The sequence below is a fragment of the Mustela erminea genome, chromosome 16 (assembly GCF_009829155.1).
Source record: "Mustela erminea isolate mMusErm1 chromosome 16, mMusErm1.Pri, whole genome shotgun sequence".
In the NCBI taxonomy this organism is placed as follows: domain Eukaryota; kingdom Metazoa; phylum Chordata; class Mammalia; order Carnivora; family Mustelidae; genus Mustela; species Mustela erminea.
In genome coordinates, this window is record NC_045629.1 from 42,156,647 (window position 1) to 42,445,004 (window position 288,358).

At 35.2% G+C, this 288,358-nt stretch overlaps 1 protein-coding gene and 1 long non-coding RNA gene across 13 annotated transcripts; one reads left to right on the top strand and one right to left on the bottom strand.

The window, feature by feature from the left end:
• Window positions 1–83,835: 83,835 nt before the first annotated feature.
• LOC116575114 lies at window positions 83,836–159,209 on the top strand. Its single transcript, XR_004279616.1, has 3 exons — window positions 83,836–84,075; window positions 84,502–84,660; window positions 158,786–159,209. It is a non-coding gene; the product is annotated as an uncharacterized LOC116575114 (long non-coding RNA).
• TRIQK (triple QxxK/R motif containing) lies at window positions 98,613–200,776 on the bottom strand. 12 transcript variants are annotated; one of them, XM_032316236.1, is made up of 10 exons: window positions 200,639–200,776; window positions 193,746–193,802; window positions 190,358–190,517; window positions 188,302–188,481; window positions 183,627–183,731; window positions 181,390–181,459; window positions 178,593–178,716; window positions 150,691–150,772; window positions 105,440–105,525; window positions 98,613–99,719 (listed from the first exon to the last, which is right to left on the bottom strand). In XM_032316236.1, exons 7-10 carry the CDS (start codon window positions 178,608–178,610, stop codon window positions 99,606–99,608), a joined length of 300 nt encoding a protein of 99 aa, XP_032172127.1. In that variant the 5' UTR covers window positions 178,611–178,716; window positions 181,390–181,459; window positions 183,627–183,731; window positions 188,302–188,481; window positions 190,358–190,517; window positions 193,746–193,802; window positions 200,639–200,776; the 3' UTR covers window positions 98,613–99,605. The 12 variants fall into 12 exon arrangements, with proteins under 12 accessions (XP_032172127.1, XP_032172130.1, XP_032172128.1 ...); XM_032316239.1 differs by lacking the exons at window positions 183,627–183,731; window positions 188,302–188,481 and adding an exon at window positions 161,652–161,864; XM_032316237.1 differs by lacking the exon at window positions 183,627–183,731.
• Window positions 200,777–288,358: the final 87,582 nt, after the last annotated feature.

Consider the following 288,358-nt stretch of genomic DNA (forward strand, 5'->3'; position numbering starts at 1 on the left):
GCAAATGGCACTTCTGAGGAGAAGCTTTCAGGATCAGTGAATAGTTCAGTTATCGTTTCTTACACCTCTGCCCCAAAACCTGGATCCTCAAATAAATAAAACATTTTGGACAGTGTCACAGATTATATACTGAACTTCAGTTGACATTGATCAGAAAAAACAAAACAAAACAAAACCATTGTTGTGCTAAGTCACTAGAATTTAGAAATTGGCACTACAGAATTATCTGGCAAAAGCGAACCATACATTAACATAATTGCTATTGTGGCTTGGAGGTAATTAAAGTAAAAAAGATGAAAAGCAGACCATATTTTTGAGACAGTTGTTTTACCAAAGAATTGCTTGCTGGAACCCCTTTCTGACTGTGAAGGTTCATGCCTCACTGTTGTAGCTTGAGTTTGTGCATGGAAGACAACTTTTCTTTTTGGTTCACAGGACTCTAAATGAAGAGGAGCACCACTGGATATAGAGATGGGAGAGAAATATCAGAAAGCAGAGAAGCAATGATTATGAAGAGGAGGAACTGAGGATATATTAATGTTTTCAAATAGTATCTGCTCTTCTTCCAGGAGAATGATACATCCTGATTTGTCGACATTTGATTTATGGTGCCATCTATGGGAAGAACTCATTTACCCATTCTACTGATTGTTAGGTGTGGCCAAGGAATTTGCTTTGTTCAATGCACCAGAGCCAAGTGGAAGCTTTAGGAGACATTTCATGATTTGGCTACTTCTCTCTTTTCTTCTGCCTTGAAACCAAAATAATGGCTACTACCTCAGTTCCATCCCTAAATAAAAAACATACAGCCAACACATAATGGCGCAAACTGTAAATCTTTGAATGTAACCTACTGAAAGTTGGAGTTGTTTGTTACCGCAGCAGAACCTAGCAAAGACCGGCTAATACAGAAATAAAATAGTTAGGGGAGAGCTTGAGATAGTTCTTGGCAAATAGCAAGCGCTAAGTAAGTGTTTGTTATCATCATACATTCTTAAAACCTCAGTACTATTCCAATAAATGTCTTTTTTAAGCTCATTTTGTTCTTTGAAAATCATCACTCTCTATGATGAAAACATTCTGTTAAAAAACACAACCGTTAGCTGGTAACTGTTTATAAGTTACTGTGTGATTCAAATACCATAAATGATTGACACTGTAATTACAAGCATGTCATCCTACTAGATAACACAATGTGTGGCCTTTCAAACCAGGGCTATTGTTTTTATTGGACAATTTCTAATAAGCAGGTAGCTGCCTGAAATGACATTTCCTAATTTAGTAAGCAACGACATAAAATCCTCACAAATTGTGGAGCCGTGTCTTTGCTGCTTCATTTTTCTAATTTTAAAAGGGATGGGAAGAAACATCAATGGAGAACAATATAGTATATGGGCAAACTGACAAAAAGCTCAATTTGAAGTCATAGAAACTTCATTAAAACCACCTATTTGACCATCACTGTAGATAAAAGTAATTCTTTTTATTTATAAAGATCTGTCAAATTTCCCCAACAAAACAATACTTATAAATAAAATGTTCAAATCTATGAATTTCAAGATGAAGTTTAGACAGACAAGTTGGATTCTTCTTAGGCCTGTAATTTGTCAAGTCATACTTATAGTGTTTTATACAGACTAAAATTTACCATTGATAATTCTCAAAATATAAAATCTCATGTTTGAGTTAAATTCTCTTTCCTTAAGATAGATAGGAATTAAATATTTTTTATTGAATATGCCAATTAACTGAATTTCATGTTATCTATTATCATTTAAAAAAAATTCAGTCTGTCTTAATCCTGACACTACCTATAATATAATTTATTCTTTATGAAGTTTCTGTTTCTTTTCTTGACACAAGGGTATCATCACTATTAACTACTATAATATGATTCTATACACCAAAGATGTGGAGAAAATTGGCATGAATCTATAACACAAAAATCCTATCCCATCTGGAAAATATTGCTTTTTAGGAAAACAAACCACTGCCGTCACCAATTTCTCTTTGAGTTTCGTAAACAGCTAAGCTGGTGTTGGGGATGAAAAAGCTAGGCATTGGGGATGAACAAAATAGAAGACATAATCTTTGCTTTTAATAAGTGTATTATCTAGTACAGGTGATAGATTGAAGAACTCACAGGGCCACACAATTTCATTCCCTTCTACTCAGTCCACAGGAGTAGTCAGCTTAGACACTTAGTGTTGATCTACTCCTCAGTTCCCACTTCCTTCTAACCTATAGTAGAATGGCTTTTACCTCCTTTGAAGCTCCTTTGAAGCTGTTCTCACCTGTTAGACCACCCTCTTGCTAAATCCAGTAGATTCTTTCCATTTCTCACCCTTGGTATGGCTACTATTAACCACTTGCTCCTTGGAATTCTCTGGAATTCTAGGTTTCAACGGTACCATGTTCATCTTACTTTCTCAATGGTGACTGTGTCCTCATCCTCTGAGCTTCGTTCCCTGACATTCATTAACTTTTGTGCTACCTACACTAATTTATGTCTTCTTATTCTCTTACACATTCTTTTGTTTATTTGTTTGTTTTATTTATTTATTTTTAATTTTTTTATTAACATATAATGTATTATTAACCCCAGGGGTACAGGTGTGTGAATCGCCACTTCACAGCACTCACCATAGCACATACCTTCTCTAGTGTCCATAACCCAACCACCCTCTCCCTACCCCCCTTCCCTTAGCAACCCTCAGTTTGCTTTGTGAGATTAGGAGTCCCTTATGGTTTGTCTCCCTCCCAATCCCATCTTGTGATTTACATTTCCACTTCTATACTAATTAATCCCAAATAAATATTTCTAGTCTAAATCTTTCTGAATTACAGACACAGACCTCTACCTGGTTTGTCCCACAGATACCTCAAACTAAAAATCTCAGAATAAAGTCTAAACCCTTTAAAATGGCTTATTCTTGCTTCTAACTTTAATTCCCTAATATGTCATATTTTCTCTCATCTGTGGGCGTTTGCTAATGCCAGTACTCAAACCTTTCCTGACCCATTTTATCTGACCTAATCTGTCCATCAAATTTTAATTCCTCCACAAGCCTTAGCTTGGATTTGAAAGCATGAATTTGGGACCCTCATAGTTACTCCCATCACATGTATCATAATGCTCCAAACCCTTCATTAGACTGTGGTATTGTGAGAGTATGTCCATATTGCTCTGCATTGTCTCCAGTACCTGGCACAGTGGCTGCTATGTGGGAGCTGTCCTGCCATATGGCTACGGGCTAAGCCTCCAAAGCAAATGGCCTGGCTTCAAGTCCTGAATCTGCCATGTATTACCTATGTAACTTTATCTTTTTTTAATTCTACTTATTTATTTGAGAGAGAAAGAGCATGAGCAGAGGTGCAGGGAAGGACAGAGGGAGAGGGAGAAGCTGACTCCACACTAAGCAAGGAGCCCAGTGCAGGGCTTAGTACCAGGACCCTGGGATCATGACCTGAGCTGAAGGCAGACGCCTAACTGACTGAGCCTACCCAGGTGCCCCTTACCTATGTAACTTTAGACAAGCTATTAAATGTCTTTGTGCTCAGATCATGGGTATAATACTTTGTTTCATGGAATTATTGCAAGAATTAAATTAGTTTACAAATCTTTATAAAGTGTACAAAATAAGTGCCTAACACATAAGAAGTGCTAAATAAATATTAGCTACTATTTTCAGTTGAAAATTATTTGTATTGTGTTCTTGCTGTCCCTATTTATCAACAAATTCACCATAAACGACTTTAATCTAATGCTGAGCATTGGCCTAGGAAGACCCTGCAGTCTAACCAGAACATATCATTAACTATAGCAGCCACTTTGCAATGAACTCTGGGTGAGAAGGAGTGGATCTTACAGCCTCTTTCATGTCGTCTCTGCCTAGACTCTTCTATTTCCTACAAGGAAAGACCTGACTGGTTAGAGCCCACACCTGACTGGACTACATTTGCTCTAATAGGGCTCTCAACCATTCCATAAGACTAGCTGGCGAAATATGATGGGCTCCGGATTTGCAACATCTACTCTTTTAAACTGCCTTCCTCCAACTGAAGAGTCGGAGGGGAAAAAAGAGATCTCACTTAGACTTTGACTATAAGCCATGCACTCCAACATAGCCTTGGACTAGAATTCTCCTTTTGGGAATCAGGTGCCCGCACAGCAATTATACTTCTTTGATTCATATTCTGCATCTCTTTTTCATTTATTACACAAAGTGACTTGGGAACCCGACAGGGCAAGATTCTAGCATTCCCATGGCCTTGACTGAGCACCATCATAAAAATAGAAAACTGACAGTTCTAACACATGCCAGTGTCCACCAGAGGCATCAGACAGGGGATGGTTGATTACCTGGAGCTGGGTCCTGTCCAAGAAATAGAGAATACAAATGTGAGTAACTCAGCCCTCCTTTCAAAGTGTGTGGGCAATCTGATAAGGGGGGGGGGGTGGATATGTGTTATACACCATAGAAGTGTCTTAAAAGGGATATATGCATACACAGGTAGGTGTGAGGGAGTGGTCAGCTGTCTCCTTGAGAAAGTCAGGAACAGTTTCAAAGGAGGAGGAGTTCAGGAGTTTTTGACATTTAGAAAAGGAGGCAAATGCTCTCAAAGGAAGCAGGTGCAAAGCCACAGAAAGGTTACGCAGCAGGATAGATTTGAAGAAATAGAAGTAATTCCATCTGTCTTTGGGGTAGAAGCAGTGAGGGGATTGGTGATCAGTGACACTGGAGAAGTAGGCAAGAGCCATGTAGATCACGGAGGATTGCATCTGCTTGGACTTGATGCCATTATGGATGAAGATGCCTGCAGAGAGTTTAAAGTAGCTGTTTTCGGCTTAGTACAGTCCTTTGGAGGCAACGTGGTCTGAGGACAGAAGTGCACTTCCCAGCATGAGATCTGTTTCCAGAGTATGAGTTGAACATTGAAAGTATAGGGCTGAAATTTCTTTAGAGGGAAGATAAAGGTATTAATTCATGTTGCCATAGCCAAGAGCAATAACTTCAAGACAGAGTACTCTAAACACAATTCTAATTTGATTGCCCCCTAAAAATGAAACGAACCTAACTAGCAAAACAGAGACAATTTCAAAGCGTTAAAATTAGAAATGAGCTCATGTTTAAGTTCAATTTTATAGTCTTTTTTATGTGGGTTTCAGAAAATCTAGTAGATTCAATAAAATAAAATATCCCAGACACCTGGTATAATCAAAGCAAGTGAACCAAGCGGTAAAAATATCTCTGATTTGAGGCTATGTTTGATGTCTAGCCAGAGAGACTACAGATTCTGTGACTCTGGAGTCTGAAATAAATATATTGGCTAGAGTGTGGACAGAACAGAAATACATTAATTATTTCTTATGGGTCAGAAAGTCACTACCCTGTTTTATAAGGACTAAGAAGGCCAGCAGTTTTTTTCACTTGCTCCTTAAATAGTTCAGCCCTATGAATCCTCCTACATTTATCCCGGGAAATATCCAGAGGAAAACTAGTTCGTTAGAGGAGAGCCCCCAAATGCTCTCCCATTTCCTCTTCATTCTCTAGGATAAACTCATCCACCATATAAATTGTCTTTTGCTTGTTGGCCATGTCTAAAAGAGGTTTCTTGCTGTTTTCCATGCTAGTTCCTTGTAAATGATTCTTAATTGCAAAATCTTCATTCCCTGTCACTTAAAATGTCACCTGTCACTTACATACCACAAGGGTGTTAGATTCTAGTAAGGGATATGGTTAGCGGATAAAACTTTTTTGAGATAGTATTTTTAAAAGATTAAGTTCATTAAGAACTGATATTTCCTTCCCAGTGCAGGAGGATGGGTGACAAGAACTGCAGAACAGCCGTTACTGTAAGGTGTTTATAACTTACAACTTTTACCCACTGTGATTCTGCCTCAAATACGCAGTTTCCATAGCAACTACCGTATCATCTGATCCTACAGATATTTTAAAGATGCAGATAATTTTTTTAAGAAAATGGATCAGGATCTCAAGGTAAATTTATTCCCTAAATCCACTTTGTTCCCAGTGACATCAGCGAGAGTCTATTTTTGACAGAAAAAGTGCTAAAGCTAGTATGTCTGTGTATATTCTATTTAATGACTTTACAGGTCATTGAGATTAATGTTCAAATGTAAGTAAGCATTTTTACTTTTTCATATTTAATAGCTTAATTGAGATATAGCTAAAATAGGGCAAACTGCAAATAGTTAAAGAACAAAGTCTGTTAAGTCTTATAGATGAAAACATTGTGGAACCATCACATCTAGGTTGTGAACATATCCATCGCCCTTAAAGTTTCCTAGTGTCCTCTGTGATCCTTCACTCCCCTCTGCCCGCTGCCTCACCATCCCAGGGAACCACTGCTCTGCTTTATTGTCAATTAGTTTATGTTTTCTAGAAATTTTAGTAAAGGAGATCATATAATATGTCCTATTTATTGTCTTTAATGCTCAGCCTAATTATTTTTAGATTCATCCATGTTTTAGTTTGCATCAATAGTTCATTTGTTCCCTCTTATTGCTGAGTAGTACTCCTTTGCATGTATAGACTATGATTTCTTTATCCATTCACCAGCTGATGGACATTTGCATTGTTTCTAGTTTGGACTATTACTTTTTAGAAAAGTGGTCATGAAGATTCATGGTTAACTTTTGTATGAGCATATACTTCTGTTCCTCTTGGAATGAAATGTCTGAACCATAAAATATGCCATGTTAATTTTTAAGAAACTGTTGATTTTATTTCTAAAGAATTTGTTCCATTTTACATTTCCACCAGTAGTGATGAGAATTCCAATTGTTATCATTGCTAATGCTTAGTATAAGAAACTGTTTTTCATTCTGCAATCATTCCATTCAAATAGACTGTGCTGGCATATGATTTTCATATTAATTTGTACTTCCCTAGTGACTAATGATGTTGAATATATTTCCATGTGTTTATTTGCCATAAAAATATCTTCTTTGATAAATCATCTGTTTAAATATTTTGCCCATTTTTTAAAAACTGGATTATTTTCTTATTGAATTTTGAAAATTCTTTACATAGAATAGAAGCAAGTCCTTTGTTATATGTAAGATTTGAAATTATTTTGTTCCAGTCTGTTGCTTGTCCTTTCATTCTGTTAATGGTTTCTTTAAAAAGCAGAAATTTTTATTTTTTATTTTTTTGAAAGCATATATTTTTAATTTTGATGAAATTCAAACAATCGCTTCTTCTTATACAATTGCTGTTGTGTCCAAGAAATCTTTGCCAAACTCTGCCAAAATTTTGCCAAAAGTTCAAAAATCCTCTGTATTTCCTATGGTTTTAATAGTGTTAGGACTTATATTTAGATCTGTGATAAAGTTTGAGCTAATTTTTCTGCTTAGTGCTATAAGTTATTCTCCAAATTCTGCATTAATAGAATTTCACAAATTTTTTATGGTGTATTTTCATTCAGTTCAAAACATTTCCAAATTCCCTTTTTGATTTCTTCTTTGTATCTAGAAGCTCTGACATTAAGTAAACATTGAGAATTGTTTTCTGGATGAATTGTCTTTTTTTTTTTTTTTTTCGTTATGAGATGATCTTCTTTATCCCTGATAATGTTCTTTACTCTGGAATCTTATCTGATATTAATACAGCCACTACAGGTCTCTTTTGATTAGTGTTAATATGGTATACCTTTCTCAACCCTTACTTTTTTTTTATTATTATGTTATGTTAGTAACCATACAGTGATGAATGGTATTCATTGTTTGCATATAACACCCAGTGTTCATTGCAATACATGCCCTCCTTAATACCCATCACCAGGCTAACCAATCTTCCCACCCTGTGGAACCCTCAGTTTGTTTCCTGGAGTCCATAGTCTCTCACGGTTCTTCTCTTCCTGATTTCCACCCCTCTTCATTTTCCCTTCCTTCTTCTAATGTCCTCCATGCTATGCCTTAGTTTCACAAATAAGTGAAACCGTATGATAATGGTCTTTCTCGGCTTGACTTATCTCACTTAGCATAATGCCCTCCAGTTCCATCCATGTCAATGCAAATGGTGGGTCAACCCTTACTTTGTAATATGGTTTTGTCTTTATATGTAAAGTAAGCTTCTTGGGGCTCCTGGATAGCTCACAGGGTTAAGCCTCTGCCTGCGGCTCAGGTCATGGTCTCTGCTCAGCAGGCAGCCTGCTACCCACCTCCCTCTGTCTGCCTCTCTGCGTACTTGTGATCTCTTTGTCAATTAAATAAATAAAGTCTTTAAAAAAATAAAAAGAAAAGAAAGTAAGCTTCTTGTAGAAAAGTGAGTTTCATACAGGTAAGCTCTTGCTTTTACATCCACTCTAACAGTCTTTGTCTTTCAATTGGTATAGGTTTTGTTTTATTATGTTAGCCACTGTACAGTACATCATTAGTTTTTTCTTACTTTTCTGTGGCTGCATCATAATTTATTACTAGAAATTTGGCAGGTTTAAACAACACCCATTTATTATCTCCCAGGTCTGTAGGTCAGAAGTCCAGGTAGACTCAGGTAGGTTCTCTGCCTAGGCTCAAGAGACCAAAACCCAGGGGTTGGCCATGTTGGGTTTTTATCTAGAGGCTCTATCGAATAATTTGCTTCCAGCTCATGTAAGTTGTCAGAATTCAATTGATTGTGATTGTAGAACTAAGATTCCATTCCCTGCTGGCTATCAGCCAAGGGATCCTTTCAGCTACCAGAAGCTGCCCAAGGTCCTTATCATATGACACCCCCAATCTTCAGGTCTCCAATGGTACACTGAATTTTTCTATTGCTTTGAATCTCTCTCTGAATTCTAGTGCTCCCAACAGAAAAATCTGTCGCTTTTATTTTGTTGCTGTTTTGTTTTAATTTTTATTTTTTCAGTGTTCCAAGATTCATTCATTGTTTGTGCACCACACCCAGTGCTCCATGCTTTTAAATAGTTCAGTAATTAGATTGGACCTACCTACATAATTTCCTTTGCCCTATAATTTAATCCAACCACCAGCTTGATATGTCACCATATTCAGTCTCCATTATTAGAGAAGGAAATCCTGTGGGGACCTTTTAGGATTTTGCTTACCACAAACATTAATATCATCATTGACATAGTCAGGTTTAAATCTATGATTTTGTAATTTGTTTTCTTCTTGTTCCACTTGTTCTTTTTTTCCTTTTCTTTCTTCTGGATTAAGTTTATTATTATTCCCTTTTATCTCTTTTATTAGATCTTCAGCTATAATTCTTGTCCTATTAGTTTAATTTTTGCTTTAGGGTTCATCATAGAAATTTTTTATTTATCAGAAGCTGCCTTCAAGTGATATTTTACCACTTCATAGAATGGTATAATAATATGATAATAATACACTTTCATTTCTTCTCTCCTAGTCATGTATTATTGTTACAATCCATTGTACCTGTATATTTTATATAAACTTGCACTACAGGTCTACTATTTTGTTTAAATAGTTAATGATCATTTAATAGTTTTTAAATAATAATAAAATAACTTGCATACTGATCCACAGGGTTAACATTTCCAGGAGTTTTCATATTCCATTGCCATTCATATTTTCATGTGGTATTATTTTCCTTCTAAGAGATTACCTTTACCATTTCTTACAGTGTGGGTCTGCTGGGCAATGAATTCTTACGCATTTTATAGATCTGAAAAACTTACCACTTTCATTTTTGACATACGTTTTCAGTGTGTGTAGAATTCCAGGGTTTTTCTTTCTTCCCCTCCTTCCAATACTCTAAAGACACTGACCCGCTCTCTTTTGTTTACTTTGTTCTCAACAAAAAAAATCAGTTAACACTCTTATCTCTTTCTCCTCTGTATGTAATGTGTCTTTTTTCTCTGGCTACTTTTAAGATTTTATTTCCATCTCTTGTTTCGAGTAACTTGACTCTGATATATTTTTCTGTAGTTTTCTTCATGTTTCTTATGCTTGGGGTTCACTGAACTCCTTAAAATTCTGTGTTTAGTAACATTGTGTGTTTACTATTTTTCAATTTTTAAAAATGTTAAAACCCTGTGTGTTTATAATTTCCATCAAATTTGGAAATTCTTAGGTATCATTTCTTTTTTTTTTATTTTTTTATTTTTTTAATAGGTATCATTTCTTTGAATATATTTCCCCCTACACATTCCTTCATGGTATCTAATCACATGTGTTTTAGGCTGTGTGAGTTTAGCCCAGAGCTCTTATGTCTTTTCCTTCAGTGTGTTTAATTTGGAAAGCTTCAGTTACTATGTCTTCAAGTTTACTAATATTTTCTTCTACAATGCCTAATCTATCATTAATTTCATCCAGTTAATTTTTATCAGATACTGAAGTTTGATTTTATGATTTTTTATGATTCATACAAATACATATATTCATCCATGTGTTTACTTAACCTGTTAAATCTTACCAATTGTTTCCTGAACATGTAGAATACAGTTATAGTAACTGTTTCAAGGTTCTTATTTGCTAATTCTAACATCTGTGTTAGTTCTGGGTTGATTTCAATTGATTGATTTTTCTCCTCATTATGGGTTGTATTTTCTTGCTTCTTTGCATGCCTGTAATTTTTTATTGGATGCCAGACGTCGTGAATTTTGCCTTGTTGAGAGCTGAGTATTTTTGCATTTCTATAAATACCTTGAGTTTTATTTCTGGTATGCAGTTAAGTTACTTGGAAACATTTTCATCCTTGCTTTGAAGATTTGTTAGGTGGGATCAGAGCAGTGTTTAGTCTAGGGCTCATTATTTCCCATTGCTGAAGCATGACCCTTCTGAGTACTCTATACAGTGTCCTGTAAATTATCCATTTTTCCAGTCTAGCTAGTGGCAACAGTTATCATTCCCGGCCCTGTGTGGGCTTTCCCTATTTTTCTTTCTAACCATTTCATTGGGTTGCTCTGCCAGTCCTGGTTAGTTTCTTCACATGCATGTGCTGACCAGTACTTAGCTGCATACTAAAGGAGAACCCAGTGCAGATTTCAAGAATGCCCTCGCTGTGTAGCTCTCCCCTCATGGTTCTCAGCACTATAGCCACCTTGGTCTCATTAAAGTGTCAGTTTCATCTCCTCAGCTAAGGGATTCTATCGGGTTCAGTCTCAGCTCCCTCTCCCTGTGCCAGAGCTGGGAAACACTCTTATGACCATCATAGAGCCACCTGGTTTGTTTCCTGTCTCTCAGGATTCACTATCCTGAATGTTAGAAGCCTAACATCCAATATCTTGAAAAACATTTTTTTCCCCAAAGATTTTTATAGGCAGGAGAGGAAACCCAGTCCCTTACTTAATTTTGTTTCAGAGTAGTTATCTAAACATACATTTTAAGATTCTAATAACATTAATTCTTCAACATATGAAAAGCATATGTGATTCTAGAGATATAGTTCAACTGAAGTAACTAAGGAATACTGATATCATAGGAACCACCTTAGCTATGATGATAAGAACTTGAGCTTGTTCAACTCAAGTGTAACAACATTTATACATTGTCTAATCTAGAGAGATGAATATCATTCAGAACTGAGATTGTGCTGAATTTGATATTTACCACAGAGGCAAAAATAGTGAATTACAAAATTCTGCTCTTCACATTTTCAAGGGAAGCTAGATCTTGCCAAATTACCTGAAAATTGAATCCATCCAGATAGAAAAGTTTTTCTGTAGTCATCACAAAGATCCGAGCACATAAGCCCATTATACTCAGTCACTGATGTTCACCATAATAGGGATGAAATTCCACAGATCTATCCAATTGATAAGTAAAGAAATTATAAAAATAAAACTTGTCATTTTTCAATACTGGGGAATATAGCACTGTTTGTGCACATTTTATATTGGTTTATGGACATTTGGATTTTTTCCAGAGGTTGGTTATTATTAAAAAATGGTACAATGAACACTTCTGTCTATGTTCCCTGGTATATATACATGGACACATATCCCTTTAGGGTACATATTTAGGAGTAGAATTCCTGAGTCATGTGGCAAGTATATCTTAGATTGACTAGATTACGCCAAACATGCTTTACCAATTTATACTTCATCAGCACTGAATAAGGACCACTTTCAGTTCATATCTATACCTACATTTAGTGTTTTTCTATTCTCAGATTTTTTTTTCCTTCTAAGAAGCCAGAGAACAATAATAAAGATTATGTTCATTCTTTCTTCCATACATTTTCTCATTAGATCTAGTTTTTTCTTACTTTGGGGGTTTCAACTATGAAGACAATATTATCCTCACTTTTGCTAAAGGTATTACAGACTAAGGGATATAGAATTAGTGTAAAATATAAAAGATTCAATTTTGTCCTAAAATGGAGGTTCAAACTAAGATCACTCTATTTGTAACCATATCCTAGAATGGCAAATAATTATCAAAAACGTTCAGTTGGCTGATGAGGAATTTTTAGTTAGCTCAAGGTTTACAGTATGATTAGGTAAAATATATGTATTTGGAGTGTATGTGTGTGTCTATAGCTATAAGGAGACAGAGAAAGAGAGACATTTTTTAATGACAGATAAGGAAGGCAGTAAGTCCAACTTCTTGAAAGTTTCCTTCAGAGAATCAAGTCTAGAATTTATGAGAGGGATCAGAAAACCTTTATGGTAAAAGACCAGACAGTAAATAGTCTAGGCTTTGTGGACCATAAATTTTCTGTTGCAACTACTCAACTCTGCCCTTGTAATATAAAAGTAGCACAGACAATATGTAAACAAGTGAATGCAACTGTGTTTCAAACAATCTTTATTTTTAAGAACAAGCTATAAACCTGATTTTGTCCAAAAGCCATAGTTTGTGAATTCCTGATCTAAGGGATGAACACTTGGAGTCAAATGATCTATAGAAACACTGTTAGTCTAAGTTAGTATCAGTTATTTTACAGGTTAGTGTAAATGAAGACTAAAAAATAGATTATAATAGAGAGGATAGAGAAGAAGGAGAAAACACAAAAAAGATGCCTGAGGGCACGGGAAAATACTACCTCCATCACGGTTTTACTTGGGCCACGACTAGCACCTAGGATTCAGTGAAATTTTGCATTTCCAAAGGCAATTATTATGTCATATGACATACGATACATGTGACAGCAATATGCATTTAGTGAATGAAAGCACTCTCTGGAACCAAGAGTAACTTTACCTTTTAAAAGACCAACACATTTCATTTTACTAATGAAAGAAGGTAGTGATAAGTTTAATGAGCACCACAGGTCAAAGTGCTCACTAAAATTTTATTCCCAAAGAAATAAATATGTAGGGTTGTTTTCTCTTTTGTTTTGTTTTGCATTTACCAGCTAAGAATTTCTTAGCCCTTTCATCTTAGAAAATAGAAAATATTGTGCCAGAGCATTATATATGAATGCTGTTTAAAGTTAGTACTTCAGAAAAGAAAATTATCTGTTAGTTTACTGAAACCTACTCAATCAAATATACCATTAGTGTCCCAGTGAAAGAGACTATAGAAACTTTTTTTGTCTATAATATTCCTAGTCAATAATTAGCACAATAGAAAATCTATTTCATAATATTTAAAATAATGAGAGCTAAAGCTAATTAAAAACCTATTATGCATCTGTAAAGAATTAGTCATAACAACCCTACCAGGTAGAAAATATAATTACCACCCTATTTTACAGATTAAAAACAAAACAGAGAAGTTGAGTAACTTCCCCAGAGGCACACAGCTAGTAAGTATTGAGGCTATAATTAAAACAAAAGCAATCTTCTCTCAGACTCTCTGTTTAAACAGTTTGCTGCTCTTCCTCTTACTCAGGATTATACAATTTACACCATTTTTTCTCAAGTAGTATATATTCAGGACCAGACTGTGCTTAGTATTTAAAAGTAAGCATTGCTTAAATTTACCTTTTTGTTTAGATTTGAAATTTCACGTGAATTTTTTTTTTAGTAGTTGACACACAATGTTACATTAGTTTCAGGTGCCCAACACAGTGATTCAAGAAGTTTATACATTATGCTATGTTCACCACAAGTGTTAGCTATCATCTGTCACCATACAGTGCTATTATAATACTACTGACTATATTCCCTACCCTGTACCTTTTATTCCCATGACTTACTCATTCCATAACTAGAAACTTTACCTTTTAAGAGACCAACGCCTAATAGAGATTTGATGGTTTAAAGTAATAAAAAGGGAAATTCCCTTCTGTGTTTGTTACTAATAGTATGTTACCAAAGAAAAGACACTCTCCTCTTATCTAGAATAACTTTGTTATGGACTAAATGTTTTTGTGCCCCCCAAATTCACACGTTGAAATCCTAACCCTCATTGTAATGGAATTAAGAGGTGGGGCTTTGGGAAGTGATTGGGCCGTGGAAATGGAGCCTTCAAGAATAGGATTCCTGCCCTTATAAAGAGAGCACTTTTTTTTTTCTTTTCAATGTTCCAGAATTCATTATTTATGCACCACACTCAGTGCTCCATGCAATGGATGCCCTCCGTAATACCCAACCCCCCACCCCTCCCCCCTCCAAAATCCTCAGTTTACCTCACCTGCCATGTGAGGACACAAGAAGACAACTGTCTATTAACCAGGAAGTGGGTTCTCCCCAGACACTGAATCTGCAGGTACTATGATTTTAGACTTCTTAGCCTTCAGAACCATGAGAAATAAATGTTTAACCATGAGAAATAAATGTTTAAGTCACACAGTCTACAGTTTTTGTCACAGGAGCAGACAGACTAAGACAAACTTACTTGTAGATTTTTTTAAACTCTGTTCCAAACTTTGTCCTCATCCTCCAGGCAAATTGGTCATGCTTTCTAAGTACCTTGTTCCTACTGCTAATATGGTACCGATCATGTTTGGTGGCAATAATTTGCTTTTATATTTGTCTTTTTCACTGGGCTGTGGACTCCTCGGGAACAGAAAGTATGTCCCGCTTCTCTTCGCGTCTCCAGAATCTTCACGGGGTCTGCTATGGAAGGCACTGAAATGTTTGATGAATGGTTGAATGAACACATGAATCAATGCATTCCAAGTGACGCTTCCATGATTATAACTCCCCCAAAGAAGAGATGAGCCAATATCCAGCAATTCTAAAAACAAAACAAAATCTTTTGAAAAGACTCTTTCTTAATTGAACACATCTGTTTCACTTATTGCAGGAGTGTACACGTAAGCACGATTGGAGAAGTTTGCTGTCCAATAAAGATGAGGCTCTGCAACTTAGAAGTCATGCTAATAAATGCTAGCTGTCCCTGTGCGCGTACACTATTGTTTTCTCTTTTCAGAGAATCTTCCATGGGGACACAGCTATAGTCCATTTACCTCCTCTCAAGTTTTAGTAATATTGTTAAAGACTCTGTTATAAGAAATTGCAGAGAATACTTAGGGGAATTGCTAAATAATTCTGCAGTATTTCTGCTTAAACATCTTAAGGGCTAGGCTACAGAGGACCACTGCTTTTTCGTTTGTTTGGGTTTTTTGTTTTAGTTTTTGTTTTTGCTTTTTTGCTGTTGTTTTGCACGAAACAATATGAATATCACCACTGTTGTTCTTCCAAAAGCAGTGTCGAAAGAAATTGAATTTTCAAAGCTTTCATCTTGCCGGATTAAATTGTAATAAGTTTAAAATTTAAAAAGTGGTATTTCAACTTAACACAGGATAGGCTTTTTAAAACCCTACAGTAGAGGGGGAAATTGCAAAGTAATTATTTATTCTTCTGCTTTGTCTTTCATGACATGAAATCCTTTGCTGAATTATGCTACTTAGAAGGTTCAGGGTTGCTTTTTATGTGATGGCATGTATACTTTTTTTGTTTGTTTTTGCTACAATGCAGGATTATTGCTTTTCAAAGGGTGGTGTCACAAGAGGATGCTGTAAAAATCCAACGATGCTGCCAGTAATTAGGCAGCTGGGTGGCCTAGACACCCTCTCCATTCCACCGCTGTTTGCCTGCCAGTTCTCCCTGTTCTCTCTTCTGGAGAAAAGGAGGGAAAAAACCAACAAAACAAAACAAAAAACAACTTTGTTTTTCTTTACATAGTTCTTATAGGCAGAATGAATAAGCCTTTTCTTCGCTTGCCAGACTCTTCTACACAACATCAGCTTCCATATTTATGATTTGTGATCCTTGTTTTGATTTACAACCAGTGGTCAAAAACATGTTTAATGAATGATCAGGGCTATAATGCTTAATGTGTTAAGGGAATTCTCACAAATACATGGGCTTCCCACCTGTACATATGTTGTCCACATGGATTAGTACTGTGTCCATTTTTTAAACCAAAACAGTTTTCAAGTATGTATCACTGATAACCAAGAGAATACATACCTACCTAGCGCTGGTAATAAATGAGTGTCAGCCCAAGGGACACAGAACTCTGTCTGTCTTAATCTCTGGGGTCTCAGTCTATCTCAGTCTCTAATGTCTCTCCTTTTATTCCAATATGTGGTCATAAGAAATGAACATAAATGTGTGTGTGTGTATGTTTTGATTTGTCTTACTAGGGTCTGTGAGGTGATCTGTATGCTATGTGTGATGGTGCTTAGTAGGCATTCCATAACAGTTTCCTGAACTGAATTATGAGCATTTGGATTTCCTTTTCAAAACTATTTGAGGCTGCCTACAGTGGGCTGAATAGTGGCCCTCAAAAAGATGTATCAACATCCTAATCCTTAGAACCTGTGAATATGACCCTATATGGTAAAAGATGTGATTGAGTGAAAGATCTTGGTGGAAGAGTTTATCTTGGATTACACCATAGTCCCTAATGCAGTCACCATGACCTTATAGAAGGGAGGTCCGAGGCATACACACAAAGGAGAAAGGAGAAAAATTGAACACAGAGGCAGAGTTTGGAGTGATGTAGCCACAAACTAAGGAATGCCAAGGAATGCCAGATAACCCTCAGAAACTAAAAGAAACAAGAAACCAGTTCTCCCCCAGAGTCTCTGATATGGGGGGTGAGGGGATGCAACCCAGCCAACACCCTGACTTCAGACTTCTAATCTCCAGAATTGTGAAAGAATACATTTCTGTTGTGTTAAACTGCCCAAATTGTGTTAATTTCTTCACAGCAGGATTAGAAAACTAATATACTAGCTAACAGTGTGAATCAGAAGGCAGGGGCTGGGGATGCAGGGAAAAAAAGACTTGACCTATGAGGAAGGGCAGGAAAGCTCCAAAAGTGAGGTAGAAACTGCAGGAAAACACTTTGACCCAGACATTGCTCCGCACATAGGAACACAGCAAACCAAGTGGGGTCTAGGCAAGCGCTGATATCTGAGGTAACCCAAAATAGTGCTGTGGGACCTGCAGCAGTAATTCAGATAGAAGAAAAACAAAGGAAGTCAAGTGGGCATCAGTATGAGCTGTGATTGATTATAACTATTAATAGGAAGAAACCGGACAACTCGGTTTCCCAGGTTGTGAAATACCACCCCCCTATCAGGTAGGTTTCATTTTTTTTTTTTTTCATTTTTCACATGAGAAAATAAAATTCAACAGAGATAAAATAACTAAATTGTCTAAGATCACAGAGATAATAAGTGGCAAAAACAGGATTCAAACGGAAGTTTGTGGGACTCCTAGGAATAGGCTTTCCACTCTTGTGCTCTAAGTTCCCACTCTGCTTTACTACCCTGGTCAGGAGTGTTATAACAGCAACAGGATCCAGGCCCAGTTACCAGCATGTTGGCAGGAACTGGACAGTGCCAAGACCCTGTTCCATTCTGGACAAACCTCCAGACCAATGAAGGAGGGAGGGTAATGAAGCAGAAGAGGAATGAGTTTGGGGTTCAATGTAATTTATGTTCAGGTTCAGGTTTGACCATGGTTGGCTATCTGATCTCTATCCAACTTCTTTATAACAGTACCTATTTCACAGAACCAATCCATAATAGGATATATGTAAATAAAATGCCAAATTCAATACCTATGGAGAAAAATGGCTTCCTATTACATGACAGGATTTGAAGGAAATTGAACAAAATGACAGGCATAGTTACTGGCGACTATAAATTATAACACAGTCCTATGCTTCATTTTTTGAAGTAAACACTGAGTTAAATTAAAAGTATAGAAAATGAGAGGTGGTTTGTATATTAGTCCACACGGGCTGCTATGACAAAAATACCATAAGCTGGGTGGCTTACAAATAACAGAAATTTATTTCTCACAATTCCAGAGACTGAGGAGTCCAAGATCATGTTCTGGCTAATTCTGTCTGGTAAGAGCTTCCTGGTTCACAACCAGTTTTCCTGGGTCCTCACATAGCAGATGGGGAAGAGAGTTTGCTTGAGTCCCTTTTATAGGAGTACTAATCCCACTCTTCATCCTCAGGACCTAATCCCTCCCAAATTTCTTACCTTCTAGTACCATGACCTTTAGGGTTACACTTCAACATACGAACTTTGTGGGAACACAAACTTTAAAACCATAGCAGCTCGGTTTGATGAAATGGTCATGTGATTAAAAATCCAATTCCCTAAAATCCCAGGGTTTCCTGTCTACACAATTAACTAAATGGTTTTGAGAATTACTTGGGTTTCATCCAAACAAAAAAAAAAGCATGTTATTCATTGCAAATATAGATAACTATAAAAAGGGCTGACCTGTATTTTGACATTCAACATATACTGGGCTACATGTGATGTAACTCTGATTGGCCTTCCTCATCAAACCTTTTGGGATGCAAATTTAGACTCATCCTCTTGGGGTGTATCAGTCTTCCAGGTAGAATTTCTCACTCACGAACACACAGTATTCACATTTCAAAGGAATTATTTAATAATTTCTTTAAAAAAATATATTAAGTATAAAGCATTTTGTGTTTCTCAAATTTTTTTCAATTGAATATTGAAAACAGTTGATTTGAAATAGTTTATTTGAGATTGGGGAAGGGATAGCTATGTGGTCTTTTTTTATTTTCTAAAGTAAGAGAGTAAATGGAAGCAAATGGAATACTGTTATCATAAAAATGAATAGATCCCTCGAATAGAACTTTTTGATGGATCACTCAAAAACTTAAACAAAAACTTTATAAAATCCTCCATGTGGCTTTAAATGATCATTTAATGTAAAGAAAAAAAAAAAAAAAGACACCCTGAAAGTTTATGAGCTGTTCATGCTTCAGAAGTAAAGATAATACCATTGACCCACCACCAGTAAGACATGTTCTTTGGGTGATTTTTGTTTTAATATTGACATTGTTTTCTGACAAATGTGAATTCCCTCTCCTGTTTCCTTTACAACCAGCAGCACACATTTACAAATGGCTGACTTTGGTTATTGAGGCCATCAGAAGCAGAGAGCTAGAAAAAAGCATACTTGCACTCACTCATGTGAGATCAAATCAATGACCTTCACCTCATTAGCACATTTTCCAACCAATGGATAAAGCTACAGTGAACTTCCTCTGGGAGGAGTTGTCAAAGCTGACTCTTACATGAAGGCCTCAAAAATCCTTTCTAAAGAACAAAATGAGAACAAATAATAATCCAGTCCTTAAAATCTGACTTTTAGATCTACAGTCACTGGTTGATCCAAGTTAGTGAAGGATATTGATAACCTCATCTTTTATATTTGAATGTCTTATGGATATCAGATTTTTAGGGGCATGAAAGGCTCAGCTTTGTAGTGCTTTCTTGGGAAGAGGCAAAATACTATGTGGCCAGAGAGAAAGTGTAATGATAGGGATAAGAATTACTTATTTATATACCAGAAGATACATCTGTAATTATTGTAAGTGATTATAGGATCTATCTTATAGTCTATACATGGTGAAAGTCATAGTTAGCCCATGCAAAGAGTTTTGGAAATAACTCATAAATAAAACTGCACCTTGGCATCAAGTAGGTTCCACCCAAAGGTACATCATAAGCTTGATTAAATTAATATGACTCAGTAGGACCAGCTGTGAGAGCCTGAAAATATCCCATTTGTTCTAAAAACACAAGACTGAAATGTAACAACAGCTTTTCCAAATTTATTGTCTATCTCTTTGTCTTTGTACCAGAAGCAAATAATTTTTTTAAGTTCTAATTGGCGGTTCTGCAAAGATTCCACAGTGCCCCCACACTAATTGCATCACCTGCAGAACTCTCAGTTGGACTCCATTTCCAACCTGTACAGTCAAGAAGTCTGACAGGAAAATGTATACTCAAAGTTCTCAACAAAGGGGAAATTACTTTACAGTCTGCTATAAACATGTGGAGATAGCTAAAAGTTATTTCATTTCATTCATTAGGGATGGTCTAACTTGGCTAATCTACGCTGTGTTTAAATTATATAGCTGCTTTTTCTAATTTTTGGATAAGTGCTATATTTATGGCCCACATGCTGAATATTTGAAATAGTTTGAACCGATATATATGGCACGATGGTTTGTTTATAGTTGAGTTGATTAAATTGCCCACTCCACATTTTACATGATTCTTTCTCATAAATTATTTCGATCAATGTAAAAGTTGCTTAGCTGAAGGAATTATGTGTTTGACAGCTGGTTGTTGGTTGTTGACTCCAAGCAGTCGATCAAAAGGAATTTCAAATTGGGGTGGGGGTAGCCCTCTGCAAGATTGAGAAGCTGATGTGCTACAAAACCCATGGAGCACAGGGGAAAGAAAAGTATAAAGCCATTATACATTTCTTTTATGTGGTTCTAACAACTATGACCTACAAGAAGTTATTTTCTTTCATGCCTCAGATTTCTCATCTGTCAAATGGAGCTAACATTTGCATCAACCATGTGAAAATAGCCAGTTTTGTAGGTCAAACATTGTCAAAATCCAGCAATTTCATATGGCTTATTCTAATAACATCCATACCCATGGGATTATTAGACAGATTCAATAAATTAATGTAGACAGGGCACACATCACAATGACAGAAATGTATTAAGTATGTGCACAATAAATATTAATAATTTCTAAAATGTTATTATTACCATATTTAAGACTGGGTTAATGTAAGGAGTACATTACTAGCAATTTGTTTCAAATGCTGCTTCTATACCATCTCACTTTTTACTGTGGGATCATGTGAGGTAATACTAAGCAGTCATCCAGGTTGATTCAGGGCCACCTGTTTCATAAGGCTGGAGTGGATGCCTGAGCCAAGAGAGGAAAGTCCACAAGCAAAGCTAAGTGTAAGCAAGCAACAAGTGTAAGTGCTGAGGATTGAGTCTGGGAGCAATAGTTCATTCTAGAATCTGGTCACTGAAGCCAAGTTTGGAAAAGTCAAATAATATAACCACATGTGGCTAAAGAGTCAAGTTGTAGTCATGGGTCATGAATTGGAGAGTCAGAAGACTCCAAATCCTCAGGTATAGGATGGAATGGGATAGCTTCCAACTGGCAATGTCACTGATAAAGTTCCAGCCTAGGACTAGTGGGTTTTGAGTCACCACACAGCACTCCAAGTCATAAGGTGTTCACTAGTTGGAGAATTTCTTTTTTCCTTTGGATGACCCAGCTCCTGAGATCTTCCTGGATGATTATTAGCCTTAATATTGTAATTATGTTTATTCTGTGGAAATGAGAGTGCTCTCTCTGTTACAGTTCCTATAAGATGTTATCTTCCCCGAGAAAAACAGATGAGGTCAGGGTATGAGTTTGATAAATGTTCTTGCTGTTCAATCAAAAGACCACAGCACCTTCTAAGAAATTGCTATGAGCCACACAATATCCTCAGTGTTCTAGTTCCTCCGCAAATCATTGACCTAGCATGTTTCAAATCAAATAAGAATATTTAATCTTCATATATACTATCCACCTTCATCATGAGGTCATGTCAAGATTTAAGAAATAACCCCCAAAATGTTAAATATCTCTTGTTTTAATTTTAATTTAACTCAAATGTAATAAACTATATTAATAATAATACCTATAAATATTAATACCTATCAGTAGCATTAACACTTTTTCATACTATACTAGATATACTGAATATTTTAGTTACACATGTGTGTATAGATATCTTATAGATACATATATATAGATATATATTCACATAATTGGGGCAAAATATTCTGTTTAATGCTATAAAGTAGCTTATATCTAAGCTAGCCCAAAATACATCATATCATATTTTAGAACAGCATCTTATAATATAAGGCTATCAACTCTTTACTATTGATTTGTCAGTGATCTGGTAAATTTTTTGATGGGTATGTTACCATCAGTGAGAGGACTGTTCCATGGGCCTGTTCTTCATAAGCCCACTTTAGTTTAATGCAACTTTGTATCAGCTGTTTGAATGGCTATTTTCTAGAATGGTACAATGGAGATACATTGAAATAGGCCCAACCTGACTCTGCCAATTGCTGTATCAACGACTAGCAAAGTAATTGCATCTCCAGGTCTTGGTTTCTTCCTTCATCAATAAAGGGTCAAAATTACCTCAGAGTTCTGTTGTGGAAAATCCTAGGAACTAAAGCTACTCCTCGGTTCTATAGACAGGGATACACTTGGTAAAGCTTAATCTCTTCTTGTTCCTAGGATCACAAATCCCATCAAGGGGTAAGCAGCGCCAATGCAATTAGAATTAAATTCCCACAAAATAATAAAAATATACCAGATGCATAACTCATTATAATTTGCTTAGTGATAGTATTTAATCCTCATAAAAATACTACCATCATCTTATTATTGAAAAAGTACTGGGCCGCTTGGGTGGCTCATGCGGTTAAGTGTCTGCCTTTGGTTCAGGTCATGATCCCAGGACCTTGGGATCAAGCCCCATGTCGAGATCCCCAATCAGTGGGGAGTCTGCTGCTTCCTCTACCTCTGCCCTTCCTTCTGTTTGTGCTTTGCCTCTGGCTCACTCTCTCTCAAAACTCTTAAAAAAGGAGAAAAAAAGAAAAAGTACTGAGATGCAGAAAGCCATAGATCACAAAGTTAATAACACAGTTTGGAACTGAACCCAAGTCTTCTGATTTGAAGTATAGTAATCCTGCAATCTAGTCTCGTAATTGGGGGTTGTAAATGCTTTAAGATTTCTTATACAGAGAAATGGGTTGTCTCCTGAATGATCACCTTACTAGGCAGAAATGATGTGGTATTTATCATAAGATACTAATACATTATAATAATATGGAAAGAAAGAAATAGCTTAGTTGAGCTGATTGTACTTCTCAGCACCGATGTTGCTAGGTTCCGTTCCTTTAGGGACAAGTCATGTTCACCTACCAGTAAATTTAGGACATTTTCATTCAGCTAATTAACCTTCTAGCCACACATAGAGCACTGGGAGAATCCAGTCAATTTGCCAACTATTAACTTCCCTCTTCTTGTGTGCAAAAAGGAGAACAGAACATGTTTTGTAGCATAAATAATCAAAGGGCCAATTCCATTGGAAATTTTAGATCCAAGATGTTGATGTTGAGTTGGTAACCACTATGTTCTAAAGATGCAGATAAAAACACATTGTTATACAACCTTAAAATCACTGAGTCTTTTTTGTTTGTTCACTTTGTTTTGGTTCACTTGATACATTGGTTTCGTATTTGCTGGTCCATGACTCTACATTTTTCAATGTGACAATAGTTCATGTATCAAATGGAGCAGTGTGATATTATTGGAAAAAGGTGAGACAACAAAGGAGCTTCTCTCCTCTTTCTGATACCAAGATTATCTGAGAAGTAACATACCAAATAAAGAGGAGAGGGATACAATACAATTTGTAAATGTTAGGACTTACTAAGTTCTTGCCACTTCTTAGTTGAGGATGAATGGATATTACACCTCTGTCTTCTAGCTGTTACCATAGGAAAAAATACTTAAACATTACTTACATATTGGGCCTTGAGATGCAAAGCATACACATAAATTGTGAGATACCTATCCCTGCTTAATTTTAAAAGGTCAATTTCCTTTTATGTTTCAAAGCATCATTATTCATCAGTGCTTGCTTCTGTGTAGAAGATACAGTCTTTGCCAAAGTCATTACATCTTTGGTACCTGGACAGCTTTTTCCAAGGATGCCTCCATCTTCTCCTTCACATGTCAAACTACACCAACTGCTACACCTACTGGCAATGGTGAAATTGCAGGGGTGCTTCCTGTCTTTCGTGTCAATCGTACATCAGTGCTTTGAAGAAATAAACTGGGCTAAAAAAGGTCTGGCAATGCTCTTGCTGGTTTGAACAGAAAAGTAATCTACATATCACTGTCATCCGGTACCTCGGAAGATGTCAGGAGGCAGGTCATTTCTCTCTGCTGAAGTGCTTTTTCTTTTATTACCAGCCCTATAACAAGATTATTGAAATGATTCAACAATAGTCATGCCACAGTTATAGATACTTGTTGAAAGTAAATAATAAAAGCATTTTATCTGAATGGCTGTCATTTTCCTGTTGCGGGATACATCTGGTAAATAAAGTACATTTGTATGCATGTCTGCCTTATGTGAACTGCTCTAATTTGGTTATCCTGATAGGTGCCATTGTAGCTTCATTCTAACAATATTAGCAGGGAGAAAGAGGTCAGTGGTTTTCAAACTGTAATTTGCAGTCACTCCAGTCAAAGGGATTGAAACAAGATTGAAACCCAGTAAGAAAGGATTTTAAGGAGACTCCTGGAAAGGATTCAAGCACCAACCATAATTTGACATAATTTAAGTTCACCTTAAAAAAACAAAACAAACAAACAAAAAAACTCCATTAGAAAAAGGAAACCAGCTCACTGCACTGGGATGAAAAAGTAGCAAGGAAGTGTAAGCTACACTTAAAGTTAAAGGGTTAAGTGATTTTATATGTAATTCGCCTTCCAAATTTGAGAGCTGGGTCACTTTCATTTTTATTTTTTTCCTTTTTATTTCACTTTATTTTATTTCTTTTTATGGTTCCAAAATTCATTGTTTATGGTCCACACCCAGTGCTCCATGCAATACGTGACCTCCATTATACCCACCACCAGGCTCACCCAACCCCCTACCCTCCTCCCATCTAAAACCCTCAGTTTGTTTCTCAGAGTCCACAGTCTTTCATGGTTTGTCTCCCCCTCTGATTTCCCCCAAGTCACTTCTCCTCTCCATCTCTCAATGTCCTCTGTGTTATTCCTTATGCTCCACAAATAAGCGAAACCATATGATAATTGACTCTCTCTGCTTGACTTATTTCACTCAGCATAATCTCTTCTAGTCCTGTCCATGTGGATATAATAATTGGGTATTCATCATTCCTGATGGAGGCATAATACTCCATTGTATATATGGACCATATCTTCTTTATCCATTCATCTGTTGGAGGGCATCTTTCCAAAGTTTGGCAACTGTGGACATTACTGCTATGAACATTGGGGTACAGGTAGCCCTTCTTTTCATTATATCTGTATCTTTGGGGTAAATACTCAGTAGTGCAATTGCAGGGTCATAGGGTAGCTCTATTTTTAATTTCTTAAGGAATCTCCACACTGTTTTCCAAAGTGGCTGCACAAACTTGCATTTCCACCAACAGTGGGAAGGGGAGGGTTCCTCTTTCTCCACATCCTCTCCAACACTTGTTTACTTTCTTGTTAATTTTGGCCATTCCAACTGGCATAAGGTGGTATCTCAATTTGGTTTTTATTTGAATCTCTCTGATGGCTAATGATGATGAACATTTTTTCATGTGCCTGTTAGCCATTTGTATGTCTTTTTTGGAGAAATGTCTGTTCATGTCTTCTGCCTGTTTTTTGACATGGTTATCTGCTTTGTGTGTGTTGAGCTTGAGGAGTTCTTTATAGATCTTGGATATCAGCCCTTTGTCTGTAGTGTCATTTGCAAGTATCTTCTCCCATTCTGTTGTTGCCTCTTTGTTTTATTGACAGTTTGCATTGCTGTGCAGAAGCTTTTGATCTTGATGAAGTCCCAAAAGTTCATTTTCCCTTTTGTTTCCTTTGCCTTTGGAGACATATCTTGAAAGAAATTGCTGTTGCTGATGTCAAAGAGGTCACTGCCTATATTATCCTCTAGAATTTTGATAGATTCCTGTCTCAAGTTGAGGTCTTTTATCCATTTTGAGTTTATCTTTGTGTACGGGGTAAGAGAATGGTTGAGTTTCATTCTTCTACATATAGCTCTCCAATTTTACCAGCACCATTTATTGAAGAGACTGTCTTTTTTCCACTGTATATTTTTTTCTGCTATGTTGAAGATTATTTGACCATAGAGTTGAGGGTCCATATCTGGGGTCTCTACTCTGTTCCACTGGTCTATGTGTCTGTTTTTGTGCCAGTGCCATGTTGTCTTGGTGATCACTAGTTTGTAGTAAAGCTTGAAATCAGGCAATGTGATGCCCCCAGTTTTGTTTTCCTTTTTCAACATTTCCTTAGCAATTTGGGGTTTCTTCTGTTTCCATACAAATTTTAGGATTGTTTGTTTCAACTCTTTGAAAAATGCTGGTGCAAAATGCTGGTGGAATTTTGATTGGAATGGCATTGAAAGTGTAGATTGCTCTAGGCAGTATAGACATTTTAACAATGTTTATTCTTCTGACCCATGACCATGGACTTGTCTTCCATCTTTTTTGTCTTCTTCAATTTCTTTCATGAGTATTCTGTAGTTCCTCAAGTACAGATCCTTTACTTCTTTGGTTAGGTTTATTCCCAGGTATCCTATGGTTCTTGGTGCTATAGTAAATGGAATCGATTCTCTAATTTCCCTTTCTGTATTTTCATTGTTAGTGTATAAGAAAGCAACTGATTTCTGTACATTAATTTTGTATCCTGCCACATTACTGAATGGCTGTATGAGTTCTAGTAGTTTGGGGGTGGAGTCTTTTGGGTTTTCCATATAAAGTGTCATGTCATCTGCGAAAAGAGAGAGTTTGACTTCTTCTTTGCCAATTTGAATACCTTTTATTTATTTTTGTTGTCTGATTACTGTTGCTAGGACTACTAGTACTATGTTGAACAAGAGTGGTGAGAGTGGGCATCCTTGTTGTGTTCCTGATCTCAGAGGGAAAGCTGTCAGCTTTCTCCCATTGAAGATGATATTCACTGTGGGTTTTTCATTGATAGATTTTATGAAGTTGAGGAATGTTTCCTCTACCCTTATACTTTGAAGCGTTTTAATCAGGAACGGATGCTGTATCTTGTCAAATGCTTTTTCTGCATCAATTGAGAGGACCATGTGGTTCTTCTCTCTTCTCTTACTGATTTGTTCTATCACACTGATTTATTCGTGAATGTTGAACCACCCTTGCATCCCATGGATAAATCCCATCTGGTCACTGTGGATAAACTTTTTAATGTACTGTTGGATCCTATTAGCTAGGGTCTTGTGGAGAATCTTAGTATCCATATTCATCATGGATATTGGTCTGAAATTCTCCTTTTTGGAGGGGCATCATTTGCCTTGTATGGGCATCAGGGTAATGCTGGCTTCATAAAGAGTCTGGAAGTTTTCCTTCTGTTTCTATTTTTTGAAACATCTTTAAGAGAATAGATATTATTTCTTCTTTGAATGTTTGATAGAATTCTCCACGGAATCCATCAGGTCCTAGACTCTTATGTTTTGGGAAGTTTTTGATCACTGCTTCAATTTTATTACTAGATATTGACCTATTCACATTGTCCATTTCTTCCTGATTCAGTTTTGGAAGTTTATAGGTTTCCAGGAATGCATCCATTTCATCTAGGTTGCTTAACTTATTGGCATATAACTGTTGATAATAATTTCCTTTTTTAAAAAATTTATTTTATTTTATTTTATTATTTTTAAAAAAGATTTTATTTATTTGATAGAGAGAGATTACAAGTAGACAGAGAGGGAGACAGAGAGAGAGAGAGAGGGAAGCAGGCTCCCTGATGAGCAAAGAGCCCAATGCAGGACTCGATCCCAGGACCCTGAGATCATGACCTGAGCTGAAGGCAGAGACTTAACCAACTGAGCCACACAGGCGCCCTTGATAATAATTTCTGATGATTGTTTCTATTTCCTTGGTATTAGTCGTGATCTCTCTTCATTCAAAATTTTATTAGTTTCGGGGTCCTGTCTCTCTCTCTCTCTCTCTTTTTTTTTTTTTTTTTTACAGTTTGGCCAATGGTTTATCGATCTTATTGATTCTTTCAAAAAACTGGCTTTTAGTTTTGTTGATGTGTGCTACTGTATCTCTAGTTTCTATTTCATTGATCTCTGCTCTAATATTATTTCCCTTCTTGTGTGTGGGGTTGGCTTAATCTGTTGTTGATTCTCCAGTTCTTTAAGGTTTAAAGAGAGCTGGTGTATTCTGTTTTTTTCAGTTCTTTTGAAGGAGGCTTGGATGGCTATATACTTCCCCCTTAGGACCACTTTTGCTATATCCCATAGGTTTTAGACCAAAGTGTCTTCATTCTCATTGGTTTCCATGAAGTGTTTAAGTTCTTCTTTGATTTCCTGGTTGATGCAAGATTCTTAAGGAAGGTGGTCTTTAGCTTCCAAGTGTTTGAATTCCTTCCAAACTTTTTCTTGTATTTGAATTCCAGTTTCAAAGCATTGTGTTCTGAGAATATGCAGGGAATAATCTCAATCTTTTGGTATCATTTGAGCTCTGGTTTGTAACACAGTATGTGGTCTATTCTGGAGAAAGTTCCATGTGCACTCGAGAAGAATGAGTATTCTGTTGTTTCAGGGTAGAATGTTTTTATATAACTATGAGGCTCATCTGATCCAATATATCATTCAATGTTCTTGTTTCTTTATTGATTTTCTGCTTGGATGATCTATTACTGAGAGTGGCATGTTAAGATCCCCTACTATTAATGTGTTGATATCAATATGACTCTATCTTGATTAACAGTGTCTTTTGTAGTTGGCTGCTCCTGTATTGGAGTATAAATATTTACAATTATTAGATATTCTTGGTGCATAGACTCTTTAAGAATGATGTAGTGTCCTTCTTTATCTCTGACTACAGTCTTTAGTTTAAAATCTAATTTATCTGATATGAGAATCACTACCCCAGCTTTCTTTTGAAGCCCATTGGCATGAAAGATGCTTCTCCATCCCTTTACTTTTAGTTTGGATGTATTGTTAGGTTCAAAATGGGTCTCTTGTAGACAACATATTGTCAGATCCTGTTGTTTTATCCAATCTGCAACCCTGTGCCATTTTATGGGGGCATTTAGGCCATTCATGTTGAGAGTGATCATTGAAAGATATGTTTTTATTGACATCATGTTGGCTGTGTTTCTATAGATTGTCTCTGTACATTTCTGTTCTATGACTCTCCTGGGTTCTTTCTTCTTTTGTAGAACCCCCCTTAATATTTCTTGTAGTGCTGGCTTGGTGGTCACATACTCTTTTATACCTCGCTGGTCTTGGAAGCTCTATCGCTCCATCCATTTTGAATGTCAGCCTTGCTGGATTCTTGGCTGCATGTTCTTCTCATTTAGTGCTCTGAATATGTCTTTCCAGCCCTTTCTGGCTTTCCAGGTTTCTGTGGACAGGTGTGCCATTATTCTGGTGGACCTTCCTCTGTACATAAGGAATCTCTTCCCCCTAGCTGCCCTCAAGAGCTTCTGTCTTAAATTATGATTTAACAGTTTCACAATCAGGTATCTCAATGTCTTTCTAGATTCTTTGATCTTGTGGGGTGATCTTTATGTCTTTAGGACATGAACACTGGTTCCATTCCCCAGATTGGGAAAATTTTCATAGAGAATTTGTTCAACTATATCTTCTACCCTTTTTTCTTTCTCCTCCCTTTCAGGGACCCCAAAACTATGATATTGGAATGCTTCATTATGTCATTTATTTCCCTAATTCTGTTTTCATGGTTTCTAAAAACTATTTGTTCCAGGCCTCCTCCTGATCCTTTTTCTCTATCATTTTATCCTCTAGATCACTAATTCTATCTTCTGCCTCCCTTACTCTAGCTGTTAGAGAGTTTAGATTAGATTGGATCTCATTGATAACATTTTTAACTTCTTCCCAGGTGGCTTTCACTTCTGGCCTAATTGATTCCATGTTGTAATTAATGGTTTTCTCCAACCTAGCCATTGCCTGGATAATTGTTACCCTGAATTCCCTTTCTGGCATACTATTTATGCCCATATCCAATAGCTCTCATGGAGAGGGCACAGTGTGTGGATTTTTCCTCTGTTGGGCATTCCTCCTCCTATTCATTTTGGTGAGAGGTGGTTGAGGGGATGTGTAGCTGAATATATCAACTGTGATCCAGGCAAGGTGCTCCCTGGAATGCTTCGAGCAATTGGAAGTCACCACCAAAAAGGAAGATAAAAGAGAAAAGAAGGGAGAGAGAAAGAGGGAGACAGAAAAAAAAGAGAAGACCCAGCCAGAATGAGTCCCAAAGGTAAGATTTACAAGGTATACAAACAAAAACGGACAAACAAAAAGACTGACAAAAGTAAATGACAAGATCCAGTAGCTGTTTGTCCCTCTTTTGCTCAGCTTCTTTATTCTCTGTCATTTGGTCTGGGTTGCTGGGGGGAGGGGGGTTGGGAGAAGGGGGGGGAGGTTATGGACATTGGGGAGGGTATGTGCTTTGGTGAGTGCTGTGAAGTGTGTAAACCTGGTGATTCACAGACCTGAACCCCTGGGGATAAAAATATATGTTTATAAAAAATAAAAAATTAAAAAAAAAAAGTAAATGACAAGAGCTAGGTCACTTTTAAATAAAGTAATATTTGTAGCTCTCCTTTTAGTTTTCTTAAATACCATCTTTTTGGTTACTTAAAATTTTAAGCAATGGAGACTCGAGTTCTGTTAATTTATTTCATATTTTTATATTTTATTTCAAACAAGAAATGAAGAATTTTGCAGAGATTAATTAAGTAAAATTTTCATGTTTATTTTTCAAGTAAATAAAGTTATCAGAAACAACTGCTTAGATGAGCTGCATGCAGAGAAAAAATGTCCTGTGTATCCAGAATCAATTAACTGTATTATAAAAACCTTCATTGAGTATATCCTGTGTGTCAGGCATTTTGCAAGGCACTGAGCAAAAGCATTGTCCTTATGGATCTTATTGCCCGTCTGGAAAGAATAAGATATCAAACAAACAAAAATAACGAAATGTACTAAGTTTTAAAAATGAGAGTATGATGTTCTCTGAGATTGGGTGGCTAAAAGTCAAGCAACCATGGGGTGCCTGGATGGCTCAGTGGGTTAAAGCCTCTGCCTTCAGCTCAGGTCATGATCCCAGGGTCCTGGGATTGAGCCCCTCATCAGGTTCTCTGCTCCACAGGGAGCCTGCTTCCTCCTCTCTCTCTCTGCCTGCCTCTCTGCCTACTTGTGATCTCTGTCTGTCAAATAAATAAATAAAATCTTTAAAAAAAAAAACAAAAGTCAAGCAACCAGGAAGGCCTCAAGGAAAAGGTAAAGTTTGAACTTTTAACTAAATGATGAGTGGAAGTTACCCCAAGAAGAGATGGAGAAGAGGGCATTAGGACTAAGAAACAACAACACCTGCCCAAGTCCATTCTCCAGACAGAGCAGAAAATTCAAGGAAGGAAAAATAATTTTCATATAATAAGAGTACAGAGTACAAGGTGAGGAGATGTCACAGACAAAGCTTAGACCTTAAAAGCTAAGATAAAAAATGGAAGCCACTGACCGCATTGAACGGTTTTAAATAGAGGAATAACATGGTAAGATGTGAGCACTGGAAAATCATTCTGGCTACAGTTTCAAGAATATTTTAGAAAAGAGCATGACTGAGAGAATGGGAGTCAACTAGAAGTCTGTTCCAACAGTTTAGCTGAACACTAATGGTGGCCCAGGTTGGTAATGGGCATGGGATGTATGATAGTTGGTGAATAAATATAAACAAGTAATGAAGAAGGAGGAATAAAAATCATGGCATTTAGTTAGGGGGGCAACTTCATGGACGGCAGTGCTCCTTCCTGAGATCAGAAATATTGGCAACAATCGAGATTGGTTGAAATTCTGAAATATTAGGTGTATGACGGAAAATAGAAAACACTGCATTGCTATTTAGTTCTACATAAGTACATGTTGTATGTGGGTATTATAGAGGGCACGGATTGCATGGAGCACGGGGTGTGGTGCAAAAATAATGAATACTGTTATGCTGGAAATAAAAAAAAATAAATAAATTAAATATTAAAAATTAAAAAAAAATATATATATATATATATAAATATATAGGATGTGTTGCTTCATTTCTCAGAAAACCAGACTGCAAGGGAGCCTGGGTGGCTCAGTGGGTTAAAGCCTCTGCCTTCGGCTCGGGTCATGATCCCAGGATCCTGGGATCGAGCCCCACGTCAGGCTCTCTGCTCCGAGGGGAGCCTGCTTCCTCCTCTCTCTCTCTCTCTGCCTGCCTCTCTCCCTACTTGTGATTTCTATCTCTCTGTCAAAATAAATAAAATCTTAAAAAAAAAAAAAAGAAAACCAGACTGCATAATTTGTTAATTACACCATTTTAAGGAAATAGAGATCTGGAACTATCAGTATGCTTTCCCAAAAAGGAAAACATGAAGCACTGAACAATTAAGTGGCCTTCTGAGAACAATTTAAAGAATCAGAGGGTTAGATACAGGACAGGTTGACAACTTTTTTTTTGATATATATGAAATGCAAACTTCCAAGCTGAAAATGTCAGGTAAACCTAACTTGTATCTCCAGAATACACCTTCTGTTCATGTCACTGAATACAGAACACCTATATGCTCAATATGGCCTCCAAGCTTTGCAAAGACATTTAAAAGTTCGTACACATTGTCTCTGACTTAAACTTTCTTATAATTATTACTTCACCCATTCATTAATGAGTTCATTAAATATATATTTTGAACACTCACTTTTCACCAAACATTGGGTTTGACTCCTGCTTGGGTTTACAAAATACAAAAAATACACTCTTTATTTTCAAAGAGCTCATTATCTTGAAAATACTTAGAATCTTTACCTGTACTCAGTGCAATATCAGTGATTAAGATAGAGAAATGCAGAGGAAGGACTCCCAGGGATGGTGATTCTTGAATGGTGGAAACAAAACCTAAAGATAATTAGAAACTGACAGGAGAAGACTAGGGAAGGAGTGTCAAGAGTTAGCCACGTATGGAAGAGGACAGAGATATGAAATCCCTGTATGTATCTGGAGAAGTGCAAGCAGTTGGAGAAGGAAGAAGGCAGATAGAGCTCCTGAAGGGTAATTTTGTTGTTAGAGAAAAGAGATTGATTTTGTCCTGACAGTCCAGGGAAGCCATTGCAATTATATGACCATTCTGTATTTTCTCAGTTGGAATATCTCTAACATGGTTGTGAAACTTCAGCCAGTCTACAAGAGGGAGACTTGTTCAAAGGCTATTTCATGTGTTGGTTGTAAAGGTGGAAAGTTAGGGACAAGTTTGAGAGAGATGATTTAACAACCTAGTTTGGTGACTGAATAAATATGGCAGAGGGTGAGACAGGAAGAAATCTGTCTGAGGCGACTTTTATGCATGCAATGAGTATTGCTTTCTATAATCAGCAGTGCTTCCAAGGGGCCAATGCTAGAAGTATTGCTGTTAAACTGACTCTTTAGCTTCTCAAATCTAATACATCACAAAGTTTACTGATTTTTCACTTCAAGATATTTCTTAGATAAGCCCCTCTTTGTTTTTCCAACTGCCACCCTCTCATGGCAAATTTACTATAATTTTCTTGACCTTCCTGTATATACCTTGATATGATCTGTTAATTTCTTTAACTGTCTTCCTTTTGATGGAAATGATACTTTGTTCTAAATATGTAACTAATTTACCCTAGAGAAATTTGAAGAAGGAAAAAAATAATATTTTCTTGGTGATTGTTTTTCTAAAATCTTTTTAGTTAGGAAAAGGAAAAATATGCTCCTTGACTTTGTTATTTAAGTGCCAACGGCTATTTAATACTCATGGATCTACCTCAGGATCAGGAGCATTGCCAAGAAATCAGATGATTTTGATGTTCCTTAACTTTCAAATACATAGCTCCTGATGCTATGTCCAACTTGTCTATAGAAAACCATTATAAAAATACTGTAAGACATATTTTGAGTGCCAAAACTTATCAAGCATATTCAGAGATGTATTTAAGATATTCCTTGATAAAAGGAAAATACTTCACTAAGAAATGAAATCAATTTTTTTCTTGTACTTTTAATTGCAGTAAAATTTTATTCTTGGAAGCCATGTTTCAAACTTGATTATTAGTACTGAGATAAAAAGAAGCTACAAGCACATTGCCATCATTCCAAGATACATTAATTGTCAGGAAAGTGACTTTAAATATTTTTTTTTCAACCACTCTAAGTAACACACAATCAGGGGCCAGAAAAAATTTTAAGGTATACAAGTGAATGAATTGTGCTGAATTATGAACTTATTTCTTCAATATCCGATCCCACCTTAAAAGTGTACTTTCTAGGGCACCTGGGTGGCTCAGTTAATGAAAGGACTGTCTTAGCCTCAGGTCATGATCATGGAGTCTCAGGATGGAGTCCCCACATTGGGCTCCCTGCTCTGCAGAAGTCTGCTTCTTCATCTGACCCTCCGTCCCTCTCATGCTCTCTCTCTCTCTCTCCTCTCTCTCTCTGAAATAAATAAATAAAATCTAAGAAAACAAAATGTATTTTCTAAACTTGGGTTTATAAGTCTACGAAATGCATCCATTTTTATAAATACTTCACACAAGATAAACTTGAGTAAAGTGTAATATACAAATAGATTGAAAGATTAGAGAGATTAAAATACTATTGTAAATGTACACAGAGCATCAAAACTTACAACTAAAAAATGAGATATTTCACAATTCATATGCAAAACAATGTAGCCTAGAAATACCATCATATTTTGTTTTCATTCAAGGATTGTAAAAAAACATAGAAATAGAAGTATTTTCCTATCTTTTGCTATACTATACATAAACATCCATCAGCTGACTGCTTTCATTGAAGAAAGAAGCTGAGTTGACAATACTTAATGGAAAGCATGAAGGGCAAATCTTAATGGAAAGAGAATTTCATCTGACCAGGAGTCTTTTATCCATTTCATCCCAGTGGTGCTGTTGTTACCCTGACATTGACATTCACATGAGTTTTAAACTGAAAAAGAATTTCCGTAAAAACAGCTCGCCAGCTTTGTTAAGTAAAACAAGTCCCTTTACCTTCATTGTCTAATACAGAAATAAAGAACAGTGAAGGAGAAGAAGGAATCTACTTTTCAAACTGTATCCTCTTAAATGTTTATATCTCATGTAATTAGAAGGTTATTCTTGTCATTTTATAAATAAACTCAATGGTGCTATATATAGCATTTAATTTGCTTTACATTTGAAAATTTTTGTTTGTTGGTTAAACATTTCATAAACCACATACAGAAACAAGTGACTTGACTTAGGCACTCTGGTTTGTGTCTTTCCTACTAGGCAAAACTGTGCTAATGCTCTCTGGGAAATCCTAAATCTGAGTTTGAAGAACAAGGGGCAGTAAAGCAACAAACACTTATTGAACACCTAGGCTTGGATGTATTTTACTAGGTACTCAGAGAGTGCCTGTAAAAGCAGTGGAAAAGGTAATCCTTGCTCTTAAGGAAGCTTGCAAGACTTTTTACGAAGAGAAATATATCACAGAAATGCACAAATCACTTTGTTCATCAAGAAACTAAATCCAAATACCTAGGTATTAGAAATTAGAGGAGGTTTATTATTTGTGTTCTTCCATTAATCTACTTTATATCAAGATAATCGTCAAACCGTCTGCATTCATCTGTCAAAGCACATGGACATTCGTGTTTCTCATACATACATTCCCTTATACCCTGAAATACAGTATTACTAAGCGAAAAAAGAGCACTAGCATGAGAGATGGCTTGTTCGTCCCATTTGGAGATAAAATTTACAGGAAAGAATTACATTTTTGCTGAAGGTTACTTTATTACGGGGTAGCTATTGTCCTCATTCACAAAATCCACAATCTTTTATATCCTCATCCTTCCATGGGATAGGTATTCTCCCCATCTTTTTAATGAAAAAGGTTTTAAGGTTCAGAGAGATTAATTCAATTGGCATTCTCACGTATCATCTGGGTTGACTTGACTCTTTAGGTTTTTTTCCTGTTATATGTGCTGAAAGTAATCTCCATCTACGTAAGAGGAGGAAAAACATTTGTAATTTATGATGTCACTTAGGAAAAGAATTTGTCAGAATAATGTTAGTTTTAGAATTAACGATAAAGGTGGAAAGAGCATTAATGCTATGGTGAGATGCATTCTTTATTCCCCCAAAACGATCAACTGGTAAATTCAGATGAAGAGTAAATGTTAAAAATTTGCTAATAAAATCTCTACTCTAAAGTTGAGTGAACTTCTACTCAACCTTCAAAGACCAGCTCAAAGGTGACCTCCTCAGGCAGAGTTAATCACTGCTGCTGCTGGACAATTAGGTGTTTTTCAGTAGAGAGCACACTGCATTGTAACTATTCGTGCACCTGTTTCTCTTTCAGTATGTTAAGCTTCACAGAATGTGTCATTTCCTTTTGTCCGAAGATCTGGGATTTTAATAAAGGTGTGTCTGCTGTACAAATGGATAGATTACTGTATTACTGTATACTAATAATCTGGAGCATTAACATTTCTCAGTCATCAGAAACACATTCTCAATAATTTTTTTAGCCCCCTTTCTATTTGGTTGGTGATTCATTTCTTCCTAATACACTTTAGGATTTTTTTTAAATTTTGAATATACTTCCAGTCTTTACTTACTATTATGATATCTCAATAGTTGACATTCTATTCAACTGTACAATACATTGTTGAAATAATTTCACCAAAATTTGTATAATTTTGCTTTTATATCATCGTGTCTATGGATAACATTGATAGACTTTTTCCTTTGAAATCCTAAGATAAAATTGATGGTCAGAATTAAAAAAGATACAATGCACTGAGATCCGTGTAGTTCTCCCCCTCCCTTTCCATAAAATAAAGGAGAAAACTAGATCTGTTACAAATTCTCCATATTATCTGCTTTTTAAAAATTATCCAAGTGGTTCAAATATGGGGAAATTGCTTTAAAGAACAAACATATACGGGGGAAAAAAGCAAATGTGTGGAAAAATAAAAGCTTCAGTCTATGGTACTATTCTTCAACAAGCCCTGTTTTCTTTATTTCCATATTAAACAAAAGAGCTAGTCATATGTAAGTTAATAAAGTGAACACAAGGGAGATGTACCTCCAAATTAGAGCCAGACGGTGAATAACAGAGCAGGAATGTACTTAAAGCCTGGTACCAGCTCGTGACAAGGTCTGTTCTCTGTCTTAGCCCTTGATTTTTGGAAAAGCTTCAGGAGCTATGAGAAAAACTTTCAACCTGACAAGCACTCCAGGGCTGGGAAAGGCTCCTGTTTTAATTCAGCCCAGATGTGATCTCTAATGAAAGCATTATGGTTCTGCAGCTGCAGTGAATGGTATAAGCATTTTTAAAAGAATAAATTATTTTAAAAGATTTTCTTTTCTCCCTTTTACAATTGTGCTTGACCTGTGCTGGAGTGAAATCTTAGGATACACTATAAAATGATTTATCGTGTCATGCCTCGTACAGCCCGAGTATTGTACTAAACTTCATGCAAAGGAGAGAGAGGTGAAAAGTCAGGATGTATGTGCTGCATAAATCTGTTTATCATCCTGAGATACATTGCCTCATCCAGTAACTCTCCAAAAGCTAAGTTTCAAGCATATGTGGCATGAAAATATTAAGCCAACCAGAAAACTGATTCTCATGATATAAAATAAATTCTTTACATGGACATTGCTTGCTTATTCATATTTGCATTTTATCACAATCCCCAGTGAGCACACACGCCCAGATATAAACAGCAGGGTTTTTTATTTAAATTTTTAGAGTAAATATAAAATGAATATCATTTTTTAAAAAGGCAGTGATAAAAATAAGATCTGAGATGGAGAAAATGCACTTGAATAATCTGAGTTACTCCTTCAATATCTCAGAAACGTAATATGCCAGAGCACCTAAATGCCAACCTGCCTTCATCTCTACGTGAAAGGGAATCCTCCACTCAATACGGTGTCTGTTTTCACCCATAAAATAGAAAAATAGATGAACAATGTTTGGGAGGAAATGTGAAATTATGATTATTTTGAAGCATTCTTTGTTTGCCTTGTTTATTGTTTTGGAAATGCTCTAGTTGAGAGGCATCCAGTGGGGACTCAGGGAAGAGCGTTTTACATATTTATAGAAACATTTGCTAACCATATAACATTCCAGCTAAAGAAAAACCTCCATTAAGCCCATAAAATAGTTTCTAAGCTGTTATAGGAAGTTATTTTCTAAGAGTAACAAGAAAAAAGAAAAAAGAGGGAAGAACCAAATGATTGAAAGGTATTAAATGATTCTGTTTGAGAGCAGGAAATGCAGGTTATTATTTGCTGATGGATTATTCAGAATGAATTTCATCATTCTTGTTACAAATGTGTTTTTTGACACTTTAATTATGAAGGAACTATTCTGAAACACAATATGAGCAGAAGATGCTATAAGTTTAAGTAAAATGCTATTACATCCTCATTTTACAAAATTCACAATCACACTGAAATTAAACAGCATTTTTCTTTTGTAGAAAGAAATGCTTATTGCAAAAATGGAATGCATGTGGATCCAGTGACATTTTAATCATTTTATTTTAGACAGTATTTAGAAATAGTCAAAATGGAAGGGGGAAAGCTTTGCAATTTAATGCATATATACAGCACTACGTATATGGCACACTCTTACAGGCCATAAAAATGGAACCTTTTCTATTGCTATTTAGTGGAAAATGATACTCAACTGAAGACTGGTGAGCAGGTAACTGATGTCGGTACCTGAGTACATCTATGCTCCGCTAAGCTCTGTGCACCCAGCTGGTTTTACTTTTCTAGCCTCCTGCCCCCAATTCACTAATGAACATCTCGGTTTGTAATTTATTTGGGCACATTTACTCTAGAAGAGCCAGTGACCATAATTTAAACAAATAATCTACAAATCATTTTTACAAGCTATACCTATTAAGCTGTGATGTGTTGATAAATTTAACAGAAAATACAATGTCATGTGAGGGGTTCAAATAAACACACATTCCAAATAAAACAAAATCAAGTGTTCATCAGTAACGTAGATTCTCAGAGAATTCTCAACCTGAGCTAATGTAAGAAACAGAATCTCTAGAGTGGAAAATCCCATTCTTACTTTCAGCCAGTGGGGATAGACTACAAAAAACATTTGACCCATGAAGATTGATTTCTCTTATTTTTAGACGTTTCCACCTAAATGACAGAGTGACCATGTCAAATATTCTCTTCTGTGGGGTTGCGTGGACACACCTTCAACATCTGGAAAGATCTCTGCAGTCATTGTTTTAAACCGAAGTCGAAGATTACACGTATGACTTTAGGATAAAAGCACCTGCAGTGTTCAATACGTTTCTAGGCAGCTCAGGAAATAGGCAAGTTGCAAGAGCATTGCCACTGTTATCACAAGCTGTCCTTTTCTGCATATAAACATGTCTGCTGCAATGCATGGTAGTTCTCAAGACAAGCGCAGAGCACCACCAAGGTCTGCATGTCCAAAAAAACGCCAGTTGAGCGAGTTAATTTTACTTCTACACAAGCTGGGAAAATGTTTGGCCAGGACTTTAATTTGCTCAAGAGTTAAAAGTACTTTTTTTTTTTTTTTTTTTTTTTGCTTCTCTTCTAGGAAAGGGCTCCAGCTTAGAGAAAAAGGAAAAGCAAAAAACTTGAAAAGACTATTCCATTGAGTGAGTTTGGGAACGTGACCTTCTGCAATGTTTATTTTAATTAGACCTCCTTCTCTAAGTATTACACCCCCCAAATGGTAATGCTTTAAAATTCCAACTCCTTGAGGGAGAGGAATATTGAGGTAATCAACTTCCTGCCACCCTCCCAGAAGCAGTTCTATAATGGTAATAATAATAAATTATATAATAGTACATTATTAAATATTGTGAAACACATATAGAAGTAATTACCCATTTTACTCAGCCTGCATCTATAGAGACTTTATGTTGAAGCAACATATATTACCATGATTTATAACATCAATCAGTAAGTGCTCAACACAAGTACTGAGTCAATCTCATTTTACAGGTGATCCATTCATGAATTCTCAGTTTTTACCAGTTTTCAAAAGCTGGCTTTTAATATTAACACATATATGAGCAAACGTATACCCTCATAAAAATCAGTCATATGATCAAGCAACTATTGAGATAGGAAAAAATATATTTATATCACATTTTTTTTTTAATTTTAAGAAGAAAAGTTTTTATCTTTGGAGATTAAAAAAAACTAGTATTCTTCTTTTGTTGTTTGTTTTTTAACAAAAGAAAGTATAATTTCAAGCTGCTATGCCTCTTTAATCCCTTTTGTATGACTGGAAATTAGTGACGCATATGGTTCTGAAATTCAAATATAATGCAAAAGACTTTCTACATTTCAATCATTTGAATTCATATTTAATGTATTGAAAAATTAACATAAATGGAATATTTCCAGAAATGTACATATCATACGTGAAAATAGCATGAAAAATTCAATCTTCTTGGCTTTGTCTTACATTACTAAAGCTGGTTCCAGAGAGTTTGACTGTGGCAAGACAACAGTATTTTTATCCACTTCAAAGAGGCATGAAGGCCATCCTGCTTATTCCCACATCTTTCCTCTGCCATTTCCATAGAAGATGCCCTCATTTAGCAGCTACACCTCCACTGTGCAATACGCAGAGAAACATAATTAAATTTAATAGAAGCTGCCCCTGTTTTGAAGACACACTTGATTTAGAGCCACTCACAATTTAAAGCTGCAGGGAGACGTAATTAAATTTTATAGAAGCCACGGCTTTTAAATGAAGACACATGATCTATGTGCATGTGTGAACATACACACACATGCAGTAAAAATGAGACATTTAAAAAGTTATTCTTCTGTAATTATTTATATTATGGTTCAAAATATGAGACATTATTGCTCAAATTATATGAAGGTTATTTTTATTCATATCATAGGTATAACTGTAAGAATATACCAAGATAACCATTATTGTAGTATGACAATGGTACTTTATTGACTAAATTGATAAATAGTAAACAATATACAGTTTACTCTTAATGTTATCTCTTTTTCATCTGGCTCTATATATTTATGACAATGACACCAATGGAGAAAATGCTCTAATCATGTATATGCTTTTTTTTGCTGCCTGGGCACCAAAAGACTTACTAAAATGATGTAATGCTATTTAAAGTAATCTAAGAATGAAATTTACACATTTGCATGTGTACAGGATACATAAGTCATTTCAAGTTGGAAAGTATTAATCATGCTCTTACTGTATTTGCATATGTAGTATTTATTAATGCATCTAAGAATTCTAATATGTAGGAGGAATCAAGATATAAATCTATCCTAAAGCATCTTCTACCCTCCAACTTTCGATTTAGTCTTTAGGGTTATCTATCCACTGTTAATTTATGTGCTCAAATTTGATCATTTTTAAACTTTTACTTAAAGGATAAAAGATATAAATTAAGACTCCTAAAGTCATTAAGTAAATGTCTTATGTGAAGAAAAAAAAAACTCCTTTGTAGATTAAATCTTTGAAGAAGACCCTGTGAAAACTCTTCAGACTGGCTTTGTTCCTTTAATGTCTGTTTAATGCCTTGGAGAAGATATCTTCTGCTTTGACCCTCTTGAACCTTAGAGACTAGCTCAATAAACCACGGAAAGACCAAAAGTTTCAGAAAGAATGGTCTTTAAAACAAAAAAACCCTCCTCAGGGCTATAACCTCAGTGTGAGAATAAGCCCAAGAAGGGAGGGAAGATCTCCTATCTTTGCCACCATTAATTATCCACTTAGTTATCTACTTCTGCCATAAATGTTCTACTTTCCTAATAGGACCCTTCTTTCCCATGCCTCAAGCCATGGATCATCAACCCAACTCCAACTCCCACCCGCCCTAAAAAATCCCTCCTTTGTTGTTCAAGATTATTAAGCTAGGTAAACTGTGTAACCAGTTTTTAAAGCAAACAATTAGATCTTTGTTTTTACTCTGAAGCTCCTTTGGGGCCCATATAATGAACTGTGTGAAGTAAGAAGTGTGGGAATTTCTGTATTGGCTTAAATGTGTAGCATACTCTTTTTTAATTTACTGTTACTCTGCAGTTAAGAAACAATACCAATTCTTTATATTTACAAGTCTTAAATTTCTTTCCTTTGCTCCCTATACTTTGTAGAATCATTGCAAGTTATATTCCATAATACTACTGATTATATTTCAAGCCACAGAAAATATTCAGAAAAAAAATTTGATTAAAAACAAATCATACAAATTAAACTTCAAATATTTTTTTTTCCTTTGTGGAAAGTAGTCAGTGTAGTTATCAAACTGTCCAGTTGCATTACTTATGTCCTCACACAGCATACACCACTGTGTGTGCTGTTTCATGAATGAAGATACCATAAAAATGTCAACAGTTGTTATGTATGGGTAATGGGATAATGAGTGACACTGTTGTTCCTGTATTCTCTATTTTGCAATTTTTCTTAATAAGTATTTATCATATTTTATTAGCATAAAATAATATTTGTTTTATATATTTATTATATAAATTATATTTATACTATTGAAGTATATTTAAAGATATATGGCATTTGATTAATTCTTTGAACTGAAATAAATAGAATTATTTTATATAGAGTAGTTTCATAAGAAGCCCCCGTCTGTTTTTTGGAGGGGAAGAGGGGATGGGGAATGAAAGCTGTCACCCATCACAGTGTCTGGTTCATTATGTGTGGTGACTGTTTGGATCACTTATTTCCTGCTATCATTTTTTTCCATGTATCATTTAAAAGAAATCACTATCAGCCTAAATACTGGATAGTCTTCTACAACAAGCTTTTTTTTTTTTTTTTTTTTTTTTTTTTTTTAAGTAAGTTCCTTTTCTATTTAAACATAAAGTTCTAGACCTAATTTTGATTTAAAACTCTTATCTAGCCTTTATTAATTCTCTAATTGGTTATTGAGTATCAAATCTTTCAACTCATATTTGGAACTTTCATGACTGAGTCAAGATTTATTAACTTTTATGTGCTAAAATGTCTAATTAAAATTCTACTTAAAAGAAAAAAAAAAGCAGAAAATTGACCTTGCTAACAGAAACAGAATTCATGACTGGCTTAATTCCAGTCTTTTGATCCTTGAATCTTAACCAGAATTGATTTGTTTTTATTTGTCTTGTTATTTTTGTTTGTTTCCTCTTGATGAGCTGTTTAGAATAGTGGTTAAATCAAAGGTTTGTATTTGCACTGCCCTGGCTTTAAGTCCCAGTTTCTTCTCCCATTCAGTAAATTTTGATTGAGTGTCTAATTTGTGCTAAGCATTGTATGACCTTAGAACTCAACTCAGTTGCATTTCCTCATCTGTAAAATACAGATAAAATATAACTCATGAACTTATTGTGAAGATTAAGTCAAATGATCTAAAAAAGGGTTTAGCACAGCATGTGCTACACAATAAACATAGAAATTATTATTGAATAGCATCTGTTTATATGGATATATTTATAAACTGCTGCACATAGATTTATGTATATATTTTGTTATTGTTAAGCATACAACAGGACTGTTGATGAGATTTTTACAGGCAGCATGTGAAAGCCAATTGAACTAAATCCCTCTTCTTCAAAGACAAATTCAAGCTCTTTTCTAAATTCTAGGACTAGCCTCTGTGATTATCAAGAGTCACAACATAAGAATCTTTATAAATTTATTGAGACTAGGAAGCCTATTTTATTCTGCTATTTTCTTCACCAACATAATGCCTGTCACCAAATTGGCGATAAATAAGTTTTATTGAATTAAAAGCTAAAGAAGCAGAAAACACTGATATTAATTTGAGTCTCTCTTGTTCTGATGACAGACAGAATGATATATCAAAGACACTAATTTTCCTGAAAATAAATAATCCATGGAGTTACACATGTGCTGAGTATTATAAGTAAAAAAGATTTTAAATAAGATTTAAAATAATAAGGTTAACAGATGTAAAGGTGATTACTCTGAAAAGGTAAATATCAATAGAGCTTGCTGAAAAATAAATTTTAAGCATCCAGGAAGAAAAAAATAGCTCACATATAACAGAAGAAAACTAATGTAGATTTCCAAATTCTCCACAATATTTAATGTCAGAAGATAATAGTACAACTTCTTTAGAGTACCTAAGTGCAAAAGGATGGAGCAGAAAAATTTTATACCCAGCCAAGTTGTCATGGAAGACAATCTCAAATTATTATTCACAAAATATGCCACTAAAAAAATTTTCATGAAAAATAAATCTCTCACATATGTTATTCGCTTAACCAAGAGACACTGAAGTAGAGAATTCAAAAATGAGCATTATTTAGCTTTAGAAGAAAAATTAGAAGCTTTTAAATATACTATTATAGCTAAATAATTTATGATAAATGTGGTTATAAACATAAGTCAAAGCCTTTAACAAAAACTGTTGCTAGAAACTATTTATAATTAAATTCATCATGGTAAGATCAAATTCCACATGACATTAAAAGAGTTGTACATAAGAATTTCTCTTGAGAGCACCATCAGTGTTATATTTTTCTCTTTTTCCTGTTGTTTTTCTTCATTAAATTCTCTGCAAGTGAATTTAATGATTTAAATTAAATTTAAATTAAATTTATTTAATGATTTAAATAAAATACATATAATGTAATAATAAATGAACATATTTATCACCTTATCCCATACACTTTTGTATGAAATGTTAGTATCTATTATTAGAAGGATTAGTATAATGTGTTATTTAAATAAATAGAATGCAAACCACAGCAAAGGATATATTCCTAATTCATCCTTGAAAACAGTATTGGTTCTGAGCTATATCCTAGAATCATCTGAGAAAACAAGATACTTTCAAGTTATAATGTTCTTTTCCTCGCCTGTATTTTCTCATTGGTTCTCCACTTTTTAGTGGAATATTTCCTAGGCTCTCATCCTATCCAGACACTAGGCTGACTAGCTTCTGCCATACAACAGTCTCCTACTTCCACTGAAGGACATCATTCTTCCCTCATTTACATATGACAAATTGACAGCTCAGTTCTGACTGCTTATAATTACCTAGTCTTGGAATTTTTCAGTCTCATCTCTGGCTATCAATGGGTGGGACCTGTCCCTCTTCCACTTTGTCTGCCTTCTCTGCCGATTATGATACTTCCCAAAGCTTGGCAAAGTTTTAGTGCACTTTACATGGTATTCCCTTGCTGTTGTCAAATTCATAGCCCTGATCATTATTCCCATTGACCTTGGTTGTGGCTCATAAGCTTTGTACATAAGTCCCTTATGGTAACTATTTAATATAAGATTTTTTCATCATTTACGAACCCCTACTTTCTCCATAATCACAGTAAGTTGTTTTTTTTTTAAACAACATTTAAAATCATTATTTTTTATCATTTTTCCTGGTGGAGAATTGAGAAAATATAAAGGAAATTTTTAAAAAGATTTATCTTTATGAATGTTGATTTTTGAGTGAAAAATGGAGGCAAGAGGACAAATATTTAAAAATGAAGTCATTGAAAAAGCAAATAATGTTATAAAATTCCAGTTTAGAATAGCACCTGCTTAATAGCTTCTGATATAGTCTCCCTATAATACCTTTAAAATATTATGAAGGTGCAAGGATTTTTTGATAATTAGCACTATCGCCCCAAATTAAGACATGTGGACAACCTTTGGCCCGAATCAAGAAAATATTTCATAAAAAATAAATATGGGGCAGGAGGAATATGGAAAATTTCATAATAGGTACCTCATGTTTTAGCTCATTATTAAAAAAAAAAAAAAGGTGGAAAACAATGGAAGGCTGCCTTGGGATTCTCCGACTTTGAGAGTGTAGGAAGCAAATGTCATACCTTCTAACTCTGTGTCTTTCATTCAAAGTTCAGAGCATTAACAGCCCCAGATCTGGTCACTGATCCTTTTCTTCACTAGTGCTATTTTTTATAAGTTATACATTGCGTTATTCCCTTTTTACTTGTTTTTATCCCTTCAGACATGGCATCTTCCAGAATAAAACAGGACAGTAATCGGAATAGAGTGGTAGGAACACCTTACAATCATGGAAAACCTGAAGATGGGGTAGAGAGCCTGTTTCCATCAGAAGGATCAAAAGTTCTGAGATGGAAATATGCATGGCATTTTTTAAAAAAGGCTTATCTAGCTGGAGCATGGGGGACAGCAGAGGAATGGAGGGAGGTGAGGTCAAAGATATAGGCTGTGTAAGAAGTTTTACTCCAATTACCAAACACTGCAATAAGAGGGTGTAACCATGGGAATGATAGAAATTCATTTATGCTTTTCAGAGGTCAATCTCACTATATGATGGAAGATAGTAGGAAAAAAAAAAAGAGGGGGGGCACCTAAAGTAAAGGCAAGGAGGCCAGATAGAAGGCATAATCAAAATCACAATAAATACGTTGAGAGAATGATGATTTTCTGTGTGTGTGATATGACATCCCTAGAGGGAGATAAGAGGGAGAGGAGAGCTAAGACTGTCAGAACCAAGAGTGGAACTGGAGAAGTAGGCAACAGAGTTTAGAGTGTGCTTAAATGGGTTGGTTGCAGGGGCTGGGAGCACAGCCAGGATCTTGATACAGCAACTCACTAGTCCACAATCTGAGCTGGGTAAGGGAGGTATGAGAAAGAGCTGAGATGAAGATCAATAACAAAAATAATTTCGTCTGGTAAGGCCTCTTATGATGAACTGTTTTCATTTACTTGTTTAGTTGGCTTCTGATGTATAACAGATTACTCGAAAACTCAATAGATCAAAATATCAATCATTTATTCTGATTCGTGTACCTGCTATTAGGCTGGGGCTAACTGATGTGAGCTGGTCTCAGCTGGGCTTAACTTTACACTACGAATTAAATCTCCCACAGCCATGAGTTAGTTGAGACATATAGCCATGACAGGACAAGCAGAGACATCTAATGTCTATTTATGGCCTGGACAAACCGGGAACATGTCAGTTCTGTCCATGTTCCATTATCCAAAGCAAATCACGTGATCAAACCTAGTATCTCAGTCCATTTGGGCTGCTACTATAAAAATACCATAAATTGGGTGCTCATAAACAAAAAACATTTCTTTCTCACAGTTCTAGAAACTAGGAAGTCCAGGATTCAGTGTCTAATGAAAGCCTACTTCCTCATTGATGGTCGTCTTCCCATTATAACCTCATATGGCACAAGGAACAAGGGATCTTTCTTGGGTTTCTTTTATAAGGGCACAATTCTCATTCAATAGGACTTTAAGCTCAAAACCTATTCACCTTCCAAAGGCTCCGTCTCCTAATACCATTAACTTGGGGGCTAGGATTTCAACATATGAATTTGGGGAGATAGATAACAGCACCCAATATCAGTAGGATGGGGAGTTGAGAAAGAACTGCAAAGTCATATGGCAAAGGCTATGACAGGGGTATGCTATTGTACCTCACAAAAGTCTCCATGCTTAGAAGGATCCCATGATTAGTTTAATGCTTTGCTGTTGCTATCTTGAAATTCTTAATTTTGACCAAGCAGCTACACATTTTCAATTTGCACTAAGTCTTGCAGATAATGTAGCTGGTCCTGGGGGTGGATGCATTAATAAGTGGAGAATATGAACCAATAATAAAATCTATCCCAGGAAGACACACATATTCTAAAGCATGTCTTTTAAGGCACCAGCTTGTTTCTGATTATAGCTAAAAAGCAGCAAAAATAAAAGAATAATGAAAGTGTAATATTGACTAATGAAAGGAAGGACAGACTATCAGAGGAAGTGAAAGACACATGAAATAAACAAAACTGCAAGAAAACAAAAGTGAAAGTGTCTTGGAAAGAAGTGTTAAAAGCCAGCAGTGTGGACTGACAGATGAGAGAGGGAAAATAAGAAAATTCTAGGTAAACTAAGTTGACTATAGTTAACTATGACATTCATTATCAAATTAACTGAAGAAAAAAATACGTTTGTTTTTGTTTTTGCTCTCCTGAATTGTATTGGTCTAAAAAGCATAAGTATTTTTATATTTTTTTAAGATTTAATTTATTTATTTGACAAATATCACAAGTAAGCAGAGAGGCAGGCAGAGAGAGAGAGGAGGAAGCAGGCTCCCTACTGAGCAGAAAGCCCAATGTGGGACTTGATTCCAGGACCCTGGGATCATGACCTGAGCTGAAGGCAGAGGCTTTAACCCACTGAGCCACCCAGGCGCCCCAAGATAGTATTTTTAGATAAATGATTAAGTCTGTCAATAACTCTTTAAAGCCAATTATGATAAGATGGTTATGAAACAAAGTTAGCTTTTAATTGGGATAAAAATTACTTCTTATTGATAATTTTGGCTGGCAAGATTTCAAATACTATATTAGGTGATGATCATATGTTTTGTGACAGGATTATAGCCTGCGTCATAAACCATTTTGAAATGTATTACAATATTGAAATTATCAGCTACTTAAAACATCATATTTCAAAATGTATTCAAATTTCACATTTGCCTACAAGCTAGCACATCAAGTCTAAATACTATTAAATCACATACTCAATTCCTTATTCACTCTCAGGGTCATTATGTTCATTCTAAGGAAGTTTTTTATGCCCCTGCTATGCGTGCAGAAACTTTGGTTCATTGTTTCAATGAGGGTTGTTACCTTAAGTAAAGTATCTTTGAAAACCCCTCAATAAATAGCTTATGGATATAAGTAGTTACTATTACTATGATTTCTTTTCAAGATAGCACATAAACTCTACTAGATGAAGGGTATCAAGAAAAGTTCCTCAAGTCTTAATTCAGAAAGAGGTATAAGAAAGTTGAGGTCTACTTGTCATCTGTACAGATGAGGTAGTCTTTTTCCACAATATTCTGAAGTAACTGGGACTATCAGTACAAATCTTTCCAGGTGAAAAAATAAGGTTGTTGAAGAGGGAAATGTAGTTATTAGAAGACATTGGGAGACATATATAAAGGAAAAGATTGGGGGACATATATAAAAGGACACGCTTTCATAAAAAGTATGTTGATAGCCAATGAGGAGTATAAAATAGGAATATTCAGCAAATAGAGGAGACTGAACTGATAAGAACAGTGAACTAAATGTACCTTTCAGTCATCTTTGTTGTATGCTGAATACCTACTTTGGGCCCATTTTGTGGGGCTTTCTTGGTAGCAAAAATGTAAGCCATTCAGCAATTTATTCCTTTGCCAAACTCACAAAATATTGTTCGCTGTTCTAACATACCCCAATGAATATTCAATAAACATAAGATTGGGCTAAGAGGAAGCTATATATACAGAAAACCCCCTATTTATGCTATCACAATTTTGCATTTTCTCATTTCCTGAGCCATAAAGTTGTCTATGTTGCTAATGTACAGATTTCTTGCCATTTGCTATCATTTCTCAGAAACTGTTAAAACATAATCCCATGTTTGCTGTGAAATTAGCCTTGAAAAGAAAGCTGCCGAAGAGTACATAGCACCTTCTTGAGGAGTACACACCTCTCCAATTCCTACCGCCTTCCCACTTGGATAGGAAAATATTACATTCTCTTAGTCAGTGAACACACAGGCATTGTTAAACTCTGTGCTAGGCACTATGCTAGCTACCAAGGTATGGGACGCATGAGAGACAGTCAACCACACTGCCTCTAGAAAGTTACTAAAGATTTGGGAGCAAAGGGGATTGCTCTGACTGAGGTTGTAAAAGGCTCACTCCAACTGCCATTTAGAGAAGAGACTGAGAGGCACGGGGTAGGCAGACCAGTAGAAGGGGCCAGAGTGAGGACAGAGAATCCTTTCAGGGCTACTGTGACAGTCCAGAGTTAGAAGAGTAGCTTCGATTAGGGCATTACTAGTGAAAATTACATGAAGTAGTCAGATTCAAGATCAATATTAGGAAGGCATCAAGGATGGTGGTAATAAGGTGTTTTGGTTGATTTGAGAATGAATGACATCATTTGCTGAGATGGAGAATATTAAAATGGGGGGAATGTTTTGGGAGGATTAGTAAATTGGGAAGTTTGAGATGTCTATGAGAGGTCCAAATGGAGATGCTAGGCAGGTGGGGAAGAGGTTGGAGCTGGACTTTAGCTTTAAGTATCACCAGCACATAGATGGTATTTAAACCCATGAGGCAGGATGAGATCACCAAGCAAGTAATTTACATAGGGAAGAGCTGTAGTGGCAAGATACCTCACTTCCCCATGATAACTTGGTTTCCACCTCGTGGGTGGAGCCCAGTGATACTGACCGCGGGTTACTTCCTGGAACTCACAAAGGATTCCACCAGCTGGCTTCATGCTAGTCTGAGTGTCGGCTATGTTCCTCCCTTCACTGGCCTTCTCTGAGCATAAATACAACTTCTTCCTTTACTGAGCCAATGGCACCAGTAACACAGTACAGCTGTGTATTAAGAGGATCAACAAATCTGGAACCTATCACAAGGAAATTTTGTTACAGAGAAGACAGACATAAAAATCAGCATCTCCCGTCACTGCTTCCAAGGTACATGAACTCAACTAAGTCTCCTGGACCCTTCCTCCCTCCTGAGCTCAGGTAACACGCATTGCTGTCTGCTGGATTCTACCAAACCCCAGTCCCCTCTCCTTCCATTCCCAGCCACAGTACCCGTGCCTTCCTCATCCCCAAAAAGGCCTTTTTTTTAAATCACAATTTCATCCTGCTTTTTCTCAACTTCCTTGATCTTATACCAGTATACTCAAAAACTTTAGTAAAATGTTTTCCCAAACAAAAGAGCAGGTTTTTCCTATTAAAAAATTCTGCTACTCCATAAAATGTGAAAAACACTTTGTTTTTTAAAGTGACATCTTCCATTTTTCTTTTTTCTAATTGTATTCATATTACGTATGATTTATAGATCACACTCCCAAGTAGAAGATTCCTAAACTTCTATTTGTGTTTAGGTCTGGTGCTTAAAAATTTCTGCCAGTTGCCCGACAGAAGTCAAGTTTAGCAAAAATGTTGTATTTAAATTTGTAATAAGCCAAATATTGTACATGGCAAAATCACATATAAAATATTCTAACATATTTTTTTAAATTTATAGCTTTTCCTATTACTAAAAGGAAATACTATTACTAATATGTCGCTACAAAAGTGAAATAGAAATGACTGACTGAAATGTAGAAACAGGAAGTTACTGGAAAGCCAGTAATAGAATTTTGGAAACAACCCAGCTTAGGGGCTGGGTAACACCATGTCTGATCCTACCTCTTCTGACTTCTAGCTGTGTAACCCTGAATTGCTCATCCAACTGACCCTCAGCTTCTCATCTGCAAAAGACAGGTTCATTCTGAAGATAGAGAAAATATTTATAAATATCTCTTATATAATAGGCACTAAATCCCAGTTATCACCTGAGATGGTCAGTGTCTACAGAGGATGGTCTAGACACTGGGCTAGTTGGGTAGAGACACAGACCTTTTACATAAACTCTGACCCTGGAAAATGCAAGAGAACATTCCCTGGGTTGCCCATCTCACTTGTCAGCTATTAAACTTGACTCCCATCTGCCATGTCAAAGTCACAGGGCTCCTGCTCTTGGCAGTGAGCCCTGTGCTGTCAGCAATTGCTGACAGGTGAGACCCACTGGCCCAAGATCAGAAAGCTTGCTTGCATTGCAAAAGGACCCACCTCACCTGTCAGCTGTCACAGTCACTCTTTTTACACTACTCCACTCCAGGAAAGGTGATCTCTTGTTCAGGAGACTAACAGTCTGGAGTTACGAAGTACAAATGAAGGGATGGCTGTGTGTTTATTAGACTGTATGTGGTGTTTCTTAGAACTGGTTTGCTTTTGATGAGTACCATCAGAAATGGCTTCTTCCTTGGCACTTTGGAGTCACACCTGAAGGCTGCAAGACCAACTGCCTGGCTGAAAAAATGGAATTTGTTTCTGAAAAGAGCCCAAGTTCATCAGTGGATCCCACCTGTCAGGTGACAGGCCAGGCTTAGGGTATGCATAGCTGCCATGGCGACATGGTGGGTCCCACCTGTCTGCTGGGCTCCCAGCCAGTGTTTCTGAGTTTAGAGACTCAGGTCTAAACATGAAATACTGAGCTGCATAATATCCATGGTCTGCCTTGAGTAGCCAACTGAATGAAAGCTTCTTTAAAACATAGTAAATAATGTTAAAGAACCACAACTTGCCCCATCCCTACCCCGTAAGCATAATAAGCACCATCTTAATTCTACTGAGACTATAGATTGTAAGAAACATGACGATAGCATCTTTTTTTTTTTTTTTTAAGGATTTTATCTATCTGACAGAGAGAGACACATCAAGAAAGGGAACACAAGTAGAGGGAGTGGGAGAGGGAAAAGCAAACTCCATTGAGCAGAAAGCCCAACTCAGGGCTCGACCCTGGGATCAGGATCTGAGCCAAAGGCAGACACTTAACCAACTGAGCCACCCAGGCAACCTGACAATTGCACATTTTCTGCCACTAGGCTTACATACAATGCACATACTTTTTATTTGGGTAAAAAAAAAAAAAAAACAAATAAATAAAAATCTTTAAAAAAAAATATACAATTTTATTGTCACAGTACTTCATGGTCCTAAAATATAAAAAATTAGAGTAGGATAAAGGGAAACACTTAAGCTTACTTTTTCCCCCGATTATTACCAAGCTCCCCATGACACAGCTTTCTAACACTCACATTTTTACTCATTGCTGTCTTTCCCTGCTGGGTTTTCACCTCAGCCAGAGTTCGCTGTTTGTCTAGCTCACCATAATATCACCACTGTTGAATTCAGTGCCTAGCACAGGTAGGCATTAAATACGTTTGTCGAATGACTGGATATTTATACTCTTTCATTGAAAGTCAGCCCTCTTTTGGCACTGGATTGAGAACCTGAAATGTAGAACTCTTTTTAATCAAGAACACTAAGTGCATGTACTTAGTCTCATTAGTAAACTCCATCTTGTATTGGCTGCCATCCAGTTTCCATCAAAAAGACAGTTAAGAAAAATTGTGTTTGAAAAAGTGTCTAAGGCAGTGTTTCCTAACTTGAATTATGCTATCAACTGCAAACTCAAAATTTTTTACAACAGACAAACAATTTAGGAAATAAAGAGGGAAGCAACCAAGTTATTAAGGATGAGGTTAAAAGGAGAAATGACCATTAATGGACAAGACTTTTGAGGTTAAGAGGAGAAATGACCATTAGGGGACAAGACTTTTCTTGCTAGACCTGGGTCTGTGGTTGGGAAATAAGTTCGCGTCATCTGTTCTTAACCCCAGACAGGCAGAGATTCTAGATAAGTGTGAGATATATCACTGGCAATTCATGACTAGTAAGAAATAAGTGGGTAATGTAAACGTATTCCTTTTAATATAAACTAAAGGTAACTGAAGGCCAATATTGTCACTCACACATATTTTTTAATTCTTTCTTGTATGGCAAAGAAAGGCAAGGCATTTTAGCAATATACCTACATATGCATTTCTGCCACACTAAAAATGTGTCACACTTATGGAAGGCATCCTTCATGTGCATGATAGCAAAAAGTGAAGGATTATTGGTCTAAAAGGTATTTAACAATTTTATCTTTATCAGCCTAAGACATCAGAGGAAAACAATATGAATGACATTAGTTCCCCTTGGTGAAAATATTTGTACAGGGTATGTAAATCCTTTTCCTTTCATATGGGTTAACAAAATTGGTGCTTGTCTTCTAAAACACATTAATTTTAGATTGGGTGTTGTTTTAGGATTCCATCCCATTCCTTTGTTGGTTTATTGGCTATAACTCTTTGTTTTGTTATCAGCAGCTCCGTTCAGGGTTATAGTATATATCTTTATCTTATCCCTCCACTTCCACATGATACTATAATGTTTCACCAATGTCATGAGGTCCTGACAGTAGTATGCTTCCATTTCTTCCTTCCTGGCCTTTGTAATATTGTTGTCATATATTTCAGTTCTATGTGTATTATAATCCTCTACTACTTTTTGTTTTTGCTTAGGCAACTTTCTTTGAAAGAAATTCAAATAATAAGAAAATAACCTTGTACATTAACCCAAAGTAGCCATCATTTCCAATGCTCTTCATTCCTTTGTGCAGGTACATATTTACTTCTGGTACTTTTTTTCTTCTGCCTGAATGGCTTCCTTCAACATTCCTCACAATATGTGTTTGCTGGTGATGAACTCTTTTGGCATTTGTATGTCTGAAAGTCTTCATTTATTTTCATTTTAAAAATATCTTCCTGGATAAAGAATTTTAGGTTAACAGTATTTTTCTCTTTTAGTATCTTAAAGAGGGTGCTACCCTCTCTCCTCATTTGTGCTGTTTCCCGTGAGAAATCTGCTGTCACCCTTACCTTTTTTTCTTTTCTTGATTCCTCCCAAGATTTTTCTTTTCATCGCTGGTTTTAAGCAATTTGATTATGATAGGTTTGGTACAGTTTTCCTCATTTCTAATACTTATCGTTTATTGAACTTCTTAGATATGTGGGTTTATAATTTTCACCAAATTTGGACATTTGAGGCCATTATTTCTTGAACTCGTTTTTCTGCCCTTCCCCATAGACACTTCATAATAAATAACTTTGGAGTTTTCCCAATGCTCTCTGATATTATCTTCATTTATTTTGTCTTTTTCTCTCTATGTGTTTTATCTGAAGTACTTTCTATTGCTGTCTTCAAGTTCACTAATCTTTCCCTTATCAACATCTAATTGATATTATTTCTATCCAGTGTATTTTTTTATCCCATAAATTATCATTTTAATCTGTAGAACAAGGATTGGGGTCCTTTTTATATCTTCTATGTCTCACTTAACATGCTTTATCTCTAGCTGTTTGAAAATATGAAACACCCTTATACGTTTTAATGTGTTTGTGAATTCTAACATCTGTGTCAGTTCTGGGTCAATATTTGATGGATTTTTCTTCTCATTATGGGTTTTCTTTTCCTACTTCTTTGAATGCTTATGATTTTTATTGGATGCTTTGATGGGTAACTATGTATTGCTGTAAATATTCTTGAGCTTTTTTTCTAGGACAAGTGAAGTTACTCAGAAACAGTACAATAATTCCAGGTCTTGTTTGTAAGATTTGTTAGATCAGACCAAAACAGTTTTTGTTAATTATTCCTTAGGGTTGATACCAGACTTTCAGTCCTCTCCTCAATGATCTATAGACTGTGAGTTTTTCTAGCCTGACCACTGAAAAAAAAAGCATTATTCCCTAGCCTGTGTGAGCTCCCTGTTCTGTTCCTTCTAATACTTTTGAGTGGTTTTTTTCCTCATCTATAGGTAGTTTCCTCACATGGGTGCCCTTCAGCACTCAGTTGAATACTTAAAGGGGAGTCTCTGAACTCTGGTGTTCTCTATCTGTGTAGTTCTCTCCTCTTTCCTGAAAACCTAGCTGCTTCAATCTCTCTGGAATCTCAATTTTTCTCCTCAACTCAGGGAGTATGCAAGGCTGTGAGTTGGGTTTCTTTCTCTGTGATGTGTCCTGGAAACTTTCTCAAGGTAATAACCTGGGATGATTTTAGGGTTCACTTGACTTGTTTCTTATTAGGGAATACTATCCTTTGTTGCCTGATATCCAATGTTTTAAAACTATTGTTTCCTGTATTTTGTCTGGTTTTCTGGTTGTATGAATCAGTATGGTAAATTTGGTCTCTGTTATCCCATCATTGTCAGAAGCATAACTCTTCCTTATTTAAATACATTAGTTATCTAAATAATAATAATAATAATAATTATAATAATTATTATTTAATTAAAACTTACTCTTCTCTAAGAAAGGAATTAAGTCATCTAAAAACATTAGTTTTAAGTATCTATTGTTGGATTTGTGTCTCGGGATATTTAGCTTTTCTTCCTGGGAGGAAAATGCTTTTTTCTAGCTTTCTGAAGTGATTGCTGGTTCTATATGAAATGACAGTAATTCCTTCCGGAAAGCTACTTGAGGAAGAGTTTGTAGAATCTGTTTGTAAGTTTTTGTAGCTAAGATGTAAAGATTTCAGAAGTTGTCTAAGTCACTGGATCTCTTATATTGAAAATAACTGGTTTCTCCCTAAAAAGTTTTTTGTGTCACAGGAAATTCCCCTAAAATTAATGAAGTATTATGGAAAACTCTTTCTACAATTATTGATTGTAGTGAATTTTACAGCTTTGTTCCTACTTTTGATAGTTCTTTTGGAAAGCTCTTACTCAATTCTTCAAAACTCCAATTAAATGAAGTTTCTTCTTACAGCTCTTCCAGACACATGTCAATCCTACCTTCTGTTGCTCTCATCACATTCTGTAAAATAGCATCACTAGCAGAGCTGTATGGTCATTATTTATTGTGAAGTCTCTTTCCACCAATAAGATGTGTTCTTTCATGACAAGGCCCTATTATTCACATTGATAGTGGTACTTCTCATTCACCCTTACTACTGAAAGGTGATAAATATTTGAGAAACCAAATAACACACATAAGACATTTATGAATGGGGATAAGAAAATAATGTGATAGGAGCCATGAATAGAGAGTAGTGAGAAGGAAAGTTGGATTAATTATGGGTCATATTAGGAAAGATGGAAAAGTTAGTATGAGCAGCAGGAGATGGAATCACTGAGTTACTGAATACGATTTAATAAAGAAGACCAAACAAACTGTATAGAACAATGTCACAAGCTCTTCCTTCAAAAAAATAAATAAATAAATAATAAACTTAATCATCTTAAAAGTTTCTCACAATTTCAATATTTCAAAAATACTTGAAACAAAGCACAAAATAAACAAATACCTTAGAATACTTCCCTTCTCAATTCTCCCTCTTCCTCCTTGTCTTCCTCTCCCTGTCTTATATCTTAAGGATATTTTCTAAAACTATTTTTAGAACCATCCATGTAAATTTTCAGTTTTGGCACTGAATACTGTAATTCTTTCAGAAAAACTTAATACTTTACCCCCATGATACAGACATTTCAGCTTCAGGTATCTGGTAAAAAAAAAATCTGAAATATTTTAAAATAGTATCAGATCACCAAAAGAGTGGAAGAATTTGAAACAGAGATTGAATGCTTTATAACACTCAAAATGTCCAAATCAGGATACTGAGATAAGGTCAGTAAATACATCAGGCAGCCTGAGTTCAAAGAAATTTATTTCAAAAATACTTCTCATTTATTGCAATATGGTAATGAAGTTGTGTTACATTCAAAATAATGACCTTGTGTGATGGACTATTATGAAATGAAATTTAAAGCTAACACAAAAACAAAATCCAGGGCAGTACAAAAACAAAAGGAAGTTTCTAATTTGGGAGCACCCTGTGGAAGTGATGTGGTTTGATTCCTAAGTCACTACTTGGAGCCTCTTGCTTCAGCTCTAGACACTGAATTCCTACTGCTTCATAGAATGTCTCATTGCAATCATACTGCCACTTGATATTAAATATGCTTATCACATAACGTCTATCACTCCTCCCCTCCTTCAATCTTTCTTTCCTTTCATTCTTCCCTCCAACTTATGTGGAGGGAAGGATATCCTTATGTGTGGTAAGGATATAGAGGTTAAAAGACACTTCTTTCTTTGTTCAAAGAGAGAAAAGATGGCCATATAAACAAAGTAAATCTGGTGAGATAAGTTGAATAAAAATGTCAGTATGAAAGTTATTCCCCATTTGTCAACCCTTTCATACAGCCATTCTTCTCTTTTCCCCTTTCATATGACCACAGAAGGCAGACCCCAAATTATACTTCTCTGACTCCTTTGCCAAAATAGTGCAAAACTAAATATAAACACCTTAAAATAATGTGTACTATGATGTGTAATATTTTCTTTGCACGCCCAGTACATAATTTTGCACCAGTGCTCTAAATCATACCCTATCTATAGGTCAGTTGGGGTAATTTATTCATCTCTCTACATCTCCAATGCCTCAGTTAAAATATAATATACAACTCTGTCGTAGTTTGGGGCCCCAACAATGTATTCCTCATCTTCTTCAAGGCCTAATGATAAGGAATAAAACAGGGAACTAACTACAGTTCAAAGTCTCAACCTATAGGGATGTCTTATTACTCCCAGAGTATAAGGATTCATGGAAAGATGGATGGGGGATGTAACTACTAACAGGTCTGCATGGCTGTCTCCTACCCTACTCACCTCTCCTGAGTCTAGACTTTAGCAGCCCTCCATGGGGAAGAGCAGCTTCAGAGAGCATGTTCCATATCTGCTGCTTGCAGAATCCATCTGCTTCAGAATGATGAGCAGTGATGCTCACCAACTGCTCCTCAAGTAGGAAGGCACCAAGGAGCCCAAGACGGAACACAGTAGGTCCTGGAATCTGCCCTGGGTTTGTTACTTCAAGGGCAGAGGGAGCTGAGGAAGAGCCCCATCTTTCTCACTCATTTAAACAAGCAGCTCAAGAGAACCAAGAGAGTCTCTCCCACTACTGAGGGGTGACAGGGTGGTGTATGGGCTGTGACCCACTGATTGCCCAACAATGTTTTTACCTATTGGGAGGAGCAAGCATGCAGTAGAGAAAATAAAGCCAGAAATGTTCCCTTCAAAATTCCCCAAATTGGCAGAAAATCTGAAAAGACCTCTCTATGGAAATACAAAGATAATGAATAAAGATTCATCTCTAAAAAACCTATTTGACAGGACTGGTAAAAATAATTACTTGAAATACATATGGAAAGCAACTAAATATGACCATACGCATAGTAGGTATTCCATTAAATTAGTTTGAAAAGCAAAAATAGTCCTATATTGTCTGAACTCCAATGGGAAGAAGTTGCCAGTAATTACTAATAATGGCCAATTCTCAACAAGCACTTTAGTCACTCTTTATATATTATTGCTATTATTAAGTACCTAACAAGGTTTGTTGGCATAGAACAATGCATTGCCTCAAATTGAAAATAGGCAGTAGTTCAATAGAAAAATTTATAGGCAGTGTAGAACCCCCTTAAACTGAATTAGATTCTTAAATATAGTACTTATAGTACCGTTGATTTAAGCTTTTTTAAAGCATTAGGGGAATCAAACAAACAAAGTCTATATTTTTGCATAGGGTGTTTTATGTTCAATGCTGCAATATTTATGTTTGGCACTATTCACTCCATGAGAAAATATAGGCTGTGTGTCTTTCATTTGCTTGATAGTTCTGACTCGCTGATACCCAAGGGCTTACTACACCCACAGATTTTGTCACAATACTTACATTCTGAAAAAGGATTTTCACCATTCAAAAGCAAGCCAAGTCTAATTTTGTAATTATTATATACTGTAAGATGTTATTATTTAGTATGTGTGAAGTACCTAAAAGATCTATCATCAGTGAATATGACATAACATGATCTATTTTACACAGTAAAATGGCTTGCCAGGATCTGTTTCATTTCCGACTGATGGCTTATTTAGAGTCTTGTTTCATTCTTTTTTTCTTTTCTCTGTTTCCTTAGTCTGTTATTAAATTTACTATCAAAGCAATCAAGAGAAAATCAAGCAGGTCTCCTACACCTATTTAGAACAAATAGACTTCATCACTTTGATGAATGTTTTGTTTATGAGCTATTTGAATATTCTTTTCTTTGAGGAATTCTGTTAGCACAGGTCCTGAAAATAACAATACTGAGGATCAACTCAGCAATATTATTTCCCAGGGCTATGTCATATGCCAATTTTTCTTTCAAAAATAGCAAAAGATGAGAACTTTATCTTGTTTTTGGTTGGAAGAGCTTCTAATGTTTATCAGTTGGGAAGTCAGAGATGATAAAGACTGTTGCATGAAGGAGACTATAGCAAAGATACACTGCCCAAAAATCAGAGCCTGAGGAAAAACTAGATGGTTCAAGGCTTTTGGAAAGGAAGAACCTGTTTTGAGTTTTTTCCCACCAGACTGTGTTAGCATTTGCTTACCTGGGGATGATGACACTTAAAAGTAGTAGAACAGCAATGGCCACAGTCACCAAACTGTGGAAATAACCAAGATGCCCTTCAACAGACGAATGGATAAAGAAATTATGGTCCACATATACAATGGAGCATCATGCCTCCATCAGAAAGGATGAATACTCAACTTTTGTATCAACATGGATGTGACTGGAAGAGATTATGCTGAGTGAAATGAGTCAAGCAGAGAGAGTCAATTATCATATGGCTTCACTTACTTGTGGAACATACGGAATAACATGGAGGACATTGGGAGATGGAGAGGAGAAGTGAGTTGAAGGAAATCAGAGGGGGAGACAAACCACGAGAGACTGTGGACTCTGAGAAACAAACTGAGGGTTTTAGATAAGAGGAGGGTAGGAGGTTGGGTGAGCCTGGTGGTGGGTATAATGGAGGGCACATATTGCATGGAGCCATGGATGTGGTGAATTTGGGAACACTGAAAAGAAAGAAAATAAAATAAAATGGAAAAAAAAGAGAAAACAATAAAAACAACCACCACCACCACAACAAAACAAAAAAACCTTCTCAGGCTTTGTCTCAGACCAGCTTAATGAGGAGTCTAATATTAGGATCTTATAGTTTTTGAGGGGATTCTAATGTCATATCAGAGTTGAGAACCAGATTTCCTCAAACTTGAAATAAAGTTGGATGTGATAGGCAGAATTCTAAGATGGCCCTCAAGATTTCTTCTCCTTGATGTACACGATCTGCATAATACCCTTCTATTGAGTGTGGGTGACACTAATACAAGTTCAAAAAAATGGGATTTTTTTAAAATGTGTGTAAACCTAATTTTAAATGTGTACATGTTTTATAACATGTATTTGAGATGAAAGCTGTTTTACTAAGCTTGATAAATTTTGTCAATAAATATTATTTCTTGGAGCAAAAAAAGTAGTAGAAAGTAAATTAACATAAAGATAAAACCAACAACAACAATAATAAAACCCATTATTCACTGAGTACCTATTATGTGCCACATGCTTTACAGATCCACCCAAATGCTACTACATATGAAGAAACTGAAGCTCAGGAAGGTTAAGAACATGGGTTAAGATCATGTAGCTCATAAAATATGCAAAAGGGACTCAAGCCAATTCAAAAGCTATACTTGTTCCACTAAAAAAACAGGAAAAAAAAAAGAATAAGCAAAAAAGTGAGTGTGTTTGTATGTTTTAAAGATAATCATCAAACTGATCATTTGTATTTCATTTATATAGAAAATTTAAACTACTTAGAATCTAGGCCAGTGTCATTTACCAACACTATTTCTGTAGGGAAGAGCTCATTAATTTCAGTTCAATCAGGCCAACTCAAAGGCATGCATGGGTTTATGATTATAAATGCCTCTGTGATTCAAAAAGGCAACTGGTGTTCCATTTTTCCAAGCTATCAAGTTGACTGTTTGCTTCAGAATAAAATATTGCTACATGGGCTGTTGCAAGTTGATATTAGCTTTTTTATAAGGGGACAGAATTAACATTAATTGTGCCAGGTCTTGTGCAAGAATTTGTTTTCTTGATCCTAAGCTAACTTTGTGAAAGTTTAGGTCCATTTTATAGATGAGGAATTAAAAGCTCATAGAGAACAAGTCAGTGGCCAAAGACACGCTAGTAGTCTAGCACTCTTGGACAGAGTGGTGGTAATACAGATGCAGAAGGAATGAAAAAGACCTCGGAACCAAGTCCTGGAGGTGCTCCTCACCATAACACTTCCAGACTCCAGACTAGGCATAGGGATACCATGAAAGAGTAAGTTTCTTGCACTTAACTTGCCCATGGTAGCAGTTTCTTTGATGACTCAGTTCTGTAGTGTGCCGTTAGAGAGGCATTCTTGAGAGCTATTTCTTCAGCTCTCAGGATCATTTTGTAACCCATCTCATTCCCTGTAGAAAGTTCCTCCCTGCTTAAAGATGTTAGAGGGAACTGATTTTCTTTTATTGAATTCTTATTGATACCCATGTGAATAAATGGGTTAATGAAATTGGTGGATCAACCCATATCATTTATGCCTTAGTGTTCCTTAATGTTTTAGACTTTAGGTCTCACGACTCAGAACAATGTGTGCCCTTATTTGTTCAATGGAGTGTCAGAGGATTTGACTTTTCTTTAAGCTCTGGAAAGAGACAGGTATAAAGAAAAAATAAATGCACCTGATGTCATGGCACAGGATAGAACAGCACTTTCTATTGTCTGCAGCACTCTTTCTTCTTATTTTACTTCATCTCTTTATCAAGCATGTAGTAAAAAGAGAAGACCAAGAAAGAGAATGGAAAAACCATGGCCAACATTTTCTTCTAATAGAATAAAAATTAAAAAAAAAAAAAAAGAAAAAAAAAAAGAATAAGCAGTACCAGAAGCAGATCACACAGAAAGATTAAATATTGTTTAAAAATTATCTCTTGAGGGGGAGGAGTCAAGATGGCGGAGAAGTAGCAGGCTGAGAATGCTTCAGCTAGCCGGAGATCAGCTAGATAGCTTATCTAAAGATTGCAAACACCTGAAAATCCATCGGCAGATCGAAGAGAAGAAGAACAGCAATTCTGGAAACAGAAAAACAACCACTTTCTGAAAGGTAGGACCGGCGGAGAAGTGAATCCAAAGCGACGGGAAGATAGACCCCGGGGGGAGGGGCCGGCTCCCGGCAAGCGGCGGAGCAACTGCGCACAAAATCAGGACTTTTAAAAGTCTGTTCCGCTGAGGGACATCGCTCCAGAGGCTAAACCGGGGCAAAGCCCACGCGGGTTCAGCGTGCCTCAGGTCCCGCAGGGTCACAGAAGGACCAGGGGTGTCTGAGTGTCGCAGAGCTTGCGGGTATTGGAACGGGAAAGCCGGCTACAGAGACAGAGCCGACAGTAAGCTCGCAGCTCGGGGTTACCTTGAACCGGCCACAGGCTCGGTGAGCTCGGAGCGCGGCCGGAGGTCAGGCAGACGGGAGTAACCGGGCGCTGTTCTCTAAGGGCGCACTGAGGAGTGGGGCCCCAGGCTCTCGGCTCCTCCGGGCCGGAGACCAGGAGGCCACCATTTGTATTCCTGTCCTCTGGAACTCTACGGAAAGCGCTCAGGGAACAAAAGCTCCTGAAAGCAAACCCGAGCGGATTACTCACCCCGGCCCCGGGTAAGGGCGGTGTAATTCCGCCTGGGGCAAAGACACTTGAGAATCACTACAACAGGCCCCTCCCCCAGAAGATCAACAAGAAATCCAGCCGAGACCAAGTTCACCTACCAAGGGGTGCGGTTTCAATACCAAGGAGAGCAGCAGAATTCCAGAGGAGGAGAAAGCCAAGCACGGAACTCATGGCTTTTTCCCTGTGATTTTTTTTTAGTCTTGCAGTTAATTTAATTTTTTTCTTTTTCATTTTTTTTTTTTTTTCTCGCCTTCGGGTAAAATTTTTTTTTTAACTGTTACCTTTTTCTTTTTTAACGATTTTTTACTAGTTTATCTAATATATATATTTTTTCTTTTTTACATTTTTCTTAGGTGTTTTCCTTTTTTTTTTTTTAATTCTTTTCTTTTCTTTTTTTCTTTTTTCTTTTTTCTTTTTTTTTCTTTCTTCCTTTTTGAACCTCTTTTTATCCCCTTTCTCCCCCCTCACGATTTTGGATCTCTTCTAATTTGGTTAAAGCATTTTTTCCTGGGGTTGTTGCCACCCTTTTAGTATTTTACTTGCCCCTTCATATACTCTTATCTGGACAAAATGACAAGACGGAAAAATTCAACACAAAAAAAAGAACAAGAGGCAGTACCGAAGGCTAGGGACCTAATCAATACAGACATTGGTAATATGTCAGATCTAGAGTTCAGAATGACAATTCTCAAGGTTCTAGCCGGGCTCGAAAAAGGCATGGAAGATATTAGAGAAACCCTCTCAAGAGATATAAAAGCCCTTTCTGGAGAAATAAAAGAACTAAAATCTAACCAAGTTGAAATAAAAAAAGCTATTAATGAAGTGCAATCAAAAATGGAGGCTCTCACTGCTAGGATAAATGAGGCAGAAGAAAGAATTAGTGATATAGAAGACCAAATGACAGAGAATAAGGAAGCTGAGCAAAAGAGGGACAAACAGCTACTGGACCACGAGGGGAGAATTCGAGAGATAAGTGACACCATAAGACGAAACAACATTAGAATAATTGGGATTCCAGAAGAAGAAGAAAGAGAGAGGGGAGCAGAAGGTATACTGGAGAGAATTATTGGGGAGAATTTCCCCAATATGGCAAAGGGAACGAGCATCAAAATTCAGGAGGTTCAGAGAACGCCCCTCAAAATCAATAGGAATAGGCCCACACCCCGTCACCTAATAGTAAAATTTACAAGTCTCAGTGACAAAGAGAAAATCCTGAAAGCAGCCCGGGAAAAGAAGTCTGTAACATACAATGGTAAAAATATTAGATTGGCAGCTGACTTATCCACAGAGACCTGGCAGGCCAGAAAGAGCTGGCATGATATTTTCAGAGCACTAAACGAGAAAAACATGCAGCCAAGAATACTATATCCAGCTAGGCTATCATTGAAAATAGAAGGAGAGATTAAAAGCTTCCAGGACAAACAAAAACTGAAAGAATTTGCAAATACCAAACCAGCTCTACAGGAAATATTGAAAGGGGTCCTCTAAGCAAAGAGAGAGCCTACAAGTGGTAGATCAGAAAGGAACAGAGACCATATACAGTAACAGTCAACTTACAGGCAATACAATGGCACTAAATTCATATCTCTCAATAGTTACCCTGAATGTTAATGGGCTAAATGCCCCTGTCAAAAGACACAGGGTATCAGAATGGATAAAAAAAACAAAACCCATCTATATGTTGCCTCCAAGAAACTCATTTTAAGCCCGAAGACACCTCCAGATTTAAAGTGAGGGGGTGGAAAAGAATTTACCATGCTAATGGACATCAGAAGAAAGCAGGAGTGGCAATCCTTATATCAGATCAATTAGATTTTAAGCCAAAGACTATAATAAGAGATGAGGAAGGACACTATATCATACTCAAAGGGTCTGTCCAACAAGAAGATTTAACAATTTTAAATATCTATGCCCCCAACGTGGGAGCAGCCAACTATATAAACCAATTAATAACAAAATCAAAGAAACACATCAACAATAATACAATAATAGTAGGGGACTTTAACACTCCCCTCACTGAAATGGACAGATCATCCAAACAAAAGATCAGCAAGGAAATAAAGGCCTTAAACGACACACTGGACCAGATGGACATCACAGATATTTTCAGAATATTTCATCCCAAAGCAACAGAATACACATTCTTCTCTAGTGCACATGGAACATTCTCCAGAATAGATCACATCCTCGGTCCTAAATCAGGACTCAACCGGTATCAAAAGATTGGGATCATTCCCTGCATATTTTCAGACCACAATGCTCTAAAGCTAGAACTCAACCACAAAAGGAAGTTTGGAAAGAACCCAAATACATGGAGACTAAACAGCATCCTTCTAAAGAATGAATGGGTCAACCGGGAAATTAAAGAAGAATTGAAAAAAATCATGGAAACAAATGATAATGAAAATACAACGGTTCAAAATCTGTGGGACACAACAAAGGCAGTCCTGAGAGGAAAATATATAGCGGTACAAGCCTTTCTCAAGAAACAAGAAAGGTCTCAGGTACACAACCTAACCCTACACCTAAAGGAGCTGGAGAAAGAACAAGAAAGAAACCCTAAGCCCAGCAGGAGAAGAGAAATCATAAAGATCAGAGCAGAAATCAATGAAATAGAAACCAAAAAAAAATAGAACAAATCAACGAAACTAGGAGCTGGTTCTTTGAAAGAATTAATAAAATTGATAAACCTCTGGCCCGACTTATCAAAAAGAAAAGAGAAAGGACCCAAATAAATAAAATCATGAATGAAAGAGGAGAGATCACAACTAACACCAAAGAAATACAAACTATTATAAGAACATACTATGAGCAACTCTACGCCAATAGATTTGACAATCTGGAAGAAATGGATGCATTCCTAGAAACATATAAACTACCACAACTGAACCAGGAAGAAATAGAAAGCCTGAACAGACCCATAACCAGTAAGGAGATTGAAACAGTCATTAAAAATCTCCAAACAAACAAAAGCCCAGGGCCAGACGGCTTCCCGGGGGAATTCTACCAAACATTTAAAGAAGAACTAATTCCTATTCTCCTGAAACTGTTCCAAAAAATAGAAATGGAAGGAAAACTTCCAAACTCATTTTATGAGGCCAGCATCACCTTGATCCTAAAACCAGACAAGGATCCCACCAAAAAAGAGAGCTATAGACCGATATCCTTGATGAACACAGATGCGAAAATACTCAACAAAATACTAGCCAATAGGATTCAACAGTACATTAAAAAGATTATTCACCACGACCAAGTGGGATTTATTCCAGGGCTGCAAGTTTGGTTCAACATCCGCAAATCAGTCAATGTGATACAACACATCAATAAAAGAAAGAACAAGAACCATATGATACTCTCAATAGATGCTGAAAAAGCATTTGACAAAGTACAGCATCCCTTCCTGATCAAAACTCTTCAAAGTGTAGGGATAGAGGGCACATACCTCAATATCATCAAAGCCGTCTATGAAAAACCCACCGCAAATATCATTCTCAATGGAGAAAAACTGAAAGCTTTTCCGCTAAGGTCAGGAACACGGCAGGGATGTCCATTATCACCACTGCTATTCAACATAGTACTAGAGGTCCTAGCCTCAGCAATCAGACAACAAAAGGAAATAAAGGCATCCAAATCGGCAAAGAAGAAGTCAAATTATCACTCTTCGCAGATGATATGATACTATATGTGGAAAACCCAAAAGACTCCACTCCAAAACTGCTAGAACTTATACAGGAATTCAGTAAAGTGTCAGGATATAAAATCAATGCACAGAAATCAGTTGCATTTCTCTACACCAACAGCAAGACAGAAGAAAGAGAAATTAAGGAGTCAATCCCATTTACAATTGCACCCAAAACCATAAGATACCTAGGAATAAACCTAACCAAAGAGACACAGAATCTATACTCAGAAAACTATAAAGTACTCATGAAAGAAATTGAGGAAGACACAAAGAAATGGAAAAATGTTCCATGCTCCTGGATTGGAAGAATAAATATTGTGAAAATGTCTATGCTACCTAAAGCAATCTACACATTTAATGCAATTCCTATCAAAGTACCATCCATCTTTTTCAAAGAAATGGAACAAATAATGCTAAAATTTATATGGAACCAGAAAAGACCTCGAATAGCCAAAGGGATATTGAAAAAGAAAGCCAACGTTGGTGGCATCACAATTCCGGACTTCAAGCTCTATTACAAAGCTGTCGTCATCAAGACAGCATGGTACTGGCACAAAAACAGACACATAGATCAATGGAACAGAATAGAGAGCCCAGAAATAGACCCTCAACTCTATGGTCAACTAATCTTCGACAAAGCAGGAAAGAATGTCCAATGGCAAAAAGACAGCCTCTTCAATAAATGGTGCTGGGAAAATTGGACAGCCACATGCAGAAAAATGAAATTGGACCATTTCCTTACACCATTTCCTTACACCACACACAAAAATAGACTCAAAATGGATGAAGGACCTCAATGTGCGAAAGGAATCCATCAAAATCCTTGAGGAGAACACAGGCAGCAACCTCTTTGACCTCAACCGCAGCAACATCTTCCTAGGAACAACGCAAAAGGCAAGGGAAGCAAGGGCAAAAATGAACTATTGGGATTTCATCAAGATCAAAAGCTTTTGCACAGCAAAGGAAACAGTTAACAAAATCAAAAGACAACTGACAGAATGGGAGAAGATATTTGCAAATGACATATCAGATAAAGGACTAGTGTCCAGAATCTATAAAGAACTTAGCAAACTCAACACCCAAAGAACAAATAATCCAATCAAGAAATGGGCAGAGGACATGAACAGACATTTCTGCAAAGAAGACATCCAGATGGCCAACAGACACATGAAAAAGTGCTCCATATCACTCGGCATCAGGGAAATACAAATCAAAACCACAATGAGATATCACCTCACACCAGTCAGAATGGCTAAAATAAACAAGTCAGGAAATGATAGATGCTGGCGAGGATGCGGAGAAAGGGGAACCCTCCTACACTGTTGGTGGGAATGCAAGCTGGTGCAGCCACTCTGGAAAACAGCATGGAGGTTCCTCAAAATGTTGAAAATAGAACTGCCCTATGACCCAGCAATTGCACTATTGGGTATTTACCCTAAGGATACAAACGTAGTGATCCAAAGGGGCACATGCACCCGAATGTTTATAGCAGCAATGTCCACAATAGCCAAACTATGGAAAGAACCTAGATGTCCATCAACAGATGAATGGATCAAGAAGATGTGGTATATATACACAATGGAATACTATGGAGACACATGATTCTCTGCTTTTTTTTGTTTTTTCCAGAGGAAGTCTTAAGTATCTCCATCTAGTTGGAGACTTATCACTAAATTCCATCCTGTCCCTAATCACCCAAGCCATTTGAACTTGTTGACTTTGTTTTACCCCCAAGATGTCAAGAGACCACATTATTAAACTAAATCATATCCAAACTCAACAAAGTAGCAATTCTTTTTAAAACATCCCTAAAGAATGGCCATTTAACCTCTGCCTGCCTGAATAGTTATGTTAATGTGTTTGTTGCCTAATTAATTAAGAGAAGGAATTCAGGTCAGATGTGAGGAATAGTCAGGTATTCTTCCCTGAAAGTAATTAGCCACTCAGTTTTATCATTTATGTTCCTTGAAAACATTGTTTATTTAGACTGTGCTTCCCCCTTTTCCTCCCCAATTCAGGTGTAAACAAAATAATAAAGTGTTAGCCTTTTCTGGTGCATCTGTGAATACAATATTAGCTTCTAACAGCTGAGGATGGCCGGACCTTCACCTTTACCTTATTTCCTCAAAATAACAGTTGTCAGATGCATAAATACAAACATGGCTATATAAATAAAACCTCAGAAATTAACATATGCAGAGAATCATGTGTTCATACTAAAGTATCTTAACACAACTCAATCAATTATTGTTTTAGACTTTTCAAGTGATAGTCAAGGATTTATTCTAATGCAAGTTGATGTGGTCAACCATACGCAACTACAACACAGCTGGGAACCCCTGAATGTTGTGTATGCTAGAAAGAAATGAAATCATTTTTCTATATTGGGAGCAAGAGTCATAAACCCAAAAGCCCACAAGGACCAGGCAGATGACAGCAATGAGGAAGTGGTGAAGAACTGGGGTCTACTGGGAGGCCTGTGCCCTACTAAAAGGAAGTTCCCACTCCTCAAGGTTTTCCCACTAGCCAAGGTTTTCTGGCAGAAGATGTAGCTCAGTTTTCTAGATTTTTCTATTTTTTAAGAGAAGCCAGACAACCTTTTTTTGTATTTAAGGAAATCTTTTTATCTTTAAATGTTGGATACTACCTCAATTATAAATATATAAATAAATAAATAAACAACAAAAACAAACTATAACAAATATTATATATTATACAAAACAAAAATATATCTGTGCCAAACAAAATATATCTGTAGGCCCACTTTTCTCTAGTTTGGTAAACTTCTTTTGGGCAGATGGGCCACTTTCAGCTTCTTTCCTAAAGTTCAATATTTATATTCACTTATTTATACACTTAGGCAAAATAAGTTATTTCTCTGATGTTTTTAATGTACTTGGGCTAAATTAGATAGGAAATGCCTTTGAGATGAATTATCTTAAAGCAATGGCTGGTAGGTGAGGTAGAGATACTTCTGCTAGGTTGTAACAGGGTCGGGGTGGGGCAGGAAACCAGAATGAAAAGAAATATTTCCTTGTAGAAATTGTTGTTCAAGACAGTCTTAGGGTCACCATCCAACAGAAGTTTCTATAATGATGAAATGTTCTGTATCTGCTCTGTCCAATATAGCTGCCAGCCACATGTATGGTTGACTATTAAGCATTTGAAATGTGACTAGTACAAGTGCAGAACAAAATTTTCAATGTTATTTAATTTAAATTAACCAAATTTAAATTAGTCAAATTTAACCATATGGGTTTAGTGACTATTGTATTTGACAGTTCAGCTCTAGATATACATGTCAGAAGAGAACATCTGGTTTAAAGATAACACTCCTTTGTGCAAACTTTATTAGATATTGTCAAATCATTTCCAAATTTAATTAATTTTTATATATAAAATTATATAAAAATAAATAACAATATATTATATATATAATATATATAATAAAAATATTTATTATATATAAAAATTATTTGGTTTCTGTAGTTTATCTTCTTCACTACTTGTATTGTCAAAATTTTAAATTTTGGGTAGTCACATGAGCAATAATGTCAGCTCTTGATTAGTTTACTCTCAATTTTCCTGATTATTAGTGAAGTTTATCATCTTATAATATCAAAAATTTTGGTTTACACTTTGAATTGTCTGTTCATGTACTTTGACCATTTTTCTAGTGAGTTCTTTTCTTTCTTTGCTTTATATCTCTTTCTTTTCTCTTTCCTTCCTTCTTTACTAATTTGTAGACATAATTTATAAATTCTCAATTTTAATATTTTGCTGGTTATATGAATCATAAATATCTTCTCCCTGTCTGTGTATTGTATTTCACTTTGTTCATAGTGTCTTTTTGATGAGAAGTTTTAAAATTTTAATGTAGTATGATATGTCTATGATTTACTTTATGGCTTATGTAGTTTGTGTCTTATTAAAGAAATTCCTTCTGAATCTACATTTACTTTATCTGATATTAATATAGCTAAACCAACATTGTTTTCATTGAGTTTTGCGAGATTTAGTAAATAATTTTATGATACATGGCTAAATTTGACTTTGTGATAAACAGTGAATTCTTTTCAGTATGTTTGCTCAAGAAATATTTGGGACATACTTATTATAATAAAAGATATTCCTTGTCTATCTGAAATTAAAATTTAACTGGTCATCCTGTATTTCATCTGGCAACAACTATGTTGTTTTGAAAATAACTACTATGTATTTTTCTCTCATTTTTCTTCCAAATTTTCAAGATCCTTATGCATTTGGCATGTCTTTCACAACCAGCATTTAAAAGAGATTTAGTTCTTTACCCAACATAAGGATCTGCCTTTCAAAAGGCAAAGTCCATTTACATTTATTGTGACTATTTTCCCTGAATATTTGCCATGGTTTTTATTAAGCTTATTTTTTCTCTTTCTTTGCCCTTTCCTAAATTGATTGGGTTTTCTTTATTCTTGGCTTTGTACTCTACTGACTTGAATGATATGACTCTGCTAATTTTAGTTATTGACCTTAATATCTTAAGCAACCTTTTCTTGTTGAAGCTCTATCTGTTTTAGAAACATGCAAGTTCTTTTGCTGTATTTGAATGAAATTTTTTCAATACTTCAATTCCTTCTTTTTATGCGTATTTAATGCTTTAAAAGTCATCTTTCCTTATCATCTCTGTTAGGTTGCCCATTATCTCAAGTTTTGAGGAAATCTAATACTTATCTTTCATGCATTTTTATTTCATGTTTCCATGTATACTCTGTTTCAAACCATTTAATTACCTCTGACTTTTCAGAGCTAATATCTTTTTAATATCTCTTAACATTTCTTTTTTGCAATGGTATATTTATCAATGTTACAAATATGTGTTAAAAGTCTACTCTGCTTAAGTAAGAGTTGTGGCTGTTACAAGATGAGTAAGGCAGAATCCCTGTACTCAGTATATTTATAGATGTTATTGTCTCATAAAATAATAAACATAATATACATCTTTTTATGTAAGTGCATATATATGAGTATGCATGTGAATATAGCTGGCTACCTAATATCTATTTGTACCTACTGCTTATAAACACACATAAATACTTATTCTACTGATCATTGCTATGACAGTGCATTGGTGTGAAAACTGACCATATGCCAGGTACCAGTAGGGGAGCCACATGGAGTCCACTGATGCATAGTTTTCATAATAAAGTAGTTTAAAGTGCTTATAAACACTTCTCACATAACATGATTAGTAGTGTTTTCAAAATACTTTCATGTTCCTTCTCTCACTTACATTTTTCAACATTCTTATGGGAGTAGGAGAGACATTCTAAACCTCTATTTGTAAAGTAGCTATTGAGACACTAAAATGTTTTTAAAAGATTAGTTCAAAAAGTGTTTTTCTGAATCCTGGAAAATGAATTTCTAGGATTCTGCAAACCTCAACTTCAATTTCAGGAAATATTTGATTTGTTACTACAATGTATGGCCTTTTTATTTTACTTTATTCACATTTTAAACATAGCTTAATGAAATAAACATATTTTAACCCCGAGTTCTGTCCTTTTTTTCTTCACAAAGCCTTCTCTGAAAGATTAGAATCATGAAGAAAGCCACATCAAAAATAATCTACTTTCAGAAAGAAACTCAACATGACCACATATACCATGTTTAAAACAAACATCAAAGTATATGTTTATGTTTTTAAAATTATAGTAAAATAGCTAACATTTTCCCAGAAACATCAAAGTATATGTTTATGTTTTTAAAATTATAGTAAAATAGCTAACATTTTCTCAGAAACACCTCATAGTAAATAGTTCAATGATTTATGTTGCTATTTTAATTAAAACCAATCTTATAGGAAAAAATGACTTAATCATGTGTTTCATACAAGATTTTTCCTGGTGAAATTTCATAACAGAATCCTAACCTCTTAAGCTATGCAGCTAAAACCTTTAAAAGCCATCAAATTGCGGACATGAGGTAGAAGGAAAGAACAAACTTCTGTGATTCCATTTATACAGGACCAATAAAGACAGAAACTTTTCTTAAACGGGAAAATGACGCAGATGACCTTTAAAAGGATATGGATAAAAAGAAGGAACCCTGTTGAAGATAGGCACAGCCATAGAAGCTACTTTGATTAGTCAAATCATGTAATCTATAAGCAAATAAAAGCCATTCGCATTTATCTAATTATAGAAGTGTCTTATCAGGGATTAGTTTGAAAACTTCTCCTTCACCCATATAAGACAGACTGAAATCCAGTTGTTGGACATGCTTCTATGAAGATTTCACACATTTGACACTGTTAGTCTACTGTTGAAATGAGTTACCTGTGTAAGGAAAGGAGGGGTGCTCTGGCAATTTCCTACTTACTCAACATTATATCGCAAGAGCAGAAACTGGAGAAATACATGGTAGAGCTGCCGTCTAGGCATCTGTGGACAGTAAAAGCCTCTGTCCCATCCATTCACTGCACTGTGCTCACTTCCCTAAGTACACTTAACACATATAAACCACACAATGGGTATTTATTGAGGAAATGAATGAATGAAGATTAAGCACCAAAAACTAAATTTTCCTTATTCACTCTTTCTCCCAATTTCAGACCAATCCTGGTGGATATGAAATAGACTTTATAACTCGTACCAGTTGCTACCTAAAGGGCTTGGTATCAAGTTGGCTCCTAGGCATGTCACAGTGTAGAAATCACACTTCTGTCTGATCATCTAAGTATTCTTCATCACCACCCATTAGGTCCCTATGTCCAGATGACCATGTCCAACTTCCCATGCCCTGGGAATCTCAACTATTCTGTCTGTCCCACTTAAAAGAATTTAGCATGAGCTGTGTCTCTTCTTCTTAATAGAATAAAAACCCTGTAATTCGGAAACTTAGCTCTCCCTCTCACAGAATCAGCATTCTCTTTCCCTGAGGAGCTTCTTCTCACCCAACCGTAATCCCAGGGTTTAGTGGAAGTTGCCAGTCATCTTACTCTTTTATCCCCTCCCCCAGACAGTTGATTTCCAAATGGACTGAGAGGCTAAAATAATGAGAATCTGTCTGTAGAACTTTTTGAAATAATGTGCAAAAAGAAACATAAGCCCTTTCTGGGTAAATCTGTGAAATATGGAGAATGAATTTATTGATGATCAAATTGTTTTATATTTGTGAATAGAAGTGGTCTCAAAAAACTAAGATGGTGGGAAAAGCAGCGGAGAGAAAGAGGAGAGAGGAGGAGAAGGAGAATAAAGAAAAAGACAAGAGAAGAGAAAGATGGGGCAAATGGAGTTCAAGGTTCCAATTTTCCCTGAAGATTCAACTATATGTATCCCTAATCATCCTTTGGTTTTGTGAGGGAAGGAATGTTCTTTTTTGCCCATGTTAATATGATTTTTTTTTTTTTTTTGGCCACTTTAAATCAAATGGTGGGGAATGATGATAAAGAGCAGTTGGAGGATTAACACCCCATTTTTGCAACACACCTGAAGGCTGAGTGCTCTACGCAGTTTTCCAAAGGTCCCTGGCAGGGCCATGTCTCAGCTGCCCACAATGATAATCTGTCCGTGAACAGCCTGTGTGGGCGGCATCCTCCTCTTTTTTTTTTTTTTTTTTGCCCCCAATATTTTTTACTTACTTATTTTTGTGAGAGACTGTGAGAGAAAAAGAACGGGAGAGAGAGCACACAAGTGTGGGGAGGGGCAGAAGGAAAAGCAGACTTCCTGCTGAGCAGGGAGCCCTATGCGGGACTCAGTCCCAAGACCCTGGGATTGTGACCTAAGTGGAAGGGAGACATTTAACCAACTGAGCCACCCAGGTGCCCCATCATCCTCCTTCTTGTCTATTCTCCATCAGGGCTCCCAGTGGTTACCTCCCAAGTAAAATCATCATAAACTCAATCCTTATTTCAGAGTTCACTGCTGGGAAGGCCAACTTAGGAAAAATAAGAATATTTTTATGTTGCTACTGTTTTCTGATAATAAAAATAATAGTTGCCCACTGAGGGCAATTTGAAAAGTAAGGAGATATAAAGAAGAAAACAAAAACTATTAAAACATAACATAATAGATATAGTTATAAAATTAAAATTTTTATGTATTTTAATCCATATAAATAAAAATAAAGCATCTGAATAGTGTTCACTATTCAAGTTTGAATCCCTATACCACTACCAAGAAGTATAATTTATCAACAGCTATTTTATTTCTGTTTGTCTTCATTTTTAATTAGTAAAATATGTATTCAGAGACACACACAGACACATAGACAGACAGACAGACACAGAGGCAGACAGACAAACACATACACAGAATTGTTGCAAAAAATTAAATGTAATAAAATATGTGAAAGTGTGTGGTGCAACACAGGTGCCCAATATCCACCATTTTTATTCTTCGTTTCAGGGATTTTCAACGAAATGGAAGATCTATCCATGCCTCAACCAGCCTACTTGGTCATCTTTACTCAGACCCACATTTTCTAATGCTTAGAAATAAAGAGATCAGTGTGTTTCTCAAATTGTGCTTGAGAAATCATGAACATCAGAATCTTAAAGTGGTGTTATTAAAAAGGGAAATTCCACATTCTACTCAACCAGTCTTTGAGAAGGGGTTCTAGAATACACATTTCAATAAAACACCTCATGTGACTCTTGTTCTTGCTAAAGCTCAAGAAACCAGTCATTTAGGCGAAGTTAGGAAGTGTGGCCTGGGAGGCCTGACAACCAGGCCATTTTCTCCATTTGTAGGAGTCAGGCATCCCGTGAAGAGACCCACACTGATACTTTGCCTATTTTGAAATGTCTCAGCTGTGAAGAGAATGGGCTTTGAAGCCATAGAGACTTAAACTCAAACCTTTAGCCTTGCCATGTATTTGCTGTTGGGTCTTGAGCAGGTCACTCAGTCACCACGAGCCTCAGTTTCCTCCTCTGTGAAAGACATGTGACCTCGGTAACTACCTCCAAGGGCTTGGGAAGACCAGAGGTTAATGAAGCAGGCAGATGCTAACGCCCTGAGCACAAAGTGACGACGGCCTGGGAAAGTTGGCATCGTCCTTACCACTGTCCTCTGCTCTCTGGGGACTGAAAGTGTACATCCAGTAACAATTTTCTTGAAAACACCAACAGTGACGCTGTGGCAGGGTTGGTTCCTCAGTGAAACAATGCAACTAGAAGATAAGTCGTTGACTTAAAATTGGGGTGCCAGAAAATTTACTCTACAGCTAGCTCATTTTTGCTCAGGACAAATGCTAAAAAATGATGGACTACCTAGACAATACCTGGAAACTGGTATCCACCCACATGAATCAGGGAAATGTGCCACCGCCCTGCTTACAGTCCAACCTTCACACTGCAAAGAGCCTGTCTTTGGGATAGAAAAATCCCAGTATTGCACAGTTGGTCATGTGCTGCTGGTATCTAAAACACGTGATCCCTCTGTTGTCCAAATTGTAGGACAAATCAGGGGTAACATTATGCCTCCAAATTATGCATTAAATAATTTCATTGTTTGGCAAGCTGTATTTACCAGGAGTTACTTTTTAAATTTATCTCCTATACATAACAGATAGCATAAGGGATAGGATTACTTTCATTAGCAGGTCACAATTTAATTTCTGTGACTGGAGGGTGAGGGATGATGCGGTGGTGAAGCATAAGTTAATATTTAGGATAGTCATATTATCTGCACGCTCATTCTGGTGCCATCACCGGCTGGCTGTGTGATCACAGGGAAATTACTAAACTCCGCTGTGTCGCAGTTCCGTCAGCTGCAAAATGAGAAAAATGCCACCTGCCCTAAGTCCCTCAGAGACTGGTAATAAGATCAAATGAGATGTCAGTGTAAGTGCTTTGAAAAAGGATGACAAAAGAACGCTTATTTTTAGTAAAGGATGGAGCCTCACTTCTTCAACAGAAAGCACCCATATCTCCTTTCAAGCCACCAGATAGAATTGAAGAGGCAATGTATAATTAGAATAAAGCTCCAAAGATCTGGTCTCATGGGCCTCATCTTCCTTGCCCTCCTATTGTTGTGGCAGATGATTAATCATCAGGTTCTTGACTTCCCTCTTTGCTGATTGGCCACCCTAGGGTCGTAGCCACTTTTCAGATCCATCTTTGGGCTTTGCAGCTATGCAGGGCAAAAAGCCTTCCCTAGTGTTAGGGCATGCCAAAGCTGCACCCGGAACCCCCATTAGCCTAATTGACAGCATGACTTTCCCCTGGAGAGAAGAGTGATAATCTAGCTATTTATCTTGTCTGTAGGTTTATCACCACTGTGCTCAGGCAGAGATGTTTAAATATAAAAATGAGGTAAGGCACATTCTTGCCAGACTATGTGCCATTAAAGCTAGGTTGGGGGTCAGAAGCATGAAAGGGGAGCATCTGGGATTGTGGTCTTCTCTGTTGCCGCTTAATATCTCAAGCGGCCTTGGAGTACGGGGCTGCCCACGAGGGCATGAAAGGACATCTCTTTGTAACCGGGAGCAGGCTGGAGCTGTGTGGCCATTGCTACCCATGGAGCGGCTGCCTGCAAGCTGGCGAGCCTGCTGCTTTTCCGCAAGGCAGGAGAGGCCCATTAGAAACACGAAGGGGCGGTTTAATTCTGCAACAAGATGTGTACAAATGTGTGCCTCCTATCGAAACCCATGCAACAGCTTCCAAAGTTAATTAAAAGCTAATTTTCTAATGAGGTGGCAACACTGGCAACAACATGATATCGGTATGAGAGCTGCAGCCAGCAGCCGGGGAGGAAACCGGCAACCTCCTTCTTACAGGAGGGAACATCCTACCTGCATCCATTAATTAGCCTCCAGCTGTATTGCTTTAATACACCAGTATAGATGGTCATAAAGATCATAAATTGTTTCAGCATTGCCAAGATATTGTTGATCCTCATTTTACAATAGGACTCTTTCCAGCCACAACAGCACAGGCAATGAGAATCCCTTCCTGGAAATATTAAATCCAGGGGGGCAGTACCATGGACACCCGGTTATGTCAAGTGACATGGTGTTTTTCATCCTTTGGGCAATTGTTAATTGTAAGACAGACTTGCAGTTAGCTTTAATAAATAGACAGAAAGTGCCTTAAATTAACTGCGCTTAGGTTGGTTTTGCCTCGTATTTTGATTTCAAACACATAGCCAAGCAGGATGACTTGTGGCCATTATCCTAATCATATGGGTCTCCTGGCCACAGTCAGTGTGTTCCAGACACCTGTGGCTGCTCCTTGGCATTCTTCACAGGGAGCATGTAATGATGTCAAGCAAATAGAGACTGAGAATTGTGAAAAAAAAAAATAATAACATCCAGAATTCTGGATAGTTAAGATGTAACTTGTTTGTTCAACTCTACCCATAAGTAATTAAAAGACATGAGTAAGGTCTCCAACATAATCTAGAAATAGAATAAAAACTTATTACCTAGTCATTCAATGGCAAGCGGCAGGTAGAAAAATCCATTTTGAATTTTCTGCTTCTACAGGAAGCTTCTTGCTGCCCACTCAATAGAAGAGTCATTTTTTATTTCCTCATCCTCTTGGAAAATAGTATAGAGTTAGGGCTTTTCAGTTAGCTGGTCTTTATGTGTATTATTTCTCTTATTCTTGGACTCATTTATTTAAATATAAAGTAGCCATGGGAACTCACAACCAGCCGAACACCTGCTGCACGTGGCATACAGTTAAATGGCATATTCCAAAGACTCTTGACCTGTCTGGGGATTATTTCAATTCCAAAACATTATTTTCATCATTGTGGTTAAAAAGTCATTACTAAGGACCTACCATCTTCTAAGAATAAAGTATGCTTTATTGATTCATTCCATAAATATTCATGATGCACCTACTATGGGCCAGGCACTGTTCTGGACAAGAACTCAGGAAGCAATTAACAAAACCAGTGACATTTCCAGGGTTGGGGAGCTGATGTTCCCTTTAATTCTCACACATTAAAAAACAAACAAGCAAACAAGCAATGAAGTATATCCTAATCACACTTAGCAGATGGGAATACTGTCACTTAGAGATATTAAATACCTTGATTAACATTATTTCTCAAAGCCTTGACTTTTGCTATTATACACACTGCCTTAAATGAACCAGTAATACAAAACAGCTGTGTTAGAAAATATAGGTGGTAACCAAATCTTATGAAAGCTGTCTTCAAAACATTCAGAGTAAAGATAGTTATAAACTTGTGATGTGAGACCCTACAATAAATATTGTTAAAATTATAATTGTTTTGATACAATTGTGATAATCTTAATCAAAATGAAAACGAGAAAATCTTCAGTAATGGTGGTTGTAATCAGGATTTTGTCTACAAGGGTTCATTCATGAAAGACTTGGGTTTATAAATTCCCTGAAATTATAGGAAATTTGAATGTCTAGGCCCACTATTTGAGGGAGGGGTGTCCAGAGCTTTCATCAGATTCCTAAAAGTCTGTTCATTCAAAATGGTCTAGAATCACCACTTCAGAAGTTACGTATATCCCCAAAGGGGGCTTTTCAATAGATTTCACTGTACAAGGGTGTATTAAAGAACATGTAGTATCAGACATTTCTCCCATCCAAGTACTAACCTGGCCCGACCCTGCTTAGCTTCCGAGATCAGATGAGATCGGGCACGTTCAGGGTGGTATGGCCGTAGACGTATCAGACATGTCTAAGGAATAGCATCAGGAAGTCTTAGCCCCTAAATGAACTGAAGTGAGTGAAAATTATTAAGGACAAACATACAAAAAGTCTCACTTACCTATATTCCAAATAAGAGCAGGAAAGGTCTAGGTTTGCCTGTGGCTCAAGTCCGATTGTACAATGCTGACAGGTGACAAGTAGAGAACAGATCTGATAAGGTCTGATGATTTTTCTGCCCTGGTTGTCAAGGATAGTGATCTTCAGATAGGAAAAGTAGGGCAGATGCTGGTAAGAGGAAATCGAAGTCTGCAATCCATATGAAAACTGTAAGAATTTCTATGTCTCAATTGCACTGGTCTCTTAGCTTTCAAATATTCCTTGTTTAGAACTTCAAGAAAACAATATCAGTTCATCCATCTAAGTTAGATATCCTTATGGAATCATTAAAATTCAAAATTTTGAAAGACTGAAGGTGGGCAAACTTCACTCTGATGTTCTAAAACAGGTCAGACAACTTGACTGCAGTCAAGGGTAAAAAATGGATTGTTTAAAATGTATTTTTGTGAGCACGTGAAATGAAGCCATGCTCATTTTCTTTTAAGCTAGTGTTTCTCAATAAAAGATTATGGAGATGAAAATGCAGTAAACATACTGCATTCCCCATAGGATATTTAATAAATTCCCTATTTGAAACATTTTTTTTTTCCTAGAGCCAAGTGAAACATGACCTTACCAATGTTAAATATGGGAAGTGGCCGACTAGGTGGAAGTGGTGTCACCTATTCAAACATCCATCTTACTGAAAGCAAAGAGACATAGAAGCTGAATAAGCATGATTAAAAGACTGGCCCTGGAATCGGACATTTTTATTTTGGAGACCTAGAACCATTATTTCTAGATTATGACCTTGAAAAAGTCACTTCACTTTACGAAGCTTCAGTTTCAATATAAAATGGGAGTAACAGTGTTATCTACCTGCCAGGGTAGGTAGGATCAAGGAATATGATACACATGAAGTGCTTACCAGTGGGCCTAGGCCAGCATAAGGCTCAATAAGTGGTAACTTCTGTTGCTATTTTTATTCCTAGCTAATTAAATGTACTAGTTTTGGTAGTTATAAACCCAAGCAATGCTCAAGGAAAAGGGGCCCATATAATGGCATAATAAATTTCAGAACTCTTAAAGAAATTATTGTATGAGGGATATTAGTAATAAGTATAATAAGCCCTAATCTCCTCACATGTTAATATAATGCTCCATTAAAATGTTATTAATAATCATTAATGTTAATTGTATTTCAGAGTGAACTCTGCCAAGGTACTCAGAGAACTGTGAAGTCATACATAATAAATGTCTAAAACATTATAAAAACTTGTGAAATAACAGTATTGATGTACATATAAGTAGTTCATTGAAAATAACTGAAGATAACCACTATAATTTGCAATATTTGTAAATGCGTTTCTACATTTTAGTGTCCAGTTATTTAGAACTGTGAGAAAGATTCCTACTAAATCATTACCATAACCATCACTCACTCAGATGCTTTGCAACCACAGTATTTTCAACACGACAGGAATGCAACAGGACTGAATTTGCTCAGTCCTTAATTTGGGAGTGTGGTAGGCAATTCTACTAGTTGCTAACCAAATGACCTTTTCTTATGACTCTACTGTGTCATTCTAACATGAGGACATTCCCATTTATTTATTCTGTTTTCAGTCCATTTATTGAGTTTCAGCAATGCAAGGCCAGGGTAGGAAAGGAAGCATTCGACATGGGACCAGCCTGCAGGGGGATAATGGGCTACATAAATAATTCTAATGCTTGATGAGCTGTGGTAAGTGCCTTACGAAAGGGACAGCTGAAGTGCTCTAGGGATGAAGAGAAGATGCCATTTTAGTTGAATCCTGAAGCACCAGTACTATATAGACCTCTAAGGGAGCAAGCAGTGACAGAGAAAGAACCTGAAAAGTAGATAAAGCACCAACAAAAAGCAGAGAAGGAAAACATAGGTGAGCAATGGGGAGTGAATCAGTTTGTTTAGATTTAATTAGATTGGAACAAGGGGTCCATGTAGATTAAAGCCTGAGGAATGCTTAAGGACCATAGACAGAACCCCAAGGGATACTGAAATTTAAGGCCAGAGAGAGAAAAGAGAAGTCACAGAGGAGGCTACAAAGAATCACAAGGAAAATTGGAAAAGAAGGATAATACAGTGTGACAGAAATAGGAGAAGAAAAGATGTCAAGCAGAAGGGAGCTTCCAACAAGGTCAAATGTCCAAACAGGCAAAATAAGAACCGAAGAGTGTCCATTGAACTGGAAAGTTAGGCCATTATCAGTAATCTCAACTAGAACAGATATGGAGATATGAGGACCTAAGTCAAAGTGCAAAAGGTGGAAAATGAAAGGGAGAGGTAGTGAACGCCAATGAGCCTTGAGAGAGATTGCTTTTATGACACTTGGTTATGTAGAGAAAACTGAAAGCACAGTATTAATGGTGTAGAAGAAGATGCCACAGTAGAGAAAGAGAGGACAGGAGTTGGGAATGAGCATGGGGTGAATTTGGCAGATGTGAAGTCAACAGAGCTAGACCCTTGGCTGGAAAAGGGAAGAAGAATCAAGTGGGACAGCTAAGTTTCTATGGAAAAGATGTGCCATGTGGAAATAGAAGATCAATATAACTGAGAAAGAAGGTGATGAATCCTCCTTGGGATAATCTCAATCTGAGGTCCCTTTGAGTCTTGTTTTGTAGATCAACAATCTCTAAAGTAGAGTAGGTTCATCTTAAGACATTCACTATTCATTTTTGGGGCCACAGTGCAGTTTACACATGTATTACATGTGCTTAATTTTACAAAAATTAGAATCTCTATAACATTTGGAGATTGGAGTGACGATAAAAATTGTTTCACTACACAGAATTACAGAACTTCTCTTGTAGTATAGTACTTATAAGATCAGTAAAACTTAAGAGATGATGTATACCTTTTGCAAAAAGATGGATACTCCAAATTTGCTGGTCTTTTCTTTATTAATACATGTTCTTCACTCAGATCACAGAAGGTTGTGCTCAATTGGTGCTCCTACTTTAGTTCCCACTTTTCTCCCTGGAGCTTGCTCTTCTTGCTGATTTCTTAATATTGGCATTCCAACAGCCTCTCTTCTTCTCCATTTTAATTCATCCCCTAGGAGATCTCTTCCAATTTTATGACTTAACATGTCTGCATACATGACTTTCATGTTTGTATTTCTGCCCTGGACTTTGCCTTCAAAACTCAAGTTTTGGATATTCAACCACTTATTCAACATCTCCACTTTAACTATCTCACGTACATTTTTGAACACCTACTGTATGCAAGGCACTAGTTTCAGCACTTGAAATACATGATTGACCAGACCAAAAAAAAAAAAAAAAAAAAGCCTCCACCCTTAAAGACCTTACATTCCAGTGGAGAAAGATGGAGAAATAGATACTACGCAGAATAATCATGTAAAAAGATGCATAATGTTCAAAAGTAAAAAGTGTTCAATGTGAAGAAAAAGGACTATGCTAAGTGGCTGGGGGATGTTGGAGGCAGGAGAGGTGTCATCAGGTTTCAATTTAATATAGGGTAGTTAGGGTAGGCCTAAATGAGAAAGTGACATTTGAATGAAGATGAGAAAGAGGAGGAAGAATGAATCACAAAGAAAGAACAGTGAATGCAAAGGCCCTCGGGTGAAAGCCTGTCTGGGGAAATCAAGACAGGTGTGAGCTGTGGCTATACCAGAGCAAGTGGGAGAATGGGGACACTCAATCTCCACCTCTCTACTTTCTCTTCTCCAAAACACTTCTCATCTCCTGGCATACTGTGTTTATACATTTTTATCTATTTTTTCATTTGTCTATTTCATATGTCTGCTTACCTACTCTTCCAGAATGTGAGCTCTGTGTATACAGGGACTTAATTCCTTTTAGTTCACTACTATATTCCCAGTTGCTAAAAGTACCTTGCATGTTAGTCCAAATGCAGTGTTTGAGTGAATGAATAAATTAGAAAGAATACGGCAATATGGTAGACCTGTATCTGCTTACATTTATGTATCTTTTGATTAAAGGCAGCAAAAATCTGAGTATTGCTTTGGTCACAGGCTTTTGAGGTCTGGGAAAGATAAAAATTACATATTTTTGTACGAATATCAATGTGTCATAAGACCTAGAAAGCTAAAAGGAAAAGCACAAATATAGAAATATTATTAAGGAATATTTCTGAATAATATGATTTGGATTGAGTTTTTAAATTAGTTTTCATATTTTTTCTCTAATAAACATATGTATTAGAGAATGATTATATATATATATATCCTAAACCTGTGATATTTCCCATATTGATTTGAACTTTTGAAATAGAGAGAGGAGGTTAGTGTATCTTAAAGATTTGCTTTGGGATCTTATTATAATTTTTGTTCAGTAGACTATAATTGTGGTATCCCTCCACAAGCCACTATTTAATGAACCTGAGGCCTCATTTCTAGGACCAAAGAGGATTGGGAAACCTGGAGCTCGATAATGCTGTTTTGTTTCATTAAATGTTCTCACTGTCTGTGTGGAAATAAATGTGACTTGTCCCTGACAGATGATAAAAGGCAGCAGACATCATTAGTGTCCATCACATGACTCCTGACACCTACTGGAGAGAGGGCCTCTGTTTGCTCATGATCAGAGGTAAAATCTTTTTACAGATTGATTTGAAATTGCTTCTTAACTTCAATGTTTAGATCTAGCCATGAAGCCAAGAGTGGTTTCCTATTCCAACCTTAAAAACCTTCTTCTGAGGTTTTAAATCATTTCAGCTCTGTATTTCAGGATGTTTCAAGGGGCAGCAATGTTCACAAAGGAAGAGGGCTCCGTGGAATGCTTTATTAGAATTTCAAAAAAGTGCCATCTCTCGAACTGCTCATTACTAGGAACAACCTGATGCCAAGCAATTTATGATTATTAAAACATATAATTTGCATATAAATTAAATGAATTAATAAATAGCAGAGATTACAATAATGTGTTGTATTTCCTTATTGTTTGCTGCTTTAATTTTTACACATGCTAAAATAAAGAAACAAAATGTATAAATTTTCTTTTGTGTTTTTGCAGAGAAAGTGTTGAGAAAAATGTGAATTGGAGAAATTAGTCTCTATTATTTCATGGGAATGTGTCTTCAGATGGGTGTTTCCCTTAAAACATGGCTTCTTTTTAAGAAACTGAACTATATTTTAGTTGTTTCAGAAGATATTTCTCAACATTTACTCCAAGGTAAGAAAACATTTTTTAAAAGATGTATAAATAATCCAAATGTTTTGCTTTAAATATCATATATAATAACATTTTCTTATATCAATAAATGATAGCCTTAATAAGTAATTAATATTTATTGAGAAACCATTATGTATACATTAATATACTAGGTATTGTGGTAAAAATCAAAACTACAAGACCCCTCCCCTCAAATTATGGAGTCCAGTTAGGGATATGTAAAATACATAGAAAAAATTAAATTCAAAATATAATAAAACATGTCGAAAACAAATCCAAGATGATCTTATACATTTAACCTAGAAAATAATCAATTTCAAACTATTTCCAAGGAAATTCTGGGACTGGAAAAAATGGTGTCCTCCTGAAACCAAATCTCTCCTCAAGTCTTCCCCCAAAATGATAATATCAAAAACCAGTACAAATAAAATCCCCAATGACTCAAGCCTCTAGCTTTACTAGGAAGTCGAAAATATCATGAATATCAAGTTACTTATAAAAAGAGATATAAATACCACATCCAAATGACCTCTTGAGCCTGTAGATGACAAAAACAGGGAAAAGGGAGCTTAAGAGATACTATTAAAAAGTATAATACATAGACAAAGTAAAGGCCCCAGAAAAAGAGTACAATGCTAAGTGGCAAAATTTGGCATCTGTTATTTGGTAGTCAGTACACAGTATCAGTTATAGGAAAGGGTTTGGAAAATGAGTTATATCAAAAAAGTCAGACGCTTCAGAAAACATTGCTTCCTGGAGACAATCCTAAAAGTAGAGAAAAGATAATGCTCTTGAGGATGTAGCAGAAAGGAGAAAGAAGAAAGTAAGAGGGGAATTCAGAAATAAAAGAGACACAAAGATGCCAATTCTCCATCTCCCCCACCACTAGGGCATTCATATAAAAAACTGGCCTTACCATAGTAACAGAAGAAAGCACTTCTAGACTATAGACTCTACCCCCAAATATGACTAGTAATAGGTGGGAAAAAAAATGCTAACTCCACACAAAGTTAATGGAAGAAGGGAAAGAAACAGAAAATTGAACTGAAATGCTTCAGCTATTAAAATTTTCCCTACCAAAGAAGAAAAGAAAGAAAATAATAAAGAAAAATCTACAAAACAGAAGAGTACTCTCACAAAATTTTTCACTGATTTGGAAATCCTCAAATAAGCATTTGGAGATTAGATGTAGATATGAAGATAGGAATAGGTGTGGATATAGATATAAATAAGATCAGAAATTTTTTTTTATTAATTTTTTTTTTTATTTCCAGCATAACAGTATTCATTATTTTTGCACCACACCCCGTGCTCCATGCAATCCGTGCCCTCTATAATACCCACCACCTGGTACCCCAACCTCCCACCCCCCGTCCCTTCAAAACCCTCAGATTGTTTTTCAGAGTCCATAGTCTCTCATGGTTCACCTCCCCTTCCAATTTCCCCCAACTCCCTTCTCCACTCTAAGTCCCCATGTCCTCCATGCTATTTGTTATGCTCCACAAATAAGTGAAACCATATGATAATTGACTCTCTCTGCTTGACTTATTTCACTCAGCATAATCTCTTCCAGTCCCGTCCATGTTGCTACAAAAGTTGGGTATTCATCCTTTCTGATGGAGGCATAATACTCTATCCCCAGGGGTACAGGTCTGTGAATCACCAGGTTTAGATCAGAAATTTTTAAACTAAGTGCATAAGTGGGAAAAAAAGAAAGTAAATCATTAAGAGTTAAATTGAGATCAGTAAAGAAAGTAAAAAAAAAGTCCACCTCAGAAATAAAGAATAAATTAAAAGGAATCCAAGGTATAATAGATTCTAGTGAAACTGAATAAGGTACTTTGAAGAAAAGCAAGAAAACCAAGAGGATAAAAATGAGATAAGGTAACAAGTATAATGGTCAAAGAGAAAATGGCTGAAAGAGAAGATATGCAAAGAGTGTTCAACATACATAGAATTGAAGTCTTTGAAGGAGGTAAACAAAACATACAATAACTGATATGTAAAACCAAAATCAAAGAAAACTTCTCAGGACAAAGTAATCATTTTTACACATTCAAAGGGCCCACTGTGTGTCTTTAAATACTCAAAAACAAAATCTAAGACATATCCTAGAGAAACAGTATGAATTTAAAGATAAAGAAAAACATTCAGGGTATACAGACAGTAAGAACAAATTACTTGCAATCACTATTTAAAAAAAAAAAATAGGCATCAAAGTTCTTGGGTGCAACATACAAAACAAAGCAACAGTGGAAAACAACATTTTAAAGGGATTCAAGGAAAGAACTTGCAAGCCAAGTATTTTAGAAACAGCCAACTTCCCTTCAAGTGTCAAGGCAACAGAAGAACACTTTTAAAGTTTTATGAAGCCACAGAATACTTTACCCATGAGCCGTTCCTTGTTTGGATGAGCTTCATTAAACTAGGACCTAAGCTGAAGAATTCTGGCAAAAGAACAGATGATAAGCATTTCATAGATTTAATTTTAAAGTTAAATTAAGAATTAAATGCCTAAAAGGAAGGTAGTGGCAAGACTGTAAGGAAGAGTAGTGTGTACGTATTATGTGTTACCTATGATATACTCTGACAAATTAAAAAGAAAACACCTTGAAGTTGAAGGAAAAGACAAAGAAGAAAATAAAGTAAGATTATGGATTATTTTATAGGCAGTGAATGAAAATCAAGGATATCATGTAAGATGGACATTTTAATCCACAGATTAAAAGAGTTTTTTATAAAAATGTTTTCAAGTGCAAAAAAAGTATAAGAGAAACCTCTAAATACCAATACCAATGTTCAAAAATACCAAAATAATCTTTTTTTTAAAGCAGAGCTATATCAGAGAAACACAGCCTATATAACAGAATTAATAGGGTTACTATTATATAAAATTATATACAGAATTGATACCAATATATTAGCCACATCAAAAACTGTGAATGGGCTTGACTTATTCATTACAAGAAAAAAATTCCTAATTGGCTCATGAAGCAAATATCACTTCTATGGTTCTATGCAAGGGTCCCACCTCACATACAGGGATTCAAAGTGTTGAAATCAGAGGTGTGGGAAAAGACAAATCAGGAAAACAAAACTATGACAAGGCAGGAAGTGTGATATTTGATGTAGTTTTTGAATATATATGAGGTCTGATGCTGAGGTCCGGAGCCAAAGGCCAAGAAAGAATTCTTGAGACATCTTCAGTGCAAAATGGTGGTTTAATTAAAGCAAGGGACAGGATCAGAGGGCAGAAAGAGCTAGGCAAAGGCTGCTGCTCCCTATTGCACTAGGATTAGGAGGGGCAACTGATTATATAGTTTGGGGTGGGGGGAAGCAAAGATAAGGGAAGTTCCAAAGGGATTTTCATATGTAAAGAAGACTCACCAGATACTAGAGGCCTTGCTGTTGTCAAACCAAGTTGTTTTTCCCTCTAGCAAGGCATTAACATTAAGACAAATTGAGAGCTTCCTGGAGGAAGATTATATTCGGCCTGCCTCAAGTATTTATCAACAGGCAGCAGGTTATAAGGACATTTAATTTTATCTACATTTCCTTCTGCCTTTGTTTCCCACATCAGTATGGATATTTAAAAAAAAAAAAAGTAGAATTCAGGCCAAAACGTACCAAAAATACTCTATAAATACTCTCAAAAATACTCTATAATGCTAAAAGCCAAAACTCACAATAAAGACATAGTGTCTATGAATATCAATATGCCAAATAACAGAGCAACCGTGTTCAAAAGCAAATACTACAGCAGATGCAAGAACAAATAAATACCTTAAAAAAAAAAAAAAAAAAAAAACCTTTTATGTACCAGTCTCAGCATAAGGCAAGTCAAATGGATGGAAAACAAGTAAGTTGAAGATATGTACAGCATAAAGTAGACTTTGTGTACTAATATTGAAAGTAATACTATAATAGAATATACCACTTTTTAAAGTGTACATGAATCCCTCACAAAAAGTAAGTATATATTAGGTCAAATAGAAAACAGGAGCAAGTTCCATAAAATAGAAATAACACAAGCAGCACTGATTACTGTGCAGTAAAATTTGAACTTAAAAATTAAAATTTAAATAACAGGCTATTCTACCTGTAGACACATATATTTTTTAAATTTCTATTAAATAATTCTTGGTTTAGAGGGAAAACCCAAACAATAAGGATTGGATAAGAATAGCATAAAGTATCAACTTATAGACGACAGCAGAGAATCCTTAGAGAGCTTAAGAGATCAACAGTAAAACTAATGGTGAAACAATAAAAATGATCAGGAAAATTAAATTTTAAAGTGAAACATCTTCATACATTCTTCAAAAAGGCAAAATGTAAAATAGCCAGACAATATGAAATGTCAGTAACCTGGGCACTAGTTAAATGGGCATTTATTCCATTCATATCTCTCAAAATATACATGTACATATAAGTGCTTTTTTAAAATTAGGAGTCATTTCACATTCAAAACTAGAGAAAATGGGGATCAAACCCTGCTTCCATGAAAAAGAATTTATACATTGAAAGTTTCTGATTACTCAAGAATTATGTATCTGTTTCAAGGCTCATTATTTAGCTATCACCTACATATAAAATGTCTAGCTGAACCAAATGTGTTTTGTTAGTAGTAAATAAATAAATAATAGGAGGTGGAAGAGCCATCCTTTTCTGCTTTAGGAGTTTTGTCTTACAATGTGTTTAAAATTTCTTGAAAAAAAGAAATTCTAGATTGTGGGACGGCTGGGTGGCTCAGTCATTGAGCGTGTCCCTTCGGTTCAGGTCATGATCCCAGGTCCTGGGATCGAGCCCCATATTGGGCTCCCAGCTCTGTGGGAAGCCTGTTTCTCTCTCTCCCACTTCCCCTGCTTGTGTTCCCTTTCTAGCTGTGTCTCTCTCTGTCAAATAAATAAATAAAATCTTTTAAAGAATTCTAGATTGTTTGATAACAGAACTATCTTAAAGTCCTTCTCCCTTTCCTTTGAGAAAACTAACGCACCAGGGATTTGAGCAGCAGATGGGCGGCTCAAGTTCAAACATCTCTTGTGCCCTCCCCCTGCCAGCCACCCACCAGAATGACTACAAGATTTGAGTCAACAATTTGTATACAGCTAGGAGTGTTTGGAGTTAAAAAATAAATGCCTCTGGAAAAAGACTTGAAGTAACTCGGAAGTCCCTTCCCATACCTCCTCGTTTCCACCCTGTTCTCAATGCAACTGTGTTTTTCATAGTTCTAGGGCAGTGGTGGTTCTCAGGGGTACAGCTGGGAATCTTCCTGACCCCAGGGAACACTTTGCTATGTCTGGAGACATTTTTGGTTGTCATAACTCGGCAGCTTCTCCAGTGAAATCTGAAGCAGGCCCCCAGACACAGCTGGCAAGGGGAGCTGGAGGAAAAAGGCGGGTTTAATAAGCAAGGGAATAAACACAAGGCTTATCTGGGCAGTGGTGCGAAATCTACAAAATTTATAAAGAGGCCTTACCTGGATTCAGTCAGTATACTGCCCACATGGCTCTGTTGAAGTTGCCACCTTGAAAACGAAGGCTTCCAGTGGTGAAAACTTGCTGGGGGCAGAAGTACATTCCAACAACAGGGGCTGGCCTGAGGGGCCTTCACTTATTATACACCACCACCACCACCACCCCATCCAGCAGCTCAAGGATCAATCAGGGGTCACATCTCCTTGATGACCTCCTCCAACTATAACTAGGGCAGGAGGAGGTGCTACCAGCATCTAGTTCCATATCAGCATCTAAATACACTGCAACTTTCAAGATTGCCACACAAAGAATTAGCTGGCCCAAAATGTCGATAATGCTGAAGTTGAGAAAGCCTGATCTATGGGAATGAGGTGTAGTACTTATTCAAACATATTTACTGTGGAATAAACCATGAGTCTAGTGCAGCACTTGGCATTTAAGATAAAGCAAAAAAACCCAGAGTGCCTTCCTTAAACACCTCAGATTCCAGTTAAGAGACACATAAATGGATAATCATGGAATAGATTCTATGTAAGAAAATAATCACCTAACTCAGCCTTGGGTGGGCGGGGTTGGGGGGCTTCTGTGGGGAAAGTCTGGGGATTTATCTGGGAATAAATAAATCTTGAAGGATAGATATGTAGGCATTTTCCAGATTAAATAAGAGACAATGGTTTTAGGCAGAGGAAGGAAAGAATGTTAACAATGAGCACAAAGGGACTATACCACATATGGGCCAAGAACTAATATGTCATCTTTGTACATTTTCATTGGCTTTTCTCTTACTTGGAATACCTTTTTCACTCTCTTTTTTTCTTTGATGAAACTATCACCATCTCTCAAGTCATAGGTCATGAGGGGAAGAGTACTATTTTTTTTTTTTTTAAAGATTTTATTTATTTATCGGGGGGGGGCGGGGAGAGCGAGCACAGGCAGACAGAATGGCAGGCAGAGGCAGAGGGAAAAGCAGGCTCCCTGCAGAGCAAGGAGCCCAATGTGGGACTCGATCCCAGGACGCTGGGATCATGACCTGAGCCGAAGGCAGCTGCTTAACCAACTGAGCCACCCAGGCGTCCCAGAGTACTATTTTTTCTTTCTTGTTTGAAATGTTCATGGATTTTTTTTGCAAGGGTAAAGTACAGTTCTGCCAGGTGGCAAATGCTCAATAAATATTTTTTGAACGAAAATGAATAAACTTAAATATAAGTTCCTTTCTGAAACGTTCTGAATTTCTCACTATGAAAAAGGCTGAACTGCCTTTTTCTATACTACTTACATTGTGTATAGAGGAGGAATTTGAAAGATGACTTATCAATACCTGATAAAGGTGCTTAGTGGTTATTAAGTGAATGAAAAATAGAAGAACATAATGGAAATAAAATGGACAAGTTTACCAGTTGTCTGGGCTCATGATATAGCTCACTAAAACACTTGTCTTTCCAGTCCTCTCTGTAGAGTGGAGATTGATTCACTCAATAGAAAGAAGTAAAAATCACTTATAATCCAATATCCAGAAATAGTTTTTACTTCTTCCTAAATATTCTTCAACTATACACATGTGCACTCACGTGTCCACATGACATAAACACACACAGACATACATTCAAGCAAAACAGAATCCTATCATATGTATCCTATTTTTAAGTGCTTCTTCACCTTTCTCCATATCAATAGTTATAATTATATATTATTTTAATGATTCCATCACACTTTATTTAATAGATGTAACACAACTTGTTCAAAAAGACCCTTATGTTGGACACTCTCATCACTTTCAGATTTTTTGAGGTTATGAACAAAGCTATGGTTAAAATACTTTGTGCACTTCTGCACACGACAGGCATTATTATCTTGAAAGAATTTCTAAAGAGATATGGAAGCAACTAAAGTATATATGAAATTTTAGACTTTTAAAGTACACTGCAAAAGTGCCTTCCAGAAAGTGTGTGAGATTACCATTCCCCCAAGCAGTGTATGAAAGAGACTGTTTCCTCACATCTTTAATTAACACTGAGTGCTGGGTTTTGTGTTAGATTTTAATTTAATGTGTTATAATCCAACAGTATTTCCTTTATGATTTCTGACTCATGAATCAATGCCTAGAAATAATTTCTATACTGAGATTTTAAAAATGCTGTAGTTTCTTCTAATAATTTTTATGGGTTTTTTTCATTTAGAAATAATAAATTCCATCAGAAATTAATCGTTTTAAGTCATGGTATAGGCATCTTTTAATTTCCAAATGGATACTCAATTGTTTTAATATGTTTAATAAGTAATCTATCTTTCCATCTTCATGACTTACAGGCTACATTAAGTGAATATTTATATTTGGATCTATTTCCAGACTGCACATTTTATTGCTTTGTCTACTTTCCCTGACTGTAAGATTATTTTAATTATTATAACTTTATAATACACTTTAATATCTGGTGGATTAAGGTTCTCTTTTCTCTTTCCAATTTAGAAAAAAAGTTTAAATTTGTATAATATCGAATCATCTCATCCAGGGAGACAGTTGGTTTCTTTTTTATTAAAGTTTGATTATCTTACTCTGTAAGGTCTTTTTTCCAATGAAGACTCTTGATAGTTCTTGCTGATTTTTTTCTAGACAATTCAGTTTTGATTGTGATTATAAGATATATTTTTATATTATAATATTTAGCTAACTATTGTAATTATTAGATAGAGCTATTAATTTTCACATAGTTTTCTAATGGGCCATGTTATATAAATCTTACTCAATATCTCATTAGTTTTCCAGTTAATCATATAATCTGCAATCTATAGTCTTTTTCCACATTTCCTACTTATTCCAACTGTTTTAAAAAGTCTGATTGCATTGTCTATTATTTTTAGAAAAACATAAAATCATATAAAAGCATAAAACTTTCATGATTTTAATGATAATACCTTTAATATAGAGCATGGTACTGGAATTTGTATTTCAGTACTAAAAAGGATGATGATTGCAATGGGTTGAAACACACATTACATATATAAAATCTATGGCTTTATAGTGGTAATAAAAGCTACAACAGGAACAACAATGGCAAATCTCTATTGGTAATTATTAGAGAGTGCTAACCTATTACTCTGAAATTTGGTAAAGGCAAAGATTCAAGTATTTATCCTTCCTTTCCTGTTATGAGCCATATTCTAAGGTAACCGAATAGTTGATTAAATTTCTCAGTTTTTTGTTTTGTTTTGTATTAACAATTTCACCTAAATGCTGAAGGACTGATAGAAAATTGTCATTCTGGGGCTCCTGGGTGGTTCAGTCAGTTAAGCATCTGCCTCTTGATTTCAAGTCAGGTCATGATCTCGGGGTCCTGAGACAAAGTCCTAGGGCAAGCTCTGTGCTGGGCATGGAGTCTGCTTATGATTCTCTCTCTCCCTCTCCTGTCCCACCCCTCCATCTCACTTGTGCACATGCTCTCTTACTCTCTCTTGAAAAAAAAATAAGTAAATTTTTTAAAAATTGTCATTTTGTAATGTCAAATGAGATAATAGATCTAGGGAATAATTATAAATAGATGCTAAAAGCCCCAGGCAAAATGTTGATTCTGGAGGGAAAGAGGTTACTAGCACATGAACCCATTGGTAAATTTCACCATCATTATAAATGAGACAACCAGAAGTGATGTATCTCATTAAGTACTATGACATACTGTTGCCTTAAAAATAAACAAATAACAATAACGGAATTACCTGGATCTAATCTAGTCTAAGATCTAACTCCTACTGTATAAAAATTATGAAAAATAGAGGTATAAAATAAATAACAAAATGAAAATAGCCAAGTCTAAAATATTAGAAATCCAAGAGGACAAATATTGTGGTTTCTTCAGCAAATCAGTGGCATTAAAGAAAAAGAGGTTTGCTATAGAATAAAAAAAATTTAAGAGGCTTACAATAAAATGTAGTACACATCTTTATTCAAAGCCTATTATAAATAGGTATCTTGAAGAAATTTGGGACATTCTAATATGGACTTGGTATTAAATGATTTGAAGAAATAACTAGTCCTATTAGCTTTAATAATAGCTTCTTGGTAATGCAAGAAAAAAACAACAAATAACAAACAAAAAAATGAAAGTTCTTGTCAGAGATGTATACTGAGATATTTATAGGTAAAATGTCACCTTATTTGAGGTTTATTTTTAAAATATCTCAGGTTACAATAAAAAACCACACACATACAAATGGAGAAACAAAAGAGTGGGAAAATATTGGTAATTGTTGACTCTAGGTGATGGGTATACTGAGGTTCATTACACTCTTCTCTAGTTTTGTGTAATGCATGTGGCCAGTGATTAAGAAAAAGGGGTGAGGAGTGAGAGTGGGAAAATAGTCTTGATTCTAAGTAAAAAGAGTGGAGGCAGTTAATATGGTAAGTACATAGTTAAGTGCGACTTAACATACAAGTGAGATTCATACAAACTGAAAAAGGAAATGTTAGAGATTGCCTAGAGTTTAGAATTGGGGCAGATAAAGGAGAATGTGAAGGGTAGAAAAGGAAGCAATGGTACTCAAAAATGTCTACAAGGGCGTTCGCTATCTGGATCACCAATGTTTGGGAACTAGTGTAATAAATGATTGTTTGTGTAAATTACTTCTCTTTGGTCTATCAACTTCTCACATGCCAGTGCTTCATGCAAAACATCCTATTGCAGCTAAGACTGTGACCTCCTTCTCATGGACATTACAGCCAGAATTCTATCTCGACATGGTTTATTTATAAAACCTTCTCTTAAAAAAACTAGTTGCTGTAATTTAAGAGACTTACAATGTCTTTAACCTCAGTTTATAAAAAACAAACAAACAACAACAACAACAACAAAAAAAAACAAGAAAAAAAGCCCTGATTTTTTGTGTTATCCTAGGATGCACAGAGAAGGCAATGCAATGAAGACCTGCCTTGTCACATTCAGTAGAGCAACTGCAGAAGCAATTTGTTACAAGCAGATGGGTAGTTGAACGCTAAAAAGGATAATAAACTAGAACGAAATTAGATACTGAAATCAATTTCTTTTAGGCTTACCATGAAACTTCAGATTTACACAATTGTATTTGAAGAAGTCAGAAAAAAAAAAAAAAGGCATACTAAGATGGGTGCCCATGAAAACAGAACTTTACACATGCTATAGCCTTTATAGTCACCATTTACTTGGTTGGTTCAAATATTTATAGTTCATTGTTATGACTGCCAAAACTGGCAACCACAAGGATTGTTGTCTCAATTAGGACAGTAAACAGATTGTCTCTTTTTTTAATGAAAAAATCTAAAATGTAATACTTCACAGTTTAACATGTTTATTCATCTAAACGAGCTAAAAAATAATGGTGCGACATCTGTTCGAGAGGCATTGGTACCTCAAATTTTGGCTGCCTCCCCACCAATTTGGTTGTTGTTTTAAAAAATGAAGAATAGGAGGGAGTACTGTCATCAAAAAATCTTTTGGCATGTAAAGTATCTTATTTTTCTTGAAATAAGGATTTCATGTCTGTTGCTAAGGATAAAAAAAAATTATTTAAGAATGAGGCACTCTGCTGAATAGGGCAGCAGTTCAATTGTTTTAAATGAATTTACTGGCCCACTATGGATATTTCCACACTGTTATAGTTCTTTGAGTGACTCTCCCAGTTCCCTTTATACCTACCTGCATCGCTCAAATACAAAATAAAATACTAAGAATGTTTCTGTTGGCACTGAATTCTTCTGCTAGGTTTTTTTTTTGGGGCGGGGGTTGTTTGTTTGTTTTTTTTTACTGTGGGTTGCACTGATTCTTGATATGCACATCAATAAAAGAAAGAACAAGAACCATATGATACTCTCAATAGATGATGTCAATGAAACAAAATCTAGCAAACATACATTCTATCCTGGCTGCATCGGAGCAATTCTAATAAAGGAAGGCAGTGCCGCTAAGGGTGAAATGGTAGGAATCTCCCCAGAGAATCCCAAGGTAAGTGTACATACTTTAGATAGTCTAGTCTCTGGCTCAACAACCTTACATTAGGGATGAAATACATGAAAATTCTCTAAGTTTAATTTCTGGAAATTTTATTTCTGAAGCCCATCTAAATAAATCAAAACTTACTCTACTGAATTATCACCAACTATATCATTTTAGAATTTGGAAGATATAGTGCTTTAGTATTCACATAAATGTAAGCATAATAATAAAAATTTAGTGGTTTTTTTTTTTGTTGTTGGGAGTGAGGATGTATATAAGTTAAATTAAAAACACTGAGTGTGGTTTTCAACAATACTAAGATAAAAATAACATATTTGATTACCCAGAAAACAGCAGTGTTTCTGTTCTACAGCAAATTTAACACTAGTTGTCTTGATCTTAAAAAGGAACAGGATGAAACATATATTTGTCCCATGACATTCAATGATCATAAATGCTAAATGTTGAGTTGATCAATATAGTGATTTCTAAGTTTTATTTATTAAACGCAAATAATTTTTGATCATCTGTTACATGCAGCAACTGTACCAGACTCTGAGAATACTAAAAGAAATTAACTTAAATTTTGACATGCATTTATTAAATATGTGCAGATCACTACACTACTGGAATTACATAAATGAATAAGAACATACTTTCATGATCTTGCTATCACTGTTTGGATAGAAGTATTTTGGAAAAATTGAAAAGACAGAAAATCTTCAAGTACTTGTCACCTTAAAACAACAAACTCTATAGTGGCACAATGATAGGCTTTTTGTTCATTTGTTTTAAAAGAAATCCTGCATGAGGTTATAGTTTTACAATATCTCCTCTCAATAAATCAATATTTATTTTGCATTCAAAATAAGAACCAGCAACTCTTCAAGCTTCATTCACAGTATTCCACAGGTTGTATGTAAAGTCTGCTGCATTAGCTGAAATTTAGCCTGCAGAGTATAGTTAGCAAATAAATTCTAACATTCTGAAAAGTCATAATTTTTCTGTTTTTGTCTTCTGAATTACTCTGAGCAGTGAATTATTGGAGGAGAAAAACCCACACCTAAAATTTGTGTCTGGTGCTAGTCTTAGATATATGCCAAACACCACACACTATTTAGAAGTGTGGTCCCCTGAAAATGTAGGCCAGATATCATCTCTCTAGCTTCAAAGATTCAAACCAGATTTCAATCTGGAATTTCTCTACAGGCCGCTTCCCAGTTAATGTGAATTTGAAAAATTTGCATTTCATGAAAACAGTGTTGTATAAACATATATTGTCTCAGTTTACCCAGAATTTATTAAAATCAGAGTTGGACCTTTGGGACTTATGGTTCTCTGGAGCCACCATAAGTTATTTACACAAATGGACTAGCCAGATACTGAAGGTATTGATAAAATGAGGTAATCAAACTAGCTTATAATTATACTATGTATAGATTAATACTTACTACTATCAGAAACAACCTCTCTCCTCAAGAGAAATACCTCAAGAACAGAAGGGAACAGTAATATTTTTTCTCAGGGTAACGGATTTTCAGACATTTCCAAGAGAATATTCATCTATTTTAAATACTATAAATTCTGTTATATTTCACTTGGATAGGTATCTAATAAACAATTATTACATATCTTCTCATTTAAATTACTACTGAAATTAGAAATAATCTTTATTTAATATGACTGTTTTTGACACCATATGGGAGGTAAAGTAACTAAATGAAAATTGTTCACGTAAATGTGATAGGAGTGGGGGAAAAGCAGTATTTCTTGACATGTGGCATGTCACTCAGGAAAGGAAAAGGCCCATCATATCCAAAATGCCAGCTTGGATATTCCCTTGCCACCCACTTCACGAACAGACATACCACATGGCATTAAATGCTGCAACCTTTCCTAAAAATGCCACTTGGATTGGTCTGCTGTGGTGAGTGTATAAGAACTCTTGGTCTGTCTCATGAGTTTGTGATTTCAAGGGGTAGAATCCAGTAAATAACACTGGCTAAATTTTGCCCTCAGATGTTTGGCATAAATGATCTGTGAGGATATGGGAACTTTGGGCTGTTTTCACATTGATGAAATAAATTATGCTACTTGGAAAAATTCTACAGAACATAAAGCTACACAGTCATATTCAACTATTTGCAAAAGTCTCACAGAACATTGAGTGTATTCATCAAAGCTTTCTTCTCTGGAAAAATATGGAAACAATCTTTACATTTTATTTGCTATTCATAAATACAATGTATATGATATAAAGCACTTTGTGCATTTGTTTCTAACTATTAATTTTTTATACTTCTTTATATAAGATAGTAGCTAACAACTCTGATGTGGACACATATTTTCCCATTTTCTAAGCTTTATGTATTCATATGTTCTAAAAATATTTTTAAAAAATCCATTACTGGTAAAAATATTGAATATATTGATTGTTATACTCCAACAAATGCAAAATATCTTAAAAACTTAAATAAACAAAAAAATTAGAAATGCAAGTAATGTGAGACCTGTATTTTCATCTATTATTTATTTTTCACAAAACAGTTGTAATTGAGTAACTCTCAAGAGACAAAATGTAATTTTGTAAACCAACTTTGTATTGTTTAGGTTTAGGAGGCAATCCAAGAAAATTATTCTGAGTAGGTAGGACTTCCGTTACTGTTGTGTGAAAAAAAAAAAAAACAAAACTGCACAAGTAAATGACAGATTGTTACATACCTCCCTAACAAGAAGGGCAAACTGATACTGCAAGCAGCCTGAACAACATAATTAAAATAGAATTCCAAGTTTATATTAATACAATAATAAGTTAATTAAAATCAAGATCAACTGAACTTTCTATTTACACCAGTTCAGACAGCCCAAGAGGAAAGGAACTCTATTTTACAGACATATGTGACTCTTTGAGCTTCTGTCATCCAGGTGCCATTTCTGATGGAGCACATGTGCGCTGAACAGTTGGCAAAGAAGGAAAAAGATTACTGTAGATGTATGGCAGATAGTCTCTCTAATGATATAAAATATGTCTGGAAAGAAAGCAGGGCTTCTTTGTAAAATGAAAAATTTCCCATGACTTTTCATTCCTTCTTAGGCTCTGAATGTGATTTGAGAATGTTTCTGTAAATGAGGATATATACTTTTACTTACGATGTATACGGAACAAAAATAGATTTAGTAATCTGAAGTGACGGAGTTATACACATAAATTGGCTAAGACATCCGAAGAATTTAGGATCTGTTTTCCATTTAATCTAAATGCACCATGAATAGGTTGCCTGTCAAAGTAGAAAGATTTATAAAAGTATCCGGTAGCAGACATTATACTACATTGCTAGGTAAGGTTCTTTTTTTGATATCCTATGCAACTATTTAAAAAGATATTTCTCAAAACTGAAAATACCAGCAGAAAGAATTCAATATTCCAGTTTCAGTACTTTAGAAAGTGTTGGTCCCAAGGGATGCTTTTATAAAATTATTTCCCTTTAATGCATTGATTGCTGTTCAGCTAATCTTCATCTCGTTCCAGATCAGGGTCAACGTCTGTGGACAGTCTGAGATAAAAGAAAGCATAGAAAGCCAGTAGGAGGGCCAATATAGCTGCTAGTACGAGGCCAACTTCCTAAGGAGGGGAAAAAAAAAAAAAGGTATGTTTGAAATTGATGAAAAGAGACTGGTTCATGTCATAAGTTTCATCAGAGAAAATAGCTATATAATTCCATCACCTAGAATAATAATTTGAACCTAATTAATCACATCTTTTTGTTTAACTCTTCTTGTCATTTAGTAAAGCAATTTATTGTGTACTTGACAATACTGACTGCAATGATAAGGACATCAGTGGATGACTCATTTCTATTATTATTTCTATATAATTTGTAATAGTAAAATTTCTAAAATAAAATTTAACTTTACAATTCTGATATATTTGCATAGTTTGGATATCAAGATGTTGGGTGCAAGCAGTGTAGTTTGTGCCTACACAGTTCTTCTGTTCTCTATTTGAGTATGTTTAACTTTATTTGTTGCTTCAATTCGTTTGTTATTAGTTATAGCTTTAGGACACAGATTTTAAAACATTTATCTTTCTTTTTCTATAGGAAGAAACTGCTATTATAGCCAGTTTCTAAATTATGTCTCGCTAAGTCTTTATTAAATATTATTTTGTTAAAACTAAATTTAAACTCTAAATTCTATAGTTTACAATGTGGGGGAACAAAACTGAAGAATCTCAGTTCATGAAGAAAGACATAGTATAATTTATCAGAATTGTGAAGGGTTATTCTGAATATTTCATTTGGTTATTTGATATAGGTTATATTAATTATGTTAAACTAGTAGCCAAAAAATTTACTTCATATATTATGGCAAAAATCCTATTATCTCTTAGGAAGTCCATAAACTTCATATATAAATGAAGTATGAAGTATAAAGTATATAGTATGTAGTATACACACATACCAATAGAAGTATTCTCAATGTGAACATATCATTTGGCTAAAGAAATTAAAAAAAAAAAAAAAGAGCAACTAGTGCCAGTTCCATATCCTAAAGAGGCTAATATGTCTTTTTAATTTTCAATTGTGTATCACACTCATTCCTGGCATTGTTTTATGGAGAAGCAATTTATTTGTATTTACATGAATATATTCTACATTTCATCAGAATGTAAAGTTACTAATTCAACATATGCCATCTAATAAACTTTAAAAGACATTAAAATGAATTTGGTTTATAAGCAACAACAAATTTTTACCTGGATGTTGAAATTACAAGTGGGCAATTTATATAGCTATTTAGCATCAAATGTACCTTTATTTAGATTTCCAAACTACAGAAGTAAATATTGATAAAAATCAAGGGGCTGATAGACTCAGTGTCAACAATTTTTATAAGATTTTTTAAAAAATCTAATACATCATTATAATGTCAATGAAAGTGAGTTTTTCTTTGTTGCAGTCGGAACACTTTGGCACCTCAAAAGGGCATGGCAGCATCAGACAGGTTTCATTTATATTCTTATATCCACAGCTGTGCTCCCAGACCCATCTGGTTACACAGCTACTAATTTTAAGAGGATGTAATAAACAAGTGACACACAACTGCAAACTCCATCTGTTCTGTATAGTGGACAACAAAACTGTTCAACAGCAGTCACCATTCATACAAACTTAAGGCAGGAATAAAGTTTTTACTCTTGATTGGAGGCCATCATCCACATCTCATTTGATAATCACCTCTAACTGCTGCTTTTCAACTGCTCCTTGTCCCTTCAAAAAACTCTCTATCATCTTCACTATACATTTTCAGGATATCCAGAGGCATGAAAATGGGTTTTAAGGGTAGAAAGCAGAGAATACTCATAGAATACAACTTCAGAGGATCCATTAATTCAATTAGGTTTTCTGAATATATGGTGGAAGGGGTAGGGCTAAAGAATATTGAATGGGGAGAACAGCATCATTTAAAAAAAAAAAAAAAATCCCTGTTCTGTTGAGGAGATGAACATTGTGGGACTGCATGTACAGAGGGTTAAAACAATGATAAAATTTGAAAATACTGCTTTCAGGATGCTGGTGACACTAACCATAACTTAGCTCTAGGCATTTATGACCCCCCGCTCTCTGGCCATTTTTAGTTTTACATCCAAAATCACAAAAAAAGAAGAAAAATAACTTTTCCAGATGGCTCATCCCAAGAGGTTGTTAGCAGGATCTGTTTGACACTTAAATATTTTACTTATGTAACAAATAAATAGAATTTTTTATATTTATTCTTTTTTTGATTATACCTTTCAAATAACTAATTAATTAACAAATATGAATTATCTTTTTTCTTCTAAATACTAGGAAACATGGGTATTTACATTCTAAAAAGTGTTTAATGAAATCATAATTCTTCAAAAATAATCTAACTGAACAACAACCAAATAGGAAATATTGGTTGTGCAAATATTTTTTAGGTAGCACTCATTACTGGGTCTTAAAACACAAGATTTTGTTTACATTAGTAAGACATAGGAAATAAAATACCTTCAATAACCAGAAATTAGTTCTAGAATTTGGAACAATGATATTCACATCTTTTTTTTTTTTTTTAAAGATTTATTTATTTGACAGACAGAGATCACAAGTAGGCAGAGAGGGAGGCAGAGAGAGGGAGGGGGAAGCAGGATCCCCACCTTGCAGAGAGCCCAATGCAGGGCTCAATCCCAGGACCCCGGGATCATGACCTGAGCCAAAGGCAGAGGCTTTAACCCACTGAGCCACCCAGGCACCCCTGATATTCACATCTTATTCTGAATCAGCACTGTTCTCTCAAAACCTTTTTAATTACTAAACATATGTTTACAAAAAGGCACTAAAAGTCTTTGAGCATAAAGACTATATTGTGTATTCCTTACCTCTCCAGTCCTAGATATCTCAGTCAATATTTTTGATTTTTATGGTATTGAAATCTGGAAGTTATTTCTTGTATAAATTGCTCCCAGGTGATCATTTCTTGGTCATCTTTCTTTCTATAAGTTCTACAACACTGTAATATTCTTTCTATAGGTTCTACAACATTATAATATTTAAAGCATTTCTAAACAGATAATGAAGGATTAAGATTTAGATAACCTATATAAGAAGTATATTAAAATTAGATAACACTTTGGGGGTGCCTGGGTGGCTCAGTGAGTTAAAGCCTCTGCCTTTGGCTCAGGTCATGATCCCAGGGTCCTGTGATCGAGCCCTGCACCGGGCTCTCTGCTCCGCGGAGAGCCTACTTCCTCCTCTCTCAATGCCTGCCTTACTGCCTACTTATGACCTCTGTCCATCAAATAAATAAATAAAATCTTTTTAAAAAATTAGATAATACTTTGAAAACTTTACAACAGCAATAGTAGTATCCCCACAGTAAACTGAGAACATTTTATAATATGCAATATAATAATACAATGCTGACTAAGTTGAAGTGGGGGATCTTAAGGGCCAATGCAACCAACCAAGGGGAGTCTTATTTGTACAAACCAGTAATGGCTAATTCAAAGAAGTGTTTTTCTCAATCAGCTAACAATTAATAATGAATTCAATGTTCTAGGTTCAATGTTAACTGTTTTTGTGGTATTATTTAACTCTTCTGAAAACTGAGGTAATGTTATAATCGCTTTTGCAAATATGTCAGCTTAGACTTTGCTAGATCATGGCAACAGGAAGAGGAAAGAGGAATGTGATCCCAGACCTCTTTCTTCTCTGTTCAGTGTTGTCATGGCTGGTATTTTTCTATTCCATCCAGCTGTTCATATTTTCTATAGATTTAAATTATTTTAAGAGCATAATTATGATTCATTCTAAAAATAAGCAATAAAGTGATAAAATACTATAATATTATGGTCACCCTGAATCAACTAGATAAGAGTCAAACATGTTTGATGTTCATTAGTCCTTAGTTGCTTCTCTGACATTATCAATATGGATAAAATCACTCACTGGGGAAATTAAATAGCATTAAATGGCAATTGCTGAAAGAAACTTCGTTATTTAAAATCCTATGCTAAAATGACAAGGCAATCAAAGTTTGACAGGGCAAACTAATTAGTATGCCAGATTTGAAATGTAAAACACATCCATGGTTCTGATTCTAAAAAGTTTCATATCATTTTAATGGGCTTTTCATATAATTTTTCAAGCAAAATAACCAATGTTTAAAGTTAAGGTTTTTGTTTTTCACAAGTATACAAATCAAAATGATAAGTGAGCTTATTCAAAAGGACCTATGTTTGGATGTCAGAAACACTTCTGTACATACATTAAATCATAAATGAAGTCTAAGAAAAACTTTTTTCTCAAAAAAAAGATAAGCAAGTTCTGCATTGTTTATAAAAAGATACTAAGTAATTGTGTTATAAGGTAGATTTATCTGATACTAAGACAGTCATTTCCTCAAATTAAAATAACAAAAATTATAAAGGCAAATAAAGAGAATGTATATATATTAAAATGAATGGCTGCACATTTCTCAAATTCTAATTTATAGTTGCTCGTTATATTGTGCCACAAGAGGATTTTGCTACCCAATATCTTTCTTTAAAAAACCCCAAAACCAAAACACCACTTTGGAAGAGATAAAAGTGACTGACATAATGCCTTGGTGGAAAATTACAGATAATGCTCTCACTATAAAAGACAATCATCAGGTAACTAACTGTAAAATAAAGAAAGAAAATAACCCCTAACGTTTTTAGAAATATCATGTCATGGAGATAATTTAAAAGATGAATAAAATTTCATGTGAAATTAGAAGAAAATTTCAAAAGATTAATCATTTCTCTTTTAAACAAAAAGACAAACTTTTTTTTCATTAAAAACTGACACACAGCACTAACTGAGGGGATTGTGTTCTGAAAACATACCAGATCACACGGCAATACTTGATCAAAATCAGCAATTAAGAGTAAAACGAAGGCAGTATTTGGTGATCATAATAGCAAATTCTGGAAGACAACCAAATATATCATCTGGCAGTTCAACAGCTGTTACAGCCTGGTAGTAATACCTTGGCATTTGCTATAAGCTATAACTTAGAAAAATTGATTTTTCATCTGCCAGATAAAAACCAAAATCTCCTTTTAACATTTTAATATTTAAATAAAGTATATATACTATTCACTTTAATTTTATACCTTTGACAGTAGAACCATCAAGTTAATTTTTTTATTTATAGTTTGAGTCACCTCTAAATACTTGGCAAAAAAATTCACATGAGTAGTAATATAAATGTAATTTTTTTGAACTTCATTGTGCTAGCATATTGGATTATTATCTGCTAACATCATTCTCAGATTGCGCTTATCCCTCTTAAGCAGTTAAAACACTGGTTTTCTAAAAGAACAAGTTTGGGGACATCACTAGAATTTCATCATAGAGAGTACTGACAACAATAATAAAACAGAATAAAAGTATATATATTAATGATCTAAGTATATGTAATTATAACTAAAATTTCAATAACCATAAAATTAAATTTATTGAAAATAAAAGAAGTTTTTTTATTTGGGCCACATAAATCACTGAAATGTTTGAGCAATATATACAGTAGCTAGAGGAAAAAATAAGTTGCAACTTTAAGTATAACTGGTTTTCTTATGTGACATTGTGTTTTATTTTAAGACCTGGTAAAATCTCAGGATCAGAATGATGCTTCCCATTAAGTAAATTCTTTATAAGAACCTTCAATTCTGGCATTGACTTTGACTTTGAAATGTCATAAAACATTTAGCATTCAACATTTATGCAATCCAGTTTTAGAAAATGAAATGGCATGCATATATCAAATTTTAAAGTTACCAAATACAGGTACCTTTATCCCTATTGCTGTTTTCTTTGCTTCTGCTTTTAATTTGGTTGCTCGTAAAATAGGTTTGGTTTTTTTATAATCTTGTTTACCTAGAAAGAGATAATTTCAGGCAATGAGCTACGCTTAATATATAATTCAAGTTTAACAGCCAACTGAAATGTCAAGGAATGTTTAAATACAGTAAGCCTGGGACACAGAGTTGCAAAGGAGCTCCCAGTTTTGGAAACCATAAACGTTATCACCCTAAGGTCAACTTCTCCTCTCTTAATTTTTTGCAGGAAGATGTAACAGACATCTTCAATTTGGTGTGCAGTAAAAAGCTAATAAGTTATTTTAGAGAATATTCAGAGTAAAGGAAGTAAACCTTTTGGAAACATTTAGAAACAAATTGTGAAGTGAGTATACCTAAGATCCCATTAATAGGTAAGTTAACTTCATCTTCCTACATGAAGAATAAGAGCTCATTATAAATTTATTTTATTAGGGATATATAAAATAACAAAATAATCAATTTGAGGAATATCCTCAAGTTTTGTATAAGAAACTAAAAAAGATCTGTAAAAGCTTTCAGTCACTGAATTCATTAGAAAAATACATATTTAACTTTGTTTGCTCTTAATAGAGGACAGAATAAATACAGCCAAATAAAAGATGTAGGAAAGCTATATTTAAATATTAGTTCCAGTCTTCTCTACCACCTTTCACAGCCAAAGATGAAGAAAACTAAGTTAGTTAACATCAACAAATTTCCTTTTTTGTGTACCATTTGACAACTAATGAATAACAAACCTGAGTCTGTATATAACTAATGAATTACATAACCTGTGAAGAAAATAGATTTAAACAATACAAAAACAAAAACAAAACAAGAATAATAAAAACATTGACTAGAATAATATATTCTTTTGTTAACCAAAAGAACTTTTAACTAAGAACTGGGTCAATAGGTCTCAAATACAATACATCTCTCTGTGGGGGAGTTAGCATAAATCCACGTAATCTCTCTTATATTCTTATAGTTTGCCTTGTTTCTATCTTATTCCCTTTCCTTTATGATTGGCTCCTTTCCAGACTTATCCCTATATCTCCTTTATGTAAATAATACAACTTCTAACTTTAATTTCCACATCTTCCTTGCACTGAAATAAATCTGAACGCAGTTGATCTACACTGTAGTGTATCATAAAAAGTTAATGTGCAATAAAATAATTCTTTGCTAATGATTCAAAGTGCCTTTAAAATTCCATATAGATTTTTAGAGTTAGAAATGGCAGGGAGAAATGAGTCAAATGGATGGGAGTAATGAAGAGATGCTCTATTTGTGTTCATTAGACACATAAAAGTGCTTGTTTGGCTGAAGAGCTATGTGATTTTTTGTTGTTGTTGTTGCTTTTTTTTTTTAAAGAGTCAGTGTATGCTATTTCCTTAACTGCTATCACATAGCAGTCATTCTGGATCTATGAACATGTGGAAGCATAATAAATATTATTTGATGATAAGGTTTAATGATCCAGAAATGAACCAATTGTAAAAATGTACATCAAATGATCTAAATTTAAATTATGGAATGAATAAACTACAGAAAAATATTACTCTGACCCAGTTTAAATTAGCAACATTTAATTTTGCTGCAAAAGCCTTGACAAGTGTTCATTCTGATTTCACATCTCAACAGTCAAACTATTCATGTCATTATTCCTGCTGAGATATAAACAGGTCAGAACAATGAAAATGGTGACACATCAAATGCCTCACTCAGGGTTACAAAGCAAATTTCTAAGGAGAATCTAAAGAGAAATTGAAGATTATAGATCTGAGGCCAAAAAGTCATTTCTTGTTTCATCTTATATATGCCCTATAATAATCTCTGGGTGCAAGGGGGAAAATAAATGAAAAAAGGATCGTCTTAACCCAAATGTTTTACATACACATATGCACTATTCTGGATGATGTGTCTGTCATAAAACAGATTCAAATATACTTCAAAGAGTCAAGGTTAAAGTGAGAATTTATCACTCTACTTCACTTGCCATGTAACTTATTAGTTAAATAATGTGTTCCATTTCAATTCAACTTCAGTATCTCAGAGAATAATACCTCTAGATTCATATTAAAGTTGATATGAACATTTGAAACTGTATTTATAACAAATAGATGGTTTTAAAAAATTATTTACACCTGGTACTTCTCCAAATAGTGCATCTGTCAGTAGTTTAGCATTCTGCTTGCTAACTATGATATCCAAAAGTATATACTGAAAAACGAGGTTTCAGTCTACTGAGTGAAAACGTTTATAGGGGCATCTGTTAAGTTCTTTACAACTAAAACTAGATATTTCTACTATATCAAAGGGGTTTTCAACATTTAAATTTTGTATGGCTTCAAGAAGGATACCTATGCCTACACAATTGTAAAAATGTTAAATACAGAAGCCGCGACATTCTGAGTACTTAACTTAGAAAACCACATACATATATATATATGTACATTTATATATATTATATATGTATATATACATATACAAATACACATATATGTATATAAATACATATATAATAATCTAGATTTTATATGTAGATGGCTTTCTAGATGTAGTTGGGTCCGATTTTGGTTATATCGATAATGCAATAACCAAAGTAGCTGTTTGACAATTACTCATTACCTTTTATATGAGAAAAAACCTGGAGAACTTAAGCCTATGAAACTAATCTGGGGCCCCAATTATTTAGTTTCTCTGTTTAATGACACCATTCATCATATTTCTGTATTTTCATTTCCTATGGCATAGTTTAAGTAACAAAAACTTTTTTTCTCCTTCCCTAAGCTTCCTGATTGAGTGATTTATGCTTTCTCTTTCCAATATAATCCTCTAATACTAATTTTTTAATATTGTATTCTTAAATTATCACAATGAAATTGACTTTTTTTTTCTTTTGGTATACAGTTCTATGAGTTTTAATGTTCTTGTATCGATTCATGTAACTACTGCCATAATCAGGGTACAGAATAGTTCTATCTCAAAAACTCCCCATGCTATCCTTTTATATCCATGCCTCCTCCCCATCCATAATTCCTGGCAACCAGTGAGCTACCGTCCATTGCTATAGCTGTGTCTTTTCAGTAATATGGCAGTAATGTGACAATGGCTTCTCTGAATCAGCATAAGGCCTTTAAGTTTCACCCAAGTTGTATGACTCACCAATTCATTCTTCTCTATTGCTGATCAGTATTCCATTGTATGAAGGTATCAGAGTCTGTTTATCCATTCACTCACTGAAGTACATTTGGGTTATTTCTAGTACTTTGCAAGTACTACAAGAGCTACCTATAAACACAGGTGTATGGATTTTTATATGAACACAAGTTTTCAATTTATTAGAGTAGGACTGCTGAGTCATATGGTAAGTATATATTTAACTTTGCAAGAAACTGCCAAACCATTTTTCAGAGTGGCTATATCGTTTCATATTCCCACCAGCAATGGATCAGAGTTCTGGTAGTTTTGCATCAGACATGTATTAGTTTCTTCTACATTATCTAATTTTTAACATACAATTGTTTATATTATTACTTTATAATCCATTTTATATACATAGGGTCAACAGTAAGGTGCCCTGTTTCATTAATGATATCTTTGTTTTATTTTGTTTTTAACAGTGTAACTAAGTTTTTCAATTGTGTTGATCTTTCTAAATAAACTATTGGTTTTGTTATTTTTTTTTATTATTTTTCTCTTCTCTATGTATTTTCCACTTTAAACGTTATTATTTCCTTTCCTTCAGCTTTGGGTTTAGTTTGCTCTTTTCATATTCTAACTTGTCTAGACAGAAAGTTAGGTTATTGATTTGAAATATTTCTTCATTTCTACATTCTTCATAAATGTACTATTTAATAGGTCCAAAATGCCATCTAAGTACTCTTTAGCAGCACCTCATACATTAGCATGAAGAGGAAAAAAGTTAGACACAAAACATATATGTAGACTTATATTTATCTATGCAATTACCTTTACAAGTGTTAATTTTTTGAGTCTTTGTTGTTGTTGTTTATTTTTTCTTTATATGGATTTGAGTTATTGTCTTGTGTGTTTTCATTCCAACTTCAAGGACTTCCTTGTTTTCTTGTGGGGCAGGTGTGCTATTACAAATTACCTGGTTTTGTTTATCTGAAAACATGTTAATTTCTCCTTTTTTTTAAATTTTGGGTTTTTTTTTCATCTTTTTTAAGTTTTTTGTTTTTTATAAACGTATAACGTATTTTTATCCCCAGGGTACAGGTCTGTGAATCACCAGGTTTACACATTTCACAGCACTCACCATAGCACATACCCTCCCCAATGTCCATAACCCCAGCCCATCTCCCGCCCCCTCTACCCCCAGCAACCTCAGTTTGTTTTGTGAGATTAAGAGTCACTTACAGTTTGTCTCCCTCCCGATCCCATCTTGTTTCATTTATTCTTCTCCTACCCCCCAACCCCCGACATTGCATCTCCACTTCTTCATATCAGGGAGATCATATGATAGTTGTCTTTCTCCAATTGACTTATTTCACTAAGCATGATACCCTCTAGTTCCATCCACATCGTCGCAATAGGCAAGATTTCATTTCTTTTGATGGCTGCATAGTACTCCATTGTATATATATACCACTTCTTCCTTATCCATTCATCTGTTGATGGACATCTAGGTTCTTTCCATAGTTTGGCTATTGTAGACATTGCTGCTATAAACATTCGGGTGCACGTGCCCCTTCAGATCACTACGTTTGTATCTTTAGGGTAAATACCCAGTAGTGCAATTGCTGGGTCATAAGGTAGTTCTATTTTCAACATTTTGAGGAACCTCCATGCTGTTTTCCAGAGTGGTTGCACTAGCTCGCATTCCCACCAACAGTGTAGGAGGGTTCCCCTTTCTCCGCATCCTCGCCAGCATCTGTCATTTCCTGACTTGTTAACTTTAGCCATTCTGACTGGGTGATATCTCATTGTGGTTTTGATTTGTATTTCCCTGATGCCGAGTGATGCACTTTTTCATGTGTCTGTTGGCTATCTGGATGTCTTCTTTGCAGAAATGTCTGTTCATGTCCTCTGCCCATTTCTTGATTGGATTATTTGTTCTTTGGGTGTCGAATTTGCTAAGTTCTTTATAGATTTTGGACACTAGCCCTTTATTTGATATGTTGTTTGCAAATATCTTCTCCCATTCTGTAAGTTGTCTTTTGGTTTTGTTAACTGTTTCCTTTGCTGTGCAAAAGCTTTTGATCTTGATGAAATCCCAATAGTTCATTTTTGCCCTTGCTTCTCTTGCCTTTGGCGATGTTCCTAGGAAGACATTACTGCGGCTGAGGTCGAAGAGGTTGCTGCCTGTGTTCTCCTCAAGGATTTTGATGGATTCCTTTCTCACATTGAGGTCCTTCATCCATTTTGAGTCTATTTTCATGTGTGGTGTAAGGAAATGGTCCAATTTCATTTTTCTGCATGTGGCCGTCCAATTTTCCCAACACCATTTATTGAAAAGGCTGTCTTTTTTCCACTGGACATTCTTTCCTGCTTTGTCGAAGATTAGTTGACCATAGAGTTGAGGGTCTATTTCTGGGCTTTCTGTTCTGTTCCACTGATCTATGTGTCTGTTTTTGTGCCAGTACCATGCTGTCTTGATGATGACAGCTTTGTAATAGAGCTTGAAGTCCGGAATTATGATGCCACCAACTTTGGCTTTCTTTTTCAATATTCCTTTGGCTATTCAATGTCTTTTCTGGTTCCATGTAAATTTTAGGATTATTTGTTCCATTTCTTTGAAAAAAAATGGGTGGGATTTTGATAGGGATTGCATTAAATGTATAGATTGCTTTAGGTAGCATAGACATTTTCACATATTTGTTCTCGCCAATCCCGAATATGGAACATTTTTCCATTTCTTTGTGTCTTCTTCAATTTCTCTCATGAGTACTTTATAGTTTTCTGAGTTTAGATTCTTGGCCTCTTGGTTAGGTTTATTCCTAGGTATCTTAAGGTTTGGGGTGTAATTGTAAATGGGATTAACTCCTTAATTTCTCTTTCTTCTGTCTTCTTGTTGGTGTAGAGAAACACAACTGATTTCTGTGGCATTGATTTTATATCCTGACACTTTACTGAATTCCTGTACAAGTTCTAACAGTTTTGGAGTGGAGCTTTTTGGTTTTCTACATATAGGATCATATCATCTGCAAAGAGTGATAGTTTGATTCTTCTTTGCTGATTTGGATGCCTTTAATTTCTTTTTGTGTCTGATTGCTGAGGCTAGGACTTCTAGTACTATGTTGAATAGCAGTGGTGATAACGGACATCCCTGCCGTGTTCCTGACCTTGGCAGAAAAGCTTTCAGTTTTTCCCCAAGGAGAATGATATTGTGGTGGGTTTTTCATAGATGGCTTTGGTAATATGTGCCCTCTATCCCTACACCTTTGAAGAGTTTGATCAGGAAAGGGATGCTGTACTTTGTCAAATGCTTTTTCAGCATCTATGAGAGTATCATATGGTTCTTGTTCTTTCTTTTATTAATGTATTGTATCACGTTGATTGATTTGCGGACGTTGAAAACAACCTTGCAGCCCTGGAATAGAATCCCATTTGTTCGTGGTGAATAAATCCTTTTAAATGTACTGTTGGATCCTATTGGCCAGTATTTTAGAATTTTTGCATCTGTATTCATCAAGGATATTGGTCTGTAGTTATCTTTTTTGCTGGGATCCTTGTCTGTTTTTGGATCAAGGTCATCCTGATCTCATAAATGAGTTTGGAAGTTTTCCTATTATTTCTATTTTTTGGAATGTTTTTCAGGAGAATGGGAATTAGTTCTTCTTTAAATGTTTGGTAGAATTCCCCCAGGAAGCCATCTGGCCCTGGGCTTTTGTTTGTTTGGAGATTTTTGATGACTGTTTCAGATCTCCTTACTGGTTATGGGTCTGTTCAGGTTTTCTATTTCTTCCTGGTTCAGTTGTGGTAGTTTATATGTCTCTGGGAATGCATCCATTTCATCCAGATTGTCAAATTTGTTGGCATAGAGTTGCTCATAGTATGTTCTTATAATTGTTATTTCTTTGGTGTTAGTTGTGATCTCTCCTCTTTCATTCATGATTTTATTTATTTGGTTCTTTTCTCTTTTCTTTTTGATAAGTCTGGCCAGGGGTTTATCAATCTTATTAACTCTTTCAGAGAACCAGCTCCTAGTTTTGTTGATTTGTTCTACTGGTTTTTTTTTTGTTTCCATTTCATTGATTTCTGCTCTGATCTTTTTGATTTCTCTTCTCCTGCTGGGTTTAGGCTTTCCTTCTTGTTCTTTCTCCAGCTCCTTTAGGTGTAGGGTTAGGTTGTGTATTTGAGAACTTTCTTGTTTCTTGAGAAAGCCTTGTACCGCTATATGTTTTCCTCTCAGGATTTTCCCACAGATTTTGAACCGTTGTGTTTTCATTATCATTTGTTTCCATGAATTTTTTCAATTCTTCTTTAATTTCCTGGTGGACCCATTCATTCTTTAGAAGGATGCTGTTTAGTCTCTACGTACTTGGGTTTTTTCCAAATTTCCTCTTGTGATTGAGTTCTAGCTTCAGAGCATTGTGGTCTGAAAATATGCAGGGAATGATCCCAATCTTTTGATACTGGTTGAGACCTAATTTATGACACAGGATGTGATCTATTCTGGAGAATGCTCCATGTGCACTAAAGAAGAATGAGTATTCTGTTGCTTTGGGATGAAATGTTCTGAATATATCTGTGATGTCCATCTGGTCCAGTGTGTCATTTAAGGCCTTTATTTCCTTGTTGATCTTTTCCTTGGATGATCTGTCCATTTCAGTGAAGGGAGTGTTAAAGTCCCCTACAATTACTGTATTATTGTCAATGTGTTTCTTTGATTATGTTATTAATTGGTTTATATAGTTGGCTGCTCCCGTGTTAGGAGCATAAATATTTAAAATTGTTAGATCTTCTTGTTGGACAGACCCTTTGAGTATGGTATAGTGTCCTTCTTCATCTCTTATTATAGTCTTTGACTTAAAATCTAATTTATATGATATAAGGATTGCTACCCCAGCTTTCTTCTAATGTCCATTAGCATGGTAAATTCTTTTCCACCCCTCACTTTAAATCTGGAGGTGTCTTCAGGCTTAAAATGAGTTTCTTGTAGGCAACATATTGATGGGTTTTGTTTTTTTATCCATTCTAATACCCTGTGTCTTTTGATTGGGGCATTTAACCCATTAACATTCAGGTTAACTATTGAGAGATATGAATTTAGTGCCACTGTATTGCCTCTAAGGTGACTGTTACTGTATATTGTCTGTTCCTTTCTGATCTACTACTTTTAGGCTCTCTCTTTGCTTAGAGGATCCCTTTAAATATTGCCTGTAGAGCTGGTTTGGTGTTTGCAAATTCTTTCAGTTTTTGTTTGTCCTGGAAGCATTTTATCTCTCCTTCTATTTTCAATGATAGCCTAGCTGGATATAGTATTCTTGGCTGCATGTTTTTCCTCGTTTAGTGCTCTGAAAATATCATGCCAGCTCTTTCTGGCCTGCCAGGTCTCTGTGGATAAGTCCACTGCCAATCTAATATTTTTACCATTGTATGTTACAGACTTTTCTTCCCGGGCTGCTTTCAGGATTTTCTCTTTGTCGCTAAGACTTGTAAATTTTACTATTAGGTGACGGGGTGTGGACCTATTCTAGTTGATTTTGGGGGGGGGTCCTCTGCACCTCCTGGATTTTGATGCTTGTTCCCTTTGCCATATTAGGGAAATTCTCTCCAATAATTCTCTCCAATATACCTTCTGCTCCCCTCTCTCTTTCTTCTTCTTCTGGAATCCCAATTATTCTAATGTTTCATTTTATGGTGTCACTTATCTCTCGAATTCTCCCCTCGTGGTCCAGTAGCTGTTTGTCCCTCCTTTGCTCAGCTTCTTTATTCTCTGTCATTTGGTCTTCTATATCACTAATTCTTTCTTCCGCCTCATTAACCTAGCAGTAAGAGCCTCCATTTTTTATTGCACCTCATTAATAGCTTTTTTGATTTCAACTTGGTTAGATTTTAGTTCTTTTATTTTTCCAGAAAGGGCTTTTATCTCTCGAGACGGTTTCTCTAATATCTTTCATGCTTTTTATCAGCCTGGCTAGAACCTTGAGAATCGTCATTCTGAATTCTATATCTGACATAATACCAATGTCTGTATTGATTAGGTCCCTAGCCTTCGGTACTGCCTCTTGTTCTTTTTTTTGTGGTGAGTTTTTCCACCTTGTCATTTTGTCCAGATAAGAGTATATGAAGGAGCAAAAAAATACTGAAAGGTTGGCAAAGACCCCAGGAAAATGTGCTTTAACCAAATCAGAAGAGACCTCAAATCGTCGGAGGGAGAAAGGGGATAAAAAGAAGTTCAGGAAAAAAAAAATTTGAAAAAAGAAAATAAAGAAAAAAAAATATATATATATCAGATAAACTAGTTAAAGAACGTTAAAAAAGAAAAGGGGAAAGTTATAAAAAATTTAGCAGAAGAAAAAAAATAAAATTAAAAATAAAATTAAAAATAAAATTAAATTAACTGCAAGACTAAAGAATCATGGGGAGAAAGCCATGAGTTCTGTGCTTTGCTTTCTCCTCCACTAGAATTCTGCTGCTCTTCTTGGTAGGTGAACTTTGTCTTGGCTGGATTTCTTGTTGATCTTCTGGGGGATGGGCCTGTTGTAGTGATTCTCAAGTGTCTTTGCCCCAGGCAGAATTGCATCACCCTTACCAGGGACCAGGCTAAGTAATCTGCTCGGGTTCACTTTCAGGACTTTTTGTCCCCTGAACACTTTCCGTAGATTTCCGGAGGATGGGAATGCAAATGGCAGCCTCCCAGTCTCTGACCTGGAGGAGCCAAGAGCTTGGGGCCCCACTCAGCAGTGCACCCTCAGAGAAAAGAGCCCAATCACTCCCGTCTCCCTGGCCTCTGGCCACGCTCCAAGCTCACCCAGCCTGCGACTGGTTCAAGGTATCCAAGCTGAGAGCTCACTCCTCAGCTCTGTCTCTGTCTCTGTAGCTGGTCTAATACCTGTGAGCTCTGCGACACTCAGACACCTCCAATCTTTCTGTGACCCTGCAGGACCTAGGGCCACGCTGGCCACACGTGGGCTTCAATCTGGTTTAGCCTCTGGAGTGATGTCCCTCAGTGGAGCAGACTTTTAAAAGTCCTGATTTTGTGCTCCATTGCTCTGCTGCTTGCCGGGAGCCAGCCCCTCCCCCCGTGGAAAACTTCCCTCGCTTTGGATTCACTTCTCTGCCAGTCCTACCTTTCAGAAAGTGGTTGATTTTCTGTTTTTAGAATTGCTGTTTTTCTCTTTGATCTCCCGTTGGATTTGTAGGTGTTTGCAATGGTTTGATAAGCTATCTAGCTGATCTCCTGCTACCTGGTGTAGTCTCAGCCTGCTACTTCTCCCAATTTCTCCTTTTTTAAAGGACAATTGTGCTGGATATAGATCTCTTGGCTGACTGTCTATTGCTTTTAGCATATCATATGTAACCTATTACTTTTCTCTTGCTGCTTTCAACAATCATTTTTTATGTTTGACTTTCAACAGTTTGACTATAATGTAGACCAGTGTGTATCTCTTTGAGTTTATCCTGCTTGAAATTTATTGAGGTTCTTGGATTAAAAAAATCAAAGTGTTTCATCAAATTAGGGAAGTTTTCAGATATGATTTTTTTCAAATACCCTTTCTGACCCACTCTCTTCCTCCTCTTATTCTGGAACTATCATTGTACATAGTTGGTATGATGGATGGTATCCTATAGGTCTTTGTGTCTCTGCTCATTTTTTGTCATTCTTCATTTATTCTTTTTTCTTCATGTTCCTCAAAAAGTATAATCTCAATTAACCTCTTCATGTTCTCTGATTCTTCTGTCAGTTCACATCTGCTGTGAGGTCCCTCTAGTGAAATTTTTATAATTATTGTACTTTTCAACTCCAGAATTTCTATTTGCTTTTTTAAATATAAATAATTTACATTTATATAATAAGGTGATTTATTTGATGAGGCATCATTCTTCATTTCAATTCTTTAAACATGGTTTTAGTTTTTAAACATATTTTAAAAGGCTGACTTAAAGTCTCTGTTCAATAAGTCCAAGATATTACCTTTTTTAAAGACAAGTTTCACTATTCTTTTTCTGTGTATACAACACACTTTGCTGATTCTTTATGCATTTTATAATTCTTGTAAAAACTGGACATATCAAGTAATGTAATGTGGCAACCCTGCAAATCATATCTCCCCTATGATGTTGTTGCTACTATTTGTTTTTCTTTTGTTGGTTTTATTGTTTGTTTTTTAATGACTTTTATGGTCTAATTCTGTAAACTCTGTATGTTTGTCATGTGCAGCCACTTAGCTTAATGTTCACCGAAAGACTGGACAAATATTTTCCTAAATGCTCTGAACCAGTATCTTCCAGCTTTGCTGAGGAGCTGAGTGTGGTGGGGCAGGTGTGTGTATGTATGCGTGTATGTGTGTGTGTGTGTGTATTTGGTATATATTTTCCATACTCTGACAGTAGTTTATAGTCCTGCCTTAGACTTCACTTCCTGCTAGCTTCTTCAAGGTCAGCAAGAGGTGAGAAATTTTAAAGCCTTTTCAGGTCTTCATTGGACATGGCATAGCTCTCCATAGGCTTGTGACTTTCTAGATTCCCAGAAATCTATGTTCGAGATTTTTATAGACCCTATGGAAATCTCATTGCCCAGTTTTTTAATATTTTTAGGAGAACCTCCTACTAGTCCCAACTAGTAATGCTACTTCAAGTGGTTGTGATGTTAAAAACTTGCCACTGCTGGGGTCAAATTCTGGGAGAGGGCCCTTCACACAGAGTGAGCTCTAAGTCTAAGTCTAGTCAAATAAGGACAAGTTTTGAAAATGAGGCTTGTCAGGGAGTTACCAGACAGGTCAGATAGGGACAATTCTCTGAGGATAGAGTGTGGCATATTTCCAAACTCATTCTGCCTTCTCCATTATTTGCAGGATGATGCTTTTCACAACTACTATAGTTGCAAGGATGAGCAGAGAAAGATGGAAGTAAGACCAGTTAAAACCCAAAAAAGTCTAATGTTCTAATTGAAATTCAGTTTTTCTCAAGTAAACACTCCTTGGACTGATGTTAAGAGGTCTGTTAATTTCCAGATTTCTGAAAAAGTTGATTTTGACTTTTTTTGGTCATTTTTCTTATTGCTTTTATAGACGAGCAGATTTTGAGATCCTTCCTTTTTATTCAAGAAGTATGTCTCTATCCCTTTACTTTTAATGTCATTATATTTAAAGTTTATTTCTTTTATACAGCATATATTTGGGTTATTTTATAAAATTTCAACCTGAAAATCTATTGTCTTTTAATTGGTATGTTTAGACTATTAACACTTAATGAAACTATTAATACATTTTTATTTAGGTCTATTATTTTATTATTGTTTTCTTTTGCTCCCTTTGATTTGTTCCTGTTTCACTTTTCCTGTCATTTTTTGAATTGTTTAAACATTTCTTAGTATTTGATTTAAGTTATTATGATTTTGATATATTTTAGTATGTTTTAAAAAATGTCCTAGAATTATAAAATGTACATTTAACTCTTCAGGTTCTAATTCAAATCAATATTTTGTTCAATTCCCTATTTTTAAACATAATCTACATTATTTTCAAAATACACATTTCAATAAATTTCATATTCCAGTTGATGGAAATAAGTAGTATAGTGCTTTGTTGAGCTGGTTCCACTAGTTTCTATCTTTTGACTTTTCTGTGCTTATATTTGAACTTCTTGGACATATGTCATAGGTTTGGAAAGTTGATATATACAGTGGACTTCTACTAATTCAAACCTTTAAATGTCTTCAAGGAAAGATTTATAAAAGTGAATAGAGGGGAACCTGGGTGGCTCAGTGGGTTAAGCCTCTGTCTTCAGCTCAGGTCATGATTCCAGGATCCTGGGATCAAGACCCGCATCAGCTCTCTGCTCAGCAGGAAGCCTGCTTCTCCCTCTCTCTCTGCCTGCCTCTTTGCCTACTTATGATCTCTGACTGTCAAATAAATAAATAAAATCTTAAAAAAAAAAATGAGTAAAGGGCTGTAGCACATGCTTGGTTTCCTTAAAAATGCCAGGCAAGACATTGTTGTCTGTATTGGATGTATGTTCTTATTATAGCTTAACAGTTTTGCAATAAAATGTGAAAGACACATGCATAGTTAGAAGGATTATTATGCTCTTGTTACTGAAACATTAGATTTATGATAAAATGACAATTTATCCTTAAATAATATCTGTGATTTAGTCATGAAATAAAATTTCCTACTACTCTTCTCTCCAGTTTTGTGACTAGTTTAAATTGAATAGTATCCTGAAGTTGCTAGATCTGTGCTATTAAAAAGTTACATTATTATTTTTAACTATTCATGTTAATAGAATTTTTTGATATTGTGAAACCAAAACAAAATATAGAAATACATGTAATGTTCAGGATGATACATGATGACAAATGCCATTCTTAATCCCCAATCTCAATGACCATCATCAAAACAGTCATAACATTCTCTTTAATTCTCTCTAAAATAACTACATATTATAATTTAAACTTGTGAGATATATTTATACTAGCAAAATGCTATTTTTATATGTTTAAAGTTGTAAAATTAATATTCTAGTAGAAAATTCTATAATATGGGAAACTGCTTTTATGGCCTAGTATGAATACAGATTCTATTATCCATTATTTATGGTTCTTAATAAGTAAAACTCATTTAAATAATTGCATCTTTAAGATTACTGGGGCGCCTGGGTGGCTCAGTGGGTTAAGTAAGCCGCTGCCTTCGGCTCAGGTCATGATCTCAGGGTCCTGGGATCGAGTCCCACATCGGGCTCTCTGCTCAGCAGGGAGCCTGCTTCCCTCTCTCTGCCTGCCTCTCCAACTACTTGTGATTTCTCTCTCTGTCAAATAAATAAATAAAATCTTTAAAAAAAAAAAAAAAAGATTACCAATCCAAACAAAATATTTTTCTAAAAATCATGACATTGAGTTGAAATTCCTTCAAATCAACCTGAATTCTTAAAAAAAGAGAGTATGTCATTATGAATTTTTCATTACAAAACTCCTTTTGCATATAAAATTCTAGATCATTCTTAGAGAGAAAGTGAAAAAGATCTCCCCAAATATAATAATGATACAGCTAAATAATACACTTAGAACAATAAAATAAATTTGTTTTTATATGAATGCCTGGATTTACATGAACTTACATATAAGGCAAAAATACAGTTAGGATGTGTGACCCTTAGTATTTATTCCATAACGGATTCTAGCTTTCTTTTTTATTTCCCAAAATGAATCAAGATTTAATGCTGAAAAATGTATATTTCATAATTAAGAAATATTAAAGCTTGCATTTTCACATAGGAAAATTTGTCATAAGATTGCTCTTTGAACTAATATTAACACTGATTCTCAAATTATTAGTATATGCATATGGTTAATGAGTAGATGGTGAGATCTCTGAAGTAAGGTTATTTTGGCTAGCAAGTAAAAAAATATTAACTACTGTTCATCAGGAAAAAAAAGAAAAATATATGAAAAAATATATATAACAGCTTACTATTTTCACCTGCATCCAAAATTTTAATTACATGAGTCATTATTTTTTAAGGTTAGTAGATAGAATTGCCAGAACCTCTGAGAATAGTGTGACATTAGAACATAACACTGACTATTAGTTTTCCTAGTTAACTTTATACCTAATTAAGCATAACTGAAAATGTTCCCTTATGGTCATAAGTATTTTTATAGTCTGGTTTCTAAACAACTCATTCATTTATTCATTCATTCACTCATTAAAAATTATTTACTGTGGGATGCCTGGCTGGCTCAGTCAGTAGAGCAAATGACTCTTGATATCAGGGTTGTAAGTTCAAGTCTTACACTGGGTGTGGAGATTACTTTAAATCTTTTTAAAAATTATTTATTGAGCACTTACCATGTAACAAACAATGTTCAAGGTACTAAATATATACAGCAGTGTGAGCAAAACAGACCAATTGCCTATTATCCTTGTTAAAAGATAAATAATAAGGAAAAAAAATTCAGTTTTCTAGGTGATAAAAAGCACTAAAAAGAAAAAAAGAGCTGGTGAGGGGCAGAAAATAAAAGGGCGAGAAGTACTATTTCAGATAGAGTGGTCCAGGGAGGCCTCCTTGATAATGCCACTCGACATTATTACTTGATTGCAGTTGACCAGATACTTAAATGAGTTTAGGGAGGAAGTCATGTGTATATCTTGCAGAAGCATTTCCAAATACTGGGAATATCAAAGTTCAAAGACTTGGGAAACAAGAACCTGTAGAGGGTCAAAATGTCACTGAAGTCTCTCAAGTCAGAAAAAGAGCTTTATAGGTAATAAAATAAAAGTCTGAGAGTGAGGTTAGCATCACAGCAGCAAGAGCTGCTCCTTTTTCCCCTGCCCTTTCATTTGCAACTAATCAGACAGCCATAACCAAAGAAAAGCCCCTCTGCAGCACATACCAAGGCACTCAAGAGACCCATTTATTCATGCACCCAAAAGTGGGTGGATTGGATACCAGAGGGGTTAGTGGAGCAAGGGGAGTTGCACCAGAGGTGGTAGCTACAGAGAAGACTGCTGCAGGTCTGGTTATGGAACAGCACAATCCTTCTGGCAAAGGAGGTGGAGGGTGAAGGTAGTAAGTGAGGTGTGCCCAGTTTCGTGTTCTGCAGCTGGGGAATCAGTTGCTTTCGCTTAGTAGAGAAGTAGCAGACAAAGAGAACTGAAGGGAAATGTTTCCTGCTGTCTGCCTCAGGGATCTGGCAATAGAATCACCCATATTCCTCTGGGACTACTTCCCCCACAATCATGGAACCCTCAGTAGAGCTGTGCACACATCCACAAACCCAAGAGCTAAATACAGACCTACACCCAGTCTGCCATCATTTTTTTTTTTTTTTTAAATGCCTGGACTCCCACACTTAGCGCCTATCAGCTCTGATAAGAAAAACCAAAAGATTATGTTATATCACCACCTTCTGGAAGGCAAAAGGAAGACTCCTAATTACCAACATGTTGATCTATTAAAATCACATTAAACAAAATCTTAACTAAATAAGAAAGATGTACATTACTTTTAATGTGGTGCCAGAAACAATTTTCACCAAAAATGAGAAATCAAAAAAAAAAAAAAAAGAGAGAGAGAGAGAGAGAAATCATGATAACATACTTAAATACTAAAAGAAAATGACAATTTCCCAGCAACTGAACTCAAAGACATGAAATATTGCAATCTAATGGATAAAAGAATTCAAAATAGTTGTTATGAAGACATTCAATGAGCTTTAAGAAAACTCAGAAAGACCATAAAAAGATCTCAGGAATAAAATTAACAAACAAAATGAGTACTTTACCAAAAGTATTGACATTCTAAATAAGAACCAAACAGAAATTCTGCAGGTAAAGAACTCAATAAATGTGATAATGCAATAAAATGCATTGGAAGTAGAGCAGATCAGATGAAAGAGAGAATTCACAAGCTAGAAGATAGGCATCTAGAAATAATTCAGGTAGAAGATGAAAAACAACAAAGACTTTTTAAAAATGATGAAATTCTACAGGAGTTATCAGACTCCATTAGAAAAGCCAATGTAGGGGCACCTGGGTGGCTCAGTGGTTTAAGCCTCTGCCTTCAGCTCAGGTCATGATCTCAGGGTCCTGGGATAGAGCCCCACATGGGGCTCTCTGCTCAGCAGGGAGCCTGCTTCCCCATCTCTCTGCCTACCACTCTGCCTACTTGTGATCTTTGTCTGTCAAATAAAAATAAAAAAGAAAAGAAAAGCCAATGTAAGTGATGCCTGGGTGGCTCAGTTTGTTAAGCCACTGCCTTTGGGTCATGATCCCAGGATTCTGGGATCAAGTCCCACATGGGGCTCCTTGCTCAGCAGGGAGCCTGCTTCTCTCTCTGCCTCTGCCTGCTTGTGCACTCTCTCTTTCTCTTTCTCTCTCTCTGACAAATAAATAAATAAATAAATAAAATCTTAAAAAAAAAAAAAAAGCCAAAGTAAAAATAATGGAATAATGGATATTCCAGAAGGAAAGGAGGGGGGAAAGAGGACAGAGAGTTTAATTAAATAAGTAATAGCTGACAACTTCCCAAATCCAGGGAAGGAACTGGATATAATTCCATGAATCTTACTGAACACCTTATTACTCAATGCAAAAACAAAACAAAACAAAATGAAACAAAACAAAACAAAAACAAAAAAACTCCAAGACACATTTTATTAAAACTGTTAAAAATCAATGATAAAGAATTTTAATGACAGGGGAAAAAAAGACAGTAACCCATAAAGGAATGCCTGTTAGATTATGAGTGGATTTCTCAGCAAAAACTCTACAGGTCAGGAGAGAGTGAAATACTGAAATACTGAAAGGTAAAAACTGCCACCCAAGAATACCCTCTCTGACAAAGTTATCCTTCATATATAAAGGAGAAATAAAGGCTTTCTCAGACAATTAAAGCTGAAGAAGTTCATTGCCACTAGACATGCCATATAAGAACTGTTGAAATAATCACTTCAAGCTAAGAAAAAAGGACAAAAGTACACAAAACTCTGATTAAGGTGATAAGAAGTCAGTCAAAATTAAAATTAGAATCTTTTTATAGAATAGGTACACCTGGGTGACTCAGTTCATTGAGTGTGCCAACTCTTGATTTCAGCTCAGGTCATGATCTCAGGGTCCTGGGATCAGTTTTGCACTGGGGAATCCATAATCAGCAGGGAGTCTACCTGAGGATTTTCTCTCTTCCTCTGCTCCTCCCCCTGCTCAAGTTTTCTCTCTCTCAGTCTCTGTCTCTGTCAAATATATGTCTTTTTTTTTTAAAGATTTTATTTATTTATTTGACAGAGAGAGATTACAAGTAGGCAGAGAGGCAGGCAGAGAGAGAAAGAGGAGGAAGCAGGCTCCCCGCTGAGCAGAGAGCCCGATGCGGGACTTGATCCCAGGACCCTGGGATCACGACCTGAGCCGAAGGCAGCGGCTTAACCCACTGAGCCACCGAGGCGCCCCAAAATATATGTCTTTTTTAAAAAAAGAATCTCTTTTAGAATAGCATGTTAAACTCCTAATTATAATATAAAGGTAAAAGGAAGTGAATATTAAAAATATAGCTACTACAACTTGGTAAGAACGTCACAGTGTAAAAAAAGATCTTTTGTGTCATCAGAAATATAAAAGAGGAAGAATAAAATGACAGAATAAGCAAATGAAGATAAGTTGTTATCAGCAGAAAAAATGTTATTTTATTCATCATTTATTTATATCATCATTTTTTATTTCATCATTTTTTTAATCATTTTATTATTTTAAACCTTGTGGTAACCACAAAGCAAAAATTTAGAGAGACAGGAAACAAAGACAGGGAAGACAAAGCAAATCAGCACAGAAAACTAACTTAAAAAAATAGAAAAAGAAGATAAAATAAACAATGGAAAGACAAAATAACCACAAGACAAAAAATAAAATGACAGTAGCAAATCCTTATCTAGAAATAACCACTCTAAATGTAAAGGGATTGAACTCACAAATTAAAAGCAGGGTGGCCTTAGAGGTTTAAAACACACACACACACACACACACACACACACACACACACAAGTCCCAACTATATGCTACCTACAGAATACTCATCCCAGCTCTAAAAACACACATAGGTTCAAAGTGAAAGGGTGGAAGATGATATGCCAAGCAAATAGAAACCTAAAGAAAGTAGGTGTGACCATACTTATATCAGACAAAGTACACTTCAAGAAAAACAAATGTAGGGGCTCCTGGGTGGCTCAGTGGGTTAAGCCTCTGCCTTTAGCTTAGGTCATGATCCCAGGTCCTGGGATCGAGCCCCGCATCAGGCTCTCTGCTCAGCAGGGAACCTGCTTCCTCCTCTCTCTCTGCCTGCCTCTCTGCCTACTTGTGATCCTTGTCTGTCAAATAAATAAAATCTTTTTTTAAAAAAAAGAAAAACAAATACAGTAAGACACAAAGAAGATCATTATATGATGATAAAGAGATCAGTACCTCAAGAAGATGTAATAGCTAAATGTATATGCTCCCAACATCTGAGCACCAAGATATAATATTAAGTAAATAATAACAGATCTTAAATGAGAAATAGATGATAATATAACAATTGCAGGGGACTTCAATACCCCATTATATAGCAATGGGTAAATCACGCAGACAGAAAATCAACAAAGAAACTTTGCAATGAAGCACACTTTACAACAAGTGGACTTAAAAGGCATATACAGAACATTCCATCCAATAGCATCAAAATAAACATTCTTCTCAAGTGCACATAGAACATTCTCCAGCATAGATCATATGATAAGTCACAAAACAAATCTTAGCAGATTTAAAAAGACTGAAATAATACCAACTATCTTCACTGATCACAGTGGAATGAAACTAGAAATCAACAACAAAAAGAAAGTGAGAAGATCCATAAATCCATAAGAAATGAAAGAGGAGACATTAAACTGATACTACAGAAATATGAAGACCTCTATGCACAATGATTTGAAAACAAGTTACATAACCTAGAAGGAATGGATACATTTCTACAAACACAGAACCTACCAAGACTAACTCAGGAAGAAGTAGAAAATATGGACAAATTAATGAGTAAAGAGTCTGAATCCGTAATCAAAAAATCCCAACACAGAAAACTCAAAGACCAGACAGGTTCCCTGGAATATTCTACAGAACATTTAAAGAATCAACACCAATCCTCCTCAAACTCTTTCACACTCCTCCCAACTCATTCTATGAAGCCAGCATTACTTAGATAGCAAAGCCAGATAAGGATACCACAGTAAAAGAAAATTATACATTAATATCCCTATGAATATAGATGCAAAAATTCTTAATAACATACTGGCAAACTGATTTAAAAAATTCATTAAAAGAATTATACATTATGGCCAAGTGGAACTTATCCCTGGGATGCCAAGGATGGTTCTACATATGCAAATCAATCAATGTAATACATTGCACCCATAAAATTAAAGATAAAAATCATACGATCATCTCAATAGATGCAGAAAAAACATTTGACAAAATATAACACCATTTGATGATAAAAAATCCTTAACAGATTGGCTATAGAAGGAACATACTTCAACATAATAAGGGACAGATGTGACAAACTTACAGTTAACATTATATTTAATGGAGAAAAACTGAAAGCATTTCTTCTAATATTAGGAATAAGACAAGGATGCCTATTCTCACCACTCCTATTCAATACAGTATTGGACATCCTAGCTAGTGCAATTAGGCATGACAGAGAAACTAAAGACATCCAAATCAGAAAGGGTAAAAGTAAACTCTTTATTTGCTGATCATATATATAGAATCAACAACTTTAGTAAAGTGGCAGGATAAAAAAATCAATGTACAGAAACCAGCTGCATTTCTTTATACTAATTATGATGCATCTGAAAAGAAACTATCCCACTCACAATAGCATCAAAATACTAAAATATTTAAGAACACATTCACACAAAGAAGTAAAATATCTATACAATGAAAATTATAAGACTTAGCTGAAAGAAACTGAAGAAGACACAAACAAATTGAAAGACATCCCATGCATGGATCAGAAGAATTAATAGTTAAAATGGCCATACTACCTAAAGGCATCTACAGATTTAAGACAATCCTTGTCAAAATACCAAAGGCATTCTTCACAGAAATAGAAGGAAAAAGTCCTAAAATTTGTATGGAATCACAAAAGACCCTAAACAGCTAAATCAGTCCTGAGAAAAAAGAACAAAGCCAAAGGTATCATTCTTCCCAATTTCAAATTGTAGTATAAAGCCATAATAATAAAAACAGTATGATGCTGGCACAAAAACAGACCCATCAACCAGCGGAACAGAATAGAGAGCCCAGAATTAAATCTTGATATATTTGGTCAGCTAGTATTTGACAAGGGGGCCAAGAATACCCAATAGATAAAGGATAGTTTCTTTAACAAATGGTGCTGAGAAAACTGGAGAAAGATATGCAGAACAATAAAATGGGGCCCCTATCTTACATTACTCACAAAATAAACTCAAAATAGACCAAAGATTTAAACATAAGACTTGACACTATAAAACTGTAGAAGAAAACATAAGGAAGATATTGGTCAATATTGATCTTGACAATGATATTTTTAACATATACCAAAGCACAAACAACAAAGGCAAAAATAAACAAATCTACATTAAACTCTAGAGCTTCTGCACAAAAGTGCCTGGGTTGCTCTGTTGGTTAAGCATCAGGTCATGATCCCAGGGTCCTGGGACTGAGCCCCACATTGGGCTCCCCACTCAGCAAGGAGCCTGCTTCTCCCTCTTCCTCCACCTCCTCCCCCTACTTGTTCTCCCTCTCTCTCTCTGTCAAAAAATAAAATTCTAGGGGGGAAAGAAAAGCTTCTGCACAGCAAAAGAAACAAAATGAAATGACAAGCTGTAGAATGGTAGAAGATTTTTGCAGACCAAATATTGGATAATGGATTAATGCCAAAGCATATAAAGAACTCAGCTAACTTAATAACAAAAAATTCAAACAATCCAATAAAAAATGGGCAGAACTAAATAAAATTTTTCCAAAGAGAATATCAAAATGGCCAACAGACACATGAAAAGATGTTCAACATCACTAATCAGTGAAATGCAAATCAAAACAACTATGCGATATCTGATGCTTATTGGAATGGCTATCACCAGAAAGAAGTGAGATAACAGGAGCTGGCAAGAATGTGGTGAAGGGAATTAAGAGTGCTCTCATTTTGATGAGCACTATATATGGAAGTAATACATGGAATTGTTGAATCACTACACTATACACCAGAAAATAATATAACACTGTATGTTAACTACACTGAAGTAAAATTTTTAAAAAAGAATGTGGCGAAAAGAGAACCTATATACATTTTTGGTGGCAATGTTAAGTGGTCCAACCATGATGAAAAACAATATGGAAGGCTCTCAAAAATTTAAAAAAAAAAAAAAATATATATATATATATATATCACATGATCCAGCAATTCATTTTTTGTTTATATACCCAAAGGAAATGAAATCATGATTGCAATGAGATTTTTGCATTCCCACTTTTATCAGAGCATTAGTCACAATAGCCAAGATGTAAAAACAACCTGAATGCCCATCAATGGATAAATGAATTTTAAAAGATGTGGTAAATAAACACAATGGAATACTGTTCAGCTAGGAGAAAGAAGGATGTCTTTCCATCTGCTAAAACATGGATGGGTCTTGAGAACATTATGCTGAACCAAATAAGTCATATAGAGGAGACAAATACTATATGCTATCACTAAAAAGTTAAACCTGTTAAAAAAAAAAACAGTAAAATGGTAGTTAACAGTAAAAAGGAGGAGAGGGAGAAGAGTGATGGTGTTTAAGGGTATAAACTTGTAACAAATAATAAATAAGCCATAGAGATCGAATGCACAGTATAATCAATATAGACAAAATGTTATACTTTAATTATGTAATGTGATAAACTTTGCTACATCAGCAATTACAATACATAACTGTATCAAAATGATACATTAAACTTATACAATGTTACATGCCAGTTAATCAATTTTAAAAATTAAGTAAATTTAAAATTAAAAAGTTCAGTTCCTGTTGGTAAGCTCAGAGGTCCAGAACAGACCCAATGAATATTCACAGTTTCTGAGCATATGGGTTAAAATGATAGGCAGAACCTTCAGCTTGGTTCCCTGATATGTGCTATGAGAGCTATTTTGAAAGTAAAAGTGAGGTAGAAATATTACTCCCCTACCTTACTAAAATGGTAAATCAAAGGGAATGTACATTCCTGGAGAAGATTCATAGATTCATTATATCATCAAAACTAAACATACAGTCACACTGTTTATTTCCAGAGACTTATTTATTTTCTCACTGTGTATGGTTGGTCTTGAGAGGCCAACTGAGCACTATTAAATTCAAACTTATGGTAGAATTTTCTTGTTGTTCTTACAGTAGCAGAATATAAAAGTCCTTCACAAATGGTCACAAGTAGCTAATTATTCTAGCTGATGTTTTTTTCTAGGTTCCAATCACAAGTACTATCTGCCTTTACTGGAAAGAAACATCAGTATACTTATAAAACTGCTCAAGAACAAGAACAACTGTCTCAGTGCTATGGTCTCATTCTAAGAGAATTTAATTGCCTCACTACTACATGATACATCACAATAACAATGATTTGTTGTAAGCCTTGGAGAAGGCATGGCAACTGCCTGATATGCCTCATTCAAATACATGTATAAGAGAGAGAAGAGAAAACATTCTCTTGGCATCTAAATCTGATTCATGGGAATCCATTGATTTAGAGATGTCAGGATTGTTTCCAAGAAGAAAGGTCCAACTTTTTCTACTTCATTCTATATCTACCATTAAGAAAGGAACATAGGTCTAACTTACCAGCATTACTTGATAACATTCTTCTATGACCTATGATCCAACATTTTTCTGCTAGGTATATATTATAGAGAAACTCACATATGACCAAAGAACAGACATATCCAGAAATGTGCAATGAATGCTTATAATAACATTCATAGAAAAAATTTTCAAGGAAAAATGAATGATACAATGTCAAAACCAGCAGAACAGACAAAAAACAATACTGGTATATACATACAATGAAATGCTATAAAGCATAAAACATGAATCTAAAATTCATAAACAGAATTATTGCAAAATCAAGATAGTGATTTGTCTCTCAGAGGCTGAGGGTTGCAACTGGGAAGGGGCATAAAGAGGGTTCTAAGATACTGGTATATGTCTAGTTTTTAATCTGGATGAGGGATGCATGGTTGCCCATGCTATAATTGTGCTTTTAAGTTCTGCATACATGTTTTATAAAGGTAGAGAACCTGACAAGCTGCTATTGTTGTGTGGGACATGGGACAATAAAAAGTTCTCCAGTAGATTGCTGTGCAAGATACTCTACCTCTTAGAGCCTATGGCATGGCAGAATAAATGAAGCTTGAAATGCTTTTAGCTGTGACATAGAAATAAGCCTTTATCAGGTCCCCCCCAAAAAGAAGTGGCAGTCTCTAGGGTTTTGGAATAGTGCCATACATCCTTCAGCAGGTAACAGCTGCTAAGAAACAACTCCTGGATTGCTACCAAGCTCTGATGGAGACTGACTACCTGGTCATAAGACTCAGGGACCATCTGGCCAGAGCTACCAGTTATGAACTGGAGGTTATCTAGTTCAACAAAGCATAAAATTGGGTATACCATTTTAGCAGTTAAAAAAAAATGTTTATAGATTGCTCTTTATAACATGCTGACACCAGCTGGAAGTAGACTTCTATCCTTGGAGATATCCCTAAAACACAACATACAAAGGAGATCCTCCCAGTGGCCAAAGTTTGAGTAGTACATTTGGTTACGCATTTTAGTTAGGAAAAGAGGTAACCTAAGAAAGGCACAATATTAGTTTTCCTGAAGTGGATACCAAGTCTGTCATCTGGTCAGTTGGGTTATTCATGCCTGTAGGTAAACAGGTAACATGGAGAATCACAGTATTGGCTAGGATAGTTGATGCTGATTATCAAGGATAAAATGATTTGTTAACACATAGTGAAGATCAAAAGAATTATGGAAAGATGTTAGGGAACTTCTGGGGTTATCTCATGTGCTATTATGACCAATAATAAAATTTCATTAATTTTTTTATATAACTTTATAAATAGAAGAATTACCTAGAACCTTCAGGAATAAACATGTGGGTTATGCACTAAAGAAAAAGGTTCATCAAACTAAGATGCTTGCTAGGGACAACATCCAGAATGAATTTTGGAGAAGGTAGGTCATAAATTATAACAACTACAAGCAGCAAGAGAAATGAGAATGGTAACCTGAACATTTATTTCTTTGCTTATCCTCTCTACATAGCCAGTTTTCTGTAAGATTGGCATTATCAAAATTTTAAAAATATTTCTTCCTCTCCCTTTTGGCTGAGTCACAATATATAGTTAGATAGATATCTATCTATCATCTATCTATCTATCTATCTATCTATCTATCTATATCATTGAAGATCCTGTACTTAGAGAACAGTAGTCCCAGTCTTGGTTGGAAAATATGTGGGTAGTTGTTGAAGATCTTTCTAGATCCTTTCAAGATTATTTTAGTGATAAAGGGCAGAAATCCAACCTGAAATAATGGGAAAATAGGATAGATGGAGGGAGAGGGGGAGAGCAAAAGATTAATGGATTTTTTAGTTATTCCAGGAGAATGAGGAGGAGTTCTTCCAAAGAGAAGAATGAGTTCAGCTGGGATTGACTTGAACCCCAGTCTTGACTCTGAAGGACTTTACACCATCAGTTTCTATTTCTTGCTTCACTCTAGAATCATGGCTATTTCCCACTCTGGTTCATAGTCTTACAAAACGAAAAGCAAAGTGGGATGAATACTTTAACTTGGGATCATTTTAATCATTCTTAAAAAAAAAAAAAATATCTCATTTCTTCCAATTACAAGAGTTAAGATTCACCTAATAATGTGGATCTAGTTCCCAATTCCATCAACTTTAACAAATCAAACTAGCCTGTCCCTGATTTCTCCTGTTAAATATGGATTGAAAATACATACATGAAAACTAATAGCACATAATCAACAGAATTTCCTGCTCCAAGTCTTAAACAATGCTTCTGAGTATGAAGTAAAAGCAAAATAATAACTAAAAAGTAAACACTGAAGCAAAATAATTTTTGAATTACACCTGGATTTTTTAATAGCAAAGTTTATTCCACACATATTCATAATTTTTATTTATATATACTTTGCAGACAATCTGTGTAGTATCTGTTTTTAAAAGAATAATTTCAAAAGTCATTTTCAGTTATAATTTCTAATCAGCAGATATTGTCTATGTAAAGTTTTCTTTCTTATTCAGTTTGTTAAAATACATTTAACTCTAGCATGGGCACCATTTCTATAAAAATCACAAGTAGATACAAAAACATATTTAACAAAAATCATAAATATTTTGGTACCTTAATATTGTCATATACTATTCCTCATACTACACTAATTTAGAAAAGAATAGAATGATTTTTATGTTTATTTAATTCACATAAAAACACTCTATGTCCATAAATTATTTCATATTTAAAGACATGGCATTAACTCTGCCATAGTTTCACTGAGTTTTCTTAGTTTAATGAAAAAAACAGGTTACTTAACTGCTTTTGGCTTTTTGCTTTTCCCTTCCTTTACTTTGTCCAGAAACAAGACTGAATCTTTGCCCTTTGTTGATATGGCTGTCTAAGCTCATTATCATGTGAATATCTGGTTATTGTTTTATAAATGTTCATTTTTCAGAAGCTTGCTGTTTTTTTCTTTCTCAACAGTCGACATTACACTAGCCACACTCATTATCATCATGTGGCAGTACTGCTCTTCCTCTGCCTTTGCTGCTTTAAAAATTAATGCACTGTTATTTTCTGAATACTGCATAAGCTGCTTATGAGTACATTATGCTATCAAGCAAGCACATGCAGAAAAGCTTCCTAAACTGTTATTCTTTCAATGAAAATACAGCTGGTTCTGCTTCAAAGGCACATCTTTTCACCTGCAAATGGACTTGCTCCTACACTTATTCCTCAATTCATTGTCTTTTATTTGTGTCTGGAAATCTTTAATTGCCTTTAATTAGAAAAAAGTAAATTCAGTGCTTTAATCTTGCAAATACATTCAATCATAATTCTGTCTGGGATGAATACCAAGTTCTATTCACTGTCTGATCTCTATAACAAAGATATATAATTTATTGTCCATTTATAGAGACCACACCAATTAAGATACAATAGAAAAGCAAAGAGATAAGAGTCAAAATATTTGAAAAGAAAAATTTGCAATCTAAATTTAATTACTCAAACGAATTATTGGAAGATGAGTTATTTACAGCATGCCAAAAATACTGACAAATAATAATATTTGTTAATCAAAGACTTAGATTTCCTTCCACATTTTTAGAATAATTTCTTATCAACTGCTTTAAATCCCTCCCCTCTTCCTCAAAAAGCAAAACACTATTTGAAATCTTACTTTTCTCATCTTACCATATGATTACCATATGGTATTACCATATCATATTACTTGTATTACATATAAAAGAGCAATGTAATTTGGCATATAAAGTAATCTCCCTGCCATATGAACACAGATTTTAGTTACTATCTTGTAAACTACAAATAACTGTGGAAAAGTCATTATAAAAACAAGGGTCTATAGTCTTTCCTATGGAATCCTATAGCAAACTCCAGGAACTATGTCAATAAACAAATGACCAGCATTTTGATAGCTACAAGATGAACAAAATCAGAAATGGCATGATCACAGGCAAAAAAAATAATTTAAATGTTAATCAAATTGATTAAAATCTTATTACAAAACCAGAAATACAATAAAATACAGATAAAGAATAAACAATACAGATCGAGTGAATTACCACTGGTATAGTACATCTTATATTTAGCCAGCCATATAAAATGATGTAAAATTGGCAAAAAGTAATTTTCTCAAAATTATTTAGGATATTTGGGGCACCTGGGTGACTCAGTCAGTTAAGTGTCTGCCTTCAGCTCAGGTCATGATCCCAGGGTCCTGGAATCAAGCCCAGCATCAGGTTCCCTGCTCAGCAGCAAACCTGCTTCTTCCTCTCCTTCTTCCTGCTGCTCCCCCTGCTTGTGCTCTCTCTCTTTGTCACCATCAAATAAATAAATAAAATCTTTAAAAAAATTATTTAGTTATATTTGAACTAAGGAGAGGAAATAAGTAAATTAATCGTTAAAAATAAAAACTCATTCAAACTTTAAAAATTATGTAATAAAGGCAACTCAAGCCAGTTTTTTAAAATACTTGGACAAAACAGCTTGATATTAATCATATATTGCAGAGGCTCCACCATCCTTAAATAACATTAAGTACTAAGAACCAAGTACTATGCTTTGGGGTGTTAGAAAGATAAACCAACAATTTATTCATGAGATATAAATTAATTTCTCAGAAAAATCACATTAAAAATGCTGACCAAGCAACAACTTAGATATGGAGAGAAATGTGCCTGAATAGAAGATATCATAAAGCATATCAAACTTTAGTTTGCACCTAGACAAAACAAGTAAATGAACAATTTTTTAAGTAACTGCTATGTGTAATGTATCCTTGGGGATACAGAGATAAAAATCAATAGAAAACATTAAAAAAGTATCACAGGGGAGATAAAACAAAAACTTGCAGAAAAATTAAATAACAGCATATTAAAGATACTCATTATTTCAAGAGATAGAACACTCAAGACTAATATGAACAGAGTAGATTAAACAAAGACTGTATAGAATTTAATTACCTTAGAATTAGGGAGATTTTTTATTCAATATAAGTACTTTCTAACATTAGAGGTGATCATCAGGGATGAAAAATAAAATTAGGTAGAGCTTCTGTCTTCAAGAATGTTTAAATCCCAGTAGGTACAAATAAAATACATATATAAATACTTAAAACAAGGAAGAAAAAAAGTGATATGTGCTATCAGCCAATAAAATGCTCAAAAGACTTCCAGTTCTGAAAATATGGTAGACAGAGCTGAAGTGGACTCTTTTTTTATATAAACACATAGAAACGGTAGTGAAACGCTCATCCTATAAACCTATAAATATTGAATGTATATATTTTTAAATAAACATACATACATGATAATAAAAGGAAAAATAGAAATGTCCAAATGGCAGAAGCAAAGATAACACTCAAAGCAAAACAGCTAGTTCTAGCTGATATCCTAGATATCCTTGGGTGGCCTTGGGTGGGGAGTTGGGAGGTGGTACATTAAAACCAGTGCCCGGTTGTAGATATCTAGAGGATTGTACATTGGCTTTTAAGGCCCAGGCATGGGCAGCGATGCTATGAGAAAGGAGCTGAAACTAAAATATATGGATAAAATTGAGATCCTCAAAGGATTGACCCAACCATACAAAAAACACTGTACTTATTTGGAGAAATAGCAAGGATTGTTTCTACTGCCTCTAAATTCTGGGTTTGTAGAAAATTGTGTGACCTATGGGAAATACAAATCTTAAGCCTGTAAGACCCAAAAAGAAGGTGTGAGGTCCAAATTGCAGAAATCTTTGGCCAAGAAATAAGTCTAGATTAATGGTCCAAAAATCCCTATTGTCAATAAATAAACACTGCTCTGCAAGTATATTTCACAATTCAGACTACTTGAACCCCCTACAGAGGGAGAAAACAGAAACAAAAACAAATGACCCTCTGTTGAAGATGAATACACACACACACACACACACACACACACACACACAGGGCAGGGGTGGGAGTGAATAAACCATAAAAGGACTGAAAAAAAGAAAGAAAGAAAAAGAAAATAGCATGAAATACAATAAACCAATATAACAAATGGAAAAATTGGCACCATAAGAAGGAATAGTGGAGGCATCTCAAAGAATATATAAAATTGGTATTTAAAATAAAGAGGAAAGAAACAAAATAAAAATGAATGATTTTTAAAGTGACCAAATTAACCTTTTACACATTACAAAAAAGGTCACTGAGATTATATATCCATGGATCCAACTTAGACATAGTAAATAAATGACTGAGAAAGAAAAAGAATTTGTAAATTTAATCTAAGGGAAGATAAGTCAGAGAAATAACAAACCCAAATATGATAGAAAATTTTTTTAAAGATTTTATTTATTTATGAGAGAGAGAGAGAGAGAGAGAGAAAACACATACAAGCAGGGGGAACTGCCTGCAGAGGGAGAAGCAAGCTCCCCACTGAGCAAGGAGCCCAATGTGGGACTCAATTCCAGGACCCTGGGATAATGACCTGAGCCAAAGTCAGGCACTTAAACAACTAAGCCACTGAGGCATCCCTGCAAAAGAAGTTTTAAGAGAGAAAATATATAACTATGATTTTAAGAAAAACAAATGTTGTAATATGAAGTCTCAATGTATATATAATAGTAATGCTAGAAAGAAATCAGAGAGAAGGGGGAAAGCCATTATTCAAAATACAAAAAAAAAAAAAAAAAAAAAATCAGATATTAAGTACCCAGGACTTAGAAAGACAAGAATATTTAATATGAAGAAGAAAACCAGATTTCAAGTATTTTTTTCTATTTACTAAATAAAAATAAGCATTTGCATTAAATTAAAGCTTAAAAACATTTAAGATAAAAAGAAAAACCTTAAAAACAGGAATGAAAATTAAAAGAAGTGATAATTACATTATCGAAAAATGTCTCATCAGAAATACCAGAAACAAGAAATGAATAAAACAATGCTGTCAAAGTTCTGAGCAGATACACATAGTATCAACCAAAAATTATGTATCCGGCTAAACTATAATTCAAAAATAAGTGCGATATAATACTGTCTTATAAACAAAGACAAAGAAATTTTGCCACTAATAGATACTTGCATGAAGGCAAAATAACAAGGAAACTTGACCAGAAGGCATATGTGGAAACACAAAAAGTAATAAAAAAAAAAGCAAATATGAAGTTAGATTCTAAGTAATTACTGATGACTAAACTAAAAAAGAGCTGTAATAATTGAGTTTGTACTGTTAAAAACAAGAAAGAAATAAAGTAATACACACAATAACATGAGCAACAGGAAGGAGTAATCATATATAAGAGTTAAAATCTTTATATTGTTTTGGATAAACAAAGATATTAATAGGCTTTAAATTTCATTAAGTCAAATACATCACGAATAAATTTGAGGAAACCAGGAGGAGGAAGAAAATGAAGAAGAAGAAGAGGAGAAACAAAAGGAGGGGGAGGGGAAGGAGGTAATTGGGGGAGGAAAAGAAGGGAAGGCAGGAAGGTAAAAATAGAAAAAAGAAAGGAGAGAGACAGAGAGGGAAGGAGGAAGAAGAGAAGGAAATGAAATGAAATGAAATGAAAAACATTTCAAAAAACATTCAAAATTTGAACAATTAAAAAAGCTCCAATTTCTCAGGTAAGAAGATTTAGGGTAGAGATTAGCAAAAACCACCACAATTAAAAATTACAAAATAAAATCATGGAAATATATCTAGATTTTTCATTCACAAGAAATGATATAGAGTTAAATTTCCTTGCTCAAAAATAAGGATTCTTAGGCTATATCAAAAACATAAAACATAATGCTAAAGTTGAGACAAAAGTAAAGCAACAGGAAAGAAAATCAGAATACTAAACAAGAGAAAGATATTCACCAATATTAATGTAAGACCAAAAAAAAGCTCTAAAGAAAATCTTAAATGCATTTTTAGAAATAAAAAGACCATTATTTTTTTTTTAAAGATTTTATTTATTTATTTGAAAGACAGATCACAAGCAGGCAGAGAGACAGACAGAGGGAGAGGAAGGGAAGCAGGCTCCCTGCTGAGCAGAGAGCCCGATGTGGGGCTCGATCCCATGACCTGAGCCAAAGGCAGAGGCTTTAACCCACTGAGCCACCCAGGCGCCCCAAAAGACCATTATTTAATAGAAAAAAGAAAAAATCAGAAATATATACAAATATAGAAATGCTACACAACAAAAACATAGCCTTAAAATATACAAAGCAAAAACCAATAGAATTACAAAAATTAACATCTCCATCATCTTAGTGAGAGTATTTTAATTCTCCTTTCTCACAGAATGACAGCTTAAACATTCGTATAAAGTACAAAGTAGATTTGAACAACACAAGTAACATAAGCAGTACAGTATCCTAATGTTAGAGAATACTTATTCCTTTCAAGCATGGATATAAGAACATAAATGAAATTGACCACATACTAAGGAATAGAGAAAAGCTTAATATTACAAACTGACTCTTTAAAGTCTCTGAACAAAAAAACAGTAAGTTGGGGCTCAGTTGGTTAAGCCTCTGCCTTCTACTCAGGTCATGACTCTAAGTCCAGGGGCTGAGTCCCACATGGGGCTCACTGCTCAGCCTGCTTCTCCCATTCCATGACCCCTCCTTCCACTCATACTCTCTCTCTCCATCTCTCACTCTTCAAATAAATAAAATCTTAAAAACAAAAACAATATGTTTAAGAATCAATTCAAATTACATAAATGTATAAATATATATGAAGTACCTATACATGAAAAAAGTATATTTAAAAGTTCAAAAAAGCTCTAAATAGGGTAATGGTGCCAATAATTACATAAAAAAAAGATTCAGTAAATGAGCACATCATTTTTAAAAAGTTTAAAAAACAAATAGAAAAACACTCATCTCAAATAATTACCAAAGAAAAAGTTAAGAAATGTCAATGAAGGAAATCATAAAAAGTAAAATTATCAAAAAGAAACAGTGGAATATATAAGTACCAAAAGCTAATTCTTTAAAATGTGTACAAAATTAGACATCTCAGTTAATATTGATAAAGACATAGCTAAATAACATCAACTAAAAATAGAAACATAATAAATATTTTTAAAATACTAAAAAAATTTACCCACAACTTTATGAATACATTTAAAATTTTTTCATTCAGCTTTATCACTGAATATGTTACCTAATATGTTTTGAATATGCTCAAAAATATAGATCTATTAATCAATTTTTAAAAAGAGAGAAAATCATTAAAGATCCACAGAAGTTTTTTTAGGGACTTTTAGAAACATTCTAGAAGGTTATTTTTACATATTTGTATAAATTATCTCAGAGCATATTAAAGAAGGGTATATTTCCAATTCATTATATAAGTCTTGTATGACATTCAAACTAAAACTGAACAAAGATGGTAAGAGAATGGAGAGACAAATGTCAATTTTATAAATAAAAAACAATGTGTAAAAAGTCATAAAATACCAGTAAACTGAAATCAACTGCGTATTTTTAAGAAATCAAAACAGATATTTGCAAATGACAGTACAGACAAAAGGTTGATATCCAGGATCTATAAAGAACTTCTGAAATTCAACACACACAAAACAGACAATCATACAAAAAAATGGGCAGAAGATATGAACAGACACTTCTCCAATGAAGACATACAAATGGCTATCAGACACATGAAAAAATGTTCATCATCATTAGCCATCAGGGAGATTCAAATTAAAACCACATTGAGATACCACCTTACACCACTTAGAATGGGCAAAATTAGCAAGACAGGAAACAACATGTGTTGGAGAGGATGTGGAGAAAGGGGAACCCTCTTCCACTGTTGGTGGGAATGCAAGTTGGTGTAGCCACTTTGGAGAACAGTGTGGAGATTCCTCAAGAAATTAAAAATAGAGCTTCCCTCTGACCCTGCCATTGCACTCCTGGGTATTTACCCCAAAGATACAGATGTAGTGAAAAGAAGAGCCTTCTGTACCCCAATGTTTATAGCAGCAATGGCCACGGTCAGCAAACTGTGGAAAGAACCATGATGCCCTTCAATGGACGAATGGATAAGGAAGATATGGTCCATATACACTATGGAATATTATGCCTCCATCAGAAAGGATGAATACCCAACTTTTGTAGCAACATGGACAGGATTGGAAGAGATTATGCTGAGTGAAATAAGTCAAGCAGAGAGAGTCAATTATCATATGGTTTCACTTATTTGTGGAGCAAACAAATAGCAAGGAGGACAAGGGGAGATGGAGAGGAGAAGGGAATTGAGGGAAATTGGAAGGGGAGGTGAACCATGAGAGATTATGGACTCTGAAAAACAATCTGAGGGTTTTGAAGGGGTGGGGGGTGGGAGGTTGGGGGATCCAGGGGTGGGTATTAGAAAGGGCATGTATTGCACGGAACACTGGGTGTGGTGCAAAAATAATGAATACTGTTATGCTGGAAAAATAAAAAATTTTAAAAAAAGAAATCAAAACAAAATAAGATTTATATCAGCAATGAAAAGAGTTTAGAAAATCTATTAATAAAATTTGACAACATAAATAATATTCTTCTGATAGAAAAAATCTTCAATTAAATTCAACTTAATTCATTACTTTAAAAAATAAAAAAAAAACTCTTAATAAACTAAGAACAAAGGGGAATTTCCTTAGCTCAACAACAAATATGTACCAAAAACCTAGAAATAACATCACATATAATGGCAAAATGACTGAAACATATCCTTTAAAGTTAGGAATAGAATATGAATATCTCTATTTCTAACTGAAAAACACAACATAACAAAATATAAAAGATTAAATGCAAGAATTAAAATCTTTTAAAGTATACCTATTAGAAGACTATCTTTACAGAAAATTAAAGAGAAATTACAAATTATTACAACTAACAAGAAAAGGAATCCAATTGTTCATATACTCTTATCTGGATAAAATGACAAAGCAGAAAAACTCACCACTAAAAAAAAAAAAAAAAGACCAAAAGGCAGTACCAATGGCTAGGGACCTCATCAATAAGGACATTGGTAATATGTCAGAACTAGAGTTCAGAAGGACAATTATCAAGGTGCTACCTGGGCTTGAAAAAGAAATGGAAGATATTAGAGAATCCCTTTCTGGAGAAATAAAAGAACTAAAATCTAACCAAGTTAAAATTAAAAAAGCTATTAATGAGGTGTAATTAAAAAAATGAAGGCTCTTAATGCAAGGATAAATGGGGCAGAAAAGAGAATTAGTGATATAGAAGACAAAATGATAGAGAATAAAGAAGCTAAGCAAAAGAGAGGCAAACAACTACTGGACCATGAGGGAAGAATATGAGAGAGAAGTGATACCATAGGATGAAACAATATTAGAATTATTGGGATCCCAGAAGACGAAGAAACAGAGAGAGGGGCAGAAGGTATATTGGAACAAATTAAAATAGAGAATTTCCCTAATACGGCAAAGGGAACAAGCATCAAAATCCAGGAGGCACAGAGAATCCCCCTCAAAATCAATAAAAATTGGGCCACACCACGTCATCTAATAGTAAAACTTACAAGTCTTAGTGACAAAGAGAAAATCCTGAAAGTAGCATGGGACAAGAGGTCTGTAACATACAAGGGTAGAAACATTAGACTGACAGCAGACTTATCCACAGAGACTGGGCAGGCCAGAAAGGACTGGCATGATATATTCAGAGCACTAAACATTAAAAATATGCAGTCAAGAATACTATATCGAGCTAGTTGTCATTGAAAATGGAAGGAGAGATAAAAAGCTTCCAGGACAAAAAAAAAAAACTGAAAGAATTTGCAAACACCAAAACAATCCTACGAATAATATTGAAAGGAGTCTTCTAAGCAAAGAGAGAGCCTAAAAGTAATAGATCAGAAAGGAACAGAGACAATATACAGTAACAGTCACCTTACAGGCAATACAATGGCACTAAATTCATATCTTTTAATATCTTTCATATTTTATCATATCTTTCAATAGTTACCCTGAATGTTAATGAGCTAAATGCCCCAATCAAAAGATACAGGGTAGGGGCGCCTGGGTGGCTCAGTGGGTTAAAGCCTCTGCCTTCGGCTCAGGTCATGATCCCAGGGTCCTGGGATCGAGCCCCGCATCAGGCTCTCTGCTCTGCAGGGAAGCCTACTTCCTCCTCTCTCTCTCTCTCTCTGCCTGCCTCTCTGCCTACTTGGGGTCTCTATCTGTCAAGTAAATAAATAAAATCTTTAAAAAAAAAAAAAAGATACAGGGTATCAGAATGGATAAAAAAAAAAATAAGACCCACCAATATGCTGTCTACAAGAAACTCATTTTAGACCCAAAGACACCCCCAAATTTAAAGAGAGGGGGTGGAAAACAATTTACCATCCTAATGGACATCAAAAGAAAGCTGGGGTGGCAATCCTTATATAAGATAAATTAGATTTTAAGCCAAGACTGTATTAAGAGATGAGGAAGGACACTATCTCACTAAGGACACTATTTAAAGGGTCTGTTCAACAAGAAGATCTAACGATATTAAATATCTATGTCCCTAATACAGGAGTAGCCAACTATATAAAGCAATAACAAAATCAAAGAAACACATTAGTAGTAATAAAATAATAGTAGGGGATTTTAATACCCCCTCAATGAAACAGACAAATCAGTTAAGCAAAAGATCAACAAGGAAATAAAGGCTTTAAATGACAAAGTGGACCAGATGAATATCACAGATATATTCAAAACATTCCATCCCAAAGCAGCAGAATACACGTTCCTCTCTAGTGCACATGGAACATTCTCCAGAATAGATTACATCCTGAGTCACAAATCAGGTCTCAACTGGTACCAAAAGACTGGGATCATTCTCTGCATATTTTCAGACCACAATGTTTTGAAGCTAGAACTCAATCACCAGAGGAAAGTTGGAAAGAACTCAAATACATGGAGGCTAAAGAGCATCCTACTAAAGAATGAATGGTCAACCAGAAAATTAAAGAAGAATTGAAAAATTCATGGAAACAAACGAAGATGAAAACACAACTTTTCAAAATCTTTAGGACACAGCAAAGGTGACCCTGAGAGGAAAGTATATAGTGATACAAGTCTTTCTCAAGAAAGGTCTCAAGTATACAACTCAACCCTGCACCTAAAGCAGCTGAAGAAAGAACAGCAAAGAAAACCTAAACCCAGCAGGAGAAGAGAAATCATAAAGATCAGAGCAGAAATCAATGAAACAGAAACCAAAAGAAATAGTAGAACAAATCAACAAAACTAGGAGCTGGTTCTTTGGAAGAATTAATAAGATTGATAAGCCCCTGGCCAGAATTATCAAAAAGAAAAGAGAAAGGACCCAAATTAATACAATCATGAATTAAAAAGGAGAGATCACAACCAACACCAAAGAAATACAAGCAATTATAAGAACATATTATGAGCAACTATACACCAGCAAATTTGACAACCTGGAAGAAACGGATGCATTCCTAGAGACATATAAACTACCAAAACTGAACCAGGAAGAAATAGAAAACCTGAACAGACCAATAACCAGTAAGGAGATTGAAGCAGTCATCAAAAATCTCCCAAAAACAAGAGCCCAGGGCCAGATGGCTTCCTGGAGGAATTTTACCAAACACTTAAAGAATTAATACCTGTTCTCCTGAAACTGTTCCAAAAAACAGAAATGGAAGGAAAACTTCCAAACTCATTTCATGAGGCCAGCATTACCTTGATTGCAAAACCAAAGACCCTATCAAAAAGGAGAATTACAGACCAATATCCTTGATGAACATGGATACAAAAATTCTCACCAAAATACTAGCCAATAAGATCCAACTGTACATTAAAAGGATTATTCACCATGACCAAATGGAATTGATTCCTGGGCTGCAAGGATGGTTCAACATCTACAAATCAATCAATGTTATACAATACATTAATAGAAGAAAGCACAAGAACCATATGATACTCTCAATAGATGCTGAAAAAGAATTTGACACAGTACAGCATCATTTCTTGATCAAAACTCTTCAAAGTGCAAGGATAGAGGGTACATTACCTCAATACCATCAAAGCCATCTATGAAAGCCAACAGCAAATATCATTCTCAATGGGGCCAAACTGAAAGCTTTTCCCCTAAGATCAGGAACACAGCAGGGCTGTCCACTATCACCACTGCTATTCAACATAATACTAGAGGTCTTAGCCTCAGCAATCAGACAACAAAAAGAAATAAAAGGCATCCAACTCAGCACAGAAGAAGTAAAACTCTCAGTCTTTGAAGATGACATGATACTTTATGTGGAAAATCTGAAAGACTCTACTCCAAAACTGTTAGAACTCATAGAGGAATTCAGTAAAGTGTCAGGATATAAAATCAGTGCATAGAAATCAGTTGCATTTCTATACACCAACAACAACACAGAAGAAAGAGAAATTAAGGGGTCGATCTCATTTACAATTGCACCCAAAACCATAAGATACCTAGGAATAAACCTAACCAAAGAGGCAAAGAATCTGTACACAGAAAACTATAAAGTACTCATGAAAGAAACTGAGGAAGACACAAAGAACTGGAAAAACATTCCACGCCCATGGATTGGAAGAACAAATATTGTGAAGTGTTCATGCTACCTAAAGCAACCTACACATTTAATGCAATCCTTATCAAAATACCATCAATGTTTTTCAAGAAATGGAACAAATAATCCTAAAATTTATATGGAACCTAAAAAGACTCCAAATAGCTGGAGGAATGTTGAAAAAGAAAGCCAAAGTTGGTGGCATCACAATTCCAGACTTCAAGCTCTATTACAAAACTGTGATCATCAAGACAGTACAGTACTGGCATAGAAACAGATACATAGATCAATGGAACAGATTAGAGAGTCCAGAAATAGACCTTCAATTCTAATGTCAACTAACCTTCAACAAAGCAGGAAAGAATGTCCAATGGAAAAAAGACAGTAATCTTCAACAAATGGTGTTGGGAAACTTGGGACAGCCACATGCAGAAAAATGAAACTGGGCCATTTCCTTACACCACACACAAAAATAGACTCAAAATGGATGAAAGACTTCACTGTGAGACAGTAATCCAACAAAATCCTTGAGGAGAACACAGGCAGCAACCTCTTCGACCTCAGCAGCAGCAACTTTTTCCTAGAAACATTGCCAAAGGCAAGGGAAGCAAGGGAAAAAAATAAACTACTGGGACTTCATCAAGATCAAAAGCTTTTGCACAGCAAAGGAAACAGTCAACCAAACCAAAAGATGACTGACAGAATGGGAGAAGATATTCACAAGTGATATATCAGATAAAGGGCTAGTATCCAAAATCTATAAGAACTTATCAAACTCCACACCCAAATAACAAATAATCCAATCAAGAAATGGGCAGAAGACATGAACAGACATTTCTGCAAAGTAGACATCCAGATGGCCAACAGACACATGGAAAAGTGCTCAACATCACTCCGCATCAGGGAAATACAAATCAAAACCAGAATGAGATACCACTTCACACCAGTCAGAATGGCTAAAATTAACAAGTCAGGAAATGACAGATGTTGGTGAGGATGCAGAGAAATCCTCCTCCTCCTGGAGGTTCCCCTCCTACACCACTGGTGGGAATGCAAGCTGGTGCAGCCACTCTGGAAAACCGCATGGAGCTTCCTCAAAAAGTGGAAAATAGAGCTAACCTATGACCCATTAATCACACTACTGGGTATTTACCCCAAAGATACAAATGTAGTGATCAGAAGGGGCACATGCACCCATATGTTTATAGCAGCAATGTCCACAATAGCCAAACTATGGAAAGAACCTAGATGTCCATCAACAGATGAATGAATAAAGAAGATGTGATGTATATATATACACACATACACAATGGAATACTATGCATTCATCAAAAGAAACAAAATCTTGCCATTTGCAATGACATGGATGGAACTAGAGGGTATTATGCTGTGCAAAATAAGTCAATCAGAGAAAGACAATTATCATATGATCTCTCTAACATGAAGAATTTGAGAGGCAGGGCAGGAGGTTGTGGAGGGTAGGGAAGGAAAAAATGAAACAAGATAGGATCGGGAGGGAGACAAACAGCAAGAGATTCTTAATCTTACAAAACAAACTGAGGGTTACCAGGGGAAGGGGGGTATGGAGAGGGTGGTTGTGTTATGGACATTAGGGAGGGTATGTGCTATGGTGAGTGCTGTAAAATGTGTAAGCCTGATGATTCACAGACCTGTACCCCTGGGGCAAATAATACATTATTTGTTAATTTAAAAAAACAAAACAAAATAAAATAAAGATAGAGGGAACATACCTCAAAAACATAAAGGCCATATACAAAAGACCCACAGCTAATATCATCCTTAAAGGGGAAAAACTGAGAGCTTTTCCTCTATGATCAGGAACAAGAACGGGATGTCCACTCTCACCATTGTTATTTACCATAGTACTGGAAGTCCTAGCCTTATCAGTCAGACAAGAAAAAGAAATAAAATGCATCCAATTGCCAAGGGAGAAGTCAAACTCACTATTTGCAGGAATGATATTCTGTGCAGAAAACCTGAAAGGCTCCACCAAAAAAATTGCTAGAACTGATACACGAATTCAAGAACATCACAGAACACAAAATCATCTGTTGCATTTCTATACACCAATAATGAAGAAAGAAATAAAAAACAAGGAATTGAGCCCCTTTATAACTACACCAAAACCCAGAAGATATCTAGAAATAAACCTAACCAAAAACGTAAAAGATCCATACTCTGGAAACTATAGAACGCTTATGAAAGAAATTGAGGAGGATACAAAGAAATGAAAAAACATTCCATCCTCACAGATTGGAAGAACAAATATTGTTGAAATGTTGACACTGGCTGTAGCAATTATTTACTAGACAAGGAAAAGAAAAGCAAAAATGAACTACTGGTAATCCATCTAGATAAAAAGCTTCTGCACAGAGAAGGAAACGATCAACAAAACTAAAAGGCAACCTATGGAACAGGAGAATTTGATATGCAAATGACGTATCAGCTAAAGGGTTAGTATCCAAAATCTATAAAGAGCTTATCAAAATCAACATGCAAAAAATAAGTAATCCAGTTAAGAAATGGGCATAAGACATGAATAGACATTTTTCCAAAGAAAATTCCATTTCTATTATGTATACACACACACACACAATGGTATATTATTTAATTACTCAGGCATCAAAAAGAATGAAATCTTGCCATTTGCAATGATGTGGATAGAGATAAGGGGATTATGCTAAGCGAAATAAGTCAGAGAAAGACAAATATTGTATGATTTTACTGATGTGTGGAATTAATTTAAGAAACAAAATGGGTGGGGGGAACCAAGAAACAGGCTCTTAACTATAGAGAAGAAGCATGATTAGCAGTGAGAGGTGGCTGGGGGATAGGTTAAATAGGTGATGGGAGTTAATAAGTATACTTGCTGTGAGGAGCACTAGGTGTTGCATGGAAGTGTTAAATCACTAAATTGTACACCCAAAATTAATACTACAGTATATGTTAACTAACTGGAATTTCAATAAAAACTTTTAAAAATGGTATGTTAATATCATAAAAGAAAGAAACAGAACTTGCCACAAGTAGACATACGCTCTAAGAAATTCCAAAAAATGTTCACCAGGCATAAAGAACATGATTTCAGATTTTAGGTCTGGGATGTAAATGAGAATTAAGAGCAGGGTAGTGGTAAATATGTACATAATTGTATGAGCTTTGACTGAATGAACTATAATAGGAATGTCTTAGGAATTTTAAAAATAGAATTAAGAAATGGAAGCTTCATATTTTGGTATTTCTAAATTAGGGGCAGAGAGAGGTCCCTCAAACTCTCCTGATAGCCAAAATGCTATTATTCTGTCAATTCCATGAACTCAAATCTTGTGACTCAATTATCTTTACATCTGCCAGTACCTAATATAGTCTTCAACCCTAGAAACGTGGTATAGTAAAGGGATTATGTGGTCATTGCTTGGAATTGAATCCTGGCTGTACTTTCTACCAATTGTAGAACCTTGGAAAACTTTTTTAACCCATCTGTGCCAACTCTTCCTGATATGTATAATGGAGTTATATAATAGTAGTTGCTTTTTTACCTATTATGAAAATAAAATAAGATGTGCCTGGCACAAGATGCTTAATACTGTTAGCAACATATATTATGTATGAAAATAGAGATTTACAGGTAAATTAGTTGTGTTTTATAATGATTAACCTCATACATATAAATATTGTTTAGCCTGATATAATTAATGACATATACTTAGAATATATCTTAATTATGTTAAAGCAGTTTTTAAAATTCTCCTCCAATCTTGAAATAATTTATCCCTAGAATAATACATGCTGTATTGGGCAATATACTCTCTATTCATATGATATTATATCTGAAGAAAATTTATTTCTCCTTTAAGCCAGAAATATTTCAGAATATTTGTTTTTCTTAGGTGCATTGCCTTGAAATCGAGAAGGTACTTCATCTTCACTACACATTTCAAGTTCACACTAGAGTAATTAAAACAGTGTCCATTTAATATGAGGATTCTGTATCTACAAGGTGTTTCCAGTCATTAGCCCATTTGATTCTTACCTGAGCGAAGAATATTGTGAAGAAAGCTTTTATGAAAGCCATTAATCATTGTCATTTAGTACATAAATGAAAGGGCAAACTTTTAGCAGAAGATAAATTAAACAGTGATATTAAAATCATCATTCAAAAAATGGCACTGGTATTGGTATTACTAAATATAGTTATTGACTGACCATACAAAAATTATATAAATAAGTGAGATTTCATAACAAGAGGACATTGCACACATGTAATACCACTATTCTTTGTGAATGTTTATTAAGTAGCAATTGAATTAGCTTAAAAAAAACTATGATACTATTTTATTTATATATTTTATATATATTTTATATAATATATAATAAAAATGTTATATTTATTATATATATTTATATATTTTCTTACCACCAATACTGAAATATCTCTTCAAGATAATTATGGCTGATTTATTCCCTCCTCACATTTTTTATCAGATCTGGGAAACATCTGCATAGGACTCCATTTAAGGGAGACAGTGCTGGAGATAAATCTATCATCATCAGTATGAGCTCAGTCTTGTGGTATTTTCTAACTGTGATACAGAAAATCAGATGATCCTTCCTTGAGAAAATCCTTGAATTAGTTAATATCTTAATTAGTTTTTATTAATTTACTAGTCAGTATCTTTTCTATTCCATTTCTCTATCTTTACAAAAAACTTATATATATATCATAATATTCTATGGTATATGCATAAAAATCTTAACTCAGTCCATTATCCTTAAAAGTAGTGAACAAAAACATCATCACTCTTTTACTTTTAATATACTGTGTTTGATTTTGATTACTCTGTTTGTAAAATACACACAGGATAACTCATATCCATGCAAAACTCTAGTTTACTAACTGGTCTGACACTTCTTATGGATCTCCAAAGAACCTTGTGAGACAGGTGGATCTTGTGCAGCTAATATTTTCAAGAGGAAGTAAAACAGGAACGAGAACTTTGTATGGGAATATATGCATATCACAGCACTCTCTGAACAGTTTAGAATAAGAAAAGGGTGGAGTCCTCATAATTATATTACTTTGTCTCATCTTTTCTTGGTTCTAATAAATATGATAGAAGTAAATAAAAGTATGCCATGTTTATAAAAGAGAAGAATTTAGATTTTAATATCTAATCTCCAAAATTGATAGATAAAGGTTAATTTCCATAAAAACTCTGCAGGCTACTTATTTTTTTATTTTAGAAAAAATTCATCTGTGGTGATAGAAATCTGAACAGTAGTAGCATATGAAGGTAGGTAGAGACTGACTGGAAGCAGATATGAAGAACTGCCTGAGAAAATGGAAATGCTTCTATTTTGATTGGCATTTCTGGTTACATGGGTATGTACACTTGTCAAAATCCTAAGAATTGTGTGAAATAAGTCAAGCAGAGAGAGTCAATTCTCATATGGTTTCACTTATTTGTGGACCATAACAAAAAGCATGGAGGACATGGGGAGTTAGAGAGAAAGGGGCTGGGGTAAATTGGAAGGGGAGGTGAATCATGAGAGATTATGGCTCTGAAAAACAATCTGAGGGGTGTGAAGTGGCGGGGGGTGGTGGGAGGTCTGGGTACCACGTGGTGGGTATTATAGAGGGCACGGATTGCATGGAGCACTGGGTGTGGTGAAAAAATAATGATACTGTTATGCTGAAAATAAATAAATGAAAAAAAAGCCAAAAAAATTCTAAGAATTGTATATTTAAGAGTTGGATTGTGAATTGATCCACGATATGGCTATTCTTTATGTGGTTAGCATATCTCATTTGATCAGAGACTTTAATCTGATAAATCAGTCCTGTTTAAACACAAAAATAACACAGCAACCTACACTATTTATTCATCAGACATCCTCTAAGTGAAGGAAAGAGGAATATAACCCCCCGAAAAAAATCAAACATCATAAACCATCCCTCAAGAAATTTAATCCAGTTAGAAATACTTTTTTAAATTTGCTTTTATCTGACAACCAGTTAGATGAGTTAGGTCATTTTGTAAGACTTTCAATTTCATTTTTTTTATTGTAATAGTTGCTTGTTTTGTTTTTATTTTTGTTTATTCAGATTTCTTCTTTCATGAATTGCTTCTTCATGTTTTGTACCCGTTTTACTTTTGGATTTCCAGACTACTTTGTTTATTTACTTATAGTAGGATTTTATTTTTCTACATATAAACCTTTAATTGGTTATATATATTCTAAATATTATTTAATATTCCTTTCATTTTGCACTGCTTTTGTTTTACAGAAATATCTTTATGGTGTGCACCTTATAGATCACATTTATAAAATGGTATCAATAATTTCTTTTGGTATCAATAACTTCTACATATTTTCTGTCTTCTATTGTAACTTCTCTCTTTATCCTTCAGTTTTTTAGAAGAGGTTTTTTACTAACTGCTATTTTTTTATTTCCAAAGTAGGAATGAATGGAAGTGAGTAGGAATATGTAAAAAGAGAGGGTGCAAGATGGGAAAGGGTAGGTTAACTTTTTCGCTTCTAAACGATTTCTGATTTACTACACTTTGCTCAAAGTTGTAGCTACAGGATATAGATTCTTTAAAATTGGGGGAACTTGGTTTGTGACTTTGTATGTGGGTAATTTTTTATAAATACTTCATGTGCTCTTGAAAAGAATGGGTAGAAAATCTTGTACTTAGAGCATAATCTAAAGTAAGCTTTCTGTTATTTTTTTATGTTGACTAGTCTCCTTTACTCTAGCCCACTATCTTACTAAAGTAAAATTTTGAAGAAGAATTTCAGGCTTATCAAATTATTGTCATTGAGTCAACAAAATTAAAAGTTTTTACATGGATAAAAATAAATGATTTAATAGATAATAACACTAAAAATACCATATAAGAACATCTGGCCTTAAGAAACATAATAAAATGTATTTTTGATTGTATTAAATTAATAAAAATTATAAGAGCTCTGAAAATCACAAGTACACAAAGCGTATTTCTCTACTGGTAATCAGGCTACACTTATTTTTTGCTCTTTAAAAATATATAGTCCTTCATTATTCATATTCTGTGTATCATATGTATTAAGGAAAAGTTATTTTCTTAATATCACACATCATTCTTTTTTCTTTATCTTAATTCCCAGGAATGTATCAAAGGGAATTCATTGCTTACCAATTTGCTTTCTGTACTGATCAACAGGAAGTTTTATAGTAGAGGCATCTTTTCTACCCATCTTTGATCTCCAAAATGCCTGCTGCAAAAAAAGAAAATAATTATGATAAAATCCTAAAAAATCAAAAGGACTATCTACAAACTTCAGGAATAATTTATTCCATAAAATTCATTTTTAAAGCAATGGGTAAAAATGTCTTTGACTATTCCCATTAGATATCAGTAAAGAACACAAATTCTTTCAAATAAATTATCAAGGATATAATTGCTGTTAATTAAATTTCCCAATTATTTGTTCTTTGTAACATTCATTTTATCAAGTACTATAAATACTCAATTAAACCAAACTGTTAAAAGTATTATCTGTAAATGTGAAAACCATGTACCATTGATTCAGATGGGTTAGGGTTGCAGGCATGCTCTTGCAACCATTCTGTTACACAAAAAGTTTGAATCTCAAATACTTTGAATCTTGTTTTAAAAAGCATGACAGGGAAGGAGTCAAGATGGTGAAGTAGCAGCAGGCTGAGACTACTTCAGGTAGCAGGAGATCAGCTAGATAACTTATCTAAAGATTGCAAACACCTACAAATCCATCGGCAGATCGAAGAGAAGAAGAACAGCAATTCTAGAAACAGAAAATCAACCACTTTCTGAAAGGCAGGACTGGCGGAGAAGTGAATCCAAAGCGACGGGAAGATAGACCCCGGGGGGAGGGGTCGGCTCCTGGCAAGCGGCGGAGCAACGGAGCACAAAATCAGGACTTTTAAAAGTCTGTTCCGCTGAGGGACATCACTCCAGAGGCTAAACCGGGGTGAAGCTCACGCGGGATCAGCGTGGCCTCAGGTCCCGCAGGGTCACAGAAGGATTGGGGGTGTCTGAGTGTCGCAGAGCTTACGGGTATTAGAACGGGGAAGCCAGCTACAGAGACAGAGCCAACAGTGAGCTCACAGCTTGGGGTTACCTTGAACCGGTCGCAGGCTGGGTGAGCTCAGAGCGGGGCCGGAGGTCAGGCAGACGGGAGTTACTGGGCGCTGTTCTCTGAGGGCGCACTGAGGAGTGGGGCCCTGGGCTCTCGGCTCAACCCAGCCGGAGACCAGGAGGCTGCCATTTTTATTCCCATCCTCCAGAACTCTACGGAAAGTGCTCAGAGAACAAAAGCTCCTGAAAGCAAACCCCAGTGGATTACTCAGCCCGGCCCCTGGTAAGGGCAGTGCAATTCCACCTGGGGAAAAGACACTTGAGAATCAATACAACAGGCCCCTCACCCAGAAGATCAACAAGAAATCCAGCCAAGACCAAGTTCACCTACCAAGGAGTGCAGTTTCAATACCAAGGAGAGCAGCAGAATTCCAGTGGAGGAGAAAGCAAAGCACAGAACTCATGGCTTTCTCCCCGTGATTCTTTAGTCTTGCAGTTAATTTAATTGTTTTTTCTTTTTCAATTTTTTTTCTCTTCTTCTGCTAAAAAATTTTTTAACTTTTACCTTTTTCTTTTTTAATGATTTTTAATTAGTTTATCTAATATATTTTTTTTTCTTTTTTATACTTTTTCTTTATTCGTTTTCTTTCTTTAATTGTTTCTTTTCTTTTCTTTTCTTTTTTCTGAACCTCTTTTTATCCCCTTTCTCCCCCCTCACGATTTGGGATCTCTTCTAATTTGGTTAAAGCATATTTTCCCGGGGTTGTTGCCACCCTTTTAGTATTTACTTGCTCCTTCATATACTCTTATCTGGACAAAATGACAAGGCAGAAAAACTCACCACAAGAAAAACAACAAGAGGCAGTACCGAAGGCTAGGGACCTAATCAATACAGACATTGGTAATATGTCAGATATATAATTCAGAATGACGATTCTCAAGGTTCTAGCCGGGCTTGAAAAAGGCATGGGAGATATTAGAGAAACACTCTCGGGAGATATAAAAGCCCTTTGTGGAGAAATAAAAGAACTAAAATCTAACCAAGTTGAAATCAAAAAAGCTATTAATGAGGTGCAATAAAAAATGGAGGCTCTCACTGCTAGGATAAATGAGGCAGAAGAAAGAATTAGTGATATAGAAGACCAAATGACAGAGAATAAAGAAGCTGAGCCAAAGAGGGACAAACAGCTACTGGAACACGAGGGGAGGATTCGAGAGATAAGTGACACCATAGGACGAAACAACATTAGAATAATTGGGATTCCAGAAGAAGAAGAAGAAAGAGAGAGGGGAGCAGAAGGTATACTGGAGAGAATTATAGGAGAGAATTTCCCCAATATGGCAAAGGGAACAAGCATCAAAATTCAGAGGTGCAGAGAATGCCCTTCAGAATCAGTAAGAATAGGTCCACACCCTGTCACCTAATAGTAAAATTTACAAATCTTAGTGACAAAGAGAAAATCCTAAAAGCAGCTTAAGAAGAAAAGTCTGTAACATACAATCGTAAAAATATTAGATTGGCAGTGGACTTATCCACAGAGACCTGGCAGGCCAGAGAGAGCTGGAATGATATATTCAGAGCACTAAACGAGAAAAACATTCAGTCAGAATACTATATTCCAGCTAGGCTATCATTGAAAAGAGGAGAGATAAAAAGTTGCCAGGACAAACAAAAACTAAAAGAATTTGTAAGCACCAAACCAGCTCTACAGGAAATATTGAAAGGGGTCCTCTGAGCAAAGAGAGAGCCTACAAGTGGTATATCAGAAAGGAACAGAGACAATATAGAGTAACAGTCACCTTACAGGCAATACAACGGCACTAAATTCATATCTCTCAATAGTTACCCTGAATTTTAATGGGTTAAATGCCCCAATCAAAAGACATAGGGTATCAGAATGGATAAAAAAACAAAACCCGTCTATATGTTGCCTACAAGAAACTCATTTTAACCTCGAAGACACCTCCAGATTTAAAGTGAGGGGGTGGAAAAGAATTTACCATGCTAATGGACATCAGAAGAAAGCTGCGGTGGCAATCCTTATATCAGATCAATTAGATTTTAAGCCAAAGACTATAATAAGAGATGAGGAAGGACACTATATCATACTCAAAGGGTCTGTCCAACAAGAAGATCTAACAATTTTAAATATCTATGCCCCCAACGTGGGAGCAGCCAACTATAAAAACCAGTTAATAACAAAATCAAAGAAACACATCAACAATAATACAGTAATAGTAGGGGACTTTAACACTTCCCTCACTGAAATGGACAGATCATCCAAGCAAAAGATAAACAAGGAAATAAAGGCCTTAAATGACACACTGGACCAGATGGACATCACAGATATATTCAGAACATTTTATCCCAAAGCAACAGAATACACATTCTTCTCTAGTGCACATGGAACATTCTCCAGAATAGATCACGTCCTCAGTCCTAAATCAGGTCTCAACCAGTATCAAACGATTGGGATCATTCGCTGCATATTTTCAGACCACAATGCTCTGAAGTTAGAACTCAACCACAAGAAGAAATTTGGAAAGAACCCAAGTACGTGGAGACTAAACAGCATCCTTCTAAAGAATGAATGGATCAACCAGGAAATTAAAGAAGAATTGAAAAAAATCATGGAAACAAATGATAATGAAAACACAACGGCTCAGAATCTGTGAGACATAACAAAGGCAGTCCTGAGAGGAAAATATATAGCGGTACAAGCCTTTCTCAAGAAACAAGAAAGGTCTCAGGTACACAACCTAAGCCTACACCTAAAGGTGCTGGAGAAAGAACAAGAAAGAAACCCTAAACCCAGCAGGAGAAGAGAAATCAAAAAGATCAGAGCAGAAATCAATGAAATGAAACCTCCCCCCCAAATAATAGAACAAATCAACAAAACTAGGAGCTGGTTCTCTGAAAGAATTAATAAGATTAATAAACCCCTGGCCAGACTTCTCAAAAGAAAAGAGAAAGGACCCAAATAAATAAAATCATGAATGAAAGAGGAGAAATCACAACTAACACCAAAGAAATACAAACAATTATAAGAACATACTATGAGCAACTCTACACCACAAATTTGACAATCTGGAAGAAATGGATGCATTCCTAGAAACAAATAAACTACCACAACTGAACCAGGAAGAAATAGAAAACCTGAACAGACCCATAACCAGTAAGGAGATTGAAACAGTCATCAAAAATCTCCAAACAAACAAAAGCCCGGGGCCAGATGGCTTCCTGGGGGAATTCTACCAAACATTTAAAGAAGAACAAATTCCCATTCTCTCGAAACTGTTCCAAAAAATAGAAATGGAAGGAAAACTTCCAAACTCATTTTATGAGGCCAGCATCACCTTGATCCCAAAACCAGACAAGGATCCTAGCAAAAAAGAGAGCTATAGACCAATATGCTTGATGAACACAGATGCGAAAATTCTCACCAAAGTACTAGCCAATAGGATTCAACAGTACATTAAAAGGATTATTCACCACGACCAAGTCGGATTTATTCCAGGGCTGCAAGGTTGGTTCAACATCTGCAAATCAATCAATGTGATACAACACATCAATAAAAGAAAGAACAAGAACCATATGATACTCTCAACAGATGCTGAAAAAGCATTTGACAAAGTACAGCATCCCTTCCTGATCAAAACTCTTCAAAGTGTAGGGATAGAGGGCACATACCTCAATATCATCAAAGCCATCTATGAAAAACCCACCACAAATATAATTCTCAATGGAGAAAAACTGAAAGCTTTTCCGCTAAGGTCTGGAACACAGCAGGGATGTCCATTATCACCACTGCCATTCAACATAGTACTAGAATTCCTAGCCTCAGCAATCAGACAACAAAAGGAAATTAAAGGCATCCAAATTGGCAGAGAAGAAGTCAAACTATCACTCTTCGCAGATGATATGATACTATATGTGGAAAACCCAAAAGACTCCACTCCAAAACTACTAAAACTAAAACTTGTACAGGAATTCAGTAAAGTGTCAGGATATAAAATCAATGCACAGAAATCAGTTGCATTTCTCTATACCAACAACAAGACAGAAGAAAGAGAAATTAAGGAGTCAATCCTATTTACAATTGCACCCAAAACCATAAGATACCTAGGAATAAACCTAACCAAAGAGGCAAAGAATCTATACCCAGAAAACTATAAAGTACTCATGAAAGAAATTGAGGAAGACACAAAGAAATGGAAAAATGTTCCATGCTCCTGGATTGGAAGAATAAACATTGTGAAAATGTCTATGCTACCTAAAGCAATCTACACATTTAATGCAATCCCTATCAAAGTGCCATCCATCTTTTTCAAAGAAATGGAACAAATAATCCTAAAATTTATATGGAACCAGAAAAGACCTCGAATAGCCAAAGGAATATTGAAAAAGAAAGCCAAAGTTGGTGGCATCACAATTCCGGACTTCAAGCTCTATTACAAAGCTGTCATCATCAAGACAGCATGGTACTGGCACAAAAACAGACACATAGATCAATGGAACAGAACATAAAGCCCAGAAATAGACCCTCAACTCTATGGTCAACTAATCTTCGACAATGCAGGGAAGAATGTCCAATGGAAACAAGACAGCCTCTTCAATAAATGGTGTTGGGAAAATTGGACAGCCACATACAGAAAAATGAAATTGGACCATTTCCTTACACCACACATGAAAATAGACTCAAAATGGATGAAGGACCTCAATGTGAGAAAGGAATCCATCAAAATACTTGAGGAGAACATAGGCAGCAACCTCTTCGACCTCAGCCGCAGCAACACCTTCCTAGGAACATCACCAAAGGCAAGGGAAGCAAGGGCAAAAATGAACTATTCAGATTTTATCAAGATCAAAAGCTTTTGCACAGCAAAGGAAACAGTTAACAAAACCAAAAGACAACTGACAGAATGGGAGAAGATATTTGCAAACGACATATCAGATAAAGGACTAGTGTCCAAAATCTATAAAGAACTTAGCAAACTCAACACCCAAAAAACAAATAATCCAATCAAGAAATGGGCAGAGGACATGAACAGACATTTCTGCAAAGACATCCAGATGGCCAACAGACACATGAAAAAGTGCTCCATATCTCCGGCATCAGGGAAATACAAATCAAAACCACAATGAGATACCACCTCACACCAGTCAGAATGGCTAAAATTAACAAGTCAGGAAATGACAGATGCTGGCGAGGATGCGGAGAAAGGGGAACCCTCCTACACTGTTGGTGGGAATGCAAGCTGGTGCAACCACTCTGGAAAACAGCATGGAGGTTCTTCAAAATGTTGAAAATAGAACTTCCCTATGACCCAGCAATTGCACTACTGGGTATTTACCCCAAAGATACAAACGTAGTGATCCGAAGGGGCACGTGCACTCGAATGTTTATAGCAGCAATGTCCACAATAGCCAAACTATGGAAAGAACCTAGATGTCCATCAACAGATGAATGAATAAAGAAGATGTGGTATATATACACAATGGAATACTATGCAGCTATTAAAAGAAATGAAATCTTGCCATTTGTGACAACGTGGTTGGAACTAGAGCGTATCATGCTTAGCGAAATTAAGTCAAGCAGAGAAAGACAAATATCATATGATCTCCCTGATATGAGGAAGTGGTGATGCAACATGGGGGCTTAAGGGGGTAGGAGAAGAATAAATGAAATAAAATGGGATTGGGAGGGAGACAAACCATAAGTGACTCTTAATCTCACAAAACAAACTGAGGGTTGCTGGGGGGGGGGGGAGCTGGGAGAAGGGGGGTTGGGTTATGGACATTGGGGAGGGTATTTGCTATGGTGAGTGCTGTGAAGTGTGTAAACCTGAAGATTCACAGACCTGTACCCCGGGGGATAAAAATATATGTTTATTAAAAAAAAAAATAATAATAATAATAAAAAGCATGACAGGTAAGAAAATTGCATAAATATGAGTTCTAGTTCTGTCTCTCCTTCTGTAAACAGTATAAATGACTACCATTTACTAATATTCTCATGCTTACTCATTACATGCACTGTTTGATTTAATCCACAACACATCTTTCAATCTTACTATTTCTATTGAATTTAAATATGTGGCAGACGTGTGGAATTTAAGAAACAAAACAAATGGGCAAGGGAGGAGAGGGGGAAGGACAGGAGAGAGAGGCAAACCAAGAAAAAGACTCTTAACTATAGAGACCACACTTATGGCTACCAGAGGGGAAGTGGGTGAGAGGATGGGTGAGGTAGGTGGTAGGGATTAAGGAGGACACTTGTGATGGGCATACATACAAGTTATTGTATGGAAGAGCTGAATTACTGTATTATTCATCTGAAATATTACACTGCCAACTAACTGGAATTGAAATAAAAACTTTAAAAAATTGAATTTGGCAGAAATGCACTATCACATGGAACTAATCCTAAGAAGGATACTAAAATCTGAGGGAATTTTATTTACAACTTTACCTAAAACAATAAGTGAATTAAAATGAATCCTTGGACCCCTAAACTTAAACCAGCAGATTGCAGCCCCCAAGGAAGCAAACTATAGATTTGGAATATCCACTTCATATGTGACCAGAAAGGAGAACCATCCAGAAGGTGAGGGCCATAAAGAACAATGGACAAGGAAACTTCTCTAAAAAACCATAATTGAGGGTCCAAGGAAGACACTTCTGTCTGCACAATGGGCCTTATCAGTGGTCTCATGCACAGCAGGTTTCATTATCATGCTACATCAGTGCTTCCTGGTATGTTTCCCATTCTTCCCATTCTTCCTTCGTTAAATAGGAGATATGAAGCAGTCATCTTCTGCTGCACCATTAGCAAAATTTAATAGTCTGTAAACTTCAAGGAAACACATTCCAACCTAAGAGGGATCTTTGACTTATCCTGGCCACAATAAGTGGGTAACTTTAGGATCTTCCTACCAAAGAGTCAGGGAAAAGGATGTGCATGGCTATTTCATGACCAGAAAGGTAGACTACAGGAAAAATTCCTAGTTACTTACTAGAATACATGTTCTTCTTCATTTTTTAGGGTTTTTTGTTTTGTTGTGCTCCTGAGCTCACCTGACAACTTTTCCAGCCTCCTTTGATGTTAGCTGTGGGGATGGAACTGAGTTTCAGCCAACAGAATATGAATAAATTAGTGTTTTCTACTTCTAGAATCAACCTACAAAAACTTTCTATATGTACCCATGCATCTGGATAAAATGGAGATGACCCCCTGAGCGATGCTGGAAATAATCTAATGAGGATGGCAGAGCCTGTGACATCCTGGATTCTGAATGGCTACGCAAAGGAAACTCACTCAACCAACTTGTTTTTGCTCTTTCACACCGCTGTGAGAACAAGAAATAACTTGTAGCATTTGAGCCTTTATATACTTTATATTTATCTGTTACAGTAGGTAGTATCACCCTAACGTAAGTATGTATAGATGTCTCCATATAAATTATTAAACTGTAATTTTCCTAAAGCATTATTAAGGTTCTCAAATGCCAAATATCTTTGAAATCTGTTCAGTTCAAACTGTATTGTTTATTTATATATGTGGTCACACAGAGCAATCCTAACAATGATACCACCTAACACAGTAAAAGGCATCCCCAAATTAACAATTACTACTTATGTGTAAGAAAACTATAAGTACTGCTAAAAATATTTTTTTCTATTCATAATAGTCTTCACATTTAATATTATGGTAATATTTAAGAATGTGCAAAGTAAGACAAAAAATCAAATAAATTAAATCTTCACCTCATAAACCATGTAGCTATCACATCTAAGGTAATACAACGTTAAAATCTCAGAAAGGAAACCAAGTCATCACCTAATCCTATATTCTCACTTATTATTTAGAACATTAATATAAGCATCACAAAAAATATCAATAGATATGATATAATTTATTCATGTAGCAACCATTTGCATAGTGTTTTGCATCTACTAATTGTAAAAGGGAGTCAAGTTATTTTAATCTTGCTTATGTGGGGCTAGAAAAAATATCACTCCATTTTAAGAGAGAAGTTAGTTTAAATAAATAAATACAAAGACATTATTCCCTCTTCAATTTAGTTTTGTCTGTTGCTTTTATGGAAAATTTTTTAAAAAGAAAATTCCTAAGGCCACCTACCAAACAGCCACTTACTATGCTTCCCTCAATTCCTGCTTGGTTATTTAAACCAAAATCCTAACAGAGATAATACTTCAAAGGCCAGTATCTTATTCATTCCTTACCTGTAGTAAATAAAAAAGGAAGAGCTCCATTGAGAATATTTTTTCAACAAAAGGAATTAGATTTTACTTATTTTAAAATGCACTTTAAATAAACAAAGTGATACCAAAAAAGTTAAAGAACCTATATTTTATAAAAGCTTATACTCTAGGAATTGATACATTTTATATGTATATATCCTGTGACTATAAAATCTTTAAAAGAATTTCAACCTAAGAGATACACTAAGGAGTAACTAGCCTTGAATTTTTGTTCCCAATGATTTTGGTGACTGATAATTCTTAACCAAAATTTCAAAAATTTAAACTTTGTTCTCTGAAATTATTCTACTCTATTCTTTATTCAATCTACTTTTTAAGCAAAATACAATTTTTACCAAATGATGAAGCAAAAAAAAGTCTAAAGAACACACCCATGCACAAATGACTTACATTTTATTAGCTGTAATAAATACAAAAAGGTAGAAAATATTTTACTTTCCTAATAAACACATTGAGGCTATTTTAAATGATCTAAAGAGATTCCCATTCATTTGTATGTTGCAAACTGTCAGTGCCTCAGACATCTAGAACCTCTAAAATGTTCTGACTTCTCTTTGTTCTTCAAAGCCTTGCAGTAATCATCTTTCATTTCTACTGCTTTGATGGTGAGATAGCAAACTCCCAAGAAATCCAGGGAGACATTAGCACGTAGAGCCGCAATTTCTAATAAGGCAGCCATTTGCATACAAGATCAGCCACAATTTAAAATGTGTTGTGATAGATGCGGAAAGGGAATAACAGATTTATATTAGCATGTACAATACCAAGATTGTTTTCACAATTTAATTCCTTGGAGATTACATCTCATCACCTTCTTTTATAAAGAACACTGCATTCCCTGAGGAACTAAGATGCTCTGAGACCCAGCTAAACTAAAATATGGATTAATAAGATAATATTTATTATTTATGAATTTCGCTGTAGGAATGATTTCAGATTAAATCATCAGAGAAGTTTTTAACATTCTTGAAACTTGATAACACATACTTAAGGAGAAAAAAATGCTAATTTTATTTAATGCCTAAATTGCATATTAAAATATTTCATAATTAATTTTTATTTAATTAAAACTTTACACTCTTCAGGACTTTTCAGATTAAAGAGAGTGTTTTTGTTTTTAATATCCTTTCTTAACCTGAATTTTACACAGCAATTTGCCACACGTATTTTTAAATACAATATGTGACCTTTAAAAACAAACAAAGGTAATGCAATATCCTATCACATTCTGACCAAGTTACTTTATTGCTCATTTATACCTTTTTTATGAAATCCAGAAAGAACAAGTAAAGAAATAAGAAACCTGAAGCCTCCACATATGTCTCTGCTTCCAGAAAAAGCATTCAATCCAGACTGTGACATTTAAATACAGATCAAAACACAGGTTATTAAAAAATTCAACCCATGACCACAGAAAACATAATCATCTCAGTTTTTAAGGCTAAAAGACCCTTCCTTAAGAAAATTCTTACTTTAGTATGAAGTTATAAATAGGCAGAAGATCTGCCTATTTGTTTATGACTAGATGAGAATTGAGAACCAATCATAAAAATAAAATATTATGCTGATGTTGGGATGAACAAAGTAGTGAATAAATAAAGAAGGCACTTGTCCCTGATCTGATGCATTCATTATTCCAAACTGATGGTTTAGAAACTCAAGCTGATCATGAAAGCAACATATTTAAGTCATCCAAATAATGGCCCATTTCCCAGATAAAACTCTTAATATACAGAACCATTAATAACACAACTTTGTCATGTGTTCCTTACTCATGTTCTGGTGCACTATCGAATTCAGATTTTAGTTCCATGATTTTGACAAGTTCATTCACATTTTTATGGATTTACTCATGCTCTACTACGTACTTTAAGTGTCATTTCCATATTCCCCCACTTGTGGAATCTGTATTTTAATACTTCAAGCAAAAGCACATGATTCAGATCGCCAGAGATAATTCTCCACACTTAAGGAAATGAAAAAAATAAGTAGTTTAGGAAACAATCTAAGTGTGACACAGTAGACAATGTACACTTTGACATAAATATAATATCGAAATAATTATTACAAGCAGGAACAAATTCCTGTTGTGTAAAACTGGAGAGCTAACCAGTGGTCTTCTTAATGTTTTCAGGGATCAAAGTGACTACCTACCTCATCTTCACTTTATTAATTTCCTTTACAGCTGCAGAAAAAAATATGTCAAAACTTGAATATGTGAAAAAGTGATTCTTAAGATCCTGATAACTATGCAACACTGATATAAAAATTCATAAGAAAAGAAACTACAAAATAGTTAGCTATGTAACCCCCAAAAGTCATATACCAGGAAAGGAATCTTAGTTGTTGGGACTCATCCTTCAGCCATATGAGGGAACTAAAATGAATACAGTATTAACAAACAGTGCTAGAACAACTGTATATCCTTATGGGAAAACAAAGCCAAAATTAGACCCCTATCTCACGCCACATATAAAAGTCAATTGAGGATGGGGCACCTGGGTAACTTAGGTGGTTAACCATCTGCCTTTGGCTCAGGTCATGATCTCAGGGTCCTGGGATCAAACCCCATGTCTGGCTCCCTACTCAGTGCAGAGCCTGTTTATCCCTCTACTTCTGCCCCTCCCACTGCTCACGCTCACTCAAATAAATAAATAAAAATAAATTGAGGATAGATCATAGACCTAAACAAAAGAGCTAAAACAATAAAGTTACTAGGAAAAAAGATTATCTTTATGACCTTCGTCATGTAGGCAAATATTTCTCAGAAAACACAGTATAGACTATAAAGGAAAAAAAAAGAGGATGTACTGAACTTCATCAAAATTAGTTTTTGTTCACCAAAGATACAAGGAAGAAAAAGGAAAATAAATATGTAATTTATAGACAGTTTGTAAATATTCATAATAGCTGTATCTGAAAAAAGAAATTGTGCCCAGGATGTATAAAGAACTACTCAGTAATATACAACATACAACCCAATTTTAAAAAACATGATGAAAGACTTGAACAGCAACTTCATTAAAGAAAATACACAGATGACAAATAAGCACATGTAAAAGCTCAATACCATTATTAGTCAGCAAAATGCAAATTAAAATAAGAATTAAAATATCACTACACCCACTAGAATGGTTCAAATAAAGCTTTCCTATACAAAATATTGGGAGGATGTGGAGCAACTGAACTTCTAGTACATTGCTGATGGGAGTGTAAAATCACAACCACTTTGGAAAATTGGCAATTTCTTACAAAGTTAACTGCTAGCAATTCCACTCCTAGGTATTTATCTAAGAGAGATAAGTACACACACCCACAAAAAAGCTTTGTACAAGCATATTCATAGTATTTTTATTCATAATAGCCAAAAATTGGAAATAACCCTCATGTTGATCAACAGAAGAACTGATAAACTGGTTTATTCATACAGTGTAATATTACTCAGCAAAATACTACTAATAATAATACTGATAATATGCAACAATGGAGATAAATCTCAAAAACAATGTGCTGAGGGAAAGAAGCAATGGCTCCTTTAGAACTAAATCGAGTGAGTATTCATCAGTTTTATGTGCCCTTGTAACATCATTTAACAACAGTGATACCTGCCTTTTTGTTGAAACACTCATTAAAACACTTACTTCCCATGGGTGAAGGAATATATAAGAGGTAAGAAAGCAGAGATGGAAAGCATAGACAAATTTATTACAAAATAAGTAAAGGGAAGGGGAAAGAGGATATTACTCAGAGGAAGGGAGAGGTTAAGGAAGACTTTTTGTTATACTTTGGTTTTACTCATGAGGGCTTGTTTTTAAAGGCAGATGGAAACTGGAGTCTGTCTAAATAAGTGGGAGCCAATAGAAAGTGAGGAGTTGGAAAGACAGAAAAAAAATTAAAAAATGATTTTCAAGTCAGTAGGAAGGGATAGAATTCAGTGCACACTAGAAGTAGTAATCACAGCAAACTACTTCTTTCACTTTAACACTAGAGAGGAAAAAAGGATGGGTAAGATTAATTAAGTTTTGAGATTTGGTAGTCCAAAGAAGAAGAAGTTCCACCTGGCAGCTCCACGTTCACTATGAAGTAGGAGGCATGATTATCTCTAAGAGTGATATGAAAGGTAGAGACTTTGGAAATTTGAGTGCAGAGGCTTGAATTTAAGCTGGGGAAAATTTATGCAGGAGCAAAATAGAAAGGGCTGTCCAAGGAAAACAGGATTAATGAGAAACACTATGAGATCAAATTAATTTGGTAACTATGAATCCATGGTAGCATTAAACTACATGATTGAAAATAGCATGCTTTGGTTTCATTTGGTTTGGTTTTCCTGAGTGTTCGGCTGCTCACTTCTGGCTTTGGGAAGGGACAGATACCTCGATTAAGTAAAGTTTAGCTGCTCACTTCTGGCTTTGGGAAGGGATAGATACCTCAATTAAGTAAAGTTTAGGTCTTCCCAGAGAGGCATGACAGAAGGGCAAAAAAAAAAGTACTCTGTAAAGTGGATAAAGTTTAAAAAGTTTAAAGTTAGGGTACTCTGTAAAGTGGATAAAGTGATGTGCCATGGTGTCTAAAGCCAGAGAAGGAAGTGAAGACAGCAGAAGGTGTAGAGTTAAGCAGAAAGTGAGCCAATTTGGGGGCTTAAAAATTTGGATGAGATCAAATAACCAGTTTGGGGAAGAAAAGAACTAGACTTTCTTTGACTGGAGAACTAAAGAGTATCGTGTGATTGATGCTGTTACTGCGATGCAGCAGGTTATGATCCAGAGTGACTAAAGTAATAGGAAAACAGCACGACAGACAAGGAAATGAGGGCCAGGATAATACAAACATCACACCTGTGGATAGTGAAGGCACCCGGGATGGTCGAAGGGTTTGGGCTAAGGCAGAAAGACTCTAAGTTAGGAAGATGGAGGAGTGACCTGGATATCCACACTTAACAGCAATAAGGAGATTGAGGTGACTATAGTCAAATGGAATCAACTACAAAGGAGCTGGGTTTCTTGTTTCATTTGTCTTGTTTGTTTTTATATGCTTGGAAAAGTAAATGCCCTAGGAGCGACAATAAGAAAATAAAAAGATACCAGACTTTTAATCCACAGGTATGTGGAGAATTAAAGAAAGAAGAGACTTAAGTGGAGACTTAAGAAGGCTTTATGTAAATGGTGTATTAATATCAAGAGGTAAAAGTGATAATCAATGAAGTGCTTGAGAATGGATACGGTTCAAGAGGGATATAAAAAAAAAAAGGAAGAAAGAGAATAGCAATAGACTGGTCCAGTAAAAGAATAAAAATAAACCACAGAAAAACATGGGCATATGTGTTCAGGGGAGAACAAAAAGTTAAATGCGTCATCTTGGACAGCAAATAAAGATAACAGAAATGCGCCATATCTTGAATTAGGTTATCTCAAAACTGCATGGAGTACTCAGGCCTCTTCAGGAGTCAGCTGCGGCCTGGGTAAAATGAGGAACTCCCACTTCCTCTGGGAAGGTTCAGCTGGCTGGATCTGAACACTTTGGAAGAAAGACCCAGGTCTGTAGAGTCTACTTAGGTACCAACTTACCAGGAGCAACTAGAGGCTCCAGGTCAGCACTTATCAAAAATGCTGTCCATCCAACACCAACATAAGGAGTTGTGTGGGATCAAAATGCAGACTCCCCCATCATAGTCCTACTGAATCAAAAGCTCAAGGACTCAGGTCCACAAATCTCCAGGGGGTTTTGGTGGTGTTGTTCTGTTGTTGTTGTTGTTGTTGTTGTTGTTGTTCTTGGTTTTTTTGGCCTTTAATGTTTAAGAATCACTACTTTTTTTTTTTTTTTTTTAATCAGCTTGTAGGTAATTCTGTGCACTAGCATTTGAGAAATGCTGCCGGAAGGAGATGGAAGGCCTCAGCAGGGGCTGTGAGATCCTTCAGCCTCTGTGGTGGAAGATGAGTAAGGCAGTGTGACAAAGCTGAAGAAGCTTTTAAAAAATCAGCCGAAACTGCAGACTTTTTCTAAATTCAACAGGAAACCATAGAGGGTATTGGGCAATCAGGTAATCAAATCAGATACTTTTTAGTATGTTTATTAAAGACTAGAAGGTTAGAAGATAATTAACAAGCTTAAAACAAATCTAGGTACTTTCCAAAGGCAATCTACTAAGAGAGCAATACTTAGTAGAAAGGAAGAGACATTTGGTGATTGACGTTTCAGAATTTGGGAAGAGCAGAAAGGGGGTATGAGGAAGAGGAAAAGCTGAAGATAACAGTGCTTTTAAACTAGAATGATAATTAAGATACAAAGTCCTAGGACTCATTATTCAAAGAACCCAGTCAGTAAGGTTGAGGAAAGACCAAGGAAACTGAATTTTTAACAAGCACCAACTCCCTGCCAACATTTTCAATCTCAGTAGGTACATGGACCACACTTGGCAAAATATTCAGCTAGAAGGATGGTATGTCATTAGCAAAAATAGGTAATATAAGGAGTATAGGGAGAAATAAATAAGGGGTAAGTGATGAGGGTAAGGGAGTATTAGAAATATACATTCTAAAATGTTTATAACTGCTGTAAGAAAACAAGGCTCTTGGGGAACCTGGGTGGCTGGGTTGTTAAGCCTCTGCCTTCAGCTCAGGTCATGATATTGGGGTCCTGGGATGGAGCCCCATATCAGGCTCTCTGCTCAGCGGGGAACCTGCTTCTCTCTCTCTCTGCCTGCCTCTCTGCCTGCTTGTGATCTCTGTCTGTCAAATAAATAAATAACATCTTTACAAAAAAAAAAAAAAAAAGAAAGAAAAATAAAAAGAAAACAAGGCTCTTGTTTTTCCTGAAACCTCATAGAATTGGTTTATATAAACATAATTGTATCACTAATTCCCTGGCCTCCATCAAAAAATACTCACAAATATTTTACTTACTTTTATTTTAATGCATTTTTAATGCACAGATTGTTGTGGCATCTGGACACATGACATACTTGAAAACAACACATTAAATTTATACAGCCCAGAATAGACAAAAAGCTGCCTTGCGCGTACCATCAACAACGCTCATCACTGGGGGAAGGGGTGCTACAGTAGCAGGGTCCCATGAAGTTATTATTTTTTAAATTCTGAACTTTGCACAAATATCAAAGGAATAAACACTTCAAATGTGAGAAGGAGAGAATTTCTACCAAGTAAGTGACCATGTTCCTAATTGGAAAATGATCATTACTTTTTTTTTTTTTTTTTTTTTAAAGATTTTATTTATTTATTTGACAGAGAGAGACCACAAGCAGACAGAGAGGCAGGCAGAGACAGAGAGGAGGAAGCAGGCTCCCCGCTGAGCAGAGAGCCTGATGCGGGACTCGATCCCAGGACCCTGAGATCATGACCTGAGCCGAAGGCAGTGGCTTAACCCACTGAGCCACCCAGGCCCCCAATGATCATTACTTTTACAGAGTTTAAATTCAGCAAAATGGGAAACGTACTTCAGTTAATTTTTTGCATTATATTTGCAAAAGAAGATAGGTTAGTTAAACAAGGGTTGATCTACAATATAACTTTTAATGGTCAATAAAGGGTCATTAGTAATATAAATTATACTATCTTTCAAATAAAAGATTTTATATAATCGTTTCTCAGCATTTCAACTAAGATCAAGTGAAATAAAGGATTTTATTATGTCAACTGTACTGTCAAACATTTCTAAGGTTACAATAATATGGTATCAAATAAATAGAACAGCAAACCCTGTTTTACTAATTACAAAGTGACGACAGAAGAGACACATATCCAACCATACTGGAAAAGCCAAGACATCTGCAATTCTAGTATAAAACCAGTAAGGCCCACAGCATGTACCACTGCACGCTAAGAGCTTAATGAGTCACAAGGAATGAGAAGAAAGTCTATGTTTGGCTTCAATGATCCTGAGGTAGAGAAAAGGCAGTTTCGTGTCTATTTTGGCTGTTAACTAATACACCTTCAGACTGCTTCTTCTGATGAGACAAAGATTAATTGAAAATAGGATTATAGATCTAAAGGTCACAAGCCTTGATATTTCAATGCTTATAATTCCTTTAAACTGGTTATTTTAAGAGAATTATATGAAACCCAAGATTGTTTCAGTTATCATACAGATAATAAAAAGTTTTATTCTGTCCAGATGGTACCAAAAACTGGTGGCTAAAGGATGAAGGAAAACAATAATTTCTAGATGCAAACATCTCAGATGGCATCTATTCTCATCTCTGTAATTCCTAAGTAGGCAGATATATATCTATTTTATCATAATTTCTCAATACAAACTCCCTTTTCTTGGTTCTCAAGTGATATTAGTGAATTCTTATGATTCAGAACTTTCATTAAGTTACCAGAGACAAAGGTTTACTGACAAAAAGTATATATTTTTTTCTATTTAGCCCAAGTGTTTAAACACATTTCACTGGGAACATCCAAATAACATATCTGTGTTCAGTGTAGATGAAACGTTCTGTTACACACTAACTCTAACAAAATCACAATAACCAAGTCTGACTTATTTGAAGTTAAAAGTTTTTATTTTTTCTTAGTTTGCATGTATTTTACATCGAAGCAAACATGAACCAAGTTCCCCAAATATGGTCATTTTAGGACAATATATAACAACTTTGGGAAGTCTACTGAAAAGCTTTTCTGAGTCTCTACATGTGCCTTGTTGATCTCTTAAATAGAACTTGAATATGTCATTTCCAATGTTACTTGACCAAATTTTCACATTTTGCATATTATCATCTCATGAAGCCTCCATTTCATGTAAAGTTTGGTGAAAGAGAGGTATTATTAGAAAGCTGATTTAGAAGAATTATAAGGGAAATGAATAAGCAAGCATATGGTTCATGAATAAAAGATGTTAAGAACTGGCTAAGAGACATGCTTATCAGCTCCCCAGCTTCAGATAGGAAAGGAATATTCTGGCAACAGAGACCTAGTATAGGATGAACATATAATTCACCATCCAAGCCAGAACACCTTGAGAGTGAAAGGGTACTCTGTGACACCAGGACAGCAAGTATAAACCAGGACTGCTCTGGGCCAACTCCTGCCCCAATATACTCTTGCCCTAACTACAAAGAACACAAGTACAGTTCACAACACACTGTACCTCAACTAATTTTGGTAATTCATTAGGTATTGCAGTAGAAGGAAGGAAAGGGACATCTTCTAGAAAACTCCCATTTAAGGAAACAAATTATTATTTTAGACAATACTTGCTGCAGATATGGCAATACCACAATATCGGATTATACTGTGAGACAAGCTGTCCTCATTTATGAATCTCTCTGTGACATGTGGCACTACTGAGTATTTGGCTTGAAACTAAGTTGTTGGTTTCCCAGCTAGCACTGTCCCAATTCTCCTCCTTTCCATCTTGATTTTCTCTTGACCATCTTCATATGCACTCTTCCTCAGGTTGCCTGTTAAACACTGGTGCTCCCCATAGTTCATCCATTCCACATGTGCTCTCCTTGGGTACCTCATTCCTTTGAATATATGTATCAAGAACCTGGCTTCTTTGATCATACATCCAGCATTCTTCTGAGTATGACCAATGTGAATTTCTCATTTGTCCCAATGACTGACTTGCTTTTTTCTATGTTCTATCCCATTTATTTTTTAACTAAACTCAAGGAATGTCACAGAAGCAGTGTTGTTTTCTTCTCATTGCATTATTTTCCTCAATTGGTAGTGTTAACTTTGATCACTTGATTAAGGTGATAATCTACCTGATTTCCCCACTGTGAATTTAGTTTTTTCCTCTGTAATTAATAAGTATTTGGTTGGGAGTACTTTGAAATTATATAAATATCCTGTTCTTCTCAAATTTGCAACTACTAGTTTAGGATTTATTGATGCTTCGTGCTGAATTAATTATACTCATAGAGTTGTCAAATGATGATTTTCTAATTTCATCATTCCTTCTACATTTATTAGCTCATATTCTATGGTATTAAAAAGTATTTCCTTCTTCCTATTTATTTATTCATTTCTGTGTTTATAGCAGTATATACTCACTTGTAAATTGCTATTTTGTTCAACAGGTCAAAATTCATATATATCACTTGTTTATTTTGATGCTCAGGTTGTCCTGGGTTTAGCCAATGGAAGGTCCTTCAAGTGGTTTATATCGTTTTGACATATTGCCATCATTTTTTAAACACCTGTTATTTTCTGGCACAAGAAAATATTCAAGGTTCATCTTATACTCTCTGTGATCCTGCCCTGGAATCTGTCATTTCTCCCATGAGCCCAGTTACCTTTCAGTGAAGAACAGTATTTAGACATCAAGATCTGGGGACAGGATATGCTCCTTGCTAACGAGTAATACCATTTCTAAGCTTGTCAGTGCACAGAGCTAGGGAACATATGTATTGGCATGAAGTAAGTGCTTCCAACTTCCAACCCAATGCCACACAATTCGTTGTAGTTTTTCCCTTTCTACATTTATATTTATAACTTTCTTTTCTAACAGTAACAAACCTATCAGCATTACTATCAAGGAAATTTGTCATATTTAATTTTTTGTTTAATATTTTGTAATAAAAAGTTAATACCTAAGATTTTCAACTTGTAGATCACCTAAAAAACAATATACAAAAGCCCATTTGAACTAAATCTAATAAGTAACTAACCTATGCTAATGTAGACCAACTTGAGAGAAACAGTAATCTCAAATATCAAATCCCCCACAGATGTCAATCAATCACATTACTTTATGCCTTACAGACAAGTGCTCCACTCTATGGCAAGAAAAATGAGACTGCTCTTAAAACAACTAGGCTTATCCCTAAAGATGGCCATGGGGTCTACTTCTCATAAGCATACGTTTGCATATGGGAAAAATAGCTAGTGTAATAAAATCAAGGTTCTTTGAAGATAAGGATTAATGGAATTCTAAACAGACAACTAAAAGTGTTGTTTCAATAAGATTCACCATAAAAAAGAAATAGATTGCATATATTGAATTGCTAACATTCAGATCTATAAAGATCTACATTGTGCAATTACTTGTATGTATATGGATTCATCACTTATTCTAAAATTGGAAAATGATAGTTTTCACACTTCTTTTCATTAAGTCTTTTACTTTAATTTCAGTATAGTTAACATACAGTGCTATATTACTTTAGGTGTATAATATAGTGATTCAGCAATTCCCTACAATAGTCAGTGCTCATCAAAAATGTACTTTTTAATCCCCATCACCTATTTTACCCGGCCCCTAACCACCTATCCTCCAATAACCATCAGTTTATAATTCAGAGTCTGATTTTTTGTTTCTCCCTCTCTTTTTTCCCTTTGCTCACTTGTTTAGTTGCTTAAATTCCACATATGAGTGAAATCATATGGTATTTCTTTCCCCGAATGACTTACTTTTCTTAGCATTATAATCTGTACTTCCATCCATATTGTTGCAAATGGCAAGATTTCTTTCCTTTTTTATGGCTGAATAATGTCCCATTTGTAATACATACCACTTCTTCTTTATCCATTCAACTATTCATGGATATCTGGGCTGCTTCCATAATTTGGTTATTGTAAATAAAGCTACTATAAACATAGGGGTGCATACCATCCTTTGAATTAGCGTTTTTATACCTTTTTTTGGTAACGATCCAGTAGTACAATCACTGAATCATAGGGTAGTTCTATTTTTAATTTTTTGAGGAATCTCCATACTGTTTTCCACAGTGGCTATACCACGTTACATTCCCACCAACAGTGCAAGAGGGTTCCTATTTCTCCCCATCCTTACCAACACTTGTTTCTTGTGTTTTTTATTTTAGCCACTCTGACAGGTGTGAGGTGATATCTCACTGTAGTACTGATTGGCATTTCTCTGATTATGAGTGATGTTAAGCATCTTTTCATATGTCCGTTGGCCATCTATATGTCTTCTTTGGAGAAATGTCTGTTTATGTCTTACTTGTTTTTTGGGTGTTGAGTTGAATAAGTTCTTTATATATTTGGATACTAACACTTTATTGGATATGTCATTGGCAAATATCTTCTCCCATTTATTAAGTTTTCTTTTAGTTTGTGGCAATTATTTTTGGCAATTATCACTTATGCTAATTATTAGTCATTTCGATGTATATTACCTATCTCAAGTAATTAGGTTTTCAAATTCAAGAAAAACATCCTGGGAAAAGTCACTTAAGAGCAAAAATATGACTTCGCTTATATGTAGAATCTAAAAAAAACCAAATGAACCAACAAACTGAAAAAAAAAAAAAAACAGAAACTAACTCATAGATAAAGAGAACAAACAGTTATTTGCAGAGAAAAGGGGCACGGGCAAAATAGATAAAGGAAATTGAGAGATACAAACATCAAATTATAAAATAATTAAGTCATGAGGAGGAAAATACAGCATAGGGAATATAGTCCATAGCATTATAATAACAGTATATGGTGACAGACAGTACTTACACTTATCATAGTGAGTACTGTATATTGCATAGAACTGCCAAATCACTGTATTGTACAAGTAAAAACAATATAACATTGTATGTTAACTATATTGCAATAATAGAAAGGTTTTAAAAACTTCAAAAAAAAATCAGCTAGATTTTTCTTTCTCTCTCCTTCTCTTTGGCTAACTACTTTAGGAAAAGCAAACTGGAAAAGAAAATTCTAGTTTGGTACATGGATAGTTTCTAAGAAACATCAATGTTAGTATACCAGACCAGAGCATACAAAACTTGAGTTGAGCTCAGTCTTTTAAAAAAAAAAAATTGCATAGCCTTGACAAACCATGCTATTTCCCTTCTTAAACGATTCCTAAATTTCCTTCAAATTAAGACAAACTAGTGTACATGATCATATGTATCAGGTTAAGAATAATCATTTTCATGCCTAGAAGCAAATCTTAGAAACAAACAAATTAGAGAAGCCCAATAATAATACTATATATTTTTAAACATATCTTTTAAAACCAATGAAAGATCTGTTCACTGAGGTAAAGTTTATCTGAGTATATAAGAGGAAATAAACATCTCAAGGCAGCCATCAGAAAGCTCTTTATGGTTATTTTGTTTCTAATAGTTTCATAATTCTGTATGACTTACTAAAAAATAGCTTTATTAGTAAATAACTGTCAAAAGTGTAAAAATAACTAGTATACATCCAATTTCATAAAAGTTGCGTTAAATGCATTCATTATTTTGATGTCTCATGTGATTATATCATTACCATTTTACTAATACAAGGATTTCTCAGACTGGTAGTTTCCAAACAGATTGTATTATTAAAACTTGTGTTTATAAACAATAATGCAAATTGCTCATTTTTAAAACCACCAAACTATACTGCCAGAGAAATACAATAAAAAGTATCGAGTTTAAAAACTGAGAAAATAGGTTAATGGGGAGAAGCACTGGGTTATTAACTAATATAATTCTGCTACATAGAAACAAGTATGCATTTTGCAAAAATGCAAAAGTCAATTTATTCTTTTTAAAAGATTTATTCTAATCTTGAGAGATTTAAAGAGAGATAGAGGAGGGGAGACAAAGGGAGGGAGAGTCTTAAGCAGACTCCATGCTGAGCGCAGAGCACGATGTGGGGCTCAATCTCATGACAGTGAGATCATGACCTGAGCCAAAACCAAGAGCTGATGCTTAACCAACTGTATCACCCAGATACCCCTAAAAGTACATTTATATGTTTTTATAGCAATCGATTGATAAAGAAAAAATACCCCAGATATGAATCAAAACACAAATGAGAAAACCATAAATTCTACTTTGTACTGGGATCTATCTTCCATTGCTTATTCCTTAATTCCTATTCTATCAAGTACATAATACTTTTTTTTTTCTTTTAAGATTAAATTATTTATTCCAGAGTGAGAGAGAGAGAGAGAGAGAGAGAATGAGAGTGGGGGCAGAAGGAAAGAACCCCCGGGGCAGACTCCCTGCTGAATGTGGAGCCACACCACAGAGCTCTAGCCCATGACCCATGAGATAATGACCTGAACCAAAACCAAGAGCTCAAGGCTTAACTGACTGAGCTACCCAGGTGTCCCTGTATTGTCTTTTATAAAGCATTTCATTTAAAAAGATTTTAAAGTGGGATGCCTGAGTGGCTCAGTTGGTTGAGCGGCTGCCTTTGGCTCAGGTCATGATCCCAGCATCCTGGGATTGAGTCCCACATCAGGCTCCTTGCTCCACAGGGAGCCTACTTCTCCCTCTGCCACTCTGTCTGCCTGTGCTCACTCTCTCTCTCTCTCTCTCTCTCACACACAAATAAAGAAATAAAGCAGTACTTCAACATCTTTTTTTTTTTTTAAATTTTATTTATTTAAGTACTGCTTGATAGTTGACCTAAGAGCATTCAGTTTCACAAAAGAAAATAATTAAAGAAAAGCTATCAAAGTGAAAATATGGAAGATAGAGATTTGGAATGGTTAAAAAGCAATAAAAGACTTTACATTCCAGCAATGTTATAGATTATTGAGATGAAAACATTTATAGGGTTCTGAGAGTCAATTATCATATGGTTTCACTCACTTGTGGCACATAAGGAATAACATGGAAGACATTGGGAGATAGAGAGAAGTGAGTTGGGGGAAATTGGAAGGGGAGAAAACCATGAGAGACTGTGGACTCTGAGAAACAAACTGAGGGTTTTGGAGGAGACCGGGGCTGGGAGGGTGGGTGAGACTGGTAGTAGGTATTATGGAGGGCATGCATTGCATGGAGCACTGGGTGTGGTGCATAAACAATGAATTCTGGAACACTGAACAGAAAAAATAAAATAAAAACATTCATAGGGTTTTGTTTACATGAGTCTTTATGAAAACTGAACATCTAACACTCTTGTGCTATGTTGCTTTATATATTATTATTTATAATTTATGTATTATACATCAATGAAAGGTTACAAAACATATAGGATTCAGCTAACATAATACTTAAGAAGAAAGAAATTTAAATAAACAAGAGACTGAAAAAAGAGAACTAAAAAGAAAATACTAGGGGAAAAAAGGAGTAAAAAAGTCTCCCAAATTACAAGTGATAAAATAAGCTAAAAGCAATAAACAATGAAACAAAGACACAAAAAAGATGAGATGATCCACATAGACAAAAGTTTTTGAAAAATAAAAACATGAAAAAAACTCTTGTGATAGAACAAGAAAAAAGATACAAAAGTATTAGAAATATATAAGGAAACATGGCTAAACATTCAGCAACTATTACTATTAATTAAGAAGAGGATACGGTAAAAAAAAATTCTTGTAAATAAAATTAAAAATTAAGATAAAATATCACTAATACCAGTTCAAGAAGGTAAAGGTAGCATAAAATTGAATAGAATAAAAGTCATTTAAAGGAATCAATCAGTGTTTAAAATCTACCCTTAAAAATTAAAAGATAAACACATAAAACAAAAGCAACAAGACTAGATAGGGGTTTTTTTGTTTGTTTTTTTGTTTTTCTTTAAAGATTTTATTTATTTATTTGACAGACAGAGATCACAAGTAGGCAGAGAGGCAGGCAGAGAGAAAGGGGGAAGCAGGTGGAGAGCTGGATTCGGGTCTCGATCCTAGGACCTGAGATCATGAGATCTGAGATCATGACCTGATCTAAAGGCAGAAGCTTAATTAACCTACTGAGCCACCCAGGTGCCCCTAGATAGTATTAAAGGTAAATTCTATTAACCATTCAAGAGACAGATAATCCATATAAACAAGCTGTTTTATAGAATGATAAGCTATTTTGAAAGATACAAATAGATACAACACTGCTCAACTCATTTCATGAGGCTAACAAATCCTTACAATGACACCAAGGCAAGGACATTATGAGAACGAGAAATCATAGGTCACACTGACTTATAAAAAGAGAGATAAAATCCTAAGTATAATATTGGAAAATAAATACAATATGTGTATATAATCATATAACAATGTTTACCACAATAGAGCTGGGCTAATAGCAAAAATGGAAAGTTTAACACTAGATAATACATTAGTAATATTCTCCATGTTAACTGATTTCAGCTGAAAAAAATTGGAAGTCCTCAACAGATACATGAAAAAAGTTATAATCAATATCCATTGATTCTTAAAGAGTGAGACAAAGAAGAAGAGAAGGGAAGGAGGAGAGAAAAGAGACAAAGCAGAAGGAGGGAAATAGCAATAGAAAAGAACCTTCTTACATTGTTGATGGTAGCAAACAGAAAAAGAAAATTATCCTTAATTGTGAAAAATCATGAACAAGACAATCACTATAATCAGAAATCCAGGTAATATAGAGAGACAAGGGGAGACAGGACATAGGAATTGAAAGAAAAAAAAAGTTATGAGTATGATTCACAAATAATATATCACAAATAATATAACACAACAAATAATTAGAATCAGTATAAGATTTTTTCATAAGAGCTCAGCAAAGTTACAATTTATAAAGACTATATACAAAAATCATAAATTACTGTAGCAATAAAAATTTTTAAACATCTATAAATACCATGAATACATAAAAATATATGCAACTTCTTACAGAACTTTTTTAAGAGAATAGATTATTACAATAAAATAAGAGCAGTAGTTAATGGGCATTTTGGGGAGAGCTACAGAATATCCAATAAAATCCAAAATATGTATGTGTCAGAAACATCAGTTTCACTGTTAGTTATATGAACTAGTGAAACATCCTCTATGTAAACAAAACACTCAAAAAGCTATTTAACGAAAGCAAAAATTTTACAAACTTGGAAAAAAAGTCCAAAGTTCTGTATGTACATCATAATTCATTCATCAGTGAAATATAATGAGGTTAAAATGTGTAGGCAATGAAGGACACTTGGATGGTTGGATGGTTCAGTGTGTTGAGGCCCCCCTTCTTGGTTTTGGCTCAGGTTGTGGGATCTATCCCACTTGGGGCTCTGCATTCACTACAGGGTCTGCTTGGGATTCTTTCTCCCTACCTCTCCTTCCCTCTCTGCTCTCCCCACTTCCCATTCACTCTCTCTTTCTCTCTAAAATAAATAAATAAACAAAATCTTTTAAAAAAATCTGTGGACAGAGATAAATTTACATAAGGTTTTAAAACATTCAAGGGGCACCCAGGTGGCTCAGTCAGTTAAGGATCTGCTTCAGCTCAGGTCATTATCTCAGTGTCCTTGGATCAAACCCCAAGTAGGGCTCCCTGCTCAGTGGGTAGTCTACTTCTCCCTCTCCCACTGCCCCACCCCCCTGCTCATGCTCTCCCTCTCTCTCTCTCAAATAGATTAAAAAAAAAATTCAAATTAATAGCTGATACTACTTAAGGAAAATATACAATATATATATTTTTTCATGTTTCTTAATAAGAAACATCAAAATATCAAATTCTTTGGTTATCTGGTGGAAACAAGAAAGACATACAACTGAGAATGCTTGCACAGAGGTATTTAATTGGATCGATCTGTGCATAGCATACAGTTGGGTCTTGCTTTTTTACCCAGTCTGAAAATACTTGGCTTAAACAGAGTGTAAAGGGGGGACCTGGGTGGCACAGTTGGTTAAGCAACTGAGTGGTTTGGCTCAGCTCATTATCTCAGGGTCATGAACTTGAGTCCCACATCAAGCTCCCCACTTGGCACAGAGTCTGTTTGAGTTTCTCTCTCCCTCTGCCCCTTTCCCCTCTCAAATAAATAAATAAAACATTTTATTTATTCATAAATATATATATAAATGGAGTGTGAGAATCACTTTATTTAATGGAATTGTTTGTGTTTATATCTACTATCATGAAATTTATGTTCTATTCTTTTCCTTGTTCTTTACTTTCTGCTTTGCAATTAATTGAACACATTTTAGTATTCTATTCTATCTTCCCTTTTAATTTGTAGTTATTCCTTCTTGTTTCATATTTTTAGTGGTCACTCTAGAATTTATAATGTCCATATATTTCTTGTCACAGTCTATCTTCAAATAATCTGCTACTACTACAGTAAACTTCCATTTTCCTTCCCCAATCCTTTGGGACATTATTATGTCACATGTTACATCTACATGTATAATAAATAAGCCATAGCCAATATATTTGCTTTAAACAAATATATTTTTCAAAGTTTTAAAAATGAGAAAAATGTTTTTCATATTTATCAACATATTTCCTATTTCCAGTTCTTTTTATTCATTCATAGATTGATGTTTAATTTTCCTTTTTTCTGAAGAACTTCCTTTAACATTTCTTGCAGTGTAAGTTTTTGGCAACAAATTCTCTCAGCTGGTTTTTTAGATACATAAGTATTTGTTTTGTCTTTCATGTTTAAAGAATATTTTTGCTGGGTATAGAATTTTTTTTTTCAGTACTTGAAATATGTCACTCCTTTGTCTTCTAGTTGGCATAGTATTGAAGAACATTCTTTAAATTAATTTTTTTTCTTTACTTCATATAAATCCCCTGCTGTGACTATTTTAGATTTCTTTTATCCATGTTTTCAACAATTTAATTTTTATGTGCTTAGGTGTCTGTTTATGTTTTATCCTAGTAGGGGGTCTTTGGACAGTTCAACTAGCCTTATCAGAGAACCTGGGTTCCACCCTACCCTGATCTTGCTAACAATGACAATAAGAAAATATTTTTGTAATATTTGTAATATAATTCTAATCTGAATTCTGCTGTAACTGTGAAATATAGACAACTAGCTTTTGTCTACACTAGTAAAGAATACTGACCTGGTTGAATACTCACATTTGAAAAGCAACACATCCATATGATCAATGTTCTTCAGTACAACTCTAAGACTCAATTAACAAAGGTATCCAACAGAATGATAGCTATTGTTTCTTATATTAATTTTGATTGAGTTATTTCCCTGTCAGTAAAAAAAAAAAAAAAATATGCAAATTTTGAAGAGACTCTAAGAACCAAGGAGAATACATTACCTAAAGATTAAATTTGACAAACATTCAATGAGTTCAAACTGTGGCTTTGGTTCTATCAAAGGCACCTTTACATGATAAAGAATTGTTAAAGATGTTATCCAGATGCAATTGCTATAAATCATCCTTAGACCCAACTTACATACTTCTCCATATTCACTGCCTACTATAGCCTCAGTCCTTGCTCAATGGTCAACACCAGCCAATACCTTCAACTCATCTTCTAACACCACTTTCTGTTTTGAGTTCCTCTAAGTGTAAGGGTAAATTACAGCTTCCACTACTACCTCCACTGTCACGGACATACATAATCCTACACCCACAGGAAGCCTGGCTCCTCCCAACACTTCCAAGAGTCTAATGAAGCCACAGAGTACACATTGTGAGATTTGACTTCCCCAACAATGATCTGAAAAGTACAAGGACAATAACATACCACGAGATGAGCTTTGACCAATGGGAAACAAAAGACAGGAAGATGCAGGTAGATAAATTTCTTTCTTTCTCAGTTCAGATATATTGACCTTTGAACAACATGGGTTAGGGATGCCAACCCACAGTCAAAAATCCATGTATAACTTTTAATTCCCCCAAAACTTAACTACTAAAAGTTAACAGTTGAATGGAAGCCTTGCCAATAAAATAAACAGGATAAACAGTCAATTACCACAATTTTCTATGTTATATGTGTTATATACTGTATTCTTACCATAAAGCTACAAAAAATACTATGTTTATTGAAAAAAAATCCACATATTTTAAATACACAGTTCAAACCCATGTTGTTCAAGAGTTAGCTGTAATTGGTTCTGTACAGCATGTCTGGAGATTTCCCACTTGACTAAAAAAAAGTCTATGTTTTCTGATGCAGCTGTGGCCAGCCCAGTAACCACCTTGTATTTGTCTTTCTTTATATGATTTTTGGTTTGTTTGTTTGTTTTTTTATCCCTCTAGTATTGTACCCAAGCTTAACCTGTACATCTAAATCTGATGACCTTATAATTCATTATTATATTCCTGTCACATCAATTCCTAAATATATTACAGCTTTTTGCGATTAACTGGGATACTGTGTGATTTCTTAAAAACAGTTGTGAATGTCAAACAGAGACCCAGAGTAACTTTGCCTAGAAATTCACAAGCTGCTTTTCAAAAATAGGAACCTCAGTGTGTGGATTCCCTATGTCTATCCTGTTCTAAAGGCAGATAAGAAAAAACTATGATAGGGGCACCTGGGTGGCTCAGTGGGTTAAAGCCTCTGCCTTTGGCTCAGGTCATGATCCTGGGGTCCTGGGATCGAACCTGGTGGTGTCAGGCTCTCTGCTCAACAGGGGGCCTGCTTCCCTTCCTCTCTCTCAGTCTACCTCTCCGCCTACTTGTGATCTCTATCTGTCAAATAAATAAATAAAATCTTAAAAAAAAAACTATGATAATAGTTGCAGAGATGTAGGAAGCGGTATGTCAAATGTAAATACAAAAATCTTAAGTGGGTATAGCAAGAAAGACCTCATATTAGCTACAAAAATAATGAGGTGATCTTGAGAACAGAGTAAATCAAAGTTTGAGTATGGGCAGAACCTGTGAATATGATGAAATATAACTTCTATGATTATGTTAAATTAAATACCAAAAGAAGTTTCACAGATTTAATTAATGTCTATATCAGCTGACTTTAAAATAGGGATATTTTCAAACTGGGACTCATCTAATAATAAGAGCACTTTAAATCTTGGTTTAGAGGTCAGACAAGTTAGAAAGATTCAAACTAAAAGGGATTTGATGCCTGAGAAATTCTCCACTGCTGGATAGGGCCATGTGGCAAGACATATGAGTGTCTTAAAGGAGCTAAGAGGAAAGGAGGATTTCAATCCTACAACCACAAAAAACTAGATTCAGACAACAACATATCTGATTTTTTTTAAAGATTTTATTTATTTATTTGACAAAGAGAGATCACAGTAGGCAGAGAGGCAAGCAGAGAGAGAGGAAGGGAAGCAGGCCCCCTGCTGAGCAGAGAGCCCGATGCGGGACACCATCCCAGGACCCTGAGATCATGACCTGAGCTGAAGGCAGCAGCTTAACCCACTGAGCCACCCAGGCGCCCAACATATCTGATTTTAAATGAAGATTCTTCCACAGAGCCTTGAACACCCTGGTATGATTTCAGGTTTGTAAGACCCTGAGCAGAGAACCCAGCCAGACCACACTGGACTTCTGACCTGCAAAACTGGGAGCTAATAAATGGTTGTTGCTTTAAGTCACCAAGTTCATGGTAATTGGCTATGTAGCAATAGAAAATTAATTAATATATACCTGGAAATGGGTCATCTGATATCTAATTATTGAATCAGTTAAACATAGCTATGCAGGCTATTACTAGCAATTATTTTTAAAGACAAAGAATGTTAAATCCTTTCTTAAACTATATTCTTATTAGTAAGTTAAAATGTCACTATTTTAACATATGTTTTAGAGGCTTCTATTTTAGAATCAATTTTTATTCTCCTATAAAATGGCATTAGTAGTCTGCAAGTTTTCTCTCTTTCCCACTGGCTAATTTTCAACAGTGTTGATAAAATCCTCCTTCAGGTAAGTTAACATTTTACCTCTGAATCAGGTCCTCTAGAAGATATTTCCAAAAGAGAATGATTATTGTCAGTAATTTGCTATTTGCCCCTGTGAACAAATAGAATTATGATCACTGATGTTCATAATAAAAGGCCACAAGCACAGGAAATACATAAATGTTTTCTGATTAAAAATTCAATTATTTTAATATAGTTTATAAATATATTTTATTTCATTTTCTTTTATACTCCATTACATCTACCTTTAAATTACTAAACACCATGTCATATAATAAGTGTCAGCCATGTCATATAATAAAAAAGTTCATTTTATTTCTGCCCCAGATCTTTGTATCTGAACTTATATGTCTTCAGATAAGTAAGGTATTGATAGAAAAAAATATCTTTTCATCTTTATTATTTTTAAATAATTTGAAAAACATACTTTGGATCTCTTGGCTAAAGAAATAGAAAATGAATATAGATGACCCCAGTCACATGGTTCTTAAATGCTCACTCATATAGGCATCCATTGGGAACATGCAGCAATTACAAGAAAACAGGGAACAGTAATGTGCATGATTTTTACTTGCATAGCTTCATACCTTCTATAGAATCACTTGCTTTGTTACATGGTGAGAAGACAGAGCAACAGAATGCTAGCACCTTTCATTAAGTGCTTCATGTTGATTTGGTTCTTAATTTTGAGAATTGCTTTTAAATTTTTACTAGACCTACCTTAGGCAAACACTCAAGCAAGGAAAGAATGACATTTGTGTGATGAAAATGAAAAGCATTCCTTATAAAAAGATAGAGAGAAGCGATAACCAACAAAGAATTCCCATATCCTCCACTTTACACTTTGAACGCTGAGTATCAGTACAAAGACTAAGGGAATAATAAAAGATGTGTAATAAACTGAACAGATAAAATCAATTAAAGGTATTCATGTTCTATGTAATTAAAGAGAGAGAGTGATAATTTTGTGAATTAAAGATTGAAGTTTAAAGGGTTTACTCAGAAAAACAGATAATCTCTGGAAATAAACTATACTAATAATGGTTTATGTCAAAGATTTAGCAATATGCTAGTCTTCATGATGTTAAAATAGTTTAATTGTAAGTGCTGAAAGACAGGAAATAAAATTTTTTTTAAAGATTTACTTTATTACTTTATTTATTTATTTGAGAGAGCGAGAACCACCAAGGGGTGGGAGGTGGAGGAGAAGAGGGAGATGGACAAGCAGACTGCATGCTGAGCACAAAGCCTGGTACAGGGCTCTATTCTGCCATCCTGAGATCATGAGCTGAGCACAAATCAAGAGTCCAGTGCCTAACCAACTGAGCCACCCAGGTGCTCCCAGCAATAAAAACTTTTAAGTAAAAGTGTTGGTTTCAATTATTAAGAAGAAAAAATATACAAGTCTGACAATCATAATTTGCATAAAATTTCATATTCAAGAAGATAAGTAGTGGGGTTTGCTTTAATTTGACAAGCAGGATGTATAAATTATCTCTACATAAATCAGTAATTACATTTATTCACAGTAAATCAATGTATTTACTACAAAAACACCCTTCTTTATGAAAAAACGTTTATGTGTGGGTGCATATACAGAACAAATATGTACAAAGACTTTATGTGTGTACAAGCATAGATATTCATTCTAGTCTTATCATGCACCCAAATAGCTCCATGTATTAAGTTTAAGTATAAAATAAAATTAATTTTCAATTAAATTATTTTTAAAAACCTTACTAAACTACATCCACAGAAATATCCAGCAGCTTCTTTTAAAAACAGAAGCAAAGAACAGAAAATTAAAAAGAAAAATATATGTCTGATATTAAATAACATAACTATTAAAACAAAACAAAACAAAACAAAAAACCCTTAATTTCCCAGTGAAAAAGATGCTCTGGGCAGAAAGAAAATGACTAAAATGCCAAAATACAAAGTTAGAAAATGGTTTGTTTAATAAAATGGGCTAACTCTTAATAAAAATCTACTATACTTCCTAGAATACTTTGATGATATGAAAACGATGAGTAAATTATTTTTCAAGTGTGATGTATCTAGGAAAAAGATCAGTGAAACAAAAAGAGTAATATCATCACAGCATACAAACAGAAAATTCACATATAGAAGGAAAAAATCACAGTTTACATTGCATTCATGTTTAAAATCAAACATCACTTTTCACATTCTGAAGATCCCCCCCCCCAAATATGGAAAGAAAAACAAGCCAGGGCTTTAATATAATATTTTTTTCCAACCTGGAACAGCTGCAAAAAACAAATCTTGCTGGAGATAAGCTTGGTTATAAATATCAACATTCCCTTTAAATAAGGGAGTCCAGTTTTCATACCATCTGCCTCTTTCTAAAAGGGAAAAAAATATGAAAATCATAAACTAGGACATCCTCTTTCAAATAAGGCATTTAAAAATGAATGTAGTAAAAAGGCTATGAACTCTTCTGAGCCCCCGCCTTTAAACTAGCCCTGTTTAGCTCAGATCAGAAAACGGGATTTCATGAAAGTAAGCAACTCTTAATCAATGAATAAAGTATCTAAAGCAATTAATAAAGAAACAAATGTTCTCAAACTTTTTCACATTTATTGGCCATAACCATAATTTCTGATAGGATCATATTTCTCCTTAATGCATCATACTCCTTACTGTTCATTTTTTAACTACACTTGTCACTTTTGTTACCTCTACTTCTTTCCAAAACCTTTTTACAGCCTGTGCCAAAGACTTTCGTTATCTCTTCTATACAAAAATCTAGTTACTAACAGAACTGGACTTTTCTTTTAATACAGATTCTATCCTCTGCAAAAATCTTTCCAATGTCTTTCTCAACACTGTGGTCTTATACGCAAGTTTGGATTTTATCTTAAAACCGTCTTTCTTCTTTTGCCCTTAATTATTTTTCATTCTTTGTTAATGACCTTGTGATTGAACATTTTAATTTTTCACTGTACCACATCATTACTACTTCAATAATGAAGTCCATAAACCGTATCCATTATTTAACTCCTTAAAGCATTCATAAGAGAGAATTAATGAAAGATGGCCTACCAAATCAAGCAGTGCAGAGTGGTCTACTGGTGATGAATACATAAAGGAAGATCCTGTATAGCAATACTAAGATCACTTAAGAGAAAGTAGAAGAAACCCAAGACAGAGAGAAATAGCGTCCTCTATTTTAACAATATATGTAAACATTTAGTCAATTTCTGGAATTACAGTGGTAGGATTCTGAAAAGCTACTATGACAAAGGCACCTAGGAAGCCCTGACATAATTCATTCGCATATTTATTCTCTCCCTTCCTCTTTTTCTCATACACATATAAAGACACACTGATATAGCTGAACAAAAAGAGCAAAATTGAATCTTCAATCATAAGCATTTCCTGTTATTTTAAGGTATTAAGACTACACTTAACTGTGTCCTTCATAGGAAAAATATGTCCAAAGACTTTTTTTAATTCACTTTCATTCCATTTTAGCCATAGACCACCCAGATCTTTAATTACACAAAACAAAGTTCTTTTACAAATGACAAATGACAATTAATTGCTTTCTTGGAATGCTGCATCTTCAGTGTATAAGAAGGGAGGAGAGGAAGAGATGTCTTCAAAATAATGGTCAATAATATTTAATCTCAAATTAATTATTTAAAATAAATGACCATTTTATATCAATATTTCATCCTTTTCATGATTTGATATAGGCACTACAAATGATGTAAACAATTAGATTATCAGTGTTGCAAAAGAAAAGTTGTTTTACTTTAGATCTACCAACTATTTAAAAATATTAAAAGAAAATATTAAAAAGGATTTTTCATATTAAATGCAGTCTATTGTTTATTTTCTGAATTCTATCCACTAGAACATAGTACCACAAGAGTAGGGATCTTTGTTTTTATATATTAAGAATCCAAAACAATTAGAAAACGGTGGCACACATGTTTTTGAGCAAACATTTTTCAGAAGGCAGTTACATTAAGTTAAATCACCCATATTTTATGGTTCATTATCATAAACAATTAAAAATGCTTTGAGTTTTAAAATATTACTATAAATTCTCTCTTATAGGAATATGAGACTGATAAAAGGTGGGTTAACTCTTCTCTATTTTAATCCACTTCCTTTCTGGTTCTATCACTTTTTAATTGTTTACCAAGCTAAACTCATTTGCCATTTTTTAAATGGGCACAGTAAGAATACCTATCCTATACTGCTATTGTGAGCACTAAATTAAATAGCTAAATATAAGTACTTAACATGGTGCTTCTCACATAGTAAGTGTTCGTTAAGTATTATTAGTATCATTACATCATGCTGGTTTAATCGGTTACTCATTGCTGAGGGGCCACACAAGTCCAAATGGCTTTTATAAACAAACAAACAAACAAAAACAATCTGAACTCAATGACCTCATATTCATTTAAAAAGTAAATGAACTCCTTTATAGTTAAGGTTCTTAGAGTATAAGAATGGTCTCAGAATATACTATTAACTTAATTACATATAAATTGTATACTTTTCTGTATTAACTTAATTACATAAATTGTATATTTTTCTGCTACTATTTGGTCTCCTAACTATCTTCTACTATCAGCTAAGTGGCTTCAACAAAAGTATCTTTGGATTTACTTTTAAGATGCCAAATTACATATGCGCTTTTTTTTTTTTAAGATTTTATTTATCTATTTGACAGAGAGAGATCACAAGTAGGCAGAGAGGCAGGCAGAGAGAGAGGAGGAAGCAGGCTCCCCGCTTGAGCAGAGAGCCTGATGCGGGGCTCGATCCCAGGACCCCGGGATCATGACCTGAGCCGAAGGCAGAGGCTTTAACCCACTGAGCCACCCAGATGCCCCTTACTGTTAGCAAGTATTGGAAATTCTGGAGTAAGATAGTATCACTTTCATGCTTACAGTATAAGTACTCAAAAATACTTTGGAAAATGGCAGCCTTCTAAACAAACAAACAAACAAACAAACTAATAGGCTTAAACACTAGTCCCCAGTTTTAAAACTAAAAACTGTTAGTTAGCTCTAATCTTTGTAAAGAGTTCCTAATTATCCTCCAATCTAAGAAAAAAATCTTTTCAGGTCAACATTCCCATCAATTCTTTGTTATTCTCTCCTCAGGAGTTGTACTAAGTTGTACAAGTTTACATATATAAAAGTTATATATCTAAAAAAAATTTTATATATCTATATCCATATGTATCTGTATTCCCACCACATGCATTGAGCAGGTCAGTATGGTTCTCTAGGGAAATAGTATGATATTAAATAAAACTGATTCTTTCATCAAGGTCTCAAAACTTCAATTTGCAATAATAAATAGCATCCTAAATATTCTCTCTTTTTTTGGGGGGGGGAAGATTTATTTACCTATTCATTTGACACACACACACACACACACAGAGAGAGAGAGAGAGAGAGAGCGCACAAGCAGGAGTAGAGGCACAGGGAGAAGGGGAAGCAGGCTTCCAGCCAAGCAGGGAGCCCACTCTGGGGTTTGATCCCAGGACCCCAAGATCATGACCCAAGCCAAAGTCAGATGCTCAACTGACTGGGAGTCACCCAGGTGTCCCAGCATCCCAAATATGTTAACCATGGTCCTAATATACATGGGAAACAAAAAACATGATTTTAGAATATCCTTTAAATCATAGAACATTCCAAGCAATGTCTTCTAAAACCTTTAAGAAAAATATCACAAGTATTCCAATCATTTCTCGGTCTTCTTTAAAAAATTAAACTTCACTGTCACATTTACTACTTTATTTGAAAGCATATCATAAAAGAATGATTTTATAAAAGCACTGGATAACTACCTCATTAGTTTTAGAAATCTGTATTCCTTCTGTTATGAAATAATTGGGTCCTTGTTATCACATTAACCAAAATTTGGGGGCTGGCACTAGATTGTATCTCTTGAGTCCCTCTAATGGAAGCTGCATACACAAAAGCCTTTTCAAGTGTATATTTTTAAATTATTACTGAATTCTAAACAATTTAAAGAAAAAAGCAACCGAGCTTCCCAAAGCAATTTCCATAGTAAAGTGTATAATCTGATTTTTAACAAATACATAACACTTCCCAGCAACATCTCTGCCCCAAGTTGGCTGTATGTTCCATTTGACTCAGTAGCCATTACAATTTGTAGGGCTCTCCTGAAGTCTTCTTCCCACCTTCATTCTATTCAAGGCACATGAGCTGGTTTCCCAAGTCACAAAGAATATATAGATCACTAGGTAAGAATTGCTCACTTGCTAGCTTATTCTAACTTACTCTCTCACACACGTTAAACACACATAAATCCACACATACACTGTTCATGCCATTACCTCTACTATAATCTCACTGGACGAAGTGTCCTGTCTTCCACCAAGGCTCCCCCTCTGCCCTGGAGTCCACCCCCATGTATATACTTTTCCTGCCCTTCTACCTTTACCGCTCCTTTACCATTTTCTCTGTCATTGCATTCATCTGCAGCCTGACCACCATTATTGCATTAGTATCATAATTGGTCTTACTGTCTCTGGTCTTGCTCCCCTCAAACCATCCCCCATACTGCTTCCAGAATAATCTTTCATCAAATAAGTTTAATCAAGAAAATTCCCCTGAAGTGTATTATATCCTTCAGTGTTTCCTCATGTCCTTCAGGATGGAGTTGTAATTCCATAATTTGGTGTAATCAAACCTCCATTCTTCCCCCAGTCTCTTTAACCTATCTTTATCCCAAACCAACACTGTGCTCTAACTACTTTGAATTACATACAGTTCCCTGAAATTACCACACTACATAACAGCTTACTGCCTTTGCCCATGCTCTTCCTTTCTCTGAAATAACTTTCTCTTTACCTGGATATATTATACTCCTTTAAAACAGTAGAAAAGTATAACAGCAGCCATTAATTCTACTCACATATCTTCCAGTTTTCCTCTCCCTCTAGGTAGAGACGATATTGCACTTCACAGTCCCCCTTTTGAAATTTGTTTTGACCAATAAAACTCTAAATGCTAGTGCATAATTAGCCACTCTCTTCCCATTGCTGCATCTGGATCATATGAGCTTTCCTACTAACAGATTTTAGACATGTAGTCTCTGTGAGAAATAAACATTAGTTATGTTAGGACACTGTGAATTGGGCTTATTTGTTCCTACAGCATAACCTAGGCTATCCCAGCTGATTAAAAAAAAAAAAAAAAAAAATAGGTTACCTTTCTCAGGAAGGCTTCCATGAGCCCAGTACAATCTGACTCAAATGCTGTTTCTCCAATGATGATAGCTTTGTATTCATACCTCATTACAACACAACACTGTAGTAAGATGGCTGCTATAACCATCCATTTCCCTTCAAACAGTCCTTAGAAGGGCAGGAACTGTGTATTTCATCTCTGTATTGCAGAGACAGCTTTTAGGCAAACAGGTTTGAGCAATGGAATATAGAAAAAGGCCCAGCAGGAGCCCACCTCAAAGTATCCATAGGCCCAGCTGACCAATAGCCTGCTTACAATTAGGCACAGATAACCAAAAAGGAGAATTCCATAGGTGGTTATACCGCCTCACCTTCCCCCTTTAAATAAACAGCCTCCACCTACCACCTCATTGCAGACAGCCTCTCCTCTGCCATTCTGCCCACCGCTCTCCCTTGCGGTATATTCAATATACTTCTGTCTCCTTTGTTCCGCCTCAGGTGAACTCTTTCACCCCCTGCACTACAGCTTCTACCTGATCATCGCCCCCCATCCAGTGAAGAGATGCTCCATTTGGACAACACATGTAGGGTCACCAATTAGCACAGTGCCTCACTCATGGTAAGTGAAACACTGACCACATTTGCTAAGTTAACTGGTAATTCATTCATTCACTTATCAAGAACCAAGAACTACTCTAGTTGCTAGAGATAGAGTAATACCAAAGCAAAAAAAACCACAAAGAACAAAAAACAAAAACCATCTGCCCTCATAACAGATTTTCCTGCGAAGGATAATGACAATAAGCAAGACAAGTAAGTATAAAATATATAGTTTATTATATAGCGATAAATGCTAAGTAGATAATATAGAGCAGGGATATGTGGATGGTGACCAGGTGATCTTGTAATAAAGACCCAAAGGAAAGTAAACAATGTGCTATACAGATATCTAGGGAAGAGCACTCAGTAGAGAGAATGGTATAAAAATCCTGAGGGGGAACATGCCTGGCATGTTCAAAGAACAACAAAGGAGCCAGTATGGCTGGGCAAGTGAGTGATTAGAGATGGTATTAGAGCAGTAACAAGGAATCATCTCTTGCAGAGGCCAGTTTAAGAGCTTTTAGCTTTTATCTTGAATGAAACAGAGAGCCATTGAAAAGTTCTGCGTGGAGGAAGAGGTGGAAGAGGATAGCAGAGGATAAGGTCAGAGATATAATGGGGGCCCATATTCTTTGATTGTATAACATATTTCCTCTCCCACAAAACAGGTGACACACAGATATACCAATTAATCAAGAAACGTTAAAAATGACATTGAATGACATTTTATGATGATCTCAATCTGCTTATTACTTACTACACCAGAGACATTGATTATAATCCATATATAACTACCAAAATATAGTAATGTACCAAAGTATCATAGTGTATCAAACATAAGAGAGATCAAGTACAAAAAGAGAGAGAGAGAGAGATCAAGTGCTTAAAGTAGAAACAAATCCTAGTAGACAATAAAACTAAATGATTTAAAAAATCAGATATAGATTTATAGCTCTAGGGATCTTGCTCTCTTTATTTGGATTTGCCCAAATACAAAACAAATAAAAATAAAATCATTCTCCCACTGTAATACTGCCTTCTATAAAAACTACATTCCAAACTCAAGTTCATTGCCAGAAGCAAACAAACCAAACCAAAACAAAACAAAACAAAAAACAAGTGAAAGAAAACAAACCACAAGTCAAAACACCTTTTGCCAAATGTTAAATCAAATAAACACACCTTGTGTTGTGTCCTTGATGCTGCCAAGTCTGAACTCTGGAGAGCTGCCAAGGGGTAAGATGTTTCCAAAGGCAAGATCTTTACTGAGGAAGCTGCGCTTGCATTCCTGGCAAATTCAATTCCAGATACCAATAACAATGCTCTTGGTTGCTTTTTCTTACTGGAATTCAAAGTAGAGTATATGGAAACCTTATAAATGGATGACCTCCAGTGCCCTAATACCTACAAAATAAAATCACTGCGGTAGCATTTTCTAAGAGGTGTTTCTTGGTTTGCTAAGTCTGTTACACATTCACTTGAATTAAGTTTCTCTGGTCAAATATACTTAGAAAATGTTGCATATCATGCTCTTTTTTCACAAAGCATACCTTCAAAAACAAAGCTCTGAGAATCCTGTAATAGAGAAGCCTATTTAAATTTACTTGACCCAATGTGTCTAAAATTTATTTAATTAAAGACCCCCTTTCCACTGTAATAAATAGTAACATTATTTCTTCAGATCACACTTTAAGAATGGTTCTTTATATAGTAATTATCTAAAAAGTAGTTAGAGATGTATTCACTATATTTTAGAATTGAATAGGAATATAAAGAGACCAATTTGAATTTGTTCTCTGTTAGTAATTTGTACAGGGTCAACCTATAAAACAAATTTTATTTATTTAACCATAATTGCTTAAATATGTTACTTTCTAAACTAAATGCCCATTAAAAAGCAAGAAAGAAAACAATCAAATAATAGATGATTTATTCATTTTTGTTTGACAAATATTTACTGAATACCTATTATGTGCCAGGCACTGAACTTATCTCTAGTTTTATATTGCAATTGCTCTTACATAGATACTCTTATCTATATAAGACAATGGTTCCAAACCATTTTCTCATAATAGTAACACCAACTCAAAATTTAACCCCAAGCATTTGAGAGCACAAGTTTCACTAATTCTAATAATATCATTAAAAATAGCTTGCCACCTTTAGGCTGTTTTTAAATAGTGATAATAATCCAGCTCAAGCGTGATAATACAAAAGCATAGTCTTTTAAAAATGGTGCAAAAGAATAAAACTGAAGTCTGACATGGGAAACAAAGGCAAAAAGAAAAACTAAATTCCCTTACTAAAACTAAATTTCCTTAATATTAGCCCACTGCCAAGTCCTTGAAACAGACAGCGTGACATTCCTCTAAGGACTCAACTGCCTCGATGTTAATACTTTGCTAAGGGCTAAAGGCAATCTTAATCTGACCCTCAGGATCCTGTAAGTCTACTTTAACACATAAAAATCTCTTTGGAAATATCTTTTCTCTCTATCACCGCCCCCCCCTCCAAGATGCATGTTGGCAATCATCTCCCAAGCTTATGACCTACTGACAGACAATAATAAATGACCTCTTCCCAACAACAGCTAGTCCCCTCAAGGTCCTGGAAATCCAAAAAGGGATAACATTATCCCGAACCCCTCCCAACTTGAAAGTTGGTATATAATCAGCCACTCTTCATGACCCCAGTGCAGCTATTTCTGAAAACAGTTCCTTATTCTTGTGCTTTAATGAAACCACCTTTTTGGACCAAAACGTCTCAAGAATTCTTTCTTGGCAGTTGGCTCTGAACCTTAATATCTTTCCTACATCAAAGTCCTGTTTTACCATACACAAAATTTAACTTAAATGAATCACATACCTAGAGGTAAATACTGAAATTATAAAAGGCTTAGAAGGAAATGGAGGAGTAAAACTTCATGACCTTGGGTTAGGCAATAGTTTCTTAGATATAGCACCAAACATACAAGCAACGAAAGAAAAAGTAGGCACATTGGACCTCATCAGAATTAAGAAAAACCTTTGTGCTCCAAAGTACATGACCAAGGAAGTGAAAAGACAACCCAGAGAAGAGGAGAAAATATTTGCAAATCACGTATCTGATATGGGTTTTATACCCAGAATGAAGAACTCTTACAATTCAACAGTAAAAATGCAAATAATCCAAATTTTAGAAGGCAAAGGACTTAAATAGAGATTTCTTCAAAGAATAAAAACAAATTGCCAATAAGCACATGAAAAGACAGTAGATTTCATTCATCACTAGGGAAATTCAAATCAAAACCACAATGAGATACCACTTCACTAGACAGACAATAAGACGTGTTATTGAGGATGTAGAGAAACTAGAATCTTCATACCCTGCTGGTGGAAAAATAAAATGGGGCACAGCCATCTTCAAAATAGTTTGGCAGTTCCCCTCAAAACCATACAGTAACCATATGACCCAGCATTTCCACTCCTAGGTATTTACCCAAGAGAAATGAAAACATATGTCCACATAAAAACTTGCACATGAATGTTTATAGCAGCATATTCTTCTAGCCAAAGAACAGATAAATCAAATGTGATATAACCATTCAATAGAGTATTATTCCACCAAAAAAGGAATGAAATATTGACACATGTGACACCATGGGTGAACCTTGAAAACATTATTCTAAATTAAAGAAGCCAGTCACAAAAGTCCAGTTAATACATCATTCCTATTGTTCTCTTTATATGAAATGTCCAGAATGAGAAAATCTATAGAGACAGAAAACAGGTTAACAGTTAGGTAAGGCTGGGCGTGAGAGCAGAAGAGATGGGGCATGACTGATAATGGATACAGGGTTTCTTTCTTGAGGTTATGAAAATATTCTAAAATTACATAGTGGTGATGGTTGTCCAGCTTTGTGAATATGCTACAAAACTTCTGAATTGTACATTTTAAAATAATAAATTTAATGGTTGTGAACTACATCTCAATAAGATTATTAAAATAAAAGAATCATAGTAATATATATCTGTAGTCCTTATCTAAAATGTTTGGGCCAGTTGTGTCTTAAAGGTTTTTAGATTACAGAGAGGTAATATGTCTCATTTACTGTAATTACAAAATAATCCTAGAGGAATATAGGGACAGCATATTAATACTTCATAGCAAAATCTTATCACTATTGACAATGACTAGAAAAGTAAACACTACATAAATAGTTCCATGTCATTTTAAATACAATTTTGTCTCAACTGAGTTTATGTAATACTTGGGGGAAAATTTATTTTGCAAAACCTTTATTTTCTTAAATAAGTTTTGGGTTTTGAAAATGTGAATAATGGGTGTTAATGATGATGATTAATATTAGCAACAATAATCATATCAGCAGTTTCCATTTACTGTGCATTACACGTCACATGTATTATCAGAAAGAAATTCTCATAACATTCCTGTGGGACAAGTACAATTAACTCCAACTGGGAAAGCTGAGTTTCCTAACAAATTAAGTGACTTTTCTAAGCACACACAGTTAACAAAGAAAAGGGCACAGATTTGAATGCAAATCTATCTAATCATAGAGCATACTCACTTTCCTCTATAATGAAGAGTATGTTCAGATCATCCCTCTGAGATATAGACTTCAAATCTATAAAATGGAGTAAAGAACTCATATATTATCAGAGATTATTGTAAGACTGAAATGAGATCATTTTTATGAAAATAATGTGGCAAATATAAAAGTCTATATAAATGTGAGAAAATATTACCTGGGATACTATTTTTATTATATATCTAAATCAATGTTCAAAGTGAGATACAGTTTTAGTCCAACTCTTTACAGGCATTCAAAATACACTAATTTTATTTGAAGAAACACTAAGCATTAAACATTGTTTTTTAAATATCTAAGAAAAGAAAATCCAAATGTGTTAAAGTGGTCCATAACTAAACGTCTATCTCAAGTTTTTATAAAGTTTTTATAAGCCATATATAAAACTGGTGCAGTGTGCAAACATATATATTGTGTTTGGTCTTAAAGTAGTTCTGTGTATCCAGGAGAGGCCAGACAGATTATTTTTTTTACATTATAGGTAACTTCTTAATCTTTTGAAATCTTAAAATTATTTCAGTTTAACAGTCTGCTCACAAAATTTATGTACCATTTAAGTTCCTACGATAATTAGAGGATTATCTATATATCCTCCCTCAAGGAAAATGTTGTTATAAATAGGACATGCGAGGGTATATCCCAATGCAACTTCTGTTCCATGATGGTATATTCATAGCATTAAAAAAATTTAGGGAGTGCTATATTTGAAAATTTAAGAACCATTATTCTAAAATACCAATCCAATCACATGGGCTTTACAGTATAAAAATCTAAAATGGATCCTCACTGGCTATAAGATGAAAATTGCTTTGTATGGCATATAAAACAGCCATCTCGGCCTGGGCCAGCAGGTCTTTATTGCCTCCACTCCAGCCACTTTTCTGTGTTCCAGCCACTGAATTTCTTTCATTTCCCATCTATGTGATCCTATTGACAGCTTAGTAGCTTTACAAATCTTGTTCTCTTTGCCTTGATGTTACGTTAGCCCCAGCCTTACCTACCTTAAATTCACAGGCATCCTTCAAGAACTTTCAAAGCCACTCCCCCTATATAATTCACCTATGTCTGCCAAACAGATCTTTGCTGATTAACTGATTGACACATAACTTAATACAGTACATGCTTTTCTCTATAAGTACACAGATTTTTGGTATACATAAAGTATTACTATTTCTTACAGTACTGCAATAATTAACTGAATGTCTTTGGAAATGAAATTCTAAAAATCTTTATATGAGTATGTTTCATTTATGGCACAGAGATGAAAAAAAGAAATTTTGTATGATTAAATATAAAGAATAATAGACTTATTTTTAACCCCAGTCCATATAAGACCAAGAAAAGCAGGGGCGGGGGTGGGGGTGGAGTAGAACACTACAAGGCAATTACTGAGTAAATTTGTGTACCTTGAAATAAAAAGAAAATTCCAATCTTATATACTAAAGTTTATAGTTTAGGACAAGAGTTGCAAACTTTTCCTATAATACAACAGATCATAAATTTTTAGGCTTTGAAGGTTGAGGGAAAATCAAATTATAACTGTGTCACAGCAATTTGTAGTGCTCTGAGCAATGCAAAGCAAGACACCCACACATTTGCTTGTTTGCTGCAACTACTCAACATTGCTGTTTAAGCACCACATACAATATGTAAACATATGTGTAGATGTGTCCCAATAAAACTTTATTTGTAAACAAAATTTAAAATCCATGTTTACACCACAAAATATTGTTTGTTTTTTCCAACCATTTAAAAGCAAAAACTATTCTTAGTTCACGGGTCATAAAAAACAGCAGTGAGCCAGATTTGGGTAGCCCATGGATCATAGTCAACTGATGAATGGTTTAAGTATATATTTTTTCAGAGTAAACAGATCCTCTCCCAGAGCCTCCAGAAAGGAATGCAGCCCTAGTGATTTCAGCCCATTGAGAACTATGTCAGACTTCTGAACTACACAGATCTATAAGACAATGAATTTGTGGTTTTTAAAGTCACTAAGTTTGTGGCAGTCTGTTAAAGCAAGAATATAAGTTAATACAGTTCTCATTTTTAGTTTCTTCCTCATCTTTACATTTTACCTTTTTATCTTTCTACTGTCACTTAATCATTGTCTGTCCTTTTTATATGGAGTTCTCCTATCCATAGAGGCCATGAATTCTTGTATTAGATGTCAAAGAATTTCCTCAAATGTTCTTCTGTAGCTTAAAATTCTTGATTTTCACAGGTATTTCACTGAATCTTATGATTAACTTTTCCTTGGATTTGTGGGGGTTTTTTATTCTACTCTATTCATTTCAAATGCTAAACCTATCCAGAATACTTTGGCTTTGAATGAGACTATACAGATCATTTCTACTAGTCGAGTCTTTTCCAAATGTATGTATGTATGTATGAGGGGTGGGTGGAGATGTTGAGGAGAGAAGGGGAGGCAGAGAATGGACACCTAGGAAATGACAAAATGGAATCAGAAACTGGTTCTTTTTTAAATTATACCTTTCCATCCTTAAAAAAATCTGATAAGCCCTTGCTCAGAGAGATTCAGTGCTATACTGAACCACTGTGAATAATGAGAATGTATTCTAATGTTCAAGCACATTCTTCATAAAAATGGAAGAACCTCATAAATCTGCTACTGTATATATTCAGTTATAAGGAACTTGATGCCTGAAACATTATAAACCACCCCCCACTCCACCCAAAATAATGTATCTACTGCTGGAGCTAAGTCAAAACCTTTCAGTCCAGTGTACCTTCTATCTAGGGTAGATATAAACTATAATCCACAAGTAGGACTTTGTCACAGGTACCCATATAATTTATTATTCTACATCCTAGAATATTCTAATATTTTTAATATCTATGATAAAATGTTTTTTGGGTTTAACCATCTTCCTTTTTCCTTTGCCAAAATTTTAAGTTGATCAGTCTAATTAATCCATTAATTTTGCAACTATATCACTACATAATACTTTTTAAAAAAATTTTTTTTCTTTATTTGAAAGAGAGTGAGAGAGAGCACGAGAAGTTGGAAGGTCAGACAGAGAAGCATACTGCCCATGGAGGTGGAAGCCTGACACAGGACTTGATCCCATGACTCTGGGATCATGACCTGAGCCGAAGGCAGTCACTTAACCAACTGAGCCACCCAGGAACCCACTACATAATACTTCTATAGAAGAACTAAGCATCTTTTTAATCCTGTTGTCATTCTCCACGTTCAGTGCTTGGAAACCATGAAACTGATAAGATCTCTCACTTATGCAACTGTCTCCACCTTCTGATTCAACAAAACAGAATTTGTTAAACCTCTGAGTACAGCGTATTTATCTTTCTATTGTTTAACATCTCCAAATTAAGAAGCTAAGAAATCATTTTTTCTTTTTCATGAAACTGTATACCTATTTCACTCTGCTGTTGCAAAGATACTTAACAGGTATGGATGTAAGTAAGAGGTGTGAAAAGAATTAGCTCTAGGAATCTATGATCCTTATTTGTTCAGTTAGATATGTCTTGAGGATATCAAATATTATAAAATATGCATCATTATTTTCCATTAATATTGTTTTGGACATTCTGGGAGAATACCAAAAAATGACAATTTCTAAGCAATATTTTTATTAAAACCTTCACACTTAGAGCTAAATCTATTGATATCAAAAATATGAATACAGAGAAACAAAGACTAGGGAGAAATCTGGCCTAGCCTTATGTTTCCATGTGGAGGAACTTCACTGGAACAGTGGTTCTCGAAGGAGGTATTTCTGGCATTGGAGGAGGGGAAGAAAATTCTTCACTGAACTATACCTCTATGTTACACAGGGTCCCAAAAGCCAGGAGCTTTTAAACACATAGTAATAATTTAAAAACACCTCTGCATATTTCAAATGACCCAAAGGGATCACCCAGGGTAGAAAATCAGAACTCTAGGTTAACAGTCCTGGCCTCAGATCCCACTCCCTACTTGCGGCTTCCCAACAGGAGAGTTATCTGATTGATGGCTGAAATCCATTGGTCCATATTACTTCAATGGGTAGATAGTAAATACTGCAAATCTGTAAATACTAGAGTTTTCCTTCTTTTACTTCACTTTCCTCCCTGGACCATGCCTATCAGTAATTCTGGGTAAGTATATCTTCTCTGGAAACTGAAATTTTCTCTCACTGAAGTCTAGGTTCTGAAAAAAGCAGCAGAGGTAGAAAGGGACAGGAAGTACTAGTATTCATTTCTAGTCGCCTATTGAAATTTTATGCCCAATCAGTTACTTAGTAATGAAGCTGATATTGTAACCTCCACCTGTTTACAAACTCAAGAGAGAAAAAAAGCTATTATTTATTGAGGCCCTAAAAACTTTAATTTCATTAGAATGCTTTCTCTAATCCATTTGTCTTTATACCAGCTTCTCCACCAGAAATGGAGTTAAGAAAGGATAATCAAATACTGAACAATTCAAATGAAATTATAAGTGCTAATAAAGAAAACAAGTGCTCCTATATACTCTCATGTTATTACAAAAGCAATATATATTTTTCTTTTTTCAGTGTTTTCCCTGATGATAATATCTACTACAGATGCCCACTTTATTGATAAACCTCGATAAGAAAATTCAGCAAACAAAATAACCTCATTTATAGTCTTTTATTTAAATAGAGAAATCAAGAAAATAGCCAAAGTGGAACCAACCAAAATATTTTTTAGCCACAAGAAATTAAAATAGTACAAAAGATGACTCACTTAAGTTGTAGAAAAGAGTCTAAGAGTCAGGTTATGGTATTCAAGTGGCATATGCTAAACATAATCAGTTTTTCTTTGTCCAAAATGGACTTTGATAGAAGAGAAAGTTAATGTATTTAATGTTAATCTCAAAAATACCATTTCACATTTTCTCAAAATATTTGACAATAACTTCTCTTTCCACTGGCTTAAGTATAAGAATATCCCTTAAGAGAATGATCAAAAGGTATTTGAAAAAAATTACAGCTTACATGGTTTGAAAAGACAGCAACAATCTATTGGTAGTTCCTGTTTATTAAATAGTTAAAAAAAAAAAAAGGATTGACTTAAGATTCTGAATTAAACTATGGTAAATGTACTGTGGAAGAAAGGAAAAAGATACAATTCTTTTCCCAACTATATACTCACTCTCTCCTTGAGATGAGGCAAGGGGGAGAGTAATTTCCTTATCCCTCAAGAAGTTGATCCAAAATAGGATATTAATCCAGGACCACTTAGGCTTCCAACTGTGTCTTTCTCTAAGGGGAGAGTCAACAGCTTTCCTTGGCTTCTCAAAGTGGTATATGGCACCAAAGAGGTCATTCATCTTTGGATTAGAAGGTAATCTTTCCCAATCCTTTCAGGCTATGTGTATACTTTGAAAAACCAGTGATGTCAAGTAAGGGGGGACAGGGATGTCACACAAAACATTTAAGGTGCTATGTAACCAGAACTATCACAGAATCATTAACATAAAGGAGGGTACTACAGACCCAGAGTAGTTCCAATGATGAAAGAAGTCACAAAGGAAGTCTGAAAATACTTTAAGCTGAATAATCATACTTCTGTGTTTACAAATTCAGATTATACAGACAAAAAGATAAAATGTAATCAGTAACATTTTATATCTGTGTAGATCATTAATAATACTTTCATAATCAATTATCCCTTCTTACTCTTTAGGAACAAAGTGCACAGAAGCCCCACTTTATAGGTGAGAAAAGTTATGAAAGTTATTGCCCAAGGACATTATTTCCTAACCCTGCCTGTTTTCTGACTTATAGGTCAAGTTTCGCCCCGGTGTTATCAAGCAGTACAAGCTTCCTTCTTGGGGATTTATACAGTAAACCTAGCAGAAGGAAGTAAAAGCAGATTTTTTAGCTCCTTTTGTGTATTCTCTCTGGAATGTTTGTTCTGCTGAATCACTTGGGGCCAACTGGTACGAGCAAAGAGATCTGAAGTGGTTTTCTGTGGTTACCATCTTAGTTAATCATTGAAGGTGGGTCAGTGAAGCCAAGGGGCTTTACACGCTTAATATGACCCACTCTCCACAGAAGAGATGGAGATCATGTATTGAGGCCTGTCCAAAAATGAATAACCTCAACTTCCTGAGCTGCTTATTGTGCTCAAACGGGCACCAATGAGAAAAAGAATTCTAAGTGGAAGAGACCAGATCTCCTAACCACCTTTCCCTAGCCATCCACATGGACACCAACACTTTGTGGGCTCAGGGATTCACCAAGAACCAAGCAAAGATCCTCTCCCCATCCCACTCCAGCGCCCCTCTCCTCCGTGCAAATAAAGCCACCTCACGCTGCCTGTTTTGGTCTACAGATGCTTATTAAGAAGGAAAGTACGCAGAAGGGTAATACTGGGGAGGGACGCCAGACAACTACAGACCGGGAGAGCCAGACAGTAAAATAAACGAACGCGAATTAACTGACAGCAAAAGGGAGCCAATCCCTAGCCAAGTGAGAGGTCGGTCTCGGGCGGTGGGCGGGACTAAAATTTCCAAGGCCCAGTGCCCTAGCGGGACACGCTGGCAGGGCGGGAACCGCGCGCTCCTTAGCAACAGAGGCGGCCACGCCCACCCCGCACCCCAACACCAAACCCGCCATCCCCTCCCCCACCGCGAGCGTCCTGTTCGCCAGAAGGGGTCCTTAAGTTATTACCGTACCTACTGGGTTTCCCGGGCTTCGGGTTCCCCCTCCTCCAGAGCCTCCCTCCACACGGCCCGCCCAAGAGCCGCTCTCAGGGGCGGAACGACCATCTCCTAAACGCTTTGGGGGCTCGCTAAGGCCATGCGCCCGCTTTCAGTCCCTGACCCCGAGCTTCCCTGGCAGGGCCTCCCCAGCCCCCTCGCCCTCGCGGGACACACACACCTCAGCTCAGCCAAGGCAAGGGCCGACAAACTTCGCGTCTAGCTGGAAATGTTGCTGTCCACGGTCCTGTCACTCAGAGGCAGGGGCGGGACGAGCCGGCCGCACACCCCTAATCCCAACGGGCGGTACGAAAAGAGGCGGGGCTCGGAGGAAAGGGATGCGACCAGTCCCCAGCCCGCGCTCCGATTGGTCAGTCTCTCTCCCGCCTGTGCGCGGGTCCCGGACACCGAGGAGCCCGCCCTGCTCCTATACTTGATTTACGAGGTGACCCCAGAAATCAGAAATAAGGACTATAACTCGTTTGAGAAATATAAAACACGAGGGTACGTTCTTTTTGATTGTTGAGGGCTTCTCACCTAAGACACACATTCCCCATCCCCACTCTCCGGGGCGCATACCTGGGAGGAAGCATCAACTATCTCTGAAAACAACGTTGTTTGCAGATTGAAGTTGTTCACAGATTAATTAATCTAGGAAAAGTGATTCCTGAATCATGAGCAACAGTAAAACTTTGGAGGTATGCCCAGGTATTCATTTTTCACGTCTACGAAATGGGAATGAAATACTAAGATAATATTTTTGGAAAGCATTTAACAGTTGAATGATTTATACTTTATAATCCCGTACTCCCTCTCAACACCCAACAGAGCTGTTACTATCCAAGGCCTACCAGCAATGAAACTGAGGCTCAGATAGGTTACATTTATTCAATCATTGAACAAATGAAAAAGTGCCTGTAGTCATTATTTTTTATTGTGGCGAATTGAATTTAAAATTCTTTCTTAAAATTATGCGATTTCCAATTTAATTTTTCAATTTTTCCCTTGCTCTAGTGTAAGTCATTTTCCTGTAGGCCAGCCCATCGTAGTTTCAAAAAAAAAAAAAAAAAGCCCTTGAGAAGGGAAATAGCACACAGAATAAAGAAGGACTGAGACAAGTATAAATAGACTAACTAGAAGGTCTCTGAAATCTCCCAGGATATCGGGACCAGGAATTGAATCCAAAGTGTAATTTTATTTTCTTTTCTCCTAAATCATTTGCTGGTCTCCAGTTCCTCTCCTAGAAATAAAGGTAGAGTTAAATGAGATTATCTTAATACTCTTAACCAGATTTGTATGCGTGTGGTTTTAAAATAGTGCAACCCTTTTTTCCTTCTATATTAAACCAATACCCAGAAGTGTTTATCTTGTCGGATACAGTAGTAATAATAACAGAAAAAAACAAAACAATTTCTGGACAAGTGCTTTGAGATTGAATTAAAAATGTCCACTATACTATGATAAAATTGTTGGGATAAAAAACACATTCCAATTGCAAATGATTTTATTCTCTTGTCCTGCTGAATTTTCAAATTCTTCTGAAAGCTCACTAACTATAAATAACTCTCCACAAAATTTCTTGATGTGTATGACTCATGATCACCATTATGTTTCTTTAATCTTTTAAAAATATTTGTTTTAGACTAAAAAGAAAGAGCTATGATTGTATATTAATAAGTATGTTATATAAATAAATACTGTAAGATTTAAATAAAAGTGGTGAATTATTTATTTGAATCCTTTTTCAATTGCATATTCAAGTAAGTACAGCAAATGCATTTGTTTAAATATTCTCACATATATAAGAGATTATACATTTAAATAAATGTATTGTATGCATGTAAATGTGTAATCATTGAAATAAACACAGCTGTATATTTCCCATATGTATAGCTCCAGATGTTTGAAGCATACATTCAAATTTATGGAACTCTACACCTTGGTATCTAGTTAAACACCCAGTAGAAATTACTGTGCTACATATACATAAGAATACATATCAAAACTCTGTCTGCAATGAGGAAATAAGGTTAGAACAATGAATAATGAGTCTCTGCCACTGAATTTCTTATCTTGAACATTTTCTTTTGAAATAGCTTGTCCTGGTGAGTTGTTCTGCAAGCACTTTACTATTTTATAAAATGAGCACTAGCCAACTTACCCTGTATGAGTAAGACTATTGCAAAGTAGTTTTGCAAGTATTTACTCAGTTAAACTCCAAAAAATAATTTTCTAGTTAACTTCTCCACTTTGGAGTTGGAGAGTCTCATGCTATCCATGCTTCAGATGTTTATTTTTTAACTTATGCTTCTGCTCCAATACTCGGAACATATATAATTTGAAATTTCCCCATAGACACCAATATACATTAGAAGAAATTATGAAGTACAAACTAACCTAATATGAAATAAAATGTATCTTAGGGATATTGAACAAGAAGTCAGACACTAATGTAAAATTAAAGCATCCAGATGTATGTTATGAATATGCTTCTTTCTTTCTTTTTTTAGTTTTATTTTATAATTTCTTTTCAGTGTTCCAAGATTCATTGTTTACGCACCACCCTCAGTGCTTCATGCAATATGTGCCTTCCGTAATACCCTCCACCAGGCTCACCCAACCCCCCACCTTCCTCCCCTCTGAAACCCTAAGTTTGTTTCTCAGAGTTCTTTACCATGTAATGACAGACGTGCTACATTTAAATTTGTGATAAGTTGAAATATAAATTATAATCTATAATTATATGTGCTAACACTTTGGTCTAGATGAATATGCATATAGCTTGAAATTTGGGGGTACCAATTTGGATCATTTGCAGAAATTACGATTGTGTCAACAAATATGAAATTCATTGGGTATATTAAAATAAGAAATATAATATCAAATTATTTAATATTTTTCAGCAGTACTTTGCCTTAAATTTTTAAGTTTAAATATCCAAACTAGCTCTCTTGGTAGCTGGAAAATGACTGTGTGATAGGTCAAATATGCATATTACTCTTTCTGTTCAGTCATCTTAGAATATAAGGAGGCATTTAGGGTGAATTTTATTTAAAACATGTAAAGAAATTATTTTTCATGCGAATTCTTTTAAGAAATCCCTGTGATCCCCAAAGTCTGTGCCTGAAAATCTTGGTTTTAGTCCATAGTACTATATTGAAACCACTTAATAAAACCTTGAAAATGAATATGCTTTTCTTAAGGAAAAACTTCCTTTGAAAAATTCAGAAAATTAATAATCAAAAATTTTTTCCATTAATTTGTATAATATTTGAAATTATAGCTATTAGCACATATATAGAATAAACTCCCTGGGAAGAACTGACATACATTATTAAATACATATTTCTGTGTTTGTTTGATTTTTGATTACTTCAATGCAAGATTGTCTCTGAAATCTGAATAAAATTATATCTCAAAATATTCTTCAGATGATACAAGAATTATTTCATTTGCATGGAAGAAAGATGGATCACATATTACAAATATTTTGAGAATATAATTTCAAACGTATAGCTGCTAGCTATTTCTTTAACTGGCAAATGACATGTAGATAAAAGGTAGCCAGTTGAAAATGTTAAGATTTACTCTTTTTTTTCAGTTTGTTGAAATTTAATCCAATATGATAATGACTGTAAACATTCTAAAAACAAGATAGTTTACAAAAAATTCACTGACAGCATTTTTTTTTCTCTTCTTAAGTGTACACATAATAATGACGACCTTTTTTCAGTTGATAGCCACTTTATAATTCAGGAGGTGAATCATTAATCAAAACTGCTTTGATCTCATGCCCCTTCACTCTCAAAACAAGGTTTCTGAATTCCTCACATCCAGAGAATGGAGCAAATGAAGGTTTCATAGATTTCACTGCTACAGGACAGAATTGAGGCACAGCAACTCAATGTACTCTTGTCACTCACCATTGCTAAGACTTATCAATATTATATTCATTTAGTGTCACACTATGCTTCCTATGTTCCTCCTATATCTTAACCCCCAGCTTCTCTAACTCAAGTATTCCAGAGCCCACTTACCAATCCTTTACATGTTCTTTTGCTTATTGTCATTCATCACTTTTAAGTGTACTTTATACATAATTTACCTGTTTGCTATGTGAACTACTTATTATCTTTCTCTACCTCAAGAATGTGAGTTGCTTGAGGGTAGAGATTCTGTCAGTTTTTAACTGATGTATGCCAAGTTCTGAATTAGTGCCAAGCACCTAATGTACACTTAAGAAATTTTTGGTTAAATTAATTGTTCTGCATAGTTGTGATTAATTTAGTTCTATGTAATATTCTAATGCATGAATATGCCACAATCTCTTCTTCTATTATAGGGCTTTGGGGCTCTTTCCAGGTTTGTTCTATAAAAAATAAGGTGGTTATAAACCATCTTACATAAGTTTCCTGATGTAGATTTTATAAGACTTTCTCTTTGGTTTATGACTATGAGTAGCATCACAGATTTGTAAAGCATGGCACATTCTAAATGAAAATATAATACTAAATTTTTTCCCCAAGGTATTGCACTATTTTGCCCTCCTAACAGAAGTATTTGTGAGATTCAAATGTATTGACTTTTCCAGAAAACCAAATTTGGACTTTGTTAACTTTCTCATATTTGCTTTCTATTTTAACAATTTCTGGTTTTCTTCATTATTTCTTTTTTCTACCAATTTAATTTTATTCTTCTATATACTTAGTAGAAAGTAAGATCATTGATTTAAATGGTTATCCTTTAAAATTGTAGGCATTTAAAGCTAGGAAATTACTTCTAAAGACTGCTTTAGTAATAGCCCATAAATTTTGACATGTTGTGTTTTAATTAGTATTCATGTGAAAATATTTTTAAATTTCTGTGAGTTTTATCATTGGGTTATTTATTTTGAATGTGTTGTTTGAGTCCAAGTATTTGGGGAGTTTTCCAAGTATCTTATTTATTATTGACATTTAATTTAATTCCATTGTTGTTAAAGAACATACTCTAAGATTTCAAACTTCTGAAAATTACTGAATAAAATTACTATAAAAACTTATTTTATAGCTGGCCATATGGTTTATCTCAATGATTGTTCCCAGTGTACTTGAGCAGAATGTGCTTTCTGCAATTGTTTGATGTAGTGTTCTATAATTCTAGAATTAATAACATGTATCCTTAAATTATTGCTAAGATTCATCAGTATTATATCCATACAGTATTATATATTTAAGAGTGATCCCTCTATCCCCCTCCTTCATACTGTCCCTAGTTTTCTCCTCTCCTCCAAGCACCCCAGAGCTGGAGTTCACAGTTGTACATTTCACATACATTCCCATTCATACCTCACACTTCACAGATGCCAGAACCTTATGACAGTATAATTCCATTCATCTGCCCCCACTTCATCTTTAGTATTATTGTTATATATGTTTCTTTTAAATGCACTATAAAACCTCAACTTAAAATGTATTTGCTTTTGACCTAAATAGTTAGCTTTTATAAAGAAAACAAAGAGAATTGTCTTTTATATTTACTCATGTATTTACCATCTCTAGCACTTTTCTATGTCACCAATAATATTAATTCCCTTTGTATTATAGAATTTGTAGTTTTTTCTATCCTCTACAACTTTCAAGTTTTCTTTCACACAAAATATGAGATTATAAATTATTCTGTTATTGCACACATATATATGTGCATATAATAAGAATGAATACAAATAAACACATACATATGCATATATTCATTTTTACTTTTGATTATTTTCTTTGGACTCAACAAACATGTCTACACATTTCAATTATTTCTTGCAACATTAATCTGAAATTACATTTCCTATCCTATCCTGCATCATCTTCAGAAATAAAGAAATTGAGGCTCAGAGAGATTAAATTTTTAACAATTACTTCAAAAAGCCATTAAAGCTTATTGTATACTTTTGGTTTTTTAATTAGCATCCATCTTCCTTAATCTAATACTGTAAGATTCATCCTTCTTCAATACTGTATAGTGCTTAGCTCACTGTTGGGAAGCTCCTATGTAGATCTTCAAAAATAGTAATGAATAAATAAAAGAGAAAATCCAATTTTTAGATAGAGATATAGGTATAGATATAGATGCTGGATCAAAAATGCAATTAGAGCACATTTTTTCCTACCCCTGACCCTGCCTCTGGCAACCACCAAACTGTTCTCTGTATCTATGAGCTTGTTTTTGTATTGTTTTGTTTTGGGAGCAGGGCTTATTTGTTTGTTTTGTTTTTCTTTGTTCTTTTCTCTTTTTAGATTTCAGATATAAGAGAGAGAATATGGTATTTGTCTTTCTCCGACTCATTTCACTTAGCATAATGCCCTTAAGGTCCATCCATGTTTTCACAAATGGCAACATTTCATTCTTTTTTATGGTTGAATAATATTCCACTATATATTTTATATATAATATAATGCATTATATATGCACATATATATGTATATGTATGCACATCATATATATTATGTATTGTGTGTGTGTGTGTGTGTGTGTGTGTGCATCACAATTTCTTCATCCATTCATCAATGGACACTTAGGTTTTTTCCAAATCTTGATTATTATAAATAATGCTGCAGTGAACATTGTGGTGTATTTATCTTTTTGAATTAGTGTTTTCATTATCTTCAGATAAATACCCAAAAGTGGAATTGCTGGATCGTATCGAAGTTCTATTTTTAGGTTTTTGAGGAACATTGCATGGTGTTTTCCATAGTGACTACACCAATTTACATTTAGCTAAAGCAATCTTGAGAAAGAAAAACAAAACTGAAAGCATCATGCTCCCTGAATTCAAACTATATTACAAAGCTATAATAATTAAAACAACTGTTATAAAAACAGATACATAGATCAAAGGAGCAACATAGAGATCCAGACATAAAATCACCATGTGTGTTAGGTCAATTAATTTATAACAAAGGAGTCAAGAATATGCAATGGGGAAATTAAGTCTTTTCAATAAATGGTATTAAGAATTACTATTTTTTAGTAGTTCAGGTGTATTGGTGATATTTTTTCTCAGTTTTTGTTTATCTGAAAATGTCTGTCTCCTCTCTCCTTTTTGAATATTACTTAGAATTCAGATTAAAAGTAATTTTTCTTTGAGGACTTTAAATATGCCATTCAGTTGTCCTCTTGCCACCAGGTTCCTTTTGTGAGGTTATTATTTATCTTACTGTACCTGTTTGAAATCTGTCTTTTGTCCCCCACCTCTGACTGCTTTCAAGATGCTATCCTTGTTTTTCAGCCTTGTGACTATTGTGTGTCTAGATGTGTACATGTGTTTTCCTTTGTATTTATCTTACTTTGATTTTGCTGACCTGGGATTTATAAGCAAAGGCTTTGTATTATTTGGGAAGTTTTTGGCTATAAATTTTCAATTAACTTTTCTGGCCCATTGTAATTCTTCTTTCATTCTTATTTTTATCTTTTATTGAAGTACAGTTGATAGACAATATTATATTGGTCTCAGGTATATATATAGCGATTTGACAATTATATACAGTATGCAGTGCTCACCGGATAAGAGTAGTTACCATCTCCTCTTTCATTCTTCAATTCCAGTTACATGAATGACAATGTATCATCTAGATAACTGGGGCTCTGGTGATGTTTAAAACTTTACTCCTTGTTCTTGTTGTGTGTGTTGTTTTGTTTTGTTTTTTAAGATTTTATTTATTTTTTTGACAGAGAGAGATCACAAGTAGGCAGAGAGGCAGACAGAGAGAGAAGGGGAAGCAGGCTCCCTCCTAAGCAGAGAGCCTGATGTGGGACTTGATCCCAGGACTTTGAACCATGACCTGAGCCAAAGGCATACGCTTAACCCACTGAGCCAACCCGGTGCCCCCACTTCTGTTGTTTTTAATATGCCCTTAAGCTTATTCAATTACTTTTTCAATTCAGTTATTACAGAATTTTTAAAATACTCATTTTAATGTTTGTTATGTTTCCATTTATATTTGTTATATTTCTACCTACTGAGATTCCTTAACTCTGCTCATTAAAGCTGCATTTGCCTTTAAGTCCTTGAACATGTTTATAATATTTGTTTCAAACACTTTACCTAATAATTAAAACATCTAGACCTTCTCAGGATCAGTTTTTATTGACTACTATTTTCTTCACTGTTGGTCATATTTTCCTGTTTCTTTGCATATCTGGTAACTTTTTATTGAATACTGAACATTGTAGATGATACAATGTAGGAGACTGTAGGATGTTAAATTCCTCTGAAAAGTAGTTTTTTGTTTGTTTTTTTATTAGCAGCAAGTTCAGTTATATCCAATCACCTTGCATTTGTCTAAGCTTAGTTTTATACTATGTGAAGGTGGATTAGTGAAAATTCCAAAATGATTCCCAAGACCCTTTGCATTGGCTATCCTCAAATTCCAAACTCTATTTCCCCTCCTGTTCTTGTCTAGGTTTGGTTTTAAGCTCTGTTTGCATAGATCCAGAATCGTTCTTACTTTAGGATATGGCCCTTGTACCTAAGTTGGGGTGGTTCTGCTGTCTCAGTTTTATTTTTGAAGTATTTCTGAGGTTTCTTCATTCTACTTGGGCTGAAATTTCATCTCTCAGCTCTCATCAATCTGTAATAGCTTTATTCTTCTCCCAGTCTCATAGCCACTGGTCTTTGGTAAGCCTTGCAATGTCTTTCGTTACATATGCCCAGCCTATTCCTAGGCCAAGAACTTTGTAAGAAACCCCCAAACAGAGTTTTGGATCCTTCCTAATGTGCATCTTTCTGCTCTCCAATACCCTCCTCTGCAGATTCCAGCTGTTTTGACAACCTCAGATACTAACATCTGCCTCTACTGATCTGTGAAACTGATATGCCTTGCTTGTGCTTCAACTCCTTATGCTATGATCAGAAAATTGGCTTCAGACAGAGAACTACAGTGAACTTGGGGCTCATGTCCAGTGTATTCCTTCTTTAAGGAATCACAGACATGTGCTAACTCTTGCCCAATGCCTGAAAAATATTGCTTCCTATATTTTGTCCAGCTGTAAGGTAGAAGGACTAGTCTGGCACTGATTATTCTGTCATGGAAGGAAGCAGAAGTTCACATTGATATTTGAATTTTTATTTTGTCTTAAAATTTTGCTAAACTTTTTAAAATTGTCGACATCATTTTATTTTTGACATAATCATTTCGTACATAATGACTGTTTCTTCTTTTCAATATTTATTAGTTCTTTATTATGCTTTAATGTTGAATAGAAGTGATGATGGTTGGCATTCTTCTCTGTATTCTAAGGAAATCTTTAAACATTTTTGATGTGGGGATCAAAGGGAAAAGAAAAAAAAATAAATTTCCTTACAACTTATAGCCCATTGACAAATCCTTGAGACCAAGCAGAGTGACCTTGCTCTAGGAAATCAGCTGTCTCAATGCTAATACTCTAGCTTAGCATTAGTTCAGCCTCCAGTATCCTGTAAGTCTCCTTTAACATATACAAATTCCTTTGGAAGTTTCCTTTTTTGTATCTCCTAAGATATATGTTAGCAATCATTCTCCAAGCTGATATTTATCTGAAGGATCTCATGACTAAGGTTTCATTAGACAGTAGTAAATGACCTTTTTCTAAACAACACCTAGCCCCTCAAGGTCCTAGAAACTTTGTTTCCAGATTCCTTGGAGACTTACCTTATCCCTAACCTCCTCCTAACTAGAAAGTATACAACACAAGATACTCCTCACAGGGGCGCCTGGGTGGCTCAGTGGGTTAAGCTGTTGTCTTCGGCTCAGGTCATGATCTCAGAGTCCTGGGATCGAGTCCCGCATTGGGCTCTCTGCTCAGCGGGGAGCGTGCTTCCTCCTCTCTCTCTGCCTGCCTCTCTGCCTACTTGTGATCTCTCTCCATCAAATAAATAAATAAATAAAATCTTAAAAAAAAAAAAAAAAAGATACTCCTCACAACCCTGGTGCATTTCTTTCTGCCCACGCATCCTGTCCCCATGCTTTCATAAAACCACCTTTTTGCACTGAAAACACCTCAAGAATTCTTTCTTGACCATTCACTCTGAACCCCAACATTTTTATATCAATTTTATCATTAAGTATTTCTTAGCTGTGAATTTTTTTTATGGCATTCTCTACCAGGATAAGGAAGTTCCCTTTTACATCTAGGTTTTAAAGATTAAAAAAAAAAAATCCTAGGTGAATATTGGCTTTATCAAATATATTTCTGCATATCAGAAATGATCGTGTTTTTCATCTTTTCCTATTGGTGTAATGAATTAGATAATTTTCAGTATTGACGTTAACCCCAGGGACTTTCCCACTATCCTACCAGGTGAGCCAAAGCCCTGGTTACTCGCCCAGGTAAACAGTTGGCCATCCACAGGGCTTCAGTGGGTCTTTGGAAACCAAAAACTTTCTTCATCTTTTGGCACCAGGCCACATGATAATGACCCCAAACAGGAGGGTAACAACACCACCTTCTATACCTGGGCCAAAGAGACAGGGAAATGAACTAAGAGAATGGATAAGGCCTGTCCCAACATGTGGTAGGCCCAGCAGTCTGAAAACTCAAGCAAAACCCAATATTTCCCCTTAATTCTTATTGCGCTCTAGAATGTATCACTCAAGGTCAGCTTCATGGCGTGAGAACTATGTGAGTCCAAAGGACCCCAGGCTCAGAAGGGCCCTGTGTTTGGTTAATGCTATACTGTTGCCACCATGTGATTCTTTATAATTTTATCTTTGAACTTGTCTTTTGTAAAGGGAGTCTTATTGGATAACAGAGGATGTGCGTGAACAGAGGAGATGTACACAGTACACGAATTTGCCACCATCTTGGCATCCCATTGCATGCAGAGTTCAGGATGCCCTGTGAGCACAGAATTCTAGTGGATTTTGATGTGTGGGAGTTCAACATGACACATAATACAAGGTAAGTAAGTTATGAAAGTCACTGGCAATACCAATAGTGTATTGGTAGAATGTTCACATATAAAGAAGTGAAACAGGGGCATCTGGGTGGTTTAGTAGTGAAGTGTCTGCCTTTGGCTCAAGTCATGATCCCAGGGTCCTGGGACTGAGCCCCGCATAGGGCTCCCTGCTTGGCAGGAAGCCTGTTTCTCACTCTCCTTCTCTCTCTGCTTGTGTTTCCTCTCTCGCTATGTCTGTCTCTGTCAAATAAATAAGATCTTTAAAAAAAAAAAAAAGAAGTGAAATAAGAACAGCTGAGTTAGTTTTGTGCTGTGTTACTACAAAATGCATATGCATGTATGAGCTATGACATATGAATTGTATAATTTCTGTGGGTGCTTATCAGCAACCGACCAAGGATACCTGGTTATACAACATGTATTGCTCCAAGTGGTTTGCTCTTATGGCCTTCTCAATTTCTGCCAATAGGAAATTATATTATTTTACATAAAGTAAAAGAAACTTAAAACAATGTACTTTCGTTTCTCAGGTCTTTTGTAATGGTCATACACTTTACATCTATATGTTATGAGTGCAGTCCTATGTTACTATTTTTCTTTACTAATTTTCCTTTAGAAATAATTTTAAAACATGAAAAAAGTTCTTTTATCTTTACCTACATATTTATAATTTATGGTGTTGTTTACTCCTTTTGTGGATGCATGTTTCCACTGCATATTATTTTCTTTCTGCTTGAAGGACTTCCTTGAACATTTTTTATGGTACCTCTAGTAATGATTTCTTTTGTATGACTGAGTAAGCCTTTATTTTGTCTTCACGTTTTAAGGCATTGTTGCTGGGTATAGAAGTCCAGGTTGGTGGTTTTCATTTCAGTATTTCAAGGATATTACCCCACTTTCTTCCCCCTTGTGTTATTTACAATAAGAAGTCTGCTATCCGCTATCATTTTATATCTGTTTTTCTGTAAGTTATGATTCTTTTCTCTTTGCTCTTAAGATTTTCCCTTTATCAGTCCCTTTAAACAATTTGATTATATGTTATGATGTACATTTCTTCGTGTTTCTTTTGTTTGTGGTTTGTTGAGTTTCTTGGACCTATATTTTTTTAAAATTATTTTTGTTAAATTTGGAAAATTTTCAGTCATTTTATCTTCAAATATTTTTTCTATCTTCCCATTCTTTGTCACCTTCAAGGACCCAAAACACATACATATTAGGTTACTTGACCTGTTTATATTTTTCCTATTTTTTTTCTCTCTTATATACTTTAAATAGTTTGTATTGCTCCATTCCATTATATTCAAGTCATTTATTTTTTTGTTGTTAATCCCACCCAATATATTTTTCATATCAGAAATTTCTTCCTATGTCTACAAGTTCAATTTGATAACTTTTTCTGTATCATTCATTTCTTTTCCTCACAGATTCCTCCTTTCCTCTTTATTATTTAGAAGATAATTATAAGAACTTTCATCATTCTTTTCTACTAACTTTATCATCTGTGTCCCTTCTGGATCTGTTACTATTGACTGATTTTTTTTTTCATTGTATGAGTCATATTTTCCTATTTCTTGGAATACCTGGCAAATTTTTTAATTGAATACCAAACATTTTGAACTTTACCTTGTGGGATGCTAGAAATTTTTGTGTTCCTAAAATATTCTTGAGCTGTTTTCTGGAATGCAGTTGTTACTTAGAAAAAATTTAGTCCCTTTCAGGCTTGCTTTTAAGCTTAACAAGGCAGAAACAGAGCAGCCTGTAGTCTATTAATCTTTCCCCACTACTGACCCAAAACACTTGTGTTCATTCTAACCAGTGCCCTTTGAATTATGATGTATTTCCACTTTTGCTGGTAGAACATGAACTATTAATTGCTCAGTGTTAGCCCTATAGATTGTTGCCTCTCTCTCCTCCTGGTAGTTTTTTCTCAAACTCGGGTTGTTTCTTCACACACACTTACTGATCAGTACTCAGCTGAAATTTGGAGAGGTAACTTTTATGTCTTTATAGAACTCTCACTCTGCAGTTTTCTGAGGTCTGGCTTTCCTTCCTATGAAATGTAGCTGCCCTGGCCTCACCAGATACCCAACTCCATCATCTCATCTGAGGGGTACCAGCATCCCCTCCACCTGCATCTCCTCTCCCTGCCCTGTAGCCTAGGAAATGTCCAAGCTGTAAACTGGGGCATTGAGATCCCTGACCTCAAATTTTTTCCTCCCCCCAGGGATCAGTATCCTGTGCTGCCTAATGTCCAGCGTTTGAAACCATTGTTTGACAGATATACTTGAATTTTTTGTTTCAGGTGAAAGTTAGATCTGATCTCCATTACTTAATTATAATGAAGAACAGAAGTCTTGAGATTCTCAATTTTATTTCAAAATTAATCAGTGCCTTTTGGTTGTAGAAAAAAGGTGCAGTCTTTTCAGAGAGGATTTATATTACCACAGTAAGCACATTAGGGCAGTAAAAATGTAGAATCATTTAAAACTTAATTGAAGGGCTTCTGGGTAGCTCACTTGGTTAAGTATCTGCCTTGGGCTTCGGTCATGATCTCAGGGTCCTTGGATCAAGCCCCACATATGGCTCCTCACTTAGCAGGGAGTCTGCTTCTCCCTCTCCTTCTTCCTCTGCTCCTCCCCCCAACTTGTCCTCTCTCCCTCTCTCTCAAATAAGCAAAATCTAAAAAAAAAATTAATTGAAGCATAAAAATCTCAAGGTTTGACTGAACACACATGTAAAGTCTAGCTTGTGGCTACAAATTATCAGGGATTATTTTTTTTCTTTTCTCTGCTCAAAAACAGCAATAATAGTTCTTTGAGGATAGAGGCATGAGTATATTTAACTTTGCTTCCTTCTTACACTGAGGTTCCCAACTAAATGTTTGAGAGTTTCCTATCAGATTTCCCACCTTAGGTGGGCCCTGACTCCTAAAGGCTGTGAAAATCACTGAAGTTTCTACCTTTGACATATAGTTTCTGAGAAAAAGCTATTTCGATATTCCTGCTACTTGCTGAAATACAGCTGATGCAATTAACTGTTACTGCGTAACACCCCACCATGAATCCAGTGGTACAGAATGACAATAATTTTATTACAATCAAATTAGGACTCAACAGGAAGTGCTTGTCTGTTCCATGATTTTTGAGGTCTCAGCTGCGAAGACTAAGCTGCTAAAGAAGGATACAAATGGCTGGTAGCTGGAATTATCTCTAAGCCCTTCTACACAAATGTCTGGTACCTGGATCAAGATGTTTTGAAAGCTGCATTGCACTTAGCTGGAGCTGTTGATGGGAGGACCTATACATAGCCTTGAGGTGTGGCTTGGGATTCTCACAGCATGAGGTCACATTGCAGAAGATCTGTGGGATGGAATAAATTATTATACTTATTTTTGGAAAATGAGATTTGCCATATCTTCTCTTATATTTGTGGTTGAAATGCTTTAATCTTACTCTTTGGATATATGTATATATATAATAAGCATTTTTCATTGTTTTTAGCCGTTTTCAGCATTAAGAATTAAGCAATGAAGAATTCCAGGGGTCATTCTGGGCATTTGATACTCTTATCACTACATATGGAACTCTCAACTGCTATATATATTTTAAAATCAATTTTTCAAATTCCATGAAAGTCTTACTGCCATTTTGGTGGGCATTTCACTGGTATTACTGATTTTTAGATGCCTTTTTAATATTGTGTTCTCATTCTTGAACATACATATTACGTCTTTTTATAGTTTGTAACCAAAATTTCATAATTATCACTATTCAGGTCATGCACATTTTTCTTTAGGTTGGTTTTTTTTTGGGATATTATAGTTTTTGTGGTTTTATGAATGGTATTCACTACATGCTGCTCTATTTTCTAATTGCTTACTACTGGTTTGTGGGAAAGCCATTGATTTTTGCATATTGATCTTATATCAAGCCATTCTGCTTGCTTCATAGCTGTTGTCAGTTGTGCTCCCTGATTATCTTGAAATTGAGGATCACATATGAATGACAGAGTTGTTTCTTCCTTTTCAATGTATATAAAACTTTATTTTCATTATTGTAATAGCTAGGGCCTCCAACATATGAAGAAAAGCAATAATAGAATCTTCATCTTACTATAGACTGTAATTTGAAATATTTTTAATATTTCACCATTGTGATAAGGTGTTCACATAAGTATCTGCTACTTTATTAAATTGCAAATGTTCTATTCTAGACCTTTTTTGTTAAATGCTTTTATTATGAATGGATATTTATTTCTATTAAATGTTTATCATTTCTCATTGAGATAAATTAATAACATTTTACTATTATTAAGTTAATAGATATTCTAATATGGAAATATACTTTACCCTGAAGAAACACTACCTAGTCATGCCTTTTTTTGGAAATGCTGCTTAATTTGACTTGTTAATATTTTATATTGTTTTTATTTATTTTATAAATCTAAATGGCATATTGTGGGATGTGTGTGTGTGTGTGGTGTTTGCTAGCATTTCTCACTTTTGGTAACTATTGCATATACTAGGTTAAGTGAGTTAGGTAGCTCTACCTTATTTTCTCTCTGGAAATCTTAGCAGAAGATGAGAGATTGTTTATTTTTAAAATCTTACCAGAACTCACTATCTTGGCTAAAATTATCTGGGCTTACTGCTACTTCAATTTCTTGTAAGGTTAAAGGTTTAAATCAGTTGTTCCAATTCCTCTTGAACACACTTGGAAATTCACATTCTCCTACAAGCATATGCACTTTTCATAGTTTTAAAAATTTATGGCATAAATTTTGTACAGTCTCTTACAATATTTTAAACTTTATTCAGTAACTTTGTCTATTTGAGTTCCTAATGGGCTTCTCCCTTTTCTTTAATGACCATACTTCTAGCTATTTTTTATATTTATCTTTCCAAAAATCTTGTTTTTTATTTCTGTTGATCAACTTTAGAATTTATTTTTGCTTTTTGTTATTTTATTAATATATACTTTAATTTCCTGAATTCTTTTTTTTAAGTTTTATATAATTTTTGTTCTGTATTTATTACTTATTTTTAACCTTTATTGTTTTCTAATAATGCATTTAGGCTCATAAATCTTTTTCTGAATTCTGTCATGGACAGCCAGTATACATTTTGTTAAATAGTGGTTTCATTCTTTAAAAATAGTTTATTTGGGGGCACCTAGGTAGCTCAGTGGGTTAAAGCCTCTGCCTTCGGCTCAGGTTATGATCTCAGGGTCCTGGGATCGAGCCCCACATCGGTCCCTCTCCTCAGCCTGCTTCCCACCCTCCCCCTCCCACCAGTCTGCCTCTCTGCCTACTTGTGATCTTTGTCTGTCAAATAAGTAAATAAAATCTTTTAAAAAATAGTTTATTTTTTTTTCTTAACAAAGAGTTATTTAAGAGCATTTTCTTTAATTAATACGTTTGTAGATTTGGAGGGGGTTTGGAAAAGAGCTGATTTTTTTTTTTGTTAATTTCTTATTTTGCATCTTCAATGAATATGGCCTCTGTTATATCAGTGTTTGGTGGCTTTTTTGAGATTTGTTTTGCAACTTAGTACATAGTTGTTTTCTCTTTTCTATCAGTGTCCCTTTTGTGTTTAAATCATCCACTGAATACAAACTTCTGTAAAATTCTATGTGTTTCTGCTAGATTGATATTGTATCCTTTTTCTTTGTGGTGAATCTAGAATTAACATATATTACACTTTGCTTAAATCCTTAATTTTTTCCTCATTTTCTGTTTCAAGTTTTTATTTAAATTCAAGTTAGTTAGGGGTACCTGGGTGGCCGGGTAGGTTAAGTGCCTCTTGGTTTCAGCTCAGGTTATGATATTAGGGGTGTGAGATTGGGTTCCAAACTCAGCAAGGAGTCTACTTGAAGATTCTGGCCCTCTGCTCCTACCCCGACTTGTGTGTGCGTGTACTCTGTCTCTCAAATAAATAAATCTTTTATAAAAATGTTTAAATAAATTCTTGTTAGTTAACATATAATGCAATATTGGTTTCAGGAATAGAATTTAGTGATTCACCAGTTGCATATAATATCCAGTGCTCATCACAACAAGGGCCCTCCATAATATCCAACACCCATCTAGCCCATTCCCCACCAATCTCCCCTCCAGTAAACCTCAGTTTGTTCTCTGTAGTTAGGAGTCTCTTATGGTTTGCCTCCCTCTCTCTTTTTCCCTCCTACCCCTATGTTCATCTATTTTGTTTCTTAAATTCTACATATGAGTGCAGTCATATGGTATTGTATTTGACTGACTTGTTCCACTTAGCATAATACATTCTAGCCCATCAACATCATTGCAAATGGCAAGATTTCATTCTTTTTGATAGCTGAGTAGAATCTTCCTCTGTGTGTGTTTTTGTGTATAACCCTAACCCTAACCCTAACCTGTATATACCACATCTTCTTTATCCCTTAATCAGTTGATGGACACGTGGGTTGTTTCCATAGTTTGGCTATTGTTGATGATGGTACTATAAACATCAGGGACCATGTACCTCTTCGAATCAGTATTTTTGTATCCTTTGGTTAAATATCTAGTAGTACAATTGCTGGATTATAAGGTTGTTCTATTTTTAAATTTTAAAGACCTGCCATACTGTTTCCTTATTAATTTTTTTATTTTATAATTTTTTATTTTTTATAAACATATATTTTTATCCCCAGAGGTACAGGTCTGTGAATCACCAGGTTTACACACTTCACAACACTCACCAAAACACATACCCTCCCCAATGTCCATAATCCCACCCCCTTCTCCCAAACCCCCTCCCCCCAGCAACCCTCAGTTTGTTTTGTGAGATTAAGAGTCACTTATAGTTTGTCTCCCTCCCAATCCCATCTTGTTTCATTGATTCTTCTCCTACCCACTTAAGCCCCCATGTTGCATCACCACTTCCTCATATCAGGGAGATCATATGATAGTTGTCTTTCTCTGCTTCACTTATTTTGCTAAGCATGATACGCTCTAGTTCCATCCATGTTGTCGCAAATGGCAAGATTTCATTTCTTTTGATGGCTGCATAGTATTCCATTGTGTATATATACCACATCTTCTTGATCCATTCATCTGTTGATGGACATCTAGGTTCTTTCCATAGTTTGGCTATTGGATCACTACGTTTGTATCTTTAGGGTAAATACCCAATAGTGCAATGGCTGGGTCATAGGGCAGTTCTATTTTCAACATTTTGAGGAACCTCCATGCTGTTTTCCAGAGTGGTTGCACCAGCTTGCATTCCCACCGACAGTGTAGGAGGGTTCCCCTTTCTCCGCATCCTCGCCAGCATCTGTCATTTCCTGACTTGTTGATTTTAGCCATTCTGACTGGTGTGAGGTGATATCTCATTGTGGTTTTGATTTGTATTTCCCTGATGCCGAGTGATATGGAGCACTTTTTCATGTGTCTGTTGGCCATCTGGATGTCTTCTTTGCAGAAATGTCTGTTCATGTCCTCTGCCCATTTCTTGATTGGATTATTTGTTCTTTGGGTGTTGAGTTTGCTAAGTTCTTTATAGATTCTGGACACTAGTCCTTTATCTGATATGTCGTTTGCAAATATCTTCTCCCATTCTGTCACACCCGAATGTTTATAGCAGCAATGTCCTTATTAATTTTTATATCCCAGATTTAACAAATCAAAAGTTTCTAAAGGTAGGTATTAAAGTTTCTACCTATTATTACGGATTCATTAAATTTTTTGTGTATTGATCAATTTTACCTTATGTATTTCTCAACTTTGCTGATTGGTACATAAAGAACATTTCTTGCTCTATACTGTTAAATTAGATTACTGTTATATTAGATTTCACTAGCATGCCATATCCTGCCCCCTCTTTAATGCTGCTTACCTTAAATTCTTTTTGTTCTAATATTAATATTGCTGTTTATTTTTTTTCTTAACAAGTTTCTGGTTTATTCATTCTTCATTTCTTCCTTTACTTCCTAACATAATGTGTCCTTTGCTTCAGGTGAGCTTTCTTCTACTGAATGCAATCTCCTTGGGATCTTTTACATTTTCTCATAGTTTCTAGACCAAAAATGGATATCCTTCTTGTTTTCCAGTACAATCATAGATATTTGAAAAATATTTTTACTGTGTACTCCAAGAAATTGAAACAGGATAAGATACAGAATTTACCTAATGTGTCATTTTGATCCTAGTATATTAATAGTATTTTAGACTCTGTAACTTATCATATCTCAAGCACATGATTTCTCCTTATGAAAATAATACCTTTCATTTTATATTACAGAACATACAGTAAAGCCCCATTTTCATAATATCCAGAGATAAGTAAATAAGATTTTCCATTTTTGCAAGAATCTTAGAAAAATCAATAAATGGAGACAAAATAGAAATAATTAAAATCAACAATTGGTAGTAAAAGAGGCTATTAATCTGGAAAATTTGGCTTCTCTTTGGTAATTTTTTATTTGAAGTCTGCTAAATTAACAATTGCATCATTTGCAATATTACCTTACTTGGGTATTTTTCTATGGAAAACATAATTTTGAGATTCAATTAGACTTAAAAATGGAAAAGCTAGACAGTTGGTCCACTTTAATTTTAGCAAAGTATATTTTCTGAATTTCAATGGAAATTGTATTTTTATATATATTTGTTGTGGAATGTTAAACTATAATTGTACTCTGCAAACTCAATAAAGTGTTTTGTCAGCTAGCCGAATACATGAATACTGGACAAGAAAAAATTCCGTCAGCAATCTGACACTCACTGAATTAACCATATGTTGTTCAGTTGTGAGAAATGTCCATGATAAGGAGAAGATCATGATTGACTGCTTTCAAGGCAATTTTATCCTGCTAGAACAGCCACCAGAACTGATGCAAAAATCAGAAAGAAATAATTTTTCTATTTCTAAATGGTAAGGTAAATTAAGGATACGCTGGTCTTTTAAGTGTTACTCTAAACTCAGATGCCCCAAATATCAATGAGCTATTATATTCTCTTTTCCATACAGCTAACTGTCCTCTATTATGCTTTCTGAAGAGGGTCACATTATAAGCCCAGAAGATAAAGTTATGATGTGATATGAGGCTCTTTTCCTCTTCAGTGGGGGGGGGGGGTGATAGTGCCTAAAGGGAGTATTAAGAGAAAGATGGACCTTGCTGCAATCCATTTTGAGGAGCTTTGGAGCCCTTCAGAATTAAATTTGAATGTTACGTCTATTCAATCTATATGTGACAGATTGGGCAAATTACTTAATGTCTCTGTGCCTCAAGAGTTCTCATCCATAAAACTAAGATAATAATATCCAGTTCACAGTGTTGCTATAAAAATTATACAAGATGATGTTCAAAAAGTTACAAATAAAGGGAAATCCATGGTATGAATTTTATGGTTTTTCAACTTAAATTTACTCTAAACTACTTTTATTTATTCTATAAGTGCTACATTAAAGAGAGGAGCAGGGTTGCTTTCTATGTGCTGAGACACTATTAGTCTCTTCAGATTGCTCTCCTGGAAGTAATGACCCAAAGCAGAAGCAGACAGGAGATGTGAGAGCTTCACTTCAACTTAAGTCAAAACAAAATATTTTGCAATTGTTCATATGCACAGAGTAGAGTAACTGCTATAAGAAACACGTGCCATATTTCAGCCATTTAACAGATTAAAGGTCTACTTCTTGTTGACTTCACAATTGATATAGGAAGGCAGTGAGACCTCTGCTCCATGAAGTCACCCAGGGCATCAGGCTCTTTCATGTACAGGTTCCACTATTCCCAGGTCTTGAAAACCTTGGATAAATCCATTGCATCTGGCAAACAGATTAAAAAAAGAGAGAGGGAGAGAGAGAGAGAGAGAAATATATGGGTGCATTCTTAGAGACCACACATAGAAGCAGTATATATCATTTCCAAATTTTTCATATTGCATTGGCCAGAATTTAGTCATACATGGTCCCACCTGCTAGAAGAGGGGAGGTTTGGAGATATACTCTGTGTACCCAGGGTGGAAAAAAATAGAGTTTGATAAACAAATGGCATTGTTTCAGCCACCGATGTCATTTGGTCAGACATCAAAATATGGACAGAGAGTCCACTGAATTTTTCTTTTTAATTTCCTCACCTAAGTTTTTGCATGCTCCTTTCAAATAGTTTTGAAAATAAACATCCAATTTTTGCTTAAACTGAAGATCAAACCCAAGAGTAGTTACAATTTGTTAATCAGCTCAGCAGTGCTGGATTCTTAGGCCCAGCTCTTTGTAAAGCTGAGGTGACTCAACCTCTCCAAGTTTCATTCACCTGAAAAATTTCTGTCTAAATCACAGAAATGGAAAGTTAAATTGAAATAATACATGAAAATGTGTTTATAAATTAGAAAGCATGAGGCATTATTTTTACTAATGAAAAGATGGCTGAAAAATTACTGTAATAATGACGTGGCATTCCATTTCCACTTTGCCCTTCTTCATCAAGTCCATTAGCATCCCTGTGCAAATCATGTTGTTTAAATGTTAGATGTATATTTGAATTTCACATGTACTATACAGAAGGAATCTATATTTAGTTAACACTTTCTTATACTGAGAAGGTTCCAGTGAGCTATGAGGTAAAAAATAATGAAGTCATCACAGGGGACAGAATCTTACCATTACATAATGAGCCGAGGATTTAGAAGACAAAGATTCAAATGAAGAAAAGGGAGAAAGCAATTTTTAAAGGTCACATTAAGCAGGGATCTGAAAAGTGGAGAATTCAGTTCGTTGTTAACATTATATTAGATATCAGAATAAGAAAAAAATCTAAGTATAGGGTCTTAAGCTAATTCTCATTAAAGAATTGAAAAGAGGAATTTAATTCTTTAGTTCCCTTTTATTCTGTTACAGACATTAGCCTACCTTTTAAACATACTTCCTTTGCAATAAATCATTACTTAACATTTACAACTTTGTTCTTAATCACCTAAATGGAAACTTAGGATAAAATAGTTTTTTCTGCAAATTGGAAGATAATGTACTAGTTCAATGAAGTCTCAAGTTATAATTTTTAGGTAGGTTGAAAAATAATTTTTTTCTCTCACCTCTCTTAGCTTCCGTTTTGGCTTTCTCTGTCTTTTCCCTACATTTTCTTCATTATTTTTCCAAAAGTTTTCTTGACTATGTATGTATTTTATGTATTTAGTCTGTAAAATCTGGAAACCACAGCAAGGATATTCAACTAATATGCATAATGCTGTACTTGTTACCTCTAACTGAGCTAAATTCCATTTAGAATAAATTAGTTATTCTGCTAATTACCATGACCAATTCATCTCCACCTGTCATGTGTCCAAAGGTTAATAAATTCATTATCTTAATTTTTTTCCTAGACTCAAGTCAGATACGACTATATATTTATTTCATTTTACTTTTTTTTTTAAGTCAACGGCCACTGTGCTAGATTTTGAATGACTATTATTGTTCTACAAACTTGTATAATGCCATTTCTTAATTACATAGCTTATTTTTACTTAAATGTGAGTTGAAGTGTGCATGTGTCTGTATGCACAAAAGAGAGAGAAGAGCTAGTATTTGTACAAAAAAAATGCTCATTGCAAATTTTCTTAGTGACCATGAAGTTTTTCTGCGTTCCTCATGACTACTCAATAGTTTCTAGACTCCATCTCCTATTTCTTTTTCCACTTTTCTTTTTCATTTCCTTGCAACTCCCAGATGAACTCTTAGTAGATGAAATCCATGAACCTATTTATTCCTGGTAGAAAAAAATGTGGGAGATAGCTTAATTTAGAGACATTAGAGGAGATTTGTCTTCACTATATTTTCAGTTGCTATTCACGATGGGAAACCACAGGCTAACATTTAATCTCATGCACTTACTGTTTGTCCATGTCTGACATATCCTAAAGTCCTCTAAGTTTTCCCCAGGCCTTGTTGTCATAAAGAGTCTGACAAACTTGGCCAAAAACATGTTAGTTAAGTGAGGAAAATGTAAGTAAAATTATTTTTTGTTGTTGTTACTGTTGATGGAAATTGAACAGACCTTTCAGCTAAAAGTAAAAAAGGGAGCTTTATTCAAGGCCACGTTAGGACAGCTGCCCAGGAAACACACTCTTTACAGGAAATTAAGTGTTTTGAACAATGAACAGTTTCTACAGGGTTTTTTTTTTTTTTTTTTTGGTTTTTTTGGGGTTTTTTTTTTTTTACATTTTGTAGCAGCTCAAAGGATTACAGATTAGTATATAGGGAGAAATCGCAAGTTTTATCACAAAGGAATTCAGTGAGTAGGAGCATTGATCAATTATCTCAAGGACAAATGGGCTTCTTTTAGGCTACTCGTTCACAAAACAGTTGGACTTACAATGCATGATGGAGGGCCATAAATCAGGCTTTAGTTTGAACAAAATTTATATACAGTCATGTTGACTTAGAAAGAAATCTAAAATGACTTCTCTTGTATATTACGCCTTGAGAGAGTTTTCTCCATCATTACTGTTGTTACAAAACTGTATTATAGGGGCGCCTGGGTGGCTCAGTGGGTTAAAGCCTCTGCCTTCGGCTCAGGTCATGATCCCAGGGTCCTGGGATCGAGCCCCACATCAGGCTCTCTGCTCCTTGGGGAGCCTGCTTTCTCCTCTCTCTCTGCCCGCCTCTCTGCCTACTTGTGATCTCTGTCTGTCAAATAAATAAATAAAATCTTTAAAAAAAAAAAAACAACTGTATTATACATTCCATGCCCAGAATATCATCAATAAGAGGCCACATAAGGTGGCCATTAGCATAATCCAGGTTCTAACTTCTCATATTTACAGGCTAGGAATGCTGATTTGTCAGTTTACCAAAATTAATAACAACCCAATATTCTCTATAGTGACTAATAATTTACAGCAGTAATTTAATTGTTAAGAGCACCAGATGCTTTTCTGCTTAACTAGCAAATTTTCTCCCTATATCTGAGTTATGTGGGAAGTTAAATTACTGAAAAGGTATCTGTGGCCTTACGCCTAGCAAACTTGTTCTAGTTAAGTGATTTGAACATACAACGATATAGAGAGATGTTAGGGTTCAAAGCCAACAGAAAGAAAATATTCTTGAGACGTCTTTGGTGAAATAAGGTGGTTTTGTTAAAGCATGGGGACAGAACCCGTGGGCAGAAAGAGCTACACTGGCGTCATGAGGAGTGACCCATTATACACTTTCAGGTTGGGAGGGTGTTAGGGATTGTGTAAGCCCCAGTGTTTTGGAAGCTGGGTTTCCAGGACCTTGAGGGGCTAGCTATTGTTGGGAAAGGGTCATTTATTACTGTCTAATAAAACCTTAGTAATGAGACCCTTCAGATGTCTATCAGTGGGTCATATGCTTGGGGGATGATTGCCAACATGTATCTTGGAGGGAGTAGAGATAAAGGAAGCTTCCTAAGGAATTTTTTTATGTTAAAGTAGACTTACAGAGTCTTGGGGGTCAGGCTAAGATTGCCTTTGCCCTTAGCAAAGTATTGTCATCCGGGCAGTTGAGCCCCTAGAAGAATGTTACTCTGCCTGTTTCAAACTATCAGTGGGCTGTAGGTGGTAAGGAAATTCCCGTCATTCCCCCCTGAACAATTCTGGCCCTTAAATCTTTAAGGTTGCTGAGTGTGGAAGGGCTCATCTTCTATAACTTCTTGCTGAATAAGGGCATATAGATGTCCCTACCTACGGGTCAATATTCGTCAGTTGGGGGCTTACATATATATGAGTTATGGAAAGCAGAAGCAGCTGAATCCAAGGGACACTGCACGTGTGGAGCTCCTCAAGTGAAAAGGATCATCCTTTGGCTTGAAGTTATGGCAGGGAAGGAGTCTCAGCACCAAGTGGAGAGAGGAGGGAGAAAACAGCAAAACGTAATTAGTAGAACAAAAAGGAACAGGAGCCCAAGCAAGAGTCTTTGGATAGTTAAAACAATTCCTCTTCTAGTCCAGGAGTTTAGCTAATCATTAGAGGAGAGAGAAGGATCTTTTGAAGCACCAATTTGAGTATCCATGTCAGTTAGAAAGCCAGAAATACTTTTATGGTAATCTGGAACATACCCACAGCATTTGGTTTTTATGACAACACAACTTGCACCTTGTGCAGCAGTTGAGACATCTAATACCATTCTGTTTTGTAAAACTGCTTTACGCATTTGTGTCACTTCAGTATTTAGTAGAGAAATGCTATTTTGGCTGTCATTTAGGGTTTGACCGTGTACTTATTAAAAGCTTCCATATGCCAACAACATCATCCAGTATGAAAGATGGAACAAAGGTGGATGTTAGGTAGTCATACTAATGAGACACATAATGTGTCCACCATCATTTAAAATTTGGAACATCGGCTGAGTTGGAATTGGTTTTAGTAATGCATCCATTATGGGTGACTTAGTCAGTTAAGTGTCTGCCTTCAGCTCAGGTCATGATCCCAGAGTCCTGTATGGGGCTCCTTGCTCAGTGGGGAGGCTGTTTCTCTCTCTGCCTGCTGCTCTCCCTGTTTGTGCTCTCTCTCTCTCTCTTTCTCTCTGACAAATGAATATATAAAAGCTTTAAAAATAATAGTAATAGTGTGTCTGTGCATTCAGGCAAAACGGAGTCAAGTGGCATATCCAGCCTGGGGGAAGCCATGGACACAAGTTAGAGCGACATAGCCCTTGGGTCCCATTAGGAGACAGTCATCTAATTTTGGGTTTCCTTTAACTGTTAAGATACCAAGGGCTATTCAGTTTTAGAGGACCACCTTTTGAATTTGTTTAACAGAAGATAGTCCATTGTCACTTAGTAGGGACCAAGGGAGCCTAAATCTAGGGAAAATTTCTCTTAGCAAAGTTTTTGTCACCTCTATGATCTTTTTACCCAAATCAGTAGCTTGGTGTAAACCCTGTATTATCTTCCATTGGTTATTTTTAGTTATAAAAATTTCTCCCTCATTATTAACAAGCCAGTCCTGTGCATTTTCTAATATCCTCATTCCATTCACATCCTGGCCTATGTGGATTTCTTGGTCTGAATAGACTAAACTTACTGACTTTATTGGAGTTAAGACTGGTAAAAGACTTAGTATTTGTTTATTTTGTGCTGCCTGCTTGACTGCATGGTTTACTGAATTGTTTCCTTTAGATTCTAAGGTCATATCCTTTGATGTCCTTTGAAGTGAATTACAGCTATCTCCTTAGGTAAGTGTATAGTTTCAAGAAGAGTCATACTTTCAGCCCCACATTTGATTGGGAAGTTATGGCTTGATAATAATCTCTTCTCTTTCCAAATTGCTCAATGGCTTGTAGGACTAGGAAGGCATATTTGGAGTCAGTATAAATAATTTTTAAGACTTTGGCAATTGCAAAGCAGCAGTGAATACTATAGCATACCAGCTCTTTTTATTTCCTTTTCTATGAAACTATTGCCATCAGTAAGCCAACTGTCATCTGCATTTTCAATAGGGGAATCTTTTAAATCTGGTCAACTACAATAAGCAAGATTAATAACCTCTGAACAGTTATGCTCTAGAAGTACAATGGTCAGGTTAAAGCATAAGCGTAACTGGGCTTAAAGTTTGACAGGTTTTAAGTATTATTTCAGCCATATCTATAGGCATATATACCTGGCATTTAATAAGTCAACCTCCTGTCATCTATTGGTGGCCTTTGTTCTCTAAGACACTTAGACCTGATGTGAAGTCATTGCAGTTAGGGACTGTCCCATAGTGAGCTTTGTGATTTTTATTTTTACCTCATACTTATTTATATTTTCTAAAATAATTACACCCCAAAGTTGAATTCATACTCTTTTTATATTCTTTTTATTGTCATAAAAAGAAGGAGGAAGGTAGAAAAGTATGAATGTTTGTATATATACACTGTTTAAATTCCATGCCACCTTTTCTGGCATTTAAATCAAAAAGACACTAGATTGATTAGATATATTTTACGTTTTACTTTTATACTAAAACCACAAAGTCAATTTCATTTTCAAGTATTATAATTAGTTCAGTGATGTAACTCATTTAAAATTATTCTGTTTTAGATTGACTCTGTTCTACTTAATCCCCAACATTTACTTAGGTAACATTTACACTTAATAATTTGGTCATCTCAAACATCATCTGTTCCCAGAATCTTCCCAAGATCCATTTGGTCCATTCATCAGTTCCTTACATTCTTATTATTCCAAAAGATACTTCCCTCTAAACATTCAGCAAATTTTACTGACTATAACTTTCTCAAAATTAGGGATTATGTCTTATTCAATTTCTTATACTTGGAATATTGTATGGTGATACATGTTGAAGTAAGTACTATAAAAATGTCTGCCCCTTTTCCCCAATCTATAATTTTAGTTTCATTCCAACCAAAATACAACACTGATTTATTCACTTTTGGCAATAGACATGCAAAAATTACTCTTAATTTTATTTAGAAAAGTGATGAACAATAAAAACTAAGAAAATTAGTACATTACAGATGCAAAAATATATGAACAAATCAGTGAAAGAGAACAGACAGTCCATAAACAAACTCTTTAGTCATGAGGATTTAACTTAATATGTGATAAAGATAAAGTTATGTTTCAGGAATGGAAGGATTAGTCTATAAAGTGTTTCTATTTTAAAATAATCAGTTTACCCCCAAAATGAAAATAAATTCCCTGTGTATCAAAGTTAAAGCTTAGAAGATATTACAACTATCTAGAATAAAACACAACACAATATCTAGATAATAAGATAGCAAACCATAAACGTGAAAGAACCATCAGGGAATATACATTTGACTACATAAAAAGATTAAAAAACAAAACAAAACAAAACAAACAAACAAAAAAACCCTCTTGTTTAAAAAAAAAAAATCAGAGAATTAAAAGACAGACAACAGGGATGCCTGGGTGGCTCACTCAGTTAAGTGGCTGCCTTCAGCTCAGGTCATGATCCCAGGATGCTGGGATCAAGTGCCACATCTGTTTCCTTGCTCCAAGGGAGCCTACTTCTCTCTCTACTTCACTTTCTTCCTCTGCCTGCCACTCTGCCTGCTTGTGCTGTCTCTGTCTGTCAAATAATAAATAAAACAACAACAAAAAAAAGATAAACAACAAGTAATGGGAAGATTGCCGTAAGTATTAATGATTTTATTTTTTTTTATAAAGGTTTAAACATTTTTTTTAAAATATTTTATTTATTTATTTGACAGAATGAGAGAATACAAGCAGGCAGAGCAGCAAGCAGAGGGAGAGGAAAAAGCAGGGTCCCCTAAGAGCAGGGATCCCAGAACCCTGGGATGATGACCTGAGGCAAGGCAGATGCTTAACAGACTGAGCCACCCACGTGCTCCAATATTAGTGATTTTAATAAAGCATTTGTAGTAACTGATTTTTTAAAATACCAATACCTCAATTACTAAGATTATAAAAGAACAATACACAAAAACATAGATTAAAAAATGGAATAGTGGTATGACCGTATTCTATATTGGTCAGAATGTGGTAAAATTGAAGCATAATGCTGGAAATCCTAAAGACACTGTATATTATGTGCTTTACGTTGCTTATTAAAATAACAAAATGAAGAAATACATTTCATGAAAATTTTCTCAAATGTTAAGAACTTCTTTTTAATTTGTCAATTAATAAGAAAATTAAATTAGCCAGAACATCTGCTTCTCTAAGAAGTTCAGTCAATTATTGTACTGAGATTGATGCTTTTTTTACTGTGATGCTCCTGTTTTATTTCCTCTGATTACTCTCTGTGCTTTCTCTTTAATTTTTTGGTCAGATCTGCCAAAAACCAGTTTCTATTATTGGTTTTTAAATTTAAAAAGACATAAAAATCATGTTTTATATATTGTACCAGGATATGTTGATCTCAAGTGACAAAAACTGCCTTTGATTAACTCAAGCAAAAAAAAAAAATTAAATTTATTACTGGATTATAGAATTGAGAAATGTGAATTAAAGGAGCTCCAGGGATTTTAGAAGCAAGATCCCATGATAATTTTTTAAGCAAGATCCCATGATAATTTTTTAGGTTACTATTAAAAGAGTGACTCAACTCTAGTTTTATATACTACTATGGAGATTTTAATATCCCTTCAGATTTAAATTTCTAGAATAAAAAATCCAACTCTTATCAAATAGCTCATTAGTTCTAGTAGCTTTTTAAATTTTATTTTGAGTCCCTAGGTTTTCTTGATATATGCAGTCTTCACAACAATTTTGTCTTTTATAACCCAATTTTCTTAACTTATTGCACTAGTTATTATCTCAAAAATAAGATGGAATAAATTGCTTATTTATGAATTTATTTAATTATACTAACTTAATTTTTGTGCCAGCCATTCTTTAAGGCTTGGAGGGTATAGCAGAAAATAAAACAGACAAAATCTCTGTACTCCTAGAATTTACATTCTGAAGGTCAATATGACATAGACAGTAATACAGGAAAATAAAATATGCAGGGTATTATATAGTTTTAAGTGTTGATGATAAAAATAAAACATGGAAGACCATGGATAATGTTGTTGGTGAGCTGAAAATAATGGTAACAGGAGCAATCCCTATCTTGTTCCTAATCTTAAAATATAGATTTTCACTATTTAGAATGAGTATTATTTGTTGCTGTGAAATCATCCTTTCTTATATTTAGTTAGTTTTTTCCCATTTCAGTTTTTTAAAATTAAGAATGGCAGCTAAATTTGATAAAATTATTTTAAGCATTCACTTTTTCCATTCATAAAGATTTCCTCCATTAATTCACTGTGATTAATTATATTTATGGATATAAGCTCATTCTAGCTTTCCTAGAATAAGTAATATTTTCTAATAATGATTATTTTTTAAATGTTAAATTCAATTTGCTTATATTATGCTTAAAATAATATAGCTTTATTTATAAGTAAAATTGGTCTACAATTTTCTATTTTGTCTTATCATAATCAAATTTAGGAATTATTTCAGTGAGGACTTTTCCATATTTTTTTCTAATGCCTGATTCATTTAAATAGCATTAGGATTATATCTTCTTCAGTATCAGAGTAGCTAACTTTTATATGAAGCTTAATATATTGCAGACTATTCTAAGCTTTTTATGTATATTAACTTAATCATCACAGTGACTAAGTGAGGTAGACATTATTATTCACATTTTACAGATGAGAATACCTAAATACAGAGAGATTTATATATCTAAGTTCATGAGAGTGTGCTGCTTTTTTTAATTGTTGATATTAAATACACTTTTCAATTTATTTCATGATCATTGATCTACTCATACTTTGTACCTCTTCATAGATTTTATTAACTTAAATTTTGCTTGAAAAATATCCATTTTCTCTTATTTTTCAAATTTGGTGCCTAAAGTTAGCATTTTTCTTCTTACAAATCTTTTATTGTTTATATATCTCTAATTATTTTTCTAATCATATTCAAATCATGTTTTTTGCTCCATCTTTGTCTTTAGTAAGGCTCATTAAGGGACTTGACTATTTTATTGTCTTTCCAAATAACTCATTTCCTACTTCTTAAAATTTTATTAATCTCAACCTATATTTTTCTAATTCCATTTTCCTATTATTTCTTAATTTTTTTAATTTTACTAAGATGAGTGTTGTGTTCCTTTACTTTTTTCTTTTTTATTAATACTAAAGAGTGTTTATATAAGGGTTCCCCCCACACACACTTTTTCACTTGCAACCTGTTTAAGTCTTTGGATCCTAAATGAATTTCTAATGGACATGACTGCTTTCCTTTTTTCTATATATCCCTGATATCTATTTGCTCACTCTTGTTTTCAACTTTTAAAAATCCCTTTGTTTCAATTATGTTTCATAAAAAGTAATCACAAAGCTGACTCCTGCTTTCTCTAAGAGACAGAATTCATACCATTCATATGCAGGGGAACAGGTTATATATTTATTTTTATTCTTTCCACTTTAATGCATTTTTACCATTTATTTTATTTTGTTGCTTCTTCTATTTTTTCCTATTTTCTCTTAGATCATTTATTACCCACTGTTTTTCATCCTTTGGGGGAAAGATTGACACTGCCAACACACATTTCTTAAAGCATCTGAGGAGTTCCCAGGGAGCTGCTCTCTTCTCCAAAATTCATCCCTTTTTACCATTGTTAGTTTAGAAGTCCTAATATTTCTCCTTGTCGTTCACATTCTTGACAATCAAAAAATATTTATATTGTATTACATCAAATGAGATACAATGTCATATTACACCAATCTTTTTACTTCACTGCCCCACTTTTCCAACACCAGTCAAAATAAACTTCTTAGAATGCTGTTTAATTTTGCTGTTCCCAATGCCAAACTCCTTAGCTGGATAAATTAGAACTTTAACTCTAGAGTACTGTTGATTTCTTATTACAGTAAGTTCCTTCTCTTCCAAAAATCCATATTAATTATGTTACTATTTCAGTCACAGTATTATTAATTATATTCACTAAACTATTTTGGGTGCGCTTGGGTGGCTCAGTCATTAAGCATCTGCCATCAGCTCAGGTCATGATCCCAGGGTTCTGGGATAGAGCCCAGCATGGAGCCCAGCATCGGGCTTCCTGCTCTGCGGGGACCCTGCTTCTCCCTCTCCCTCTCCTCTGGCTTGTGTTCCCTCTCTCTGTCTCTCTCTCTCTCTCTCTGTCATATAAGTAAATAAATAAATTTTAAAAATTAAAAAATAAACTATTTTTATTGAAGGTTTATTGCTCACCATATTTTTCCTTTCTATTTTCCTACCATTATCTGGGAGTCTTGTTTGTAATTCTTTGTTTGATTAGAGTGGAGTTTTTCTCACTTTTTCTTAAGTATCATTTCTTATACCCTGATAGCTTTGCTAAGTATAAAATTTTCAGATAACTCTCCCATTGTCTTAATGTATGTTATTACAGTGTCTCCTTGTTTCCAGTATTGTAGATAAGAAGTTCAGTATCAGTCAGATTTTTCTTTCTTCCTTTGTTTTCAATTCAGTTGTTCTGATGGGAAATTTCTACATTTTTCTCTTTTAGTGGAATTCAGAAGTGTAATCAGGATATGTGCCTTTTCTTCCCATTTACTTTGCCTGGAGTTCGGTGAGCCCTTTCAATCTGGAGGTTAAAATCATTGTTGGAAGCAAACAATTTTTGTGTGGTGTGTTGTTTCTTTCCATTTTCTCCCTCACATCAGTTTAGATCCTCTATGAATCTTTTCCCTTTTCTCTTACTGTTTCCTTTTTTTAAAATTTTCATTCTGTTTTGAAGTAATTTTCCTCTTATTCTTCCGTATCATTGATTCCATTTACAATAGTAATTATTTTTTCTCAGTTTATCTACTAATATTTTTTCATTTAAAATAGGAAGTAATTTCTTTGTTATGATTTATTCTACTTAAAATGACACCATTCTTTTGGTGGAAGTTAGTGAACATTGTTATGTATACATCTTGTAATTCTAGTTCAAAGGGGCGCCTACTTTAAAGGTTTTTCTTCATTCCTGTGGAAGTACCAATATTTTTCTTTACCTACTCATGTCTTCATTCAACCCTAGTAGCTAGGTCAGATTTCCTGGATTATTTATGTGGTAGGAAATCTAATAAGAATAATAGAAGGTACACAGATTGGCATTTTATGAACAAATGATGTATAATTTATCAACTGTCACGTTTCTCTTAAAACACCAAAAGGAAGCTTTTTTGATCTATCATAGATCAAAAAATTAATTAAAATTACCTTTATCCAGGTAAAAGTCTTAATGTGTTCCCAGGCTTGGGCATAAGAAGTAACTTAGTCCATCTGTGTGACTTTCCTTATACTCCTTCTAGGTTTTGGAATATCCTGAATTCCAGTACCCCTGCCTCCTCCACCAGGATAACATGTTCTACATGTTTTCTCCAAATATTTTGGCAAAGCCTTTGAACAAGTACACATTGTTCCAGCTCTGTCAAGCTACTTGCCCTGTTTCCTGAATTTTAGAGATGTAGTTGATAGGAAATTGGGAATGTGGGTATCCTGGGCTTGAGTTCAGAATGCCATTTTCCCAGAATCTCTCTGACTGAGTTTATAACAGTGTAAATCGGATCAGGTCACTCTCCTAATTAAAATTCTTAAATGACTTTCCGTTGTACTTGAAATTAAATCTGAACTCCTTTCCGTGGTCTGCAAGGTTAGCATGATCTAGGTGATGTCTACTTATCCAGCTTCAGCATGCACCACCCTAAATCTTGTCCTTCTGTTTTCTATTTTGCAAAAGTTCTTTAGAAATGCTGGTCCAAGATGGACATCACAGATATATTCAGAACATTTCATCCCAAAGCAACAGAATACACATTCTTCTCTAGTGCACATGGAACATTCTCCAGAATAGATCACATCCTCGGTCCTAAATCAGGACTCAACCGATATCAAAAGATTGGGATCATTCCCTGCATATTTTCAGACCACAATGCTCTAAAGCTAGAACTCAACCACAAAAGGAAGTTTGGAAAGAACCCAAATACATGGAGACTAAACAGCATCCTTCTAAAGAATGAATGGGTCAACCGGGAAATTAAAGAAGAATTGAAAAAAATCATGGAAACAAATGATAATGAAAATACAACGGTTCAAAGTCTGTGGGACACAACAAAGGCAGTCCTGAGAGGAAAATATATAGCGGTACAAGCCTTTCTCAAGAAACAAGAAAGGTCTCAGGTACACAACCTAACCCTACACCTAAAGGAGCTGGAGAAAGAACAAGAAAGAAACCCTAAGCCCAGCAGGAGAAGAGAAATCATAAAGATCAGAGCAGAAATCAATGAAATAGAAACCAAAAAAACAATAGAACAAATCAACGAAACTAGGAGCTGGTTCTTTGAAAGAATTAATAAAATTGATAAACCCCTGGCCCAACTTATCAAAAAGAAAAGAGAAAGGACCCAAATAAATAAAATCATGAATGAAAGAGGAGAGATCACAACTAACACCAAAGAAATACAAACTATTATAAGAACATACTATGAGCAACTCTACGCCAATAAATTTGACAATCTGGAAGAAATGGATGCATTCCTAGAAACATATAAACTACCACAACTGAACCAGGAAGAAATAGAAAGCCTGAACAGACCCATAACCAGTAAGGAGATTGAAACAGTCATTAAAAATCTCCAAACAAACAAAAGCCCGGGGCCAGACGGCTTCCTGGGGGAATTCTACCAAACATTTAAAGAAGAACTAATTCCTATTCTTCTGAAACTGTTCCAAAAAATAGAAATGGAAGGAAAACTTCCAAACTCATTTTATGAGGCCAGCATCACCTTGATCCCAAAACCAGACAAGGATCCCATCAAAAAAGAGAGCTATAGACCAATATCCTTGATGAACAGAGATGCAAAAATAGTCAACAAAATACTAGCCAATAGGATTCAACAGTACATTAAAGGATTATTCACCACGACCAAGTGGGATTTATTCCAGGGCTGCAAGGTTGGTTCAACATCCGCGAATCAGTCAATGTGATACAACACATCAATAAAAGAAAGAACAAGAACCATATGATACTCTCAATAGATGCTGAAAAGCATTTGACAAAGTACAGCATCCCTTCCTGATCAAAACTCTTCAAAGTGTAGGGATAGAGGGCACATACCTCAGTATCATCAAAGCCATCTATGAAAAACCCACCGCAAATATCATTCTCAATGGAGAAAAACTGAAAGCTTTTCCGCTAAGGTCAGGAACACGGCAGGGATGTCCATTATCACCACTGCTATTCAACATAGTACTAGAGGTCCTAGCCTCAGCAATCAGACAACAAAAGGAAATTAAAGGCATCCAAATCGGCAAAGAAGAAGTCAAATTATCACTCTTCGCAGATGATATGATACTATATGTGGAAAACCCAAAAGACTCCACTCCAAAACTGCTAGAACTTACACAGGAATTCAGTAAAGTGTCAGGATATAAAATCAATGCACAGAAATCAGTTGCATTTCTCTACACCAACAGCAAGACAGAAGAAAGAGAAATTAAGGAGTCAATCCCATTTACAATTGCACCCAAAACCATAAGATACCTAGGAATAAACCTAACCAAAGAGGCACAGAATCTATACTCAGAAAACTATAAAGTACTCATGAAAGAAATTGAGGAAGACACAAAGAAATGGAAAAAATGTTCCATGCTCCTGGATTGGAAGAATAAATATTGTGAAAATGTCTATGCTACCTAAAGCAATCTACACATTTAATGCAATTCCTATCAAAGTACCATCCATCTTTTTCAAAGAAATGGAACAAATAATTCTAAAATTTATATGGAACCAGAAAAGACCTTGAATAGCCAAAGGGATATTGAAAAAGAAAGCCAACGTTGGTGGCATCACAATTCCAGACTTCAAGCTCTATTACAAAGCTGTCATCATCAAGACAGCATGGTACTGGCACAAAAACAGACACATAGATCAATGGAACAGAATAGAGAGCCCAGAAATAGACCCTCAACTCTACAGTCAAGTAATCTTCGACAAAGCAGGAAAGAATGTCCAATGGAAAAAAAGACAGCCTCTTCAATAAATGGTGCTGGGAAAATTGGACAGCCACATGCAGAAAAATGAAATTGGACCATTTCCTTACACCACACACAAAAATAGACTCAAAATGGATGAAGGACCTCAATGTGTGAAAGGAATCCATCAAAATCCTTGAGGAGAACACAGGCAGCAACCTCTTTGACCTCAGCCGCAGCAACATCTTCCTAGGAACAACGCCAAAGGCAAGGGAAGCAAGGGCAAAAATGAACTATTGGGATTTCACCAAGATCAAAAGCTTTTGCACAGCAAAGGAAACAGTTAACAAAATCAAAAGACAACTGACAGAATGGGAGAAGATATTTGCAAACGACATATCAGATAAAGGACTAGTGTCCAGAATCTATAAAGAACTTAGCAAACTCAACACCCAAAGAACAAGTAATCCAATCAAGAAATGGGCAGAGGACATGAACAGACATTTCTGCAAAGAAGACATCCAGATGGCCAACAGACACATGAAAAAGTGCTCCATATCACTCGGCATCAGGAAAATACAAATCAAAACCACAATGAGATATCACCTCACACCAGTCAGAATGGCTAAAATCATCAAGTCAGGAAATGACAGATGCTGGCGAGGATGCGGAAAGGGGAACCCTCCTACACTGTCGGTGGGAATGCAAGCTGGTGCAGCCACTCTGGAAAACAGCATGGAGGTTCCTCAAAATGTTGAAAATAGAACTGCCCTATGACCCAGCAATTGCACTATTGGGTATTTACCCTAAAGATACAAATGTAGTGATCCAAAGGGGCACGTGCACCCGAATGTTTATAGCAGCAATGTCCACAATAGCCAAACTATGGAAAGAACCTAGATGTCCATCAACAGATGAATGGATCAAGAAGATGTGGTATATATACACAATGGAATACTATGCAGCCATCAAAAGAAATGAAATCTTGCCATTTGCGACAACATGGATGGAACTAGAGCGTATCATGCTTAGCAAAATAAGTGAAGCAGAGAAAGACAACTATCATATGATCTCCCTGATATGAGGAAGTGGTGATGCAACATGGGGGCTTAAGTGGGTAGGAGAAGAATAAATGAAACAAGATGGGATTGGGAGAGAGACAAACCATAAGTGACTCTTAATCTCACAAAACAAATTGAGGGTTGCTGGGGGGAGGGGGTTTGGGAGAAGGGGGTGGGATTATGGACATTGGGGAGGGTATGTGCTTTGGTGAGTGCTGTGAAGTGTGTAAACCTGGTGATTCACAGACCTGTACCCCTGGGAATAAAAATATATGTTTATAAAAAATAAAAATTAAAAAAAAAAAGAAATGCTGGTCCATTAATTGTACCCTTTTATTATTTTCTAACATTCTTACAGTATTTTATTTTTGTTGTTGTTGTTATTTCAGTAAATCTGGGAAGGTAAATTGATGTGTGTAGCCTACTGCCTTGAACCAGAAATCAAGACAGGCTCTTGGGCAAAATTGTGTATTGTGCCCTATAGATGTTATAACATGGGAAGAATCATGTTAGACATCAAGGTGCAAGGAGCTACTTGCATATGGGTTTAATGTTTGATAAGAAAAGGGTTCACTAAAGAGGTGACATGAAGTCATTGACTATTATCACCTTGACATTAAGAATTGTGATTAATTCTTCTCTGAATCATCTCAGTACTGGTAGTTAATTATTCAATAGTGAAATAAGTGAGAGCCTGGTTCCTTCTAAAGTCTGGAAAGATTCTACTTGTTTGTATTACCAAACTTGCAAGAGTTTGGACTTTTTGTTTTTTTCCAAGAAAGCTTAATAAGCAAATTTTGTGAATCTGCACAGATAGACCTAGAATTATGATCAGAGTGGATACTGAGACTAAATTAATTATAGTAAGTTAATAGTTTAATTGACTTCAAAATAAATTAACAGAAATTCTTAACTAGTAAGAGGAAGAGTGTTGGCTGAAGAAATGGAGAATGGGAAAATCACTTCAATAGAGATGAGGTGCCCATAATCAAGATGGATACAGAATGAGGCCTATGAACATTAGTTCATAGGAGGAACTGAAAGAGGAGGTCCACAGAGAGTGAAATAGTCGCACCAAAATCAATAAACAAACTGGCACTAGGAATTCAGATCGTGCAAAGGAGTAAAGAAATAAGTTCTCTGGAAAATTCTCAAAAAATATTTGATTTTGATAGTATGATAGGATTTTGAGAAATATTATTTACATATTAAAAGGGCATCTCAAACTTTACCATGGAAGGCTAAAGGACCCTGGATATCTAGGTTACAAATTTGTTATATTTTTAAGTGAACCATGTTATGTCATCTTATATGCAGCTCAATTTCTGTCCTTATATCTAGTCATCAGAAATGTGATTTAGTGTTTGTGATTTAGTTTCAGATTTTGAAATAATGAACGCTACTTCTTTGCTGTTTTAAGAGCTAGCAGGTAGGCAAAAGGGCACTCAAAAAAAGGCTCTGGTATCTTAGCGACTACACATAGTAGATTTATACATATATTTGTTGAATAAATGAATCAATCAGTTAATCAATTTATGAATGAGTGAAAGAATGAATGAAAAAAGAAAAGAATGAATGATGAGTCTAGGAACTGGTTGGTTCTGACCTTTGGGCTTCAATTTTTTCTTTGTTTTTTTTTCTTCTTTTTTAAGATTTTTATTTATTTGAAAAAGAGAGAGAGACAGTGAAAGAACAAGCACAGCATGAGCAGAGGGAGGGGGAGAGGGAGAGGGAGAAGCAGGCTCCGTGCTGAACAGGGAGTCGGATTTGGGCTGGATCGCAGGACCCCAAGATCATGAGCTGACCCAAAGGGAGACTCTTAACTGACTAAGCCACCCAGGCATCCCAGGATTCAACTTTCTCACCCAAAAATGTGGAAAATTTGACTTTGATCTCTGAAATCATTCTTGTTCTAGTAGACCAAGAAAGAATATTAAAAGATTTCCAACAATAAGTCCATACTTATAAAAATGAAATAAAATGAAGTCTGTAAGTGTTAAGATGCCCATAAACCCAAACAAATTAATTAAATAGTTACATCATTAATTTTCTGAACATTTAGATAGATGATATAAAGATAGATAAAGGTATATAGTATAAGAAACAAGAGCAGTTATCAATAAAAATTTTAAAAAATGTAAAGGCCCAGTCAGCCCCAAGGCAAAAACTTTTTCTGCTAAAACATCAATAAACGGTAACTTAATTTATTCATATTTTATTCCTATATAAAGTCTCCAACTCAGTGCTTGGCCCTTAATAATCCCTCAGTAAATGTTTGTAGAATAAATGAATGAATGATTAATGATCACATTATGTAATCAAATATTAAATATTTAGCCCACTTAATATTGATATATTTTAATTATCTTTCCATATTCATTTTAATTCTTCCCATTAATTTTCAGCATTATAATAAAAATGTAGAGAGAGGAAAATGGGTTTAAACTTCGGTGTAAGGATTTATATTCTCTTTAAGAAAGACAATTTGGCAGAGAAGCTTGTTCAATAAGAGATCGGTTCACTGAAAGAGATTGGGAAATTTCTAAGGGATTAATGTTAGCACAATAAAAAGGCAGAAAATTGGGGCGCCTGGGTGGCTCAGTGGTTTAAGCCCCTGCCTTCAGTTCAGGTCATGATCTCAGGGTCTTGGGATCAAGTTCCACATCGGGCTCTCTGCTCGGCAGGGAGCCTGCTTCCCTCTCACTCTCTTTGCCTGCCTCTCTGCCTACCTGTGATCTCTGTCAAATAAATAAATAAAAATTTTAAAAAAATAAAAATAAATAAAAATTAAAATTAAAAGGAAGAAAATTAAATTAAATCAATGCTTTTTAAACTTCTATATTTTATATCTTTCATCAAAGACTGTCAGGAACTTGAGAATACAACGATAAAAACAAAATTCCTTTATTTTGTGTAAGGTCAAGTATTTTATGTATAACATAAGGTCAGTTGTGGGTAAGTATAAAATTATGATAGCATTTGGGAAAAAATGTTACTGATATCTCAAACACAAAGGAAATATAAATTTTATTAGTTTTTATTCATTTTGAAAAATAATTATTGGAACTCTCTTTTGTTAGTATTTTAGAAGTGAGACTGCAAAAATGAAATAACAACTTTAAGGCACATACTTCAGTGGGAAAGTCAGACAAGTAAATCACATTTTCAAGAGAGGCTAATATGTTTTAATAGATGAAAACCAAGGGAATTCTAGGAACAGTAAAGAAAGAAGCATCTATCTCAATTTAGGTAACGGTTTTAAAAATGTCTCTAGAAGCCGCTAGAATATCTCAAGTAGGAAAAGGGATATGTCTTTGGCAGAGGAATGTAGACTTATAGGACTATAAAATTCAAAGTCATAAAGGCATGAGACAACATTGTTTATCCAAGCATAAATGAGTATTTATTTAGTGCTTACTATGTTCTGGGCATCTGAGGTGCTGGAAATATACTGAAGAATGAGTTTTGAGCTTCAGGATTATATTTTGCTAGTATTTAGAAATAGTTTAATAGCACTTAATGAAATTCAGAGTTCTATGTGTATGTGTGTGTGTGTGTGTGAGAGAGAGAGAGAGATTTAAAGAGACAGAGAGAGAGAGAGAAACAAAGAGAGAGAAAGGCAGAGAGGAAATAAGCATATCAATATGAGCCAGATCACAGTCTTCTGGGGCATATGAAATGTTGAATAAACAAATATAATTGCGTTAACGGCATTTGGTAGGCAGTTCTCTCCAGCTTTCAAGAGTGCTGGTGCAGTCATATTTGAAATTTGACATATTTTCAAGATGTAGCAGACCCAGACAAATATAATTTTTTAGTTACTTTAAAAAATATTATCACCATAATCTTAGTTGAGGCCATGTATCTTAGTAATAAATTCACACTGTGTGCCATCTATGGCATAAATAAATTCTTCTAGATTGTTGGCCAAATTCTGCTCTTTTCTTTATTAAACATTTCAGAGTTACTATCATAGATTCAACAGTTTTTGCCTAAAATTGAAAATCGTTTTTCTCTCAGTTCTTTACTTAAGTCAAAACAAATGTGTTTTGTAATAAGTGTGAAACTAATGAAACAGTCATTAACTTTGAATTATTTTTCTTCTTCTGCTAACTCAACAATACATACAATAAATGTTAATTGTTAAATTTGACTTTTGTCCTTGGTACACTCTGGCTGATTGAGCAGTATTTAGTTTTTAAAATTTCATGTATGATTTGTTTAAATTAGTAGTTTTATATTGAATTTTTCATTCTAGGTAGTAGTCATGTCTGTCTTTATTTTTTTTTTTTATTTCCAGCATAACAGTATTCATTATTTTTGCACCACACCCCGTGCTCCATGCAATCCGTGCCCTCTATAATACCCACCACCTGGTACCCCAACCTCCCACCCCCCGTCCCTTCAAAACCCTCAGATTGTTTTTCAGAGTCCATAGTCTCTCATGGTTCACCTCCCCTTCCAATTTCCCCCCTTGATTATAGCACTAGTAGTGTCTTGTATTTTGTGTGAAAATAATATTTTTATTTTGTTCTATTTGAAACCTTAAATGTTTTTGTTCTGGTGGCCACTAGCAGACTTGACTATTGATTTGAAACTTATGACTAATGTTAAAAAATACTTAGTCTCTGACCATTTAATTATTATATGTCCTAGTTTCTTTCTCTTTTTTATGGAAGTTGATAAACACTTACACAATGGAATATTATAATTACCAGTTTGAACTGGATCATATTTTGCTAGAAATAGTTTATGAAGTTAGAAGGTCTTGATGGCCATCTTGTAAGATCATCACCAAATATCAACAGTGAAGTTCCAGAGATCTCATTTTTCTCCAGTTTTTTGGCTTCACTGATGTTACTTTCTTCATCTCTACTAGGTGGGCCAGAATTAGAATTGTTGCTTCTGAGCAGTGAACTTGATATAAATAATTTTAAAAATTTTATTCTCATTGTCACAAACATTTAAATCTCCCTTTAATAAAGAAGATGAGATTTCAACTCTAGTTGTAGTTTGATGAACATAGTTTTTTCTCATCATGGTTTTGAGTAGTAACTAAATATCCATTAAATAAAAAATATAGGGACGCCTGGGGGGCTCAGTGGGTTAAAGCCTCTGCCTTCAGCTCAGGTCATGATCCCAGGGTTCTGGATGGAGCCCTACATCAGGCTCTCTGCTCAGCAGGGGGCCTGCTTACTCCTCTCTCTGCCTGCCTCTCTGCCTACTTGTGATCTTTGTCTGTCAAATAAATAAATAAAATCCCAATAAGTAAATAAATAAATAGAAAATATATAATGCTTTATATATGAAGTTGATGTGTGTTAACATTGTAAAAATTGTTTCAAGTTTTTAAAATTTTAATGAATGCAGATTTTCCATTTTTTATATATTTTTTCTTTTCCGAATTCTGCTTTTATATAGTTTCAGTTTCTATCATGTTCTCCACTTGTACATATTCCCAATGAGCTAGGCAATATTAAGAAACTTTTAAAAAATATATTCATATTCAAAATATAGAAATTTATATGAAATATAAAAGAAAGTAGCTAAAAATCTAAAAATTATTTTAGTACATGTTCAAAGTGATATTTTTCTTTTAAAGTTCTCAAAATTATTGATATTTAAAAGTATGAAAATTATAATACATATAAATTTTAAATTAAAATTATTTAAATAAACCTGAATTTAAAATATCTTCTTGAAAATGTAATTAAATCTCTAAATTTTTAGATATTTTTAGAAGGACAAAACTTTCACATTTCTATTTTTTTAAGATTTTACTTATTTATTTGTCAGAGAGAGAGAGAACAAGCTGAGCAGAGAGCCTGATGTGGGACTCAATCCCAGGACCCAGGGTCATGACCTGAGCTGAAGGCAGGGGCTTAACCAACTGAGCCACCAAGACATTCCTGCAATTCTATTTTTAACACCATTAGTTGTCAGTATGCCAGTGTCATATTCCATAAAACTATATACATTTCAGAGTAATATAAGTAGTTTAATATTGTAAAATGTTGCCAGCCAGCGCATGTACCTATTGGAAACACTGTACTAATTTATAAAAAATTTTAGAAACAAACTGAAACCTGAGAGAAAAATATGGGTGCTTGGATTCTTAGAAAATAGTACTTTAGTGTACAAGTATTTACCACATTCATACTATTTGGAAAAAAAAAGAATTTAAAAATTAATTCAACTTTTCCTTACCTAAGTGGTTTTGCTACACAAATTTTCCATGCAATCTGAAGCATGTCACCTATGGCATAGCCCATAATACATCTTAGCTTAGTATTTCACTGGTACCTGAATGGTATTACAGGAATGGATGTTTCAGGTTAGTGGTTAATTTATCCTAATGCCAAGTGAAGGATTCTGAGTAGCATAGGCATCCATATGAACTTTAATAAACTCTATGTGTGTGTGTGTGTGTGTATGTGTGTGTATTGTATATGTCTGGTGACCCCTCTATATATAGAGGTTCCTCTTGTTCCTAGTGCCTAGATCTAATAGCAGTACTATCTGATCTAAATAGTGGAAGTGAATGGAAACCTGTTTACACCATACTTCCTATTTTAACTATGAGATTGCCCCATACCAATAATGTCTTTACTAGGAAAGATACAAATGAGAAAAGCTGATGGTAGTTTAACACAGCAACTAAAAAATTAGCTTTAGGTTAAAAATAGTTTGTTCCTTTTTTAGAAAGTATCATCATAGAATACTATTATCGTTTTCAGGTTACCTTCACTTGTCAGAGGGGTGATGGAAGGGATGGTTAAGTAAAGATCGTAGCAATGTAGTTCTGGTTGTGGCACAGCTTGTGGGAAGGGGAGAAGGAAAGGAGGAAGAGGAACACCATCAGTTAAGCATTTACTTTGTGCCAACCACTGACCTATACTTTACAAGTGCTTTATCACTAGACCATTACCACTAAACTGTAACATGAAAATAAACTCTATTTCATAAAGGAAGCAACTGAGAACCAGAGAGTTTAGAAACAACTCAAGTAACACAAGTACTAACTATCAGAGATGAGATTCAAACTTAGTCTAAACCTAATGCCCATTTTTGTGCCCATTTTCTTGTTTCTACTAAAAGCTGCAAATGTATCAAAACCAAATATGTGCAAATGCTGAGAGTGGAAGATAGAAGTTGATGATGGATAGTTGGGTGAGGGTGAGGAGAAATATTCATAAGCTGGGGAAAATATCTAGAGAGTGTATGTAGTAGATGTCTAGCACAGAGATATGAAAGAAGACATTGTGAGGTGTGGAGACAGAGGAAGCTGGGGCATGTGATAGGAAGTAAAAATGGGTAGGGGGAGATATGGGCTGATTTTGGACTCTTGAAATTGGATGGACTAATCATACTCCTGTAGTTTTGAGCTAAGAACTTTGTTGAGAGGGCAAAGGGTTTTTGTTGTTTTTTTTTTTTTTTCAACTTTTTACATTCAAAATGACTACTATTCTGTCTTTTCTTTGTGTCAGAAAACATCCTAAGTCCAGCCAAATGCACCGTTTGAAATGTCTTTGTTGGTGGTCAGGTAAAACTAATGTCCAAGATTTGGTTCATGTGCCAAGATCTTATGAATATATAAACTGGAGGTAGAAGTGGTAGCTGCAAATAGACACAGTGGTTTTGGGAATGCAAACTCTTCATTATAATTGTGACTATCCAGTGCCCCATTTGGTCACCCCCAGAAGTAGTTTAACGGAACTGCACAAACTATTGAAAAATTTTCCTGGTCTTTAATTCTGATTATTTTATTCCTTAACTTTAAATCAAAATTCAGATATATTTCAAAGCTTGCCATTAATTGTACATTGATACCAGAGCAGACAGCAAAACAGCAGTAATTCACCATCTCCTAACAAGGTAATGCACCAACTTGAATCTTGAACTCTAATAGTGTTTTGTCAGTAGGTTTGTTTCTTTGCTAAACTCTCTCAGGGGTAGAAGATATTCCCAAATGTTATAATAGAGCAGCTCTCAAAGCATGGTACTTAAGTCTGCAATATTAACGTTACTTGAGAACTTGTCAGAAAAACAAATTTTCAGGCCTGACCCTAGACCTGTTGAATCAGAAATAGTGGAGGCTGGGGCTTAGAAGTCTGCATTTTTACAAGCCCTTGAGTTGACTTGGCTGCATTCTAAATTTGAAAAACACCAGTCTCTTTCTGTGTGTGAAGGGAGCATGAAGAGAGTGCTGAGAAAGGTGACATCATACACAAGAAGAATCACCCAACTGGTTTTGCTAAATCTCTTCAGAATTGTCCAAGTTACACTAAGAGAAGTTCTCTAAAAATTATACATTTTGAGAACTTTTGATCACTCATTAGAGGTTAAAGAGGAGGGCAATGCACAATTTCCACAGTATCTCATCTACAGAAAATCCCTTAATTAAAGAACATATATGTTTATTCAATATGGCTTTATTTAGTAACATTTTGACTATTTGTCTTGACTAATCCAACATTAAAAAATAATTGTCATAAACCGGAAAAGGACACTAGTATAACGTAAAACTATAGGCCACTAGTCTGATGAAGATAGATGCTAAAATTCCCAATAAAAAACTAGCAAACCAAATTTGGCAGCATATTAAAAGGGTAATTCACTACAAACAAGTTGGATTTATTCCTGGAATGCAAGGATGTTTCAACATATGCAAATCAGTCAGTGTGGTACATCACAATAGAATCAAAGAAAAGAGACATATGATAATCTCAGTAGACTAAGAAAAAACATTGAACAAAGTTCAACATGTATTCATGATAAAAACTTAACAAATTTGGCATAGAGAGAATATATCTCAACATAATAAATGTCATATATGACAAGCCCACAACTAAAGTTGTACTCAACAGCAAAAGGTTGAAAAGTTTTTCTCTAAGACTGCAAAGTCTTAAGATAAGATTGCTGATGCTCACCACTCCTCTTCAGCATAATACAGAAAGTCCTAACTAGAGCAATCAGGAAAGAAAAGAAATAGAAGGTAGCAGAATTGGAAAGGAAGAAATAAAATTATACTTATTTCCTTTTGACATGATTCTATATACAGAAAATCCTAAAGACGCAACCAAAAATGTCAGATCTAATCAATGAATTCAATAAAACTTCAAGATACAAAATCAACATACAAAAATCAGTAGCATTTCAATACAATACACTAACAATGAACTTTTTGAAAAAGAAATAAACAGATCCTATTTATAATAGCATTAAAAAGAGTAAATCACTTAGGAATAAATTTAACTAAGAAGATGAAAGATCTCTACACTGAAAACTAAAAGACATGATTAAAGAAATAGAAGACAAATGAAAAGGTATCCCATGTTCATGGATTAGAAGAATTAATAGTGTTAAAATGTTGATACTACTGAAAGCCATTGTAGATTTAATGTAATCCTCATCAAGATTCCAATGTCATTTTTTATAGGAGAAAAAAGAGTAGGGAAAAAAATTCCCTAAAATATATATGGAACCACAAAAGACCCTGAATAGCCAAAGAAAAACTGAGAAAGAAGAGCAAATCAGGGAATATCAAACTTCCTGATTTTGAGCAATATTATGAAGCAGTAGTCATCAAGAGAATATGATATTGGCATAAATGCAGACAAATAGACCTATAGAACAGAACTGAAAATCCAGAAATAAAACCCAAGCATATATGGTCAACTAATATTTGACAAAGGAGCCAAGAATACTCAATGGGGAAAAGACAGTTTCTTCAATAAATGGTGCTGGGATAATTAGATATTCACATGTAAAAGAGGGAAACTGGGCCATATCTTACATCATTCACAAAAATTAACTTGAAATGGATTAAAAACTTAAATGTAAAACCTGAAACCATGAAATTCCTAGAAGAAAATATGGGAACAAATCTCCTTAACATGAGTCCTGGTAATGATTTCTTGCATATGACACCTAAAGCACAAGCAACAAAATAAAAACAAGTAGGAATACATCAAATCAGAAGCTTCTCTTGGGAAAAGAATCTCAACAAAGTGAGAAGACAATACAAAATGGAAAAAAGGTATTTGCAAACCATATATTTGCTAAGGGGTTAATATCTAAAACATATAAAGAACTCATACAACTCAATAGAAAAATACCAAAAATAGGCAAAAGTCCTAAGGACATTTTTCCAAAGAAGATCTACAAAAGGTCAACAGGTATGTGAAAAGATGCTCAACATCACTAGTTATTATGAAAAGGCAAATAAAAACCATAATGAGATATCATCTCATGCCTGTTAGAATAGCCATCATCAAAAACAAAGAAAAGGGGCACCTGGGTGGCTCGGTCATTAAGAGTCTGCCTTTGGCTCAAGTCATGATCCTAGCGTAGTGGGATGAGCTCTAAGTCAGGCTCTCTGCTCAGCAGGGGGAGCCTGGTTCTCCCTCTCCTACTCCCCTTGCTTGTGTTCCCTCTCTAGCTGTCTCTCTCTGTCAAATAAATAAATAAAATCTTTAAAAAACAAAACAAAATGAGATTAACAAATGCTGTCATGGATGTGAAGAAAAAGGAACCCTTGTGCTCTATTGGTAGTATTGTAAATTGGTATAGCTGCTGTGGAAAACAGTATGGAGATTCCTCAAAAAATTAAAAATAAGACTAACTACCATCTGATCCAGCAATTCCACTTCTGGAAATTAATCCAAAAGTAAGAAAAATACTAACTTGAAGAGCTATCTGCACCTCCATGTTCATAGCAGCATTATTTATGATAGCTAAGAGATGGAAACAGCCTAAGTATTCATTGATGGATGGATAAATAACTCATGATATACACATATATACACAACGTGGGTAGACCTTGAAGACATTATCCTAAGTGAAATAAGTCAGACTGGAAAAGACAAATACTGTATGATCTCACCCAAATGTAGAATCAGAAAAGGGGGGGTGGGGAAACAACTCATAGCAAAAGAGAAATTGTACCAAATTGTGGTACAATTTGGGTGGAGGGATTGGAGGAAGGTGGTCAAAAGGTACAAATTTCCAGTTATAAGACACATAAGTACTAGGGTTATAATGTACAACGTGATGACTACAGCTAACACTACTGAATGGCATATAAGAAGTTGTTAAAAGAGTAGATCCTAAGAGTTCCCATCACAAGGAGAAATTATTTTTCTTAATTCTTTTCTTCTTTCTTTTCTTTTTATTGTTATTTTATAAGAGAGAATGGATGTTAGCTGAACCTATTGCAGTAATCATTTCATAATATATGTAAATCAAGCTATCATGCTGTATGCCTTAACCTTATACAGTGATGTATGTCAGTTATTTTTCAATAAAACTGGAAAAAAGTATCATTGTTGGTTTGTATGTCTCTCTCCCTTAGTTGATGGTGAGCTTCTTGCAGGCAGGGACTGTATCTTACCGACCTTTGAACTGCTTTTATTGGTGACTTGGAACAGAGTATGTGTTTAATGAATTCTAATAGAATAAAAGACAACAGTAGAAAGGGAGATTGGGAAGGAAATAGAAGGGGAACCAACTTGAATGAGATAAAAGAGTTAAAACAGCAAAATTTTAGACAAGCAAATTCAACAAAGATTTTACTATAGTGCATCTATTTGATTTTAAAATATTGTGTGGTCCATGAAATAGAAGCGTCCCTCAGATTACTCAACATATAATAAAACTACAGAATATAAATATGCAGTTAAGCAGATGCTGTCAGTGTTTGTAGGTGCCAATTTTTACATATCCTTTTGTAACATTATTCATACAGTTTTCCTATGTGTTTTTCCCCACAAAACAATCCATTTTTCTTAAATAATAATAATTGCTAGCAGCCCAACTCTAATAAACAACCCTACAATAATAAGTCAGTATGTGCCCATACAGAGGAAAGAGAAAGGATTACTTCAGAAAACAGATGTCAGCTTCAAGCTTCCAAGGATTTATTATAAACAGAAATGAGTAAAGAACATGAAAAATACTTTGGCAATGCTATTTGAATACAGAGCTAATGAAAGGCTATATTCACCATCAAATGTATGCTAACAGCCAAATTGCCAGAAAATCTACTGTTTCAGGAGTGGTCTATGCCAAAACACAGACTACAATTATACATAAAAAATGGTTAAACAAAATGTGAAACAGCAGGATTAACTTTCTACTGGGAAATCTGTTTCAGTATAATTGCATTCTGTTGTGACAAATAGGAAATATATGCAAATAATGAATTAGAAATCAATTTTGGATAAATAAATAATGTTACAGAAAAAAAGAAATTCTAAGAGTAAAATTTGTGAATTAGCCATTATTGTGAACCACTTCTTTCTTTTTGACATTCATTTCAATAAATACTTTAACAATGTATAATAATAATATACATGTAAGACTATTATCGCAAACTTGAAAATGATCTTATTTTTTATTCTAGTCATTTTGCGATATGAACAAAGACTAGGAAGAAGTTTTAACATTTTCATTAGTAATATTCAACATTTTTAAGGACACAAACCTGTCTAATAAATCTTCTAAATAAAATAAATGTTTTATCTTTAGCAATTTTGTAGATCTTATGATTTGATTTTTGTTTGCTATTATCATAACTGCTATTTTGAGCACCCATCAAGTGATAACATACCATTTAAGTCATATCACATAAAGTAACTTTATAGCTTTTAATCAGATATATTTTAAATCTCAAATAGGTTATACAGACAATATATTGTTTAGAAGACCCTATTATATTACACAGTAGTATAGGATGAGGAGATGCTACATTTATTTTAAGAGAGGAAAAAAAATCTGTATTTCATTTGTTACACTGCTAACTTCACTTTAGGTAATTGCATTCAGCTTTATTATTGCCCAGAGCAATAACTGATTGTTAGTTATTGAAGTCTGAAATGATTTTCTCATTTCCCAGGGGAATCTAGAGATTTACATGGTGCACAGCAGTAACTAATAGATATAATCTGGTCATAATGTAGCCATATAATGTGTTATTTACTTGTGGAGAACATAGATGTTCAACATTTTAACATTTCCTCAAAAAGGGTGGCATATTTCTCCTAAGATATATAAAAATTGACTGTGCATTTCTCTACCAAAAGCTGACCAAAAAAAATTGTTAGAATTTATTACATTATACAAATGTATATGCCAGTAATTTTTTTGTGATTTTCCAAGTTTATTTTTTAATTTATATGTTTCAAAAATTACATTATTTTTAAATTTTGTTCCAAAATTCTGGCTACATTATGACGTTTAACATATAATCAGAGTAAGAAGTACTAAAAATAAATTTAATGTATGGTTATTCTGCAAATATATTTAATTTTTTTAATTGACTATTTTTTCTCAAATTATACATTTTTTACCTTTATAATTTTACTAACCCCTCACTTAGAAAGTTAAATAAGTATAAGCTTTCTCTACTTCTTTATTATATAAATTTAACACCAATAGCTAGAACATAGATCATAGAATCCAAATTAGGAATGCCATACACATAAACCCAGGACATTCAGGAAACATGCAAATTTTTACCAAAATCCTCACTTTCATTGCTCAGAAGTCTGTCTTTCTTTAGATAACATGAGGGCATTGGTGTGCTTTCATTCTTTGCAAAATGTACATGTAATGCAAATTTATTGCATACAATCTTGAATAAATAAAAGTCTAATGGCAGCATGGTGTAATAGGGGAAAATGTTTTATTAAAGGAGGTTTTTCTTTTTTTTTTTTTTTTTCTATCCAACTGATATAAATGTTTTATGAAGGTTTCAGAGTATTCCTCCTGGAAACATTATGGGGCCTGTACTTCTCACAAAGCAGGAGAGATTTTTGCATCTTACTCCCATTAACCTTAATGAGTGTTACCCACAAAACACCTTGTGCATCAGAAACAAAAACATCTTTTTCCAAAATAAAAAATAATAAAATAAAATAAAACTTGCCTGAGCATGCATAGAGATTTGTATTCCTCAGAACTGAATTTAATTTATATGATGCATACTAAAGACATACTAATTATTTTACTAATTCTGGAAATACTCTCTGAAAACTAGTGATCTTGAATGCTTCTTAGAAAAGATTTAATAGCAAAGAGCTTCAGTAAGGACTCATATTACTCAGACTATAAAATATAGTATAAAGTATCATAATAAATAATTTATACTAGAGTACAGCCATCACAATAAATGAACAAAGTACATTTTGCAAAGCCATGCCCTTTATTTAAAACAAAATGTTGCCCACTTGCTATTCAAAAAAGACAAAATTTCTTGCTTTTCTGTGTGTCCTCCAGCATTAATGTCACTAAGAGATTTAAATTGGTGGGCACTCTTCTATTATAATTGGAAATTATTCAGTGGGATGTATAGAAAGAGAATATGAGATACGTAGTTGGCTCCCTTACCGATTAACATTCTAATCTAGTCTTGGAAAAACAGCTCTAACCATCAACCGAGCAGTTTACTTTTACTTTTAATTTTGCTGAAATCTCGTGGAGAGAATTTACAAAATGCAAAATGTACCTCACAGATATTTCATTTATGTATAGGACTCAATCCAGTTTTGCAAAACACTTGAATTTGGGTCTCATTTTGAAATGTGGACCCCTACCACAATCTGGGAAAGGCAAGACTTACTATACAGATTAGAGAAGACTTCTTAGAAGGAGAGATGTCCGAACTGAGTCCTAAATTTTGGAGTTAGCTAAGTGGTGGGCAGAAGGGATAGGGGTGAGGATGAACTGAGTAGAAGAAGGTATTCCTGCAGAAGGAACAGCAGGTGCAAAGGCCCAGAGCTGAGTTCACTATGCAACAGGAGAAATGAAGCACAGCTCGAGCATAAGGCTAACAAAGGAAGTCCCATCACAGGGAATGGGCAAAAAACTTATGTTTGTATGATGTAATATTATATAGTAATTATGGGCAAATTAGCTATACACAGATTAGAACAGATAGAATTCAATAACAAAATGCAGTAAAAAAGAAACTATAGAATAATATATCATGTGGAACATTTATGTAAAATTTAAAAATAATAACACTGAGTTTTTTATGTTTATATACAAATGTAGTCCAAAACAAAACAAAACAAAACAAAAACAAAAACAAAAAAAAACAACCTACAAAGCCATAGACCAGGAGAACATGCACCAGTATTAGAAAACTATTGCTCTGGGGAGAGGGGAAGAGGAATAGGATTTAGGGTGTTTGAGAGGTTCCAATAATCAAATCTCTCCTTTACCTAACAAACAATTTAAAAAAATTGGCAAACTGGAGAGCAATATATATTGCCTCTATATTGATCAGTTTTGAAGAGTGTAGTGTAGGAATGTTGCAAATAGTCTTCTTAATATTGACAGTACACAGGCAAAGTTGTCCACACTGTCACCAGCAGCTCTGGACTTATTCAGGCCATTCTCATAGGGTCAGAGCTTCTCCCTGTAAAACTGTGTTGCTGGACAGCAATGGCGTGATTCTACTGTCTGAAAAGAAGAAGCTAAATGTCTGGATCCAGTCCTTCTCCAAGACTCACCAACCAGATAAATGAGCTCTCCTCAAAAGAGAGATGTTGGCAAGAGGGATCCACACCACTGTGTTAATGACTTACCTCCACATAGAAGGAAGGAGAAGTAGACAGGAAGCTTTATTCCTCTAAAATGTTTTACAATAACTTACAAAGAGTGCAAGTGTCCCTCCAAGCAGCTATTGAGGTCTGTTTTACTCGCTGATAAATTCTAAACACCAAGAAGGATGGCTGGCTAAATAACAGTAGGTTACTCAAAAAATATCTGTTGGGGACACCGCTGCCTTTGGCTCAGCTCATGATCCCAGGGTCCAGGGATCGAGTCCCGCATCGGGCTCCTCCCTCAGCGGGGAGCCTTCTTCTCCCACTGCTTGCCACTTCCCCTGCTTATGCTCACTCGCTCTCTCTTTCTCTTTCAAATAAATAAATAAAATCTTAAAAAAAAATTTTTTTAAATACCTGTTGGATGAAAGAAGATCTTATTTCCTTACAAGAATAATTAGAAGAAAACACTACTAAATGTTAACACTCATACATTTTTATATGAAGGATAATGGGTATTGATATTTCATTTTTCTAGAAGTTTGGAGTATTTCTATACAAAAAGTTTGAGGTTAGACTTAATCCTAGCAGTAAAGGTAGGCTAGGAACCGATCTTAAAGACACTTGAATGTTTTGTAGGTAGATAGGCCCTAAGAACAGCTGACAAAAATTTATTGAGGCACACTGCTTCTGAACTTAAGGAACTTTTAAGTCCATTTCCTGGGTTAAAGATTATTTAAGACAGAAATTAGGAGGAGAAAAGAAATCTGGTGAAGGAGGAATTTTGGCACAAACTATGCTGCCATTTTTGCATCATTCCAGCTCTGTTGTTTGTCATTTTGTCTTTTTTTTTCCTTTGGTTTTTGTTTGTTTGTTGGTTTGTTGGTATGTGTTTGGTATTTGGTTTTTTGGTATTTGGTGAAAAACCCTCATCACGGAAGACATGAGTGAAGAAAGACATTGCCCCACAGAGCATCTGATTTCAGATAGGCATTGAGACAAAAATACTGTTAAAGTAGCCAGAGTCTATGTTGTATGTAATTGAGTTTGCTGGAGAGTCTCTTCTAGTAGCCAATATTCCAGAAGCAGTAGGAGAAATAATCTGACCATTGAAGAGTGTTCTTTTACCACAGAGACAAGAAAGGCGGTGTTTTAAATAGAAAAATAATTTGTATAAAATGTACAGTATCGACAGTTTATTTTACCCTTGCCTTCCAAGTAAGTTTCAGAGTGCTTGAATGAAGGCACACTGGCATTGTACTGAAAAAGCTAGATTTCAGAGTCCTGACTCTACACAGAGAGGCCCCCTCCACACCCACACACACACCCAATTACAGCTACCCTCTTGCTCACTCCTTCTTTCGCCAATTTCTGTTCCTCAAAATGGACTTAGCATGAATTTAACCAGAGTCCTCTTCCTTCCCACAAGTTGGGGAACACAGAATCCCATAATATTAAGAACCTGATGGGACAGAGGCATTGACATGTACAAATGATGACTTTTTAAATTTTTTTTCCAAGATTTTTTATTTATTTGATAGAGAATGATAGAGAGTGCAATAGAGAACACAAGTAGAGAAGAAGGGCAGAGGGAGGAGAAGCAGGCTCCCTGCCTGAGCAGGGGACCAACGCAGGGCTGTATCCCAGGATCATGACCTGAGCCAAAGGCAGATGCTTAACGGACTGAGTCACTCAAGCACACCAAGATAAATTTTTTAAAACATAGCTAAAATGAGAGAACCCTTAGGTAATAAAAATAGAAGGTGAGTACTTTGGATGGTTTAATGTGCATATGGGTCTAGAGTAAGAAAACTAGGAAGAGTCTTCATATGGGCGGACCAACCCAATCTTCCTGACAACCAATCCTCATAATCAACTTCTCTTTTTCCTGCCTTATTTTAGAGCTTCTCTTTCTTCTTCCTGAACTCTTGGTCACCAAGATATTTAAAAGCTAAAAGAAAAACTTACTTTCTCAACAGGAACACACAGGGAAGTAAAATTGTCCTCCAAAGTCAAGATAACCTATTCCTTTAAATATTTCTCTCCAGGAGCTGGTATGGGCTCTGGACTCTGAATGTCTGTCACAAAATTCTGGCCCTAACACTCACAAGCTGTGAATTGATCTTGAGAAAATAATTAAACCTATCTATGATTGAGTTTCCTCATCTGTAAATAGGGCTAATTAAGATTTGGTAATTCACTGGGCTGGGATATTAAATAAGTTAGCATATTTTGATAACTTAGCAGAATATAATAATAATAAATAACATAATGAGCAGTCAATAATTTTGGCGAGGGTTGGGGAGACTTTCTTGGTTTTGGGCAGATTAGTTAATATACACTGTAACATCCATAATACTCATTTCAGGTTTAGAATTTACTGATTCAACACTTACATACATCCCACACCCATTTCCCCTCTGGTAACCATCAGTTTGTTCTCTATAGTAAAGAGTCTGTTTCATTGGTTGTCCTCTCTCCCCTGCCATGTTCATTTGTTTTGTTTCTTAAATTCCACATATGAGTGAAACATATGTTATTTTTATTTCTCTGACCTATTTTGCTTAGCATAATATTCTCTAACTCCATCCACATTGTTGGAAATGGCATAATTTCATTCTTTTATATGGCTGAATAACATTCCATTAAATATGTAAGTGTATTCAACCACTCTGGAAAACAGCATGGAGGTTCCTCAAAATGTTGAAAATAGAACTGCCCTATGACCCAGCAATTGCACTATTGGGTATTTACCCTAAAGATACAAACGTAGTGATCCAAAGGGGCACATGCACCCGAATGTTTATAGCAGCAATGTCCACAATAGCCAAACTATGGAAAGAACCTAGATGTCCATCAACAGATGAATGGATCAAGAAGATGTGGTATATATACACAATGGAATACTATGCAGCCATCAAAAGAAATGAAATCTTGCCATTTGCGACAACATGGATGGAATTAGAGCGTATCATGCTTAGCGAAATAAGTCAAGCAGAGAAAGACAACTATCATATGATCTCCCTGATATGAGGAAGTGGTGATGCAACATGGGGGCTTAAGTGGGTAGGAGAAGAATAAATGAAACAAGATGGGAATGGGAGGGAGACAAACCATAAGTGACTCTTAATCTCACAAAACAAACTGAGGGTTGCTGGGGGGAGGGGGTTTGGGAGAAGGGGGTGGGATTATGGACACTGGGGAGGGTATGTGCTTTGGTGAGTGATGTGAAGTGTGTAAACCTGGTGATTCACAGACCTGTACCCCTGGGGACTAAAAATATATGTTTATAAAAAATAAAAAATTTAAAAAAAATATGTAAGTGTATATAAATATAAATATATGTCATACGTATGTACACACACACACACACACACACACACATACACACACACACACACACACACCACTCTTCTTTATCCATTCATCAAATGTCCATCCATTCATCAATCAATTGACATTTAGGCTCTTTCCATAATTTAACTAATTTTGTTGATAATGCTGCTATAAACACTGCCATCATGTATTTCTTTGAATTAGTATTTTTGTATCCTTTGGGTAAATACCTAGTAGTGCAATTTCTGGATCATAGGCTAGTTCTATTTTTAACTTTTTGAGTTTTTTTAAGGAACCTCCATATTGTTTTCTAGAGGCAATTAATAAATATTAACAATCAGGTTATAGACATTTTTAATTATTAGTAATAATTTGCCTGACTTTGTACATTTATAGCGTTCTAAGTGATAAATGTACAATGCCAGAACATGTAAGAAACAGTAAAAACATTGAATAACTAACACACTGATTTCAGTGCATAGTTCTTGACCTCCTCTTAGTTATTTCAGTGAGGCAACTAACTATTTCATTTTGGGCTGGTAGAGCTTCAACTGGTAGGTCCCTAGAGCCTTGAACCCTATTTTAATTTCATCAGTGGAATTTTATAATGCCAGATATTGAGTGCTATTTTTAGAAAAACTGTTTGATGCAAAAGGTAATATACTTGCTTCTGGTTTCAGTTTTGTCTATCCATTGCTCATGTTTCCTGAGAAAATCGGAGTTCTTTGAGAATAATCCGTCATTTTATTGCATTTAGTGATCATATCAGTAATGACAGAGAAGCTGCATTGCACACTGGATGTGTTAGAACTAAGTATTAGTAATTTAATAAACAGCCTGCAGAAAGAACTCCAGGCAGCAGCTTAATCACGGGTGACCCTACCCTACTGACCTCTACCACCTGACCCTGCCATTTTGACCAGACCGATTTTACCAGCCTGGGTATCTAACTCTAGGGAATTCAGAAGCTTCTGAGATAGCATGACCTCAGAGTCCAACCTTTCAATAACACTGATACCCAAACTACTCAGTCCCCCCCCACCCTGGGGTGGGATTGGATCCTGACATATGTGGGGAGGGAGCTTGTCGACAGTAGAGGCAGAAGTGAAAACACCAAAGGACACCCCAGTAGGTAGAAACTGGATGCTGACCCAGGAGATGGAGCCAGGCAGGTGAGAAAGCCCTGAAGTCACTCCACAGTTGCATTGACTCTCAAAGGTTGCATTCCAGTTGTCACAAGGCCCCACTGTTCAGTGTTTCTCATTCTTGCTTAGACCAGATATTTTTTCTGGCTTTCCTTGAGGATTGGCTAAGATTCCTGTTTTCCTTATTTTTATAGGATTCCCTATATGAGGTGATCTGAATGAATCTCTGTTCCTTGCAAACAAAAGAACCTATATGAGAACCAAAATAACACCAAAGAATCATTAAATTTGCTACCTAACATATGTACCACTTTAATATAGTTAATTAGGGCACCTATTTCAATAATGAAAAAAATGCATTTACAGTATTTTAACATTGGGCAATCTTATGTTCTATAGCGAGATTTTTTGTTTGCTTTCCATACCTAATCTATGGAGAGATCTTTGAGTATACTTCCATCAACAGTGCATACATGAAGCACTTACATGGATATAACACTTCATTACCATTTCATGCTAATTTCATATATTATTATTATAATTATTATTATAGCCTTATTTTAAAAGTAATACTCTTATTTGAACATTGTTCATATTATAGAAGTTTAAGGATATAGAATTTCTTAAAAACCCATTGAGGAAACATCTATGAGGAAAGTGATTATTCTTCACAGTTATTACAAAAATCTATATTTAACAAATTACATTAGGCAGTCACAGTTTGAGTTTTTGTTCATTTACTTAAAATGATTCTCTAGGTATTATTTTATTTGAATAGATGATGTTTTTGTTTTCATACGAAATTTATGTAAACATTGTATTTTTAACTAGTCCCCACCCTCCCAAAAAAAGCCCTGCAAAGTCTACGCTGTCCACCCAAATGCTCCCATAAGCCTCTGTGATTTCTGTCTATTCAATTAACTTACGTGCCTGTTTGTCAGTGTCTGTCATTAGCTTATAAACTTCTAGAGGAGAAAAACTGTACCTCCTGTTTCTTATTTTCCCATTATTAGGAATATAGTAGGCATCAAATTTAACAAATATTTGTTAAATTACAGAAGTAAAAAATAAACAAGCATATAAAGCTACCTGTTAAAGAACTATGAATGATACATATACTTCTATGCTTATGGCAGAAACTAAATGCTTATGTTGAATATCTACTTAAGTCATTATTAGACTTTAGGCCATTATGCTCCAAATAGGATGAAAGCAGATGGAATATTTCACTGCTTTACTCCAGGAAGGGGAAGGAAAGTGATCAAAATTTGTCATCAGAAGTACAAATTAATAAGGCATTGAAACATCGTTTGAAACCCACCATGGTATGCACTTCCTGTGGTTATTATGCAATTTAATTATTGATGATAATTTTGATATTAGAGACCTTTGATACTAGAGCACTGAAAGCACAGAAAAACCTCTATGCATGCCCTTTCTTTTGTGCATTTAAATATGGAACAGTAGGCTTGCGCTACTTTATGCTGGTGGAGGTGCAAGGGGAGACGGAGGTGGAAGCCTGCCACTGAATTTGAATTATGTAGGGAACATAGCCGTGTTGTACTCTCTTGTCAATATCTCCTTCCAGCTGGTGCTGACATAATTAGGCACATCACGCACAGAAGAAGACATTTCAAATTCAGAGCACTGTTCCAAGTCCTGTGAGTAGCTATGGAAGGGGCCTAAAGTAATCAGTAACACATGGTAAGGTGTGCAGATCTAGTAGGTTATCCACCCACCTCAGGTCTATTATAAGACGTGAAAAAGTAGAAAACCGAAGACTGCTAACTTCTTAAAGAGTGGCCTTGTTTAAAGAGTTTGACTTATTAGAGTGTATTTTATTGAAAAATGTGTATACTTAGACTTGAATCTTTCATCACCAGCATAAAGCAGATACATGTAAACTCTCTGAGACCAAGAACTTCAACCTTCTTTATTCTCTGCTATAGCCCCAGCCTCTAATGTGCTGTGTGTCAACTAGGAAGTCGCCAGTAAGTATGTGTCTGACAGAATGAATATGTAAATGGAGAGCCCTGGTCTTACTCATCCTTATCAGTAAAGTGGGAAAATACAGTACATTATGGGACTGTTGTGTATTAGAAGTAAATTACATAAAGCAGCGAAGCATCTGGAGCAACAACCGATGTTCATTAAAGTGGGAGCCATATATAATTATGATATATAATTGAAATTTTAATGGAGTATATTATACAGTTTGCCTTTTACAAATATAACTCGGGCTTCTGTCCCTCGCCGTCTTGCCTCCCTCTTGCTGCCTCTTCTCTCCCCCAGTCCTTCTTTATTCCTTTCCAGCCCTCTATTTCCTACACATTTGTTTGGCAGAACAGTGTAGTTATCGTTTTTTAAATTTGTCTTCAAAACTTATGACTTGAGGATCTCAGATGCCACTCTAAAAGACATATCAAAGTATTTTCCTAAACAAAGACAATTATCTCCCAGGAAAAATTTTGGTGCCAGCGAGATTAATTTTTCACCCGCTTCAGATATGTAATTTCCACTGTCATTCATAGAAAGTTCTGTCACAGTTGAAAAAAGACACCATATGGAACAAGGTCCGTAAATACGTTCCTACAGCATGTGAGGATATAAATTTAGTCTGTGATCCCAAAGATTACAATAATCTAAATGGTGGTTTTCAAACTGCAAGGTGGATTCTAGGAGGTTCTGGAGAAAAAGAGGTTGAATGCTTGAGCCTCTGGGCCCTTAAATACTAACACATGAATTTCCTTAATGGGTAAGTATTTGTTTGGGAAGAAAATCCATGCTTAAAAAAAAAAAAATGTTTGAAAATCACTGGACTAAATAAGCTGGAGGAATAATCAGAAAAATTCACCCCATAAAAATTCTATGGCATAAAACATTAGCAGAATGTAAAGCAGTGTCTAATGAGAATACACTTTCTTCTATTTATAGTATTCTTCAAGATGATTTAATCCAAGGCATCATCTGGGCTCTAGACTGGGCAAGTGTATGTGTTTTTGCAACATGTCATCAATGTGTATCACCCATTCATAACTTGAAACCGAGCAACAGAGTCAAAGCTTGTGACTTGTGACATGGCATAAAATGGTATTCCTCTTTTGTCTAATAGCTGCCAATGCTGGTCTACAACACTCTCAAATTGCCTCTAGTGAAAAAACATCTCACACTAATGAAAATGGTATATAAAAGTATCAGATGAATGATAGAGCTTTTTCTTCTACGCTTTTAGAAAGAGAGCAATAATTATGATTTCCACCTTCCAGTAACAGTTAGTGCTCTTTCAAACAAACTGAGTTCTGAATTAATCTACTATACATGTTAAAAGAGCTTGCAAGGATTGCTGAACAAATTTTCTACATTTGGACCCTCTGAGAAGTAGCGGGACAAGGTAGGATTTGATACGCAAGAGATTTCCTGGGGGCAACTTGTGGGCAAGATAAAGGGGAGGCAGCAGGAGTAGGGAATGAGATCCTGCAGCCTACAAGGCTGATCTGATTCCTGGGAAAGGAGAGGGGGTAAGGAGGAGGCTTGCCTACAAACAGTCTCAGACTGCAACACTGTCCTAAGAAAGCTTGGGCCAGGCCAGTGCAGTCTCCAAGACAAAGTTGCCCTCCAGTGCGCTCTTGTCTCCAGTGAACACCCACACTTATGCCAACAGACAGCAACCTGGAGGAAGCGTGGCCTTGGACAAGCACTGTTTATTGATCACAGGGACAGTGGTGGGGTCTGTCACTCAGCTCTGCTCTTTCAGCAGGAGATCTGAGCAGTGCATTTCCATGGTCTTCACATGTTACAAATAGAGAAACGCTTTGTTTCTGAAGAACTTTTAAGAACTCTAACCCAGCAGACAATAAGTTCAACCAGGCTTTTTAACTGATCTAAAAAACAAATCACCATCATCTTTGCTTTCTCAGCATAATCCCTCTCTACTAGTAACCAGTCCTAAAATAGGGAGTCATTTTTTTTTTTTAAGATTTTATTTATTTATTTGACACAGAGAGAGAGATCACAAGCAGGCAGAGAGGCAGGCAGGGAGAGGGGGGAAGCAGGCTCCCTGATGAGCAAAGAGCCTGATGTGAGGCTCCATCCCAGGACCATGGGACCATGACCTGCGCTGAAGGCAGAGGCTTAACCACTGAGTCACAGGCCCTGCTTAAAACAGGGAGTCTTCCAGTGAAGGACTTCTGGCTATATGGAGAATTATGTTGTTCACAGTATCTGGAATTTGTTACGTTGGGTATACATTTATCCATTTCATAAGCCTGAAGGAATGAAGCAAGTGTCTAGTGAATGCCAGGCAAAATAGATTTCATCTCTTTCCAACCTTTAAAATACTATTATGCACAGAACATGGGCTTAATCTAGCAAGTTGTTTTCAGAATCCCAAGCCTTGGAGACATAGCATCTAAAATGTAGAAGGGGCTTAAGGGTATTTGGTGACTGAATGAGTGAACTGACCCCATTTTATAAATGAAATTCCATCACCTTAGGAGGCATAGTGCACTAGAACATTTTTAGAGGGCTCTCCTCCTCTCCAACACAATAAATTTAAACATCTCTACCATGGAATCTTTATCCAAAATAATGTACGTTAAGTAAGTAAAAAGGTAAGAACCAAAAAAGTCATCAATAGTGTTTCAGTCATGTTACATTTCCAAAAATTTTCTGCTTTGGAAAGATATATTTGGTTGCATTTTTATGAATTTTTATATTTGATTTTAAGACTGTGTTTTCTATCGCTTAATCTTTGAAGATAATACAAAACCCAGAATACAAACCACACACTTAATGATGAAATTTCCTTGAAACCAAAAATGAAATTTTTTTAAAGCAGGGCATTTTAGCCTGACTTAAAAACATCTCATTTTTCTGTATAGCTAACTATATGTCTTGATAAACTTTGTTTTCAATATAATCACATTCTATTAAGTTTAACAAGAAAAATTAATAAAACAAAACCATAACTTTAGAAACAGATGGTACTATGTTCTTTTTTCCAGTCATGACATACAATACAAAGACATTTTGTAACGGTAACCCAAGCAGGAAACTACAGTGATATTGTGGTTTAAAAAAAGATTTTGTTTCTTTCAGTTCTATAGACATTTAAGAAACAGAGAGAGTGTCTGTTATCACAATGAACAAAAAGCCAGAAATACTAAAATTGACCTCTTGCATTTACACACAATTTCCTGGAATCTTATAAATCACTCTGTAGTACCTTTTTTCATATCCCTCCTGAAAGACCACTGAGGAATTAACCATGGGGTTTTAAAAGTTGAAGGCATGTTTCAGCTCTGCAGGATTTGTGCAAGCCATCAGATGCTACCCAGGCTTGGGAGACAGACATTTATTATGTATTTGTCGTCTGGCCTATTTTAGGTCTTGCTGTATAGCTCTATACTTCTAAATAATAGAAAATCATTACAGGTAATGATTATAGGAGGTCTTGATTTAATTGACCAATTTGGGAATTAAGTCTAAAGGGTTTTTAATTGTTATTTTGTAAGCTTTTAGAGTTTCCAGTTACTCCTGTCAATTCCTAAGAAATAACAAAACGCACTTTGTAGTTAAAGTGAGAATATTTCCCTGTTGAAAATTGCCTGTTTTTATTATTGTAAGAATTGGTCCACTGAACTTAGCTCAGCCTCCAAGGTCTCAGCGAGAATGCTATGATTAATGAGGTAGCCATTAATGTCAGTAGATTGAACAACCAAAATCTGATTATATTAAAGTGCTTCCCAAACATTAGGGTCACATTAACAGTTTATTGAAACAAGCTGATAAAATTTAAAATGGTCATCTAATTCCCTTGGGTTCCTAATTGTTGCATGATAAATCACTCTGCAGAGAAATCTATTACAATGTTCCAAATGAGAAAATGTAATTTACTGTACCATTACTAGGGTGTTTGAAGCACTTCAGTTCTTTAACGGGAGGATTTTGCTAGAATGAGAAAAAAAAAAGTGTTCAGATTTTTTAAAAGAGTCTGGCCTTGAATAAAGCCTCTTAATGATAAATCTTCCAACTATGAATTGGGTAAGAAAAATGATGCATTTTATGAGCCTGCATTATGTAAAAACAAATTACATTAAAGTTCTTTATGCATCGATTACTGAAAGTTTAGCGTGAATGAGCCTTTATTGATGCCCATCTACTCTTTAGGAGGAAGCCAGTGCAGAAATCAACTGTACTCTCAAACAAACTAGTTGAAATATGAAATATTTCCTTGCTCTGGAGGTCTGGTCAAGTTCCCTCCAGAGACAAATGTCTTTGCTTTTAAAGATAATTTTTGGGATCCAAGAGAAAGAGTGAAATCTTTGCCTATTGAGGCTTCTGATCATATATCAATCCCTGAAATCCCAGAATTTCCAGGAATGGTCCCACAGTTTCATATACTGTTAAGCAGTTGAGACCATGTCATCATTTATTCCTGGAAAAACCACTGGCCAAGAGGAGGAGTGAACATTTCTGGGAAAGGCCTGAAAAGGTGGTGACCCCCATTGTTTTTATATAACTGATGCCATAGTTAAAGGAAAGGCATATAAGCATGTGCAAATAATGGGAACTTGTTAACCTATGCAGTGTTTATGCCGAGAGAATATTCTAGACTTTGACACTCTGCTAGAATTGTTACTCAAATTCAAAGAAAAAATGTTTCTGAGCAGCTTTCTTTGACACACTCATCTCCCAACTCAGAATGGCTTTTAGTCCTTCCTTTCCACGTTCTAAGTTGACTGCATAAACTTTTAAGAGAACACTCACCAAATAATAATTCATGTATTTTTTATATGACCTACTAGCTCTTCAAGAACAGTGATTATATTTTGAAACAACTGTTTAATCCTGGATACTATCATGAAGTTGACACACAGTAAATGTTCAAGAAGTGCTTATTGAATGAATAATGAATGAGCTGATGGATGTTTGGATGGGTGGACAGATAGAAGATAGATAGATACATAGATAGATAGATAAACCAATCTCCAAATGGCAAATTTGCTTTATTTCCCTGATACCGCATGGCTATTTTACATGTGTAAGTTGTGATCAGGGTGTCTTTAAAAATTCCTTCTATTTCATATTTCTCATTTTACCAGAAATGATTGTTCTGGTATCTTTTCTCTTTCATTTGCTCACATGTCCTACCAGGAAAAACTTGGTGGGATGAATAATGTTGGGGTTAGGACATCTGTTTTAGACACTCAGAAGACAGAGCAGTTCAAGAGTAAACTCTGTGTCTAGGTGACCCGGTAGAGGGCATCAAGATCGCCATCAGTTTTTGGAGTGATAGTCACACTCCAAAAGATCAACCTGTGATGAGACCCTGAGAAAGCAGGTTATTAGGAAGACTGGTTTGGTCACCTGGAAAATTATGGCAACCGATTCCCAAATCACCACTTGTATTTTAAATGTTCCCAGGGAAGTTCAGATATAGTTATTACATTTTTAAACTAAATTCATCTTTGGAATACTCTTAAAAGAATTTTGCAAGAGTTGGGGCTCCTGGGTGGCTCAGTGGGTTAAAGCCTCTGCCTTCGGCTCAGGTCATGGTCCCAGGGTTCTGGGATTGAGTCCCGCATCGGGTTCTCTGCTCAGCAGGGAACCTGGTTCCTCCTCTCTCTCTGCCTGCCTCTCTGCCTACTTGTGATCTCTGTTTGTCAAATAAATAAATAAAATCTTTGGGGGGGAAAAAAAAAAGAATTTTGCAAGAGTGTCTAGATGGCTTTTAGTAATCCTCCCACAGACCTCAGTGTCTTGACTTGAGGAAGGGGTAGCAGGGAAAGATATTATCGAGCAGGACCCAACTCTTGCACATGCAGAGAAAACAAAGAATTCTCTTAGGTAAGGGTAAGTCACATGTATACATTACATCAAATATCAGGCCCTTTTATTTCCTATAAAAATTCTTATAAGAATAAGAAATGTATCTGTTTTGACTTTCAAAAGTTAAATGTTTCTGTGGTTCAAGGCCTGCTGTTTTGATAATGCAGCTAGCAGGAGGGTGTACAGAATTTCAAAAAGCTGTATCATTTTTTTTCTTTACTTCAAAAAAAAATATCCTTTGAAATGGTATGGGTATTTTAAAAATCATATTTTTATTTAGATGCTAACACTTGCCACTTATATTTCAGATCCTAAACTGATATAGCACTAACTTATTTCGGTTACATTGTGGATAAATACAGAGGATTGTTACCTGTATGGCTTCCTCCACCATTTGTCACAAGCGTTTACTCAAATTTCTTCTTATCTAAGAGCCTTTCTTTAAACCAAAATACCAACAAGCACTGCTCCTTCACCCTGTCCCCTTATCCTTTTTTTAAAAATTTGCTCTCAGAATACCAGACATATTAACATTTTTTTCATGTTATTGTCTTTCTCCCACTTAAATACAAGCACCATAGAAACAGAAAGTTTATTTTTTATTCATAGGTAAAACCCCAGTGCCTATAACAGTATCTGACACACCATAGGTGCTCAATAAATATTTGCTGAACAAAAAATAGAGGGAACAGGTTGTAACAAGGGTATCTTCTGTTTTTAGAAGAGCAAGTAATTTACTAAGATTGGAATACAGAGTGCACAGGGGAGTGTAGTGATCAGTTTTGCATTTTAGAAAGCGCAGTTTGACATCGTGCCTGGGATAGTTCATCTTCGCATCAGTTGTGATGAGCAACATTTTTTGACAAATTTGAATTATATCACTTCTAATAGGATTTCAATAAGTACTGAATTGAAATAGACATTAACTGACCATCAGGAAGAAAAATAGCAAACAAGGGTCTTGGGTCATCTACAAATTGCATTTCTTTTTCTTAAGAAATTAGACATCACCTTGGCTGGGTGGCATTTCAAACTCCCTTGGTTCCTGAATGCCATTATCTCCTCTTTTTCATTTTCAAAGATCTCAAATCTTTGAGAAAAAGGTTTATATTTACTATAGAAGTTACAGAGATGTTAATATTATGCATGCTTAAAGAGGCAAGAAAGAAAAAGGATTCCATTGCTTCCTGGATCTGTGGTTCTCATCGTATTTGTAACCCAAAAGCACACGTCATGATTCTGAAAGCAAGTAGGAAAGCCATCGGTCAAATTCAGAATAGTGGTACCTCTGTGACTTTCATTCAGTGAAAGTCTTCTTTTTGAATCTTAAATAATTTGCTTAGATAGATAAAAATAGATACTAAAGAAAAATCATTGTGGATTAAGGTCATATTTTCTTTGATATTAAGCACTTTTTTCCCATAGGTTTAATCATAATTTGGGTTCCCTCTCTTGTGAACTACATATTCATATCCTTTGTCTATATTTTTTTTTATTGGTTTTTTGTATTTTTCTTATTAATTTATAGAAGTATATTGTATATTCTGGTTACTGAACCTTGGAAGATTATATGGCTTGCAAATATCTTCTCACTTCATTTTTACTTTTCTAATGTTTTTTGATGTATAAAAGTTATTTCTCCAATGCAGTAGAATTAATCAGGTGTTTCCTATGCCTTGTTTTTGTTTTTAAGTCTTATTTCAGTTCCCTACTCTAAGGTCACAATTCCTGACCAAACTACCTAGAATTGCAACCCTATCGTCTCCTGCAGACACTCTTAATACCTCTATTCTACTAGCTTTACTTTTCTCCAAAGCACTTATAATCTTCTAATATATTATGTAATTTACTTGTCCATGTTTTTATTGTCTCTCTTATCACATTGAATGTGTGCTTCATGAGAGAGGGATTTTGGTATGCTGTGTTTTAATGATGTGTTCCTGAAACCCAGAAGAGTGCTTGTTACAAGTAGATGTTTAACAAATATTGATAATTAATAAATTAGTATTTCTTATTTTAAAACTTTACCTTTTACATTTTGAACTTTAAATTTCTTAGAATTATTTCTCTGTGTGTATGGCACAGAGTGCCACTTTTATATGTTTCCAAATGGATAACAAATTTTTCCAGCACCATTTATGCAATTGCCCAACAATTCAAGCATACGTGCAGCTTCCCTGTTTTCATATATTACTATATATATACTAGAAGGTAAACCCCATTAAAACAGAGACTCTCTTTTTGATCTGTTCTATCCTTAGTATGTAGAGCAGTGCTTATCAAAACGGAATATTATAGAGAAATGAGAACAAATGATCTATAACCACATGCAGCCACATTAATGAATTTCACAAATACAATATTGAACCCCAAAAAGTGAAATACTACAGAGTCCTTACCATATGAATCCATTTATATAAAGTACCATACAGCCAAAACCACCTTGTAATTTTAGACATCAGAACAGTGGTCACCTTTGGGAAAGGGTTATAACCAAAAGGTCCCATGAGGGAGGTTTCTGGGTGACTGATAACGTTCTGATCTTTACCTGGTTGTTGCTTAATTCAATAAAATATTTCAAAGGTTTAATAAATATTTGTTCTGGCCTTCTTATTTCATTCCATTGCTTTGTTGCTATATGTCCATACCAATGCCGGATAACATTATTTTTTTAATAGAATTATTTTCCTATTTTATTTTATTTCATTTCTATGTTCCAAATTTCATTGTTTACGCACCACACCCAGTGCTCCATGCAATATGGAGCACCCAACCCCCACCCCTCCGAAACCCTCAATTTATTTCTCAGAGTCCACAATGTCTCATGGTTTGTCTTCTCCTCCAATATCCCCCATTTCACTTCTTCTCTCCTTCTCCCAATGTCCTCCGTGTTATTCCTTATGCTCCACAAATAAGTGAAACCGTATACTTGACTCTATCTGCTTGACTTATCAGCATAATCTCTGCCTGTCCTGTCCATGTTAATATAAATGTTGGGTATTCATCCTTTCTGATGGAGGCATATACTCCATTGTATATATGGACCATATCTCCTTTATGCATTCATCCATTGAAGGGCATCTTGATTCTTTCCACAATTTGGTGACAGAGGCCATTGCTGCTATGAACATCGGGGTACAGATGGCCCTTCTTCTTTTCATTACACCAGATGACATTAATTACTAAACTTTAAAATGAGTCTCACACCCAAAAGAAATGAGTTTTCATCTTGTTATTATTTATCAAATTTGTATTACCTGAATAATTGGGCATTTACCTTGTCTTTTCTTTTCAAACTATACTCTGGGTAATTAAAGAATAGATGAAGACATGGTTCTTTCTATAGAGGCATTCTCACTAAGAAGTGGAAGAATTCTTAATAGAGCATTAGAGTATCACTATTTTGCGATCTCTTCTGTATTAATGGATCTAATCATTAATGACCAATGGCTGCTAACATTTATGTACTTGCAAATGGAAGAATACCACGTGGGATGTAGTGCTTATTGAATTCTTATTGAATTTCCATATGCTACTAGCAATTCATAGGATATACAGAAAACAGAAGAAGATATTAAACTATAACATGGGATGCAATTAGCAAAACCCAGAACGTGAGCAACTATGGGATGAAGCTGGTTTCTTCAACAAGTAAATTGCAAGAAAGAAACACTGAGGGTGGGAGTGAATATATAGACTTTCCACCACTTGGAATGCATGAGCCTTGTTTGAAACCTGAGTCAATAAAATGAACTTTACAACAATTTCTACATTTACAAAACACTTAGAAGTTTGAACAGTATTTAACAATACTAAGGTATTTAGACATGATGATACAATGGTGGTTGGTTACGTTTTAAAAAAAAGAGTATTTTTTAGACATGCTAAATATTGTTGAATGAAATGGAAAAAATGTATAACTCATCTCAGTCATAATTTTTTAATAGTCTTGTAAAGCTATATACATGCACACAAACCTGTCTGGATTTTACCAGAATTATGTTAAATTTAAAGATTAATTTGAGAAAAATTAATATCTTTATAATATTTACTCTTCCTACCCTATTTTGTAGATCAGACCTCCCTCTACTTAATCTCCTTTACTCAAACATTTTTTCTAATGCATCCTTTCAGATTAATTTTAGCATAATTTTGCCAGCTTCTTCAGTAGGAGGATTTGAGGTTTGACTGATATTTCATTCTAGCTATATATGAATTGGGAGGAATTGAGAAAATTATAAACATTGTCTTTCATTCAAAACATGAAACATATATCTGGCCATTTAACTGTTTTCCATAGAAGTCCCAAATATCTTTTATTTGCATTATTCCTAGGCAATGCATATTTATCACTGTTGCTATAAAAAATGGTGGTTTAGAGTAATTGTTTATAGAGTACAAGCTTTGAGGTTGCCTGGCCCCATAAATCACTAGCTGTGTACCTTGTGGCAAATGGCTTAACTTCTCTTTCAGTTTCCTTGCCTATAGAATGGAAATGAGAATAATAATTATTATTTCTGTCTCATAAGTTTTTGCTTTTCCTTATTACTACAGCTGACACATAGACAGAAATCAATATTAGTTACTAAATATTAGATTATGTATTATGTTGAGTATTGTCCTCTCATTTGTATTTTTCAGTGTATTTATCAAGAATAAGTGTATTGAGTTTTACAAAATGTCTTTATTACTGAAATTATCACTCATACTATTGATGCTATGTGTGTATGAGTAGATGACACTGTAGTTGACTGTTTTTGAATGTCTGAAAGAGTTTACTGAGGTGCTTCCTTTTTCTGTGTCTCCTGTTAAATTTAGGTGTTCTTCTTCTTCAGTAAATTTTGATATTCCATTTTTCTGACAATGAAAGAAGAGAGGTCAGAGGGAAAGAGGAGGTTAAGTCTGTTGGCAATAAGGTTGCCAGATAAAAATACAGGGAACTCAATTAAATTTTAATTTCAGATAAATGATGCCTAATTTTTAATGTAAGTATGTCCCAAATATTACAAGGATATTCTTATAGTAAGAAAATTATTTTTTATCTGAAGATTAAGTTTATTTCTGAGTTCTATATTTGTATTTGCTAAAACCAGTTGGGAAGCTATTGCAGTTGATGACAGTAGGGATGGAGAGAAATGAAAGGCTTTGAGAAACAGTGATTCCAATATTGACCTTTTGGACCATTAGTCATTAACTTCTAAAGACAGACCACCCTTACACCCAACTCTTCTTTAAAAAGAAAAGAGCTAGAGTCTTCTATTGGTTTTAGTCTCAGTACTAAAATGTTACATCTCCAAAGCAGAAGCAGTTATTTCATGGTTGTGTCCCCTGGATATTAGGTTGCTGTAGAGGTTTGCCTTGAGAGTAACATTATAGAAACCAAAGTGCCCCTCAGTCGTTAGAAGAAACACTGCCAACAGCAGCATCAAAAACCACAAGAGCCTCTTGTAGGCTGTGTTTCATACATCTATGTACAGTTCTCACATTTTAAATTTTACATAATGTGTCTGTCTTATTAAAAATGGAAACAAAGAAAAAGTACTTCCGTCCATTAATCTCCTTCAGGTGCTTTAGCCTCTTTTCTTTGTTTCCCAGCTGGTTTTGTATTTCTTATTTGGTTTTGTTTTTTTGTTTTATTTTTTATTTATTTTTTTTTTTATTTCCAGTCCTTGCGTCTTTATCTGCTCTTTGAAACAAAATCAACAGTAAAAAGGAAAAATCCATTAAACCAATGAAAGCATGGCTATGGTTAGTGATTTAAGTAGCACTTCATCTAAATTGGAGCCACTCTCTTAAATTAAGATTGTTGAGATTGTTGGTTTATTGGAAGTGTGTGTGTATGTCTGTGTGTGTGTGTGTGTGTGTGTGTGTGTGTGTGTGTGTGTGTTTATTCTCCAACTGATGGCAGGTCACAAGTTTAAATTCCAGTCAACCATATAAAGCTATACCTCGACCTTGTCTAGCCAATGAGCCATCACTTGGACTAAAATAATTTCCCATTCTATCCATTTATCCAAGTCAAGCAGGAGCTAGCAACTCAGAGGATGAGAATCACATCTATTTAAAGCAAGAGCTAGTCCTTGGTTTATAAAAACTTTTCCTTGGCATTCTGAAAAATCATTCTAACACTGTCAGATAAAAGTTTGTATTCCAACTCTTTCATTTACTTCTTTTGTGACCACAAGTAGTTTGTGTGCCATTCCTGAACTTTCATTTTCCTTTTATATAATGGGGAAAATAATACTGAGCTTACAGGTGTATTGTTGTTATGTTTGTATAAGGCAATGCCAACCCGTACAATTATGTAAAATGAATAGCATGTTGAATAGTACAATTACTTTGGGAAATACTGTGGAAGTTTATTTAAATTTAAATATACCCATACCTTATTATTTGGCCATTCTCTTTCTGAGTATTGAGACCAAAGAAATAAAAGTGTATGTCCATACTAATACTTATACATCAGTGTTCATAGGAGATTTACTTGTAAAAGATAAAACATGGAACCGGAATATCTAATGGATTTGAATGCCCATTAATAGGCAAATTGATGAAGAATTTGTGGTATATTCATACAATGTATTATTACTGAGTGATAAAATAGAATTAACTAGTGATACATGCAATAATACAGTGAATCTCAAGACAATTGTGTTGGATAAAAGAACTCAGAATCATACTGTATGATTCCATTTATTTAAAATGTTAGGAAATGTAAATTAATGCATAAGCACATCAGTGCTTCTCTGGGATGGGAGTGGAGGGAGGAATTATCAAAAAGGGGGCACAAGTAAACTTTTAAGCTTACGGAATTGTGTATTACCTTAATTATGGCAGTATTCCAGAGGTTTAACTGTGTCAAAGTCATCAAAATACACACTTCAGATATGTGAAACTTAGTATTTCTCTATAAAGTTGAAAGAAACAAAATTCAAAGTGCTATCCTTATTATTAATAAGCTCAGATTTAATATCCAAAAGGAAATGCTCTTTGATTTTTCCTTGAATAATCAGGAGAGTGATTTCTATATACATTGTCCCTAGGAATTTCCTTGATTCTCAGCTATTTCTCTACAAAAATAAATTCACATTTATCAATTTCTTAAAGAGCTTTTGAAATATTTCTAATTCATTATCATTATAATTCTTTATAAGAATTAAAACACATACATACATATAGAGATACTTAAGTTTCATATACCAACATTACTATACTTGTTACCTGAATTTCTTCATGTTTCCTTTTTCTATCATGAAAGGATTGTATTATGCATCTTTAAAGTTGAGTATGGTCAGTTCTTCCCCTGCTGCTCAGATATCCAGAAATCTCTACCATAAATCACTGTTACTCTCATCTCCAATTCACCTCTTTTAGCTTACCCAACACCCTTGACCTCTCTTTACATATAATTTCATCTGTCAAATGATTCGTAACCTCTCTCTTCTCCTTCACCTCTAACAGCACCATGAAGACCACGATTCCTTCTCCTTGCCCCATAAATCCTGAGAAACCCGGCTTTGCATCCCCTTTTGCCTTTTTCAGCAGCACAGATCACACAGAAACATGACAGAAAATGTGTGATGGGCCGTTGGCTATGAATAACCTAACTTCTTTCTCTCAATAAAGTTCTCTTATGAGATGCAAAGAGTAAGTTCTTAGGATAGAGGGAAGACTTAAGGGAAGAAAAAATGAAGAAAGGAAAATAGAAGACAAGAAAAGGAGAATGCAAATAAATCCTATCAATGCCATGTAGGTACATTAGTTGCTTTATGAAATCATTATCCTTCAATAGAGCTATGGTCCTGTTTCCATTTTCTGCATTCCAAATCTCATTCAATCCACACATAGCAGTAAGAGCAATCTTCCACAAATATGTCCTATCACATACCTCTTCCAAAGGCTTCCCATTGCTTCCCATTCCTGATGACAACTAAGAATCTTCATGCTCCCATGTGCTCTTGTCCCTGCTTATTTCTCCAGCCTTACTTTGCACCAACTGTCCCCACCTCTTTCACTTTGTGCTGAGAAATCTCATCTTCTTTAGACTTTATCATGGTCTAGCCTCATAGCCTCATAGCCTTTACTTGTGCTATCCCTCACCCCCACCAACCCACCCCCACCGCCCACTCCATCTCTTCATTTTACCAACTCCTGATCATTCTTCAGGCAGGTCTTAGTATGAGGCCACTGAGTAAACACCAGTCTAAATTACACATTCCTAATACACACCGTTGTACTTTTTCTTTCTGTATGCACCAGATTCTTTTGTATTATATTTATTTTTATGATTAGTTGTTCAGTGTCTCTCTTTCACCAAATCCATTAGGTCAAGGACTGGTAAATAATTTTGTTCATTTGAAGTTTCATTTTGTTTTGTTTTACTCTCCATTATATCCATAGCCCTACCTATAGTGGTGACTGGCAGTAGTAGATATTCAATAGGTATTTAATGAAAAAGTGAATGAATGGATAAATGGATAATGATTCTATAAGATAAAGTCATATCATCTCATTACACACGAGAAAACTGAGGGTCAGAGAGTATATTGTCAAGTTAGTACACACTCCATTATTCATAGAAGAGATAACAAAGAAAATAACAAAGAAAATAGCCAGGGACAACTAAGGGAATAAGAATCCATGTCATAAATATAAGCTTCAGTTTGGTTGCAGTGAAAATGGATTTAGTTACATTTTCCACTTTAAATCAAAGTGCCTGATTGGATCCAATGCTGCTCTCTCAAAATGAGTAATCTCAGAATTTAAGCTAAATAATTCCCTATAGCTATGCTCTTGTACCTTGGGCCCCATCTGCCAAACCTGCCTGTGATTTCAGCTGCAGCTGTGGTGATGGTTTTGCACACACTGCCAGTGCACACTCCGCTCAAGACTTTTTCCAAAGCCCAGGATCCCACCCAGTCTGGAAGGATAGGGGAGTTAATATCTCTGGAGCAACCATCCACCAATGTGGGGAGAAGTGCGTAGATAAATGCCTCCATCTTCCTGTCTTTCAATGGGGACAATTGAAAGTGCTTCCTACCCTGGCTTTAGAAAGTCCCCAGAGATTGTGACCCACTATCCACAGTGGTGACCAACCAAAAGCCAGTGAATCCATTATTGAATTTCCCTCCTTCCTTGTCTCATTCCTCCTACTCACTCACTATTGCTTCTTAAATTCACTTCTCAAATAAACTACCTGCACCCAAATCCGTCTTAGGCTCTGCTTTGGGGAAAACCTAAATTAAGACATCGCCATTTAATTTAAATGTTTACTGTGGGCGATGCTGGGGGTTATAAATTGAATAGCATGCCCTTGTGCTTTAAAAATGCACTGTTTCATGGGGTACAGAAAAATGTAAACGTAATAAATCATAATACAGCAAAAGCTTTTTGATAAAAACAAAGTTGGGATATAAAATATGGAGCCATTATTTTGGTGGAGAATCAGGAAACAATTGAAAAAATAATGAAGATTTGAGGAGCCTTGCAGGATCAATGGAAGTTTATTAACAAGATAAGGTGTTAGAGAAAAAGGCATTTAGGATCAACAGGTTCAAAAGCACACACTGAATCACAGAAGGACATGACATATGTTGGAAATAGTGAGATATTCAAAGAATCTGTAACACAGGTACTAGGGTTATACTAAGTACTCTGGGATTGGTCACCAGAGGAAGGATGTTACATGCAGGGAAGGCACATAAATGTCAGAATGAGAGTTTTAAGAGGTAAGACCTACTATTTTATACTGAAACAATGTGTAAGCATCCAGAGTTTTTAAATAAGGGAGTAACATTGAATCTGAGTTTTTGGAAGGCATTTCTGTCAGCCACAAAGAGAATGAATGATCCAGAATTGGGGAAAAACTGGAGGTAGACAGACATTAGGAAGATGGAGTCAGTGAGAATGGATGAAACAGAGGATTCAAGAAGTGTATTTTACCAAAACTGACCTCTGAATATCCCAGGTATTCCAAGGGTATCTAAGGTTGTTTGTTTTTAAACAGGTGCCCTTACACTTCCATAATTCTCTGGGTTTTTTGGGATCACTGAAAAAAATTAAATTTTTTAAAAAACTCTCTGGTTTTTGCTCCTGTGGGCATCTCATATTCAGATGAACTAATCAAATCTTATATACAGCAAATCTTATATACAGAACACTGTTGTCTTACATTAATTCTTTGGGACCAAATGTGAGATGACGATTCACCCTGTGGGAAGTTGATTGATGCTGGGGGCTCAGGGAGGAAGATAGGACTGGGCAGAAGGAAGATTTGAATGGCATTGCATTTACAACAAAGGCCCCCTCAATCCCACAGGGGAACTCTAGAGCAGAGAAGGTCCTCCAGGGTTCTTTGGCTCTACAGCAAGGAGACAGTGCCCTTACAGTTTTCCTTGTAGACCAGTCATTGTATGGGAACTGTCTCTAGGCAGGAGCAGTGAGCTTGGACACGGAGGCTATCTTCTGTTTCAGGAAAACCCCAGAAAAAATTTCAGCTGAGACCTGCTAACTGTCAACACTCCTGCCGTTAAGACAAATGACTCAGTCCTGCAAGATGGGTCTGACAGTACACCACAATGTCCACTACAGCTCTTATTTTATACCCTGTTCCCTTGATCATGGTGAGATCCTGGTAGGTTTCCCCGAGGTCACTTTTAACCTAGGGCGCTCCAACTTTGGTAACACCATAGTGTGATCAACATTTTACAGCAGAAAGATAGAATAAAGTCCTCCTCTGTGAGGTTGTTTTATTGTTGTTTTTCTTTAGAAGATGGATTCAAAATACTGTATAATCGCTACTGGATTGCATGATTTATTTTTATTTTTTTGTTCTTTGTTTTTGTCAGAAACCAGGTAGTTTCATCAAAAATAACTTAAAAAAACTTCAGAAATTTTCTAAGCAGTATCATTAAGAAACCTCCTTGACAGAAATACCCCCTTGTTGGGGCGCCTGGGTGGCTCAGCGGGTTAAGCCGCTGCCTTCGGCTCAGGTCATGATCTCAGGGTCCTGGGATCGAGTCCCGCATCAGGCTCTCTGCTCACCGGGGAGCCTGCTTCCTCCTCTCTCTCTCTGCCTGCCTCTCTGCCTACTTGTGATCTCTCTCTGTCAAATAAATAAATAAATAATTAAAAATCTTAAAAAAAAAAAAGAAAAAAAAGAAATACCCCCTTGTCTTAACTCATTGCTGATGCAGACTATCCAATAATGAGTGACCAACTCTGGTTCTGAGAAAGTGAATTTTAAAGTAAGTCACTATGTCAAAGTGCAATTTCTGATAGGTTACCCATAGTCAGCAGCTGTCATAATATAAATAAATAACCAGAATTGGGTGATTCCTCCCACTCTGGTGACTAAAAAGCTAGCATTTTACATCAAGACTCTACAATGTAACAATAGCTTTAAGCACCTATATCCCCCCAAAAATCGCCCCATAAAATTACTCCAAATCAGGATTTGATCCATTATGTTTTTAAAGCATTATGTTCCAGTTTACTAATTTTCAAAAAATTTCCACTTAAAATTTTAAGACTTGCCATTCTCCTGAGACATACCTCTCCAGAGACATTCTTCCTCATCCTATTTTAAAAGACATTCTTTTGGAGCATGTTCAAACTATCATCCAAGGTATCAATAAATTTCTTCTAATAACTTGGTATAAAAAAGAAAAGCATATTTGAGGCTGTGTTTTCCTAAATATTTATTTCAAATACTACATTTTCACAGTGGTTTTAATCCTAATGTCATCCTTAAAATAAATCATTATGTGTACTTCATGTGATCTTTTCAGAGTGCAATAAAACAGATTGTTTTTAATGGCTGTTCCAGCAATGAAAAATATCTGTGTTAGGTGGAAACAACAAATTGATGCTTTTTCAATTCCTTTTAATGGCACGAGGATCTTTGCAACCTGCTGTGAAAAATATTCTCTTAATGATAGGCCTGTGGCACAACTTAAGGAGTCATCAAGAAATAAATGTGCCGCTGTCTGGTTGGCAGCTTGGTGTCCCTTAATTGAAGTGTTATAAGATTCTGTGCGGAGGAAAGCCTCCAGGGTTTCGTAGCTAAATGGCACGGACACCTCTGATGAGACATGCAGATGAAGATGTGTCAATACAATCTTCACCAATTTGCTGTAATAGCAGGGACTGATTAATTTTATAACCACGGGTGCTTCTATTAGCTAACCTAAGGAATGATTTAGACTTTATTAAGCGACTTATTTCTATCTTTTTTCAAGAGAGACTCCTGCAACATAGTTTATCTCTGAGTGCTACACTGTGGCACATTTTCTAATAAGGATTCTAAATTTATTATTAAAGAAAGGATCATGAGCTTGCCTTGGCTTATGGGAGGCTTAGTGTCAGTTATTTTTGGGGACTCCTGGTGTCTCAAATGCACTTCAACAATCTTGGAGTTTCTCAAAACTAAAGTAACTTCATGTTTGAAGCAATTGAGTTGACAGCTCTTAAATACATTTTTAATGTGCAAAAAAATAGAAGTAACTGAATCAAGAGTATGTGGCTGTATATTTTTATCTTTTTCTTGATATAAAATTTCTTTAATATTTTATCATAATTGCCCCTGGACATCTAACATCATTTGGTTACACATAATCAACTAATGCTTTATATTTTAGGGCTTTGTTCAATAAAAATTTAATTATCGTGCATGGGTGGGCAATGTACTTGGAGACTGAGCTACATGATTTTATGCATAAAACAGGCTCCAGTTTATATATTGAAACCAAAATTGCTGTAACATTCACAGTGCAATAAAAATCAGATACAGAGAGTCGTTTAAAACTTCTGAAATGTGAGCTGAGGGACACACCTTTGTATCTTTTTAAAACTATAAAAAGAAATGAATCTGCATTTACTATAAGTTGAATTTCCAGTAAATTTATTTATAAAAAAAAAAAAAGACTGGCAACCCATTAAAAGCTATTTTATTCCACAAGCAGGCTACTCAATGAGACCATTATTAGTGCTTAATACTATTATAGAGCTTAGTATTGTAAAATGCCTATTGTAGGAGATGTGATATTCAATAAATAACAATCCACATCCTTCTCTCAGGGCTGAGAATGTTTGTAAACAGCCTTTGGAGGGGAGAACAGTGTTTTCTCCTAGGTTTGTGTCAGGTTGTAGAGACTACAATGATTTTGAAGAGATCTGTATTCTCAAATTTTATTCAATTTTCTAGTAATAAGCAAAAGGATTATTTTGCAGCAAAAGTATACCAAATGTCCTGGGTCAAATTTGGATTGGAAAAATTTTATGAATATGACATATCTCATTGATTGCTTCAAAAACATTATAAGGTCTTTGACTGTAGGTATAACTAAGTGATACAGAGAATGAATCAATAAACTAGAAATGAAATGTATTTTCCAAGTAATATTCAAACACTATTCTTCAGATGTTCTAGATTTCAGTCCTAAATTAGTGAAAGTGTACTATATTAGGAACTAAGGAGTTGGGTTCAAGTTCTAGCCTTGCTACTAAGTAGCTCTAGAAATTTAGCTAAATAACTTTAGCAAGTTTCTTAATCCAGCAGAGATATGTTCTCCACTGGTAAAACCAGGAGCTGACATTAGATCATCTTTGAAGTTGCATTGGACTCTACCATTTTATTCTAGTAAATCAGGACTAGGTTATGATGAGCACTTTGATATTACAAATATTTTTAGGACAAGCCACACTTACAGTTTCAGTGATACTAAAGATTTTTATCCCCTTCAGAACAGCACAAATTTTAGGGCATTTCTTACTCAGGGTCCAAAGACCATTGGAGCTAAAATAAAATAGCACCAGATATATGATTAGTTCTCTTATTTATGTTTCAGGTGGGGTGTGTTGGTAAACAATTTCTGTGTAATTGCTAAAGCCAAAGAATGGGTAGTCTTTGAAGATCATACAAAAACCACAGCAGTAAATTACCAATGATGACACAGGTGACAAGCAAATAGGGACCATTTATCAAAATGTGGGCATTTCTGATCATTTTCTTACTTAAATTTCTTAAAATTCATCTGAATTCCAACCACCTCTATTGCTAAATATGTATCATCTATTTTGAACATGAGGAATGCTTTAAAGTGTTTAAAGGATTGAATAAAATACAATTAGAAGTGTTAGCTGTTTACAGTGTTTGTTTACCTAATCAAAGATTTCAAATTTGTGGGAAGAATAAAAATGAAGTTTGTGTGAGGATTCCAAGAAACCATGGGATGGAGATTTAAGAATAGATGAAATATAATCAGTGACATAAAAGCATTTTTGATGTCATACTGCACTGAAACTAAGTTCTGGCATCCATCCACATATGCGGATTTTTATTTATAAGTTACATACATGAGCTCCTGCACTAGGATACTATGAACATTATATCGCATATATTAAAATAAATTCTTAAAGAGTGAAGAGTAGCATTGCACTAGTATCTTCTTTCTGTACCTTAACGAACTACCTTGCATACTCTCCTGAAGTGCAATCACTCCATTTTGGAAATCATTAAAAAAGACTCTACCAGAATGAAGAGAAAGTTCGTGAAACATTAAAACCAGCAGAAAACACTGAAGGAGAAAAAGAGCATTTGGAAATGGAGGGAGAAGATCATCAGAGAGGGGATAATGAAAATATGAAAAACTCCTGGGTCTGAATAAGTGGTAAACTGTAGTCAACGTGGAAAAGACTAACAGGAAATAATGTGAGCATCGCAAGACAAGATGTTGGGTATAACACTTAAACATATGGAGTATGCTCTCATCATAGAAAGGTTTTTATTGACCCTTACGCAGGCTGAGACAGCTTCCCTATTGGGAAATCTGATTGTGGAGTATACAAGTGAAGCCAACAATTAACAGAGAATACATCCTCCAGAGCCAGCCAGGTCTCCCCATCCGCAGGAGCCAAGAGTGTGTTGCCACCAGTAATCCTTTATGGACAACTATGCATTGTCCTCTCTGGGTCCTGCTTATTGGACTCTGTACCTGGGAATAAGATTGTTAATTGTGCTTACAAAAGAAATATATGAGTCAATACATAAAACATGTTAAAATGATCCCAGCACCCTGGGATCAAGTCCCACGTCGGGCTCCTTGCTCGGCCAGGAGCCTGCGTCTCCCTCTGCCTCTGCCTGCCACTCTGTCTGCCTGTGCTTGCTCTCTCCCTCTCTCTCTCTGACAAATTAAAAAAAAAAAAAGATAGAATAAAATATTATTAATAACTTCTATGTCTACTAAGACACATTTGTTTTAACAAGAATAGCCAGAGATCACCTAAATCTTTATGATGCCTTTGTTGGTAGATGGAAATGTCTCTCCAAGCTTGGGTGAATAATTCACAGTGTGGTCCCTGGGCTTAATACAGAGCTTGGATCCATGAATATTGGACTGAATGAAAAGTTAAGATAAGCAGGGATTGTTTTGAGTTTGGCACTTTCTCTATGGGTTTTTTTTTGTGTGTGTGTGTAATATTAGAAATATTTGTGTTTGTATCAGAGATGGTTATCTAACCTGATTGCTTAATCAAGCCCTGTCTAGCGGTGTGAGAGGAGGTGACGCAAAACTTAACTTCCACACGTTCCCTGAATACATAGGTATCCACAGGCAGAGTAAAGTCATGGACATATGACCACGGTCTTACACATTATTCGTAAAAGAAAAATTTATGGTGGATGGGGAAGGGCCGTGTGTATATAAATGAAACCATGCTTTACAATTCAGCTTTCAGTGTGTGTTCATGGGTTCTACACTTATATTTCATTTAAAAAAAAAGTCAACTGAGTGCTATATATTTTCATGCAGTCATTTCATGTTTCTTTAGAGTATCAAAGCACGACCCACAGTATTAATTCTCAAACTCTTTTGGTCTCAAGAACCCTTTACATTCTTAAATAATTATTGTGGATACCCATGAGATTTTTCCTATGTATACATATTTTTTTTTAATATTTTTTTTAAGATTTTATTTATTTATTTGTCAGAGAGAGAGTGAGCGAGAGCGAGCATAGGCAGACAGAGTGGAAGGCAGAGTCAGAGGGAGAAGCAGGCTCCCTGCGGAGGGCAAGGAGCCCGATGTGGGACTCGATCCCAGGACGCCGGGATCATGACCCGAGCTGAAGGCAGCTGCTTAACCAACTGAGCCACCCAGGCGTCCCCTTATGTATACATATTTATTGATAGTTGCTGCTAAATTCTTAAAATAGTAATTTATTAATAATTTATTAATTACTTTCAAAAAGAACAATATTAGTTTCAGTACATGTTAAAATGTCATTTTTCTAAACAAGCAAGCAACAAGCAAAAATATTCCATTTTCTAAAATCTGGAGGAGGCAGGATTTTCTTCATATGCATCAACTAAATAACATAGCACAACAGATGGAATGCAGACACAGATATAAGAATCCACTTGTCTTCTATTGAGTCAGACATTAAGGAAAATAAAAATAATGTGTCGAAATGTCACAATTCACTAATGTTTTTAATAGTCCCTTCAGAAAATTGTGGGTATTATTCTTTGGTACTCTGCTGAAACTCAACAAGTGGTCATTTCTTAAAGGTTAATCGTAATATGAAATATGAAACCATATCAACGGATATTTTGTATCCTATTACATTAAAACTCTTTGGTCTTTCCAGTGTTTTAAGTGACCTTTTTAAAAAATAAAAATTAAAAAAAAAAAAAACCACAGATGATCTTATAGCATCCTACAATGCTAATTTGAAAAAAAAAAAAAAAAATTGGTTCACTACCTTCCAAAAACTACTGGTTCACTAACTTCCAAAACATTAACATGTTTTATTTTAAAATGCATTATACATCAAGTGGCCTTTAGGAAACTCCAGTGTAGTCTCATGAGAGAATGCATGAAAAAGGTAAATGATACCTTCATATTATTGTGAACATAGTTTTGACCTTGCAAACCCTCTAAGGGTACCAGGACCACTCTTAAAGGACCATTGATTTACCGATACCTTCTTAATGAAATTGCTGTACTCATCAATCCACACCCCTGTGGGAGGGAGAAGCAGTTTGTTTCCCAAGTAGCAGATTGGAAATCTCTTTGAATGCCCACAGGGACTATCTGCCTGCCCTGGGCTCCTAGGCAGAGGATGTGCTTCCTACAGAATGTTTACAGTCCTGAAAAAATACTTTGAATCTTATCCATATCACAAGTTCATCGTAAGTATGTAAAATAATGGTTCTTTTTCGATCTTTTTTGATCCAAGAGATAAACTTTCAGTTTCTTTGACTGTGACTATAAGCTTAAAAGTATATAAAGGATGAAATTACTTATACATTAAGAAGACTACTTGCACTGATTGTATTAAGTAAATATGGTAAACTTAAAAATCAGTTATTTGCTAGTATTTTAATATTTTTTAGTATTGATGCACAACTCATTGCATATGGGTGAAGTTTTAGAAAGCTCTGGGGAGTCCTTCGGCAGTGCTGTGGGAAAGGAATGTCCTCTCTTCTGTTGGGCTATCTCATGATTATAATTCTGTTATGTAACTACGGTTACCTCCATCAATAATACTAGACATTTTTTGAATGAGAAATAAGGTCTGTGTGAACCAGTAGTTTGTACAATTACTGTATTTCTTGACTATATTAATAAAAACAAGGGAAGGTACAAATGAATGAGTAGTGAATGAATGGATGAAGAAAGCTGCTCTTTCTGATGTGTTTTGCATGACTGGAACATTGTTCCCTGATTAATTTTAATGTTTGTAGTAAGTCAGTATGAAGCACAAATAGGAAATAAAGTCAACTTCATATTAAGGTTTTAGAAAAATACAATAAAATGTCTGTATTAAAATAAATGAACCTTCTTATATGATTTTTGAGACTGACAACTGACAAAACCTATTACACACATTACGCGGTACAATAAAAATAGCTGCTCTGGCTACGACTGAAAGTCTTTGCAGCTGCAGGGGTACTTCTTGGAAATAAAGTTTGTGTTTACACAGGTGCAGCCATATTTAAAAAAAAAATTATGCACTATGCAAACAGCTGCCTGTCTGTTTTCTTTGGCAGAGCTCTTTCCAACTGCAACAATTTGTATCAAGCATATCACTCTGTGATACCTATGTAAACAATACAGAAAAATTCCTGTACAAGGAAGAGGTTTCCTATAATGTGTCTTTTAGATAAACTTTTAAAGGAGCAGCCATTTGAATGGAGTCTACTAAGAAAACCCTGCCCTTAGTGAAATATTTACTATCTAATATGATATGTGTACGCTGCTGGAGAAGCATTAAAATTGTATGCAGCAACTATCAGGAGCTTTATCTAACTCCAGTAATTTGAAGGGAATAATGACTGGAGAGATATTTATTTTAAACTGAACATTTTCCCTCAACCTAGTATTCTATTCCAATTTTAGGCCCATTGATTTATTATTTGGAAAATACTTAATTGTAAAATACATGTTCTTTTATTATTTTATACCTTACAGGATTCAGGGTAGGCAGCCTCAAAATATGCCACTTTGGCATATTGATTATTTTGAATTAAAGTTACTTAAACAGCCAGTGCAGGAAGGACACACTGACCCGCCTTTGTCCCCTTGAAAGCAGGAAATAAATTTCCCATGTGAAAGGTACCCTCCCTGTACCGGAGAGAGACATCCTTATCACCAGAGATAGAGACTGTAGAGCCTAGAAGGCTAAATAAATAAACCTTGTTACTTCTTCATTAATTTACTACCCCAAGCTCAAACTTCTTTGTTTTGTCAATGCTTTAAAAATTTATTGTTTCTTTGTCTAAAAAGTATAAAAGCTACCTGTTTTGGTCGCTTCTTTGAGTCTCATATTTCTAGGACCTATTCTAATTTGTGAAAAATTAAATTTGCTTTCTACTGTTAATCTGGCAGCCAATTTTATTATTAGACCAGCCAAAGAACACAGATGGGAAGAAAGAAAAAGTTTTCCTTCCCTACACTATTAAGAATTCATTAAGACTATTGTATTTGAAAAAAATATATTATATTTGAAAAGTCACATATATTTATAAAATCATACTTAGGGAAGGAAGAAGTAAAACTGTCACTATCTGTGAGTGACATGATTTTATATGTTGAAAACCCTAAAAACTCCACCTAAAAACTGTGAGAACTAATAAGCAGATACAGTAAAGTTGCGAGGTAGAAAATCAACATAAAAAGATCTACTATGTTTCTATACAATAACAACAACCTATCAGAGAGATTAATTAAGAAAACAATTTATTTATAATTGCACAAAAATGAATAAAATACCTAGAAATAAATTTAACCAAGGAGATAAAAGACATATGCACTGAAAATTGTATTCTTTAATGAAAGAAATGCAAGACACAAGTAAGTGGGAAGATATTCCGTGCCCATGGATTGGAAGAATTAATATTGTGAAAATGTCCACATTCCCCAAGGCAATCTATCAACTCAATGCAAACCCTATGAAAATTTCATTGGCATTTTTCACAGAAATAGAATAAATAATACTAAAATTTATATGGAACCATAAAAGACCCTGAATAGCTAAAGCAAACTCAAGGAAGAACAAAGCCGGAGGCGTTGCGCTCCTTGATTTCAAACCATATTACAAAGCTATAGTAATCAAAACAATAATGTACTGGTGTAAAAACAGACACATAAAACCAATGGAACAGAATAGAGAGCCCAGAATAAGCCCACACATGTATTTAGTTCATGACAAAGGAATCAAGGCTATACAATGGGGAAAGGACAGTCTTTTCAATAAATGGTGTTGGGCCATGTACAAAAGAATAAGATTAGACTACTATCTCATACTACACAAAAAATTAACTCAAAATAAATTAAAGACTTGAATGAAAAACCCAAGCACAAAAACTCCTAGAAGGAAATGTAGGTGGTAAGCTTTTTCACATCAGTCTTGGCAACAATTTTTTGTATCTGATTACAAAATCAAAGGCTATAAAAAAATATATATTATCTTGAGATCATGACCTGAGCCAAAATCGAGTCAGATGCTTAACTGCTTACCTAACTAAACCACCCACTCACCCCAAACAAGCTCATTCTCTATTGCCCCTGCAAGGCTACTTAAGTAATATTGATGATGTAACACCAAAAAAAAAAAAAAAAAAAAAATCGTGAAAATACATACACCCAAATTTAGAAATATTCATCCAGAGGACTGTACAATTCTTGGGGATTTTAATTGTCTTCTTTATATATTTTTGTATTTTTAGATACTTTTTACAAAACATATTTTATTACCAGGAAGAACAGTAAAAAGTAAGAAGGAAATTGATTCGAAGTAGAAGGAAGAAGATAGGTAGAATGAGGATTTTCTTGACTGGTCTTTGCTTCTGCATTGAAATCCCACCCATTTTCATCACAAATCAGAGATACACTCATTATGGGAAAAATAGTAAAATTTCTAAGACAAAGTAAGACCCAGCCAAGAAATCACACTTTGAAAAGTAATTAACAGTACAAAGATCATAGCACATTCCCTTGAGCTAATTTTGTGGATTACTCCTGAGTGTGTAGCTATACATTATAGAAGAGTCCTTCTGAAGACGGGTAATGAAGGAAGTCTCTTTGTAGGATTTTAGCTCTGTTTTTCTCATTGTTTAAACTGGAAGGTGCTGGAAAGATACTCATCTTCTCTTGTGTTCCGGTTCTAGATACCTAGGAAAATCAGGGATGTGTGTGTGTGTGTGTGTGTGTGTATGTGTGTGTGTGTGTGTGTGGTGTTGTTATTATTGATATGAGGATTTATTGTGATTAAAAAAAAAAAAAAGTGGGGGTGGCACCTGGGTGGCTCAATGGGTAAAGCCTCTGCCTTCAGCTCAGTTCATGATCTCAGGGTCCTGGGATCAAGCCCCACATAGGGCTCTCTGCTTGGCAGGGAGCCTGCTTCCCCCTCTCTGTCTGCCTGCCTCTCTGCCTACTTGAGATCTCTCTCGCAGTCAAATAAATAAATAAAATCTTAAAAAAAAAAAAAAAAAAGTCCTCCTGAATTTCCATCTTAGCTAGCCTCAGGCCACAGCTTAGTATGTCTTGGATATTTTGCAGAGTCACGGACTGTTCTGGATTTCCTGACTTGACCTTCATTTAAGCAGGTCAGTTGGCAGCAGAGCCCTTTGAATTGATTGCTCCCTGCATTTTAGGCTATGGCACCAAATGAAGAGCTTTCTGTCTCTTCATTCACTCTCCTTCCCCGCGTTGAAGTGGAAGTTTCTGTTGTTTAGGCTTAGCTGGGACCAGTCTAACTCAAAACCCTCTGAAGTTTCCCAAGCATACATATAACTTTCAACTGACGTATTGTTTAGTTACGTGCAGGGCTTTAGCTACAAAGCAAAAACGAATAAATAGAAATTTCAATCTAATGTCCTGAAGTACTTAAATCAAGATGTATGTTCTAAACAACTGAAGAAGTATTTTAAGAGAGTTGAATAATGTGTTGTCTTGATATTTATTAGTATAATGTACTCAATAATACATATTTTGTTCTATTAAATAATGAAACATTGATAGAAATGTAGCCTACATCACAGAGCATTTCAACACATGCTAAAACCTTTGTATTACAGAGAATCAGAATCACTGCCATTTCATGTGTTTGAGATTTTTGAGACTACTCCTGTGGTATTTATCTTGGGAACAGTCTTCTGTCATAGTAAAAGTTGTTCTATTTCAACCTAGCTTCTGATTGGAAGTATCAGAGAAGATAGAGAATACTGATTTGGTTGCTATTTATTTAAAAACTCTTCCTATAACTAATTCAACTATTGAGATTATTCTTGATTACCTTAGTTTGGGGAAAATTGAGGTTTCAATTCTTGGTTCTCTTTCAAGTTAATCATGGAAAATTAATGATGAGGAATAAACTGGTCTACCATGTGCAAACTTTCTAAACTAGGGAGTTTGGATCAGACTTTCCTTTTATCACTGACACTTCATTCCCCAATCATTTCTTCAGATCATCCATATTTCTGATTCAATTTTACTAATTTTTTCAGGTCTCACACTAATAACTTCTAGTATTCTTCTAACGTACATTTGTTCTTCAAGGAAAAGCTTTTGTTTTGTTCACTACTGTATTTTCAGTGCCTAAAACAGTGAATTCCTAGAATGCAAAACTACTGAGTGGGTAAAATTTAACAGAAACACTGGAATGGGAGATACATCAATTCTTTTCTCCACACCATATATAAAGCATTATCGATTTCATTAAGAATAAACTGCACATTGTATAGGGGCGCCTGGGTGGCTCAGTCGGTTAAGCGTCCAACTCGGGTCGTGATCTCAAGGTCATGAGATCCAGCCTCACTTTGAGCCCCACTTCCGGCTCCATACTCAGTATGTAAATCTCTCCCCCCACCCCGCTGCTCCTCCCTTCCTTGGGCTCTCTCTCTACTCTCTTCCTCTCTCTCTTGTAACCAAACAAACAAACAAACAAGGGCTTGTTTAGGGTTCCTAGAAGATTCCACCTTTATTTCTCAGACAGAGTCACTGACTCACACTTGCATTATGTATATAAATGAGCATCTCATTGCAGCCTTGCCAATAATGCGTATTTTAGTCTTTTTCTGTATTTGAAGTTTTTTTAACTTGTATATCTTGATTTCTAGGAAGTTCATTTCTGTCGTGTATTTGAATCAGGAGTTATTTATATGCTGAATTGAGGATTTTTCTCATTAGTTTGTGTTTTTTGTATTTTTAATTCCACCTCTCCACCTTTCATCATGGTAAATGTTGGAAACGTTTGGCAAATATTTCCCATTTCTCCATTTGACTTTTTAGTTTTATTAACTTGTTTGGTAAATAGAAGTTGTTCATGTTTATGTAGTCTAATGGGTTGATCTTTTCATTTGTGGGCTTTTTATTTGCTTTTACACATATAAAGACATTATACATTCTAAGAGCAAAAAAATTCACTTGCATTTTATAGGATTCCTTTTACAGTTTTCTATTAGTAAAATTAAACTATTTAATTCATCTGGAATTAATTTTGGCCCATTAGGTAAGGATCTACCACTGCTCTATCTCTTTACACTGATTTATCTTTCCTCTGAATCTTATCACTGGCTTCTTTATATTAATTATTTCTTACTGTCACCAGAATGTTTGATTCTGGAGGTAGAGTCTTTGCCTGTTTTGTCCACTGCTATATCCACAGTAACTAGAGCTGTGCTTAGTCACATACTTGGTCCTGGATAACTATTTGTTGAATAGATGAATGTTGTCTAAAATGATTATTTTGTAAAAAATAGCTTATTTTCTCTGGAATTTCCACTGAAAACAGAATTTCACCATGTATGGCTACTATAGGTGAACTGGACCAAGATTTTATAGGCAATTTTTCATTAGTATGCCTCAAACCACTAAAATTAATACTAACCAGGGCACCTGGGTGGCTCAGTGGGTTAAGCCACTGCCTTCGGCTCAGATCATGATCTCAGGGTCCTGGGATCGAGCCCCACATTGGGCTCTCTGCTCAGCAGGGAGCCTGCTTCCCCCTCTTTCTCTTTGTCTGCCTCTCTACTTGTGCTCTGTCTCTTTGTCAAATAAATAAATAAAATCTTAAAAAAAAAATTAATACTAACCCCATTTTGTAGAAGAGGTGACCAGGCTGCAAAATGAGAGCCCACCAGTCACACTT

Bases quoted from the DNA above. Each gene is read 5' to 3' on its own strand.
- TRIQK (XM_032316237.1), bottom strand. The intron at 105,526-150,690 runs GTAAGCAATGAA...ATCTCTTTCTAG, and splicing joins TCAGTACAGAAAGCAAATTG to GTAAACAAGATTATAAAAAA. The intron at 99,720-105,439 runs GTACCTGTATTT...TCCCCTCCTTAG, and splicing joins AAACAGCAATAGGGATAAAG to GAAGTTGGCCTCGTACTAGC.